Source organism: Myotis daubentonii, chromosome 8, assembly GCF_963259705.1.
Source record: "Myotis daubentonii chromosome 8, mMyoDau2.1, whole genome shotgun sequence".
NCBI lineage: Eukaryota > Metazoa > Chordata > Mammalia > Chiroptera > Vespertilionidae > Myotis > Myotis daubentonii.
The window spans coordinates 73,863,831-74,152,188 of NC_081847.1; the positions used below are offsets into that span (position 1 = coordinate 73,863,831).

Here is a 288,358-nt window from a genome sequence, read left to right on the forward strand (position 1 = left end):
GGTAGTAGGGTTGAGCATAGGAGGCATCCCTGTGTTCCTGGTCGGCTCCACATACTGCTGACAGTTCGTGAGAGAAAGCACAGACCGATTTTTATTCCAGTGACTCCAATGGCACCTCTGCTGGGGTTAGGCAGACCCATTCCCCACGTGGCACTGAGCCAGAAAATTAGCAATGATCAATGAAAGGGGAAGGATGATGAAATAAAAGTAGAGTCTCAATTATGCTATAAATGAGAAAGGCAATGTTAAGTCTTTAAGAGAGGAGGGGTTGGGAACAGGAGGCAGGAAAAAGCGATTACTTGGAAGAATTCAGTGCCCCAGTCTGGACTTAGCCATTGATTTCCTATTCCAGTTCCACAGATGGACTATAAAGGCCCGTGGAGTGCACCTCTCCCCCTGCTCTGTTTCTCCACAATCTGCATAAAGGAAATGTAAGTTGCTTTGCCCTGTTTTTTCTGTCCACCAACATCAGATTCTGGGTGGGTCCCGGGGAACAAATGTCTGTGGGCATTACATTAGGGATTCAAACTCACCAAGCTGCTGGGAAGTTGGGTCTGTGGTTTGAAGGCACAGGATATTTCGGTGTGAACCATGGTTAAAGTTGCTTTTGTAAAATTGTAAAAGTAGTTTGTTGTGTTTGTATGAAATACAAATGTTCCTATGAAATCTCAGCGATCTTTTCAAAGGAAACCCAACTATTTTTTTTTTCTTAAACTCTGCTAAAAAGCAAAGTAATTGATGTTGAATTTGGTGATTTGCCCTGAAAAATGCAATCCCTGGGACAGCCTGTATCAGTCATTTAGAAGGGAAACCAAATGCTTTCTTCCGCGTGTATCCATAACGTAAGGCTTATCCCCCATCTGGCAAAACCTCTTTTTGCTGAAATGTTGAGAGTGGAATTGCATTAATAAGTAGACATCAAGCGAAATTTACTATGTATGCACTTTCCATGGTCTCTGTAAACCGAGTTGCATGGAGGGCTTGTATCAATAAACATCTCTACCTGCGGGTTTTCAAGACAGATTAACTGAGAAGAGCCATTATGGGATAAAAGAAGAGGGCATGCTGGGAGAAAAATGAAATCAAACGTTCACCCGTACAAACACTTCCTTCCTGGATACTACTCGGATTTTAGTTTCTTTTTAAAAAAATATAAAATAAAGTACAAGACGTTGGTGCTGTTTGGAGATAGCCCACATCTGTACTGTAATGAGACAATTTCCCAGGTGCCGCTCTCAGTGGGGCATTTGTTTAATGCGTATTGGTTTTGGACCACAGCCTATAATGAGGAAAGATATGGTAGAGGCAGGAGATGGCAGTTGGAAGGCTGTGCCTTTTCGAACATGAAAGTACAGAAGGGTCATGCCTGTGTTTAGGTTTTAGTGAAAATTCAATAACTTTAGCTGTAGTCACTTTGCTCCGGAACACTAATAAAGATGGGAGAGTGAACAAAGGGCCCGAATGCGAGAGTCGTGGAGATGAAGCTGGAGCAGTGCCAGGTGCAGCTGCCTGGTGTTGGAGAATGCCCTGGGATGTTCCTGCACGCCTGCCGGTTGAGGGCTGGGTTGATTTTAAGGCATCTTCTAACAGCATGTGAGCCCCAGCGCCCTACAGACATCAAACAGGCTCTCTGCAATGGGATTCGCTGGAGGGGCTTCAGGAATGCTGGAGTTTCCTGCTGGCAAATGTCCTGCCAGCCAGGCCAGAGTTAAAACCTGGAGGGTCCTTCCCCAAACCAGACCATCCCCTGCCAGACGTTTTTGTCCCTCTGCAAGGCTGTGGGGTGAGAATTTCACTGATAGGCTCGAGTTTGAGTCAAAGGCAGGAAGTAAAGAGCCACCAGCTAGCAAGGAGCGGTGGGTGGGAAGCTGCAGGATTGGCCTCGGGAAATGGAGGGCTCTCCCTGAATTGTCGGATTTCATCCCCATCCCCACCAGCCACTGTTTCTTGCTCTGATGCTCACGCATTCAGAGTCACACCCTTGCAGTTGGCAGAGTCAGTACTGGAACCTAAGCTGGCGGCATGGGTAGCATGGTCTTAGGCGCTGATCCTCCAGGCTTGGGAGGAAATCAGAGGTGAGGTCCAAGCTAGTGACTTGCTTTGATCCTGGGCTTGCCCATGTTTTCCTGTTGAGAACCATCTTGAAATCACTAGGCTGGATGCCCTTGGCATACGCCAGGGTGGATGTTTCTGTGATGGATTTGCTCACATTTGCAGAAGGTGCTGGAGGACCATCTGTTCCCGAAGCTTGGCCTTGTCCATCTCGGGCTGGAGATTCTCAGCCTGCACCAGCTCTGCCTGAGGACTCATTAGTGTGGTTATCGTTAGACTGACTATCGCCGCAGAGCCAGGCACAGTACACGGACATTATACCTGGGTTGCTAGTTGTGACAACTTCAGGAGGCTAGGGCACCATTAGTCTCATTTCATAGATGAAGAGAGGGATTTGGTCTAAGGTCTGTCTAAATGCCAAGCTCATGTGCTAATGCTCACCTGGGAGTCTGTGACTGGGGTCCTTTTGGGAGGAATCTGGAGGATGCTTTTGGCATTTTTGCCAGACTCATTGCTGTGAGCTGAGATACACATGTACAGAGTCGGACAACCTGCTCCCAGGGGGTGCCACCTGCACCCAGCTCTTCCTCCTGGCCCACTCCTGCATCCCGAGCTCTGCCTGGGCCCTTTGTGTCTGCCCGAGTTGCCTTCCCCTTCCCTGTGGAGTCCTGGAGCCTCTCACCCACTGAGCTGACCTGCCAGTGATAAATACCATTTAATTACAGAACAAGCTTTTCTGCCATTTCTCTCAGCACGGCTTCTATTGCCCAAGATTAAACTTCATTCCGATACCACTGAATTACCTTTTTAAACCTATTATTTCAATGTGATTAACTTCACTTCTTTTCATTTAGCTGTAAGCAAAATCTTGTTTACAAGGCAAAAAAAGTCTTTGCCTTAATATCGGCAATAATAATACAAACGAACATTGCAAGAAAATAATATATGTGAAAAACTGGAAAAAATGGCATTGATACATGAGGCTCCTCTTCAATTAATAAAAAGGAGGAAATATTTAAAAACAATTTATCAAAGAAATGTATACAGTTCATACATCATGCATTTGCAAAGAATGTACTAATATTCATTCCACAAATAGCCATGTAACCCCGGAATTCTAATTCCTTTGTGTGTGATGGAATCCGGGTTGTGGTTAAAATCCAGAGCTGGGTTTGGTTAATGAAGTGCCCGAACATGTGAGGCTACTGACGGAGAAAGAGGCTTATGTTCTTGAGACACCTGCCAGGCATCAGACCATGTTCTCTCTTCTGGATGTGGCTGAATGCATTTGAGGGTTTTAGAGAAGGTTGTTAACTGCAAGCCTGGGTGGCCACCCCAGCTCCTAGGATAGTTTTTAAGGCACGCCTCCACCACTCCATTTCATTTGTGTTCTTCTTTTCAGGACTGAAATCCAAAGTACTAAAAAAAAACCAACCCCATAATTGTATGAAGCATTGAAAAAGGGAGACATGCTTGGTGATTTTAAAAAGATTGTTGAAGCAAACCCTGGCAGACTGTTTCCCCAAAGTTGTCAAGGCCGAGTGGCCACGGGGAAGCGGTGGTATCTGTACTGCAGTTCTGCGAATACTGTCTCTGGATGGAGAGGGGACACAGGGCTGTGTGTTGGCCAACAGACACCGCCTGCCACCACCTGCATTTTTATTTTCGTTGCTACTTCATAACTGTAATGTTGCTACTGTTATGAATCATAATGTAAATATCTGATATGCAGGATGGTCATAGGCGACCCCTGTGAAAGGGTCGTTCGACCGCCAAAGGGGTTGCGACCCACAGGTTGAGAACCGCTGTTTTAGGGCCTTCCACAACACACACTTCCCAGGGAGTTCCTTTACAAGGCGAGGCAGAGAGATTAACATTTAGATCAGATGTAACAGTTTACAGTGAGTTCTCCTGCCCACACATAAAACAACGTGCTTTTGTAAGGAAATCACTGATATCAGAATGAATATTTCCACATAGGGTGTCTGCGTTTAGCTGATGTTTAGACTCCTTAGTATCCATGAAGTTTCAAGAGGAAAAATGGAGAGTTGGTAAAGGGCTTTTCAGCTCCAGCCAGGGTGCCCAGCCCACTGTATTAAGCCACTCAGTTGCCACTGGGAGAAGGAGGCAGATCGGAGATGCAGATGTCCCAGGGTCCAGACAGCAGCGGGCAGCTACTCTGGCCCCCTCTTCTCCCTCAGATGCTCGGTGTCTGTGGTGCTCATGGTTGGCCCTGACCAGATTTTCTTGAAATCTCTCTGCCTCCCTCCTTTCTCCCCTCTGTCCTTCACCTGTTTGATTAAGCACTTTCGCTGAGCACCTATGCCAGGTCTGGCTCTGACTTGGAGGTTGGCATGGCAGAGAAGAATGAGACACCCTAAGATTTTCTAATCCATGGAGGTTGTATACGCATCTAATATACACACAGACATGCACAACCAGCCTGACCAACTTTTCCCTGTAACATACATAATACTGAAATCATTTAGGAACTGCCAATGATGGGGACTCACTCGTGCTGGCAAGGAGAAGGGGCGACAGACCTGACCCAGAGTGGAGCCCGATCTCACGTGGCTAACGGAGCTTTTGTTTTCCCTGGTAGCACTCTGTCTTGTTCTACCCAGAAACTGAGGAATACTGATGGTCAGGAACTTTATTTACATATTCTCATCTCATCCTCAAAACAACTCATAATTTAGAAGAGAAAACAGAGGTGGAAGCAGATGTGTGTATTGGTCATGTAGGCACCTGGTCCTGGTCCTGTTCCCTGTGGGGGTTCGCAGGACTGGAGCCCTTGGGGCCCCCTGAGAGCTGTTTGATGTGTCTGTGGGACATTTGCCATCTCAGAGGGGGGCTTGTCAGAGGGGTGGGCGTCGGAAGAACAGAACAGGCAGAACAGTCACCCTAGGACCCCCTTCAGTGGGGACCAGGAACTGGTGGACCCAGAGCATGCCCACTTCTTCTAGGGTGGGGGCCCAGGGTCCAACGGCTGGGAAAGTGCCAGAAACCATCAGGGTGTGTTGACAGATGTGTTTTCAGCATCTGCCTCGCTCCTGGTGCTTGGCAGATGGGATGTAGGGACCAGGCAGCTGAAAACCTGGATCAGTTTCAAACAGCTCCATTTCTCAAACTCAGAGCAGAGCATTTCTGGAGGGCAGCTGCGGGGCTGAGCCCCAGGGTGCTCCAGGCCCCAGTAAGTCCCACCCGAACCTTGCACAAAGTCTGGCTTTGTTGACTCAGGGAACTGTGGGTCCGAGTGAACATTCCCTGGCTTACGAAATCCCTTATTCTGCACCTATTCTTGCAGCCTTGATGCTTTGATGCTTTCAGACACCTGATAACCTTGAGATATGCCCACTTGCCAGACGGGACTGTCAGCTGAAGACTCACCTGACCTTCTGGAGCTCTGCTCTTCTCCATGTAGTGGCCACTAGCCAACCTGTGCTTAAAATGTGGCTGGTCCAAACTGGGATATATTGGAAATGCAAAATACTCATTACATGTCAAAAAGGGGTAAAATAAATCAGTCATATTTTTTTATATTGGTTACATGCTGAAATGATAATATTTTGGATTTATTGGGTAAAATAGGATATCTTATTAAAATAAATTTCACCTGTTTCTTTTCACCCTTTAAAACAGTGGTTCTCAACCTTCTTCTGGCCCTTTAAATACAGTTCCTCATGTTATGACCCAACCATAACATTATTTTCGTTGCTACTTCATAACTGTAATGTTGCTACTGTTATGAATCATAATGTAAATACCTGATATGCAGGATGGTCTTAGGCGACCCCTGTGAAAGGGTCATTCGACCGCCAAAGGGGTCGCGACCCACAGGTTGAGAACCGCTGCTTTAAAAGAATGTGGCTACTACAACATTTAAAATGATACCTGGGGCTTGCGTTCTCTTTATTTTGGACAGTGGTGCCCTTGAGGGCAGACCTTGTCGCACGTCCTCAGTGACGCTGTGCCTTGTCCTCAGAAACATGTGCCAAAGTAGCCCTTATTGCTGAGGACTGCCAGGCTCTGGAGGCAAGAGCCATCCCTTCCTCTGTTGAGCAGAATGGGAGTCAAATTGGGTCCTCAGGGACCCAGGCCAGCTGTTTCTGAAGAGCGGTGGCTGCAGATGCTGTTTTGGTTACTCCGAGCAGTTTCTGCTGACTGGCTGCCACACAGCCCTGTGCTGGGACCCGAGGCTCGTGGCTTCTCCCTCTGGACCCACAGGCAGGCTCCAGGGGGGCCTTTGGGGGCACCCAGTAGTTTCTCTTCTGCTCCCCATGGTGGCCGGGTTCATCCCTGCTGACCCACAAGACGCACACCTTCTCCTGCCTCGTACCTTCTCTACCTGGTTGGGCTGCCAGGTTCCAAGCAGGCCCCTGCAAGCTGGAGCAACCTTGGGAAGGAGGCAGGAGGGGCATGTTGCTGTGGCCACCTCCATCCTGGGTCACCCCATCCACATCCCCACCACCACATGGGGCAATAGGAGACACTCATCCCGAGGGATGGGGGGCAGTGGGGACAGGGTGCTATCTCTGCTCTGTGTCTCAGCCAAATCCACCCTGAAGCCCACACAGCAAAGCCACCTGATCCCTTTGCTCGGAGGTACATCCTCTTTGCGCCCCCCCCCCCGCCGAAGGGCAGCGGGAATCCCCCATCTTCAGAGTCGCTCTCTCTTGGGGGTGGGCGAGATTGTGCTTGATCTGCATTCCTCCATCATGGAGTAGATATTTATTGAGCCCTGAGCTCTGGCAAAATAGTTGCAAACAAAAGCACTCAAGGCCCTGGCTCCTCAGAGCTCGCTCTATGGCGGGGGAAGGGGAGGGGGCGAGGGATGAGGGGGGGCACTATTCAAGAAATCACACAGACAGCAACTCTGAGAGCTATTTGGCAAAGGATGCCCAAAACTGATCTGGTCTTCGGTGGAGGTGGCTGGGACCAGAGAAGGCTTCTCTGAGGACAGGGATGTTTGAGCTGAAATAGTTGTATTTCAAAAGCTTTGCCTTTGTCCCTATTCAGCTCCCGTTAAAGGGCTAGGGTCCAACTCCCAGGAGAGGGTATGTCTTGAGGATCAGGTGAGACTGGAAAACATTTACCAGCGTGGCCTGAGGCAGAATTGTCTGGAGGGAAAATTTTAATGAGAATAGAGAAGTGAGCCAGAAAATCAGCAGGCCTGGCATTCCATTTTAAGAGTAGACAGGCTGCAAGTGGGGCAAGGCAAGAAGTTCAAGGTGCCGGGGGATAAAAGGTGACAGGGTGTGTGCCTCCCTCCTGTGTAAGAGTTCCACTGCTGCACAGCGATGACCTCGCAGATCTGTGCAGGTGCATGTTGCGTAGCTGGTGTTTGGATGGGCCTTGTGTTTCACTGGTTCTCAGAAAACCACCAAATGCTAGAGTGTGCTTGATGGTGCAACCCGTGTCAGAAAGAGTCCTGAACCAGGAAACTGGATTCCACTCCGATTTTGCACCCCCGACCCACTGTGTGACCTTGGGCCAGCCCCTTGCCCTCTCTGGAATGTAGCCTCCTCATCTGTAAAATGAGGGGGCTGGCATGGGTGACCTCCAAGCACACATGCACATCTCAGTTTCCAGGACCCCGGGAGTCAATGACGTGCTTGACTGAGCCGTTCCCAGCAGGAGCCGAGAGGTCGGGGTTCAAGCCTGTTATGAAGCTACCACTCAGATGCTGCCACTTCTGATATTAATTTCTTTTCTTCCCATGAGGCATGGAGGGCTTTACGAATGACTCCAAGAATTGCCTCCAGCTTTGGGGTGAAGGCTGGCCCTGAAAGTAAATGGAGCTAAAACCCTAGAGCACTCCCAGCCCAGGTTTCAGTGAAATGACCCAAATCATCCCTTCAATGAGCAAGCTGTGGCTGCACTCGCGAGAACAGGGAGCTGGTGACAGACTCATTCTGCTTGTTCTCAGACCCATGCTCTGCTCCATTTGAATCCTGAATGAGCGGGCCTTCAGAGCAGAGAAAGCCCTGCTTTCATCACAAGTGCAAAGTCATAATCAGGGTGTTGCTCAGTTGTGAGTTAGAATCCCGAAAGTAGTTAAGCAATTCCACGTTACCTCCATGTGCCTCTTTCTTCAACCATAAAATGGGAAAACGACAGTCACCCACCCTCATCAAATTAGTATTAGGAGGATTAGAATGAGCTCCCATTGCATTATATGTAAGCACCTGGCTCTGTAGATTGTTATTATAAAACTAGGGGCCCAGTGCACGAATTCGTGCATCTTGAAAGCAACTGTGGGCCGTGAGGCTGAGGTGGGCACAGGGGCGGGTCTCGGCCCATCCTCCGCGCCCCTTCTGCCATGGCCCCCTATCTCCTGTCTGCTGGCAGCCTCGCTCCCACCACTGCTGCTCCCACATGCTGACGGTGCCAATCCCGCTTGCACCCACCAGCAGCAGGTACGAGTGGGGATGATGCCATAGCAGGTGTGAGTGACGGCTGCTGCCCTGACAGCCCCTCAGGATCAGGGGGAGGTGAAGAAGCCCTCAGGGGCGATCAGGGCCAGCAGCTGCTCACACCTGCTGATGGCACTGAGTGATTGGAACTGATGCCGGGTGCTGGAAGCAGGTGTGAGCGGTGGCTCCGGTGCCAGCTGAGGGTGCAAGCGGGGCCAGTGCCAGCAGCAGGTGCGAGTAGTGGCTCTGGTGCCCGCAACAGGTGTGAGTGGGGCTGTCGCCAGCAGTGGGTATGAGAGGCAGCTGCGGCCCTGATTGCCCCTTAGGAGCAGGGGGAGGTGGAGAAGCCCACAGGGGAGATCAGCTTGACAGCGCTGAGTGATAGGGGCTGGTGCCAGGTGCTGGCAGTGGGTGTGAGTGGTGGCTCCAGGGCCGGCAGTGGGTGCGAGAGGGACTGGCACCAGAAGTAGGTGTGAGTGCAGGGCAGGACAGCAGTGCAAGGGAGCAAAGAATTTTCAGTAGCCACCAGAGGCTCACCCCGATGACAGTGACTGGTGCCCTGCCTTGGTCTGGCACTCCCACTCACCTGCTCCTCCACTATCCTGCCGTGGCTGATGCACGCCATGTTCCGTGCACAACCCTGGTGATTAGCGCACGTCATAGCAACCGGTTGTTTGGTTGTTCTGCTGTTAGGTCTATTTGCATATTAGCCTTTTATTATATAGGATAATAAAAATGTATATTTCTTCCAGATGAAAAAAAAAATAGAGCTTAGAGGTGTTATTGCTAATAAATGTACCCTTCATTTATACAGTGCTTTAACTTCCAAAACACCTCTCTGTGATTATTATCTCATTTTATTCTCCCTGAGACTTCTGAGGCAGGTATCATTACTCTTATATTTTCTCTGGGGCAGTGGTTCATAAAGGATAAGTGGAATGCCCAAGGTTACAGCTACTACCCAAAGGGACAGAAACCCCAATCTGATTGCTTCTAAGTGGGGCTTTTCCCATCATCTTACACTGTTCGGACTGGACACACAACTCTTCGATCCTTTCTCCCTTGCAATTCATGGGATGACCACTGTCTCTTTACTGGTAGGTGTTGGTCACTCAGAACTGTGTCCGCTTGGCTAGAAGGGCCTTTGAGAGTGGGCATGTACCTACCCTTCTCCTACTATGTGGCTGGCAGGAGGGGAGTGGGCTTAGAATAGCTCTGAGGGTGACACGTTGGCCAGATAGCAAGAACCTCAATCTCAGGTGAGTGGGGCCTGGACTCGGGATGAACTTACCCGAGTCCTAGATAATAGGTGGGAGTGGAGAGGGGCAGGCAGCCTGCAGAGGACAGATTCTCCAGGAACTCTGAACACAGGCCCAGTGACACCTCACAAGTACTGGCCCAGGCTTCTTCCTGCCCCTCGCTCCCAGGGGCCCTATTTAGAAGGAATTCCTATTCCTTCTAAAACTTCTTTCCTGCCCTTGAGATCCTCATAGTCAAGGCCTGGAAAGGCCACCAGGTATATCAACCGGCACAAAAGTTTCTGATTCCTTTCCAGCTAAGAAGGAAAAGGCCTTTTCAGGGGGAAAATAAATAAGTAAAGTAAGCCCCCGGAAACAATACCTTATCCGAATAATAAAATTAAATTATAACAGGGCTGTCAGTGACACAAAATCTGAGGGTGACAAGATGTAATCTCAGTAAAAACATCGGATCTGTCTGTTTATGGATCTAATAAATTATGTTGGAATTGCACTCTTATAAATCCAGGCTGTCGAGGAAACCCAACAACTAATTCATCAGTTGCTCGTCGAGAGGTCTGCTTCTCCGTTCCAATTGCTCACCATGTAGATAACAAGGAGCCTTACAGACCGGCTGGTTAAATGTCATTTGTTTCAGAGCTGTAACACGGCATGGATCATTGCTCACACATAGTCACCCAATTATATTAACCTGTGCAGCTGCATGCTGTAATGACATGACATTAAGGGAGCCACTTCAGAGGGGCGCCCGCTTCCTTCCTCTCTGCCAGGGGACAGCCAGCCAAGGCTTCCCCCCAGTAGCGCCCTTGTCGTTTAAATGTAAAACAAAAGCTCTTGAACAGAAGGAGCAGGGAGTCACTTTTCTCTGGCAGCCTCTGAAATCTAAAATATTCTCGGCTTCATCCTCGGTCAGCTCTGAGGGGCTTGCTGGCTGAGTATTTTTTTAATGTAGCAAAAGCCAAAGGACCAGGTTTCCCCCCACGCCTTCCTGAAATTTATAATTTCTTGTCTTTGAGGGTGGTTCTGGGGTTGTCCCCCAAAACAGGGAACGCTGAGATGAGCTGAGCTGGGAGATGAGAGGCCCAGAGAGAGATCCTTGTCTACAGAGGAAATGACAGGGTAAAGCCCTTCTGGGTAATTATGGCATTTGGGGATACCTAGTTTCCTTTGTCTTGTCAGATATATAAAGAGAAGGTGAACAGATCAAGTGGATCCCAAAGCTTTGTGTTTCTCAGTCTATGCACTATCGACATGTGGGGCTGAATAATTCTTTGTTGGGGGGAGGAATGTTTCTTGGTATCTTGAATCTTTAGCAGCATCCCAGCCCTCTACCCAGTGGATGCTAGTAGCACCCCCCGAATCCCCTCGCCCTGTGCCAATGTCTCCAGACATTTCAAATATCCCAGGAGGGGGGAATCACCCCCAGTTGGTTATCACTGATCTAGGGCAATAATTTCACTCTATAAATATTTAGCAAATATTCCCAGAGCACTGGACCTGTGCTTGGTTTTGGGTCCTTTAAGTTGCTCTGGATCATTCTTGAAAAAGGAGGGGCTTATCTGTGAACTCCCAAAGCCTGTCTCCTCTTCCAGCAGAAAGGTGGTTCTGCCTTCCAGGCATTCAGGCTTGAATCCAGCTCCGCTGTTTAATAGCAGTGAAACCTCTTGGCCTCGGCTGCTTCATCTGTGCAACAGCGCCAGCCTCACTGGGCTGTTGTGAGGAATAAATGATTTATGCAGGTAGAGTTCCGAAGGCCTGCACACAGGAAGCCTTTGGCACTAGGGCCTTGCTCTGCTCAGGGTTGATGTGGGGATAAAGCAAGGCCAGAGGTCTGGAGGAGGCCAGGGCAGAGAACTGCCCATCTCCCATACTGAGCTTGCTTCCCTGTTTTTAAGTTGGTCACAACTGTTTCATTTCCCCACCGTACCATTGAAATGCTTATGTTTAACAGCACAGAATCCTGGAGTATTAATCAGTGATAGGTACATAATTTCCACCAGCTAAAACTCAGATAAGGTCTTGAGGCAGAAAGTGGGACCATGTGGAGAAAAGGTGGGGGGCAGTCTCAATCTCCCCATCCCTATTCTATGGGAATTATGTTCTGGGGAGGTCAGAGTTCTCAATTCCCTCACCCACCCAGCAATCCTCTTCCACCAGTGCAGCTGCTGGCACTGTAATGCTACTGGGGTGGAAGTGCATAAAGGTAAATGATGGACATCCTGGGATGTGCTGTTTTCTTTGGAAGGGGTTGACCCTGGGACAGACAGGATGGTTCATGGGTTGGAGTTTAAATTTACACTTTACACAGATTCTTATAGTAACATGAACAGTTGGCTGGCTCATGAGATAGCCTCATTCACTGTGAGCCAGCAGATTCACAGTAAATATGAAACTGAAAAACAATGAAAAGTTGGAGAGAGGATTAGAGGATGTCCTATGAGCCAGCTCTCTGGCATATGTTATGGCTCCATGAATTCAAATAGCAGCCAGATGGAGAGTAAAGAGGAACCAGAGAACTCTCATTTTGTTTACCAGAAAAAAATTGTCTGGACAGACTTTTTTCTTCTTTCCTTCCTTCCTTCTTTCCTTCCTTCCTTCCTTCCTTCCTTCCTTCCTTCCTTCCTTCCTTCCTTCCTTCCTCCCTTCCTCCCTTCCTCCCTTCCTCCCTTCCTTCCTTCCTTCCTTCCTTCCTTCCTTCCTTCCTTCCTTCCTTCCTTCCTTCCTTCCTTCCTTCCTTCCTTCTGTTTTTTCTTTCTGATCAAGGATGAATAAATAGAAAATCAGAGAAAATCTTTACCACAAAGCAGAGAACTTAGTACTCAAAATGCAGAGAAAGAACTTACTTTAGAAAAAGTCTGATTATAGTAAACTGAAGAACATTTTAGAATGTAGCCAAATTTCTCTTTTCAGAAAAATTCAGGGAAACAATAATTTATGATACAAGAAATCAAAAATGAGCTGATGATACACCAATATAAGATATGAAGGGAGCAAGTTGAGAAGAGTTAGAAATAAAAGAGAAACAAAATTCAAAAGACTAAATATAAAGAAACAAAATTAATATCAACATCAGATGCAGTGCACATTATTGACTCTATTTTCTCTCTTTGACAGAGAAAATAGAGTCAATAATCACTTTATCTCTATTTGCCACAGTATTATGATCTGTTCAATGGACATAACAATAGTTACTGCTTCAAGGAGTTGATTTGAGCAGTGAATAAAATAAAGTATATAAAACATTTGGGAGATGATCTGGGATGGGGTATGCCTTTAATAAATATTAGCCATTATCTTTATAATTAAAAACTTATATAAAACATAATATGATTACAAAAGAAATGGTTTTAATTGTGAATTTGAACTAATAATAGATGAGACAGACATTGGACTTGGAATCATAAACCTTGGATAAACTTGAAAAGCTCTAGCAAAATATAAGAGGAAAAAGCAGAGATTAAATAAAGAAGACAGAAAGTGGTGCTTCAAAATAGAGATCATGGCTTTTCCTAAAGAAGAGACCATTGAGTATATTCTTTCATACATATGAAAAACTAAAATATTTTCCCCAAAATTCAAAATATAAAGTTTTAAAAGAGATCAGAACAACAAATAAAGTAACTCTTGCAGATGAACTAGAAGAAAACTTTTTAAACCTTAAGAAAAATATAATCATTTTGAAGGGATTCCATAGACAATTTAATTTGGAAAACTGCTTATCACATATCCCTCTTGGAGAGTAGAAATGCCCAGTGCATATTTTTCTTGGAATCCCAGCTTGGTAAGGTGTGACCTGTGCATGACAAGGTTAACTAGACCCTGTGTGATCTGGCTGTACATTAAAACTCTAATCTCATCAGCTTCTACTCTCTCCCTTACTCTTTCTACTCCAGGCACAGTGTCCTTTCTATTATTCATTGAATATACCATGCATGCTCTTTGTCTGCAGTGCTCCTCACCAGGTAGCCACATGACCTGCTCCCTCACTTCCTTCAGTTTTTTACCTAAATACCACCCTACTAAAGGGTTTTCTATGACCCTATTGAAACTGTCATGTGTCCAATTCCCTATGCCCTTACTTAGCTTTACCTCCCTCAAGTATTTCATAAACAAAAATGCTATATATTTTAGTTATTCATTTTTATTTATTGTCTCCCTCACTAGAATGTCAGCACCACAATGACAGAGATTTCTGTTTGTTCCATTCCCTGCTATGCTTTACACACAGTAGGTACTCATGTTGAATACATGGATTTTAAAAAAAAATCAAGGAGTTGATTTGAGCAGTGAATAAAACAAAGTATATAAAACACATGGGTATACAGGAGAAAAACAACTCTGAAAATTATAAGACAATGGAACATTCATTATCTATGGAATTTTGAGAGGAAAAGTTGTGACTCAAAATCACACTATTCTAAGCCTAGTTGTTCATTAGTGAAGACATCAGAAAATGTATATGCAAAGTGTATCATTTATGAGCCCATCCTAAAGTGCAAAAACAAAGCAAATACAATCCTTGAAGGTATACTCCACATCAAAGTTGGAGACATAGGAGTGGGAAAATCAGGATGTAAAGTCAGCCCGGCGATTGTGGCTCAGTGGATTGAGTGTTGTTCCATGCACCAAGAGGTCACTGGTTCGATTCCCAGCCAGGGCACATGCCCGGGTTTTGGGCTCAGTCCCCAATAGGGGGCGTGAAGGAGGCAGCCAACCAATGTTTCTCTCTCATGGATGTTTCTATCTTTCTCTTCCTCTCCCTTCCTCTCTCTCTAAAAAAAATCAACAAAAACATTTACAAAAAAAGGTATAAAGTCAGAGTAGTTAATATTAAAACAAGTTAAACATAGAACTGAGTCTTTTATGTTATTTTAAAACCATAAATATGGTTACTTAGCAATGCAAGTCTGAAAACAATTCTTGGAAAAGATGAGAATAATATAAACAGACAAAAACAATAATGTGGGTCTAAAAATTCTAGATTATATCAATAAAAACATGATAGTGGGTTAGGAAGGAATTGGGGGTACATTTTAAAATGCTCATTTACTTCTCTCATAGAGGGTGAGTCAACAACAATGATTTAATTTATTAAATTGATGAACAAATATAGTTGCAGGTACAGCTTTCTTTTAAAATATATTTTTATTGATTTCAGAGAGGAAGGGAGAGGGAGAGATAGATACATCAATGATGAGAGAGAATCATTGATTGGCTGTCTCCTGCACGCCCCCTACTGGGAGTCGAGCCTGTAACCCAGTCATGTGCCCTTAATTGGAATCCAACCCATGACCCTTCAGTCCACAGGCTGATGCTCTATCCACTGAGCCATACCTGCTAGGGCGCAGGTATAGTTTTTACAAGGAAAAAAGGAATATAAGAAAGTGCCCTGAGGAGAAACTAAGATGGCGGCATAGGGAAACACCGAGATTGCTGCCTCCTACAACAACTTCGAAACACAATAAAGGGACAGAACGGACATCGTCCAGAACTTACAGGAGGGCTGGCGGAGTGGAAATTCTACAACTAGAAGGAAAGAGAAAAGCACATTGAGGGTCAGGAGCTGTGGAAGTAAAGTGCAAAGGTACGGAGGCTCGGGAGTGCGTGGAAAGGGGCTGGTACCTGAGGACGCAGCTGTCTTTTTGAATCGGGAGGGAGTCACAAGCTCCCGACTGCTCTGAACTCCGGTTCCGGGAAGTCTCTGGGGACCCAGGACTCGTTCGAGGAGAGACTGGACTGTCTGGCAGTGGGCAGAACTCGGAACTCAGGGGCGGCTTTCCCTCAGAGGTGCTTGCAGCAATTATCGGGACACTGAGACGCGCACGGCCCCATAGGGCAGGGCTGAGAATCCGCCATAGTTCCTTGCTCCGCCCTTTGATTCCCTGAGACCCCGCCCCACCCAGGCTGTGGCAGAGGCTTTTGCATATGAATGCCCTGGCCCTTTGCAACCTAAAAATTAACTAACAAACCGCAGCTGGGCCACAGACCCAGAACTTCCAAGAGAAGGCCCAAGGCCCCACAGCAGTTTGCATTGCTTCACAGCTGGGCCTCATCAGGGCACCTCCAAACTCCAAAAAAGGAAGGGGAATCTGCAGTTCTCTTCATAGCTCCTGCTGGGTAACCTCCAAGATCCAGTGTACCCAGTGATCAGAGGGGGACCATCCGGATTACAACTCCTCAGATCCATAAGGGACACACCCAGGGGGCAGACTCAGTGAGCACCAAAGCCCCACTGAAGCAAGTCTTGCCCCAGAAGGGTGTCTTCAGCACAGAAGTTCTCCCACTGCAGACACAGCCGATTCTCACTGCCAATTGGCCTGGAGGTCAACTCCTCCCAGTGATCCTACAACAATCAAGGCATAGCTACAACAAGACTGTGCACAAAACCCACAAGGGGGTGCACCAAGAGTGTCCACCTCAGGTAACGGGGGAGGCTGAGCCACTGGGCCCTACAGGACACCTAGCAAACAAAACCACTCTACCAACACAGGGAAGCATAAAAAAAATGCGGAGACAAAGAAACAGGTCACAAATGACAGACATGGAGGAAAGCAAACGACTGGATATAGAGTTCAAAACCACGTTTATAAGGTTTTTCAAGAATTTTATGGAAACCGCCGATAAATTTAGTGAGACCCTCAAGAAATCTAGTGAGACCCTCGAGGATATGAAAAAGGACCAACTAGAAATTAAGCATACACTGACTGAAATAAAGAATAATATACAGAGATCCAACAGCAGACAAGAGGATCCCAAGAATCAAGTCAAAGATTTGAAATACAAAGAAACAAAAAATACCCAACCGAAAAAGAAAAAAGAAAAATGATTCCAAAAATATGAAGATAGTGTAAGGAGCCTCTGGGACAACTTCAAGTGTACCAACATCAGAATTATAGGGATACCAGAAGAAGAGAGAGGGCAAGATATTGAAAACCTATTTGAAGAAATAATGACAGAAAACTTCCCCTACCTGGTGAAAGAAATAGACTTACAAGTCCAGGAAGCACAGAGAACCCCAAACAAAAGGAACCCAAAGAGGACCACACCAAGACACATCATAATTAAAATGCCAAGAGCAAAAGACAAAGAGAAAATCTTAAAAGCAGCAAGAGAAAGAAAGTCAGTCACCTACAAGGGAGTACCCATATGACTGTCAGCTGATTTCTCAACAGAAACCATGCAGGCCAGAAGAGAGTGGCAAGAAATATTCAAAGTGATGAATAGCAAGAACCTACAACCAAGATCACTTTATCCAGCAAAGCTATCATTCAGAATAGAAGGTCAGATAAAGAGCTTCACAGATAAGGAAAAGCTAAAGGAGTTCATTACCACCAAACCAGCATTATATGAAATGCTGAAAGGTATTCTTTAAGAAGAGGAAGAAGAAAAAGGAACTCTTACCATTTGCCATAGCATGGATGGAACTGGAGAGTGGATAAATACCACATGATCTCACTCATGTGTGGAATATAATGAGCAACATAAACTGATGAACAAGGATGGATCTAGAGATGGAGAGGCATTGATTGGACTGTTGGGCCTTGGAGGGAAGGTAGGGGAGGGTGGGGGTAAGGGGGAAAGATCAACCAAAGGACTTATATGCAAGCATATAGGCCTAACCAATGGACATGGACAACGGGGAGGGGGTGAGGGCATGAGCGGGGGGGGGGGGGGGTAGGGGGTAACGTGGGGATAAGAACACATATGTAATATCTTAATCAATAAAAAATATATTTAAAAAAAAAGAAAGTGCCCTGTTAGATAAGTGCCTATGTTCTCTGTGATGCACACCCAAAGGGGAGACCATATTCTAGACTAGAGAAAATGTTTTTTTTTCCCCCAAGAACTCTTGGAATAGTAAGATAAATTAATCATGTATCAGTAATTTGGAAGAAAAACATCAATACTTTCCCTAAAACAAAATTTATATAAGCCAAATTCTCTGAATACAATATAATAAAAGTAGGAAACAATAAGAAAAGAATTGAATTAATGGAAAGGGGAATAAAATTTTAGAGTTAAAATCTAAAGTAGCCGTCAAGGATACTTAGATGAAAAGAATGGGAACCCTACTTAGCAAACTTAATGCCTGTGGCTAAAACTGTACTCAAAGGTAAATACATTTCCTTAAGTGAATTCACTGTTGAAATAAGAAAGAATACAATTATCAGAGAAGCATGTTATTCAAGAAATTAGCGGCAAATATGCATTTTGGGAAAACAGGTAGAGAGTAATATTCATTGGCTTAAGCAGAAACTAGTAATTTAGAAAGTAGAAACATAAAATTGATAACTAAACCCAGGGGAAGTTTCATGATATCAATAAAATCTCTTTTATAACTAATAAAAAATCAAAATATGGGTACAAAGCTTTCAAAGTGAATTCAATTTAATATCACAAAGATGGTTTTTAAGAATTAGCCAATAACCTAACCCAGGTGGTTTTATAGGTACATATTTTCTAATTTACAATCTAATGTTTAAACCATTTCAGCGCATAAAAAGTAAAGCGAGTTTAGCAAAATTTCACACCAAAATGATATAAAGACAGAAAGTTCAAGATCAATTTTACTATTGAATATATTAACCAAAAAAAATATAAAACACCAACTCTAATATTAAGGAATAATGCATTCTGAGCACATAAGGATAATTTAAGAGCTGCAAGAATAGCTTCATATTAGGAAATCTGTATTAAAAATTGAATTTCTACCTGTCTGTTACTGCATCATGTGAAAATGCCTGATGCATTTTCCCCAAATGTTAAGAGTATGTTTGAGTTTGTCTGCCCCGATATTGTCTGTCTCTGTGGTGTGTGAAAAATTCACTCTGTGGGACTGAGACTCATGAGATGACCTCAAAGAGGTTAGCAGTCATCCTTTAGAGGAGCTGAGGGCAACAAGGCTCATGGCATTCACATTTAGCCACTATAAACCAGAAGAGTGAACAGCGGCTTCATGTGTATTTCCCCATTGAAAGCCACAAGGGCAGCCATTCCAAAGGACTGGCATGGATTTGTGACCACGCTGCTTCTCACATGGGCAACTCCTTGCAGTGTGCCTGCCACAGGGGAGAAGCCGCAGGGACTTGCTTATGGTCAATGGTCTGATTTTCTAGACTAATGTCAGTGGAGCCATTATTATAATGTAAAAACAGGTCAAATGTAAAAGAAACATTATTATAGAATAATTTGGTAAGACTCAATATCTATTTCTGATTTTTTTAAAAAAATGTTAGTTAACATAAATTTAAAGACTCTTTTAAATTTTGGTTTTAAACTCATCGTCAAATCATACATAATAGTGAAACACAAAAGGCATTTTTAGTGAAATCAAGACTAAGATAAGAATGTGCCTCTAACCAATAGAGATCAGAAGCATCTCCCTAATAGTGATAATCATAAATGTCTCTAGGCTTTGCCAAATGTGCCTTAAGCGGCAAAATCATCTTGAGTTGAGAATCACTGTTCTAAAAGTTCTAATAAATGCAATAATATAAGGAGGAAAAAAATACTTTGGAAAGAATTGTCATATCAAATATTGTTTTAGGCGGTCTAGTAAATGCAATGAGACAGTATAATTTTTAATATTATAAATGGTAACTATTGAAAGAGAATTGTCATTGATTACAGAAGATGTGTTTATCATCCTCAAAAATTTAGAATTAACCAGAATATTATTTTGGGGAGTAATAAATAGAGTTCATTAAGGCAGCTGGATATGGAATAAGTGTACAAAAAAAAATCTATCCAAAATTCCAACAACAACCAGTTAGAAAATATAATGGATAAAAATATTTTATTCTGATAGCAACAATAATAGAAAATCTTGAGTAATGAACTCACCAGGATGTGTTTTGGAATCTCTATGGAGGAAACATACTATTTTATTAGGTGTTCTTGGACTCACCTCCAGAGTGATCTGATAAAATTGGAAACACATTACTGATTGATTAATATTCTTAATGGCTCCCCATTGCCTTCAAGATAAAGACCTAAGTCTAGCATGCCCACTCTGGCCCTTGCTGATCTATGCACAGGTTTGCTCCTGCTCACTCCTTGGGTTCCAGGAGGACCTGGGATATTTGAATAGTTTCATGTGCTATTAAGATTTGCTCTTCTTCAGCCTATCTACCCCTAAACTCTTATCTTATACTAGAGGCCTGGTGCATGAAATTCATGCTCTTAGGTGGGGTCCCTCAGCCCGGCCTGTGCCCTCTTGTAGTCCGGGAGCCCTTGGGGGATGTCCAACTGATGGCTTAGGCCCGCTCCCCATGGGGAGCGGGCCTAAGTCATAGTCTGGCCTCCCTCTGTGGGAGGTGACCAGCGGGCTGATTGGGGGATGGCGCCGGCCAGTGAGCAGCTGGCCCACTCCCCCATTGCCTCACCGCGGCCACCAGTCACCACCACCCCCCTAATGCCATCCACTACCTCTGCCCACTGGCACCCACCTTGGCTGGCCTGGCACCACCGGCTTGCCAGCCCCGCCCCCTGCAAACCTGTTGTTCTGCTGTTCAGTCAATTTGCATATTAGGCTTTTATTATATAGGAGGATAACACTAGAGGCCCGGTGCATGGGCCAAAATTGGCTCTCTGACATCCCCTGAGGGGTCCCGGATTGTGAGAAGGCGGTTCTCAGGTGACACACCCTGGAATTGGGCTCCCTCCTCTCTGCTTCTGGGTGCATCACCAAGAATTGCAGCTGCCAAGTCACCACAGCTTGGCAGCTCCTGTGTTGAGCATCTGCCCCCTGGTGGTCATTGCGCATCATAGCTACCTGTTGAATGGTCAAAAGGTCAGATAGTTACTTAGGCTTTTATATATATACTAGAGGCCCGGTGCATAAAAATTTGTGCACTCCGGGGGGGGGGGTCCCTCAGCCTGGCCTGTGCCCTCTCGCAGTCTGGGACCCCTCGGGAGATAACGACCTGCTGGCTTAGGCCTGCTCCCGGGTGGCAGAGGGCAGGCCCAATCCCTAGGTGCAGCCCCTGGTCGGGCTCAGAGCAGGGTCGACTGGGGAGTTGGGGCACCGCCCCCTGTCATGCACAGAGCAGGGCAATCGGGAGGTTGTGATGCCACCCTCAGTCACACTCAGAGTAGGGCCGATTGGGGGATTGGGGCACCGTCTCCTGTCACACTCAAGGCAGGGTCGATGGGGAGGTTGCAGCGCCACCCCCTGTCACGCACAGAGCAGGGCCCATCAGAGGGTTGGGGCGCCGCCACTCTCACACTCAGGGCAGGGCTGATGGGGAGGTTATGTCTCTACCCCGTCACACACACAGCAGGGCCCGTGTGGGGGGGTGGGTGTTGGGGCACCACACCCTATCACACACAGAGCAGGGCCGATCAGGGGGTTGGGTGCCGCACCCTGTCACACACACAGCAGGGCCGATCAGGGGGTTGGGGAGGTCCCCCCTATCAGGCACAGAGCAGGGCTGATCAGGGGGTTGGGGTGCCTTCCCCTGTCATGAACAGAGCAGGGCCGATAGGGAGGTTGTGGCCCCGCCCCCTGTCACACACAGAGCTGCAGGGCGATCAGGGGGTTTGGGCACTGCCCCCTGTCACACTGATCCCGGTGCCGGAAGGCCTCTCAGCTCCACTGATCCCAGTGCTGGGAGGCGTATTACCCTTTTACTATATAGGGTAGAGGCCTGGTGCATGGGTGGGAGCCGGCTGGTTTGCCCTGAAGGGTGTCCTGGATCAGGGTGGGGGTCCCCACTGGGGTGCCTGGCCAGCCTGGGTGAGGGGATGATGGCTGTTTGAAGCTGGTCACACACCCTTCAGGGTGGGGTCCCCACTGGGGTGCCTGGCCAGTCTGGGTGAGGGGCTGAGGGCTGTTTTCAAGCTGGCGGGTACTAAAGCTCCCAACTGCTCCTTTTTTTTCTTTTTCTTTTTTTTATTCTGGACCAGCTTTAGCTCTGGCTCCAGCTCTGAGGCCTCTGCTGCTGAAAGCAGGTATCTGGTTTGTTTGGGTTCTATTATCAAAACACTGTATCAACTCCAGCTCTGAGATCCCAGCGGGCTGAAAGCAGGTTTCTGGGGTTTTGTTTAGCTTCTATATTTGTAACTATGTTTCATACTGCAAGTTCAGAGGCCGGCAAGGCAGGCGGGAACGTTGGAGTCCTCCGTCACTGAAGCAAGCAAGCCTCATGTTAGTTTCAAGCTGCCTGGTTGCCGGCCTCCATCTTGGCTGGCAGTTAATTTGCATATCTCGCTGATTAGCCAATGGGAAGGGTAGCGGTCGTACGCTAATTACCATGTTTCTCTTTTATTAGATAGGATAGATAGCTTTCAGCCTCTTGACCAATTTCATCACTCTTCTCTGTATATATCCCATTAGTCAAACAAAGTCTCTCTTTAAAGTGTGAAGTCTATAATTGAATGCAATACCCTAAGTGTGGTCTGACTACACAAAAGGCAAGTATTGTCCCCTCCCTTGCCTTAATATTTTGCTTAATCTATTCATTAACATTTCTGGAATGCAGCAGGACCTGCAACTAATTCCTGGCTCTACCTATATTGGCAAGACACAACCTTTTTGGGCCTCAGTTTCCCTTTTAATAAGATAGGAATGACAGTGCTTCCTCACAGTGCTGTGATAATAGTACATAGCTCTTGTTCTTTTCCCCTTTCTGTGTTCCAGTTGGTCATATCCTAAGTCTCCCACCATCCTTTGCCCTTTACCCCATGGTCACTGTCCATGCCAACATGAAGTCTTTGCTGGGCTGCTGTTGAAATTGGTTGGACCCCATACCTTTATTTGTTCCCCCTCAATTCCTCTTTGCAGAGGCGTCTTTGTAAAACACAGGTTACAAAGGCTTCTCTTTCAGTACTTTCGGTGGCTATCCACTGCCTCCCAAAGTTCAAAATTTGCAGGTCTACCATTTTTCGATTATCTCCCACTCTTTCCCTCTGGGCTTTCCACACCCTCATCTGGCTCAGAAGGCATTTGGCTTGCCAAGCCATGCCCTGAGAGAAGAAATATTTCCACAGGTGCCTTCCGGCTAAATACCCTCCTGTAGAAGGATTTTTAATCAAGAGAGAAAAGATCATAATAGAATGACTTCCATCGGAGTTGCACCAAACTGCTTCTTACCAGAGAGAGGCACCAAGGTGAGGCTGGTGCACTGGTTGTGAGCAGCGAGGATTCTGGGAGGATTTCTCTCCCTGAGCCAGAAAACCAGCCCTGGGGCTCTGGAGGCCCCATTTCTGAGCACAACCGTTTCCCCCAAGCCAACACCTCATTGGTCATGGACACTTCCATTTCACGGTCAATTGGCCATAATTTCAATTATGTAGGAAGCTTTTATTGTACATGCAAATTCCAAAACGACCCAGAAATCTATGAAGAGGCCTAGGTATAAAGAATCAGAAGTTTAAGCTTGGGAGGTAGGAATCTCCCCACATTCTATGTAACTATTCCTACTGGCTCAGCATACTCAGAGGGTGTTGTGAGCAATGATTAGTGAGAGAATATGGACAGGAAAGTGTCTGGAACATAATAGATACTAAATACTACGTGGTCAATCTTTTTTTTAGCAAGTCAATTTGCTAAATATATATTGAAGATGTCAGGTTTTTATCTTAAAACATCTTTCTATCAATATGGTCAGAAATAAAAAATATATATATGTTTTTTGTCAGGCTAAGTAAGAGTCTTGAGCTTTGATATGGAAATCCAGACTCTGATTCAAGGGAGAGGGTTTTAGCCTCAAATGGGATGAGCTTCTCCCTCCTCCTCTCTGCCTGGGCTTAAACTGACAAAGATGCCAGGCAGAGTGGCTGCAAAGCAGGCTGCCTAAGGTCTGGCTGCCTGAGGAACTCAATGAGTGGCAGTGAGAAACTACAGGAGAGAGGTTCTCAACCCTGCCCATCAGGATCACCCAGGAGGCTTTGAAAAGCCCTGATTCCCAGCTATATGCCAGGCCCATTGAATCAGAACCTCTGGGGGCAGGGCCCAGACTTCAGGTATTTTTCTAGCTCCCCAGGGTCTCCAATGTTCAGCTGAGGATGAGAATCATCATCCTTCTCTCCCCAGAGGAGGAATCTGTGAACACTGCAGTGATGATATCTGCAGTGAGAAAGGAGAAAGAAGGGACCTCACATATGCTGAGTGCCGCCTATGCTTCAGACACTATGCTGGGAACTTCCCTCATACTGAAACTTCATAAAATGCTGTGAGGGATTATCATCTTCATTTCCAGGTGAGGAATCAGCAGCTCACAGAGCACAGTAACTTGCCCAGAATCACTTAAACCCAAGGAAGCGATGGGGTCAGGAGATAAAGCAGGTCTTTCTGACTTCAAAGCCTGTGGTCTTTCAGTTTCCTGCACTAGGAGAACGGACTTAACAATGCCATGCCCAGGTGGGTATTTGGCCATGACCACCCTGTCCAGAACTGATTTGAACAGTGTTGATGCTCTTCCTTGTCCCCAGAGGAAAAAACATGAGATGAAATAAGAGCTGAGGTACGGGAAGTAAACAAGCATTCTCTTTCCTGATCTTACCGAATCTTCTCCAATAACTTTAGGACTCAAGACATCTGCACTACATGCGGTTCTGCATGACACTCACATGCACAGACACTCACACACACAGGCATACAGGTTTGCACTGGGCATTAAACAAGTGCTGACAGGGAACCTATATGCCATATTATGCTTGATTGTATAGGGAGACCGCTTACTGAAGAAGAGGTAAAATGTATCAGCTCTGAAGATAGATAACTGGATTTTGAACCCAGTTTCCCAGCTGTGTAAACTTAGCCAAGTCAGTTAAGTTGAAAATTTTTCTTTTCCTGCCATTACTATTCTATACAAGAATTTCTACACACATCTCTCCCGGTGTGGAGCTGGGAGAGGAAGTTGAGGGACAGCTCGCAGGCCAGTGTCCTCCGAGTCTCTCCCTAAAGTCGCCTGAGGCTCCGGTGGCGGCAGCTGTGTCTGTCCTGATCCCTCTGATGCTGAGGTGTCAGCTTCCACGGGGATCAGGTATCAAGCCAGGACCGGCCAAGGCCAGCCAGAGGAGACCTGGAGCCAGGGTGTCATGCGGGCATGTAGCAGGTGTGGGCATAAGCTGGAGGTGCCCCCGCCTTGACTCTTCCTAATGCCTTGAGCAGTGGGGGGAGGTGTGGGCATCCTTTCTCTCTCCTGGAATTTGCCTGGCTGCTCTGAGGGCTTGAGGCCTTGCCTATACCTTCTCAGACAGACAGAGGGACATCCCAGGGAGGCAGTCTAGTGCTGGGGTTAAGAGCATGGGCTCTGGCCTTGGACCCATCTGGGTGACTCTCAGCCGCCCTCTATGCTTAGCCCACAGCCTGGTGTACAATTACAGATCTCAGAGGTCCAGTGGTAGGCATGAATCTATTCCCGTTCATACTCAGGCCTGGTCAATTTTTCTTGCTTTAGTCTTTTAAAAAGAAACACCCTGATTTAGAGAATGTTTGGGCCTATTAGAAAGTCATTTCCGCCTTGCGAGGCCCTGCAGTGTCACAGTGGAAACAAAGTGTGCCAAGTTGGACATAGGCCGTTAGGGAGCCACTTTGGCAGATCAGCTGTGTCAGTGGGCCTGGATTTGAGTCTGGATTCCACTGCTGTGCAAACCTGGCTAAGTTGCTTGACCAATCTGAGTCTCTGCTTCCTCCTCTCTGCTTTGACAAATGGTTTCAGATCAAGAATGTTATAAGATGTCTTTGATTTTTAAGGTGTCTACTTTTTTTCTGACACTCTAAACAAGGTCAAATTCCCCTGTTAGAGATGTTCACAGCATAATGATCCCTTCTCTATAAGCCTCTATAAGCCCTGTATCACTGAATATTTATTTGGGGGATGATTTTATCTACTCCACATGAATATGGGCTCCATGAAATAGGAACCTTGTCTGACTTGCTCATTGCTGTAAGTCCAGGTTATCCCAGAGCCTGGCACATAATAGGTGCTCAGCAAATTTTTGTTGAATGATGAACTCAGGGCTGGCCAAGCTCACACAGCCAGACTTACTGATTTAAAAATGTGGTCTGTGCCAAGAGCTCTTGGGGCAGCATGTCAATAGCCATCCCAGTGAATGGACCCATTTCACAGATTAGGTAACAGGCTTCCCTCCTTGCTTCCAGACTGAGCTGCTTCATATCGAGGAAGTCAGGCTTCTTTCTACCCTACAGGCCCCCTCACATGGGGCTTGGAAGGGAGGTTGGAAAATCAGGGCTTGGTAACACTATGTGGACTCCTATCTCCACAGCAAGAACATCGAACCGACAGGGTGCTGCAGGGACAGACTGGGCTGAGAGTCAGGAAGCAGAGCCCTGCAGATGCAGATGCAGGACCGAAGGTGAAAATCTGGATGTCTCTGATAATATCACCCAGTTGTCATGAGGATGAAATGCGATCATGCGATTCAAGCATCAAATAACAATAACAACGGATTAGAACACGTTAAATAAGAGTCCCTGAGTCCATCCAGTCAGAAAACCATAAATGAATACATAGCTAGATGGGGAGAAGGGAAAGCTCTTGTGATGGTGTTCTTACAGTATGTTGCCAGCTGGCAAGTGTAGAAGACACGTGGAAAATCACCATTTGCCCACCATCACAGTAGTAATTGATGCAGATGAAAACGAGTGACTGCAAGGATAGTTCCATATCTCTAAGTATAACCTCCAAAAATTACTTTTGGATAGCAAAGGGAAAATAATATCTTTACAGTGGAGAAACCCGGGATCACCACATTAACCAAGGATCAAGATCAACATCACCAATAATGGGACAGATGCGAGGCCAGGAGGACACATCACTTTTGTGTTATTTCAGCCCCCAAATCACAACCTGAATCTTATTATGAGGCCACAAACTGACAGACTGTCTACAACATAACTGTTTTGAACACTTCAAAAAAAATTCAAGGTCACAAAAGACAAAGAGAGGTGAACTGTCCTAGATTGAAGGAGTCTGAAGAGACGTGACAAGTAAATGCAGTATGTGATCTTGAACCAGACCCTGACATAAAATAAATGACCATCAATAGCATGAGTGGGAGAACTGGCCAAATTTGAATATGGGCCAGGAAGTAGGCAAAAGTATTGCTATCTGTGGATTTCCTGATCTTGGCCATTGTGCTGTGGTTATGTCAGAGAATGTCCTTGTTATTAGGGGACAAGGGGGAAGTGAGATAATATATTGGAGGCCTTGGCTCCAGGCATAACCGGAGGCTGGATACAAGGCTACTTTCTTGGGTGACCCTAGGTAAAGTTCCCTGCCTAGCGATGCCATGCCCTGCGAACAGATCTGAGCTGCCTAGAATTTACCCTCAGAGCTATGTCACCCACCCACAGTGACTGGGACATGGGGGTTCAGGTTCCTCACAGTCCCCAGATCTTCCCTCCCCCACGCCATCAGCTCCCCATTACTCAGGGAGTGTACTTCTGTTTATGTACTATCTATGCTCCCTGTCAAATCCCGCTAGAAAATACATCGCAACAAAATTAACTTGACAGGGAAATGGATATTTGAATGAAGCTTCTGCTTAAAACAATAATTTATCATGTTTCATCGCACGTCTCCACAAAACCAGGATCGCGGGTGGTTTAGCTGAAATGAGGGAATTCATTACTCCCCGAAATATCTCTGGGACTCATTTCTCTGGGGTTGGGATGGTGGGGAATGAAGGCGGGAATAGACATCGACCAAGTCCCCCAGATGTGTTGGGAGTTGTGGGGCCCTTTTCCTGCACAGTCCCATTGAGTCCTCACAGCTACCCTGGAGGTAATGATCAGTGCCTGGCTTTGGGAATGAGGAACTGGGCCTCTTGGAGTCTAAGGGCCAAGCCTGAGGTCACCCTGCTAGGAAGTGATGGGCCAGTTTTTTGAGGTGGAAAGAATCACCTTTATCCTCACCAAGGTTAGAATGGGCTACCACACTCCCTGCATAGCTTCCTGATCTCCTAGGTGAGCCAGGTCTGCTTCTGTGAGTGTGAGAAGCCACCAATCCTATCTTGCAGTTGGGAGCCCACAGCCTGATCCCAGGACAGGTACTCCTCCTGGGCACTCTTACAGATGTCTGGCAGATGTTGGGTAATCACAGATGAAGTGTAGTAGAGTGAGGAGCCCCAGTTAGAGGCCTCGAGCAGGCAGTTCACATAATTGACTCACTCACTCATTCATTCTGCAAACAGAAGTTGTGCACCTATTTATTATGTACTGGATGCCTGAGAGATAACATGCATCTTAAACTCTAGAGTGTCAAAATCTGGTCCCTGGATCAGCAGTATTACTTGAGAACTTGTTAGAAATGCAAATTCTTGGGCCCCGCCCCAGACCTACTGAGTCAGAAGGCCCAGCAGTCTGTGTCTCAGCAAGCCCTCACTGTGACTGAGGCATACTAAGTTCTTAGAACTATACTTGAGGGTGTGTAAAACAATGACAGTGGTAACAGCTGCCAGGGACAGAGGTACTTGATAACTTCTGAACATTATAAGCAGAGCAAGTCTGGTCTCTCCTTGCCCCCATGGAACAGCTTTGCGGAGTACCCAGCAAATGAACCAGGGCCTAATTCAGCCTGGGCACACTAGTCCTACTGGGGGAATTAGGATTGCCCTGAGGGACTTAGGGTGGGACTTAGGGTGGGGGCAATTGATGGGAAGGGAGCCACCTGGGCCTCAAGATAGTGAACACCTTGTTAGGTTGTTTCTTCTTCATAAAGTGAGGGATGTGAATGAGTCAACCAGAATTTGCAGCAATCAATGATTCAATCTGATGGCATAGAAAACTAGGCAGAGAGTTTGGGAAATATTCGGGACCATAGTTCACAAATTTTAGCATGCAAAGAAAAATCATACAGGGATTTTATCAAACATTCGATTGCCAGGCCACACCTCCTGGTGGTTCTCCACTGGTGGGGTGGGAGCAGAATTTGCATATTTTACAGGCCTAAGGGTAATCTCAGTGCAAGTGGTTTGAGGAACACCCTTTGAGAAAGACTATACTCTTTCGAGATGTGCTTGCTCACTGGGGCGGCTCTCAGCTCTGATCACAAGCCCAGGCTTATAACCCAACCACCCCTGGCTTCTGGGTACCTGGAGGCAGGTTTGTGATTTGAGGCAGGTTTCTCAGAGGAGCATGAGTAACTACTCTCCTTTGATGGGTGATGGCAGGGATTAGCAGGCCTTTGGCCTGGCTGGGGAGTAGCTAATGGCACTATAAGCAACAGAGACATAATGAAAGCTTTCTCATTTTATGAAAGTTGCTTTGAAATCTAATTACAAAATGAAAGTTGAGACCTCAGTCTATTTTTAAACAAAGTATGAGTTGAGCAAAAATAATCAATGTTGGAGTTGTGAGCTGCCTGTTAGCCTTCATTGGGGCAGGCAATGAGCTTCCTTTGGGAAGAGTTTGCGATTATGGGACAAGTGGAGGGATGAGGAGGGGACCAGAGTTAGAGACAGATGGGTCTCTACTGGTGGGGGGGACAGAAGGGGGAGAGACGGGGGAGGTCATGAAATTACCTGACCCTCTCAGATGTCCCCTCTGACACCTCTAGGTAAAGAGTGGGGGGGCTGCAGTGTGGATGGTATGTGGCCTCCCCCATTAGATTAGAGCAGTGGTCAGCAAACTGTGGCTCGAGAGCCATGCGGCTCTTTGGCTCCTTGAGTGTGGCCACGAAGTTTCAATCGCACTGTACGTGTGCGCCCACACGTGGTATTTTGTGGAAGAGCCACACTCAAGGGGCCCCAGTTTGCCGACCACTGGATTAGAGGAAGCAAACATACCTTATTTTGACTGTTGAGGACAAGGTGGTTTAGCTTGAAAATGCATGAATGTTTGGAGCCAGACCGAAATTGAAGATCGGTCCTGCTCACTACTCACTGTGTGATTTGACAAATTTGGCAACCTTTCTAAGCCTCAGTTTCCCCCTCTGCAAAATGGTGATAAGAATATTGACCTTGAGAGCGTTTAAATGAGATTAAAGTAGCAGTAACAGCTGTCACGTAAGGAGCATTTGCTGTAAGCTTTATGTGTGTGTGTGTGATTTCAGTAGGTCTTACAACAATCCTATGAAGTTCAGGGAAAGGGAGGGACTTAATGCAAATGAAGCATTCAGGGTAGTGTCTGGTACAGAGTAGTGCTCAATTAATATTTGCTTCCTGCTCCTCCAAGCGAGGGCGGCTGAGTGCAGTAGGGAGGCTGGTTTCAGAGACCTGAGCGCTCCCAGCTGCTGCACTTCCCCAGCAGGCAGTGATGTGGACTGTTGAAGTCTCCTGAGCCAGAGCGAGGCTTCCAGAACCACCACGGGGGCATTTCAGATCCTGAGGCTGCCAATGGCAGAGCAGGCCGATCGGGTAGCTCTGGCATGAGCCAGCGTGCACAGAACCCGGAGACACTCACGTGACAACTGTGGGGCTCCTTCCCAGGATCATCCCACCCCGATTTGCCTTCCTTGAAGAAAAGTAACGCAAAAGGTCATTTTTCACTTTTAAATAGCTTTCATTCTATGTCTTAATAAATGCACGTTTGTTGATTTGTGTAAGCATGATGTGGGAAGTCTGCAAATGGATGTAATCTGCACGGAGGGCACATGTAAGCACCAGTGAGCACTTTTGAATAATGAATCCCTCCCGTAAAAGACGAACGCTATTCATAATAATTCCTTGCTTTTCTCATTTTGCAGCGTACAGTAGCGATTAATCAATTTGCAATGTTATGTCACCCGCAACAAATTGCTAGCACCAAGACAAATTTATTGCTTTATGATAAAAGAACTTGTTTAGGTAGAAATAAATTAAATTTGGGGGGCTCTTCTTTGGGGTTGATGCTCACATAGGTGACCCATAGAGAGTGGACTGAGAGGTGAGGGGCCTGGGGACTACTGCATTGACCCGGCACCTGGGGAGGAGTACCAAAGCCAGAGGGTGTCTGCTCAGTTACTGATGGGGACAGGAATGCTGAAGGCTCACGGTGCTTCTCGGAACGTCTGCCGGGCTCTCCGAGGCAGTGTGTAGTTTAGAGTTTTCACAGAGAGGTTTGGACAATCAGCAAAGCTCCAGGGAAACATACCTGCTTCTCTTTCACCTGAATGATGAGATCTTGATTTACCTTGAATTGGCAGAAGTGAACCTATTCAAGGAACTCGAGAGCAAAGGAAACCTACATGATAAGAACTGGGAATGGGGTTCAGAAATCAGAGGGTGACTGAGGCCCCGATGTTTTCATTTATGGGAGATGCTGGTGTGTTACAATATCAGGGAAAAAGGAGGCCCAAGTGGTGTCATCAAAATTGTGTGTAGTGAATGCTGCATTCAGCAAATGAATGCTTTTAACACATGCAAAATTTAATTCCATAGAAGGGTGATGTTAATGCAGACACTGTCAAACGCTTCGATTTGAGGCCCCTCATAGAATAAGGCCAGGCTGAAGGGGAGCACGCTACAATGAGGGTGACATGGGGACATGCAGTCCTGTTCCTCTGTATCACTCATAGAACAGCAGCTCAGGGAGGGGAAGCATTTTGCCCGAGGACAGAGGGGGTGGGGGTACGGAGAAGCATCCGACTTTCAGGACATCACACACGTTTGTCATTAATTTATACTCCATTAATTTGGAATCTGAAATGGAATCAGAGGCTGATGCATTAATTCTGTCCTCCCCCAACACACACACACACACACACACACACACACACTCTCTCTCTCTCTCTCTCTCTCCCTCTCCCTCTCCCCCCCCCCCCCCCCTCGGGACAGGTTTTTTCGTAAGCAATCTGATAGTCTAACATGATTTGTGAAAAGCAGGTTTCAATTAAGAAGAATGTCAGTTCCATTGCCCATGAAAGTGGATTTCTCTGCCCCAGCTCATCAAAATCCAGTCCTCTCTGCTCTGAAAACAGGCAGGGGACCACCTCCTGGAATACCTGAATACACCCAGTCGGCTGCCAGGGAGAGCATTGCCATGACTTTCCTGGGCCCTGGTCTCTGTCATCCTCATCTCATTTCAACTTCTAGGGAGGGGGCATGAAGGCCTCCGCCTGCCCAGGCTTCTGCAGACTTTCTGCAGTATCTCAGCAGCCGCTTGGCAGCCCCCCAACCTCAGTGCCCACATCCAGAGCCCCGTGAACAACAGGGAGCAGAGCTCTCCAGGCTTTGGCCAGGACCCTTTCCACTACCTTGCGGCTGGAGGAGCCCACGGGGTGCACGGCAGCTCCAGGGGGTGCTGGACTCACCTGGCGATGGCTTCTTTGTCTTCCACTGTGCCTGCTCGCTGGGCTCCAGTCCGCCCAGGTCCTGGCTGGGCAGGCAGCACCCCTCATGCGCCAAGCCAGGCCTGTCCACTCCCTGGCTGCCTCCCCAGCTTGGGGTCCTAGAGGGCCTTCCTATCCTCTGTGAGGCTGGGTTGCCCCTGCTCCTGCTGCCCGCCCGCTGGCTAATTCTGATTATTTCTCTTTCTCCTTGCTCTCTTGGGCGCCTTTATTCCTGACCGTGCATTTTCTCTGGGCTCAGGATTAAAAAAAAAATCCACACTGCTAATATCCTTGTCAGCCTTTTCCTGAATCATTGCCGTGCAGCAATGGAGCCACGGGCCAGTGCCTTCTGGCCAGCAGACTCCATCCCGGGCCTTCCTGTCCTTGGGGCCCCGGAACCCCCTATCTGGGTCCTCTTACCCTGAAGGCAACACCCAGGGGCCCATATCTTCTGAGAAATGCCCAGCCATGGGTGGCAGATGGGGCCAAGAGCTGAGAACCGGCTGAGCTTTTCCATCTCATAGGTAACTTCTTTCAAATGCTATTTAAAAAAAATAATTAAAGTGCTTTCCTCTGCATGATCTCATTTGCTGTTATTATCCTTGTTTTACAGATGAACAAACAGAGCCTTGGGAACTTGGTGATGCTCAGGTTGCACAGCTACTAAGGATCAGGACTGCAGTCTCCACATGCATGACTCAGGTAAGGGAGGAATCATATCCCCATTTGGCAGATGAGGAAACTGAGGTTCAGCTTGCTGGAAGGGCTTTGTTTCAAAGCAGTGAGAGGTGGTGGTGCTGGAAGTGGGATTCAGGGACCCCAGCGTGCAGGCCAGAGCCACATAGCTGAGCTCTGCTGCCCACACCAGTTCAGCTCATAGGGACAGGGCCCAGTGTTGGGCAGGGGTTTGGCTTTCTTTTGTTCATGAAAAGCCAGGTCAATCCAGGCTGTGAAATACCTGGTAACTGCCTTGGCTCATCATGCTGTGTGGCCTGAGCAGTGTCCTCATCTCAGTCTGGTCTGGGGCAATAAACCACACATGACTATGATTGGTAATATAGATTTCCACCAATTCAGGTTCAGGCTTGTCTGATTAGAGGCTCAGGAAGATGATACTACTGAGCAAATGACCCCTCCTCCAGGCAGCTCTCCCCAATTCTTCAAAACAAAGCAGGCCTTCTCTCCTAGGTCCCATAGCTTATAATTCTCTGAATGGTCACATTGCTGATGGGGCCAACTGTTCTCCTACCATTCCTGACCTCAGCTGGTGACCATGAAACCACTCATGGAGGCCATAACCCCTTCAGAGGTCCATAGATGCAGAGACAGTCACTTGGACATCACTGTGCCCAGTCACAGTCACTAATACACACACCGTCCACTCTTGTCTTCTCTGGGGGACACCACCACACACAGAGGCACTGTCCTGCACACCATGTGCGCTCAGACACACAGACACACACACACACACAGACACACACACACACACACACCCCTTCAGACAAGCACAGGTTTGCTTACAGACAGAGAGTCTGTCTGTGATTTTCCAGGAAAATGACCTCTTCTGCCCCTGGTATTCTTTGTGTCCTGCCTTGAATGGAGGCTATGACTGTCTGGCCATGGGGATTAGAAATGTGACCTGCTTAGGCCTGAAGCTTGTTGGGCGGCGAGCTCTCACACTGGGAACTCTCTGGACAAATAGCCTATTCTAGCTAGAGCCTCTTTGTCCTCCTTCCCAGATAGATCAGCCTTAACTATCTCCAGGGAGCATCTGCCCGCATCACACTCCCAATCAGATAGGCATCCTTCCTGTGGGCCCCCGGGGCCCTGTCACCACCTGGACTTGCCACCTTGGCATTTTCTCAATAACTCACCAAGGTGAACTGTTGCTCACTCAGTGATTTTTCACCTCCTTCATATCTGAAGCTCTGTTTTCTCTCTGGACAAATGCCTTCCTGCCTCTTGCCTGCCCCTGGGCTGTTGGCTTAATGGAATAGTGGGCGAGAAAGGGAAGGAGAAGCTGAGGTCTCTGCTGAGCTCTGGCTCGTCTCCTGCCACAAAGATACTGTGAGTCCTAAGCGTGGGGCACAGTGACAGAATATGCATCCCCAAGGCTAATGGGCTTGGGCTTAAACCCCAGCTCTGTCCCTTCCTAGCTGTGTCACTGTGGCCTCTGCAAGCCTCAGTTTCTGCTTCTGTAAAGTGGGCATAGCCATTTGAGCCTCACAATGTTGTTGGGAGGATTGGATGAGGTTAAATGCATGTACAAAGCACTTGATAAATGAGAGTGCTCTGAAAATGTTAGCGAATTAGGTTGTTGTTTTAAGAATGACCTTACCCCGTTCTCACGGTCTCTTAGGCCCCTCTGAGATTCAGGCAGGGTCTGTGTAGAGATTCAAAGAAGGCTCAGCCTCCAGCCTCCAGCAGGGAGGGGAGGGAGGTGAGAGGGAACACAGGGTCTTGGCCTCTCTGACAAAGCAGGAGACAGCTGGGTAGCTAAGCAGTTCCCTTCCCTGGCATGGCCTATCCCCAGCTACCTGTTCTCGATCAGTTAGTGCTTGTAAGGCCCAGGGGGTCACCCCTTTCCTAGGAAACCAGAAGGGAGGGAACTTATGGGTAAGGAGCCCTACATGGGTAAGGACCAGAGCCGTGCTGTGCTGGTCATTGCCACACATAGTATCGCACTGAATCCCAAAACAATTGGCAAGGGAGGGATTATTATAAATGAGGACACTGAGGCTCAGAGAGATAGCATGTCCCCTATGTGACTGAGCTGGGACATGAGCTCACACGAGGGGCTGCCTTTGGCGCGTGCCCAGCAGAAAATGCGCACTGAATTGCAATGAGGAAACCAGCTCCCTGTCCTGGGAGTCACAATGCTGAACAAACCCATCCTGTAAGCAGTACTTACAGCGACTCTTACTCCACAGGACAATCCAGACAAAGACCTAGTTTATGCAGCTGAATATGAAATATGGCTTGTGTCTTAGGACATTTGTATAAAAAGGCTGTTTCTTTGCTGTCGCAGCCTCAAAGCCACCTTTTAGGGGAGAGCTGCCTGCCTCTTGGAGGCTGTTCTGGAAGGCGGAAGACTGGGAAGCTTTTTCCATGAACACCCTGGGGCCCCTGGTTTCACCTTTTCTCTGGGCCTCTGTGTCCCCATCTATAAAAACACATGGTTTTCCGGGGTGATTTCTCTGGGTCACTTCTAATTCCCCCACACCACAATTATATTGTCCAATGTAGAACTCATTTAAGTCAACAAAATATGTTTTTCCAACTTGTAAATTTACTTACTAGAAAATCGTTACAAAAGCAGACCACTTAAATGGCATTTGGTTAATGCCTCTAGAAAACCCAAGAATAAATTCACTTCGGGTATAGAAGCCTGGGTAGAGATGGCTGCCCCAATCTGACTCTATGATGTTCAAGAAGGTGTTCTTTGGCCTTGGAAGCCTGTGTCCTTGTCACTGATTTAGGTCCTGGCTCTTCCTCTTTTAGAGAAAGCAGCCAGGTTCCAGGCTCCAGGTGTACCGCTCACCTTTGCCCCTGACCTGGGGGTGAGGAGTGGGTAGCAGTTGGCCTCCTGGCTGTCAGGGGGGCTTCTCCTAAGGAACACACAGCCCTGGAGTGTACGCCCCTGGCATGTCCTTTAGCGGGTGGGGCCGGGGAGGCACCCGCCTCCGGTGCTGCCACCAACAGATCAATATGTTGACAGAGCCCCTCTCCTCAAGTGTCCATTTAAACACCCATCCCCGCGTGGGATTCAGGCTGGCCGTCTTCGTTTGCCAAATGCAAATGCATTAACCTTACAATTGGATAATCTAATAAAAAGGATCAATGGTCTGATACGGTGCTTATGGAGTCATTTACGGCAAGTGAGAGCAATTTAGCCAGGACCCAGACTTGCGGCTGGGGAAAGCGGGAGAATGGCTCGCGCCGGTGTCCTTGCTGACTTCCCAAGGCGAGGCTCACTCTGCCTGGAGACGCTGGGCCACGGGGGCAGGGGAACCAGGAGGGTGTTATTCATTCATTACTGCCACTTTAATCACTTAGAGGTTCAATTAAGTATAAATCATTAGTGGTATTTCAAGTTACTTTATCCAGGCCTGCGCATAACACACTTGACTGGCGGTGGGGAGCTTTCTGCTACGAGATTTAGCGTGTGAGTGAACAAGGCAGCCATATGGGTTTTTCTGCTATGAAATTGATAAATGAAGCGGGCGTCCGAGGTACAGCAGTAATTTCTGTGGCGCAGCCAAGTGCTCGGTCCCTTGTCTCCTCCAGCGATGAGGGCATGGGCCCCTTTAATGCGGCGGCTTTCCCCTGGGGGCCCAAAGGCCAGGCTGGGCTGCGGGCCTGGGCTTATTTCCTTGCAGAAGTTCCCAGAGCGAGCCCCGGTTCATTAGCAGGCATGAATATACCTGGGGAGGGAAAGAGAGAAAGAGAAAGGGGGGTGGGGGATAAAAGGTTCCTCCACCCTCACTCACCGGCACTGAGTCTGTCATTAATTTCTTCAGAGTAGCAAGCCGGCAGGCGAGGACAGAGTCGGCTGTCTGGCTGCCCCGGCCCCTCTCCCACAGACACGGTTGTCCCGGGTCGACCGCATCCCTGTCGGGAAAGCATATTTTCTCCTAATCGGTTTCACCGCTCTTTTAAAGTAATATGTCAGATCATTTTCCCCATGTACATAGTTAATGAAAGTAACCCTACAAATTCATTTTAAGTAGATGGAAGTTGTTATAACCCTGATCCAGAATTTATTACGTTCATTACAATCTTGCTGAAGTAGGTAATGTAATGGACTATTACTTTTATTATCTTTTTAATCCCTCAAAATTATTAGGAACTGACTAATATTTGGCATCACCCTGTTAATGTTTAAACAGAAATTGATACTTTAGTTCGTCTAATAAATGACAGGGGCACTCTGAGTGGAAACAAAAGCCTGATGGGGTTTATCTCGGTCAGTCCTAAGGACTTTTAAGTGGGACTCAGGGGTCTGAAGGCAATTATTTGCAGGCAGAATATCTTCCTCAAGTGCTCAGGAAGGACAGAAGAGCCGAGAGGGAGACTGTGACAGGGGCACCCAGACGGACAGCGACAAAAACCAGGCAGCAAAGGGAGAAACTCCACTCACACATCCGAGTTCTAATTCCGATGCACAAAAAGCTCCGATTTGGTCTGATAACAACACTCGTGAGCTCTGTCTTTCCCTTCTTGCTTTCACCCTCTCTCACTGCCTTCCCAGATGAAAGAGATTTCTCTCTCCCTCCACTCCTGTGTTAGTAATCAGCTTTATGGCTAAGAATTCTCAAGTGCTCTAGAATCTTTGCGTTGCCGAGACAAATGATTGGCTCATATTCTCCTAGGGAGGAGTGGAGACCCTGCTTGCTCCTCAGAAAATAATGATGGCTGCTCAATTTGCAAATTACCAAATCTCACCGTGAAATGGGAGGGGGCCAGAGGGGGCATATGGCTGTTTCTCTTCGCGGCTGGGCGATGCGTTTACCCTCCAGGGCTCCCCTGACCGTCACCTGGCCAGAGAGTGACAGGTGAGATTTAGGAGAAATTGATCTATTGCACTTTCTGGTTTTTACGGGGCAAAATGCAATGCTAGTCACTTAAATTAAAAAGATCTGTTAGTTCTAAAGGGGTGAGAGGAACAAAGTACTCCCCTTTCTGGCTTGACAATAAAAGACGAAGGAAGGTACATTTGAGAGAGGAAAGGCTCACATTTTGCTCACTCCAAGGCAAGGGTGTGCTTTCGAACAAAGAAAGCTCCCAGTTAGCAAAGTCACTAATTAGCACAGAGAAGCTCATTAGAATTTAAAGCTGTTTTACTGCCTATCATAGCTTTGCTCTCTTGAAATGCCCCGAGTTTCCAAAGCAAGCAAAGTATTGATTAAATTGACTCAGCATGAAACGCGTCTCATTTGTGCCGACCCATAAAGAGGTGGTTTCTCAGCTTTCCTGGCAGAAGAGCTTCCCAGGTGCCAGGGGGGTGGGCTGGGGACAGCGCCCTGCCTGCTTGGCTGCCCATCATTGTGCTAAAACCTGTTTTGATCAATGGAGGGGAAGCCTGCCCTTAACTGAGTTTGTTCCTGACGCCTTATAAATCGTGCTGATTGCTTTCGTCAATGCCGAGTCCACACAGGCTACACGTCGTTTGGGGCTTGATAAAGAGACGGAAAGGCAGCTTCTCAGCATGTTTATTTTTAATAGACGTAAAAAATGAAAGCGAAAGCATCCTCACTCCTCCAAACCCTCGCTGATAGAAAAACACCGAGTGCACAGAAGTGTGATGTCCAGTCGGGGAACCTGGAGCAGGAGGCTTTGTCTTTGCTTTTAACGGAAATATCCTTGTGAACAGGGAGGGTGTGTTCAGAGCTGAGAAAGACTGGGCTCCAGAAAGCTCCACGGTTTCCTTCCGGGACGTGAAGTGGCAGGTGCTCGGGCATCAGCTGCTTTGGAGCTGTGCTTCCCAGCTCCCGCTCTGCTTTGTGGGGGCAGTAACCCCGTCTGTATTAGGAGTGCAGCACCACAAGCTGTCGTCGTGTCTTCCGAGGGGCAGCCCTGGAAATCAGACCCCATCCTGTTTCTACACCTGAGCTTCATAGAAACGAACTCCTCCCGGCAGCTTTACTAGAAGAGGGACACCGAAGTAATGGTGAAATAGTCACAACAGATGCGACAAAGGGCTAATGTTCTTCATGTAAAGAAAATTGATAAGATATCAAGATTCTAAGTGAAAAAGTACATTTACAAAAGAAGAAATTCAGAGAGCTCATCTTTATTGAACGCTTACTCCATAGCAGGTATAATTTACATGGGATCTCTCATTCATGCTTCACAAAGACCCTAGGAGGTAGTGTTAATATGCTCACCGATTATTAAAAGAAGAAAAGGGGAGCTTTGAAACATTAAATAGTCAGCTCCCAAATCATACATATTGTAAGTGGGGACCCAGAGTTCAAAACCAGGCAACTTAATCTACATGTGTTCTTTTTTAAATCATCACTCGAGGAGTAAGGATGTTTTTCTCCATTGATTTTTAAAGTGAGTGGAAGGGAGGGGAGAGGGTGAGAGAGAGAGAGAGAGAGAAACATTGATTGGTTGCTTCCTGCTTGCACCCTGACTGGGGCCAGGAATTGAACCTGCAACTCAGGTACATGCCCTTGACCAGGAATTGAACCCATGACCCTTTAGTCCTTGGGCCAATGCTCTAACCACTGAGCAACTGGCCACGGCTCTACAGGTGTTCTTAACTGCTCTGCAGCAGCCCCATGAATTCACAGGTTTCATCAGGTAATAAAGTTCATGTTTACTAGTAAACACAACATGTCCATTCAAAACAGAAAATTTTTACTTATCAAAAATTACAGAGAATTTTTAGAATGTTAATATTCAGTGCTGGCAAGGATGGGTTGAAACAGACATTTTCAAATATGAATTGCAATTTGACAGTCTCTAGCAAGAGTCTTAAAAATGTGCAAGTCATTTGACCCAGTAATGCTAATGTAAATCATTTAATCCAAGGAAATAAAAATGTAGGCAAAGCTTGCGGCACAGGTCTGCCCTAGAGCATTGGGAACTGGCTAAATGCCCACATTAGAGGAATGGTTAAGTGATTATGGTCTCTCCATTCAATGAGACAGTGCAAACATCTAAAATGACCTCAGAGTTTCTTAATGACGTAGCGAAATGCCGATGCTGAGTCAGAAATAAAGCCGGGTATAAAATTGCATGGATAATGTTAATGGTGTAAGATATGGATAGAAATAAGAAGGGAAAGAAACGTAGAATATGAACCAGGGGATGTTCCCTGTGTAATGGGATTTTGTGTGGTCATATCTTTTTGTTACAAAGTATTTTCCAAGTTTTTTTTTTTTTGTAGTAAACATGTTTTACTTATATTGGGGGTTGTAGGGCATCCTTTATGACTTTTGAAAGTCAGCTTAACTTAAATCTCATATCTAATGGGGTGAATCGCTGGACCCCAGCTCCAAAGAAACTTAAGACACTGGGTGTATTGCTCCCTGCATAGGCCTGGGATACCTACAAGCAGCACTGTGTGTCTTCAACTCTCTGCATCTCCCAATCATCTGTAACCTGCCCACTGAGGGGGTTATTGCAGGGGTCAAATGTGTGTAAGGGTTTAGGACAATGCTGGCACAGTGTGGGCACTCAATAAACATAAATAATAACAGTGATACATTAATGATAGGGCTGTTGTTTTGTTAGTAGGAAGGGAAGGCTGAGCATTGGGCAGGCATCTAGAAGTGTGTACAGACTGGCTTGTCCTAAGATAGTACCCACCATTCCAGCCCTAGATCTTGGCTTCTGGTGCTGCCCAAGTCTTTAGTCAGCTATGCACAGGCTAAGGGGTTGTTCTTGGATGTGCCATGGACCTAAATGCTGACCCTCATTCAATCCCCACTCTTGGGGCACTTCCTTGGGGCTGGGCACTATGTTGAACCTTTTCACATAAGATTTTCTCCCCTTCAACTTTGAGAAGCAGATTTCTTAGATTCTTTGCTTTATTGGTCAGAGACTTGAAGTCACTCTCTTGGGTCACAAAGCCAGTCAGTGGCAACACTGGCATTTGAACCTATGTTGATCTGGTTCTGGAGATGTTTGAAAAGAATGGCAATATTGGCTGGGAAGATAGGCTCTGGAATCAGAAAGATCTGGAGGTTTTTACTTTCTGTGTGGCCTCAAGCAAGTAATGATAGTGCCTAGTCCTTAGTTTGCTCATCTGTTAGATGGGTGAGTACTATATCTCACTTAGTCCAAGAAGCCAGTGATTGTATATTGCGCCATTATTTTATGTCATGCTAAGAAAAATAGAATTATAGCTAATTAAACTGTGATATAAGACTTTCTTACCCCTTAGAATTTTAAACTTATGGAAATAATTCTTATGTTTATTTAGATATATATTTTGTCATAAGGCCTTTGTAGATAAATATAAAGGAAAATCAAAGTGAAATAATGAGTTTAAGATATTCCTTAAACTTTTTCATATTCAGAGATTGACTCAGGATTGTTGGTGTCCTTGTTTTTCTACATACTAGCATCTTCTGTAACATTGTAAACATTAGTAATAGCACTTCTTTAAGGACCACTCCTCTCTTTTCCTTGGGATCTTAAGCTGCAGATACCCATTTAAAGACTTTTTATTTATTTTTAGGGAGAGAAGAAGCGGGAGGGAGCATGCGAGAGAAACATTGATGAGCGAGTGAAACATTGATCAGCTGCCTCCTGCACGCTTCCTACTGGAGAGTCGAGCTTGCACCCTGGGTATGTGCCCTGACTGGGCATCGAACCAGCTACCTTTTTGTGCCAGGGATGATGCTCAACGAACTGAGCCACACCGGCCAGCGCCCATTCTGCACATTTTGATGTGTGTTCCCAGATATGACAGTGACATCAAGACTGTTGTCAGGCTGACAGGGATTGTAAAAGGCATCTCAGTTTTAGAGGTGTTAAAATGGGAAAAAGAAAGTGTACGTTTCAGGATCAGTGAATGCTGTAGCTACCGAATAGGGTTGTGAGGAGGATTAAGTGAGTTTGCGTTTGTAAAGGACTTAACCACAGGAACAGGCACAAAGTATGTACTCAGTGTCATCATCATCATTGCTGTTATATTCTGTTCTCGGAGAAGTATTGCATGGATGTGTGATTCCCTCGACTCTTCCTCCAGACGTGCAGTGCTGATGGACATCTGTGTGCCCTGTGCTGGGAGAACGCCGGCCCCATTTCCCTTTCCATCTTCCTCTACCTGCTTTCCGAACTCTGTGCCTCTCCTTCCTGTCCCTTTTCCCTCTCCTCCTTCCTCCTGCCTCTCCTTTCCGTCTCCTCCCCAGCTCCTCTGCAAATAAATGGCCCTGTCACTCCAGATCTCTTGACGGTTTAGAGTGAAAGGAAGTGTCTTTTTGAAAAGCTTGTCTGTCTGACATTCCTGCCCAGCTCAGGAGCAGGGGCCTTTGCACTCCTCTCTCTTGGGCTCAAAGGTCCGCTCATTTGGTTAATGAGTTACAGGACTGCCACTGGGCGCTGATCACTCCACCCACAGCAGAGGCGGCTGGGCTGTGCCTCTGGAGGAGGGGAGGAGGCCAGTAGTAGGCTGGGAGGGGTGTGTCGGTCCTGCCTCCGGTGGCCATAGGCAGACTGGCTGAGGGCCTGCCTAAAAAGAAACCATTTATTCTCAATTAGGATTCTTTAAAAAGAAGTTCACAGCTTTTATGATGAGCCTTGTACATGCATTTAATGACATTATAGTATTCGATTATGTGCATTAAGAAGAGGTCTGAGAGCTCCCTGGTGTCCTTAGTTTTAGTGTATTTTAACTGCCTACAATGAAAAGAACAAGACAAAAAATGAGCCGTGGCAGCATCTTCATAAATTCTGAGCTATAATTGATACACCGTTGCTGGCACTCTGAATGGTCCAGTCAGGTGGGCATAAGGAAGAGGAAGCGGGAGTTTCTGATTGCTTATGGGCCTGGGCACCAAAGGAAAGCAAAGCCAGCCATCCCAGGATACTTTCTCTCTAGCAGGCGTCCAAGCCAGGAATGAGCGCAGGCAGGAATGGGACTACTGTCAACCCTGACAGATGAGTTGAGGGTCCACTTTGAGTCCAGCACTGTGCTAGGCTCTTACACACAGTGCTGTGTCCAATCGCAGCAGGCAAGGTGTTATTAGCCCCATTTTCCAGATGAGGAAACTGAACCTCAGCAAAGGAAGGTGACAGCCGTGCTCCCAGTTTGCAGATATCAGAGCCATTACCTAAAAGCAAGTCTTTCTGATTCAAAGTCTTTGCACAGCCATCGGGTACAGAGCTCAGAGTGGCTCTCGTCAGGGGAATAGTTCATGGAGAAGGAGGAGGGGATAGTTGCTGAGGCCAAGGGCGCCTAGGCCTTCTGGGAGAAGCTACTTCCTCCCGCTCTCTGGGTCCCCAGCCCCTTGGAGGCACGCACTGCAGTAGAAACAGAATCAGAACAGAAAGAGCCACTTGAAATGAACTGTGCCCAGACAGGCCGCCATGGTGGCGTGATTGATACTGGAGCATGTAGGTGTAATGAAACTGATGCCGGCTCCTCTGCACCTGTGATTTATTGAGGACAAATTTAAGATGAGAAAGGGCCCCATACCAGGAGCTGCATCTTCCCCTCCAAGGGAGGGTGGTCATCCATCACCAGCCATTGCAAGGGCCCATTGCAAGCGGCTCATCAGATGAGCCAATAGTCTCTTTGTTGGGGTTCCTAACAAGTGTTGGATCAGCAAAAGTCTATTTATGCTGGTGGACCTTTCAGGACCAATTTGTAGTGGGTCACTGATTCTGCTGGGGTATTATCTTCTTTACTACTCGGGCCAGTTGGGGAACGCGGCAAAGATTAATGGTTTTGGCTGCTGACTTGCTGCCGCAATCTACTGCTTCTGGACCAAAGATTAAGTTTTTTTGTGTTTTACCAGAAAGGGCCCACCTTGTGTATGAGATGCGCTTTGATTTACTGACTTGCTTATGGGGAAAGGAGTCGTGGAAATGTACTGGTCGTGGTGAGGATTTGGCAGATGGCTATTAGGCTTGGCACCCACGCTCTCCACCTTAAGGCCCTGGGCAGGCGCCATGGTGTGGATTTTGGGGCCCAGGGGAGCTCTCCTGGAGCTCACAGGATAGCAAGGCACTATCTGGCACTGAGGAGCTGGCTCTTGAGTTCAGAGAGGCAGGCGGTGCCCTAAACTGTATTATTTAAATCTGTGTTTCTAAACAAAATTAGTTACGGCCTTTCCTTATCATTTGGAAAATGGTACACGTTCCTTCAATACATTTTGGAAAAAATTAAAGCAGCAGATAAAACCACATATAAGCCAACTGCACAGTGATGTGACTGTTAATATTCTGGTTTACATTTTCATCCAGGAGGTTTGCTATGCATGTTATTTTATGCGATTAAAACCATGCTGGATTTATGTGGCCTTTTTTTGTTATATGGGTTTGTGGTCTGCTTTTTACAATGAACATTATACTCTAAGCATTTCCCCATCTCCATATCATTTGATAAACCATCTTTTTTTTTTTTCTTTCTCAAGATGGGTTAGCTGCAGTGTTTCCAGTGCCAGTGGTCCATTCTTTAATTCAGCAAACACGTGCTGTGTGCCTTTTTGGGCCAGATCCTGTGCTAGGATCCCAGTGCTGAGTCAGACACGGTGGTCCTGAGTGGAGCGGCTGGAATCATTCACGGGAGCTGCTTCCCCCCATCTCTCATGATGGCCAGCAAGCCATAGACGGTGGGAGGCAGGGGACTGCCACCCACGACCCCTAGGAGGTCCCTGTAGAATTGCAGCTCCAGAGGAGGGGTGAGCACCTGCTTCTGCAGGAGAGGAGGCTGCTGTTGGCTTTGGATACTCCAGCTTGGTGTGTGTTTTTTAGGGTAAATTGGGAACTGGGAGCCCCATCTTTCTCAATGGGCGATAGTGGTCCAGTCTTGAAAAACTGCAGCCTCCAAGGGACCAGCCACCCCAGGTGGCTGCAGGAATTGCCAGGAAGTCAGTAAGATATGACAAAAAAGAGTATGGCCTTTGCCTGGCCAGTGTGGCTCAGTGGTTGAGCGTTGACCTATGAACCAGAAGGTCATGGTTCGATTCCTGGTGGGGACACATGCCCGGGTTGTGGGCTCGATCCCCAGTGTGGAGCATGTAGGAGGCAGCTGATCAATGATTTTCTTTCATCATTGATGTTTCTGTCTCCCTTTTCCTCTTCCTTCCTCTCTGACATCAATAAAAATATATATTTTTAAAAAGAGTATGGCCTTTGATCAAACTCAAAGGGACCTGAGTTTGGTTCTCTGAGCTGGTGACCCTGAACAAGTCATCTTTTGGGGCTTCATTTTCCTCGTCTGAGAAATGGGGCTCATATCCATTAGCTCCTGGCTTTGTGGAAAGTCGTATGTGAAGAGCTGGTGCTCAGCCTGTGCCAATCTTGTTTCAGGCCCATTTTCCGGATACTATACTGACTCAAATAGATGGATGGGCTTTAATTGTTCCAATAACACGTCTGCGTTTCACAGGGCCTTTCCTTGGGAGCCTTTGTCTCAGGGCCATAAATCACTGGGTGACTGTCCCCATGGTTGGCTGGGACTTCCTTCCCCTGGCTGGGCTGGCTGGAGGAGGGTGGGGCTGCGCAGGGCACCGGCCTGCTTTTCAACGTGGGTCTTACAATCTCTAACTGGGAGTCTTCCTTACTCAGCGATTCCACTGATTTCCTTTGTAGTGGCTTCTTCTCTGCCACAGGGCAGGCTCCCTCCCTTCCTCTCCACCCTGCTTCCAGATTCCCATTCTTTCAGTAAGTGGAGCATTTTCACTAGACAACACGTACACAAACTTTCCCAATACTTGTCTTGATAACTTGCAGGAGCATTTGTCAGCTGGCCCAAAGCCCACATCTCTACATGATGAGTTCTGTTTATGGGGGGAAATTTTTCCTTGGGTCAAGAGCAGCAGTTGTCCAACTTACAGAGTCTTATAGAGTCTCCTTGCTCCCTCACTTTGCTCTAGCAACCTTCCTGGACTTACCCTTCCTGACAGTCCCTGCTGCCCCAGGAGGCTCCTTCCTGTCCCAGCACATTTGCTCTTGCTCTTCTCTGAGCCTGAATGCCCTTCCCTGGGCTTTTCACATGGCCATCTCCTCATCGTTCAAGTCTCAGCTTAAGTGTTACAGAGTACTTCCCTGACCATCCTTCTCCCCAGACCAAGTCATGTCCCCATGTGTTAAACTCCCCAGTGGCACTCAGTCGACTTCATTCCTCAGACTTTTCATGGTTTATGAAGGTATATTTGTGTGATGGGAGATGGATCAAGTCGAATCCCTTCCCCACTCCTGCCTCTCGGCACCAGGAGGACAGAGATGATTACTTTTGGTGTCTGGCACATTGGAGGCTCTCAGCAAATAGGTGTGTTGATTGAATAAACAAATGGATGGAAGGAAGGATGGAAGGATGGATGAATTATAGAGTGTCTGAGTTAATGGATGAATGAATGAGTCAAGTGAATGAATGAACTGTAAAGTGAGTTAGTAAATGAATGAGTATGCAAAAACTTGTTTTCCCTCAGGTGGCCTGAGAATGGATGAGAGATATGCCACTTTTTGATGGCCAAGGGGTTGGAGGTCTGGTCTCCACAGGGCCAAACCTTGTTCACAACCAATGTTTCTGAAACCTGTACTTGTAACTTTTCCTACCTAGTAATCGGCCTCCATCCTCTGCCCCTCATTTTTTTAAACCTTTTATTATGAAAATTTTCAAACAGACTTAAAATTAGAGAATCATAATAAACCTTTGGGCACTTCTTATTCCACCCCCTCACTAGAGATTTAAAATAAATCCCAGACATAATCTCATTTCATGCATAAATATTTTAGAAGGTACTGCTGATAGAGAAAGACTTTTAAAATGTTAAAATAGCCCTGACTGAGTGGCGCAGTTGGTTGGAGTGTGGTCCATACAACAAAAGGTTGTGGGTTCCATCCCCAGTTAGGGTGCTCATGGAGGCAACCAGTCAATGTTTCTCTCTTATATTGATGTTTCTCTCTCTCTCTCTCTCTCTCTCTCTCTCTCTCTCTCTCTCTCTCTCAAATCAATAAACATATCGTCAGGTGAGGGTAAAAAAAACCCATAGAAAACATAAGCATAATACTATAATCACACCTAACCAAAAAGTCCAGTTCCTTTAATATCTAATATTTGGTTCATGTTTAAACATTCCCATTGTCTCAAAAATATCTTTTTACATTTAAGTTGTTCAAATTAGGCCACAAACATTGCTGTTGGTTGATATGTCTCTTAAGTTTCTTTTAATTTACAATAACAGCCCCCCCTTCTCCCCACATTTTAAAATGTCATTTCTCCTTTTTTAAAATGCCATTTGTTTTTGATGAATCTGGGTCATTTATCCTGCAGACCGTTTCATGTTCTGGCTGATTGCCTCCTTGTGGTGTCATCTAACGTGTCCCTCTGTCCCCCGTGTTTCCTGGAAACCAGCAGTCAGATCCAGAGGCCTGATCAGTCACCTTTGATTTTTGGCCAAAAGCTTTCGTGGAGGGTGTGTGCGCACCTTGTTGCATCACATCCTAACGTCTAATCGCCTCTCCTCTGACGATGTTAGGATTGATCAGTGGCTCACCTTGCCCTTCTTAATGAACTCCCTACTCCCTTCTCTATTTCCATTGCTGTAAGAACTTGTTTTGCAAAACAAGTCAGTTGAGAACATTGATCTTATCGAACAGCAAGGTCTGATGGCAAAGGCACTGATTTAAAGCACTGGGCCCAGATCAGAGATTTCATTTCTCTGCATCTCAGTTTCCTTGTGTGATGGGGCTAATAGAGGCTTTGAGAACTGACCTATGGGGAACGTATTTGGTCGTCAACACACAACACTAAGTGCTTAGTGTGGATTAGCTCACTTAATCTTCCCAACAATCCTATGAGGTAAATGTGCTATTAGCCTCATTACACATGTGAGGGAGAAGAGACAGAGTGGTTGGGCAACTTGCCCAAGGACGGCACAGCTCGTATCTGAACCCAGGTAGTTGGACTCCAGAGCCTGTGTTCTTCAGCACAGCGCCGTGTAACACAAACCAAGTCAGTGGGAGCTCCCCTGCTTTCCTCCGTGCTAGATGCTGTTGAATCACTGCAGGGAGTGGGCACCTGTTAGTTCTGCACTAAGGTGAGGGTGGAGTAAGGCAGCCCCCAGTGGCCAAAAAGGGTTTGTTCTTTGAGCTTTACAAAGTCATACTTTCTGCCTTTTACTGCTGTGAGATGTGCCAGAATCAGCTTGACAAACTCACATACTAGAGAGGAATCTGGGGATATAAGGTCCCAGTCTCCTTTGGGTGGGGTTTGATCTTCCCAGAAAAACACATCTGAAGCCCAGCGATGTTGAATGACTTGACCAAGATCACACATACATTTTCCACTAAGCTAGGATTAGAACTCCAGAATCTCTCACGCTATTGTGTCTAGATCCCTAGATCCTTCCATGCTCAGGTAAAGGGGACCATCCCTCTACCCACCCACCCCCAAACCCCCGAGTCATGTTCATTTTGGGAAGGATTCCTGGGGGATGAAAATGGACAAACATGCCTGCCAAAGTCACTGTAGCTTTTTAGGGTTTGCCTGGCATATCACAGACATTCCCTTCTTGGTTACCATTTTAGTCTAGACCTGCGAACCTCACCCTTCTAAAGGCATTCTGGGAACCGACCTTTGCTTCCCTTGGCCTCAATCTTAAAGCAAATAAGGCTGCAGCACTAGGATTTGAACCCAGCTCTTCTGACTTCAGGTTCAGAAGGGCTAGAAGTAATGCCAGCACATTTGCCCTGACTGTAGCCCAGCTTCTAGATAAGGGAAGCGTGGCTCAGAGAGGGGCATCCACTCAATGAGCTCACGTAGCCTCATAGGCTACAGCGTGGGGCAGACTGTTCTTCCTGTGACTGGGGAGGCTCACACAGTGGTGACTGGTAAGCTCAGGGGGTCAGGGCTGGTGGCTGGGGGACTTTCTGAGTCGAGTGAGCCAGCCCACTGTCTGTGAGTCCAGTTTGTCTGATAACAAAGTCCAAGACAATAATTGGAGGTGGCTTTGGGTTCCCTGAGTGGGATCTGGCGCCGATGCTGGTGGCTTCGTTGGCGCCTTGGGCCCTGGGCATTCGCTAATGGACTGTGGCTGATCCCAGGGCTGATTGGCCGCCTGCCCCAAGGTCCTCGGGGGAAACCTGGAAATTGTGGCCTCCAGCCTGGAGACATTGTCCCTTCTGGGAGGCACAGGGCGGAGGCTTCTAGTTGGCCTAAGGCAGGAGTGCCTCGAGCCCATGGGGTGAGGGGAGATGAACTGTGTCCCCCATAACCACAGAGATGGAACACTAGGTGAGCCCTCCAGACTCTAAGAGACAGCTGTCAAAACGCTGGCTCTTCACTTCCTCTCCCTCCCACCTCCCTGCCCTGCTCTCCTGGGCTGGCTGGCATAGTAGTCGTCGCCCCTGCCACGGTGGCAGTGGGACCAATGAGAGCGCTCCCAGGTATTCTCAGATACCACGTTGGGAGGAGTGTGATCCCAAAGTAAGCCAGGCCACCGTCACTCCCAGGAAAGAGGAGCGAGAAATTAACCCAGGCACAACGCAGGCAAAGGCACAGAGCACAAGCGTGCAGGGAACAGCACAGGGGAACAGAAAGGCAGAGTGTGAGGGAGGTGAGGCTAGAGGAACAGGCCTTGAGAGCAGTGTAAAAATTTCAGACTTGACTGGTGGTAATAGGGAGGGCCGAAGAGAGGCACGTGGGGTCTGCCCAGAGTGCGGGTCTTTCTTAAGTACATTAGGCAGAGTCAAAGGCAAATACACAACTGAAGCATCTGACCTTTTCCTAGGGCACCCAATATTTATGCATTTTGCTCTTCACCCAAATTCTATTCATTTACCCAAAGAGTGTGAAAAAGGCACTTTAGGAAACTGCTATAAATCCAGTGCAAGTCACCATGGTAACCTGATTAGCAGCTAAATTAAGTTCATGATTAAGAAGAAATAAATAAAAATAACTCTCCTCCTTGGCTGGGACTACCCACCGGGCCACTGACAGCTGAGCAGATGCTGAGGCCTTGGAAAGCCTGGGCCTGGCCCCAGCGGAGATGCTGGGGCTGGGAAGGGAGGCACTGATTGGCTTAGAGAAAGAAGCAGCCCAGCCTGGTGTTAACACTGCCTGGGGCCCCTGGTGGCCAGGCTGGGGAGTGCAGGCTATGTTTCTGAAGGCCAAAGCTCTTGTTTTCACAAGGGAGACAGGCTCTCCAAGGGTATCTTCCTGATGTCCTGGACCAGCCTTCATTTGTTCAAGTATCCCTCCTATGTATTGCCACCTCTTCAGAGCCAGGCGCCATATGTTGGGTGCTAGGGACTCCAACGTGACTCAGATCTAGTTTTGGGCCTGGAGGCCCAGTCTAGTGGTGGAAACAGATGTAACAGATACTTCTGGGCACAGTGTGATAAACGCATTGATGAAGGTCAGAATAAGGTGCTATGGAAACATGGATCAGCCAGGGGGGCTCCCCGGAGGAGGTGATGCCTGAGAAAAGGACAGATGTTGACTGCTGGAGACTGCCTACTTCAGGTGGGTTTTCTGTTTGGACCTGACTGGCAGGCTCTTGGTGCCCCACAGCCAGCCTGGAATGGGCTGGCATCAGCCCCGATGAGGCCTGAGGGGTCTTCTTGAAGTCTGTGCTGTCAATCATAGGGATCAGCAGCAAGAGAGATGGGTGCAAAGAGAGAAATGAGGCTCCCACTTAGCCATTCCAAAGCAGTCTAGTGCAGTGATTGGAGTCAAACAGGCATCAATGCCGTCTGTCACCTGCTAGCTGGGGCCCCTGGCAAGTGAGTTAATCATTTGAGCCTCAGCCTCCCTGTCTATAGAACACGGGTGATGATAATGCCTCCTATCTGGCAAGGTTATCTTGGAGGACTCAGTGAGCTGATGTAAGCTAAACGAGGCTCAGTCCCTCACATGTAGAGAATGCTTGGTGAGGTGCTTGCTGCTGTTAATTTCGCTACATGGGGAAGTGTGCCATGACTGGGCGGGAGAAGGAGGGTGTGGTGGCCCTGGAAATTCATCCTTAAGCCCAGTCATGACTGATCTCGGGGGTGGGAGGGTGGTGCTAGTGCAGGCCCATTCCTCTAAAATTTGGGGCTCCCAACAGGTGACTGAAACTTTCCTGGGACAGCGCTGTCATATGAGTCTCAGTCCCATCCCCTTCCTCCTCCCTCTCCTCTCAGAGACATCAGGCCTGCACTGTGGTCTGAAGGCTCTCCTTGCCTCCTCCTGCTCCCTCCTCCTTGATCCTTCACGGTGTTTCCCCAATAAACCTCTTGCGTGCTTAACCTTGTTCTGGCATTTGCTTCTCAGAAGACCCAAAATGACATAGAGGGAAGAGTCCTAGAGTTGTGGCAGTAGAGGTCTAAATGAGACCCAGCAGTAGTCACAGGGGGGCCTGTAGGTGGGAGGTCAAGGCCTGCAAGTCTCCGGTTTCTCCCCACGTCCTGTCTTCAAGTGTGTGTGCCCCCGTGCATGTGTGTACGTGGGTGCGCAGCCCCGGGCATGCCTCCGTCACTGCATTGGCCACAGTGTAGTGAAAAAATCTGTTTCCAACACAAGAAGATGAGCCTCTCAGTTTGTTCCCAGCACTTAGCTCTGCAGACAGCCTCGTGTATAGTAGATGCTCAGTCAAAATACCTGAGTGCCACTGGGATCTGTAGCTATCTTAAATTTTTCCTTGAACCAATTTTTGTTTTCATTTTATGGTATTTTGAATTGGTTCGCATTAGGTTACTTAAGCTTTTTAGTCCTTTGTTTTTATGACAGAGACATATACGCAGAAGAGCTTCATAGAGGCCACACCTGCGGGCAGACCCTGTAGCCATCCCCCACCCCCATCTCTCCACCATCCCCTTTCTAAAAAGGAACTTGGAGTCTCAGCTCAGCTGGCTGGATGAATCTTCGTTGGGTCCTCTCCTCCTGTCCTCCCACCTCCGCTTCCCCCCCACCCCCATCTCTCCCTCCCAGCTCGGCAAGATCGGGGAAGCTGCAAACCCAACCCTTACATCAAAAGGGAACTTGAAAAATACTTGGAGCAAAAACTGCTAACTGTGCATCCTTGCTCCGTGCTGCTCTGATATTAAATCAGGAAATGGCACTGAACAGCCGCTCCAAACACAGAAACAGGGGTTGTCAACACAGAAACCAAAAGCAATCTCTAACAGGCAGAGGTGAAAGGGACCTGGCACAAGGCCGGGATGGGGCTGAGACCCGGGACCGGATTCCTCAGCCTGGCTTGTCTGTGCCGTATTTCCAGCATCCAGCATGGAGCCAGGCTCACAGTCCCTGATGCTGAGTGTACCTTGTCTCCCCGAGAGGCAGAAGAGAATTAAGCATGTTGCATAAAGGCCTTTGGGATGCTCCTTTTGATGCGCACAGATATTTTTTGAGCACCTACTATGTGCTTGACAGTGAACCAAAAAAGATACCATGTGGAGATGATCTAGTTCTCAAGACAAGAGTCCCATTCTTTGGCACGGCATTCGAAGCCTTTCAAGTGTTGGCTCCTGCTGAAGCCTGCGCTCTATGGCCAGCCTCCCTGAAATAGCTCCCCAAGAGCCTGAGATGGTGCCTCTGCTTTGTGCCTTTGTCTGGGCTGGGCTTACAGCTGGGTCTTCCTACACTTCTCTGTTTGACAAACTTCTGCTCAGCCTTCAAAGCCTTAGTTAAGTGTCACCTCTGCTCGTCAGCCTTATCAGCCAACTCCCCCTCTCCCCCTCCCCCCATAGAACCAAGGGTTCACTTGCTGGGGACCTGCCAGCATGGTGGATGCATCACCCTCACACCGCCTCTCCAGTGGCAGTGGGAAAGTTTGTAGTTCCCTGGACGGGAGGACAGAAGCCGTGCCCATCCCTGTGCCCTTCTCTCCCAGTACTGGCCATAGAATGGACATAAATAGATGCACAAATGAGTTACCTGATAAAATCCATTGTGTGGCTGTAGGTCACCTTCATATATTTCGGATGGGAAATTAAATAGAGACAATCTTCTTAGATGCTCATTTGACAGTATTAACATTATAAATGTGTTCATCTTTCAATCCAGGGATTCCATTTCTTTCTGTCTATTCCAGAGAAATACTTGCACACATGCAAAAAAGAGCATGTACAAAGCTATTCGTTGCAGCATTGTTTGCAATAGTGAAAGATTGGGAATGGCTTAAATGTCCATAAATACAAGACAGAGTAAAAAACTACAGCGCATCCACTGGATGAATTGCCATGCATTAGTTAAAAAGAAAGAAGCAGAGTTGGATGTATTGACACAGAACTTGCTGAGTAAAAATAAAAAGCAAGCTGTAGCTCTAGACATAGATGTTAAAACTACATTGTTGCATTTTTTTACAATGATAAAGTAGGCTTGTATAATTCATTTTTAAAAGAAGAAAGGGAAGAAAGAGATTGAGTGACCACAGCAGCTCCTGGCTGAAATGAACCTGGGCTCGGGGCACAGCCAAACTGCATTATCCCCTCCATCAGCCCCAGGCAGCCGGTCCCAGCAGTGGGACGGTGCCACCTACTTCCCCTCTACTCAGAAGCTTACTCCCCTAGCTGTGAGGAGCATGTGGCAGGAAGCTGGAGCCCTAGGGCCCTGAAGAGCATCCAGATAGAGGAGAAGGAAAGACAGGAGGCCAGTGGGACGGGATCACCCAGTCCTGATTTACTCTGAGCTGATCTTTGGACTGAGGAGGAGGGAGAGGTTTGGGAATGATTGCTAACTAAGGGGGAGGAGAGAGCTGGAGGGCATGCAGGAAAGGCCTGAGGGTTCTAAGATATCATGCTGCAAGGAAGCATCACTGTTTCCTAGTTGTTAACTTCATTCACTCATTCATTCTTCCACCACTGTAATTAAGTTCCTCCTGGTGTGGGCATTGCTTGGCACTGGGGACACAGAGACAATTCCATCACACTGTCTTCCTCTAGGACAGCATTTCTCAACCTGTGGGTCGAGACCCCTTTGGGGGTCGAACGACCCTTTCACAGGGGTCACCTAAAACCATCGGAAAACACATATATAATTACATATTGTTTTTGTGATTAATCACTATGCTTTAATTATGCTCAATTTTTAACAATGAAAATACATCCTGCATATCAGATATTTACATTACAATTCATAACAGCAAAATTACAGTTATGAAGTAGCAACGAAAATAATTTTATGGTTGGGGGTCGTCACCACAACATGAGGAACTGTATTAAAGGGTTGCAACATTAGGAAGGTTGAGAACCACTGCTCTAGGAGCTCCCAGTCACGTTCCATCTAGTTTCTCAAAGTGTGTTTCTTGGACCTCAAACGTCAGAATTACCTAGGGAACTTATTAAAATGCAAATTCCTGGGCTCTAACACGTCAGATTGTGGCTCAGGAATTTGTATTTGTAATACATTTTCTCAAGTGGAAAACATTTGGACCAGCTGACCAAAGCATTTCCTTGACCTTCCCTGTGTCATCTCATATGGCCTCTCTGAAATGTGAGGTCTACCTGGATCCAACTTGGAGAGGAGACAGATATCCATGCAAACCCTGCCACGTGATTCCAGGGTGTGTGATTTCTCAGGACCTGGCGCTCTTCTCTCCACCTCCATTTCCTGGTGCATCCCAGTCCCTCTGAGGCCTGGGAAGAGCCACAGACCACCTCCTCTAAGTCCTTGAGACCAAGAAACTGACTGATTCTAGGCAGAGGGGATGGTATGTGCAAAGCCTTGGGGAAGAACACAGCATGGGCTGTGGAAGAACTTACAGAGGGCAGTGTGTGTGGAGCAGTGGGAGGGGGATGCAGTGAAAGATGGGGTGGGTAGGTTGGCAGGAGCAGATCATTCAGGACCTGAAAGCCTTGCTAAGGAGTTTGGCTCTTTGTCCAAGTATCCAAGGAATTTGTAGTTAAGCCAGGGGGGGGGGGGGGGTAAAGGTAGAATGATCAAGTTCATATGACATGAACACTGGCTCCATTGCCCTATGGAGATGAGAAGAGGCCCAGCCAAGGCCCCTGTAGTTATCTAAGGAAACATGGGGGTGGCTTGGGTGAGGGTGAAGGCAGTGGATGGAGAGACTGAGATCTTGAGGTTGAGGGATTGACCGGTGATGGGAGGTGAGGGCCTCAGTCCTGGGGAGCAGTGATGGGGTTTCAGAGTCTCGAACACTGGCCCTGGGGTCCTGGGGAGGTAATAGTGGGAAGGGAGCTCTGCTAGTCAGCTGTCTCATGCTGCGCCCCCCCTCCCCCCCGCCAATATTTAAGAGATGAGTGAATGGTGGCTGAAGGTCAAACTCAGGCCAGAGGCAGGACCAAGGATCAAGGCTGAGATTAGAGGTCAAGGGTAAAGGATAGAATGAGAGGACTGCAAATTCTCTCTCCTTCACCTTGCCTCCTGCCTTGGTTTCTCTCTCATCCTCCAGCCCCAGGGTCAGGGAAGAGGAAAGAGAATGAGGGTCCCCAGGATGTTTGACTGCCATGGACAAGAAGGCACGCTAATCACTGCCCTTATCCTTGAGCCTCGGCAGACACTTGGCACTTGGCAGAGGCTCAGCTGTGACCTGAACAGAACAGCCATGACTGTGGAGAGTTGGAAACCCTGACCCAGAGAGCAGCTGGGGATCTGTGCCGACACCTGGGTGCTCAGAATGCCACCCTGTCCAGATAGAGATCACAAACCCCGTAGTATTCAGAGGACTGGACTTGGGGCCAGAAGCTCCAGCTCATGGCCACCGTGTAACTAAAAAGATTACTTAACGTCTCAGAACCTCCTTCTCCATGTAAGATGGGGACAGTCCTACTCACTCAGAGGGCAAACATAAAAACTGGATTAATTGATAAAACTCTCAGGACATGGTTATACATCTGTATTTACCTACCTGCCTGCCTACCTGTCTTCATAAAATAAGGATAATAATAGTTGCTACCTATTAGAGTCATGAGAATCCAGGGGAAAAATGAATGATAAATGCTTTGCTAGTCCCTGTACCTATGGGAATGAATATTATAAAATGTCCCCTCTGTATTGGAGGCAGCACTGCCCAGTGGCTGTCTAACACAGCACTATCCAATAGGAATAGAATGTAAGCCAATGTATGTAATTTAAAAATGTCTAGTCTTCACATTAGAACAAAGTAAAAAGAGGCAGGTGAAATGGTTGCAGTAATAGAGTCCCACTCCAAGGATATCTGTGTGTATGTACGTGCAAGCGGGAGGCCCCTGATCCTCGGGGAGTGAGCCCGAAAAGGGTTCTGCAGTCAGGTAACTCTGGCTCCCTACTGCACGCAGGAGCTCAAGAATACCTTTTTGAAGCACTGGGCTGACTCTAATGGCCATTGTGTGGGGCAGGGAGCAGTGGAAGTGACAGCTGCCTTTGGGAAAGAGGAAGAGAGAAAAATATCGTGCCACTTCTTGCAGACCACAGACCTTGGGAAGCTCAGATGTAGTGGGAGCAACAGAATCACCCCACCCCCACTGGGCCTGAGGAAAAGAGGCAGAGACCTCCAGGCTCTGTGGAGATGACAGGGGATCCCACATCTGGGTGGTGCTAAGGCAGTAGGTGGGTTCCCGGGGGACCCCTGACTCAGGCTCTTCTCTGGTTGAACACCCTGGAACCCTTGGCCAGCCGGATAGTCCAACCTTGCAACCCATCAGGTGCTGAGGCCCCTGAGTTGTGGGTTCTGTGATTCAAAACTTTCTCTGTGCCCTGTGTCCTCCCCTCACACACACCCCTTCCACATCTCTCCCACCACACCCAAGCACGCAGACGCCCACTCCCACACCAAACACCTGCCGCCTAACCCTCAGGAAAGGACGGTATATGGGGCACCTCAGGGCTGAACCGCCTGCGGGAGCGCCTGGAGTTGCCCGGGAGTGCAAGCACAAGTGGGGTAGGGGGGGAGTGCAAGCACAAGTGGGGTAGGGGGGGAGGAGGGGGAAGTGCAAGCACAAGCGGGGTACAGGGGGGAGTCCAAGCACAAGTGGGGTACGGGGGGAGGGGGGAGTGCAAGCACAAGTGGCGGGAGGGGGGGTGTCAGGGGAGGGGGGCCTCTCAGGTTAGTTAGCTAGTTGGCTTTGCAAGGGCCGGGGGAGGGGTGCAAACCTGGAACCAGCTGGCGGCTGGTCCTTTGCCCCCGTGTAGGAATAACTTCTCTGTCTACCCCCACCCTAGTGTCTGGAGCCCCCGTGGGGACTCTGACCCCGCAGAGCCTCCTGGTCACCAGCAGTAGCTCAAGAATGCCAAGGTGGTGCGCCCAGGACGCCTGGTAGCTGGCCCAACCTGGAGAGGGGCTCCCTGTAGGGTCAAAACTTCAAATTGGAGTTTTGAGGACTAGAGATAACAAAATCTTCCCTAGAGGGCTCTGGCTACTACAGATCCTCCTCGGCTTCCCTTCAAAGGGGGTTTGGGAGTGCGCGCACTCCTCCTGTGTCTCCTGGCCTGCACTGGGCGTATCCTCCGGACTCTCCACTTCTCCCACCATCCCTTCTCTTTTCTTCCCTACTTCCCTGCACCCCACCCCACCCGCTTGTCTTTTAGGGATGGGGTGTAGTCTCTGGGTACAGCTGTATACCCTCTGATGGGGAGCCAAGCACTCTGATCCCCTTAGACCCTAGGCACGGGGAGGTGGTTGACCGTGGTGTCGGGAGGTGGCCTTAAGGTTTGGGGTGCGCCACGGGACCCAGCAGCAGAGCGCAGCAGGAGCCGCGGTGAGGGAGGCAAGGCAGTGACGAGCGATCCAGGGCCCTGCAGCAACCTTCACTCCGGAGCAAACTGCTGTCTTTGTCACCCATTTCCAACAGTTTTTGGTGGAGGTGTTTGGGGTGGGGTGGGAGAGGAGGGTCTGGGAGAGCGACCAGGAAACAGATTTGGGGAGGGGAGGTGGACCTAGGGATGGACTGAGATACCTCAGTCAGAGCCCAGGGTATAGGACTGACTGCAACGGAGACAGGCACAGGGACAAAGAGAAGGCTCCTGCCCAGACAAAGCCTGAGTTCTAGACCAGCCCTGAGACGGCGCAGGACGCCCGCGGAAAGCGGAACGTTCGCAACTGCGGAGCTGGGACAGAGGATGGCCGCACTCTGAGACGCGGGCTTCATTCCTCGACAGCGAGGATCAGGGCGACCCAGGGACACAGCGGGAACACAGTCTGGCTCTGCCTCCTCGGCGCGTACACACAAGTCCTCGGTGTCAGGCGCGCTCTCCTAGCCGCGGGTCTCTCGTAGCCGGGAAGGGCGCTCCAGGCTGGAGTTCGGTGGCACAGAGAGAGCCCAGTGCGTTTATCCGGCCCGGGCGCCTGGAGACGGAGCCATCCTCTGCACAGACCAAGACGGCCAACCCAGGATGGCCTCGAAACGTCCCCCCACGGAGCCGCGGGTCCGAGTGTGCTGTCACTGCGTGCAAACGCGACAGGGACTGGGAAGGTGCTTGTCCCGAGTGCCCACCTTCGGGCAGGGCGGGGCAGCGGCTTGGCCCAGACCCAGCCTAACCGTTTCTGCGGAGAGCGGAGAGCGGAGAGCGCGCTCTCGCAGAGGGTTGAAGTCGGTCTCTTACAGCCTTTACAGTTGCCCTTGCCGAACCCAACCTTTCAGTTCAAGTCTTAGTTAAAAGATATTCATTTTATTTAAAACAGGCGGTCTAAGACCACATCCCACCCCCGCCTCACTGAGGGCGCAAGATAATAGTTTTCAGATTAATTGAAGGTAAATATTTTATCTTCTAACGCTAAAAAAAAAAAATCGGCTTGCATCCACATTGGTGAGGCCCACCTGACGACACTTAAGCGCGGCGTCGTGCTGGTCCTGCACAGGCAGTAGCTCGGACACACTCACCCAGTGCGCGCTGCTCCTGCCTTTCGCTGTGCGCACTCAACGCTGAAGCGCAGAAGGCGACGCGGGAGGCGGGTCGGGTCTCCCGGTACAGCGAATTTAAGATTTATCCGGTTTCTGAGCCCGGGCTTGGGTCTCGGGAAGAACCTCTGATTTCAGGCCATCCTGGACCCGGATAGGGAGGGTGCACGGTGCCCGAGACCTGGGTGTATGCGTAGTGCGGTATGCTCCCGGCTTCCCGTCTGCGCTCCGGGAGTTGTCTTCGGACAACCCTGGACCCCCTCGCTGCAGCGTTTACGCTTTCCGCCACAGGCTTAACTCGGCCTAGGACCTTCCCGCGTTAGGAACGGCCCATCGGCATCCGCCCCTGCGCCCACCCATCCCTAGAGCTGGGAGCAGAGTTTCACGGGGGATGATCGGCGGGGAACTCGCGGCTGAGTCCAAAGTGCGGATTCGACGACCTTTGCGTAACTCGAGGGGAAACCGTCCTGGGCTCCGGTGCACACTCAGCCTACTTTCTGGGCTGGTTTGGGTCGGGCAGCTTAGGAGGACTCAGCTGGGTCCCAGACGTCGTCCAAGCTTTCCGGCTGCGGGCCAGGCGGTTTGGTGCGCCTTTGCGCACAGTGGCCACTTGGGGTCGCACTTTATGCCTGTTTGAGCCTCTCGGTCGCCGGCTGACGCCGGGGTTCTGCTTAATCGTTACAAAACGTTCAAACAAAAACAGGCTGGTTCCCCAGCAGCCAAGAGCCACCCGGAGCATCGTCCTGGTCTGGTCTGGTCTGAGCCCCATGCCTCGGGAAGCTCAGGGTTCCGTGCATCTGGCTGGGGAAAGATTTTCCGCGCTGTTTGTCCGATTCTTTCCCCGCTCCCTTCATTTTGTGTCATTTGTGGGAGGGTTGGGCGCAGTGAGCGGTGGGGCCAGTGGAGTCCTATCTCAGGGTTAGGCCAGCGCACCCCGTAGGAGGGGAGAGCGGCCCTTGGTTGACTGGAGGAGTGTCCCTTGGGGCTAAGAGTTGGATTTGAGCTCAACTCTTGGAAACCCAACTCACCCCTCAACACACAAATGTGTGCAGCCCTGCAGAAACACACGGCACACACACGGACCACAGCCGCGCAGCACACGGAGCGTCCCCCACTGGGCGGGGGCGCTTGGGAACAAAGGACCCGAGAGGTGTTGTCCCGGCGCTTGTTCTGAGCCTCCTTGGGGGTGACACGGACAGGGGGTGGGGAAACCAAAGGGGAAAAAGGGAGGAACTGGGGATGGGGACGGGGCGAAGTGGAGGACGCGGCTGCTTGGCCTAGAGGGGGAATGCGCACCAAAAGCGAGAGGGCGGGGGGCCGGGACTTTGAGGGTGTGGGGGGCTGGGCCCTGGGCCACGGTCCTACTTGGCTCCAGCCCTCTGCTCAGCCTCCTCCCCGCGGCTCAGGCCTCCAGTCAGCTGACGCGGGGGGCGGAGGAGCTGTCAGGCGCGCCCCGCCCTGCGCCGTGGGGCTGCGGGGGCCGTGCAGCTATTGGCCAGCGCACGGGGCCGCCTGGGCCCCCGCTCTCCAGTGACATCAGAAGGCGATAAAAGGCAACGGCGGCGCCAGATTCAGCACAGCTGCACCGCCGGGCTGTGAGCGGCTGCAATTGAGAACCAAAGACCAAGGGAGCTCGGGAGCGAGCGGCAGTCGCTTGCCCTGCGCCTCCCCTTCGCACAGCTGCGCGCCCAGCTCTCTTCTCTACCCCTCCCCGCTCGCCCAGGCTCCGGCTTTGCCACAGTCCCGAGCTCTGGGGTGGCGCAGGCAGCTTCGGGACTCTTCGGCGCGCCACCGCGTCTCCAGACAAAGGCTTGGCCGGCGGCCCCGGCCCGCTGCGCCCTCGGCTCACCGCCTCCCGGGCTCGCCGCTCTTCGTCCCCCGCTCTCGGCTCGGCGCGCCCCGGCCGGCTGCAAAGTTTCCCGGCGGCTGCTGCGCCTCGCGTCAGCGATGGCCGCGGAGCTGAGCATGGGGCCCGAGCTGCCCACCAGCCCGCTGGCCATGGAGTATGTAAACGACTTCGACCTGCTCAAGTTCGATGTAAAGAAGGAGCCTCTGGGGCGCGCGGAGCGCCCGGGCCGGCCCTGCACGCGCCTGCAGCCCGCCGGCTCGGTGTCGTCCACCCCGCTCAGCACGCCCTGCAGCTCGGTGCCCTCGTCGCCCAGCTTCAGCCCGACTGAACAGAAGACCCACCTGGAGGACCTGTACTGGATGGCGAGCACCTACCAGCAGATGAACCCGGAGGCGCTCAACCTGACGCCCGAGGACGCGGTGGAGGCGCTCATCGGCTCGCACCCTGTGCCACAGCCCTTGCAGAGTTTCGACGGCTTCCGCGGTGCGCACCACCACCATCATCACCACCACCCACACCCACATCACGGGTACCCGGGTGCCGGCGTGACCCACGAAGAGCTGGGCCCACACGCTCACCAGCACCATCACCACCATCACCAAGCGTCGCCGCCGCCGTCCAATGCTGCTAGCCCCACGCAGCAGCTGCCCACCAGCCACCCCGGGCCTGGGCCGCACGCGGCAGCCGCAGCGACGGCGTCTGGTGGTAGCGGCAGCGTGGAGGACCGCTTCTCCGACGACCAGCTCGTGTCCATGTCTGTGCGCGAGCTGAACCGCCACCTGCGGGGCTTCACCAAGGACGAGGTGATCCGCCTGAAACAGAAGCGGCGGACCCTGAAGAACCGGGGCTACGCCCAGTCGTGCAGGTATAAACGCGTCCAGCAGAAACACCACCTGGAGAATGAGAAGACACAGCTCATTCAGCAGGTGGAGCAGCTTAAGCAGGAGGTGTCCCGGCTGGCCCGCGAAAGAGACGCCTACAAGGTCAAGTGCGAGAAACTCGCCAACTCCGGCTTCAGGGAGGCGGGCTCCACCAGCGACAGCCCCTCCTCTCCCGAGTTCTTTCTGTGAGTCGTGGCCATCCCGGCCCCTGCCCTTGCCCTGGCCCGGACTCCCCGTCCCCAGTTCCCGGCCCCAGACTCCCCTGGACCCTGTCCCTGACACAGCCCCAGCCTTGACCTGTTTGACTTGAGGGAGAGGGAGGAAGGGCGCGCGGGACGCGGGCGACGGGAGGGCGCGCGGGCAGGCAGGGGACCTTGGCCAAGGCGAGAACGGCGCGCGCCAGCGCAGCCTCCTAGACTGGAGCAGAGCCAGAGAGACGAGGGGGTGGGGAGTCCCGGAGCAACTTTTCTTCAGGCTGCAGGGCGACGAGGCATAGTCCTGAGGAGTCGCCACGGGCCGTCAGGAGACTCGTGGCTTTCTGAACTTTGTGCGCTAAGCCGGCCGCTGCCTCAACGGCCAGGAAGAGAGCAGCGAGGAGAGAGGGACCCTGGCTTCCTGGCAGGCGCGAGGCGAGGAAGGAAAGACAGACGGACCTGTCTGCCCAGGGTCCGGAGAACACTGGCTCTCAGCCCCGAGACGCGGGCCTCAGTTAGAACCTTCTGCGCGCAAAGATCATCAGTTTTATTGCCTGCTCGATTATATAGAAAAATACGAAAATCTGCATTAAAAATATTAATCCTGCATGCTGGACATGTATGGTAATAATTTCTATTTTGTACCATTTTCTTGTTTAACTTTAGCATGTTGTTGATCATGGATCATAACCCCTTGTTTCTTTGAGTGAGAAGGGAACGCAGTTTGGAAACTCCGGTGGCTGCTTGCCGGGTGTAAGTCCCGGCTGTCGGCTTGTAAATACCCGCCTGCCAAACCGCTTAGAGAACGTGGCAGCAAACTGAGTGTCGTCTTTGTTTGGGTTTATTATTATGGCATTTTTTTTGTAAGTAAAAAAAAGGTTGTGGGCATTTGTGCATCAGAAAACAACTCTGTCTTGGGCACTTTTGAAAGTTGCTTGTTTTCTCCGCTCCCCTGCCCGCACTGGGTCCTCTTTTCCCTTCCGCTTTAGTTTTCCATTTTGTTGGTTTTGAGAGAAAGAGGACTGGGGTCCCAGAACCCCAGGACCAGGACAGGGCAGCTGCAGAGTTTCAAACCCCAACGGCTCCAAGTGCAAGGTCTGTGCTTCCACTTTGTATTTTATGGCTAAAGGGACACCCCTAACATGAAGGAAAGGAAAACGTCGTGTTTGCTTTTTTAATTGCAATCCAGAATCACCCTGGGGTCCCTTCACAACCCTCCAGGCCGCTACTAATTGCTGGAGCCGCTGTGCCCCTAGGGAGACTGGCTTCACCAGCTGGACACTGCCCAATGGTGACCTGAACTTGTGTTAAACCAACGTCCACACTCAGAAAGTACTGGAAACCCAAACACTGGCAAGTAATTTTGCAACTTTCACACATTATGTGTGTTTCTTTCCCTGCTTTTGAGCTATCAGGAGAGTTATTGGTGGTGTTTCCCCCACCCCCTTCAGTTGTATAGTAGCTATAGGGAAGATCTGGGTGTTTTTCTTTATTATTACATTTTTTCCTGCAGGTCAGTAAAAGGATTTAAGTTGCACTGACAAAAATACCAAAACGAAAGTGTATTTTTTAGTTCCCATTTGAAATTGCTGGCGCTGCTGGCCAGATGCATTTTTGAGTTTGTATTAGTTGATAAATTAACAGTAATAACAAGATTGTATGAACCGCATGGTGCTTGCAGTTTTAAATATTGTGGATATTCGTCCTGCATCAGAAACGAGCTTCGGTTTTTACAGATTCAACTGTGTTGAAATCAAATTTGCCGCAACTGAAATTGTTTTTATTTCATGTAAAATAAGGGATCAATTTCAAACCCTGCTTATGATATGAAAATATTAAAACCTAGTCTATTGTAGTTTTATTCAGACTGGTTTCTGTTTTTTGGTTATTAAAATGGTTTCCTATTTTGCTTATTAAAAGCACGGAAATGGTGTTTATTTAGAGGACTCCCGTGTTTGCCTGACTTTGACTTTCTTCTCTTGCCTCTTCAAGCATCGCACCAGCTTCGGAGGCACTCTCAGTGCCCCTGGCCAATGGAGAAACAGACCAAGTGCAGGCAAATCTCCCCCTGGAGTGTATGTGTATATGTGTGTGTGTGTGTGTGTGTGTGTGTGTGTGTGTGTGTGTGTGTGTGTATGGCTTCAAACATGTTTTCTGCTTCTCACTCTAGGTATAGACCCGACCCCAATCAGGAGCCGATTTGTGAGCAGAAGGGGGCATAAGGCACTTTTTCGAGGCTTTCAGGCTTGGGCATTGAGCCAGCCTGCTAGCCTGCCCACTCTGAAGTAGAGGTTAGCAGAGCCCAGGACTCTGGGGGCTGCCACCCTGATGGGGAAGCAGGGTCCCTCTGGCAGTAGGGCTCAGTCTAGCCCTGCCACTCTGGCCATCCTGCCTGAGCTGAAGGTTCTCAGCTCTGTCCTGCCCAGTGCATCGCTCTGGGACCAACTGCTAGAGTACCCAGAGCTAAAGTGCCTCGCTCAGAGAGGAGGCCTTATGGAAGCAGGTGGAATCCAGCACCAGGTGGAAGACCCTTCAGACAGGAAGTCCCTCTGTGCCCAGGATGCACCTGTGAGTCAGACCTTGAGCCCTCAGCCTCACAGAAGAGCATGCATGGCCGGATCAGGACTTCAGAGACTCCCCAAAGCCGGCTTCAGAGGGGGTTTGGAGCATCATTCTGGTGCAGCAGCTCCAACAGCTCCAACTTCAGCCTGGCAGTCCCAGAACCTTCCCTTTTCCAGATTCTTAGAAGAACAGTGCCTGCCTAGGTAGCCCCCAATCCCCCTCTCAGCCTCTTGGCAACCCCATTTATAACTCAGGGTTGGCCTTAAACACCTCTGAGAGTCCCAGTAGGATCCCCTCCCCCAAACTCGAGAAGAGTCCTCTGACTCTTTGACAGTGGCTGATTCTGAGGGACCTCTGGTCTCTTTGGACCCAGTGTCTGTAGTCTGGGAGATTCAGCCGTCCAGCCCTGCCGCTCTCTGGCCTGGAGTTTCTAATGTGGTTTCAGGATTGGAGGGGAAGGTGCAGAGACCCAGGCAGCAGAGCCCCAGCCGGGAACAAAAGCTGCAAAGAGCCTTGGAAGGGGAGAAGAGGTTTTGACCGAGGTCCCTGGAGGCCTGGGGTGGTGGTGGCCGGGTCTGGAAAAGGGGGGGGGGGTTCCCACAAAGTTAGGATGCAAATAATATCAGCAGTAATTTACATGTATATGGCTCATTGGAATTGTTTAGTAGGAGAGAAGTCAGAAATTCCAGTTTGAGTTAAATTCCAAGTTTATTCACCAACCCAAAGAGGTCTGTGGAGGAAAGAAGGTGCTGGCTGTGATCTGGTCGGGAAGGAGGCTGAGTCTGGCTGAGGGGTACCTGCTGCTTGCCTGCGGAGGAAGGAGCAAGGGGGTCTGATTAGTTGGTAATTGCTGGGCCAGTGCACATGCACACATCTTGATGAGAGTATGCTCACATGTCCAAGCGTCCCCCCTTTGGGGCGAAAGAGGTCTTGCCAGGGGAGTGCTGGGAGAAACCCCGCTGCTGTGAGGCTCGGAGACCCAGGTGATGACCGCAACTTCCAGCGGTGGGGGCTTGACTCACCCTGGAATCATTTCAAGGGGACTGGCGTCCTCCACCTCTAGAGTCACCTGGGCTCTGTGAGAACGGCCTCTGGGTGGGGAGGGTCACAGACGCCAAAGCTGGTTTTCCTTTCTCAGAGCACAGAGACCCAGGCTGACCCAGTGACGGACACATGACGCTGCATCCAGAGGACGTGGGGGCTCAGGCCGGTGGGGAGTGACCAATTACGACTCTGAGAAGCTGACAATCCCACAACATAGCCCCGGTGACACACACTGACACACAGATACGAAAACATGCACACCTTGCACCCACAGCGATGCCCTCGCAGGTACTGCGAGTCCCTTCACCAAGCCACCATTTGAGCACCAACCGGCAGGCGGTACTGGCAGGCGAGAGGCAGGTGGTGAAGGCAGCGCCTAGGAGGAGGCCGAACCCTCCAAAGCCTCTAGGGCGGCTCCAGCAGCAGGCAAGCCCTGGCCATGTCTAGGCCCGCAGCCTGCCGTCCAGCCGCGCGGAAGACCGAAGACCAGGTACCCATTAGCTCAGGACAAAGCGATCAGCTCAGCGTCCACAGAACCCCAGGCTCGTCCCATCCCAGTGGCGCCTGGCAGCCCGGCAGCCCGGTGTTCCGCTGCTCCCCACGGCTCGCGGCCTCCTTGCAATCCTCCAGGACCCCAGGGAAAATCTCCCTGCACCGGAGTCTGCCAGGCTAGCACTGGTCCCACGTAGACAGGCTGGCGCCTGCACTTGGGGACGCGCACGCAGAGACAGACACTCATAGACACCGGACGCACGCAGGCCAGAGACCATGGCTGCGCTCCAGGCTGCGCCGGGGCGCCCGGGTCCCTTTGGATGAGAAGGCCACTTCCTGCGACCCCCAGCCTCTTGCGGGTGTGCAGGAAGCTGTGCGAGCCGGATGAGCTGCACCACCCTTAGAGGGGCGGGTTGGGATGGCGGCGCTGGGCACAGCTCCCAGGACCCCGGGGTCCTCGCTGTCGCGGAGGGGCAGAAGGGCGGAGGCATCAGCTCCCTTCTTTTCTCCTGGAGTCCTTACTTTGCCAGTTCCCTTTCCTTCGTGAACTCTTCATTTCAGAAAACTGCTCCCCTCAGTTTTCCCCTTCCCTCCCCTCCCCTGTCCTTTGCCTGTCCTTCCCCTCTCGGGAAAGGCTGTGGGAGGGGTTCTGAGGTGGCTGGCAGGTGTGGGGTGCAGTGACGGGAGGAAGACGAGGGTCTGGTGCTCCGGAACCACTGGAACCACTGCCAGCTCCGGCGCCTGCGCCAGGGCTGGTCCAGCTATCCAGCCTTTCCCTCCATCCTTCGCTAGCTTGCCTGTGGCAGGGCTGGCTGGGGATTGACGGGAGCTGAGAGAGGGGCAAATCCCAGTTCTCTGAAAAGGGCCCTGGGGGAAACTGGGGATGGGTCCTGGAACCAGATCCCTCTGTCACTCGCTCACAGGCAGCCTTTCTTCAGCCCAGGGTTGCTGGGCATTTCTGTGGCAGGACAACCACTCTCCTTGTCAGAGGTGCCCACCACTCTGCACCAGGGCGCTGCGCCTGTCCCGGGCCTCCTCCAATCAGCCTCATGGTCGGAGCTGCCTAGGAACCACACCAGCTACGCCGGGACCCTCTTCTGACTCCTGTGACGGAGAGCTACAGATTCCACCATGCCTGGCGACCCCCTACTCCCTCAGCTACCCACCCGACACCTCAAGTTCTTTCTCTCCAGGGGCCTGGAAACAGCTGGGTTTACAGATGCCGCTTGTTCTCTCGCAGGCTTTCAGATGCAAAATCCACTTCTGAGTCCTTTCGTTTTCAGAAAGAAAACCCATGAACTGCTTTCTTGCACAACCCTTCGCTCCACAGCCTGCTGTCTGGTGGCCTGGCCTCCCATCCCAGAGATAGTAGTATTTGGATTTGTTGTGTAAGGAAGGGAGGATTAGAAGTTTGCTTTGTCTCTCCTCCCCCCACCAAAATAAAAGTCCCCAAATGGCGAGTCTTGTAGGCATGGTCTTTTTCAACAGCCGCCCTCCTAAAAGGAGTCAGTCATATAGAAGAGCTGCTTCCAACACAGGAGTCTCGGGAGACATGCCAACTTCCAGTGGGAGAGGCCCGTGTCCAGAGGGTACCTGGTTCTCAGAAGCAGCCACCATGAGGCTTCCCAGGGTGGCGCCTACCTGGCTCAGAGGACAGCCTTCTGTGGGAGAAGGCAGCTGTCGCCCTATGCTGCAATTTCATCCTTTCGATATAGTTCCTCCCCCTGCGAGCAGGTGTCTAGACCACAGAGAGCACAGCCTTCTGCTGGGGAGCACGTTCTCCGAGTCTGCCCAGCTTCACCATGTGCTACACGCATTTCCATGCCTTACACGTCTTCTTAATATCTCATTACCCTTCTCCATTGTCCTACACATATTATCTTAAAAGACACATTTAGATAAGAAAATCAGAGCTAACTGTTCTCACTTGGAAGAACTTAAATATATGAGGTAAGTTGCCACTCCAATTTGGAAAACCACCTAAATTATTAATAAGGATTTGTTCCGAAGCAACTCAGTTCTAGCTGCCGCTCTGCATTCTTTGCATGTGAAGTGACTTTCATGTAAAACAGCAGCCGCTCATTACACATTCCTTTTTACTTGTATCAAAAAGGGATGATGTCCTCAGGCTGGGGGGGGGGGGGGCGCGTCGGGCAGCCACAGAAGCAGTGGGAGGAGGCCGTACTTTCTGGAAGAAGCCAGATGTGGTGTGAGCAAGGAGCTGAGGTCCACAAATCCAATATTTATATTGTTGTGTGTTCCTCTTGGAGCTGTGCATTTGATCAGGGCTTGCATTTTTTCTCGGAAATGGACAGTGGGGTGGGCAGCTAGAGGCTGCCCATTTCAGAGCTGGGGAGGGTGAGATAGGCCTTAAGTGTGGCCTGTGATGCCATCTGAAATCAGGATCCCAGGCTGCCTTGAGCTCATTCACATTCCCTTGGTTTCTTCTGATTTGTCACTTTCACTGCCTTGACTCTGTAGGGTTACATGTACCTGTGTCCTTCTGAGGAGAGGCCATGGACTGGGACTGGACTGGGGACTCAGCTCTGCCTGTCCTGAGTGGGCATCAAAGGGCTTCACTTCCCAGCACAGGGCTCCACATCGCCCTCCTTTGTGTCCTGGAGCCTGAGCCCGAGCCAGGTACGTGTCCTTTTCCACGGACAAGGGGCAAACAGGTCACAGAGCATAGGAGGTGCAGCCAGTGTGACATTTCACTTAACGCTCTGAAGTGTGGGCTACTCTTATCCACACAGGTCAGAGTTGGAGAAACAAGGCCCAGAATGGTCATCTCCTGCACAGTGTCACCCAGTGGAGAATCTAAACTTTAAACCTGTATCTGAAGCCAGAATTTGCATTTTGCCCCCAAACTTCACAAGCCTGCTATCATTATTTGAAATACTTGGTGGGGGGAGAGCTTGAGGGAAAGTATGGAGGGGTGAAACATAGCCCTTTTGGGGGATGGTTTCCTTTTAATTCCCTTTGCAGGGGGTAGTCACTCTCTTCGGGGTATACTTAATTCCCGCTGCCCCCAGCCACAGGGTTTCCTGCCCAGGCACAGAGATGGATGATGGGGCCTTGTGTTTGGTTCTGTGCACTCATGTGTGTGTGTGTGTGTGTGTAAAGAGGTGGGGGGAGGCCCCCTTGGGCATTGTTGGCTTGGGACATAGGTGCTGTTTGTAATTAATCAATAGTCCTCTCACCTTTCATCTGCTCTCAATTGATCTTTCCAATAAATGTACCATAATCACCAGAGCAAGAGTTTACAGAAGACGCAGCCTTTAGGTGAGGCAATTTTGATGGGATTACCCATAGCGTAACCAAAGCTGTTTCTGGTGTGCTATTGAAGCCTTGGACCTGCACAGAGATGCGCTTACAGTCTGAGGGCAGGTGCATGCATGTGTGTAACACTTGCTCAAATACATGCAATGCACACACATTTACATGCAAAATTCATATGCACATATTTGCAATATATAGAGTGGGGCAAAAGCAGGTTTACAGTTGCTCATATGGAAAATAATACAATAGTTAATAAATAATAATACAAGAGTAAACTCTTGTGTTTTTCATTCTCACAACTGCAAACCTACTTTTGCCCCACCCTGTATGCACTTTCATAGTCATATGCACACACACATACATTACCTATGTACCCACGTGCATATATCCATGCCCATGTGTATGGATCCAAATGCTCATGCACATACATTTACACAAAAATGCCATGTGCACAATTATGCACACATCTGTATGGACTGATACATCGAAATAATTGACTACATATGTATACACTCACAAAATGCACATGGGTCCATGCACATCTTCATGTGCTCACATGTACAAACATACACGCATTGTATACTGAGCACTGATTTTCACATTCGTTCACACAAGCACCAGGTGACAAGTGGAATCTGGCAGTGGTGGGGTTAATGGAGGCCCAGACCGCCATACATATTTATAGGAAGCACTCAAGTTCTCAAAGCAGAGACAAACCTCTCCCCACCAGTCCCTGTGAACCACACAACCACGGCGTGCTACCTGTCACACCCAGGGCTGTGCGATCCCGGACTTGCTCCATGAGGGCAGCCACATACATGTGGGAGCACACGGCCCTCTCTGCCCCTAGCCAAGCTTCCCAGCAAATGTGCCAAGGTTGGTCCCCACTCCTGGGATACTTTTGCCAGCAATAGGGAACATTTCAGTGCTGCTGCCAGTGCAAGGTTGCAGGGGAACGGGGAGGAGGGGGGTCGTCAGGGTGGGGGGCAGCAGGGGCAGAGCAAAGTCTTTTTGTGAATATCTGAGACTTGGCTTCTCCTTGAAGACAGAAGTTATCCTGGAGGGCCTGGGTGAGGAGGTGGGTTCCAGAGAGGGCTGGGGGTCCTGGGCTGTTCCAGGTTCATTGCATCATGGGCTCCAGCTTCTGAACTGCTCCCATCTACCACATTTTGGGTCCCAGGAGCCTCTTGAATTGCAGCTGCTATAACCCAATGCTCAGTGAAGATTCTGCTTCCAGTCCTGTCACTCAATCACTGACAGATATTTTTGTGTCTTCCATATGCCTGGCACTCTGCTAGGTGCTGGCAATACAACAATGAGCAAAACCAAATACATTCCACATACACAAATTCTCATGGAGTTTACAATCTTAGATTATGAGACAGCAGTTAGATAGCATATGAATCAGTGTACACTTTCAAAAGGAGTTAACTGCTATGGAGAAAAGCAACCTGGCCCTCTGAGAGCATCTCTACTACAATGAAGCTGACATAGACAGGGAAAGAGTGGTCAGGGAGGGCTTCCTGGAAGAAGTGACATTTGAGCTAAGATCTGAAGGCTGAATAGGAATTGTCCAAGTCAAACAGGTAGGAGAAGAACATTCTAGGTCTAAATATATTTTAGGCTTATTAATTGTATAATAAGTGATTAGGATCTCTGTGTCCTTCTGATTTTCTCCCCCTCTACTTTCTTACCTCACTCACTCTGTTCCCACCACCACTGACTGCCTTACTGTTTCTGAAACACGTGTAGGGCCTTTGAGCTGTTCCCTCTGCCTGACCATTGTTACCCCAGGGAAAGCTGTGGCAAACTCTCTCATCTCCTTCAAGTCCTTGCTCAGACCTCACTGCTTTGACAAGGCTCATCCATATCTGATCTGGCAAACTGGCCCCTCTCCCTCCTTGAACACTCACTCCTGACCTGCCTTATTCTGCTCTAATGTTTCTTTTCTTTTTCGTCTTTCCTCTCACAGCACCCATCACCCTAGAACACTGTATCATTTATTAATTTATTGCATATTTTCTGCCTCTTCTTGCCAGCATATAAGCTTTGAGAGGTTAATGTCTGATGACTGTTTTGTGCACTGATATTCCTAAGTACCACGAATGCTGCTAGGCACTTAGTAGGACCTCAATAAGCCAGTAATTGGTTGAATGAATGTGTTGAGTAAAATATAGTTAAAGAGGAAAAGGGGTAATGTCTGTGAAAGCATGTATTTGAGGTCCTGGCTTGCTTACTCTATCTATCTATCTATCTATCTATCTATCTATCTATCTATCTATCATCTATTATGTGCCATCTACCACCTATCAATAATCTATCTATCATCTATCTATCTAGATTTCTGATACTCCTTAAAAATATACTGCTAAGAATTTTTTTAAGAAGGGTGTTTGTGTATCATTCCAAAATTGTGTACTAGTATACCTCAGTGGTGAACTTCCAGACACATTTTTGTGTCTGTGAGGAGAAACACTGACATCTGATATGAGAGGCAGGTGGGGAGCACTGGGGTGGGACAGCAGAGGAGAGGAGAGGGGGCAGAGTAGGGCTCAGTCTCATTGCTTCTCCCTAGATTCTTGGTGGGTCTTAGAAGAAGAAAAAGGTGGGAAGGCGGTGGTGGTGGGTGAGTAGAGAGAAGTCTTATTGGGATTCTGAGGGCAGAAAAAGAACCAGCTTCCCAACTGTTTCTGACTGCCCTCCCTGTCCCTTCTCTAATCTCATGCAGGAAAAAAAAACTCCTCCCTGTTGCTTTCTGAGCTGAGAAAGCCTCCTAAATACTTTGCCCCACTGACAAGTTATTTAAAAATAATGTCTCTAACTCCAACATTTGTGATGATTTTTTTTTTAAAGGAAAACACTTCACAAATCAACAGCTCTCTTGTTTTAAGCAATTGCTAGGGTTTGGAGAGCAGGCTGCTTGGTAAACACTTTATAAACATCCTGAAAAGATTGTATTCAGTGTCCTCAAGTCAAAATCAGCCTTCTCCAGACTCCTATGTTCTGTTTCATTGGTTCAGGAAGAGGCGCTCTAACAGCTGAATGCAACCAGAGGACATTTCTTGTGTGTGATTGGGGCTGGGATACCAAAGCCCATCTGTGAGCAGCCCTCCACCCCACCCAGCCTCCTTGCATTTCCTCATTGGCTCTTTCCCTCACGCTGGAAGGGATCAGATTAATGTCACTAGGTTCATTTTAGAGCTAGGTAAACAGAGTTGGGGACTCCTATCTCCAAGCAGGGCTGGGGAGGATGTGTGCTTGCTAATATCACTGCGCCAGTCAACTCCTCAAAGTCCTTGTTGTTCCAATTCTTGGGAAATATGCTTATTTCTTTGGGGGCACATTCTACTTTCATATTCTCTCTCTGATGCACCCTCCTGCTGCTTTTCCAACACCAGTCCTCTAAACTCCTCTTCTAGGCCCCACACTACCAGGACCCTCTTTAAAAAACAACAACCCGTATCTCTGATCGTCACTGTCTTGTTTGCAAAAGCAACAAGTCCTTGGTTTGTCTTTGCTCAGAAGAGAGCAGTGCTCCAAATTTCAGTTCCGCCTGCACTGTGGCTTCGGCTGACCAAGATGCTGAGCTCAGATTCTGAGGCAATTTGGGGAAGGTCAAAAGGCAGGAGTGAAGTGCAGAGGCCGCTGGAAGAGTCCACCCGGGCCTTCAGATGCTATCTGAAGGGAACCCATATTTGCCTGTCTGTCGGCCTGCCCAGCTTCCGTCTCCTTCAAGGTCAACGGACAGTAACCTTTCTCTGGGTTTTAGAATTTGATATAGTAGGGAAGTCACATATCAATTGGATTATAGGCGTCATAGATCTAAAAAACCTTTCCTTTGCCGAGTCTCTAAAAACGGATGGCTCTGTTGTGTTCTCTTGGGTGGCCACCTTCCTCTCTCTGTCTGCACGAGGGAGGAGAGTACACCAGAGATCAAGAAGGGCCAGAAGGTTCTGTTCTCAAAAAGCAGAACATTAGGTTGAAACTTAGGAAATTGTTGCTATGCAGTCGATTCATTCTGCAGATTGTAGATCTGGGAGCCTGAAGTTGGTTCTTGGGACTCTCCCAGGGCATATTACTAAAGGGATGGTTTGTGGGTAGCAAAGGCATGGTGATTACTAGGATCCAGAATAGGATTGCTAAGAACAGGCCAGGGCGGACTCATCCTATTTTCATTTTTGATAGATTGATCAGGGATTGTGGCCTCGAAGGTCCTTATTTGACAAACACATTCACAGTGCCTGGCACCATGGAATTACAAGTTTTCAACTATTAACTTATGTAACCCCCACAATAACCCTGTGAGGCAGGGGGGTAGGGGGTGTTATCTCCATTTTCTGGATGAAGAAATGGAATCACAGCGAAGTTAAGTAACTTGCTCAAGGATGCACAACCAGTAAGTGGCAATACTGGGATTCAAACCCAGGCAGTCTAAATCTGGAGTTTATGTTTTCAACTGTTACTCTCTTTTGAGGCTGGAGGATAGGTGAGGCAAAATTTGTAACTGGCTGAAAAATTCTTTTGGGATTTTATTCAGTGGAGAAAAGCACCCCCTCCCCACCCCTGACTGCCCTGTACCTTCTCTTGAGCCATCTGTGCTCTGCTGGGGACATTGCTTTTAAATTAATTTTCTGAGGTATTGGTAGCTGGTTCTGCTCAGAGACCATCCATGGCTCCCCATTGCCTCCAGGGTACATTATGAATTTTTAGCCTGGCCTCGAGGACCCTGCACCTCTCTATTCCTCCCTCCCCATCCTGTGCTCTGACCAGACTTTGGTTCTCCAGCCTCCACACCTGGGCCTGAGCTGCTTCCTGTGATGTTTCTGTCACACACAGTCCACCCTCTTCAGATAACCTCCTCATGCAATTGCTATGAGGACACAGATGCCAGAAGGAAGGCATTTTCCTTTCCCGGAAACACTCCCTGGAGCTGGAGTGGGGGCCTAAAAGGAATTCAGGTTGTGGAGTCAGGAAACCTGGGTGTAAGTCACCTCACCTCTCTGAGCATCAGTTGCCTTTGGTAAAATGGGGAGCATCTTGCCCACCTCTGCTGGCTTCAGGAGGATCTGTTAAACAGAGCCGGTCAGTGATGCCTGGTGGCTGGTGGGGTGCAGTACATGGTGGCGTGATTAGGGCCTTCCTAGCTGGGCCGGTGGTGGTGTCTCCCCAGGAAGATGTGAGTGCTGCAGAGAGGGCTGGATCTGAGTCATCGCTGGGCTCCTGCAGCTGTAGGGCCAGGCGTTGCAGAAAGGAGGCAGGAACTCAGGAAATGCTCCTGGAAGCAACGTGGAAGGGTTAGCCTGCCGCAAGCCCAGACTCCTGCATTGCAGCTGGGAGACAGGCAAGCAGGTCTAACCGGTTCTGTCCTCTGGCCGGGATCTCTGGCTCATTTGTGCTGAACTTGATTGGCAGGGAGGCCCTGGAAGACTTGTGCAATCCCAGCAGGAGGCCCGGGAAGTGGGACTTACAGCTGTGAGAAAGGAGCTGGAGCTGCAGCCCTGTGTGCGAATATTCTCACCCCCACTGGCTTTTTCCAGATGCTCAGAGCCCAGGGAGCCTTGGCTGCCAGGGCTTGCCAGCCTTCTCTGGCATGGTTGCAACGCAAACTTACCCCCCACCTTGGGAAATACTTTTTAGAGAGAACCTCTTAGACCGAGGGCTTGGGTCCCTAGCTTGCTGAGAACACAGCTGGTTTGGGGTGAGTTTGTATGAGGTGAGGGTGTCCTGATACGCATGCGTGCACGTGCACATGGGCTCAGGGGAGAGAGTGTGTGCACTTGTGTACACAGCCACAGAAAAAGTGCCCTTCTTGGTTAAAGGGGGCACAGAGGACTAAGGCTGTCTAAGTGTGCCGGTCCCCTCTGCACTTACCGGCCCAGTGATATCAGACAGATTACTTTCAATTTAAGGTTTCAGATTTTGTATCCGCTGAATGAAATGAAATGCTGAGGAGTTAAAGCTCTTGTGAGAATTACTAGTAAGGTAGCTAATGCATGCAAAGGGCTCAGCGCAGCCCCTGAAGTATAACGGGTGCTTAATAAATATTGACTGTGATTTTCACTGTATTATGTCTAACGGAGGTAATTTTGCAGGTAGGAGTGTAGACTGAAACCAGAGTGCCAGTTCCAACATGTTCCAGCTGTGTGATTTTGGATAAGTTAATTCACGGCTCCCTATCTTGGTTTCTTCATCTGTAAAATGGGTTCAGTGATATTTGTACCATGTCTCGCAGGCTGGTTGTGTCGCAAAGTGCTTAGAACAGTGTCTGGTACATACATAGTGTGCTGTGTGGGAGCTGTTATCGTTGTTACCATCATAGTCGCCATGATCACCATCATCATCTTCATCTTCACTCCCATGGTCATTACTTTGTCAGCCATTGTTGGTGCCCACCTCGCCCTCTAGAGGAAGATCTGCTGGTGAAGGGGCCTTGAGGGCACTCGTCCATGCTCAGATCTTAGGAAAGGGCCCTGTGAAGTTCCCCCCTGCGTTGGTGCCTTTGTTCACAAAGCGCTCTCAGCTGCCCTCTGTCCCTCCCGAGGAGCTCTGGCCTTCTGGTGATGACACCTGGCTCCTCCCCAGCCTGGAAGTATGAACAGCTGGCCTTTGTCCACTCTTGCAAAGCATCTCCTATCCAGCCCTTAGGAGGGCAGGGGCCAGCCTTGTTCCTCTGACCCAGGCAGGGGCTTCTCACTGGGGCTTGGGTGGGGTCCTCACCCTGCTGCATTGGCTGGACCCCAGCTTCTGCAGACTGGCAGTCCTGGTCTGAAACTCTGGCTCCACCACCTGGGTGGCCTGGGGAGGCCAGGAAATCTTTCTGAGCCTCACTTCCCTCATTTGCAACATGGGTATAATCATATTAATCTGGCCAGGTGCTAAAGGGGAAATGAGGAGTGAATGAGAAAATGCACATAAAGCAGGAAGTGCAGTGACTGGCCCGGAGCAGGTGATTGCCAGCAAATATGGCCCTTCTGCCTTCCCTCCAATACCCTACCCATCCTGGGGCATTCCAGGGACAGGAGGTGGTCAGAAGCTGGAAGGGGGTATAAGGGCTCAGATCTGCTCCCAGACGGGGCCTTCTGAAAGCAGAGGCAGTGAGGGTTCCTCTGGGGGAGAAGCTGAGGGTGGGTGGGGCTTGAGCGCAGGGTCTGCAGAGGCTTGTCCCCTGTGCTGTGTGTGAGCTCACCACCTCTGCCCCCTGGAAACAGGTCACGGAGTCGGAGGGCAGGGGCTGCTGACCACGCTCTTCCTGGTGTCCCTGGAACTAGACAGTCATGAGCAGCACACGGGCCACCGCCAGCAGTTGGGAGTGGAGTGTGTGTGCATGAATGGAAACATCATCTTCAGGCACAAATCGCTCACTCACTCCACAAACAGTGGGGACGCGCTCTGTACTCCAAACTTCTGCACCCCCGACCGCCCCGATTCCCACACAGTCCCACAGTCACTCTGAGTGACTGTGTGTCCACATTCCCAGGTGGCAGCTCGTGAGAGCCATGTCTCCCGCTAAGTGGCTGAATTGGGATTTGAACTGAGGTCTGTCTGTCCCCAAGACATGTTGCTTTGGCTCCTTGCTCCAAAGTCTCTGCCTTCTGAGATTCTGGCATCTTGTGGGTGAATCAGGGCCAATGGAACCCCGTGGAAGAGGTGCAGAGGTGGCAAGGATGACAGTACAAGAGGGAAGCCTGTGGTGAATGGGAGAGAGAGGAGCAGGACTGGTGGGCAGGAGGGGCGAGCTTAGGAAAGGGAGGGGACTGCAGTGGAGTTGGTCATCAGCATAGACCGACAGAGCTGGGGAGGAATCAGCCTCGGGGAATCTCAGAGGTGGTATCTGGAAAGTTTCCAGAGCAGGAGTGGCTGGAGACTGAGGTGCAGGAGGCTGCTCACAGGTCCTAAGGGGCTCAAATGACAGGGTGAGGGGGCTGGGTATTATCTGGTGGGGATGGATTCATTTGCCATATTAGGGCTCTGTGACCCAGCCCATGGCTACAGCTGCTTGAACTAGGAGTGGACACCTGACCCAAGCTGGGCCAATGAGCATCCATATCCCAGGAAATTAGAGTTTGGACCCAGGGGTGCTGGTCAGGGTGTGGTAGGAGCTGGAATGGAGAAAAGGTGAGAATGGAGAGGTGGGGCAGCCTCACCTGATTCTTGCTCACGAGGAACAGAGACAGGCTCTCTGCAGGGAGAGGAGGATGGAACAGACACGGAGAGAATGCTGAGGAGGTTAAACATGGCTTAACGAGGCTGGGTACAATAGAATGAGCCAAGTCCTACTGCAAGTTAGTGAAAACGGGAGGCGGGAAACGAAAAGCAGGGTAAGAGTGATATTGAACCAGAAGTAAAATCTGGTTCACATGTGACATAAGGTCCGCACTGAGCCGGGCCACAGCCTTGACTCTGGGCTTCCTAGTAGCCAATGGGAAGAGGGAAAAAAGATCAACTTTAAGACCCACAGTGCTTTTCAAACAAACACAAAAATGCAGCTCAGGAAAAACACAAGCCTTGCCGGTTGTGGGCTTGGAGGGAGATCTCTCTGGTGGATTGTCAGTCCCTGGACATACTTTTGGTGGGAGAGGTGAGTGGAGACAGTGGAGTCTGCTCTGGAAGTGAGGAAACTGGGTTCTATTCCTAACTTCATGCACGACCTTGGGCGGTTGCTTAGCCCTGTCTGAGACTTAGTGTCTTCTGCTGTAACACGAGACACCTGCCTTAGATGGCTCTGAAGGTGGACTGACATGTGATGGAAACACCAGACACACAGTGGCTGGTCAGTAAGGCTAGCCTCCCTCCTCCCTCCCTCTGGAAGCTGTCTCCCTTTAATTAAGCTTTTTATTGCTCTCCTGCCCTCTCTCTGGTGTGGTCCAGCTCCTCTCAAGGTCCACCCACTGCCCCTGCGACCAGGGCACAGCCAGGTGGCTGCTGGCATGGTGCCTCCTGGAATCAGCAGGGCCCACAGCTTCTTGCTGGTCCTGTGCCCTAAGTTGAACAAAATGCAGAGCAAGGCTCCACCAGCCCGCATTCTCCCAGGGTCTCCTCCTGGTTGGCCCTGGATGGGCTGAGAACTCTGCCCCCCAGCCCAGCCCAGCCCAGCCCAGCTCCCATGATGTGCTTTTGAGCACCCTGTACATCTTCTTCCCCACACAAATCCCAGGAACAGATAAATAATTGTCTGTGTAATACGTTGTTTTAACATCCATCTCCCACCTAGGACACATGGGTCATAAGGTGTGGCATATTTTGTCTTTCACTGTTACATTGGTTCGAAGCATCTGCGTGGTGCCTGCCACATAGTAGGTGCTCAAGATGTATTGGCTGAATGATTGAATGAATGAATGGAATGAATAACTTGAATGACACCTTGTCATGGTTAGTCCAGTGGGTCAGAATCACTCTCCCCATTTTACAGTTAGGAAACTGAGTCTTCATCTCATCTCTCCACCTTTTTACCAGTTTCTACTTCTTCTTCAGGCCTCAGCCAAAAAGTTATTCCCTTAGGAAGGTCACACTAAAGCTCTAGACTGGATCAGGCACGCATTACCCACTACCATTAACCCCACCTCTCCAAAGTTTGCTCAAATTCCCTTCCCCATACATTTGTCTACTGGGAACTTGTTATTTGGTTCCAGGACCCTTTTAACTCCATCAGTTACATATTTTAAATGAAGGTGAAGCTCCTCTTGTTTAAAAATGAGTGACAAGTTCAAGATGGCAATATCAGAGCATTAAACCAGTCATTGATCCTTCTAATTGGTGGTGGTGGTCCTGTGTGACTTCACAGGTTACACACCATGATTCTGATTCTGTGACTTAACGAGCATGTAGTGTGGTTTGCTGCTCATTCCTCCTCCCCTGAGCCTGAAACAGTGCCTGGTCCTCACTAGCACCTCATGTAAACATCAAGTGAATGAATGAATGAATGCAGATGCAGGAATAGAAGTTACAAGACCTCCCTGAGCCTTAGTTTTCCCACCTGCAACATGGGAGTGTTCTTTTGCTTCCCTCCCGGGCAGGCAGTGAGGGTTCTCTGGGCCGTGGGGCCATGGGTTCATGTGGCACATGTCCTGGGAGTAGTCAGGCAAAGGTGGTCAGAGGACAGAGGCCAGCCCTGCGTGGGGCAAGTGAGGCCGGCCTGATAAGTCCAGTGGACTCTGCTCTCTGCAGGTGGCCAGCCCGCCTCTGATGACGTACTCCTACCTGGCCAGAGTCCAGGGACTAGGGAGAGCCTGTGGGCTTCACCTCTTTAGAAACGCTACTTACCGAGCACCTAGCATGCATCAGGCCCTGCACCGGGCAGTTGGCAGGCATCCTGTTTGATCCTCATCTAGTAGATGGAAAATCATAGGTCCAAGAGTAAAAATGGCATGTCCAAGGTGACACCGTGGCCAGGGGCAGCCAGCCACGGCAGCTGGATCCGTCACTCTCCTAGACTGACACCTGCTAAGAACTCAAAACCCCCATTCCGAGGGGGATGCGTGTGCGCAGGGCTTGGACATCCCGTGCCTTGGCTGTAGCCACGGCGACCTTCCCTGAGGCTGGAGCAGCGACTCTCCAGGCAGTCCTGGGGCAGCAGGACTTCCTGACTGGCTGTGGCCAGTTGCACAGCCTGGTGTACCCAGGGCTACTCATACCTGTGTGAACCACCATCACCCATTTTCCTGGGGTACCATTTCACACAAATATTTGATTATATCTTTGCCTCTTTATTTCATATGATTAGAGAAATACAAGTTTTTGAGCTTAAAACTGCTAAGGCATTTGGGATACCTGGATAAGCTTGTTTTAAAAAATTAAGAAAATGTGCAATGTAACAGAAAAAAAGTGAGCTGGAGGCCCCCACCTCCCAACACATCTTTCCACTGGCCACGGAGGCTGGAGGCCGCCTGCCCACTTAGAAGACAAGCATCAGAATGTTTTTACGTGGAGCTTACACGGAACTGTGTCACACAGGCCTGGCTTCTCCCAGAGTCGCACGTCGTCCACTTTCCGCCTTGTGCCTTGAAAGCATTTGTGTGTCTGAAACTTGGCAAGATGGACGCGTTTTTGTTTCTTGTTTTTTAAAACAAAAACTGGGTCCAACCTCTACCCAGTGTTATGAAACTCACTTCTTTTGCTTAACAGAATGTTTTGGACATCTTGTCAGTACAAAGTCTGACCTTCACAGCTGCTCCGTGTTCCAAAGGTTTGGAGCTTGAAACATTGTTCTTTATAATAAAGCAGCAAGAGATGACCTCTGGAGCAGAATGTAAAACAGGAGACTAGCAAGAAATGTCCTGCAGTTCACTGTGGCCAGGCTCCCAGAACCATGGGGTCTATAGGTACTGGCTTTGGCCCTCAGAGGAAGGTGGGGGTGGCTCAGGGCCCTGGGAAGGAGCACAAGCCACAGTTCTTCACACACATTTCCATACTCATTCTCACACATTCACACAGGTTCACACACACACACACACACACACACACACACACACACACACACCCCAAGCGCTGTTGCAAACATGAACCTGACCTCCATGTGGGGTGGGCATGTTCAAGCACTGATTGAGCCCTTACTGTATACCCACCGCCGTCCCAGGAAGTTCATGTGTCATTGTGTGTGATCCTCAGAATGCTTCACAGGTGAGCGAACTTGGAGGCTCAGACTGGGAGCGCTGTCCCCACAGATACACAGTGGGTCAGGGGCGGAGCCTAATCCACACCTCACAGTTCTTTCAGGCCTGAGAGGAGTTACCCAGACTGGCCACCTGTGGGACCTGGGACCTTTAACTGGGATGCTCTTGTCCTGATATCCAGGAACGATATTCATGTGTGGTTCATGTCATGGAGACTGCAGCTTGTCCCTTGCCAGTTGGGCTGCCTCCAGCACCTTCCCTGCCCAGAACTCCGGGAGAGACACAGAAGAGAGATGCTCGCTGATACGATTCAACTGCAACACATTTAGGGCCAGGGGGGCCTTTTCCCATTTGTGGGAGGCGGGATAATGGCCTCCCAAGATGTGTGATCCCCGGAACCGGGGATGTGTTATCTTACTGTGGCAAAAGGACTGCAGATACGATTAGAGTTAATGACCTAGAGTTGGGAAAATTACCCTGGGTCATCGGGTGGGGCGAATGTCATCACAACGGATTGGTTCTTAAGCTGGAGAGCTTTTCAGGCCACTGGGGGCAGAGGGAGCTGGGAAGCAGGGTTAGAGGGTGCCACACGGCCAGCGTGGGAGATGGAGGGAAGGGGGCAGGAGCCAAGGCATGCAGTGGCCTCTCTGAAAGAAGGCAAGGAACACATTCTTCCTAGAGTCCCCTGCAGACACCTGGATTTTAGCCCCATGAGACCCAAGCCGAGAGTCCAATCTACAAAACTGTAATTAAAACTGCAATCTATCAATGCCATTCAGCCAGGAAGATCCATTTATTCACCCACGGGGTTCTCCCTTGGCCACACCCATACATATACACGCACATGCACACACATGCACTCACAGTCAATGCTCCTGGGGAATAGATGGTTCCAGGCATGGTTCTCAGTCATAGTAATAGTAATGCGAATACTATTAATACTAATGCTAGTGGTGGTAATGATAGGAAACACTAAGTCACACCTGCCACGTGTACTCTGCTAAGTGCTTTACATTTATAAATTCCTTCCGTCCTCACAACAACGGGGGAGGCAAGTTTACCATTTGCAGGTAGGGAAACTGAGACGCAGAGAGGTTAAATCACTTGCCCAGGTCACACAGCTAAGAAGAGGTGGAGCTGGAATTCGAACCCAGAACATCTGGCTCACATTGATTTGCTCACACACTTAGAGAATCATACACATCTCTTCACGTTTACACTCAAAGTCACACACACACTTCTCACTGCTCCCACCCGTCTCCCTGCCTCAGCTCTTTTTAAAATTTAAATTAATTTATTTTTAATCCTCACCTGAGGACATGTTTTCCATCCATTCTAGAGAGAGAGAGGAAGGGAGAGGGAGAGAGAGACAGAGAAACATTGATGTGAGAGAGATACGTTATGCGTTTGGTTATGCATCCCGACCCAGGATCGATCCTGCAACCTGGGCATGTGCCCTCACGGGGAACCAACCGGCCACTCTCTGCTGCGTGAGACCTGTTCCAACCAGCGGAGCCACGTGGCCAGGGCTCCCCTCCTCAGCTCTTATCATTGGCCCAGGGGCAGGAGAGGACCTGGCGGAGAAAGCAGGGTCTGGAAACCCTGGCTTGGGAAGGGGTTTTCATGCGTGGTTCATGTCAAAGCTTCAAACAAAACATTGATAAGAAAAACAGTGCTACCCCCAATTTCTCCTCTCCTTTTATGAAACTTCCCCTCCTTTCAGCCAGGTGATTGGTTCAATGTGGACTCTGACTTGGCAAAATCCGTCAGATTTGTCAGCTCCCAGAGGAGAAGGTGTCTTGGTGGCTCGTTCCTGGATATCAGGGCCTAGAAACACGGTCCCCTGTCCAGGGTATTCCCCCCTGTTCCTCCTCTCCCCCAGTGCCATGGAGCTGGGCTGGTTGGGCTGGCGGGGCTGGGCAGCAGACACAGACTGCAGAGATAATTGGTATTTTCAGGCTGCCAGCAGCTGGGGGTTTGCTGCTCCACCTCCTTACCTGCCTCTGGGGCAGGGCTGGGTCCGCTGGAACCTGTTGGGCTGGTTTGGAAGTTGTTATTACTGTGGGTCTCCTAGAGGGATGGAGACCCAGGAGGGAGGGAGTGGGAGGAGGGGGCTTGGAGGGCTAGGGGTGGGGAGCAGTGGGGGAGAGGTGGGGTTGGGACTGGGGACAGAGAAGAGAGGGGCTGAGGAGGGGAAGGAGAGGGAGAGGGGATAGGAGTGGTGTTGGGGATGAGCAGGGGGAAGTGGAGGGGGAAGGAGAGGAGGAGGGGTGAGGCTCTGTCTTTGCTCACTCCTGGCTTAACCTGCAGGTTTCCCCATTTTCCACCCCTCAGTCCCCCACTCCAAGTCCCAGGAGGAGAGCTAAACCTGATTCCCTGGCTCAGCACAGGGCCTGGTATGTAATGAGGAGGGAAAACGATTTTGAGAATCTCCTTCCTCCCAATTCTGGGAGCCCACCAGGTGGGAGTGTGGCCTGCCTGCCTCTGCTTCCTGAGCCCCACCCCTCAGTCCAGAGAGGGGCATTATGGCTTTAACTGAGACTCAGGTGCCTTGTGGGAGGGTGTAGGTGGGGCATGGGGTCTACTCCAGGGGATTGTGAGAAATGATGGGGCAGTCTACACAGCTGACTTGTTAGGTAATCTGGCCCAATGCAGGCCCTTTTCTTTCTGTTCCAGCCATTTTGGGCCTAATTACCAAAATAATTGAGGCTCAAACGATTTTCCACTATTAACCTCCATCTTCCAGTCCCAGTCATCAACTCCCAACCACCTTCTTCTGACCTGTTTAACCCCTCCTCCCGTCTTTCCAACAATCATCACAGCACAGCCAGCCCTGTGTTTTGGGCTGGTGTCCAGAGGAGACTCAGACCCTCCCACAGCTCACTGCCCAGGAGGCAGAACTTTGCCTGCTTGTCTGAGGTAATCCTGGAAGGCATCTCAGAGGAGGTGATGTTTGAGCTAAGATTTAAAAGACAAACAGTCTGGCTGGCATGGCATAGCGGTTGAGTGTCAACCTATGAACCAGGAGGTCATGGTTTGATTCTCAGTCAGGACATATGCCCAGGTTGCAGGCTCCATCCCCAGTGTGGGGCGTGTAGGAGGCAGCTGATCAATGATTCTCTCTCATCACTGATGTTTCTATCTCTCCCTCTCTCTGAAAACAAAAACAACAAAGAACAAACTTAAAAAAAGATGAACAGATAGGGGTTAGGTGATAGTGATGGTGGGTCCAGCAGAGCGAGTACCCAGAGGACAGTGACTACTTTGTGGAGTTGTTACAGGCGTTGGGTGAGGATAGTGGTTAACACAGAGCCTGGCATATCATCAAGTTGAAAATCATTTGTGTTTTCTTTTACAAAGCTAACAACCCGGGCCGGTATGGGGGATTGTCAGGGAGCCTCAGGAAGCGTGGTTTTGATTTCCAGAAGAGAAGTTCTGGAGGCTGTGGGAAGCTGAGGTGGGGGCTCCTACAGCCTGGGGTGAGTGTGAGCAAGGCAGCTGTGGGAGCCTGGGCTAGAGGCAGTCCCCCACCCCAGTGTCCACTGTCCTTGTGCATGAGCTCCTGAGTGATTGGGGGTTGGGGGAGGAAAGGAAGACAGAGATCAGAGATGCCAAAGGTCACCGATGGGGCCCCAGCTCCTCCCAGGGAGAGAGCTCCAGGAAGCCCAGGACAGAGGGCAGAGGGCAGAGGGCAGAGGGCAGAGGGCAGCCTGAGAATCTCTCCACCTGCAGGGCTGGGGGAAGGGCAGGGCTAGGGCTCCTGGCAGCTGGATTTTCCTGCTGCTTCTCTGTGTGCACAGAATTGGCCTAGACTGAGGCCCCGGTAATGGAGCCTTCCCTCTGACTGTCCAGCTGGAGGAGGTCTCGGAGGAGAGTGTCATGGCCTGGGGGATGACGTCCTGGAGCGGTCTGGCATGTCCATGGGACTACCCCTTGACCCATCCAGTGGCTCCAAGGGCTACGCCTCAAAAGAGCAGCTTTGCTTAGTTTGAAAGGGGATTGACGGCTTTTTTTAAGGATGGAGATCACACCCTGAGGCCTCTCTGCCCAGGCCTGCTTCTCCAGCTCCTGCATCGGGCACCTGCCTGCAACACATGATATTTCCGGGGGTCCATGGAAGTGTTTTAATTTTTTTAGAGTCAGAAGAAAAAAAGTGAATATAATTCAGCCTGGAGTATATTTATCTTTATACCAATAGTCATATATAACAATTTTAAGGTGTTTTTTTTTTAATGGAAAAAGGGGTCCACTAAAGCAAAATTTCCTAGGTCCCATGAACACCATGATGCAACCTGGTCTTTGTACTTCCTTCACTTGCAGGACAAAGTCCCAGAAGATAGAGCTTTGGTGCTGAACTCACATGGAACGGTGTGTGTGTGTGTGTGTGTGTGTATGTCCCTGATTCTAGCACTTGCCAGCTTTGTGACCCTGGCTGAGCTGCTTAGCCACTCTGAACCTCAGTTTCCTCCTCTGTAAAATGAGATAATAATAATAAAGGAATGAAAGGCTTTTAGCAAAATTACCTCTGAGCACATAAAGACATCCAACCTATCAAAGCTATTAAAACAAAGGCAATCAGCCTGGTATTCAAGACCATTCAATTAATAGATATTTGCTGAGCAGTGGCTGTGGATCAGCTCTGTGCTGGGCCTTTGCCTGCTTCTCAGCCTCTGTAGACCCTGGTCCCTACCCGGCCCAGGTGTGTATCCCCATCACCCCACTCCCCATTCCTGTCTTACAGAGACACTTATGGTTCCTGCCTAAGCCCCCTTTCCTTCTTTCACCTCCACTTCCTTACTTGCCACCACATCCTTGGAATTCTCTTCCTGATTCTGCCAGGCACCCCCACCTGGACCTGGGGGAGGTCAGCTGCCATCTCCTTACTTTTTGCTCATTGCAGAGGGAGCTGTCCCCACCTTTCTTCCACCTACCTCCCCATGCCTCAGTGGGTCCCATTTGGACACAGACCCCTGCCTGCCTCCTCCGCAGAGCCACATCCAAGTTCAGCCCTGATGTCTTCTGCTTTAAGTTTTTCCCAACTATCTGCAGAAACGTGGGTCAGGCAACCTCCCATTTGAAACGTTGACAACCTCCGCTTCCTAATAAAATAAAAGCCTGTTTTCTATCTTATTCCTGCCAAAGACATCACGGATGATTGATTGATTGATTTAAAGAAATTAAAACATGTCAGATATTTTATAAGCAACATAACCACCCGTGCTGAAGTCTGGGTACCTGACATGAACATTCCAGCTTCAAATGTGGAAATAAATATTTTTCAGTACGGAAATCAATGTAAAATGCAAAAAGATGAAGAATGAGCAAAAATCATTTCTTTTCTCTTAAATGGCACTAAAAACTTCTGGAGTTCCAGATTTTTCATGGTGGTATCCATGGCTCAAGTGAGGAGAAAACCACATAAGCCAAGTATAAAAAATAACACTGATGCAGTCAAAGACACTAGGTCAATGAGTTAAGAAAACAAGAACACTTTCCCATCCCCGTCTGCTCTCAGGCACTCAGCCCTCTGGCCCTTGGCTCATTTCTCCAGTTTTGCCTGCCCAACAACCCTTCACACCCAACCCACCCCAATGCACTCCATGGTCTGCATTCAAGACACACCTCCTTGCTCCTTACTTGTGTTCCCTTTGCCTGAGCTGTCCTCTTCCCCGGGTCCTCCTGAATTTAAGTCCCATGAGGGCAGAACTCTTATGTCCTTCATTGGTGGATCCCAGCTCCTAGAACGGTGCCAGGCACACAACCGATACTTATTAAATATTTGGGGAATGAATGGTCAGTTTAGAAAACGCCTACCCACACTTCAAAACCTCAATCAAAACCTGTTCTTGCTCTTGGTGCCACTCCTCTTCCCCTGGTAGTGTCTGACATTGCAGTCTTGGCTCCACACGGCTTTGCATTGACTTCTCTTGGAGCGTTTTACATGTCTGCAAATCAAGGAGCGTCTGGCATTTGTGGCAGTTAGACCGGTGTTCGAATCTGGCCTCTGAACTTCATTCATTCACTCACTCATTCATTCAACAAAGATTTACTGGGGCCCAGCTGGCGTGGCTCAGTGGGTGAGCATCGACCTGTGAACCAAGAGGCCACCGGTTCAATTCCTGGTCAGGGCACATGCCTGGGTTGTGGGCTCGATCCCCTGTAGGGGGCATGCAGGATGCAGCCAATCAGTGATTCTCTCTCATCATTGATGTTTCTATCTCTCCCTCTCCCTTCCTCTCTGAAATCAATAAAAATATATTAGGCAAAAAACAAAAAACAAGTAAAAATTCCAAGGATTTACTGCCTCTAATATGCCAATCATTGGGAAATCAATGGTGAGCAAGGGCAGATTGGTGTCTGCTTCCCATGGGACTTCCTGTAGGCGGTTCATTAGCTTCCCTAGCCTCATTTTTCCTCAGCTGTAACATGGGTAAAACCCTTCCCCCTTCCTCAGGAAGTTGGTGGGCAGATGAAATTAGAGGGCATAGCAAGGCATTCCATGCATGGCAGACACTTCTAGATTTTGCCCAGGCCCCTGCTCCCTCCCTGAACTCTGAGCTCCTCGTTGACAGGGGAGGCTCCCATTTCCTTTCTCTTCCCTTGGGCATAGAGGAGGTGATAGTGAATGTTGACTAGTATTGAGGGTGGCTGTGCTGCTCTTTGTGCCAGTCTCTGTGGTGCGCGCACACACACACACACACACACACACACACACACACACACACGGAGTCAGATCTGGCCTGGCTTGACCTCACAGGCTCATCAAGGCCCAGAACTGCCCTCCACTTCTGAGTGGGCCAGTGCTGGGGACAAGCAAGTGTGCCAGACAACCAGGATTCCCAGGTCCTGGGAGGTTGCAGGGTGGCCCCGGTGGCCCTGGAGTGGGGCGTTCCCAATCTCTGACCCCAGGTGGCCAAGGCCCAAGCCTTGGTACACTTTCACCCAATTTCTCAGAATCTCTGGGGACAGTGATGCAAGGCAGATTGTAGAGTCACCCCCGTACCACCTCCACTCCTGTGCCTCTGTTCAGCCATTCACATTCCAATGCCCAACATGTGACCAGACGGTCATCGACCCGACCCTTGAGCAAACAGCAGTGCATGTGAGCAGCGTTTGGTCTGGACACGGTCAGCTGGTCGCTCTGGACTTCTACCCCCATTCCACAGGGGTGGAGGGACAGATAGAGAAGTGGCTCCTGGGTTCTCTTCTCAACCCCAACCTCAAGGCAAGATACGGTGCCTATCCCTTCTTGTCTCTAGTCTTCAGTTTTCCTATGTGTCCCCGGGTCTGGGGGGGCTAGTAGGAGAAGCAAGGCAATGGGGCTTTTTTAGTCCTTTTATTTTTCTATCAAATTCTTGGGCTTGAGGGTGGAGAGGAACATACTGGTTTTTCAGATTTAGATTCTGCAAACATTTCTTGTGCACCCGCCATGTGCCACACTCAGAGATCTCTGGAATCACCTCCAAATTCTCATTTTATTCTGAGTTTTAATAGTTGAGGAAACTGAAGCACAGAGAGGTTAAGCAACTTGCCCAAGGCCACACAGTAATTGGTAGAGCTGAAACTTGAACCGGGGCCTCTGGCTCTGCTTGCTGTTGTCCTTGCTTAAGGATCTGACAGGGGCAAGATGCACCCTTGGAATCTGGCCAATGCTTGGAATAATGAAAGGTGTTCTAGGTTTCTCTTGTAGTTTAACCTCCTGGACCTTTAGGGGTCCCAGCTGGATAACCGAGGCCGCTGTGATAGGACCCCCAAATCATTGGTGGGCTTGAGGGCCCACCCTACGTAGAACACAAGTTGGATTCGCCAAATGTGCATATGTGCTAAGTACTGTGCTGGGCCCTGGGAGTACAGCCATGGACAAAACATGATGCCTGCCCGCATGAAGCTTGTGGATGAGAGAGCAAGAAAGAAGTGACTGTCGTGAGGGTGGCAAGGCGGTGGTCCTGGTGCTCAGTGCTCATTGGCAGGCTAGGTAACTGATGCCCATCAGGAAGAGCCCCCAGACGGTGTCTGCTGGGGCTGGGGATTGATACCTGGGCTCCTTCCCCAGGCTGAGATGACTCAGCTGGGTGTGGGTTCTATGCTGAAGCCCAGCGCTCCAGCCGAATTAACCCCCAGTTGTCCACAGTGGCAACTTGCCTGAAACACACACAACCTCCATTAGCTGCCTTCTTTTCTCTGTCTCACTATTTCTCTGCCAGCGTGTACTGGCATCACCTCCGAAATAAACTATCTGCACCTGAATCTTTGTTGGGGCATCTGCTTCTGCGGGGACCCTGGTAACTAAAACATGGGACAAACCTGGGGGACTCTGTGAGCCCAGAAGAGGGACACCTTGCCCAATGGGACAGATGTCCAGAAAAGATCTGTGAATAAAGAGAAATCTAAATTGAGACTCAGGGGTGATTGGGAGGTAGCCAGCTAAGGGTGTGTGTGTGTGTGTGTGTGTGTGTGTGTGTGTGTGTGTGTGTGTGTGTGCAGAGAGAGAGAGGGATGGTTAAGTGTTCCAGACAGAGGGACTAGCATGTGAGGAGGCTCAGAGGCAAGTGAGGGGAATGGTGAGGAGGTCATTGTGGTCACCCGTGGAGTGGCACAGGGGAGTTTTGGGAGGTGAGGCAGACCCTGGATGACTCAGAGACTTGGAGGCCACAGGGAGCAATTTGTACTTTGTTTTAAGAGCCGTGGGCAGCAGGTGAAGGGTTGTTGGGGGTGGTGCATGCTGATGGGGCCGGTTGGGGGGCCAGGAGCTGGGAGGGTGCTGCAGGTCTGCAGAGGCTGGGTACTGCCACTGACTGGGGCTCCTCTCCAAGCCCCTCAGAGGGTGGCGGAGGAGAGAGTCCCTGCTGGGAAGAAGATCCCCCTGTCCCTTTCCAGGAACTTCCTCTTCCTGTCTGGTCCCCAGCTCCAGGAGCCCATAAAGCCAAGGTGCACTGCAGGTAATTACAGGCTGCCAGAGACCAGGGCAGGGAGGCTGGGTATGCAGCGGGCGGGTGGGGTGCTGCTGGCCAGCAGGAGCCATCATGCCAGCCTGGCTGCCAAGGAGGGAGGGTGCACACCAGGTGCCCCATAAAGTTGCCCTGAAGCAGGCAGCGTTTACGGGCATTCTGGGTGGGGCATGACATCACCAGGAGCCAATCGGGGGCCCGCCAGCCCTTTTTTCTTCTTTGGGGCCTGTCTCTGTGGTGGTGGAAGCACATTCTTTGTAGCGTAGATGCTTGGACCCAATGCGTTTTGCAGCCAGTGGCTGTGCTGCTCATCTTTCAAGCAGAGCCAGCCAACCCCTGAGTCCTACATTCCCTTCCGAGGCCTCCCGGGCAGACTGAATGGGCTGCCTTGAGTTTCCTTCAAGCCACAACTTCCAACTTCTTTTAATGAATCAGCTCCTTTTAAAATATAGCCATTTGAGAAAAATAATCCACATGGATGGAGAAACATGACAGCAATGAAACAGAGACCATGGTGCAGAGGGACCTGGATTTGAATGCCTGCCTCCACTCTACCACCTGTGCTGTTTGTTCTGGGTCAAATCTCTATCCCATCTGGGCCTCAGTTGTCCCATCTGTAAGATGGGGGCGATTCTATCAGCGTGTGGGATTATTGTGGATGGGTAGTAAGTGCTCAACCACCATTAGTCAGTATTTGGGACAAAGTCCTTCTTTCCAGCACTCGAGTCAAAGACTAACAAGCCTTCCCAGGTCTGTCTGCCTCCCACACGACATTTATGGAGCAGATGATCTTAAGGAAGGTGGAAATAAGGCCCAGACAGACCGAGGGTCTTGTGAAAGCAGCACTGTCTAATTAAGGGCTGTTTGTGGTTCTTTTGTGAAACATGATCATTTGTTAGCTCCGGTTAAAAGAAACTATAAAACCAATATACAACCCAACTGAAAATGTAGAAAACGAGGGAAAAACTCCCCCCATAAGGCTATCGGGCTAGCATTGCCAGGGCTGTGATTTTTATGTTCATCCATAGGGTGCGTGTATTGGACTTGGTCATAAACTTGAAATGTGCACGCTGCTTTCCCACTTCACATTACAGTCTAAAAGCCCCTTTGCCTGCTGCACCGTCTTAGAGATTATCCTATTAATGGCTACCCATTATTTCATCAAATTGATGCTGGGTACTGTTGCGTTTTACTTTCAAGTTTTCCTTATTCTAAATAATGCGTTAACGAAAACTTTCCTGTTTCCACAGAGTGTGTTTCTCTTTATTTGTCTCATTTCCTTAGGACAAATTCCCAGAAGCGGAATCCGTGGGTCTCAGGGTAGGAACATTTTTGTGGCTTGTGATACATATTTTCCAATTTACTTTCCATCAAGGCTGTTCTAATTTACTTTGCCTCCAGCAAAGTTTTCCTGTTTAGTGATTTCAGGGCAACCTCATCAGCATTAGGTATTACTGTTTATAATTTGGTTGGCTTTGAGATCAAGTGTTCTTCCCTTTTATTTTAGTTGTCTGGATTAGTTTCGGATTCAAAGACATGTATTATATGACTAATGGATGTATGTTTTCCTTTCTGAACATGATCTGATTTTTTGGTGGTATTGAACAAGGTGAGTCTTTTGCTACCACATACAAGAATGTCATTCCTCGGTGCTCGTGGAAGGCAAATGTCTCCGCCGTGCCAGGCAGTAGTCATTGTAATAAACTGGGGCTGCGCCAGAATTGAAGTAAACAAATGATTACAGCAGACAATAGAGGCACAAACCTGCCCCCATTAATGACAATGACGTTGCTGACGTGGCTTCCTAGGGGTGGATGTCCGCCAGGGGCTTCCCCTGTGACTTGTATCGGGTCCCAGTGACAGCGGTAAGTGGTTTGGGGACATGGGAAGGTGATGTGATGCTTGCCCAGTGGGGAAGGTGTACTGTTTGGGGTGGGTGGACGGAGTCTGACTTCTAAAGGGAGCAGAAAAGGAATTATTTGGAAGAACTTCACAGGTAGAGGAGTTTGCGTGGGGTCCAGGAACAGATGCAGATAGGGAGCGTTGGAGGCAGGGCCACCAGGTGATTAGGTTAGCCGTCCTGCCTGGGCCCGTCACCCAGCCCACATTGAGCACCCCCGGTGGGTCTGACTCACAGAGAGCCCGGGACAGCCAGACTGTGGTTCCAATCTTGGCTGTGGACTGAGGGACTTCAGGGAACCCAGGCAGCATGCCCTGGCCCCCAGGCTGGAGTCCTCACTGCCCTGTAGTCTGCTCAGGTCTATCTCCTGTGTCCATGAGGCTTTCCTTAGATGGCCTTTTCTCCTCCTGATTCAAAGGTTGACCTGAGTCTAGTTGCCTCCAGGCTTCTGGGAATTTGGCCACAAGTTCCTTACTGAGCAGTACCTGTCTGGGTCATCCCTCTCTGTCACCCAAGGCACACTGATTCTCTAACTAGAGAAGATGCTCCTCACTCAGACTTCAGAAACCTGGATGCCCATTCATCCTTGTAGCTCCCCTTCACCCAGGAGGCCTGTTTTGACCTCTCTAGTTCACTAACGACCCCCCCTCCTCGCCTTGCTGTGTAGAAACTTTTATTGCTGTTCTTATCTCTCCAAACCTGGGACTGTCTGATCAGAGGTTGACCCTCCTTTCCAGGTGCTGCTGCTGCGGAATCTGCCAGACACTCATGCCTCCCTCTCCCTCCCCAACACCCTCCTGGGCACATGGCCGATGCTCAAGGAACATTCATTGCATGAGTGAGTGGTAAAATAAACAGTACACCATCTACAGACCACTCCCCCCACATGCTCTCTTATTTGGTATTGAGCACATTGTAAAGGCTCTATTGTTATACCCATTTCACAGAAGGCAATAATGAATGACACCACTGACACACCGGGAAAGTTTCAATGTGCCAGGCACAGTGCCTGGCACATTGCAAGCAGTCCTTCATGTAGTCTCCCCAACATCACCCCCACTGCCCTGGGAGAAGGCTGAGGCTGGCTGAGGACAATCATGTGCTAAGGTCACGTTGCTAGGAAGGGATAGAGCTGGACTCTGAACCCAGTTCTCTGTGTTGCCAAAGGTCCCACTCTGCTGGGCTGCACCTTCTTATGGCATTGTCTTCCCTGTCTCCGCCTTGGGCTCTGAAGGGAAGGAGCAGGGCTTTACTTGTCCCTGCATCTCTGGTGCCTAGCCCAGGGCTGGCACGGGTAGGTGCCAGTACATGCTGATGAAATGGAGGGATAGATGGAGGGATAGATGAATGGATGTCTGCCCCAGTTCTGGGGCAGGTGTGGAGTTTCTGCCTCGCCATACACTGGGTTGGGTGTAACGTGGGGCAGGTCTTGTACTTGAGTTGTTCTGATCATAAAACTGGAGGGTGTGTCCTCGTGGGGACAGTGAGGAGCATGCCTACTGCCCGTGCATCAGATATGTCTTGCCAAACTCCAAAGGCAAACTGAAACGTCCCGGGACGGCGAACAGCCGCCTCCCTCCTGTGCCAGGCGAGCAGGATCATTTCGCTTCGTGGAAAGGCACTCCTCTCCCAGCTGATGGCCTTGGAAGATAATGTGTCCTGTGTGACTCCCAGAGCAAGTGTAGGGAGCAGCTATCTTGAATGTGGTGGGTGGAGCAAGGGCCCACGTGTCGGGTGGGTTGGGCTCAATTCCTTTCCAAGGAGCAGACACTGGAGGGAGGGGTCCCACCTCCTGGGGCTGCAAAGGCAGACAGGGCCTGCCAGGGTCAGCATCCGCCTCCCTTCCCAGCTCTGGGCAGAGCCCGAGTGTCTGGCCAGCAGACTCTGGCCCACGACTTTGGAGCGGGAATGAGTCATTCTGTTCTAAACTCTGTGCAGGGCCCACCTGACTGGACAGAGGAATTTGTTCTTGATTGTACTCAAGGTCCAAGTGCAAAGCAAAGGGCACCGATGTTCACATACATCTTGTCTGGCTTCCCCATCAGGCCCTGAGCTTTGCTGGTGCGACCTTCTTTGGGATGACAGATTGAGACGAGCTGAGATGTATTGAACATTCATTCTGGGTAAATGAGTACCTCATGTAGACTGTTGATATCTCAAAGTGGTTAACAGCACGAATACTAGAGTGAGCAAGACTTGGGCTTAAATTCCAACTCTTCTGTTCGTAACCCTGTGACTCTGGGAAAGCCACTGCACCTGTTGGAGCTCTGTGTCCTTCCCTGTAGAATATTCGTACCTCACAGGTGGTTGGGGAGGTTCACAGAGAGCCTGTATACATGTGCTATTGCACAAGGCCCACCACAGTGCGGGGGGGGGGGGGGGGCACTGAGTGGGGGATGCCCAGGGCCGGGGGGATGGGGTAGCCTGTCAGGCCCCCCACTCTGTAATGCTGGAGGTTCAGAATTCCCTGGGAGGACAGTAGCCAAACTGATTGCTCTCTGTCCCACCTGGCCTGCACCAGAGAGCATTTCCAGGATTCTCAGGGCAAGAGTGAGGGCCAGAGCCCAGGGTAGGGGGCTGCAGAGGAGAAGGCCTGGGGCTGGGGCTGGGGCAGGCAGAGGAGAAGAGGGCCTCCTCTGCCTGACACCCCAGAGCTCTTGAGGGGGGCCCAGGGCCTGCTTTTCATGCTTGCCTGTCACAGCCAGTACCTCTTCTGCTTCCCCCAGCTGGCTTAGTAGCCACAGGCAGGAGACGATGACTTTCTTCCTCAGCTGTTTTCAGAAGGCCCTGGGTGTCTCCCATACTTCTTAGCAGATGTCCTGGTGAATTTTGTTTTCAGGAGCATGATTGTTGAATGACTTAATGAAATGTGAGAATGCTTATGTTCCCTGGGCAAGCAGTGATTGTTTGAAATAGGCTCCGTCTACAAAATGTGGGGCAGGGCATGTAGTGTAGTCACACTGGGTAGAGGGTGTGTGCATATGTATGTGTGTGGGTGTGTGTAGGTGTGTGTGTGTGCACATGCATGTGAATGGTGGAGGAAAGAATTAGGCAGTCACTCCTGCATAGCCACTGGTGCCCCCTGTGCATGAGGGTTCCCAGGCAGGATCTCAATCTCTTGTTCACCATTCTGGCTGTTGGGGGGTGTAGTGGGGGTTGGGAGAGGGGCGTGCTGAGAGTGAGTGTGGGGCTCTTGTTTTTCTGGGAGGGGCACCCACTGGTCCTGGGGGGGAGGAGGGGAGATTTGTACCAGCAGCTAAGCAGATAATTGCTTGTCAGATTGATTGAAGGCTTTTCAAAATGTCTTTTCCTTGAAACAGCCTCCCATCCCCCTAGTGAGATTATTTGAGTTGGAACCGTTTCCCCCTCAGCATTTTTTTTCTCCTTTCTCAAAGTAGTAATTACTGGCCGAGTAGCCCTCCATGGCGTTTCCTGTCATTTGGTGGCTGAAGCCAGCGGCTGTTTCCTCTGCTGGGCGATCGACAAGTGGGACAATTAGGGAAACACCCCGCCCCCCAGGCTGACTTTGAGCACAGGGCTCCTGGTGGTCTGATGGGTCCGGAGGGCCTGGCTGTCCCCTGTTGGGATGCCAGTGGACAGGAACTGACTGACTAACGGAGGGTGCTCCTGGCTCTCTTTCAAATCCCAGGGCTTCCCTCAGTTTTCATGTCCTTGCTTCCTTGCGTGTTTGTGTGCACGTGTGTACGCACTCCTGCCCACATACATGTTTGGTGTGTACATGTGAGCCACGCATGGAGTCTTTGGCTCCAGCCAAACCCCCATACCCTGGGTCACCCTCAGTGGGTTTCCTGAGGGAGCTCAGCCTCAACCACCTGTTCAGATTTGAAAACTCTGCCAAGTGTTTTCCATTTTAAGTGGATTGATGGCCAACAAGGTGGGTAGATAGGCAATGAAGCAAGTATAGTAATATGCTAATTGTCAAGTTTAGGGGGTGGGTTTATGGGTGGTCCTGGCACAATTCTTTCAACTTTCCCATATTTCCAAATATTTCCAAGCTATTCATAATGCACTATGAGTAAAATATTTGCAAGGTCCTTCTATCTGTTCTGCCCACATTCAGGACTCATAATGGCCAATAGTCTTGCATTTTGATTTTTCTGCCACTCCTCTTGCCCTTTCTCCTGCCTATCTTTTCCTCCTCCTTAGAATTTCCTCTCAGTTACAGTAGCCAAAACTGAGCAGGATGAAGTCCCAGATGAGATTAAGAGTTCATGAGTTGAGATGGCTTGAGTCTATTCTAAGCTCTGGAACTCTGTGACCTTGGGCAAGTGCCCTAACCTCTCAGTGCCTCATTTTACCCTTCTGTGAAGCGAGGCTAATAATAACAGAACCTTCATAAGGTTGCATAGAGAACTGAATAAGAGAGCCCTGGTGGCTTTGTAGGCCTCCCCTGAGGCATGTACTAGTAAAATGTTTAGCACAAAGCCTGGACCGTAATCTGTGCGTAACAAAAGTTTCGTCAAAACAAAACATAAAAAGCAGATCTCAGAAGGAGGTATGTACCACAGAGAAAGACAGTAGGGAACGTGCCAACAAGATGAGTGTGGCAGGGAATCGTGTCTTTGGGGGGCCCCAAGGGGTTTAGTGTGGCTGGACTACAATGTGGGTGTCTGGGTGGAGTGTGGAAGGACAGGGGAGGCAGGGAGACAGGGGAGGGAGGTTGGGACGCTTTGCTTTGGTGATAAAAAGCATGGACGCTGGGATCAGATGGCTTGGCTCAAATCCTAGCCCTGCTACTTACTAACTATATCACTTTGGACAGATGACTCACCTCTCTGTGCATTAGTTTCTTTATCTATAAAAATGGGGATCAGAACAGTTCCTACCTTAGGGGCTGAATTAACTGAGGGAATAAATGCAGAGGAGATAGAACAGTACCTGGCTGCCTGGCCCATGGGGAAGTGTGATAAAAGTGTTTGCCACTGTTCTCACTCTTAGACATGGGGACAAGCTGCATGTGGTGGCTCAGCTGTGGCTCTCTCACATGGGCACAAGTACCTGTGTGCACAGGTGCATCCGTGGACAGCAGTTATCTATGTGGTATGTTTGTGTCTATATGTAGGTGTGTGGTGGTCATGGGCACAGGGAGTCCATAGGGCAAGGGAACCTCTGGGAGATGAGCCATCCACCCTTGGCAGAGAAGCCCTCAGTGAGAGGTGGAGTCCCAGCAACAGTTGTAAGTATTACTGATCAATAGGAGTCAATGTAATTTGCCTACTTGAAAGCCTCAAGTGACTCCCCACTCATTCATTCATTCATTCATTCATTCATTCAACAGACATTTCTAGAGCACCCATTATGTACCAGGCCCAGCCTCTTTGGCCCTTTGCACTTGTTGGCTTCGTCTAGCTTGCTCTTCCACACATGTTCCTCTCTGGCCTTCTAAATTCAAGTCCCATTTCACTTCCTCTGTGAAGCCTTCCTGACCACAGCAAGCCATGTGAGTGTGTCCCCTGGCACCCAGGTTTTCATCCCACAGTGGGACCATGACTCTCATCTACTCACCATGGAATCCCCAGCACCAGGCGTAGCCACAGCACATGTGTCTTGGATGGATCAATAAATGAATGAATGAATGATTGATGTGAGCACACTGCAGGGGTCCGAATCCTTCTGACCAGTTCAATGGAGAGGCTGGGAGTTGGTTCACCAGCTTCCTAAGCACTGCTTCAGTCATCGGCACTGGAGCCACTGGCTTCCCACCAGGAAGGCGCAGAGGCTGAACCCGACCTCTCACTCACTGGGAGCTGAAGGGGCAGTGGGCGTTGGCTGCATGGAGGCATCATGCTGCTGGGGGTGGTGAGTTCCTCAAGGCTGAGAGATGTGTTGGGAAGCAGGGCAGGAAAGTTGTCAGCATCCTTCAGATAATGGGGACATTCCGACCTTGGGCTCAGCCCAGTGTCCTTCCCTGGAGGCTCTAGTGTGCCACGCCTGGACCCTCAGGGGAGGCCAAGGAAGCCGCCAGGGCCACAGCAGCGAGGATGCCGAGTCCCGCTTTATCTCCTCGCACCACAGCGGCTGCAGTGGTGGGTCACAGTGCTCAGGGCTCGCAGGAAGCTGGAGCAGTTTCTGTCTCTCTGGGGGTCAGAGGTGACTGGAATTTGGCAGCCAGGGAAACGGAAACTTCCTGTGGCTGCCTCAGAGCTGAGATTGGCAGCAGGAACCCAGACAGAGCTGGCAGCCCAGATATGCCAAAGATGTGATTTTCCTGGCCAGTTTCTCCTGCAAGACACACGGTGGGGCTGGATTTCACAGTATATACAAGTATAGGGTGTGTGTGCATGCCCACATGTGTACAGTGTGAGCAAGTACACATGTGCACATGCAAGTGTGTATACATATGTATAGTTTTTGTGCATGCACACACGTGTATATTTATGTGTGCAAGTGTAGGTGTGAGTCAAGATTTCAGGGTCTGTGTGTCTCTAAATGTGTCTGTTTGGGCCTGAGTTTATCTGCCGGCTATGAATACTCTTGGCACATGTGTGAAGCAGGAATTTGTGTATGCCCATGTGTGTTCTTACACATACTAGTACATGTGCCTAAGGTATGTGTGAGCTTGTGTGCTGAATGCATAGAGGACAAAACTTCAGTGTGTGTGTGTGTGTGTGTGTGTAAGCCTAGGGGCTGTGGGAGCAGAGAGAAAGAACCGCTGATGTAAGGCCGCATAGGGACAGGGGTCTGCCCAAAGTTCCGAACTCTGAACAGCATCCTTGCCTTCACAGCATTTAAGAGTTTGTTATTCATAGTTATCAGGTATTTGTGTTATTTGTTCAATGCCCACTTCTAAGATTACAGCAGGAGTTGGAAAACTATGGTTTGTGGACCAAATGCGGCCCATTGTCTGTTTTTGTAAATGAACTTTTATTGGAGCACAACCATCCCTAGTCATTTCTGTATTTTCTCTGGCTGCTTGTATGCTACAATGGAAGAGTTGAATAGTTGGGACATAGACCCGGGGCCTACATTGCCTAAAATATTTACCATCTGACTCTTTATGGAAAACATTTGCTGACCTCTGTACTGGACTGTTGGTTTCATGAAGGTGGGGATTATAAGCTTGACACCTAGTAAGTGTTTAAGAAAATTAGTAGTGAAATGAGTGAGTGACTAATCAATTTTGCAAGGTAAGTTTGTTGGAATTCTGGGCAGAGAGAATAGCAAGTGCCAAGGCATGGGGCCAAAAAATAGCACAGATGTGCTGGTGATGGCTGGTGTTTGGAGAACACATACACATGCATACAACCACATACGCACACACTAGGGAATGTGGGAGCTAGATGCACATGTGACAGGGGCCCCTGGGGCTGACACGAAGCTAGAGTGGTCTTGGGAGCTGGATTTGTGGGGCCTGGAAAGGATCTCATAAGGGGTTTTGATTTTGTTTTCTGGGCACTAGGGAATCACTGGGGGATAGGGAGTGGGGTGTGTGTGTGTGTGTCAGGGGAGACTCCAGGGAAGCCCAGGCAGATGTGGAAGGTGGAACCTGGGCAGGCCACTTCCCTTCATTAGACTAGTGTTAGGGCCTCTCAGGGCCAGGCGGAGGCTTACAGGAGTCAGGAACGTGGGCACATCACCTGTGCCTGCACAGAGTGGCTAATGAGCAGGGTTGCCAGACAAAATGCAGGATGCCCAGTTAAAACTGAATTTTACATATAGTATAAGCATGTCCCCAGTACTACCTGGGACATACTTATACTAACACTCAATTTGGTGTTTTTCTGAAATTCAAATCTAAATGGACATCTGGTTGTTTTTTTTAAATTTAATTTTTCAATTATACAGTTGACATTCAATCCTATCTAATAAAAGAGAAACATGGTAATTAGCGTACGACCGCTACCCTTCCCATTGGCTAATCAGGATGATATGCAAATTAACTGCCAGCCAGCTGGAAGCTAACATGAGGCTTGCTTGCTTCAGTGATGGAGGACTCCGCCTGCCTTGCCGGCCTCTGAGCTTGCAGTTTGAAACATTGTAACAAATATAGAAGCTAAACAAAACCCCAGAAACCAGCTTTCAGCCGGCGGGGATCTCAGAGCTGGAGTTGATACAGTGTTTCGATTATAGAACCTAAACAAACCAGATACCTGCTTTCAGCAGCAGAGGCCTCAGAGCTGGAGCCAGAGCTAAAGCTGGCCCAGAATAAAAAAGAAAAAGAAAAAAAGGAGCGGTTGGGAGCTTCAGTCACTCACCAGCCTGAAAACAGCCCTCAGCCCCTCACCCAGGCTGGCCAGGCACCCCAGTGGGGACCCCCACCCTGATCCAGGATACCCTTCAGGGCAAACCAGCCAGCCCCCACCCATGCACCAGGCCTCTATCCTATATAGTAAAAGGGTAATATGCCTCCCGGCACCGGGATCAGCGTGACAGGGGGCAGTGCCCAAACCCCCTGATCGCCCTGCGGCTCTGTGTGTGACAGGGGGCGGGGCCACAACCTTCTTATCCGCCCTGCTCTGTTCATGACAGGGCAAGGTGCCCCAACCCCCTGATCAGCCCTGCTCTGTGCCTGATAGGGGGGAGCTCCCCAACCCCCTGATCACCCTGAGGCTCTGTGTGTGACAGGGTATGGAGCCCCAACCCCCTGATCAGCCCTGCTCTGTGTGTGACAGGGTGCAGCGCCACCCCCCCCCCCCCCGGGTCCTGCTCTGTGTATGACGGGGTAAAGCCATAACCTCCCCATCGGCCCTGCCCTGAGTGTGACAGTGGTGGCACCCCAACCCCCTGATCGGCCCTGCTCTGTGGGTGATAGAGGGCGGCGCCCCAACCCCCTGATCGGCCCTGCTCTGTGTGTGACAGGGGATGGTGCTCCAGCTCCCCTATCAGCCCTACTCTGTGAGTGACAGGGGGGAGCTCCCCAACCCCCTGATGGGACCTGCTCTGTGCGTGACAGGGTATGGAGCCCCAACCCCCCTGATGGGCCCTGCTCTGTGCGTGACAGGGGGCAGTGCCCCAACCCCCTGATTGGCCCTGCTCTGTGAGTGACAGGGGGTGGCGCCACAACCTCCCCTTCGACCCTGCCTTGAGTGTGACAGGGGGCAGTGCCCCAACCCCCCAATTGGCCCTACTCTGAGCATGACTGAGGGTGGCATCACAACCTCCCAATCCGCCCTGCTCTGTGCATGACAGGGAGCAGCACCCCAACTCCCCAATCGGCCCTGCTCTGAGCCCAACCGGGGACTGCAGCTAGGGATTGGGCCTGCCCTCTGCCACCCGGGAGCAGGCCTAAGCCAGCAGGTAGTTATCTCCCGAGGGGTCCCAGACTGTGAGAGGGCACAGGCCGGGCTGAGGGATCCCCCTCCCCCGTGAGTGCACAAATTTTTGTGCACCGGGCCTCTAGTATTATTTATATTAGTTTCAGGTGTGCAGCATAGTGGTTAGGCAATCGTATATTTTACAAAGTGATTCCCTGATATTTCAAGTACTCACCTGGCCCCATCTCTAGTTATTACAATATTATTGACTATATTCCCTATGGTGTCCTTTACATCCCCATGACTATTTTGTAACTTCCAATTTGTACTTCCTAATATCTTTATATATATTTAAAAAATATTTTTAAAGTTTATTTTAGAGAGAGAGGAAGGGAGAGAGATAGAAGATAGAAACATTGATGAGAGAAATACCCATCAGCTGCCTTCTGCATGCCCCCTATTGGGGACTGAGTCTGCAATCCGGTCATGTGTCCTGACCGGGAATCAAACCGGGACCTCTTGGTTCATGGTTGAAGCTCAACCACTGAGTAACACCAGCTGGGCCCTTCCTATTTTTTAACCAGCCTCCCAACTCCCCTCCACTGTGGTAATCATAAATCTGTTCTCTGTATCTAAGAGTCTGTTTCTCTTTTGTTTGTTCATTTATTTTGGTCTTCAGATTCTACATATAATTGAAATCACACGATTTTTGTCTCTAAGTCCATCCATACTGTTGCAAATGGTAAGATTTCATTCATTTTTATGGCGAGTAATGTTCCATTGTATATACATACCACAGATTTTTTATCCACTTGTTGGCATCTTGTATTTTTGTTAAATCTGGTAACCCAACTACTAAGAGATGTTGGCTGAACCTGGCTGGGTCTTTGTTAGTGGCTTCAAGGCCAGAAAACCTGCCAGGGAAGCCAGAAACAGGATGATAAGCTGTGGGCCTGGACACTGGGACTTTGAGGCAACCCGGAGCCCAATCCTCTCAGCTTAAGAGGGAAGAAATAAACCATCCAGTCAGAGGTGGTCCTGGCGTTATACTTTTCCCTGTGGTTGGGACACATAGTAAGTGCTTAATAAACAAGACAGCCCAAAGGCAGGTGGAAGGATCCTACCAGAAAAGTTGTGAAGTTCTGAGTGTGGTTTCCGGAGTCTTTGGAGCCATCTCTGTCTTGGCAGTAGACACAACGTGTGATCTCTGCCACATCGCTTACCCATCCATGCCTCAATTCATCCAGCTGTAAAATGGGGCTAATTACACCCACCTCACAGGTGAGTTGTGAGGATTAATTAATGTTTGTAAAGGCTTTGTGATCCTTGGATGAAAGACGCTCCTTACATATAAAGGGTCATTATTTTTATTATTATTATACAAGTGCCAAGTATTATTACCTTAATTAGCGTTTCAAGATATCAAAAGCAATTAGACTGATCACTTGCTGAACTCCACTTTGGAAACCTAAGTCACAAACTCACACTGACCTGTCAGCTCGTGTATTTTTTAAAAAAATATATTTTATTGATTTTTTACGGAGAGGAAGGGAGAGGGATAGAGAGTTAGAAACATTGATGAGAGAGAAACATCAATCAGCTGCCTCCTGCACACCCCCTACTGGGGATGTGCTGGCAACCAAGGTACATGCCCTTGACCAGAATCAAACCTGGGACCCTTCAGTCTGTAGGCCAATGCTCTATCCATTGAGCTAAACTGGTTAGGGCTCATGTATTTTTTTTTTATTGTTTATTTTTTTTATAGTGGAGGGCAGCACATGCCAAAAGGGAGGGTTGGGATTTGCAGAGGAAATTTGTTTCTGGCTGTAAGTGTCACCCCATAGCAAAAATTTCCAGACACTTAACATTCCATGAAAAAGGAGTTTTTTTCAGTGGAAATGCAGATACTGGGAGTTCTAGGGGGAAGGCTTAGCTTTGTGGTCCAGGCAGCCTGGGTTGAGGGTGAAAACATGTCCTGTCTTCCCTTCTGTCCCTAGAAATACAGGCCTCAGCACCCAGGGCTAGTCCACGTGAGGGGAAGGCAGCCTTAGCTTTGATGGGGGCCACTATGTCAGGCCCTATCTCAATATATGAGCACCTTTAATCACAACCCCATGCAGTAGGTAGAAATATTTTGACCCTAATTTTACAAGTAAGGACCACTGTGGCTCAGAGAGGTTAAGTGACCTGAGAAGGTCACAGAGCTAGGAAGTATAGGAAGGAAACACAGGTCTTACTGATTCCATATCCACTTGTTGGCACCTCTCCATAGCCTCTATCTAGGTTTGATGTACTTTCCCCCTCTCCATGTTACCTGTGATCTCTTTGGCCTGCATCTATACTAGTCCATAAGCCATCAAGAGATTTGCTTGCATTTAAGAGAGTGATGGGACCATATAGGACTGAGTGGATCACAGTGGTGCTGGGGGCCATCCATGTGGCTTTGGAGCTGGTTCAGACCCCCAGGGCTCAGGCAGAAGAGGGGCCTGTGGCCTGGATGTGCCCCATCAGGGCAGTCAGGACAGGCCAGGGCACAGTCAGTGGGGTGAGGCTTCCTCTCTACTGTCCAGTTAGCTGGGAGGGTGCAGAGATGACTGTAATTAACTTTACCAGCGTCCTTAACAGAGGTGGGAGGACCTTTCCCCCACTCCTCTTTCTACTCTGTCCAGCTTCCTTAATGGCCCCAAGGACCCTCCCAAGGCTGTGACGAGAGAGAGAGAGAGAGAGAGAGAGAGAGAGAGAGAGAGAGAGAGAGCTACATGGCTAGTAGATTACAAAGTAAGATTATATCCCAGGTCTGCAGGGTCTACACATCCAGTTTCTTTTCACTGAGCCACCCTGAGGGCTGGGTTGGGGCCTTTGTGAAGTCAGTGGGTTATTAAGAGGTAGTTGAAGTGTTGAGAACTTGGTGGGTGAAGTGGTAAACATTGTAGGAAGAGGTTGACATATTAATGGAAGGGCTGCTGGATTAATGGGATAGTGGTTACGATAGTGGATGGGGGTGGTATTGGTGGATTGGACAGGAGCTGTATGTATAAATGGAGGAAAGACTGACCCATGAATGGAAGAGTTGATGTGTGGGTATAGGGGTCAGTAGGGGTGGGTAGTAAATGTGCAGAGGGGTTGGATATTTTGGTGGATGGATGAAGGATTTGGGAAGGGATAGAGGGGGTAGTAGATGGGGAGTTGGAGGAAGAGTGGGGGTTGGCAAATGAACGAAGATGTTGGCAGATGGGTGGAAGAGTTGTGGATGGATAGAGTAGTTTGGAAGATAAACGGGGAGTGGTGAGTAGGTAGAAGGAATATCAGATGGAGAAGTGGTTGGCAGATATAAGGGTTGAATTGTGGGGTTGTCAGGTGGGTAGAAGAAATGGTATTGACCAAAGAGTTTTGTAGAGGGTGAAGGAATTGGTAGAGAAGTGGAAAGGTTGGTTGATAAAGAGGATGGCTGGATGGAAGAGGGGTTGGCAGGTGGGTATAGGAAATGGTGGATGGGTGAGATGTGGGATAATCATGGAGCTTTTGATGGATTGATGGTTGGATGGGCAGAGGTAGGTAAATGGAGGATGGTGGATGAATGAAGGGCATGTCAGGTAGGAGAAAATATTGACAGGTGGGGGAATGGTTGGCAAAGAGGTGGGAGAGATGACAGATGAGCTGAACATTCAGTGGAAAGGTAGAAGGGTTTGTGGAGGGTAAAATGATTGTTTGTGGCCCTTTATCTCTTAGACACATTTTTTTTTCCTGTGGGCCCATTCTGGATGGCAGAAACTTCCAGTGCCCAGCTTAGTGGGTGGCTGTGAGCATCCTCCCCCTCGTGCCTCCCCTTTCACTCCAGCAGCTAAGCTCTGCCTCGGCTCATAAATCCCCCGTTGGGCAGGACTTCTGTAATTATCTCTGGAACATTAGCCCAAGAGGTGGGACAAGTGGGGCTCTGAAGGAGGGTGCTGACTCAGAGGCAGATGTCTGTCTGTTGGTGGTGTGTCAAATGTGGCCGGTGCCAGGCCCAGTGCCCCACTGGCCATGTTGGGTCTCACCCTAGTCTCCCCCAATGAACGTGGGACCAGGAGGAAGAGTGTTAATTAGGTAGGAACCCGTCAGAATTTCTTTCTCTTTCTCTCTCTTTCTCTCTTGCTCTCATTCTCTTTCTTGCATTCTCATCTCTCTCTTTCCTCCATCTTTTTTCATGTCCTCTGTACCTATTTCTCCCATTCTATTTCATTTCCAGTTTTTCTGTCTTTCTGCCTCTTTTTCTCTCCTTCTGTCTCTTTGTTACTTTGCTTTGCTGTTTGTGTCTGTTTCTCCCCTGTCATGCTCTCCATTTTGATCTGTTTCCTTTTCTGCCTCTTTTCCTGACGGCCTCTCTGTGCCTCTCTCATGGGCTGACCTTGTACCCTCAACAGGGACCACACCCAGCAGCCCCGTCTCTGATCAATATGTGTCTTGTACACGAAAGCAGAACAGTTTCCAGGGAGGTTTTCTCCTGGGCTTTGAATTCAGTTTGGAATCTTCCAAGAAAGCATTTTTCTTTCTCCTATTGATTTATGATAAAATGGTGTAATTAACCCACAGGGAACTCTGGTCAGAGCTGAAGTGGCAGAAGGGAGGGATACAGGCAGTAGGCCCTGGCCAAGGGAGACCCTTCCCCCAGAGCAATGGGTGGGGTCCTGGCACAGACCCAGGTGAGAATCCAGCGTTGAGTTGAACATCTCATGGGATCCAGTTTTCTTCTTAAGGAGGTTACAATATGTCACAATTGTGAAGAGCACTTAGAGTTTGAGAGGCCTGGGTTCAAAATCTAGCCCCTCTTCTCCCCTTTGCTGGCTGTGGGGTCTTGGTCAAGTGACTTAGTCTCTCTGGCCCTCAAATCGCTCATCTCTACAATAGGACTAACAAGATCTTCCTCATCAGGTTGCTGGGAAAAGTAAATGAGAATGCGTGTCAGTGAAGGTTCAAGCAGAGAAGCAAACCAGTAAGTGACATAAAGGCTTGATTTTGAGGATTTCGTCTCATGCAATGGTGGGAGCTGGTTAAACAGACTCAGGGAGGATGTTGCATCTGAGTATAGGCTTGAAGTCAACAGGGCAGCTGTCAAAAAGGAAAACCAGACATGAACCAGAGAGGAAGGACACATGGGATCTGGGCTGGAACACACTAGCCTGGATCTCCAAGTGACGGAGTGGAGCAGAGTCCCCCACACTCACCAACCAGGAGCACCCGGAGTGAACAGTTGCCTGAGTGGGTAGTAAACGTTCACTGTGAAAAATCATGGGCATTTTGGAGTTTGTTAGCGACAGCATCTGTCAGCTTAATCCAGTGGTTCTCAAAGTGTGGCCCCTGGACCAGCAGCACCAGCATCCCTGGGGAACCTGTTAGAAGTGCAAACGCTCAAGTGCCACCCTAGATGTATTTAATCTGAAAAGGCTGGGGGAGGGCCAGCCTTCTGTGTTTTTAACAAGCCTCCTGGCCATTCTGAAGCACACTCAAGTTTGAAACCCCCTGCTTCAATCTTTACATCTGTCAGTCATAGCTCCTGATTGGAGAGCCAGGCTTGGGACCTCTTGGGTAGCTTCATGCTTCCCCCAACTGCCATCCTCACCCTCCACCCCACGCTTGCCTCCCAGGGGACTCTTGCAGAACCAAGCAATGACACATGCTCTAATTCTTGAATGGAGGCTGTTTAGTAAAATGGAATTCTTATGAGATAACAAATTAATTCCCCCCCTCACCTTTTCATTCACCTGACTGTAACAGAGAAGTGTTGAACACTAAGATGACCAGCAAAATTCCTTTGGTTTCTTTACTGTACAGTTTGGATCAACAGCATTAAAGGTAGGTTTACTATCCCCAAAGTTTTAGAGAACTAAAAACTGAGGCTCAGAGAGTGCTGATGCGTGGTGGGGCCAGGATACAAGCCTGGTTCTCTGTGCTTTCATTTCCCACATTCATTTGACACTGTTATTACTTCCATGTCTGCATATTCCATATGGTTAGTCTTTTGAAGACACTTCAATCTCTTTGCACCTAAGGAAAAATCACATCAGGCATCCAGACCATTCGGTGAAAATTTGCTTGTCACATGCTCCTGAATATGTTAGACAGGGGCAGATGTGTGCTTTCTGCCTGTAACTGTGAATTCAGTCCATCCTGAAAGGAAGAATGAATGGGCTAATTCATTAATGGTTACCGGGGGAGGTTGCTTGAACACTTCATCTAACGTTGCCTATCTGGAAACTTCTGTATTCTTACACACTGAGAACACGCTTTCTGCAAAGAAGCTGGCACCCAGCTGGTTTGTGGAGGGTGAACAAATGACCATGGTCCTTGCGGGCTTTGAACAACGTGGTGTAAGTTAGGGTAGAGGGTCTCAAACTTGAACATGAGTCCAAATCACCTGTAGGGCTTGTTAAAACACAGATGGCTGGGACACTTCCTGCTCTCCCTGGCCCCTGCCACAGTTCCTCATATGGTAGCTCTGAGCCCAAATTCTGAATTTCTAACAATTTTCCAGGTGAGGCTGCTGCTGGTTGGTCTGGTGCCCACACTTTGAGAGCTACTGGGTTAGAGTAATGCTAACTGCTGTAATAAACAACCCCCCGAGTGTCAGTGGCTTAATACTGTGAATGTGTAGTTTTCACTCATTAACAGGGAGGTGGTTGAATATGTTGTGATTGGCCTATGATACGGCCATTGGAAAGAATCAGACATAAATGGAATGATCTGGAGTGGAATCATTGATTGTTGACTGAGAAATGCAACTTGCAAAGGAATTTATATAGTATGATCTTATTATTTTTTTAATCCTCACCTGAGGACATTTGTGTAAAAAATTGATTTAGAGAGAGAGAGGAAGGGAGAATGACAGAGAGAGAGAGAGAGAGAGAGAGAGAGAGAGAGAGAGAGAGAGAGAAACATCGATGTGAGAGAGAAACACTGATCGGTTGCCTCCTGCACAAGCCCTGACTGGGGACGGAACCAGCAACCTAGGTATGTGCCCTGACGGGGAATCGAACCTGTAACCTTTGGGTGTACTGGAGATGCTCCAACCAACTGAGCCACTGGCCAGGGCTGATCATATTTTTGTAAAACATAAACAGAAAACAAAATAAAACAACCCATTTCCCTCAACCTCAAGCCCTATATATGTTTTATGAATATAGTAAAAAGTACATAAGACTCTACCAGGCTATTAGCATAGGGTTAATAGCCTGATATAGTCTTTTCAGAAGAAAGTTAAAGGAGATGGTTTGCTTTCTAAGAGTATTTCCTCCTTCATTACTTAAGAGGATGTGATTTTTTAGAATAACTTTAAAATGCAATGAAATAATAAAAACTGCTCAGCTCACTGAGGGACAGATTTGAGCCTGCTTCATTTTTCCCCCCAGCACGTGTAGCTCCCTACAGAGAATGTGGCCATTTCTTCTGTCTATGGGGACATGCTGTAGAACTTGTGTCATTTTGATGAATGAATGACTGCATCAGGGACCACAGGCATATGCATTTGAATGGCAAATTTGGATCCCAGTTCCACTATTTCCTTTTAGTTGTGTGACCATGTGTCAGGCTTCCTGTTTAGTTGAAATACTGGAGATATTAACTGATTTCAACTTCACAACAGTTCTGTGCAGTCGGCATTACCATTCTCCATCATCCACATTTGTGAATGGGGAAACTGAGGCTCAGAAGACGTCAGAGTAAGCAATTGTCAGAGTTAGACCTGACCCCAGGCCCTGTGCTGGTACATTCTTTACTAGGATTTCCATACCTTCTTTCTTAACGTCTCTGAATTTCACTTCAGGGCTCATCTATAAAGGGGGTTTGTATTAATCAGTTTCCAGCCAAGAAATGGGAATTGCTTTAGGTATTTCAAACAGAGGGGATTTAATACAGGAAACTAGTCACATTTAGGAAAGACCCACACATCAGAAGCTGAGTCTGAAAAAGCAAACATTGAAGGGGGGAGAGAGAGAGAGAGAGAGAGAGAGAGAGAGAGAGAGAGAGAGAGAGAGCGAGAGCCTGACCACAGAAAGAGCGGACAGACGTTACAAACCACAAAAGACTACGTGACTCCCTTTACACCAAAAGGCTGGGAATCTTTTTGAAGGAAACACTTCTAAGAAAAATATAATGTAGCAAAACCGACTTAAGAAAAGAGAAACACCTCAACCAGACCTATAGCCATGAGCTTATTATGTATCTTATCCCAGGTGACATTTAGGATTTCTATTTTGTGAATAAGGACATTGAGGCTCAGAGAGGGAAAAGAGAGGTGTCTAACATTCTACAGGCTGGAAGCAGTGCAGACAGAGGTGTGTGGGTACAAGGGCTCTTTCTCCCTCTGGTGGGGGCAGTTGGTCCAGTGCGGCCTCTGCTGGGAAGCTCCCCAGGCATGCCTGCTATGGGGTTGCTCAATTACCAGGCACTTTAAATGCACCTCTAGGAGAGGTGTTTGGCACCCGAATTTCCCCTGAACGTTTCACCATCTCCAATTAGCGGACACGCAGAGCAATCCTGCTCTGCCTCTAGATTGTTCAATACTTCCCATCTCAAAGGAGCAGAAGCCTGTGCCCAGGCCTGAGGCCCTTTGACTCAGCAGCTTCCCCAGTCCAAGAACGCCCAGTGCCTGACTTGGTGCCCACAGCCACAGCCCAGGCCTCGGAGCCAGGTTGCCTCTTGTAGGAAGCAGGTGGCAGCCTGCCCCAGAGTCTGGGTGGGTGGCAGACTCCCACGGTCTGCTGCTTGCAAGAAGCCTGCATTGTGGAGGGAAATGAACCTTGAAATGGAAATCGTGGTGTTAGAAGACCCAAGGAAGATGCCATGAAGATGCAATGGCTGTCCTTCACATTGCTAACCCCTGTGAAGTGGCCTCTGTCATCTTGGTCTGTTTTGTATCCTTTCCCTATCCCACTGAGAATATCACTCGTCCTTCCCTCCTTGGGGTCCTGCTGGAGTTGCAGGGACTGAATCCTACCATTCCTGGCCATGTGACCTTCCTTGCTCCAAGTTTGCTAAGTAGGAATGAAGTACACTTGGAGTTTGGGGGACATTTCCACCTCCCTGTGCATCATGATGGCCAGAGAAGAAAATAAGGGGACACGCAGAGGCAGCAATGCTGAGGGAAAAGTAGAGATACTTGACAACATACTTTGAGCTCCTGGATCCCGACGAGCTGGAGGTACGCCCCTCATTTCCCTTAGGCAGAGGGAGCCAAAATTGTCTCTGTGTTCTTAAATGTCTTTGAGTTGGGCTTTTATCCCTTGAAACTCAGAGTCCTGACTAAGACAGTTTGTCTTGGCTTCCCTTTCTCACTGTCCCTTTTGAGTGGTGACTCATCTCCCCAACATCTTAAACTCGCTCCCCCACCCCAGTCTGGTCCTTCTCTCAGGAATTGGGTTACAGCATTTGATCCTAAAGACTTTCATGTTTAATATTCTGATAATTTAATGCAATAACAAGGAACCATGAAAGAGACCCCTCCAAGGCGAGGATTCAGTGGAACCTATCTGCCGGGGAAGGGACCTGTCAATCAATAATAACTACGGCTAGTATCGATGGAGCCAGAAAGTGCTACGGGCTTGAAGTGCGTTAGCTCATTTCATCCTCACAATTACTCCATGCTTAGGTTCTATTACTTTTCCTATTTTATAGATGATAAAACGAGGGTCATGGAGCTTCCAGAATTCGCCTAAGGCCACAGAGTTAGGAAGTGGTGAGGCCAAATTTTGAACTGAGAAATTTTACTTCACAGTCTATATTCATAACCACTCTTAATTAGGTTACTGTGGTGGAATTAGGTGGGGTCTTTTATCAAGATGCTCACCAATATCTTTTACCAGTAGATAGTTTTCTCAATGCAAAGGAAACTTAAATCTGTATTTCCTTTTTGTTTTTGTTTGTTTGTTTGTTTTTTGTTTGTTTTTTGCAGGGAAGGGGATTCCATAAAACTGCTCTGAGTTAAAGGAAGAAACTAAAACAAACAGAAAAATTCCCCAACAACCCTTTTCATCACTGTCAGAATTATCTCCCTAAAACAAATGCTGTTTTTTTTTGTTTGTTTGGGTTTTTTTTTTTTTTTTTTAATAAAGGAAAAGCTTTTGTGATTTTCCTCTGCTTGGTTAAAGGCTAAGCTCCATCACCCGGCTTTCAGAGCCCTCCACAATCTGGTCCTAGCCACTTCCTCCAGGTTATCTTTCTAAAATTTTCCAGACTATGTCCCCTTGCCTGAGGCAGCTTGGCTGTTTATCTGCTGAAGTCTCAGCCCAGGGTCCTTGCTCAGGGTCCTAGCACTGTGTTCCCAGGGTTCTATTTTTCTGCCAAATTTGAAAATTAAGGTATTTTAACAGACATAGGTTAAGGCTACGATCTTTGTCTCTGACTTTTGTCCCTCTACCTCCTCTTACTGTCAGAATGGCTCCCCGGACTTTGGGGGTCTAGGTTAGAGGAAGTTAAGTTGGAGATACACGTAGTTTGGGGTTGTAGTTATGGGATATGCAGTTAAGTAAGCATTAGTCAGCCTGGTGTAGAAATAGCTTCCAGGGAAACTTGTATCACGTATTGTGCCAACTCACGTGACATGTGACATGTGGCGACATGAAGGTTTGGAGCCAGAGGCGGTGTCATGACATGAGTGTGTCCCATGGTGCCCAAAGGATGTAGGAGAAACCAAGTTTGTAATGCACAGGGCCAGAGCTATTCTGTGGAAAGTTCTCACCAGTCTCAGAACTCAAATGTGAGAAACCTTAATGAAGACTTGGCCCAGCCCTGTAACGCTCAAAATATAGAGGAAGTTAACAAAGAATTACGAAGCTCAAGACATTTTCTAAATTATCAATAATAAGAAATGTTGGTAAACCATTGATATTAAAAATTATGATATTATTGACATGTGCAGAGACAAAGAGGATGAAGCCAAAATAGATAGGGGAAAACATGCAATCTATACGAAACTTTATTAGCAAGATATTTTACATCCCCCTTTTCATACTAAGTCCTTGGAATCTGGTATTTTGCACTTAGTAGCACATATCGATTCAGATTAGCTACATTTCCAGTGTTTAATAGCCACATGTGGTGACCACATCAGGCAATACAGATGTAGGTAATCTCTTCCTTTCTGCACATCAATTTGAAGAAAAGGGTGTGTTGTTTTTTTTTCTGAGAATACATGATCATTGTGAACAGTTAAAAAAAATTCAACACATCCGCTTGGGAACATCATTCCTGGAAATCCTGTCTTTGCTTTGCCACTAGCAATTCCAATAGCCAGGTTAGTTGTTCTTCAAAGGACTAAACTGTTTGGGCATTTTGGTCACCAGTTTTCTCTCTGGCATTAACTATAACCATCGGATTAGAATGTTCCTGTGCCTCCAGAGAAGCCTTCCTGCCCCTCATTCCACATACCTCTGGGAAATGCAGAGGCAACAACGCATTGCCACATGCCTTGATCCCCAAACCTTGACCACAGCCCACGCCTAGTGTCCCTTTGATAATTTTCACTGCCGCATTTGAACCAAACATCTCTGGCCTAGTGCAGGTCTGGTCGCCCCAGCCCGTTACCTACTGCTGACTTGTGGAGCTCAGTGCATCTGTGACTCTGAAGGGCTTCCCTGGGCAGGGTCCCACCATGCCAGCTACCCTGTCCCTCAGCCAGGCCTCACTGAGCTTTCCACTGTGCTGGGAGCAGAGAATGCACCTCACAGAGGGAGTTCAGCGCTGCAAGGAGCAGAGTCAGGGCATGGGTAGTTACCCTCAGACCTAATTGTTACCCAGTGCTTTCCTGAAGGGCATATTTGAACAAGCTGTGGCTCAGTGGGTCAGACTGTGGTCTCAGGCGTCGGACAGAACTGCCTTTTTATCCTGCTCTGCCAGTTGCTAGCTCTGTGATTTTGATATTACTTTTCACTTCTCTGGGCTTCCTCTGTCAAGTAAGAATGACAGTGATAGTGCCTACTTTATTGGGTTTTGTAACAGAGTTCCAATAGTTTTTAACTTGAGAATGTTTGGATACTATAGAGTACATAGTACATTGTCTCGAATGTAGGAAGCTCTCAGCCAATGATGAGAAAGAGCCATGTATGCCAGTCCAGGTCAGGCACCAGGAGACTAGTCCATCACCATCTAGCTTTGTATGTTGTAAATGACAGAAGCCCACTTGTACTAGCTTACCCTGTCAACGGTCAAAGGATTGATTACAAGGACCTCAGACTGTTTTGCAAAATGCATCTTGGCCTGAGGGAGGGACTGGGACCAGATCTGGAGCATTCTGGGACCCAGGGAGCACCTACCTGTTGTCTCTGCTTCCATATATGCGACTTGTCCCTCCTTTTTTCCTCAGGCCAGCATTCTCTGCTTCTCTGGCCACATGCTGGGTGATTGCAAGTTCCTCAAGATCTCTTTCTTTCCAGGGACCAGCCTAGAATTCCTGAGAGATAGACAGGATTGGCCTAATTTGAGCGAGGTGTTGACTTCTAATCAGCTGTGGCCAAGAAGAGGGAGAGGCATAAAGTACAAGCATGGCCTTTAAAAAGAAAGGCATTTAGTTGGAAGAAATAGAATTGATGAGATAGAAGAAATAGATAAACATATCTTGGTGAACATGATGATCAGACCTTGACCAACAAGGTGAATGGAGATGCAGACTTAGGGATGAACAAGAACATGTGCAATTTTGACTCTGGTGACTAGAGAGAGGGAGAAACACTGAAGTGGAGTGTAGGAAGGTTTACTCCAAGGTCAAGAGGTGAGACCGTGGTGAGAATGCCTTGAGTTGTGGATTAGTAAGGGAACCTTTGAACCTGTATCTTGTGTACTGCTCATATTATTCATTAATTCATCCATCCATTCATTCCTTCCATATTTTTCAAGTGCACCTGGGATACAATAGTGAACTTGCTCTCACAGAGCTTGCACTACTTTCTTTTGTTGGTGTGGTTATGCTAGAGGAAATAAACCAAGTGTTCATGGTGTCCCATTGTTGTCTCACTTTTCCTACTTGAAAGCACAATTTCAGGAAAAAAACAACCACACACACAAAAAAACTGTGGACCTGAGGAAGTGGAGGTAATTTCCTTGGTGATTCTGGAGAGCCGGCTTGGGTTCTAATCAGTTGCGTCAGATTTTTGTTTTGATTGATCTTCCCACTCCTTTTTGTACCCACCTAAAAGTCAAATTCACACAGAGGCGGTAGGAAAAGAGGTAAGGGAGTCAACACTATTTGAGTACTTATATTAGTCGGGTACCGCTAGTGAGGATTTTTGGGGCCAAGAATGGACGGAACCAAGTCGGCTCTCCTCTTACAGAGCCCCATTTGTCAGTGCTACACATCCTGGGTTCTCAATAGCTAAGATGGGAAATATGTCTTTCAGGCAGGTTGATGTATGTTTCCTTTGGGCAGTGCACCTGCTCCATCCGAGCAGATATGACTCTTAATAATGCAGGTAATATCTGTTTTGGAGTTCGATTCATTCATTCAAAAGAACTTAATCTATATTAATTGAGCATCTAAGTACCAGGCTGTATTCTGTATCCAGGTGATCAAAGCCCAGTCCTCCTGGAGCTTACACCAGTGATGGCGAACCTTTTGAACTTGTCATGTCAGCATTTTGAAAAACCCTAACTTAACTCTGGTGCCGTGTCACATATAGAAATTTTTTTTATATTTGCAACCATAGTAAAACAAAGACTTATATTCTCGATATTTATTTTATATATTTAAATGCCATTTAACAAAGAAAAATCAACCAAAAAAATGAGTTCACGTGTCACCTCTGACGCACGTGTCATAGGTTCGCCATCACTGGCTTACACTCTAGCTGAGGAACTCACGTTTTGTGGCTTTGAAACATAACTAGGAACTCAGAAGAAAACCTGGACATAGAAGTCATTCACAGGGTGGCTATGTGTTAAATTCATTCAATGGGACTTCTACAGCTTTGTTAGCTATCAAGGATATTCTCAGGATTAGGCTTTCTTGTGATCTTTAAAATCACCCCCTTCAAACCACTTTATCAGTAGATAAGTGCACAGAATCATGTATATTATTTGAGCAGTTACAGGACAATGTTTCTCCTTCCTTCATTGACACCTTATATTCAAGTTTTAATTGGTAATAGGGCACATGAACCAGAAGGCACAGAGTGGATTCAGTTGGCTTGGTATTTCCAAGAACTTTTAAAAACTTGGGAGTAACCAGGAGTGAAGCTGAGTTAGAGAAGAGCTTGGAACCTTGAAGTTATCAGTGTCTACCCTTTCTGATTCTTGAACAGAATTCCTCCTTTCTGAATGTAGTTGAGGACATAATCATCTGGTTTTTATTTGAATTGTGGCTGGACATATTGACTATTCCCTCCCCCTCCCCCAAACACAATCAGGGCAGGTGAATCTACTTATGCAGTTAGTGGGGTAGGATTTCAGCAGAAGGAAGGGGAAAATGTGTACTGCGTGCCAATTGCTTCCTCAGTGACAGCCGGCAGTGTGTCTGCAGAGCAAAGCATTGTCGGTTTTCAAAGAAATCAGCTGGCTAGCTATAGGTGCCCCTGGCACAGCCTCTTTTGATGTCCAATTATCCTTTCTAATAAAGACATAGAAACATAAAGCACCCCCATCATAAAAGTGGAGACACTCATTCTTTCCTTGTTCCCCTCTTCGCATTGGCTGAGAGACATAGCATCTGCAGTAATTAAAAAATAAATGCCTGGCCATCTCTCAAGTCTGTGAGTGTTGCTTTTTAAGTCAGCCAAGTCTTGCCACCCTCGATATATATTTTGGAGATGAAGATGATGATTATTTTTTAAAATAAAATGACAGGGTAGAAAGTTGGGTTCATAATGAACTGATCCTGGGTAGCCGGGCCTGTTGGAGACTGCAATAGTCCCCTCTTATCTGCAGGGGATATATGCCAAGATCCCTAATGGATGCCTGAAATCATGGATAGTACAAAACCCTATATACTATGTTTTTTCCTATACTTACATACCTATGATAAAGTTTAACTTATAAATTAGGCACAATAAGAGATTACCAACAATAACCAACAATAAAATAGAACAATTATAACAACATACTGTAATAAAAGTAATATGAATGGCTTTGGGGCCATTATTAAGTAAAATAAGGGTTACTCGAACACAAGTACTGTGTTACTTGGATAAAGGGATGAATCATAACTTAAGCAGGACAGCGAGAGATTTCACAGAATGGTGTAAAATTTACAACTTATAAGTTGTTGATTTCTCAAACTTTCCCTTTAATATTTTTGGACAGTGGTTGACCAGGGGTAACTGAAACCTCGGAGAAGGGGGCACTGCTATATAGATTTTCATGACTTCCATTGGTTTTGAATATCAGAAAAGAAGGCAGCGGAGGTTGGAGATTCTACCTCAGTAGAGCATAGCGCTGTTAGATCAAAGGTTGAACAAAAAGGAATGACATTTAAAAATAAACCTCTTCTCAAGCACACAAATAAGCAAATACCAACTTCTCTATGTAAACGTAGGGTCAAAAAAGTTAAAAATCTTTCCTCAAAGAAAATTTCAGGCTTACGTATTTTTGATGAATTCTTTCAATGTTTAAGGAAAGAATAATGCTAATGTTACACAAACTCTTTCAGAAAAAAGTAGGAGGAAGGAACACTTTCCAATTCACTTTATGATACTCATTTATGAAATCATGATATTAAAATCTGATGGACATGCCAAAAAGAGAAAGAGTGAAATAATGAATTACTCACTAAAATCCAATATGAACATAGACTCAAAAATCTTTAACAAAATATTAGCAAATCAAATCTAGCAGTATGTAAAAAAGATAGCACAAAATGACTAAGTAGGCTTTATCCCAGAAATGCAAAGTTGGTTTAACATTTGAAAATCTAACAGTGTAAATCTTGTTTGTTTTACAAATGAAAAACCACATTTACAAAATTAAGAAGGAAAAAATATCAAGGAGAAAAGGCATTTGACAAAAGTGAACATCTACCTATTCATAATAAAAACTCAGCAATGGAGGAATAAATGGAATATTTCTCAATCTGATAAAGGCTATTTATTAAAAAACTATAGCAAAAATCATACTGGTGAAATATTGAACACTTTTATACTAAGATTGGGAACCAGGCAAAGGGGCCTTTCTCTTGCCATTTCCTATTTAACTTTGGAACCATTGTAAAAAGACAACAAACAAATAAACAAAAAATACAAGTGAAATGCATTCAGACAGGAAAGGAAAAGGTTAAGTGTCATGATTATGTAGAGAATCATAAGAAATTTACCAAACAACTGCTACAACTAACAAATGAGGTTAGCAAGCTTATAGGATTCAAGGTTAATATACAATAATCAATTTTATTAGTGATATACTAGCAACAAGTATTTGGTGAAATTAAAAAATCTCTTTGCAGAGCATCAACAACAAATAAATTAATGAAGATTAAATTGAACAGAATAGGTATGAGCTCTCCCCATTGAAAACTATACAACATTGTTAGGAGTAACTAAAAATTACAAAATCAATGGCTATTAATGGGTAAGAAAATTCAATGTTGTTAAGATGTTAATTCTTCCCAAATTGACAAATACATTCAACACAATCACAGTAGAAATCCCAAAATGTCTTTTTCAGAAATTGATAAACTATCATTTATATAGAAATACAAAACAATCTTGGTAAAGAAGAATAAAGTTGGGGGAATTAGACTATCTGACTTCAAAACTCATTTTAAAACTATGGTATTCAAGAGTGTGGTACCGGCATAAAATCTGACAAATTGACCAATGAAATAGAACACAAAGCTCAGAAACAGACTCAACTGATCAACTAATGTTTGACAGAGGTACCAAAGCACTTCTATGCAGAAAGGAAAGTCTTTCAATTAATGATGGTGGAATACCTGGTTATTCATGTGAAAAAAAAAAATAAAAAAAGGACTCCCACTCCTACTTCATACCATACACAAACCTACACATTTTCCAATAGAAAAAATGGGAGAATATCATCATGATTTAGAGATATGCAATGTTTTCTTAGATAGGAGTCATGAAAGAAAAACAGATATGTTAGACTTAAAGACACTGTTAGGTAAGTAAGTAGGCAATCCACAGCTGAGAGAAAATATTAGTAAAACAGTTACCTGACAAAGCACTGGTATCCAAGACATATAAAGACCTCTTATCATTTCAGAATTAAGGATAAAAACAATAAAAATGGACAAAATATGTGGACAGGCATTTCACAAAAGAACATGCACATATGGCCAATGAGCACATGCAAAGTGCTCAATATCATGAGCCATCAAAGACTTCAAATTGAAACCACAATATTATACCCTATACACCTTTTATGAGGTCTAAAATAAAAAAGACTGACAATCCCAAATGTTTTTAAGAATGTGGAGCAACTAGAACTCTCATCCATTGCCAGTGGGAGTTTGGGAAACTGACTTTATTTTCCATAAATCTAAACATATATCTACCCTGTAACTGAGCAATTTCATTCCCAGGTAATTATCCAAGAAAACTGAAATTATGTGTCTACTAAAAGGTTTGTTCAAGAATGCCCCTAGCAAGATATCAATAATAATAGATAAAAACTGGAAACAGCCTTGGTGTCCATCAATAGGAAAATGGATAAACAAATTTAGAATACTACTCAGCAATAAAAAGGAAGATTACTAATACATGCAACACTATGGATAAACCTCCATATATTTCATCATGTGAAAAAAGCCATATGCAGGAATATATACCATATGATTCCATTTGTGTGTACTTCTAAAAAGGGCATAACTAATTTATGGTGAAAGCAAATCAGAATATGAAGTCCTTCAACTTTGTTCTTTTCAAAGATTTTTTGGTTATTCTGAGAAACACGCAATTACATCTATGAACTTTAGAATCAGTTCATCAGTTTCTGCAAAGAAGCCAGCTGAGTTCTAATGGAAGTTTCTTTGAATCTGTAGATCAATTTGGGGCATATTGCCATCTTAACAATATTCAGTCTTCCAACCTATTAACATAAAATCCCCCCTCCCCCCAGTTATGTAGGTCTTCTTTCATTTCTTTCAACAATATGCTGCAGTTTTCAGAGCATAAGTTTTGCATATATTTAAAAAATTTATTTCTAAGTGTTTTATTCTTTTTGATTCTACTGTAAGAGAATTGTTTTCCTAGTTTTGTGTTTGACTTATTCACTGCAAGTGTATAAAAATGCAGTTGATTGTTGTGCATTGAATTTGTTTCTTGCAATTTTTCTGCTCTTATTTATTAGTTATAATATTTTTTGGTGAATTCCTTAAAGTTTTGTATATAGAAGATTGTATCATCTAAGAATAGAGATAGTTTTACTTCTTTCTTTCCAATTTGGATGTCGTTATTGCTTTTTCTTTCCTAATTGTCTTGGCTGGGACCTCCAGTATAATGGTGAGTAGAAGTGGCAGGGTGACATCCTTGTCCTGTTCCTGATCTTAGGGGGAACAGCCACTTTCATCCTTAAGTAGGATGTTAGATAGGGGTTTTTCGTAGCTATAGATTAAGTTCTCTCTTATTCCTAGTTTAAGTGTTTTCTTTTTAATCATGAAAATGTGTTGGATTTTGTCAAAAGTTTTTCCTGCTTCTATTGAGATGACCATGTGGATTTTGTTTTTCATTCTATTGATATGGTATAATCCATTAATTGATTGTCAGGTGTTATCAATGCAATTTTGTTGAATACGTCTTTTGCTAACAGGTATGTTTGGAAATGAAATTGAACCCACTGTGTGGCCTCGGGGGTACAGGTCACCATGAGGCTGTGTTTGGAGAGGGCCACCCTATCCCTGTCTCTACTAGCTCTTCCCCAGTTCTCCTTTCAGGGCAGACGCAATGCCCGCACCAGTCAAGTCCAAACTTACACCTCCAGCCAGGGAGACGTGTTTCAGGTTAATTAGGGGCCTCAGTCAATTTAGTTCATAGGCTGTAATTATAAGCACAGAAGACCTGCAATTTCTGTTTTAATTAGAATAAACAATGTGAAAGCACTGACATCACACCAGGGTAACTGGTGTGCATAGGTAATTACACCAAAGCTGAGCCTCTTGCTGTGAAGAAGTCTGTTGGGATCCATGTTGGAGCACTGGGCCTGGCCATCCTGGGAGAATGCTAATTACCTGCTCAAACCAGACAGATCGGTTGGTTGTGGTGATGACATTAGAACATGCTTCTTCCAAGTTGGAACTGAGTTGTGTCCTATGGGGCGAGTGTGTCTCTGTGTGTGTATGTCTATTTACATATGTGGTGACCCTCCAAATCTATTTACCTATAACATGTTTCTACATACATACATGCTATGGTAAAAAAAATTTTATTCTAACTGCTAGCTTTAGAGACCCTTTTGGGGAGGGAATCACTCTTGCTTATAAGCATGATAGTTCACTTGGAGAGGCCTGGTGGCCAGAGTGGCTCAAGGACATAGAAGAACAAAGTATTTAGCACTTAAATTTAAAATTGTTTGCATTGCATGATGTTAATTCTCTCCAACACTGCAAACATCAGCAAAGTCATCAGCAGACACCAGTGTTTTGAATGAGTGATTTTTTGGGGGGAGAGGGGGAGAAGGATGGAGTAAAAACCAAAGAGGAAAGACTTAATTCTGTGTGTGAGTAAAAGTATAGAGGATCCTATGTAAGTGAAAAAGTGAATCCTGGGGATGCAGGGAGCCGGAAGTGACCAGATTAAAAGGCACAGAGACTTTCCTGAAATCTTGAGCACAGGATATAGGCGAGAAGTCCCCATTTGCTTTAGAAAAGAAATCTCATCATCACACTCTTCTCTTGAAACCTTCCAACGGCCCCCATTGCCATCATAATAAAGTATAAATTTATTTAGAAGGTGGGGGAGGCTAAAATGGCCCCCAAACTCTCTGGTCTTAACCCTTAGAGCCTGTAAATGGTACTTTTATTTTTTGAGAGAGTCTTTGCAGATGTGATTAAGTTAAGGATCTTGAGATGGGGAGATTATTCTTATAGGAGGGCGGGAGAAGGCGATTTCCCCATCCAGAGAATACAGCTGTAAGAGGAGAAGCTATGTGGCCACAGAGGCAGAGATGGGAGTGATGCGGCTGAAATCAGGGAATGCCAGCAGCCACCAGGAGCCGGATGAGGCAAGAACAATTCTCCCGGGAGCCCGAGAGGGAGGTCTGCCCTGCCACCCCTGGATACCAGCCCAGCGAAACTCAATTTTGGATTTCTGGCCTCTAGAACTGTGAGGGAATACGTTTTGGTTGCCTCAAACCACCCGGTTTGGGAAACAAAACAGATGGCGTCCCCGGAACCTTCAGGATCTGCCCCTGCCTCCTGTCTAGTCTTCCCACCTGCCCTTCAGTAGACCTGCATCTCCAACCCCTCCCCCAAACACACACACCCCATACTCCGGCCACACCTCATTTGTGTTGCTTGCCACCTGAGACAAGCTTCCAGTCTGCCAGTCCTGAGAGGTGGGGCATGCTAGCCCAGTTTACAGCGAGGAGACCGAGCAGCCGCAGGCCCCTGCCCCACAGAGCGCTGCTAAGCTGGTCTCCATGTCAGTGCCCTCCGGTGACACGGTCTCAGGGGGAGCAGCACCCTGTTGTCTGTCCCTCTGGCTAAGGCTCCATGTCGGGGCAGGTTGGCAAACTCCAGCCGTCTCATCTTTGACATCACCAGGTGCCCACAGATTGATACCTTCTGGGCACAGCGGACTAAACACAGGCTTTGGTGTAGGATGGAACTGGGTCAGAATATCTTTGTTGTGTACAGTGCTGTGCGACCCTGGCTAAGTCACTTCAGCTCTCTGAACCTCGGTTCTCTCGTTTATAAACTGGGGCTTATACAAATGACCCTTGAGGCTGGTTGATGTCCCCTAACATATATTCATGAAGGATCCCCTCGATGTGGACAAGCCAGGTCCCTGCTTTCCTGCGGGTGCATTTGCTCAGGACGCTGAGAAAGCAAAATGGGACTTGGGACATGGGCTTCCTCCCGCCCTTTGCACGCTGTATGAGGTTCCCTTTTCCTCAGGGGCCATGTCTGGCTCAATTACCCAGTCCAGGGGAAAGTTCCCAGGGGACAGGTTTGGCCAAAAGGAAGCAAGTGACAGGGCATGGGGCCGAGTCCACGTGCAGGCAGTGGCTTTGATTTGGGAGCAGCCGTTAGCTGCCACTCATGCCATAGCCCAGGCTTCAGCAGCTGGATGGCAGCAGTCCCCTTTGCAGTAAGAAAGGCTTATAAATATGGCTGGCAGATAGGCAGAAAGAGCAAGCTCCAAGACCTTGCCTGGACCCACAGTGCAGAAGCAGGGACAGAGTGAGCACACAGGAGTTCTGACTAATTATGCTCACGTGCAAATGCATGTGCACACACATTCACAAGCCCGCCCAGGGGACGGCACGTTCACAGACACGCATGGGCACATGGGTCTCTATGGACACTCGCTCATGCTTTGCATTTGCATTGTATTCATATTCATGATTTCAGAGTCACATTTTGTTCTTCTCTCTCCAAAGCTGGATATTTGGGGAAAAAATTTATGAGGAGACAGGCTCAGAGACGTGAAGTTCCTGCATCAAGGTCACACAGCAGAATGAAGGCTCAAGCCCAAGGAGATAATGAATGGAAGGTTCATGGCTCCTTGCCTATCTCACAGTAACTGCTCAATAAATGTTTACTGTTACTGCGTAGCAGGCAGAATGAGGTGCCGGCTAGGCACTGGGGGTCCTCACCAAGCCAAGTACCTTTGCTGGGAGTACCACTGAAGTATTACGTCAAACATGATATAGGAAAGGAAGGTAATAAACTGCCCAGCAGGCCCTCATTCTGGTGGAAAAACTAAGAAAAGCCTAAGGACAGAGCCCCATGGTGGTTTTGAAATCTCCTCCTGGGTCTGCTATCTGGGGATCCTTTTCTAGCCACTAGCCTCATGCCTGGCTCACTGCAAGGTCTTGGGTCTGGCCAGGCTTGGAGAAGCGAGCCCCATAGCACGCAGGGCAGCTTTCTCATTAGCAATTGGGACAGGAGGGCTGGTCCTTGCTCATGTCATCACGGAGATCTGCACAAGCTGCTACAGGCTCACAGAGGGCAGGAGGCGGCAGCGACTCCGACGCTTCTGCGGTTTTCCTGGGCAGGATGTCTCCCTTGCCAGGGCTGGGCTGTCTGTGCCCTAGGCCTGCTTCCAGGTCTGAGGACCCAGGATCTGCTGTGCTGGGCAGCCCGACCCCTGCCCTGTCCTGCATGCCCATCTCCAAACCCAAGCCCCTGAGGAAGGATTTTTATTGCTCATGGAGGCAATTTGAACCCTTGTATACCCTTGGTCAAGGGGGGTTTGCGTTAACCCTTATCTCATTGCGTTGTCATGAAGATTGAGATAATGCATGAAACAACAGTTTTGACACATAATAAGTGCCTTGTAAATGGAGCAATAATTATTGTTATTATTGCTGTCCTCATCCTCATTATCATTATCACCATCAGCTCCTGAAGGCAGCCAGCCGGGGGGATTAGCTCCAGTCACTGGCCATCTGACGTCAGGCAAGTAACATCTCTGTGCCTCTGTTTCCTGTAATGCAAACTGGCTACTCTGTTAGAAATTTCCTCTCTCTACCTCCATTCAAAGTCTCAGAATCCCTTGCTGGAAGTTGGGTACATGCCCTTGCTTTTCTGGACCACAGTTTCCTTATCAGACAGCACCGGTGTTGCTTCTAGTTGGCAGTTTGCCTTGGCAATCATGCTGCCCTGAAAGTTGAATGCCTTTGTTGTTGCCTACACCAGCGAAACAGCAAGCGAGCTCCAAGCGGAGCCAGTCCTCCCACCGACCACTTCCCGACTGGAGCATCGAATTGGTGAAGGCTGATCCTGTGCTTGTGGCATAGTGGCCACTTCCACTTGGGAAACTGGAAATTACTTGAGTTCTGAGTTCTACTTTGGAGATAGGAACTCCAAGGTAGAACTTAAAACTCAGAAATCTTGTCATATTTCTACTAAATTGCAAAAGTCTGTTAAAAAGGTGATGGGTAGCCATACCAAAGAATGACAAACTCTTAGCATAAGAATATATCTTGGCCCCTCCATCATCACTGCTGATGTCCCAGGCCCACCTGGTCACACCTCACCCATCTCACCCTGGTCAGTCCTGATTCTGGCTGCTGGTGCATTTTATCTAAAGCATAGTTCTGATGTTGTCTGGCCTGTGTCCTTCTATGGCTCCTCATTATCTTAGCGCTTCAGCTACCCAATGTGGGCCTTCACATCTGTCCTTTGTATAGCTCTTCAGCCTCAACCTCTGCCACCTCTCGCTCTCTCCCCTACACACACATACACTCTACACTTACACATATTCATATTCTTCTGAGACAAATAGTGATGATGACCCATGGATGGCGGTTTCTCAATGACATTTGTAGTATGGTATGTTAATTATTCTTATGGACCCAACTTAGAGTCCCAGTAGAGGGCAGGGAAGATCTTATTGACTGAGGGCACATATAGGGCATACCTGTGCTGACTTGGGGACAATTTAAGTGAGAGCTTTGCAAATATCCCCTCCACTGGGTCAGAAATATCACCACTGTGGCTTACACTCTGGGTTTAGCAACTCTGTACTGCCCTCATACATGGAAATCCATTGAGGATTGGGGCCCCTAATGTTCCCAAGGCTTTGAAGATAGGTATCTTTTTATTTCCTTGTCCACCTCATCCATTTCTTAACTCTGTAGCTGGGGCCCCGCACTCACCACCACGTCTCTCTTACCCTCAACCTGATGAAATGGTACTTGCAAGAGCCAGGAAGGCAGTGAGCCATGAGAGAACAGGTGGGGAGAGGGATTGTCTGAACATCTGTTTTCATTTCTCCTAGGTAAACACCTAGCAGTGAGATTGTTGGGTTATAGGACAAGTGTATGTTTAACTTTCAAAGAAACTGCCAGACTGTCTTCCAAAATGATGGTACTATTTTGCACTGTCACCAGCCGTGTTTGAGTATTCCTGTTGCTCCGCCTCCTTGTCAACATTTGGTGTTATCAGACTACTAAATTTTAGACCATCTAATTGGCAGGCTGTATAATCTCATTTCACTTTTAACTTGTATTCTCTAATGAATGATGATCTTTTCATGTGGATAGGGGCTAATTTGTATATCTTCTCTTGTGAAGTGTTTTGCTAGGTTAAAAAGATTGTGCTGATTCCTTCTTATCAAGTTGTAAGAGTACTTTAAGTCTTTTTTCAGACATATGTATATGAATATATATTTTCCAGTATGTGCCTTGTTTTCTTTGTTGTCTTAGTGCCCTTAAAATTTTTGAATTTTGATGAAGTCCAATTTATCATTTAAAAAAATGGGTCATTTTTTTTTTTTACATCTTATGTAAAAAATATTTGCCCCAACAGATTTTCTTCTGTTTCTTAGGAAACATTTATAGTTTTAGCATTTGCAGTTAGGCCTGTGATCAATTTTTGAATTAATTTTATGTGTGGTGAGAGGCAAGAGCCAAGATTTTTCTTCTGTTTATTTATTTATTCGTCTTGCATATGCATGTCCAATTATTCCAGTACATTTGTGGGAAACACTATCCTTTTATCATTGGATTAACTGAGCATATTGTCAAAAGTCAACTGACCATATACATAGGAGCTTATCTCTGGACTCCCTTTTGTGTTTCACTGTTCTATATGTCTCTCCTTCCTGCAAGACTACACTCTTCTGGATCACAGGAGCTTTGTAGCAAGTCTTGAAATCAGGTCCATTAAGTTCTCCAAATTGTTCTTTTGTAAAATTATTGCAACTCTTTTATGTTCTTTGAATTTTCATATAATTATCGAATCAGCTTGTCAATTTCTTAAAAAACACACAAAAAATCCCGCTGAGATTTTGATTGGGATTGCATTGACACTCCAGATCTGCTAGGGTAAATTCACATTTTCACATCCCGAGTCTCTCAGTCCATGAACACAGAGTTACTTCCCATTTAGGCAAGTCTTCTTTATTTTTCTCTTGGCAATGATTTTCAGTTTTGACCATACAGTTCTTGTTAAATTGACCATACAAATTTTGTTAAATTGATCCCTAAATATTTTGTGCTTTTAAAATTTACCCCTAAGTATTTTGTAAATGATATTTTAAATTTAAATTCTCAATTGTCTGTTGCTAGTGTATAGAAATGCAATGCTTTTCTGGATTGTGATCTTGCTAATTTCGGTTCCATCAGTATTTTTTTTTTCAGATTTCTGAGGGTCATCTCCATTTCTTTGTCGATAACACAGGGAATAATGTGAACATCCTGTCTCAGAGGTCTGAGTGAAGACTAAGCTGATACATCTGAAGGGCGTATACCAGTTCCTGGCACGCACTTAATAACAGTAACAAAACCATGTTGCCATCTTCAATGCAGGCAGAAACAAACCATGCTGTTAGAAGTGAGGTTAAGGGTTACTTCTGGGCGGCAACAGTGACCAAAAATGTGTGGGTGCAGCGAGTATGGGGCCTTCTGGGATGCTGGGCGTGTTCTGTTTCTTGATTTGGGTGCTGGTCGTGCATGTGTTCAGTTTGTAAAAACCAGTGAACTATGCACTCATATGTGCATTTTTCTATATGTTCATTGCACTTCGATAAAAAGTAAAAACACAGTCCAACAACTAATGTCTTTTGAGCTTTCATCATGCACTTTGCCTTGGTACTCTCTCTTTATATGGCTTATCTCATGAACCCCGTGAGCTGGGTGCTAGCACCATCTCATTTTACACAAGACAACACAGAAGCTCTGAGAGACAGAGTCACTTGTCCAAACTCATGGAGTGAGTCTGTGGAAAAGGTCAGAGGTCACCCCAGTTCTTAAACCCCTAACCACTAGGCTGCATGGCCTTGTGTTAGAGTTTGGTTGGAAAACATGTAAAATCTCTAGTTCCAAGAGTAGAGGGTGTGCTGGCAGACAACATGGGGGGTTCTGGGCAGGGTGGAAGGTTGGAGAGTCGAAAAGGCAGTCGGAGAGGCACCCGAGGGGCCTGGAAGACCACGCAGGGCCAGCTGGGTTTCCTCAGTGCCATCATTGCTCATGGCTGACCCGGTGCCTCAGAACCAACCCCCTCCCACAAGCATGGTGTAATTGCCTGATCTGGCCTAGTGACCAGGGCAGAGGCAGGGACGTTTATTTTTCATTAAAAGGTCAAAATGAGATTATGGGAGGTGGTGCTCAGCGGGGGGAGTTGCCTCAGAAAATGTGCTGACTGCTCCAAACTTATTAGGCAGAAACACAGGCTTCCGGTACCTTCTGTCACCTCTCCGAGCCTCACTTTCTTCAGCTGAAACGTAATTTTACCAACCCTGCCAGGGCCCTAGGGATAGTTATATGAGCTGATAGAGGGATGGGAGTGAGAAAGCAGGTGGTAAGAGTTCAAGTGGTCTCCTGTCATTTAAGAAATGGATTTGGAGCAAGCTTCGTACACTTCCCTGGCCTTTAGTTTGCTCATCTTAAAAATGGAGATGTATTGCCTACCCCGTAGGCTTGTTGTGAAGAGTCAACTTCATGGGAGATATTGAAGTTCCTGGCTGCCTGGCCGGCATGGCTCAGTGGTTGAGCATCGACCTATGAACCAGAAGGTCACAGTTTGATTCCTGGTCAGGGCACATGCCCGGGTTGCGGGCTTGATCCCTGGTGTAAGGCATGCAGGAGGCAGCCGAGCAATGATTCTCTCTCATCATTGATGTTTCTATCTCTCTCCCCCTCTCCCTTCCTCTCTGAAATCAATATATTTGAAAACAAATTTCCTGGCAGAAGCCTGGAGCATAGTAATGCTTGGTGAATATCAAAATGTTTGTAAGCCATGGAAGATAGTTAAAGCAGCCTTGCCCTGTTCCGAGTCCCGCATCTACAGGCTCATGTCCCTGAAGAGATGGCTCTTGGCTGCTGAGAGGCATAATCTCTTCCAGAAAGCTCTCTGGAGCACCTGCATAGACTCCATACTACGTCTACATGCCCCACAGTATGTGTCCAAAATGCAGCCATTTATTTCTTCTTTGGGCCATGTGGTGATAAACAATTTCCCTGGCTGAACCGGGCAGCTGTTTGGCAGTTTCCCTGACTCTCACCCCCACCGCAGGATCCAGTCCTGTCCATGATGGCAGCCCTCTTGCTAGCTACCACTGCTCTGGAAGCAGGGCAGGGCTAAGAAGAGGGACAGGAAGGCTCTCTGCTCACGTCGGGAACTCCTCTCGTTCTTCCTTGTGTGATGAAGGCTGGGCTGCTGGGCTTGGGGCTTCAAGTACCACCCTCTCCCCACAGCCTTGGTGAAGCTGAATCTCCAAGCCTCCAACGAAGGTGAGACTAGAGCGTCAGGTGAAGGCCACCCTCAGCTCTGCCCCAACTGTTTTCTCTCTGGCTTGGGAACATGTGTAGACAGGCAGAAGCAGGCGGGGCCCATACTTGGATCTGTCCTGCTCTTCTCACGTTCCCCTCACGGGCTATGCCCTCTCTCGCATGCAGTTCCCTTGCTCATTCTGCCTGGAACACACTCCCGTTCTCCGTTGCCCTGCCATGTTGTCCACTGGGCTGTCTCAGGATGGACATCATTCCTTTAGGAAGCCTTCCTTGACCCCATGGGTCAGATCACATGCCTCTCCTCTGTGTCTCTGTGCCCCCTCCTTTTCTCTGTCATAGCACGGAGTGCACTGTAAGTCTTGGATGCTTGTTAGTATCCCTGCCCCTATTAGATTGTCAACTCCAATAACATAGGATCTCTTGTTTATGATTACACCCCCAGTGTCTGGCACAAGGTAGGTGATCAACAAATACTTTTTAACTGGATGACGCCCCATGTGGCCATCCAAATTATGCTTTAATGTGTCAGGTTGGAGGCACCAAACTCAGGTATTCTTAAGTAGTAATTGGAGAGACTACAATTTAGGATGAAAACAACAAAAATGTTTGCAGAGAATATTGAGCTCATATTCTAGAATGCGAAACCTATATGGGTAACTTGAGGACACGGGCATAGAAAAAAGTATGCAGGATTTACTTTGGGGTTCTGCGTAAGCTCCCATTTCACCCCCACTATGGCTCTGGTGAAATCTCAAAACTAGGGACAGCCAAGGGAATGGATATGGCTGGTTATTCCTGGGGACACATCTTCTGACTTCCTTCTAAGGGCACATTGTTCTTGCTCACACATGTCAGGCCTCACGTGACTTTATTTGCAAAAAAAAACACACAAAAACAAAACACACACACGCACACACACACACACACACACACACACACAACCAACCAACCAAACAAAATCTCACCCAAAACTTACTTTATGGACCATCAGTGCTATTCTTTTAATATTTCTTAGGAGTTTTGCTTCTTCTAATATACTCTGGAAAATGCCTGCCCTGACTTTTTTAATTCAATGGGCCACCACTTTCCCCTGAAAACTAACCCCTTGATCCACAGTTTGAGTGTCTACACTACGTGTGGGCTATCTCTGATTAGAGTTGTTATGAGGAATTAATGAAGGAGTTTTTTTCCCTCTAATTTCTGGTAGGAAAAGTAACTTCTTGAATAAGGTTTGAGCTGAAAAATGGATCCCCCTCCTGTGTGGTGCCTGGCCACCATGACACTCCTGGTGACTCCTTCATTGTCCTGCACTCCCACCCTCAGATGGAGGCTGGTCCTGCGTTACTACAGGTACTCCCAGCCTTCCTCCTGATCGTGGCAAACGGTCCTATTCGCTCACCATGTTGGAGTTCATTCCACCATGTTGATAAAACCAGTCTGTTTTTCAGGAATTAAAGTCTAAATCTGCAAAACATTTTAATTAATAATAAGAAGTAGAAGTTGTCTTAATGGATAACAAGGACACTGGAATTCTAGGACGTGTGTACAAAGGCACCAGGGCATACACATATCTGGTGTTTAGGGCACTGGCAGACATCCAAAGTGTCAGAACTCCGGGGAAACTGGGAGAAGTGACGGCTGGAAAAGCTTAAGGCCAGACTGAAGTTAGCGTCTTAAATACTCGGCCAAGCTACTTGTAGGTGGGAGAGAGTCCTGGGAGTTCCCAAGCAGAGTGACATCGGAAAAGGGTGCTGCAGAAAGATTCCTCTGGCAGGTGTGTCAGGGAAGGACTGAAGTAGAGTAAGACCAGAACAGGGATGTCAGAGAGGGAGCCATGAAAATGCTCATCCAGGTATAGCTATTTACAGGGAGGGGCATCTCTGCATAAGCTAGTTTCAAGGAAGGTCACTTTTACAAAACAGGTTTGGATCCCCTCTTTTAGTCTCCTTCTCATGACCATTAAATGACTTCAAAGTCCCTGCAGGAAAAATGTAGATCCTGGTGGCCTTAGGGGGCGGTACAGATGGCAGTCACAGTCTATGGAGCCCCAGGAAGGGTGATAACTTTTACCTTTTCTCCTCCTTCCATGTCTTACCAAGATTGTGTCTCATCCCAGGAGCTTCTGAATGAGCTGGAGGAACTGCAGGCTCATTAGTTTCTGAACTAGGCCAGTGGCACCTAGTTGCATTACAGAGAAACTTTGGAAATGATTTGCCCATTATGACATTTTAATCAACCTCATACAATTTAGTCACACTGATGTGGTTTTGCTACTGACCCTGAGTAAATCTTTCTAATTTGTTGGCCTCTGTTTCCCTACTTGAAAATGGGGAGGAATAAAAAGTGAATGTGAGGGCCTCTCATCCTATTTGTCCAGAGAGTCTAAGCTCAAGGTCCTGGACTCACCTCCTGCAGGGTTAGTGACTATGACTGGTCACCCTCACGGTCAATCCATTGGCATTATCTTACCGAGTTCTTGAAGTCAACCTTCGGCAAACCTACCAGCTGTGTTTGTGTGTTGATTTCAGAGAGCATATATGTTAGGCTCTAGAGAAATTGTGTACAGGAATTTTGTAAATGTGATGAAGATGCAGAATGTGCTTTTATTCATCATTGGAAAAAAGAATAAGGGGATATGTGGGTTGTTGATTACGGAAACTTGGCTAAGGAACTTGGAAGATGGACTTTTACTCCTGGGTGTCTTGCATTGTAACTCTTGATTATTACTTCATAATAATTACTTAAATTTCAGTGTTTCCCAGATTCTCGTGTGAGTTCCTGTTCTCATTCCAGAATCCTCTCTATGGATTCCAACTCAACCTAGACTGTCTCCAGGCCAAACTTCACTCCTGACTTTTGAGAATGTGTTCCCTGTCTTCTGGGAGTCTTCTCTTCTATATCTTCCTTTAACTTGACAAGTTCCAGCTTGAATTAATCCTCTTTCCTGCCCAACTTGCTCCTTCTCTCTATTCCCTGTTTCAGGAATTACACCATTCTCCACCCAGTCACCAAGGCTAGAACCTGGGAGTCATCCCGGGCTCCTCCCTAACCCTTGTTCCTACGTCCATCCATCATCACATCTTGCTTGTTCTGCCACTGAAACGTGTCTAGATCACCCTGTTTTCTCCTACCCAGCAACTCCTTACTAAGTTCAGTTCTGACTCCCTTCATCTCCTACTGGATAATTAGAACCACTTCCTCCTATTTGGTTGCTCATCCACCAGTCTCCTTTCAGGTTGACTTACCGCCCCCCCTCCCCCCCCCCCCCCCCCGCCACTATAGTGATTTTTCTAAAAGCTCAGTCTGGCCACATCTCTCTCCTGCTTGTGATATTACATGAGGTGTCCTCATGGCTTATAGAACAAAGTTCAAATTTCCTAGCCTGACATATGAGGACCATCTAATGTTTCCTGGATGTAACTTTTTTTTTTACAAAGCTCTGTGCCTTTCCATATCTTGCTACTGCTGCTTCTTTTGTCCATCTGTCAGTACTTTTCCACTTGACCCTGCTGACTTTTGATCCCTGTTGACCTCGCAAGCCTCATATCTTCTCACTCTATGCCTATGTTTGTACAACCCTCGCGGCTGGCACCCAGGATGGTTACCTTATCTCCAGAGGTGCTTTGAAATGGCCAATGAGACCTTCTCACTGATGACCTCTCCTGCATCTGATGGATGTGTGATGTGCTCCTCAGGGTTGCTCTTAAGCCATGTGGACAAGGGTTAAGAGCAACCAATAGGACCATTCTTCTTTTTCTCATGGGCCCTTCATCTGTGCTCCCCTCTGGTACCTGTGATTGGAAAGCCATCATGTGGTCAACTTTGAGGAGGTCACATTTCAGGAATGTGGTGATTATAGCTGAAAGAGTACCAGATATGATGGGAAGGTCTATTTTTCCATGTGTAGGTTATACAATTTCAAGTAATAAATTTGACATAACTGGAATACAATTATCATTCATGTTTTCCTACATATTTTGGGTAAGACTTGCATTTGTGGTTTTCATCAGTGGAGCTTAGTAACAGCCTTCGGGTCATTGGAAGCCAGTCTTCATAGGTAGCACAATGGATGAGGCAGCATTGTAAGCAAATACTAGTAGGGAACTGTATAGGCACAGCGATCTATATTGTTTCCAAACAAGCATGTTCTAGAATACCATTGGCATTGGAAGTAAATACAACATTGCTACTTTTCCCCCCCTCATGGTGGGAGATATAAAACTAGCCAGATATGGTGCATTTGACAGCAGAGAACACAAAGAGATGGCTCCTGGACATGAGGAGGAAGAGATTTTGCCTGCACCCAAAGAAAAATCTTCATGTGCACAATTAGACAATAAACCAATACATAATTACTTCTTCTTTACTCATTATTCTAAGTCTTCATTGATAAATTACTATGCCTCCCATGGGCCCATGAATTTTATAATATGTTTTTAAATTAAATTGATTATTTGTCAGAACCCCACAGAAACAATTTGTTTAGGGCCCCACACTTCCTAGACAGCTCTGCTCTGGCGGATGACTTTATGCATATTTTGAAATGTCTCTGGCTCCCCATAGGGAACACTATGCGTGCTAGATCGCCGATATTTTATGTTGGATTATGTCAAAGAACTCTCCAAATTTGGTGGATGTCTGCCCATCTGTTTTTAAGTGATGTGCTAGCAGGAGCTGACAAATAAAACTCTATTTTCACCAAAGGGAAAATGCCCAAGAGAAATTCACTAAAACCCTGTCTACAAGGGGCTGCCACACGGTACCTGCCCAGCTGTGCAGCTCTGTGAGAGGGAGTAGGTATTATTACCCTACTTTTAGAGACAAAGCTCACACTTCTAGTGAGAGATGAAGGCAGTTCAAGGCCCTGTTTTATGGTGGAAGACAGGTTCCCCATCTCACCAAGGTGAGCCCAGCATCCATGCTCCTTCCATTGCGTGATCCTGGTTGGCTGAAGTAGAAAGCAAGGTGACTCCATAGCATCATCTCTAATGGGCTTGGGTTTTAAAAACACAAATACTAACAAAAGGCAAACAACCAGATACCTGGGGAAATGATGCATGTTTGCAAGAACTGTGTCAAAAATGCTAAATTCGACAGGAGCTCAGGCTTTGGAACACCCCTGAAAATATTAATATAGTGCTGTTTGGAGAATGGTGGCAGAGAAAGAAAGGGAGTCCACAGCATGGCGATGATGGTATGATGTTGACAGTTATCAGAGAGAATTGAGAGAGCTGCTCAATTCAACAAGACAAAAGCCTTTAATCTGGAAAGATTAAAACTCAAGATAGGGGAAAGGCTAAAGGTATACCTCACTGCTTTTAATTAATTCAACTCTCCAATCCATGTGAATTGTAGCCCAGGGTCCTGGAAGGATTTGCAGGATCTTTGCGGAATCCCTGTCAGCGTATTTGAAGAACTGTGGAGGGAGAGAGAGGCCAGAAAATTGGCGATAGGCACCTCTTGTCTTGATTTCCATAACCTGGGCTCTAGAAATTATGGACTTGAGTTCAGACTCTGCAAATGAACTAGAAATGACTATTTAAATGGTGTAGGGGTTATGTGTACCTTGAAAAGGAAGTAAGAATTGGTTTGGAGGCTGAGAGTTCACAAAGAACTAGTAATTCCAAAATATCAATATTTCTCTTCTGAGAAATAAGCTTTTGAGATGAGTGCTGTTATCATTATTATTTGTTATTATTATTTTTATCTCCCCACCTTTGGGGGAATTATCTCCTGTATGGGTCTTGGTGAGATGGGGAACCTGTTTTCCACCATAAAAGTGGAGATGTCACATGCTCAACTTCCCAGCCTCCTTTGCAGCGAGGACACTGGCACATGCTCCAGGTTTGGCCAATCAGAGGCAGCCACCCATGACTTGAAGTTGGGTTCAAATACTGTCAAGGAGCAGCCTGGAAGGTGGAGAACAAGCCCTGTGGATTAAGTTGCCAGAGGCAGGGGTGGCTGTAACACTCATGGAAAAGTCCTGTGTTCAGGCCAATAAAATTGGAGGGGCAGCAGCAACAATTTCTGCCCAGATCAGTTCTGTCATACGATTTGGCGGGCTGTTCTTGTCTACTTGATAAATAACCAGTTTTCTCCATCATTTCAGAGGATTCATCAACTTCATAATAACCTTTTAACAAATGCTTTCTATGCCTAAACCAGCCAGAGCCTGTTCCTCTTGCTTGAAATTCATAACCCTGAAAGGACAGCTATATAGGGTAAGTCTGGGTAATACCACAGACATTGTATTTTGATTGTAGTAGGCATTTGTTAAAGATTCACATGTTAAAATGAAGAACAAGATGGAGAATAGTGGGTTGCAAGATATCGTACTAAGATGGATAGGATGTCTATGTCCCCAAATGCTGAGCAATTTATCTAAGCTGGTCTCCGAGGAGGTCTCTAGTGACATGCTGTGACAGGCAGAATAATGGTCCTCCAAAGATGTCCACATCTTAATTCTTGGAAACTGTAAATATGTTAAGTTATATGATTAAGGAAAATTAAGGTTGCAGATGAAATTAAAGCTGGTAATGAACTGTCCTTAACATAAGGCGCTTACTCTAGACTTTCTGTGTGGGACCATGTAACCACATGGGTTCTTCATGTTTGCTGGTTTTGAAGGTGGAGGAAGGAGCCCAAGTGCCAAGGAAGGTGGGCAGCCTTTTGAAACTGGGTAAAGCAAGGAAACAGATTCTCCCTTAGAGGCTCCAGAAGGAAGGTAGTCCTGTTAACATCTTGGTTTTAGCCTAGTGAGGTCTCTGCTGAAGGTTTTACCACAGGACTTTAAGATAATAAATGTGTGTTGCTTAAGCACTAAGTTTGTTACAGCAACAATAGAAACTAATACACATTCCATGTGTCTCTCCAGTTGGCCTTCCACAGTGGATAGTTTATTAATGGTATGGATGAATAGTGCTCAAAGGGGATTGGGCAGAGTCCTAAGGCTTCAGGGTATCTCAGGGACAACCAAGACGGTGAGCAGGAACGGGACAGGCAGAGGCAATGGGACCCTGGGAGACCTACCTGTGCTGCCCCCAGAACAATACTGCTTTTATCTATTTTAAATACTGGGATTCTAGGAAAAATGTTTGAAATCCATCACAGACATCATAGGTAAAGGTATTAATTATAATAAAATGTAACACTTATTGAACATTTACTTAAACCAGGCACCATGCTTAGCTATTTATATATACCATCTTACTTAATTCTTTTAATAAATGATCCTAACAAGGTAGGTATCATCTTTGCAGATGGGGAAACTTAAGATCAGAGACATTAAGTCACTCAACGAAAGTTCCACAGCTTGTAAGAGGTAGAGATGCTATTTTAATGTGGGCAGTCTCACTCTAGAACAGTGGTTCTCAACCTTCCTAATGCCACGACCCTTTAATACAGTTCCTCATGTTGTGGTGACCCCCAATTTCATTGTTACAAATTGAACATAATTAAAGCATAGTGATTAATCACAAAAACAATATGTAATTATGTATGTGTTTTCCGATGGTCTTAGGCGACCCCTGTGAAAGGGTCGTTCGACCTCCAAAGGGGTTGCGACCCACAGGTTGAGAACCACTGCTCTAGAGCCTGCACGCTTAGGCAAGTGAATCAAGCACTTGATTGGAAAAAGCTAGCTGGAGTATCATATTGATGCCATAATTCAGTATCCAAATGTATTTTGCATGTTTAGAAGATATTTATTTGGGAAAGAGACAAAATCTGGCATTTGGATTCAAAAGCACAATTACATCAAAGCATGGGTATCTCAATCATGTTATTTGTTGGCTTGTTGCAGAGGGTGGCAAGTCACCTTCTGGGTGTATTACAAGTGTATGATTCTCAGACCTTGTGAGGAGAGACTCCTTTACACAACAGAATGAGCTGCTTCCTGATGTTGTGAGTTCTCTGTCATTGGTAGCAGTTAAGGAAAGATTGAGTTTGTGATGGTGAGGAGTTGATTTAAGTTCTCTTTAAAATGTAAGATTCTATGATCTAAGGGCTACTGTGCACAGGACCAAATGTTTGAAAATCTTAGTGCTTAGTTTAAACAGACCCATCTTCTCTAGACTCACTGGGTAGAGGAAATTCTATACTGATTGATTCTGCCTTCAGGTGGGACACACAACCTATGGGTTTAGGTTTTATTCTAGAGGAAAGGAGAAGTCAAAGCAGGAACCTGATATGAACAGATTTGCATATCAGAGGGGGAGAAATTGGATCAGGGAGAACAGCTGTTAAAAAGGCCCAAGTGAGAGAGGCACATTTCTGGGACAGAGCCGACAGAGCCAGAAGGCTTGGGTGGAGAGGGGAGGGGGGAGGGTGGGGACCAGGACAACACCCAGGTGAGGTCTGGGCTGGGTGGAGCTGTCCAGAACAGGTGGTGCTGGTGCCTGCAGGCTGCAAGAACTCTCCAGGGCATAGAGAAGGTCCATAGGGAAGCTTGTCTGGGGAGGAGCACTGTGGGAAGTGGGTCATAGACTTGGACAGCTCCACAGATTGGTTAGTCAGAAGTGGGTCAGGAGCTGGAGGTCAAGCGACAAGACAGGTGGAGCCCTGTAATCACCCTGCCTGTGATTTGGTGGGGACAACTGAGTGCCTGGCCGAGGCATGGGCCTGACGTCTGAGTGGGACGTGGGCTGGAGGCAGCTGAGAGATGCTGCCTGGCTGTGAATCCCACCGACCAGGACTCCCAGCACCACTACCTCCCCACTCTTCAATGGATCTTTATTTACCGACATGAATGAACAAGCACAATTCTGAGAGATAAGCTCTCTTCCCAGAAAGCATTCACCAGGTGCCACTCCCTCTGGCTTTCAGACTGATCTAGTTCACTCTCTCCAGGAATTCAGCCACCTCCACGATCACTCTGGGACATTTTGTTCCCCACATCTAGTGCTTTAATCTGTTCGTATCTTAATTCTATGTCATTAACATGCTAGCTCTCCTTTCCCACACATGAAACTGTCTGAACCTAGTATTGACCCTTACTGTACAGACCGGTATTACATGTAAAATTCTTAGTATATAGTGAACACTCAATATGAGCTAGTTGTTGTCAGGGCGGAGATGTTAAACCAAATAATGGAAAGTCAGGTCACTCTCATGGGATCAGATGGTACTGGTTAAGAGGGCAGGGAGAAAAGACACATAAAAATGGAAGTGAGACCAGGAGCAAAGGGGAGCAGAGTCAAGAGAGTTCAGGATGATAGTTTTGGGGTGTGCCAAGGCCAAAGGTTAGAGTGTGGCTAAGACCATGTATCCAAATGCACCTGTTTATGTCTTTTCCAGCCACTGAGTCTAATACTCAGGTAACCTAGGTGGTAGCCTAAGAGTGAGTCAGCATAGACATGTATGTCTATGAGCATTGTAGTCACCTGTATCGTTGGGAACACCTACTTCCATTTCTAGTTTTTTCCATTTACACTGATTCTGCACAATCCACTTCTCTCTATATATACTAGTAAATGTCTTCAGATGTAAAAGTAAGGAGCTGAGTCATATTATCTCAATGATCCCTCTGAACACTGACGTTTTAGGATACTAAGCCAATTTCCTGACTGAGCATTCTCCCCCATCCCCCCCCCCCCAAAGTCAATCTCATTGACAGTTTCAGATGACCTTTTGTGAGGATTTACAATGTGCCAGATCATGGGCTTGGCATTTTTATATCCATAGACACATTTCATTTCAGAACAGATCTACAATCAAGGGGTTCTGAGGCCCATGTTGATAGTACTACCAGTATATCATTATCTCTATTTCTTTTCATGTCTTATTGCATTGGTTGAATGGTATCATCTTCCTAGTGCTCTTGAGCCCTCTCAACATAGGTTTCCATTTTCTTTCTAACCTCAATTTGCCTCAGGAAATTCCCCTTCTGATTTTATCCTCCCGCTAATTCCCATTTGTTTGTAATATTCCCAGGGGGACAGGTCTTAGCTATTCAGTATGTCATAGAAGACCTATTTTTAGGCATTGTCAGGCTGATGACAGTACCATTATTCCAGGTATCTTGAATCAGGTTCCTGCTAATACACACAAAACTGGGATCAGGAGTAACTCTCAGGAGGTGGCACTGGCAAGATCCAGACAGGGGCCAGAGACCACCTAAGCAGGCTGGGTTTCAGTGACCATTAATAATAGTGGCTAACATCAACATTTTCCAGGCAGTGGGTTCTCAATCAGGAATTACATAAGGGGACTTTTGCAATGTCTAGACATACTTTTAGTTGTTACAACTGAGGGGGAGGTGTGTTACTGTCATCTAGTGGGTGGTGGCCAGAAATTCTGCTAAATACCCTGTAATGCAATGGACATCCCACACAACAAATAATTTTCTCATCTGAAATGTTATTAGTGATGAGGTTGAGAAACTTTGGGTTAAGCCCTCTATGTGCATTATCTCTTTTAGTCATCAAACCAAACCTCTGCAGCAGGTGCTGCCATTATTATTACCATCCCCTTTTTATAGGTGGGCAATCTGCACATTAGATACATGAGGCAATTTGCTCATGTTCACCAAGCTAGAAGGTGCCAGAGCTAGGCTTTGATCCCAAGTGTGGCCAAGTTGAAGCCTGTGCACTTGCTTACTTTGTTGGGAACTAAAAGGTCAGGCCCACTGAGCATACAGGTCAGGACAAGGAGCATGGCTTTAGGACTTGCCTAGTAACCACCCAGTCTTGCTGCCATTGCAAGAGAACAGCTCTTACCTGCTGGGAAGCAGGGTCTTCCATGGGTGCTTGGATTGATCTGGAAGGCTGATTTTGAGTGTTCTCAGCTGAGTGGAGCTAGGAAAGGCAGGGAAATTATCCCAGTAACTTTAGCTTCACACTCCCACAGTTCTGACCTATGCAACTTTGGAATCAAGTGCAGGGAGGAGGCCGGCTGGACAGCTGGCTGCACATGCTCACAGCCAAGTGAGTGATGTGGCAACTGGCCAGAAGTCAGATCACCTCCTCTGATTTTATCTGCAAACATACTTAGGATATTGGCACGATGGGGAGTTGACAAATGCATGCACACAGGCCTGGCACATAGTAGGTCCCTGGTAATGAGGGAATGAATAAATCAAATGGGTGAATGCATACATCTTTTATGAGGTCAAACCTTGGAATACGGTGAAAGGGCTGGGCATAGGTCAAGAGGGGAAGGCAGGGCCAGGCCAGTGGGGTGATGCATTGGTGGATGGGAGGGTGCCAAGTCTTCCAGAGGGGCCAGCAGAACAGCAGCTGCAGCTACATCTTCTAGAACACAAGCCACATGGGACTGTGGGAAAGTCTGACTCCAAGCACCTTGGGGGCTTGACTAATTTTTGGACTGTATCATTGGAATGTTTTGGCAGCCAGGCCTTAAACTCAGTGACCTCCAGACCCAGGGTCAGCAGAGCCTGAGTGTTCCTATACAGGACCTCCCCTGGGTAAGGGCTGAGGCTACAAATGGACTCAAGAATTTAGTTTATTGTTCTTAGGGTGGGAATACTTCTCAATATTCTGGTTTCCTCTTTCAAGACCCTTTCAAAGACTATATTTATACAGTTAAACTGGCTTTGTGGAATCCAGAGAAACCAGCAAGTAGATCTGGGATCCTTGTTGTTGTTGTTTTCCTCTATGAAGGAGAAGAGGAGGGGGCAAGGGGAGAAAGGGAACTGAAATTCACTGATGGTTTACTTTGGATTGAGTGCCCTTCAAGGTCACATTAGGGAGGTGGCAGAGGGCCCTGCCTCAAAGCATGGCACCAGGCAGACCTGAGACTTGGGTAGGTGTCCTCACCTCCCTAAACCTCAGTGTACTCATTGGTAAATGGGGATAACATTTGTTCCTACTTTCTAGAGTTATGGTGAAGGTTTAATGAGCTAGGGCAAAAGATGTGCTTAGCCCAGCTGCTGGCCTAGAATAAGTGCTCACTAATGTTAGCCTGTGTTATTGTTATTTTAAGTTAATCCCTCTCAGCCATCCTGGGAGGTGGGATATGATCTCCATTTTACATGTGAGCAAGCCAAAGCTCGGAGCGGGGATCTGGTGCAGCTTCATTCTCAGTTCCTCTGTCCAGTCTCTGCTGACCTGGAAGTCTGGGTCAGTGTCCCCTAGCTGTTCAGACCAGGTCCTGAACTTCCCTCTCAGCTTCCATTTGTAGGTCCATGAGGACAGGCTCTGCACCCAAAGAGTCATTCTCTGCTGTGATGCCAGCACCCAGCAGAGTGCCTGGTGCATGGTGAAAGCTGAGTGTACATCAGCTGACTGAGAGGTCATTCAAGGTCATTTGACCCAGTCTGACATTGGTTTAGTTTCTTTCTCATAGGGGATGAATGTGTGTGTGTGTGTGTGTGTGTGTGTGTGTGTGTGTGTGTGTGTCCTTTCTTAGGAATGATGAGTAAAGTGAATGGCTGGGGACATCCTTTAGATGTTAGTGGGTCTATTCCCTTTGGCTTAGTGACAATGGCAAACTCAGCCCATTTTCCTGTCCTTGCTGCCCACCTCCACCAACTGCTACACAATCTAAGTTTCCCAAAGAGAGAAAGTAAGTGTGCCATCCATCAGAACTTGGGAGTTAGTTATGCACTTTTATGGTGCAGAAATAGGTAAAGGACAATTGATCCTCACACATTATAGGGAAACAATGTCTGATTTTAGCATAAAGTTCAGAATCTTTCAAAACTCTGTTTTCTTCCTCCACTTTTCACTCCTAGTTCATCCAGTCCTCCCATCTCCCCTGAGGATTGCTAAACACAAGACTTTGTCCAGCTAATGGAAAGTGAGCCCAACTCCATTGAATAGCTATTCCTCATTAATTAATGATTTACTCTAATGGTTTGAACTTTTACTCTGTGCCAGGCACAATACTAAGCACTAGAGGTACAATGGAGGACAACAAAGTTCTTCCCTCCAGAGTCTGCAGTTTGGTGGCAGATAGAGATGACAATCATACAGTCACACCAATGAATCCATAATTATACGTAGATATACATGCTCAGGAGGGAAAAATAGTTCTATGAGGACTTGACCTAGACTGAGCGATCAAGGAATATTTCTCCAAAGGAGAAAAAGTGAGCAGAGATCTGAAGAATAGATAGGATGTAGTTGCTAGTGGGAGAACACTCCAAAGGGAATGTCATGTGCAAAGTTTTTGTGGAGAGTTGGAATTAAACTCTCCATAAGGGGTGAACACATGGAAATTGAAGGGCCATAGGGTGCAAGCCAGGCTGGAGAGGTGAGTGTTGGCTGACTGTGTGGGGTCCTGTAGGCTAAGGTAGGATCTGGCTTCTACTATAAGGAAAGTGGGAAGCTGTAGAAGGGGATTTAGAAGTAGTGGGATACAACTTGATTTGTTGTTTGAAAGGATTTTTCTAGCTGCCGTGGAGAGAACAAAGGATACCTGAGTGGATGTGGGGAGACTGGTGAGGAGACAAGCGTGGTTATCCAGGGAGAGGTAATGGTTGCTTGGACTCAATGTTTAGTGGAGATGGTAACAGAACATGGGCTTAGGAGGTGGCCTCAGTGGGTGAATGACAAATGTCCCATACCCAGAGGCACTCTATAATTAATTCTGTCATTCTTTCCTCACCATAGTTACCACTATAGGTGTTTTCCACAACTAAGGAGGGCGAGTAGAATATTTCTTTCCATTAAGCAACCTGTGAGTCTTACTTATTTCTCTTACCTTTTAGCGTCAATGTATGTGTGTTGTTTTTCACTAACTACATGGTTAATTTTGGCTGATGGTTAATTTTATGTGTCAAGTTGGCTGGGCCATGGAGTGTCCAGATACTTGGTCAAACATTCTTTTAAGTGTTTCTGAAGGAGTGTTTTGGATAAGATTAACATTTAAATTCGCAGGCTGAGTAGAACAGATTGCTCTCCCTAATCTAGGTGGGCCTCATCCGATCAGTTGAAGGCTTGAATAGAACAAAAAAGCTGACCTTTCCCCTATTAGGAGAGAATTCTTTTTGCCTCACTGCCTTTGAACTCAGGCACCGGCTTTTCTCCTGCCCTTGGATCCAAACTGAATCATTGGTTGTTCATGAGTCTTGAGCCCACTGGCTTTCAGATGGCAACTATGCCATTAGCTCTCATGAGTCTCAGGCATTTGGATTCACACGGAAACTAACCATTGCCTCTCCTGGATCTCCAGCTTGCTGACTCATCCTGCAGACCTTGAGACATGGCTGCCTCCATAATCCTGAGTCAATCCCATATGTATACACACATAAGTCCTATTGGTTCTGTTTCTCTGGAGAACCATGACTAATGCCACAAGTCAATGCTTTGTGTTATCACTGGGAAGACCCAGTAACAGAGAACATATACAAATGGCCACTCCTCTGGGCATGTAGGTGGGTTTTCAGTGTAGGTCAAACTGGTAATAAGCATCTAGGTTTTAGGAAACATCCCTGGAATATTGAACTACAGTTTTGAAAGCATGTAAAAGCATGGTTTGTTTAGGAAAAGCCAAGTAGTTCAGAACCTGGTCTAGGTGCGGGAGTAGTGGTGGAGGGATGTTGGGAGATGAGAGCAGAAAGGCTTTTATAGATGGGATTCAGCAGCAGGAAGGAGCTAGAGAAGACCTTAGAACAGAGGAATGACATGCCCAAATGTGTGCTTGGGAGAAATCACCCTGGCTGCAGTGAGGAGAATGGACCAGAGGGGGTGAGGTTGGAAGCAAGGAGCAGAATTAGGAGCCAGACACCATAATCCCAGGGAGCGATGGCCAGCTCATGGACTCAGGCCTGGTCATGGGACAGAGAGGAAGGGCAATGTGGGGATATTTAGAAGATAAGAGGCGGCAGAGTGTGGTTATGAGTTGGGTGTGGACCAGAAGAAACAGGGCTGGAGAATTCCAAGGTTTCTGGTTTAAATGACCGGGAGGATGGTATAATATGACAATTGGTTGTTATAATTTGTAGAGTTCCTTGTTTCTATGTTTTATAAAATAAATCAGAAAGCTGTTGTTATACATTGTTTTCCACCCCTCCTGGTGCTTTGCCTCTTTGAAGTGCATCTTTGCAGCTCTTGCCATCAAACGCTGGCATCTGTTTCTCACCCCTTGAATCTGGCCAAGCTCGTGACTTGCTTTGGCCAAGAGAAAGTGGTGGAATGGTAGTGTTCTGGGTTTGAGCCTAGGCTCGTGGGTTGGGATGCTCTTTTAGAATTCTGCCTGGCCTATCTGTGAACAAGGGTAGCCTGCTGGGATGAGAGACCATTTGGAGCTGAAACTAACCATTCACTGAGGCCAGCCTGGAGCAGCCAGCCCCCCGGTGGACGAGCAGCTGCCTAAGATCCCTGCAGAAGAGCTGCCCAGCTGAGCCCAGCCCAAGTTGCTATCCACAGAATCATGAGCTAAATACATGACGGCTGTTTTAAGCCACCAAGCTTTTGGGTGGCCTGTTAGACAGCAAAGTGAAGTGGTACCGATGTTTGTGAAATAGATATAAAGCTAAAATGAATCTGGGAAATGTGTGTTATTCTAATTATATGAGCTTAACCAAACTGTGGGTGCTAATGTAGGACTCACTTAGAATAAGAAGGCTGGATGAACCCCGTCTTAACGTTCTCAGAATATTTGCTCAATGAACCAGTCAGTGTTCATTTTTCCAGAAAATTCATGTCATGCTCTTGATGACCTTAGTCCTTATCCTTGTCACAGTGGGTTGTGCTGTCTTTGAAGACACATAGGTTGACCCACAGTCCTGGTTTGTCCTGGCCTCTCTCAGTTTTGCACAGGAAGGCCCACATCTTTGGAAACCGGCCTGTCCCACATAACCTGGGATGGTGGGTCACGTACATCGACAGGCCACTTTGCTGCTGGAGGTCAGCTGCCAACCCTGCCCCCCTCCGAGGCCACAGAGCTGCCACCTTGGGATCTGAACATGGCAACGCGATGCATCTGGGCTCCAGACCCCAGGGAATCTAGAAAAAGACAAGGCAGAGGAGGGGGAAAGGGCAGGAATAGAAAACTGGTTTCATCTCTTTCAGGAACCTTGTCGACTCTTTATCATGAACTATTTGTTTAAAAAAAAATCAATTTTTCATACATTCAGAATTCCAAGCTGCTGAAAATTTCCTCCCGTGATGAGACGCATTCAGAACAAAAACGTGTGGCCTGATTTGTCTTTCCCTGAAATCAAAGGCACTGTTTTAAAGCGCCTGCGTTTGCCACACAAAGGTAGCAGATGTTTGCCGAGATTAGAGCCCCACAAGCATTCGCACGTTCAGTCTCGGAAGCGTTTGGATTTTTGAAAGGAGAAACAGTTTTGTGTCCTTTGGTGATGCGAGGAAGCTGCTGGAGTCAGGGCCCAGGTGGGATGTGGCTGAAGGCGGGTTTGCTGCTCTGCAGAGTAAGATTGGTCCTGGGTACAGGGTGGGCCGGACAAGCCAAGTCCTCGGTGCTGACTGAGCACCCAGTGTCCACCCAGAATGGTGTTAGGTCCTAGAGGTGGGGATGCAGGCCCTTCAAGGTGCTGCAATCTCTTTTAAAAAATACTATTTTTTGAATTAAGTTTATTGTGGTGACATCGGTTAATAACAGTATATGAGTTTCAAAGGTATAATTCTATAATGTACCATCTGTGTATTGCACTGGGTGCTCAGCACCCAAAGTTTAATCTCCTCCTGTCACCATATATTTGATTTCCTCAACCCTCTTAATTCTTGCCCTCAAAGAGTTTCTAGTCCAATTCTGAGACTCACACATGTAGAACACTGGTTCCAGGGCTGCATTTAACTTAGTCACATTTCCCTTCTCTCCTTTGAACTCCTTGGGTGGTGATCCAACAATCTCCCTTCCCCTCATCTCTGGAATGAAATCAGTCACAGAGTCCTGCATATTCTGTCTCCAAAAATGAAACTCAAAATCCATCCTCTTTCCCCCTCTGCAGAGTAGATTTAATCCCTTTCCTCCATCAGAAGCCTCCTTGTCACTGTACTGCTCTGCTCAGGGGTCACACTCCTGTAGGTTAGATTAAGCTTTGCTCTCCCAGTAGTTAGCACAGGGCCTGGCATCTATGAATGAAGGAAGATGTAAGGAGATACTTGACGGGATCTTCCTTCACCACATCCCACCACACGCTTCAGACCCCCCTGTCTCTGTTGGTGCAGGCCTCATTTCATTTATTTATTTTTCACATGACAACTCCGATTAATTCTTCAAGATTGTGCCCACGTTGACTTCCCCAGGAAGCCACCCTCAGCCCGTGGCTTATTCACTTCTTCCTCTGCTTCCGCATCATCCCATGCCTGTGCACACTGGGAAAAATTCGTCAATGACTACGTATCAATTTCTGATTGTCTCTGGCAGGGGTGGCAAATAGACTTAATTTCAGAATTCTGTTCTTCCCGATGCTGCCTGAAGCAGTGTTGTGCTGGACACAGAGGGTGCCTTTCGGCATTGTATGCAGCCTGCGGGCTGGTGTGGTTCTGGAACGTTACCCCTGGTCTGTGCAGAGAGGCTAGAGCTCACCGATCCCAAGGCCTGTGCGCGGACAGTGCTTGAAGCCATCCATAGCTCTTGTTCCATCCCCTATGCCGGGTGGCTGAGTCACAGCGTACTCCTCACCAAGTAGATGCTAAGCTCTGATAGTTCTGGGTGGGTTTAGAAAGATCTGGCTGGAGGATTTGAGGCAAGGAATTTGGCTTCTCGAAGCTCCAGTTTCCTTAACAGGAAAAGGAGATTCGTACTAAAAGTCAGCCTTTGTGGAGCCCCTCGTGTGCCAGGTGCAGTGTAAGTGCTTGTGTCACCTCAGCTCGTCCTCAGCCACAGCGAGGGAGGCGCCATCGCCAGCCCCACGTCACAGGTGAAACCCAGGCTCAGAGGACCTGAGTGATGTGTCCAAGGTGCCAGGAAGGCTCTGAGAGTCTGAATGGAAACTAGGCTGCCTGACGTCACATCCAATACTCTCAGCCATGACACTCATTAACCACTTTCTGATAAGGAATTTTGTAAGGATGATGCAAGTTAATTTCTTCTAGTGGGCCCCCTACATGCTCTATAAGTGACAGGTCTAAAATTTACTTTAGGAAAACTTCATTGAGTATGCAAAGTGGAAGGACTTACATGCCAAGGAAACATAAAAAGAGCTTTCACCATTGTGGACCCAAAATATTTCAACCATAAGAATAATTTCTTTTTCTACTACCCATGTTAAGGAAGACAAAACAAGAACAACAACAACAAAAACTCCTCATAAAGACTATGAAACTGGCTGCCCCTAGCATGGAAGCGGCTCTACAAGCCTCTGAAGCCAGGAGATGGGACTTCAGAATTCAGAAGACTTCACGGTGAAAGGAACAGGGAGACATTCTTAGCGATCCAAGGACTCAAACTAGATTTACATGGAGATGCAAGACAAAGCAACGTGAGGCATGTGAGAATGGGGTGAAGACAAGCGGGTCCTTCTCTGGGAAACCTGGGCTCAGGTTCAGAAGTTGAACTGATGCTGTGTTACGATTCCGCACCCTGGAGCTGAGCCCTCCCTGCGGGTCTCAAGGGCTCCTCTGCTTCTGCAACTCCGCTGAGACCAAGACATTGACTTCCCTGTTAGTATGCTTTCTTCTTTAATGTACTACTAAGTGATTTAATGGAGGAAAATGGGGATGAGTAGACCCAATGTGGTGAGCGCACTTGCCCAGGTGCCACAGGTGGGAGTCCTACTGAGTTCTGCCAGACACCACTTCTGCTTGGAGTTCATCCCACCAGAGCGGAACTGGGGCTGCACAGGCCCCTGCACCTCAGCCACTGTTTCCCTGGGCTGTGTGACTTGGCTGTGGTCTCGGGCCAGGGCCACACTGGGAGGCCTCCACGGGCCCCTTCCCCTCTTCAGTGCTTCCTTCTGGGCAACACCAGAGTGTGGCTGTGAGTCCTGACTCCCAGGCCCCTGCAAGGTAACAGGTCAGAGCAGGGCTAAGCCCTCCTAGGCCACACTCAGCTCCAGAACCTTCCTGCCTGGTGCTTTTTGTTAGGGAAGTCCCTCAGATCCTTGGTCAGAGAACCAAGAGTGAGGGAGTCTTCCTCTTTCAAGATAGCCCTCTCCATTGGCCAAGAGGCCAAGACAAAGGCACAGGCTGTGGCAGAAAGGGCCCTGACATGTCACACTCTTGGTTCTGGCCTTGCTTTTTTTAGCAAAGGAACTCTTTCCCATGGTGAGGGGAGAAGTCAGACTTTCCTGTTCCTCTTGGGCTGGGCATGAAGCAATCTGCAACCCTGATGTTGACACCAGGTCAAACCCCAGACCTTCTCTCTGGGCCTGGCTCCTTGGTCTTCTGAGCTTCGGCCTTTCCAACAAGAACATGAGCAACTGACCAGGGCTCCACAATAGCAAGGAGTGTGCATGGCCCCACGAAGAAAGTACGAAAATTGTGCTAAATTAGGAAAAAAGGAGAAAGTCTATGTGGATACCTTAACGTAGGGCTTGACATACAGTAAACCCTCAATAAACAAACAAAAGCCAAGAAAACACGGTGAGAGGCAGTATAGCATACAAGTGGGAATTAAATGAATGAGTATTGATAAGGTGCTTAGGACAGTTCTTGACACAAAGGCAATGCTACATAAGTGTTTTACAAATTAAAGATTAATCTGCTGAGTTCTTTTGCTGTTCCAGGAAATTTGCAAGCCCCTTACTTGTATCATTTCATTTAATCCTCCCATCAACCTATAACAATTTCTTCCCATTTTACAGATCAGGAGATGAAGGCCCAAGCTGGAGAGCAGCAGAGCTGGGTTGTGACCCTGGGCTGGCTGACTTAAGGGCTAGGTCCTTGGCCACTCCCGTGGATTGCAGTTAGAGGCAGAGCTGGCCTGGCACCTCTGGGCTCTTTCCCAGTACCAGGCAGGGGACTGGCCTGAGTGGGAAATGCCTCTGATTCACATTTGCTCTGCTGGGAAGCCGCCTTACTTATTGGCTCATTCATGTTGCAAGCATCCTCTGCCATCTCCCCTGTGCAGGGTGCTGTGCTGGGCACTGCAGACAGGCAGGTGAAGTCAGGTGGGACCCGCACTGGAGAACCAATGGCATGGGCTTGCTGAGTTTGCTGTTCCTCCTGGGGTCCTTGCCCACTCCTATGTGGAGGGTGCAGCCCCAACAGGGGTCATGAGTGGCAGGGATCCCAGATATAGCAGAGCAGACCGGGTCTGCCTGGCTCTCCCCTGCCAACCCTCACATGGAGGGCTGGGATGGACCACTCTGCTCACTCCTGCTATGTCTGAGGGGGTGCAGCCCCAGCAGAGGCCATCCCTGGAAGACCCCAAGAACCTTCAGCAGAGACTCGTCTCTCCTCCTACAGCCCAGCTTCTTCTGCCTGGAACCTCAATTCTGTTCTGTTCCCCACACCCTGTCGGGTGCACCCCAGTAAGCCTTGTGGGAGTCAGTGTGGGTGTTCCCTCTGCAGTCCCCAGTAGAGGTGCCCAACCCTATGACATCCATCCACCTCATTTACCCTTTCATTCATGCGTTCATGCATTTATACACTCATGCAACAAATATTTACTGAATTTCTATTGTGGTCTAGGCAGTACAGTATGCTAGGCTCAGAGGACAAAACTGAAGATAATTTAGTCATGATCCCACCCTTATGGGACCCACATTCTAGAGGGCTAGCCTCAATAGAGTAAAGCCAAGAGGAAAATAATCACACATCTTAAAGGGTGACTGGAGGGAAAGAACATGGTATATCAAGTAGTTTTAGATCTAATGCCTATTAGGCCATGAAAGCCAACTGTTAAGTTTTCAGGAGTTTTGTGAGCTGGTTGTTAAACATGGCCATTATGAAAAGTTGAATTATCTAAATTTACAACTAAATAATTTATGTTAAAAGTAAAATAAGAACCAAATGCGTCACTTCTTAATTACTTTACTATTACTCATGCCCTTGGAATTATTTACTTCTGTTGTATCCATGGAAATCCTCTATGACGATACATTATTGCTTCTCTTCCCAACTCCACATTCAGTGACCTCACTGTTAGTTTGACATTGACCCTGGTGGGGCCTTTATACCAGGAAAACTGGCCAACACAACAAGTTGGGGCTTTGGTTTTCTTTGACTGGCGGCTGTAAGCATTTAGCAGCACACCTCTGGGATGTGAGCAAGCATGGCAGGGGAGTTGGACTGCAGGCAGGGTGGTCAGAGGAGATCTCTCTCAGGGGGATGCTTGTGCTGAGACCTGAAGGACCAGAAGGAGTTGACTATGTGACTAGGGACATGGAGTTTCTGTTGAAGGATGAGCTAGGGCAAGGCTTGAGGCGAGGCTGTTTCTAGGAATGGAGAGGAGACCAATATGGCTGGTGAGTGAGGAGAGGGGAGGAAGGGGAGCTTGGATGCAGCCATGGAGGGAGTTTGCATGTCATTTGGAGGGCAGGAAGCCGTACGAGGGCATGGCAGGTGGTGTCCACTCAGATTCCTGGTTCCCACTTCCAGGGCTTTTCCCAGAACTACAGGGGGCAGGTGGCAGGAAATGAACTCTTTTGGGGACCACTTTCCACCAAAGGGAAGGATGAGTGTGGATAAAGCTCCCGCCTCCCGTTTTTCAGAGGGGAAATTCTGGGAGGTCTTCTGCACACCTCTCAGAGGCCCCATGGCCTGCTGCAGTGATCTCAGGAGTGTCCTCTTCAATAGCCTTTCCCTCTTCCCATTCTTCCTGCTTCCTGGGATCACCTCCCAAGTCAACTACATACACCAAAGTCCTTGTCTTGGGATCTGCTTTCGGGAGCCCAAACTAAGATGAGGAGTTATATGGGGGTGATGCGACCACAGGGAGCACGGCATGGGCAGCTTCTGCTCCTGGCCTCTCGCTAGCCATGCTGGGGCATGGGGCCCCAGGTCTGGGAATCAGTCCTACTTAGGGACTGGCTAGTCCCTGTGCTGAAGTCAGACTGTGTCGGGCAGGAGGGAAGTCCAACCCAGTGTCATGATGTGGGGACACTCCAGAGCCTTGAGTCTGTCCAGACGCCCAGTGCTCACCCCTCCTTGGTGTCCTCACCTGCTGGCCCCTGTCTCCTGTCCTCCCACCAGGATCTGCCAAAGTCTGCTGCCTGGATCTGATGGCTTGGCGAGCTCTCTGAGAGGCCCCAGGTAGCAGTATGACCAGTCCCCAGCCCCGACCACATACCTGAATTAATCTGGGCTGCACAGACTCTGTAGGGCCCTGCCAAAGGGAGCTAGCCCCACCCCGTTGGCCCAGCCTGGCTCAAACAGGACACCCAGCACTTCCTCTTCCTCAGTTTACCCAGTTCAGCATGGGATATCCGTGGCATCCTGCTCAATTAGCAGGCTGAGCTTTAGGACATTCTTCCACAGCAGCGAGTGTGTCTGGGACTGAGTCTTCACTGAGGGGCTGTAGGTGTCTGGTGTGCACAGAGTTGCATCCATATACCCCATGTGAATCCTTCCCAGCTTGGCCCCTCAAAAGGCACTTTCTTCTTTTGATGCCCCTCCACTTTGCACCCCCTCCCTTCCCCAGTGCAGGCCAAGGCAGGGGACCCCATTCCTTCCAGGACGTTCTTCCCTGGCTTCATGCCCAAGAAAGCAGCCCGTTCTCCCTCCCTCTCCCCTGGGGGCCTGGCTCCCTTTCCTACCTCAGCCCCTCCTGCTGCTCCCTTCTGAAGCTCCCCAGGATGTTCTGACTCATCCTCTGACTCAGGTGGAGTCTATTTCTGTTCCCACGTCCCACTCCCTAATGGGCTGGAGAGCATAGCTGTCACATCTGGCCTAGCATAGGGATGGGAGCAACCTGGCTCCTGTGTGTGTGTGTGTGTGTGTGTGTGTGTGTGTGTGTGTGCACTCGTGCCTGCACTCATGTGTGTATGACTGTGGGGGAGGGAGGGTGGGCACACCTTCCCCAGGGAGTGGAGGAGGGTGGTTTTCTTATTCCTTCCCTGCCTTATATCCTCCCAAACCCCCAAGAGCAGACAGGCGTCCTCCAAGACCCCAGGAGGGGTGAGTGGTGGAAGTAGCCACAGGTCTTGCCCTGATCTTTCCAAGATGACTCTATTTTCAAAGTGCTTTTTAGCAAAGACAGTCTAAACTGATGACTCCATCCACCAAACTCAGAGTCCCTGAATCTCCACATAGTTGAGCTGGTAGGAATCTGGAGGCTGAAGACACTTGGTACTTTGGGCTTAAAAGAGACCAAGATTGGCCCTGACTAGTGTTGTTCAGTGGTTACAGGGGTGGGCAAACTTTTTGACTCGAGGGCCACAATGGGTTCTTAAACTGGCCTGGAGGGCCGGAACAAAAGCGTGGATGGAGTGTTTGTGTGAACTAATATAAGTTCAAAGTAAACATCATTACATAAAAGGGTACGGTCTTTTTTTCCAATAGTTTTATTCATTTCAAACGGGCCGGATCCGGCCCGCGGGCCGTAGTTTGCCCACGGCTGGGTTAGAACGTTGGCTCATGCACCAAAGGGTTGCGAGTGTGATTCCTAGCCCTGGTCGGGTGCATGGAGGAGGCAACCAATCGACGTATCTCTCTCATATTGATGTTTCTCTCTCTCTCTCTCTCTCTCTCCCCCCCCCCTTCCCTTCTACTCTTTCTAAAAATCAATGGAAAAAGTATCCTCGGATGAGGATTAACAACAACAAAAAAAGTAATTTCACCCACTTCTTTTTACTTTTTAAAATGTGCCTATGAGAACATTTTCTATTACGTATCCTATTTAACGTGTAATGGCTCATCTTTGTGGCTCGCATGATGTTTCTAATGGAGTCAACCAGCTCTTGGGCCAAGTCTGGCTCAATGTCTATTTATATAAATAAAGTTTTGTTGAAACACAACCTGGCTCATTCATTTACATAGTGTCTATGGATGATTTTGCTTTATAATAGAGCAGAGTCAAGAATTTGCCCAGAGACCCTTTGACCTGCAAAACCTAAAATATTTACTCTCCAGCCCTTTACAGAAAATGTTCGCCAACTCTTACACTAAGCCATCAATTTCATGAGAGTGGGGATTATGGGCTTGCCATTCAGTACGTGCTTAATAAATAGTTGTTGAATGAGTGAATGATGCAATTAATTTTGTTGGAATTCCAGGCAGAGGTAATAGTGTGTGCCAAGGCACGAGGCTAAGAAATAGCTCAGGGTGAGCTGGTGTTGGGGTGTGTGGGGTGGTCCTTTATATAAAACTTGAAAGCTAGATGCTTGTATCAGCCTCCTCCTAGGGGAGTGGTTCTCAACTTTGGCTGCACATTAGAATCACCTGGGAATCTTTTTAAAATCCTGATTTCTGGGCCTCGTCCTCTGGAAATTCTGTTTCTTTGTTATGGGGTGGGGCCACAACATTAGTAACAAAGAGAGAGAATTTCCGGAGGATGAGGCCCAGAAATCAGGAGTTTAAAGAGATTCCCAGGTGATTCTAATGTGCAGCCGAGGTGGAGAACCACTGCTCTAGGGCCTTTGCCTTGTCTTTTTCTTTCCCAGGCAACCTCCATTCTGCCTACACCAACCCCAACAAGTCACCCACCAGCTCCCAAATCTTCCGCAGTCTGGTCATGGTCGGATGAAGTCAAAACTCTTAGCATGGCCTTGTAGGTCCTCCCACTCCACCCTGCCCAGCCCTGGAGCCTGGTGCTCTGCCATCTCACAGCCCCTCGGCGCTCTGGGCTGTTCCCGACGCGCCCCACCCATCCCCGTCTTCATGCCTTTACTTCACACTCCTCTACCTGGAAACCTCTCCTCAGTCTCTGCACGTCTAACATCCACCCTTCGAGGCTCAGTTCCAGTATTTCTTCCTTGAAACACAATGTGGCATTTTGCCCGTTTTAGAGTTTTTTTTCAAAATAATTGCGACTATAAGATAAATGATAGGAGGTAGTCAGTTCCCACAGCACTGCATCTTTTTTTGTCACTGCAGTACTACTAATTTACAGCAAAGAAATCTCACTTTCTATCGAGTACTTACTATGTATACCTCGCTAAGCTCTGTCTGTGTGTAGCTATTACAAGTCTCACAACTTCATAAGATAGGTGCTGTTTTACCCCATTTTACAGATGAGGAAACTGAGACTCAGAAATATGATGTAAGACTAGGGAGTGGTGATCCTGAAATTCAAATTCAGATTGGTTGGATTCTAGAGCCCAAAGTCTGATTCTATGCTCTGTGCTTTGTCCTGAGGCCACTTTCTATTCAGCCATGCCCGGGCCCCTGGGTCCCTCACGTAGGTTTTAGAATCAGTTCTGACTGTGAACAGCTTATTTCCTCTTTGAGGGCTGAGTGCATTAGTCATGAGTACTTACTATGTGTACCCGGAACTGTTGTGTGGGGACCTTTGGGAGCCTCTGTTCACGGAGTTCCCATGTTTGAGGGTCCAGGACACAGAGTTAAGCATTAAATGAACTCTTTGCTCATTTTTGGTATCGGCATAAAGGTCACTTCCTCAGGGAAGTCATCCAGGATTGCCCAGCCTGGGATCGATCCTGGATACATGTTCTCAGAGCACTCAGGTCTTCTCCATTCATAACTCTCATCACATTAAATTTTTTTGTAATGACTCCTTTATCATTTGTTTCCCCTACTTGTATTTCCTGCATCCTTCTCAGTGCCTGGCACATAGTAGGTGCACAGTGAATATTCGGATGGATGAATGAATGAATAAACAAAACTCTACTTGTTCTCCTCACTTGGATACCAGCTTAGATAGTCTCCAAATCCACAGGGAAGCAGAAAGGCATGTGGGTTTCTGTTTTCTCCCTTCCCCAGGTGACTTAGTATTGAAGACACTGGCAAGTGTTGAAAGGAGACTAGGAGAGATTGATGATTATAAGGCTAGTAATGGCTGATTGTGAGCAGAACTCCAGGCAAAAGTACCTTCCTTGGTGAAGGAAACCCCCACCTCCACCCCCACTCTCTGGGGGCACAGCCTGGGGCTGACGACCCAGCTGAAGGAGAGGGAGCGGGCAGGTCCCCGTCCCATGGGCAGACCTGTGGCCTGGGCAGTGAGCCAGGCCAACTCCCCACCCTGCCCTCACCCTCAGGAAGTGCAGGGAAGCGTGCTGATCAATCATACACGACGGCTCAGAGAAGGCTGATCCCCAAGCACAGCCAAAGGGCTTCCCCCATTTCTCTTCTTTCTGCTGCCTCAGTGGGTGTGGCTGGAGACTTTGCTTTTCCCTCGGCTCAGAGGAGGCTATGATCCACGAGGCCCTGCACATCTTCAGACATCTCGGGGCTTGGTGGGTCGGGTGGGAAGGTCGGCCTGCCCCAGGGCTCTGAGAAGCAGGTCTGGCATGCACACCTGGGGCCAGGATTTTCACTTCATTCTGGTTTGCCTGGGACTGGCCTGTATTTTTGTTTTTGTTTTTAAATACGTTTTTATTGATTTCAGAGAGGAAGGGAGAGGGAGAGATAGAAACATCAATGATGAGAGAGAATCATCTATCGGCGGCCTCCTGCCCACCCCCTATTGGGGATTGAGCCCACAACCTGGGCATGTGCCCTGACCGGGAATTGAACTGTGACTTCCTGGTTCATGGGTCGATGCTCAACTACTGAGCCACACTGGCGAGGCTTGATTGTCCTGTTTTTAAAACTAAAAGTCCTGCTTCCCAGGGCAGAATACTGGATTGAGTACACAATAGAAATATAATGCAAGTCATGTGTGCAATTTTAAATTTTATAGTAGCTATATTAAAAAAAGAAACAGATGAAATTAATTTTAATAATAGCTTCTATTTAACCTAATTATCTGAAAAATTTCAACATTTAATCAATATAAAAATCATTAATGAGATGTCTTAGTTTTTTTTCCCCACCCATTAAGCACATCTCAGTTTGGACCAGCACATTTCAAGTGCTGGACAGCCACATGGAGAGAGGATTAGACAGTGTGGACCTGGACCAGTGCAAGGGGGCGGGCGCTTGATTCGGACAGGGCTTCTGAGGTCTTAGCAGGCCCACAGTGAGGTGATATTTGAGGTCCTTGAGGATGAAGGTGTATCTGTGGACTCCAGTCCTTGGTTGCCCTGGAGCGATACTGAAGCTTTCTGGGGCTGCTGTTTGGGGGCTGTAGGGACATTGGGGAAAGGGTGGTTTCTTCATAGTTCATCTTTGTAGGGCTACTAGAACACAGGGAGGAATGTCCACGGGTGTGGCTGGGAGGGGATCTTCCTTACACTCAGAAAGGTGTTTTAGCAAGCCCAGTCCTTCAGACGGGCCTCAAGAGTGTCCTGCTGGGAGAGCATAGCTTCCCTTCCCACCTGGAGGGGCAGGTGGTAGATTATCTTTGGGGTCTGGTTCCCATCCTAGACTCTGATGAGTCCCAGTGCTTCTTGAGAATTGTTTTGCAAATGTCAATCTCTTCCTTAGTGTTTCTTTGATTTTTGAAAGTGTGGTTCCTTCCTTCAGAAAAGCAGACACCCCAAAAGAGTCACACATTTGAGATGGGGAAATGATCCTGAACTGTGGCCCAGTGTAACTACAAATCCTTAAAACTGGAGAACCTCTTCTGACTAAGCAGTAGTAGGCATGATTAGGGAAGAATGGCCAAAGACAGGAAACTATTGCTGGCTTTGAAGATGGAAGGTTCATGAATCAAAGAATGTGAGAGCCGAAGCTGGAAAAAGCAAGGACACAGATTCTCTTTAAGCCCCTAGAAAGGAACACAGCTTTGTAGACACCTCGACTCTATTTCTGTGAGACTGTGCCAAACTTCTAACCCACAGAACTATGAGATCATCAGTATCTATTGTTTAAGCCATAAGTCCATTAGTAATATGTTCCAGTGGTCGGCAAACTGCGGCTCGGCAAACCGCGGCTCGCGAGCCACATGTGGCTCTTTGGCCCCTTGAGTGTGGCTCTTCCACAAAATACTGACTTCTGCGCATGGGCCACAAAGTTTCAATCGTACTGTACGTGTGCGCCCGCACGTGGTATTTTGTGGAAGAGCCACACTCCGGGGGCCAAAGAGCCGCATGTGGCTCGTGAGCTGCGGTTTGCCAACCACGATGTTAGACTGGCAATAGCAAATTAGCATAAGAGATATGGGTCCACATAGCCATCATCATGCATTGAATGTTTCCTGTGTGCCAAGCACTGTGCTGTGTACTTTGTGTGAACTTGCTCACTTTCCATAACAACTCTGTGTAGTGGGTGCCATTACCATCCCTATTTTAAAGATGGAGTCTTAGAGAAGTGAAGAAATTGCCCAAGGTCGCAGAGCTTGTGAGGGTCAGAGGTGGAATTGGAACCCTGTTCTGTGTCTGTCTGCTATATGTAGGGTCACTCACATCAGAGCAAAAGTAAAATTTTTAATTTTGTTTGCCATCCAGGGATGACTAGGATGAAGTTTACCTTTGCAGAACCCACGAAGAAAAGATGAATACAAGCCTCCAGAATGTGACAGGACCACATACCTCAGCAGTTGAAAAGGTATCTTCTTTTTCATAAATTGTCTATGGGGCAACATGCTTTAGACCTCTAAGAACCATCTCTTTTCACATAACCAATTACAGAACTAATTACAAACTGTTTTTATCTATTCATTAAGATATAATTAAGGCAACATTCTGTTAAACTAGTTGAGTGTGTGCTTTAGAGTAATAATTACTACTTTTATTTCTTTGAGACTCTTTCTAATTTGTCTTGGCTCTACCTCAGACCAGTTCCTGTTCTCTCTTGTTCTCTGTTCTCCAACAGAAGAAAACCTTCGGTCCTTCTATCCGGCATCCCTGCCGCTGTCCTAGTTCATGTCCACGCCATCCCATCTTTCAATGGTCCTTGTAAATCTCGCTTTCTCAGGGAGGCCAGCCCAATGGCCCAAACTAGAGGGACCCTCTGCTCCTTCTCCTTATCCACTGACTACACTCATCAGTCCACACATTTATCACCTGTTTCCCACTGCACCATAAACTTCATGAAGCCAGGGCCTCAGGTCGGTGCCATTTCCCACTGTGATCCCAGCACCCAAAATAGTGCTTGGCACATGGTAATGTTCAGTGAACATCAATGGACTGATACATGATAGGTTTGGATTGGTCTTTGCTCCTTTGTGATGATGGTTAGAATCGTGTGTTACGTGCCATTGAGTAGGTTTGAACTCCTGGCGACCCTATGAATGAATAGTGTTCACAATGTCCTGTCCCCAGCCCTGCTCAGCTCCTGTAGACTCATGACTATGGCTTTTTTTATGGAATCAATCCATCTTATATTTGGTCCTCCTTTTTTCCTGCTGTCTTCTATTTTTTCCAGCATTATTGTCTTTACCAAAGAACCTTACCTTCTCATGATGTGCCTGAAAACAGCTTCAGTTTTGTCATTTTTGCTACTCAGACCTTAACTAGGTGCAATATTTGTTCCATCTCCCTCTCTCCTCCTCCCATTTTGTGAGTGTGCACTTGCACATAGATACCTCCGTACATGTGCAGAGCCCAAGGCCACGCTCCTTTCCCTCCCTCCCTTGCTCTGCCCTATAGGGGTGACTGGCAGGAGGTTCCCTCCTTCAGGCTCTCCAGGTGACTACCTATAATTTCATGACTGCTTCCCAGACACCACACAGCCATAGCACTGGGCTGGGTTGCAGTCTCAAAGGGGGCCTGACCCTGGACCACAGCCCTCTGGAGCAGCAACCGCAGGGTGGTCATTGCACAACCGGGCAGTGAAATCCATGCCCCAGAGTTAAGACCTTTGACCGTGGAGCCTCGGCGTTTGGAAAGAGATTTAGTGGGTGGCGATGTTCTCTGGTGTCTCTGTTCCCAGGCTCCCTGAGCCCCGCCCCTCCCCCCTTCATGTCCTGCATCAGCCTTTGCCCTGAACCTTGCCTCTTCCCAGTGTCCCTCACCTGCTCCACCTGCTGCCCAGACCAATGAGAGGCCAGAGGAGGAGAGTCTGATGGGGTTGTGGTGGGGGTGGAACTGCTTTCACACCTAAGGGCATAACTGCAACCACCCCACAGTGCTCCAGGGCAGCAGCTTCCTGACTTCCAGGGGGAGGTGGGGTCCATGCCAGCTGATCTTCCTGCTGCTTCCAGATCATTTCCCCTCCGTGGTCCTGTCCCTCTACTCTCACACAATGATGTGCAGAGAGTGTTGGCTAAGACTTTGGGGTCCACAGAGTTGGGTTTTAATACCTAGCTGTTTGACCTTGCACATATGACTTCCCCTCCTTGGACCTGTTTCCTCATCTGTAAAATGGGCTTCTAATCCCTTTCTCACAGGGTGTCATGAGAGTGAAACAAGGCACGTGCCTATTTAACACACATTTTCTGAGCACCTCCTATGTGACAGGCACTGAGCTGTGTCTTGGGTTTACAGTGGTGGTTATGACACAGTGTGGTCAGAAGGAGCCTTAATCTAGAAGTGGAGATAGAAAACTCTGACCAGGCACACCGAGATACCCCCAAAAATAAACAGAGCCAACAAGTCCCACTGCATGTTAGATGTGCTAAGGAGCAGAGATGGCAAGAGTGTCAGAAGACCGCAAGGTCAGAGCATCCTAGAGGGTGGGGATGGGAGGGCTGTTTTAGGAGATGGCACTCAGGTGAACCCTGGAGGATGAGAAAGGGTCCAGGACTGGGGAGAGCAAAGGCAGGCAGAGGGATAAGGCTATGAAAGCAAAAAGCAGTCTAGTGGGTTTTAGATCCTAACGGGGCTCTTTGCTGCTTGGGTACGGTGAGCGAGAGTTAGATTGGGAAAAGGCGAGTGCAGAGCTTCACCCTGGATCTGCTGAGTCAGAAACTCGAGGGTGACTCTGATGTATGCTCAAGTTTGGGAAGCTCAGCTAGAGTAAAGAGTTTGGATCCCCCCTCGTCCCCTCCTACCCTCCCCCCCCCCCCAAATGTGAGAGAGTACTATTAGAGGATTTTAATCAGGGGAGTGTGTGGGCGGTGTTGAGACGGGGATGTGATCCCATTCATTTATTTTTAAAAGACTCTTGTGACTGGAACCGGGAGTGGCAGTCTAAAATGGGCTGGTGGTATTGCTCAGCAGCTGGAGTTAGTGCCATCTTCATCTCGCCTTCCCACACATTCCTTCCCCTCTGAATGAACGTCAAGCCAATGTTCCCTGCTAGGGCCTCTGCTTGTAAGGGTTGTACACTGCGGGGCCAAGAGGCTGGACTTCGGTTTTGCAAAGACCTGTGTTTGAGAGACTTCCCTGTGGGAAGACTGGGAAATGGAACCCAGTAGACCATTGCTTGGGTTCAGGAGCCAACATGATTGGAAGGGAGATGGTAGGAGCTGTGCTCTCCAGGGCTCATGGGGCTACGTGGAAGGTCCAGACTGTACTCTGCTTGCTTCTTTGGACAGTGTCCAATGGGCATGGCTGGTAGAGCGGACTGTATAAACCTGCCCCTTCCTGCAGCCAGCCCAGCCCTGAGGCCCTAAGTTTGCAAGCCTGCTTTGGGGTGTCCACCCCTGTCTAGTGCCTGAACTTGTGGTCAGGAAGCTACGGACCTCATGGTCTACCTACACCTACCACCAATGGGCAAATTTCAACAGATAACAATTGCTAAAATACCAAGAAAGTCAGGCAAAATAGCTGAAATACTTAGGCAATTAAAGCCAAACATCTGAACTCCTTGGAAAAATAGAGGCAAAATAGTTGAATTACTCAGATGACTCAGGTAATGCTGGTTAGTAGACCATGGAGGCAGAGGCACAAGCACAGATTTTGGAATCAATTTCCTGAGTAGATACTGGCTTTGTGATGTGGCTTTGCCTTTCAGAACCACCATTTCCTCTTCTGTAAAGGGGTGACATTAGCACCCATCTTGTAGGATTTTGATAAGAACTGATGGAAATACTAACATATGCATGTCGAGAGAGGGCACGTTGTGTTTTCCTTCTGTTCAGTTACTGCTGTGCTTCCTTGCTGACTGTTACAGTTTCTACTGCTGTGTAACAAAACATCCTAAACTTAGTGGTATAGGAAACAGCCATTTTCTTATGATTAGGGAGTCTGTGGGTTGGGAATTCAGGGAGGGCACAGGGAGAATGGCTAGACTCTGCACCCTGATGTCTGAGATCTCAACTGGGAAGGTTCAAATGGCTGGAGGTGATTGAATGGCAGGGAACTGGAGAGTTCGATTCCACGATTGGCTTCATTCATGACCTGGTGCCTTGGCAGGTCTGGCTGGAGGCTGGACTCAGCTGGGCCTGCATGCTTCCCCTCTGGTATGATTCCTTACATGGTGGCCCAGGGTTACAGAGAATGAGATGGAAACTGCCTGGTCCATTATGACAAGCCTTGGAAGCCACATAGCATTATATTGACTTAAGTGTATTGATCAAAACAGTAATAAGTCCACCCAGATTCGGGGAGAGGAAGCACAGGCCCTACCTTCGATGGGAGGAGCGTAAGAAATTTTTATGCTGGCCTTTCAATCTGCCACACTGATAAGCCTTCCATACTTAAGTCTATGATGACCGGGCCTGTTCTCCCAGCCCTTATGGTGAGTGGTAGCACATCTCCTTCCAGAAACTAGGGATGCAAAATCATGAGCTCCTTGTCAGCCTGAGAATTCCACTAACCTTGGTCTGTGACCCGAGGAGGAGCATAGCACCCATTTTCTTGCAGCATGGGGAGGTCGGCAGAGTGGGGAAGGGATGAATAACACCCTGCAGGTTCTCCCTCTCCGAGCATTTAAAAAGCAGTAATAAATAGATGAGAGCCTGGGAGGTGTGATTGATTTGTTTTATGAATCACAGAGGAGGCTGTAACTCACGGGAGATTAGGGCTGAAATAAGTTGCATGGCTCTTGCATTGCATGTGGAGATTAATGGCTTAGCACACGAGGCCCCACCGTTAACCCGGCTCACCCACAGGAGTTTAATAGCAGGGCTGTACAGGCCAACTTTCAATTCTTGACCTGATGCTTATGTATGGCCCTGGTTATCACCAATGAGCATCTGCCTCATAGAGCTAGGAGTGCCCAGCAGGAGAGCAGCTTCCTGCTTGGAGAGAAGGACCGGAGGACCCCCCGAAGATCCCCATTTCTTTCCTGACCCCCCTTTTTTTCCCTCAAGGTAATGAGCAACATTCCTCAGGAGGGCTGATGAAGAATGATGCCATTTCTGTTATTCCCACTGGCTAGTATTTACTCTGTGTCCCAGGTCCTGTGCTGAGGGCTTTAGAGATTCTCCTTGGAGTCTCATGGCAACTGCAGGGGGTAGGCATGACTGAACCCATTTTACAGACGAGGAACGTGGGCCGGAGGCTGCACGGCCTCATGGAGGGAGCACAGGTTGGAATCACGTGGATCTGGGCTGGGATCCTGGGGGCATGCTTCCTTCAGTAGTGTACTTGGAACTCCAGTGTTCTCATCCGTAAACTGGGTAATAGAAAATGCGTAATGTAGATCCTGAGGACCTCTGAGTACAGCGGCTGGCACTTAGAAGTCAGCCCAGGAGACTGGTGGGGACAAGGAAGGGACAGCAGAGGGAAAAGCCACCATGTGCTTCAGAGACAAGCCTGGCATCCTGTGGGGGCCTCTGGTGTCATACATGGGAAGGTCAAAGTGGAGTTCAGTGGGGTTGGTCAGACAGTTGAAGGGATCCAATCTGGAGAAGGGTGTCGTTAGATTCTAGACTTGGCCATGATGCCTAGTAGCAGTCTATGAGCCTCTGATGATGCTTGTCACAGAATGTGGTTAGAATTTGGGAGCTTGACGGCAACTCTGACTGCAGACTCAGCCTTACTTGCCCCCATATCTGTCCTGACCAGGGCAGCAGCTGTTAGAGGTCTCAGCAGAGCCTGCAGGGAGTCCAGAGTCACCTGTGTTGCACCCAGTGAGGCCATGGGGTGCCCTTGATGTTCCTAACCTCTGCCTGTGTGTCCATGTTCATGTCTCAGCTTCTGCTTCTGCTCCCTGGGCCAGCACACCTCATGCCTGATGAGATGAGAGCCTGGGGTCTGGCTCTGCCATCGTGTCCCCATGGTTGGCTTGTGTCTGCTGACTTAGGTGGAACTTCTGTAATCCATGGTCTTTGTACCCACAGAGAAGGCCTCCTTGGATTTGTATGGCTGCCCAGATCCCACCAGAACCCCCCAGATTGCTTGGAAACCTGTTTGCCACTGGAACTAACCCAGGTTAATATCCATGAACTTGATTCACTGAATCCCGGTACTAAAGATAGGGGACTCCCCTTAAAGCTGAAATAATACTAGGACAAATTAAGACTTTCCCCTCTTCTCACAGTGGGAGTCACAAGCTCTTCCTATTTTCCAAATCAGTTAACCCTCCCACTAAATGCATCCACCTCTCTCCTCCCAAGCCTCTCACCTTTCTTGCTTTGCTTCTGCATGGCACCTAAAACCTTCTATTTTGCAGGATATGTACTCATTTTAATTGTCTGCCGTCTCCCCATTACCACTAGAATATGAACTCCACAAGGACAAAGACTTTTCCCCGATGCATTTAATGCTATATCCCCCATCCTAGACATTATCTGGCACACAGGATGTGTTCAACCAATATCAGTGGAATTGATTGGGTGAATAAATACTTATGAGACCCCAAAAATCCAGTGGCCTTCTGTGGCCTTACCTAGTTAAGGGACACTGTCCCTTGGGCAGCTCACCAAGGGTTGGTTGGCCTCGAAACTGGTCACTCAACTTTGCTCCCTGGGTACAGTCTTGGCTTCTGGCCCAGGCCTTCCAGGAAATTCCAACCCAGCTATTTGCAGTCTTGACTTTGCTTCTCCAAACTGATCCCTAAAAGTCTGTGGGGCTCTCACTCCTCTGTGTGGCTGACACATGAATGGCCAGTCATAGTGGGTCTGTGGTCATGTCAATCCGATGGCCACACAGCAGACCTTCAGTTGGCCCATCAGTCAACAAGTGCTAACTACACAGAGCTGGAACTCTGAAGCCACATGGCCTGGGTTCATGTTCCAGCTCTGCCATGCCTTAGCTCCTTGGGCAACCTTTTCAAACCTCAGTTTTTACCAACAAAATGGACTTAATGACACTTAGTTGGAGGCTTCAGTGAGAGCAAGTTTGTAAAGCCAAAGTAGCTTGGCGTAAAAGTAAATGTTCAATAAATTTTAGGTATTATTATTATTATTATTATTACTACTAGGGGCCCGGTGCACGAAATTCGTGCACTGGGTGTGTGTGTGTGGGGGGGGGGGAGTGTCCCTCAGCCCAGCCTGCCCCCTCTCACATACTGGGATCCCTCAGGCGTTGACCCCCATCACCCTCCAATCGCAGGATCGGCCCCTTGCCCAGGCCTGACGATCGTGGGCTTTGCTTTAGGCCCAGGCAAGGGACCCCTAGCTCCTGGGACTGCCAGCTTCGACCGTGCCCAGCTCCCATTGCTGGCTCCACCCCCCTACTTCCTGCTATCACTGGCCAGGGCGGAAAAGGCACCTGATTCTCCGATCATGGCAGGGGGGCAGGGCAAAGGCGGGCCGCCTTTGCCCTGCCCCCCAGCTCTTAGCTCCCCCCTGGGTTTCCGATCACTGTCAGTGGCAGGGAGCTTCTTCCTGCTTTCCCTTTCGCCTCCCTGCATTGTGCCTACATATGCAAATTAACCGCCATCTTGTTGGCAGTTAACTGCCAATCTTAGTTAGCAGTTAATTTGCATATAGCCCTGATTAGCCAATGAGAAGGGTAGCTCGTACGCCAATTACCATTTTTCTCTTTTATTAGTGTTGATTGGGTGTCAGGCACTGGGTTTTCGTTTGGGGTTACAGATGTGAATGAGACACAGTCTGTGGCTCCGAAGGACTCACCTTCCAGAGGAAGAGGCCAACAAATTGCCAGGAAGTTATAGGGCAGTGTGCTTGGAGCCACGATGGGGGCTCCAAGGTCAAGGTCAAGGACAGGAAACCTCCTAGGACAGATAATACTTGAGTAAGTGAATATGACTTTGCCAAGTTGAAAGGTATATATATTAGTTATCTTTGGCTGTGTAACAAATTACCCCCAAACTTAGAGTCTTAAAATCTGAATACTTACTATTTCACAGGAATCAGGACATGGATTAGCTGAGTTCTCTGGCTCAGGGTCTCTTACAAAGACTATAATCAGGGTATTGGCTGGTTCTTAGGTTTCATCTGAAGGCTCAAATCGGGGAGGATGCCCTTCCAAGTTCACTCATGTGTGTGTTGGCAGGATTCAATTCCTCAAGGACTGCTGGACTGGGGAACTCAGTTCTTCCCTGGTTGTTGGCCAGTTCCTTCCATCAGAACAAGCAAGCAAGAAAGGATGAACAAGACAGAAGCAGAGCCCTTTTGTAACCGAGTCTCAGAAGTGACCACCCATCACTTTTATCAGGAGAAGCAAGTTACTAGGCCCAGTTTACATACATAGGGAAGAGTTTCCCAAAGCCAAGAATATCAGAAGGTGGGATCATTTGGAACTGTCTTAGAATCTACCTACTACCCTAGGGAAGCCTCTTACAGAAAGAGGAAACTGTGCTAAGGGTGAACCTGCAGGGTGTGTTTGGGAAAAGGCAAGTAGCTCTGGAGGAGCAATCCATAGGAGAATGTGTGGGGTGGTGACTACAGGAGGAGGTGGCAGCAAATGACATTGGAGAGGAAGATGAGTCTTTATGGAATTTCTTTTTCGTCCCAAGACAATGGGAAGCCACTGAGGGGCCTCAAGCAGGGGAGTGTATGTGGAAGGATGAACTGCATGGGGTTTTGTGATTTTTACACATGATCTTGAATGTCCAGGCAGACTTTTTGTCAAGAGAATGAAGGCTGAGTCAGAGGTGGCGTCTCAGGGGTGACAGCCCGCTTCTCCTATCCTTAGTGCTTTGTCTTCTGGGTTATATACCCATGACCCCAATTTTGTCTCAGCTGACCCATGGTTAGATATTTTCACTGTTCTACCAACCCCCTTCATAGCACCACTATGTGTCAGGCAGGTCCCTGCTGAATGGCCATTGAGAGGGGGTGGAGACATAGGTGAATCAGACGAGAGCAGGTCAGACTTGTCACACTCTGTGGGTCAATCCAGGTGCTAACAAAACAGTTGACATTTACAGAAGACTCATCATGTGTTGGGCACTATGCTAAGAGCTTTATAAACCTTGTCTCATCTTATTCAACCAACCTTCTGGGTTGGCACTCTTGTTATCCCTTACAGATGCTGAGCAGATGTTCTGAGAGGTGGCATAGTTAGTGGCTGGCATAGTTAGGGCTTGGACCCAGGTTGTCAGGCACCAGAGCCCAAGTTCACAGACACTGTGCTCTCCAGCCACCGGAGTACCCTGGGGACACATGAGTGCTCTGCACCGTGATCATTTCTCTTATTAGTTATCACACAAATATGAACTCCTCACACAACGTTTGGAATCATGGAAAAAGGCAAGAGAATAAAAACAACAACAACCACATACAAGTCAAAATGCAGAGACAATGTGACTGCGTTAAATTTTTAAAAATACCCCATTTCTCCAGCACAATAGTGATGCCTGGCACATTGTCCCTGGGCCATGGGATTATCCAAGGTTCTGGTGGATTTTAATTCTCCAGGGGGGTGATGGAGCATGGGTCAAGGGCACCGAGCTTGCTGGAATTGTAGCTCTGTCCCTTCTCAGCTGTGTGATTCTTGAGAAATAAAACTCTTTGGAGCATACTCGCAGTGCACCGGCTTTTTGCCTCCAGATCCCTTTTTTACTACTTTTGTCCACACCAGCCAACAGCCAGCACGTGTGCCCTCTGGCTGCAGGAACCCCTCCCTTAGCTGAATCTGACTTCTGGGTGCAGGGGTACGTTTTCTGCAGCTTGTTCCCCTCGGAGGGGTGACTCACACACCTGCAGAGCTTCCCTGTGGGACCGAGTCAGACTCGCGCCCTGAGGGTCTTTGCCTCATAGGGCACCTCTGCTGACTTCCTTCCCTTCCTGGCCCTGCTTATCACCATCCACCACCTCTTCCTGGAAACACTTCCAACCATCTTTGTCTCAGACAAACCCATCTTGATGGCTACTGTACAAAATGCCTGGCTCATACTCTTCAGCAATGTCAACGTCAGGAAAGACGAAGACTGAGAAGACGATTCCACTCCAAGGAGACTGAAGAGACATGGTTATTAAATGCAATGTGTGACCCGGGATGGGATCCTGAACTGGGAATGATAAGTCGCTCTAAAAGACATTATTGAGACAATTGACACAATTTGAATATGGACTGTGCAGTATTGTAACTGTTAAATTTCATGACTTTTGGTAATTGTACCATGAGCCTGTAAAATAATGTCCTTGGTCTTAGGACATAAACACTGAAATATGTAAGATGCAACTTACTTTCCAATGATTCATGACACAGAGAGACAGAGAGAGAAAGAGAAAGAGAGAATAAAGCAAATAGATCAAAGTGTAACAATTGGCAAGCCTGGAGAGGAGGGTAGGAGCTTCTTACACTACATTGCAACTTTTCTTTAAGTTTGAATTTGAATCAGAGTAAAAGGAAACTTTGTCCAACCTCAGATACCCTCTGAGCCTCCTGGCCAGGCTGCTACAGGATTAAAGTATCTGGCATCTGAGACAAGCCCGGTACAGTGTGTGATCAGTCTGTATCAACCCTGCCCATTTGTTACCCACACGTTCTGGAACAGGAGGAGGCCTAGGAGGAGCTCCCAACGTTACAGGGGCCTCCGGGAAACCCCTTGCTGTCCCCAGTTATCTCCCTGCGGCCACGCTAGCTCACTCTGCTCAGCCTGTCCCTCTGCAGAACCCTTCCTGGGCCACAGCTGTGGTTGGCGATTTCGGTAGATTAAAAGCAACGCTGGAGTGGGCGGGGGGAGTTTTTCCTGGGGAGATCAAAGAGCCAGCCAAACATAAAAGAAATCGTATAAAACTATATATATTAGGAACAAAACAAAACAAAAGAAAAATTTCACCCCAGAAGCGCCATCCACGTGTCAGAATTGATAAGTCTGGACTTCCGCGATCTGCTCTATAGAGTTGCCAACTGAGGCAGGAATGTCGCCTTGTCCAGAGAAGGCAGCCGCATCAAAGGGAGACTTTTATGGACTTTGGCACAAGGATGAGGCAGGAACCGTGTGTCCAGGCTTTGTGAGTACTCTCTAGGACTGATGTGGTTTCTCTCCCCCTGACTTTTAATCAGTTACTGCATAAGTCAGGGTTCAACCAGAGAAACAGAACTAATGGAAGATAGGCATTACGATTGATTGTAAGGAACTGGATGATGTGATGGTGGGGGCTGGCTTGGCAAGTCTGAAATCCACAGGGCAGGCTGGAACTCTCAGGCAGGCGTGAGCTGGAGCTCTGTCCACAAGCAGAACTTCTTCTATAGGGAAACCCGACTCACCTGACTGAACCAGGACCACCCAGATTATACAGGACAGTTTCCCTACCTAAAGTCAACTGATTATGAACTGCAATCACACCTACAAAATGACTTCACAGCAACTGCTAGATTAGCGTTAGATTCAATAACTGGGGACTGTAGCCTAGCCAGGTTCACACATAAACCTGATTAGCACAGTCACCAAAACCAGTTGGCGCCACCTCCTATTATATTCAGAATCGCCCCCCTTCTCTCCATCTTCATTTACAAGCCCTAAGACCAATGCTCCCCCAGTCCTGCCCTGCTGGGTCCCTGCATACAAGCCCATGGTGTCCAGTCCAACCCAGTGTGGCATACTCCAGGTCAGAAGCCACTTGGCTCTTCTCACTGATTATGGCATAAATACCAAAATCCTAAGCTGGGCAGCCACCACCCCTCATTTTATACCAAAGCCCCAAGCCACGCGGACTTGTTCATCTCATTCGCACTTTTTTTCTGCACAGAAGGATAACAGCTGAGCTTTCTTGGACCCCTGCCAGTTCCCAGGCACTGTGTCAAGTGCTTTTCCATACATTGTGTAATTGAATAGCCAGGACCACTGTGTTTTGCAGGTGGGGAAACTGAGACACAGAGAGATTAATCTCCTGGTCACCAAGGTAGTAACTGGCCCAACCTACATCCCCACAACATCTGACACCACAGTCCTTGGCTTTGAGCATGACATTATGCTGCCTTTTTGAAGGGTCTCTTCTTATTTATCCAAATGCAAGTGGACTGATCCTTCAAATCCCACCTCAAACCTCCCCACCCCCTTAAAGCCTTTCGGATTTCGTAGATAGAAATGGCAGCCCTCTCTGCTGTGCCTCCATAGTCCTCGGCTCACTGCATTGTTCATGCCCCTTTACTTGGATGATCTGCTAATGTGGCTGCATTCTCCTCCTGCCTGATGTGAGCCCCTCAAGGTGAGGGAGAGTGTTGGCCTTGTCTGCTTCCAGGCCCAGAACAGGGTCTCATCCATTACTGACACTCATGATTGCTGTCAAGAATTGACTTATTTGGGGACTTATAGTCTTTCTCAAGGCTCAGCTAATAGCTAGCAGGGCTGACAGTCCTTAATTACTCCACTTACTCTTCTGTCTATACCAATGCATTCCTGCAATAAAATTAGATGTTGAATTCTGATCCTCGCAGTTGCCACTGAGGTAGAGTGATGGTGGCCAATCGTGAACTGCCAACCCAAGTGTCTGACTGATTAACAAGGGTCTGGCAGCAGGTGCTTTTCCTACTAGAAGGAGCTAGGCAACTGCCTCTATTGCCTGCTTCTTCTCAACTCTATTTCCCCAGTGTCTCAATGGCTCAAAATTCAGGGAATTACTTGGTGTCAAAGCGATTGTCTGGGAGGTTGTGGGGGGTCTGAGCATCCGATGGCGCGGCGCTCATTGGTGTGCCTAGCTGCGGCTTCCTGGAACCTTGGGGGTGGCTGCAAGGATCCTCATTCGCAGGAGACCCTCATGCCTTCTGGGACCAATGGTCAAGCAGAGTCTCCAGTGCACCAGCACCACGGCTCTTGGATATGGGCATCGAATGCTGTTGCCAATATTGTGGGGGGGGGGTCATATTTTTGTAGATTAAAAAAATAAATGAATTGATTCATCTTGAGGTCGGTGAGCTCCCAGATACCCAGGAGGAGTGTTAATAGGAGGTGACACTTGGCTGTCAGCCAATCTGGCCTCAGAATGACCTGTGCCCGAGTCCCCAAGACCCCAGGTAGGATGCTGTTAGACTGCTCTAAGTGAGGAATGCCCCCTTCTTTGGTGGGGCACCCAATCATGTGTCCCTGTGATGGGAATCGGGTCCTCCATCATCTTGGGGACGACGACAAGAGGCTAACGTGCCGCTCTGACAGGGAGCAGAGTGTGAGGTCAAAAAGGCAGGGGCATCAGGCCAGTGTCATGGTCAGTCTCCCATCTATGAAGATGGCTAGATATTTTAGGAAGATTTTAATGGTGGTCACCCCAGAAGGGTCACACCTTACAGTCCCCTTTATTGTGCTTGGTGGCCTGATTCCCTGATCAGTAGAGTCAGTAGCTAGTTTCAACCCCATTGCAGTAATGACTGAATTTGCATGATCTCCCTGCTTTCCTCCACCTACCCCAGTGCCTGGGAGCTGCATGCTGTGGCTTCTATGGACTGGGAACTTCCCAAGGGTGGGGACTGTCTCAGCATAGGGCTTGGCACATCCCTGGTATCCAATACATTTTTGATGGATAAAAATGAGGCACAGCCCTAACCGGTTTGGCTCAGCCTGCGGACAGAAAGGTCCCAGGTTCGATTCCGGTCAAGGGCATGTACCTAGGTTGTGGGCACATCCCCAGTAGGGAGTGTGCAGGAGGCAGCTGATTGATGTTTCTCTCTCATAGATGTTTCTAACTCTCTATCCCTCTCCCTTCCTCTCTGTAAAAAAATCAATAAAATATATTTTTTAAAAAAGATGAAGTATTTAAAAAAATGAGACAGAGATCACAGTTGCTTCCTCCTTATAGACAACACTAGTGCACAAAATTTGTGCGGGGGGGCGGGGGGAGTTCCCTCAGACCAGACCAACCTGCACCCTCTCCAATCAGGGACCCCTTGGGGGATGTATGACTGCTGGTTTAAATTGTCAGTCGGACATACCTCTCGCAATCTGGGACCACTGTCTCCTAACTGCTCACCTGACTGCCTGTCTGCCTGATCGCCCCTAACTGTCTCTGCCTGCCTGATCGCCCCTAACTGCTCTCCCCTGCCAGCCTGATCTCACCCCCAACTGCCCTCCCCTGCCGGCCTGATCACCCCTAACTGCCTCTGCCTCGGCCCCCACCACCATGGCTTTGTCTGGAAAGAAGTCAGACATCTGGAAGATGGCCTGTTGACCCGGTCTAATTAGCATATTACCTTTTTATTAGTATAGATAAGATCTGCTATAATTTCAGTTCTGGGCAGATACAGCTAATTGTCTTTAAAGCCATGAAGAAATCTGGCATGACCTACTTCACTTTATTTGTGTTGGCAATTATGATGATGATAAGAATTCTTTTTCACCCACAAATATTCTGGTTTGGATGTCTAAGATGGGCATTTGCCAATTCTCCTTTATGCTCTGTACCTTATGGATGTAACCTTGATCCCCCAGAGCACTGGGGCAGAAATGAATTTGGGAGTTTGAATGACATGGTTATTCTGACTATGAGTTCAGATGAACTGGATGGTGTACTATTTGGGGGATTGTGAGAAGAGCATGAAACCTAGGGCCAAAGAAGCTGAACCTCATCACAATTAAGGCCTTGACTATCCATTTGGCTTTAGGTAAATCCTGAACCTCAGTTTCCACATCTGTAAAATGGGTATAATCATATCTACCACCTAGCATTGTTCAGAGTATTAAGGAATTTTAGGAAAGATCCTGAGATGAGGAGATCAGGCTGATGGAAGAGATAGATAAGTCATCCAAAAATTGATCTATAATACCTACAAGCTGGCAGAGGTCAGTCCAAGGCCAACCATGGAAGCCTTAATTACTCATACCCACCCTGTGCCTTGGACAGTGCAGGGGAGAGGGGTTATGATGGTGATGGTTTATGCTCATGAATGTGTAAGTGGAATGCTCTCGGCTTCCCACAGCACTTGGCCTGAGTGGATCTTGACTTGGGTGCTACAGCTCTGTCAGTAGACGATGGTGAAACATCTCTTTCGATAAAAGGTCCTGCACACGTGTGAATTAGCTCCTGGTGTACGTTAGTCATAGGAAATAGAAAATGATAGCTTTCAGGAGGCAGCATCCATGCCAAAGGCACTGGCTTATGGAGACTTGGTGGAAACATGTACTTTGCTTATAATGATCAAAACCTGTTCCTCTACTAAACCACATGAAAAAGGGGCACACTTTACAACTGTGTTCAAGGCGGAGGGTCAAAGGCTAAAAGGGGGTTAAGCCTGAGGCCTGGACAGGAGGTGGCTGGTTTGTCGAGCTGGATCCTTCTGCCTGCCCCAGAGGGAATGAGGGTGATTCCAGCAGGGGCCAGTCACATAATTGTGCCTGGGTGTGGGGTCCGGCTGAGGGCTGGTCCTTGAGTCTGTGGGGATGGAAGGAGTACAGTGGGCACCAAGATCTGTCAGATGATCTAAGCCAGTGCACCTGGCCTCGCTCTGTGCCTCAGTTTCCTCCTCTGAGATCATGGTGCTGATCTGTGTGCACTCAAAGAGAAAAAAGTGATGGTTGTAAAGTTCTTTGATTACACAAATCACTAAATAACAGTATTTAATTATTTATAACGTGTTTTGAGATTTTGGGATGAAAGCTGGGGAAGCTGCAGCATGTTATTAACTGGTTGTCGGCAACCTTTGTTCAGGCAATAGGCTTAATTACTACATTAATTGGAGGAGTGAAGGGACTCCCATACTCGCTTCCTCCCCAGTCACTTCCCAGCTCTTCCAGGTCAGTCCAGGGGGATCCCTTTCCTAACCTCCTGGTCCTTCATTCTGGCCTGAGCTGCACCGTGGTTATCGCCAGGGAGTACCTGGTGGTGAGGCCATTCTGATTGTGTGAGGGTTGCTCTCTGCTGTCCCTGTGTATCAATCACCAGCTCTAATTAGACTGTAAAGGTCTTTTCCCCCCTTGATGCTTGTCGCAGGTCACGTGGCCGATATGTAAATCTCAGTTCCTGGAGCAGTTTAATGGCCTCGGTGACCACAGGTAGTAACTCAGGTTCCTCTATAAATGGAAAATAAAAACAACAACTCATTACGGGTGATGGTAGGTCTTCAACCTACACACAGCGCATCGTAAACTTGAGGGATTGCCTCTGCGCTTGGCTGAGGACCGGTCGGGGAGGGGGCTCCAGGTGGCGGGAGAACAGAGTTGTGACCTGCCATTTCCAGGGTGTCTCTCCTTCTCTGTCCCGGCCCAGCCCAGCCACGGGTGCTGAAGAACTTGACGCTGACCTTCCCAGCAGGCAAGAAGTGGTTCTGATCAGACTCAATCTCTGCCTGTGGGTGGGGCTAGTGTTGGCCAGTGAGTCTTGCTCTCCTTTTTCTGAAGCTGATGTGTGTGTCCTGGGCTGACCTGGGTCACTGCAGACCTACTGTCCCTCTCATCTGTGTCACCCCTTTTAGAGGGGCAGTGTGACCGCCAGGGAAGGTGCCATGAATGTGGAGATGTTTGCCTATTTAGTCACTGCATAGACCCAGCATCTGGAACACAGAGGTGCTCAATAAATGTTTTGAATGAAGTAATAAATGAATAAGTTAAGTCTCTAGGTTTGGGGCCTGGGTCTGAATTCCAGCTCTGCTGCTTACTAGCTGTTGTAAAGCGGGAAAGTGACTTAACGTCTCTGGGCCTCAGTTTCTTCCTCTGTGAAATGGAGATCTGTGCCTGTGTACCACAGACGACATTTCTAACCAGCCTAGGAGCATCCATTACTTCAGAATATCAATAAGGACCCTGAGGCTTTGAGAGGTTAAGAGATTTCCCAAGTTCTTAAGGGGTGAGAAATGTAGGAGGGAGAACCCAGGTATCCTGAGTCATTCAGATTTCAAAGACCAGATGGGATCTTGTATAGTCAGAAGGGGGCCCATTCTGTTCCCAGATGTCAGGTGAGAGCTAGACATTCTGACCCATTCACTAGATTATCACTTGGGTCCTGTCCACCGGGGGTCGCTGTTGAACACCAGTCCTGTGCAGCCCAGGGCGCCCTGAAACACTGAAGTGGTGATGTCCTTGCTGGCCTAAATCCCTGTGCAGCTCACAGTGGTGGGCTTCAGGTGTGGGGCGTTCGAGAATGGGCCGGGCAAGCAGCCTTTCATTGCAGCAAGATGCCAGCGGTTGCATTCCTGTGCCTTTTTTTTTTTTTTGGATAGATTGTCTCTAAAACTGTTAGTGAAATAGTTTTCCTGATTTGCGGTTATGGTAGCCCCATCTCTTCTTCCATCCCGGGAGGGTGATGATGGGAAGGCAGTTACCAGGTCTGGGAGACCATGCTGGGATCTGGTGATTCCCACAGAGAGGCCTGCCTCCAGCCCTATGTTTAAGTTAGGGCCCGTCTGTTACAGGCATGCATGGTGTCCTATACTTTAATTTTATTGTGTCTATTACATTTGTAATCACAAGTTACTTGTATGATTTTTTGCATAATATTTGCCTCCCCCCCACAACTGGGAACACCCGTGAGGGTAGGTACCAGGAACATTTTCCCACTTCTGTATTCTCAAGGCCCAGCATGGAAGGAGAATTTGGCGGCTGTGAGCTGTGAATACACTGTCAGAGAGAGGGGCGACAGTTCAAACCTCAGCTCCATTGCGACTGTGTTGGCTGTGAGATCTGGGGCTAGTTGTCCAATCTCTCCCAGCTTCTGTTTCCCCATCTGAAAAGAGGAAACAAAAATATACCACTTCAAAGGGATGTTGAGAGGATTGAATAACATTAAGCATGAAAAACACAGCAAAGGCCTGGCACATATATTCTCCCTCCCTCCATCCCTTCCTTCCTTCCCGCCATCCTCTTCCTGCTCAACTCCTCACTCTCGCAGAGTTCTCTCTCTGTGTGTATATGTGTATGACGTGTATGTGTGTGCTTTTGTATGTCTGTATGTCTGTATGTGTGTGCTTGTATTGGTGCACATATGCATACATGCATGTGTGTGTGTGTGTGAGCATGTATGTGCACCTCCTGGAGACTCACCCATGAGGCGTAGGACTGTGAGTAAACCTCAGCTCGAGGAGTCTGCGCTTCCAGTTCAGGGAGCCACTGCCTGGGCGGCCTGCACTGAGGGCATGTTAGGACAACGTAGTCTGCAGAGCTGTCCTCACCTGCCCTGGTGGTAGCTCCGCCTCCACAAGCCACCCGCCGGGGAGGAGGCCTCGTTGTGATGAGACCTTCGTACCCACACACCTGACTCCATCTTTCACCTGTGTCTGCCTGAGTGCTCTTTGGCTCCTCCTGGCCTCTAGGCTTGGCAGGAGAGGTTCCTGGAAGGTAGAGAACAGGGCAGGTGAGGAAGCGACTTTTTCTCCCTGCGGAATTGCTGAGGAGACGTTATCAGGAAGACCCTGGGGATGCCACCCACTAGTGACCTTGGCAAGGTGTCAAGCTCTTGGTGCCTCAGTTTTCTGTCCTGTATAATGGGAGTTTTTGAGTGAAGGATAGAGCAGAGAGTATTAAACACGAAAATATACCCAGGCCAGGTAACCAAATGAGTAAAGCGGGCTAATTCTGGGGGGGGGGGGGGAATGCTGTGGGGAAAATAGTCTGACCTAAAGGAGCAGATGTTTTTCAACTTCAGCCGACTGCTTCTGTGTGAGACGTTGAGTTTGAAACTGGTAGCTTTTAAATTATTCAAGAGAAAACAGAATCTGGATTTTTACATGAAGTCCTATAAACTTTCATGTTGGCAAAACATTCAGATTTTTGTAAAGCATTCTACGTGGCATAAATAAAATATCTCTATGGCCTAGATATAGCAGTCAGTTGATACTTTGTGATGGGCATATACTAAACACTAAATGGCATACACATATTTTCAAATCAAGTGCTACTTCCAGTGGGATGACAAATGGAGAACTGGGGAGAGGGAAAGAAGTGGAAAGTAGACCTGGAGGGGACAGGTAGCTAGGAGAAGGCAGAGAGCATGGGGGCAGTGAAGGCAGAGACCCAGCTGTGGAGGGTGTGTTTGGCCTCTGTCTGGTCCCTGTGCGGGTCCCCCAGGACACACCCAGACCCCATCTCCAGTGATGCAGGTAAAACCAGCCCAGTGCCTCAAGAGTGAGAAGCTGAACGTGGGGGCTTCCAAGGTGTCTGAACCCTCACATTTTCTCTGGGATCAGAGGGTGGGATGGGCTCTGACTTTCCCTCACCCATCACCCATGAGCTACAGGGTATGGGGTCTCCGGAATGAACAAGATGCAGTTGGAAGGTGGAGGGATGCCTGAGTTGCTCAATCCCACATCTAATGTCACCAGACTAAGCCAGATGACACCTAATCCTCTGCGTTTACAGATACCATCTGGTGCCTTAGAGGGCGGGGGCCAAGGTGGGGAGGTGAGCTCAGCTGCCCGCCTCCCCAGATGCTCTTTTTCAAATGCATCAGTGTCCAGGGAGCTGTGACTGCCCTGGGCAAGTGACTTCAGTGTCCTGAGTCTCAGTTTCTTCATCTGTAAAATGGAGATAATGACACGTGGCTCTCACATTTGAGTGTCCAATCTGCTCGTTTCTTCCCATCCTGCATCTGCCAATGTTACACAGGACTGATAACTACGTTTGCTTCCCTCTGTGCAGCCAAACTTTCAGAACAGTCCGTCTGGGCCGGGTCCCGCTCCTTCCATTGTCCACCCGGGGCCCAAAGAAGGAAGGCCCAAGAAGTCGTCTGTTGACGTGTGAAAAGTTAGACCTCCGTCCACTCACTCCCAAAGGGTTTTTGTTTCCTTAGATTTAGGATTGGCAAAAAGAGAGGCAGAGGGTGGTTGAGGTTAACATGAAAGTGGTAAAAACTTCAGAGAAGAGAAGCAGCAGTAGGAATGGGTGGAAGGTGAATGAATTAAGTTGAACATAGTTTTGGAGCGTTCATTATGATTCTAGACACCGGAGACAGGGGCGAACAAGATAAATGCGGTCTGTGGTCCAGGCCTAGAGCTCACAGGCCCTGAGGGAAGATAAACACAGATTCAACAGGTGTGGCGAGAGCTACCAAGGGGGGTGTTCAGGGTGTGATGGGGATGAATACAAGCAAACCTAGCCCCGTCTGGTGCAGTCTCCTAAATGAAGCATGCCCGTGTTTTTAATAGTAATAATAATAATGACTAACAATTACCAAGGGCTTCCTATTTGCTAGGCACTTTGTATGCATGATCTCATCAAATTCAAGAGCTAGCTACTGAAATACATATTTTAAAGAAGCTGTGGTGTGGGAGGTGAAGTCACGCCTGCGGCCACTTGGCCATGCATTGGGAAAGTCGGGTTGGAAATCAAGACTCATGGTTGTTCTTTACGCACACACAAGGAGCTCTGGTTCCAATTAATCTACCTGGAGGTTGGCAACCTGGCTGACACCCAGGGGCAGCCTCAAGCCTCCCTTCTGTTCCCTTCCTCAAGGGCATGCACAGGTTCTCATCAGATAAGAGGGGAGCCTGGAGAAGTAGACACATGAAGGGCGGTCTGGCCCACAGGCTGGAAATGAGTGAGGGCTATTTCCATCTCTTCTCCCTGGGTAGCTGCTACCTTGTCACTTTCCTTCAGGGACACATACCCACCGGGTTCATGCGAACTTCCGGGAGGGTATTTCTCGAGAAGGCTCATACTATCTATGGAGTTAGAGCTCCCACGGGTGTTTCTAACTTTCCCTTTTTATTTAGCATCCCTTGAGGTTGAGGAGGTGCCTGAGGTCCAGGCCTCTGAAGAAGGAGGGATGAAAGAAGTTGCCTGATTTCCAGCTCTCTATGCTGTCACTTCAGGCTTCATGGAGAATCTCAGAGGCCAGCCGCTCAGCCCAGTGAATGCTTGAGGTCCTCCCATCACTCAGGCAATCCCTGAGGCCATGGGGCAGAGGGAAAGATCCATGGCACAAATCTTCCCAGACTTACCGCGAGCGTGAAGCATGGCCACTAGAAAACTGCTTGGCCTTGGAAATTATGTTTTTCCCCCCAGACTCTCTAGAGATGCTAATGTGCATGACTGTGGCAATGGTTCCCGGCTTAGATTTGACCTTCTAGGCAGAGTGACAATTGAGCAAATGTTTACTGGGCCTGATTGGACCTGGGCAATGAGAAGGAGAAGAGGCACAAGGCACATTTTAGAAATTAATTGGACAAGTCCTCTTCTGGTTCTGAATATTCAGATGCTTAAAAAAAAAAAAAAAGAAACCCAAAACTTTGGGTTCCCTTTATAGCTGAAAGTGGTCAGAACCAAAACAGATTGTGGTGGTACCTAGAGGGAGGCGACCTCTCTTTGGGGGAGCCTCCCACCCCAGATTGGCCAAGGTGAGACTTGGGTGCTCGGTCAGCTGGGTGAAGACCTTATAAGACAGCCCAATATTTAGCAGTAAACTCAAGAAGAATGGGTTGTCACTTTATGCCAAGACTTGCTCTGGGAACTGGAGATTCAGAAATGGTGAAGATGTGGCCATCCCTGATCTCTCAGGACCTCGGGACTGATGCTGGAGAGAATACATCATCAAATAAACTATCCCAATGTGAAGACTTAAAACAAGACTTTATAAGAGATTTCTGTGGTTTTGCAGAGAGCAATGGCCAATTCTGTAGGTCAGCGAAGGTGACTGGGTCAGGGAGAGGGGTCGGGATAAATTTCAAGAGCTTTGATTTAAACTCAAAGAATGTGTAACCTGAATACATTTTGACATCCCCCAGGCTCAGTCTGATTTTGGTGCTGTAACATAAGAGATAGTGAAAAAAGTAAACATACTTTTTGAAATTAGTTTAAACCTTTATTCAGTTACTGGGGGAAGTGCCAATGAGAGAGGGCTACACATAAACATCTCTCCTAGTTTCCACTCAAAGGCCTCCACATGGAGTCTCCTCCAAACTCCTTTTACTTTTCAATCTCAACTATCAACATGCAAGCCTCCTCTACTCTCAGCTCTCTTGTATTTTTAAAAAAATATACCTCCCCTAGATTACCCATTACCCACACCTGAGCTCTTTGTCAGATATCTCAGCCTCTGCATTCCACAGGCATCCTGACTGTGCCTCTTAAGAAATTAGAGAGAAGATTCTGAATGCTCATGTTTAATGGTTTCTATTCCTGTTGCAGTTGAGTGGGGTTTCACTAAGGTGGAAATGAGGAGAAGGCCACCCTGGCAAAGGGACCCCTGGAATAAAGGCATGGAAGCAGAAAGGAAAACACTGTGTATGAGAGAGCATTTAGGACTGAACAGAGATGAGGATACTCACGGTGAAGTGGGAGGGAGATACAGTTGGAGAGGTTGAAAGGAACGGGACTGTGAGTGACCTTGAGGCCTGTGAGAAGGAACCTGGACTTATCCTGAAGGTAATGGGATCCATTGAAGATTTTCTATTTGTTTTCAATTTAAATAAGATGGAATTGGTTTTGCATTTTAGGAAGATGGCTCTGGTAGCTTGTAAGGCATTGGGGTTGGATGCAGGGAGAGGCTGGTAGCCAGAAAACCAGTCAAGAAACACTTGCTAATATCTGGGCGGTGAGACTCGAATTGTTGTGACCAGGAGTTGGGAAGGAGGGAATGGAGGTCAGAGTTATGTCAAGGAGCAGGTAAGGAGAATGGCTCCATGTGCTCACCCGTGTTCACTCATTTGTCAAGTTGGTTGTGAAAGAAGGTGTCAGTACAGCACACATGGATACCTTATGCCTCGACACCCAATCTCTGTGCACAGTAGGGTGACTGCACCTGTAATTAATTACAAGCCCAGGCTTGGAAGCCACTTTCTGAAGAAATGGACCAGTGGATTCAGAACAAGCATCTGGGTGGGGCTTATCCACCCTGCCGGCTTTCCTGGCCCCCTTCCACACAGACTCTGGGCTCCAAGGACCAACCTGGCGGCACTGCCCTCTTTCTCAACCCACTGCTCCTCCCTGCTTGGCTCGACGTCTAGGTGGCGGCTGTCAGGGTTTCGTTTCCAGGCAGCATCCCTGGGAAAGAGAGTGAAGGGGAAGAAACCTGGCTTTCAGAGGGAGACAGACCAGGACTCAAGTCCAAGCTCCACCCACCAGCGCTTCAGTTTCATCATCTATAAAATGGAAGAGAGTGCCTGTCTTAAAAGGTGATGAAATGATAGGATAACCCATATGTAAAACCCTTAGCTGGGCCTGGTACATAGCAAGTGCTCAATAAGTATTCATTTGTTTGCATTGAATTTTGGTTTCCAGTGTAGCCCTGAGTGTCACTTCTTAGATGGAGGAATAACTGTTTGGTAACTGTTAAAAATGCTTATTTTTCATTTTGTAGATGAGAACATCGAGGTTCAAGTTCATATACATACTACACACACACATATGCACACACACATATATATACATATATACATATATACATATATACATATATACATATATATGTATACACACATATAGTATGTATACTAATCAAGCAAACATTGGTTGTAGAATATGAGTTATACCATCTTATGGCTGGAAACTTGCCCTACTTCAATCTGGATCCTGACTTCTGGCTCCAAATAGCTTTCAGAACCTAGGTACCCACAGGGTGATGACACCCAGCACTTCAGTTGACCAAGGGCCCGGGGAGTTGGCTTCTAAGGGCTGCCACAGAAAGTTTCAGTTTCCGAGTAGCAAGACTGTCTTCTGTCCCCTTAGCTGGAGTCACAGGCTGAGTGGTCCCCTTGGCAGGAGGCTGGTCCACGGCTCACCCTGGTCTTAGAGGAAGCTGGGACCACACCCTCCGCTGCACTTGGTCTGTAGGGAGAGGAGAGCAGGAGAAGAGAGGAGTCATATTCCAGACTTGGAAGGGGACGCGCTAGAGCCCTTAGCAGCACCGCTCTCAGGATGGGGACTTACATGAAGATAGTCTCGGGAGCTCTTCCTCCTGCCACGAAGGCCCATGGAACCCCGGAAAGTTGTATTAGTAAAACGCATTGTATCTTACAGCCATTTAACTCACACAATTCAGTCTTGACACAGAAAGAAAACCAGGAAAACAAAACTTTAAATAAATAGGTAATTCTGGCCATTAAGCTACTCAATGAGCATAGGCACCGAGGGAACCTGAGGAAGAGAAGTTAATCCACTAGTGGGTGTCAGTGTCAAGTCCACGTATCTTTCTGTGGGAGTGCGCCTCACTGGGACGTTGGCAGTTAAAGACCTGAAGGTTTTCATGCAACACTGCCCCAAGTGCGTGTCTGTTTTACCCTAGTGCTCAAGTAAAGAAAAGGCAGTTTGTTCCGATACTGGAGAGAATATTTGGTCTTGTGGACAGACTGAGAGAAGGTGTGTGATTCCCGGTGTGGATTCTGTGGAAGAGATGAACAGTGCCTGCCAGTGTCCTGTTCCTTTCTCCTTTTCAGTACACAGAAGACTGAACAATTTTGCGTTTGGGTGGGGCCATGGGACGAGCTCTAACTAATGAGTGGTGTGCATTACTAATGGGTCAAAACATTTAATTTCCAAGGCAAGAACCTCCAGAGCGCTCTCTTTCTTTCCGGCCGGGTGACAGTTGGTGGCTGCTTTGTAAGCTTGGGATTTTGAGTGACCGACAAATGAAACCTCCCTGTCTATCTGTCTAAAACATGTGGCACTGAGCGAGCGAGAAACCTGTGTGGTTTTATCTAAGTGTTGGGGCTTGCTTGTTACAGCAGCATAACCCAATGCATCCTGATACAGACAATTTTTTTAGAGGGAATATTTTGGGTATTATGAATGTCACCTTATGCTGTGACTTTGAGGTCTACATCCTGGTGGCCCCATTTGAGTAGTAGCTGGTTCCATTTACAGAGTCTCATTCTGTTTAAGCTCCGTGTTTGGTGCCTCACATACATTATCTTATCAAATCCTTACCGCTACTTCATGAGAGTGACAGGATAATTCCCACTTTGTGGATAACACTGTGTCTCTGTGCTCACCGTACATCGTTAGCTACTGTGTCCAAATTCACAATGAAGGGGATGGATTTCAAAGTCAGGTTTTTCCGACACCAGATCCAGCGCTCTCTGCGGTATCACCTGTTCCTGCAGTGTCAGAGCGAGGTTTCCCCAGGAGAGAGTGCTGGGCCTCAGGGCATTTGGCAGTGGAACTGATCCACCAGGCCTTGGCCACCTGGTGCCAGCCCTGATCCTGCCGTGCGCCAAGCACCCAAGCGCCGCCCCTGCCCCACACCCCCTCCTACACTAATGATATTTACCCTCCCACCCCAGCAGGGAGTTCCACTGCCTAATTACTGTTTAGAAACCTCCGAGGGCGGAAGACACGATGTTCAGAGCTTAATGGTTAAAGGACTCATGTCAAGTCTGGAGCAGAGTGGAGACTGGGGTGGCTGGCACAGGGCAGGGCAGGGACGCTGGGGGTTCAGACCAGTGAAGCTACGTTGTGTCATAGAAGGGCAGGGACAAAGGCTCTGTCAGTGTCTGCTCAGGCTAAAGCCAAGATTCTTATGTGATCTGGGTCATGGGGCTGTGGGGACTGTCATCCACCACTGTCACTCTTCTATCCCTCTTCGGAGCCAAACCCTAATTTCTGTCATATCACATAAACAGCAACCCATTTACTGCACATTTATTATGTGGCAGGAGCCTGGCTGGGAACCTGAGAGTCTCAGAATCATCTCACTATTCACCATCATGAGGTGGGCTCCTGTCCCATCTGGACGCTGAGGCTGAGAGGATGAAGCGACTTGTTCAAGGACAGTTGGTGGCAGACCTGAGCTCAAGCAGACATATGTCTCTTCTGAACAAAGTATGGAAGAACAAAGACAGGCATCTTTGGAGCCACCATGACGCGACTCTGACACCTCAAACCATGTGCTTATGTGTTTTTTTTTTTAATCTGCCTGAATCATGGTGCCACTTCTCTAAGGTGGGACTTGTGAGTGTGTATGACTCATATATTAAAATATCTTATTAAAAACTAGCTTCTTCCCCGAAGATTCTTGGGTCTTGGCTTTGGAAGGCAGTTTAGTGATGCCTCTCTCTACCCTAGACTTCAGAAGTCACTACTCTCTTGAATATCTCCCAAGATGGGATGCTCACTACCTCTCAAGGCAGCCCTTTCTCAAGTCGTGCTGCACTCTGTCTAAAGGAGCTCTCCCTGAGTAAAGGTGCAGCCAGAGGAGCAGTCCTCACCCCCAGGGAATGGGAGGCGAGTAGTAGGAGGAGAGGGGGTAGGCATTTAATGGCTGCATCCTGGTGGGTGTCCGGGGCACACCTGTGATGGTGATGACTAGATGGTGATAATGGGTCATTTTTCTAATTGGCATTAATGACACCATTTGGTCTGAACAGCCACCTCCTGCTTTCTCTCCTGCCACACCTCACTGGATCTCTGCTCTGAGTGGCTATGCCGGATCTGCTCACAGCCCAACTTGTCTGGCCAATCCTGGTTGGTCTTAGAAGTTGGGGCAAAGGATGTGCCTGGAGTCCGAGTCTTTCTGGAGCCAGACTGGGGTTCTGATCACGCTGGCCCCAGATTCAAGTGAAAGTCTGGCTTTCTTCCAAAGTGGGGTGCCCCCCCCGGCCCCGCCCAAGTCCCGATAATGGTTGGACATAAGGCACCCCTCAATGGGACTTGGCTTCTAGGGGCTGAGGCTGGCTGCCAGCCATGCACAGAGGGTATGGAGACAGGGAGAGACAGATACCCCAGGCAGAAGGAAGCACAGAGGGTCAGCATGAGAACTAGGAAGGGAGAGAAGGAAGGAAGGAGAGAAAGGGAAGAACAAAGAAAGGAGATTGCAGGCAGGCAGGGAGAAGCTATACTTTCCCAAATGTCTTCTGGAGAAGCAGAGTTCTTCAGGTAGCTGTCTCCCCCTCCCTCCCTCCCTGCCTGCATCCCCACCTCCCTCTGTCCCTTCCTCCTTCCCTCCCTCCCCACTCCCTGCCTTTCTCCCTCCTTAGAGATACAGAGGTTTGTAAGTACTAGGGGCAGCCTCACAGAGTGAGGCCTATGGGGCCAAAGCTGGGCTGCCTCACCTGAACAGCTGCGTCTGGGGATATTTCTTGCTATCCAGGGCAGAGGCACCCCGCGCTCAGGGTCTTGGTGGTGGTGGGGTCAGCTGCCTCCGATACAAGAGAGCCTGAGTCCCTCTGTAGGCCCCGGGGGCAGCTCCTGGGCAGCCAGCTGGGAGAGGAATGGCCGGTTAGGGTGGGGTTGGTGGGAAAGTGCTGCTGGCTGTGGCTACCATTTCCCGAGTGCTTGGCCCGGTGTTTTTGACTCGTTCCCTTTTCATTAACTCCGTGAGGTGGGCTTTATCATTCCCATTCTACAGATGAGAAAGCTGAGGCACAGAGAAGCTAAAGTCACACACTGGTGTGTGTGTGTGTGTGTGTGTGTGTGTGTGTGTGTGTGTGTGTGTGTGTATGGTGATGTCTGTACTGTCAAGTGCAAACCAGGGCAATGCTCTTCGCCATGTGAAGGGTCCAATGCTCTGGACACAGCAGCCCAGGCCAGAGCATGGCCGTGAGGGTTCTGCGCCACTGCAGCCTGTGCCCCACCCGTCAGCCAGCAGGATGCCCCTTCCCTCTTGCCCTCCCCTCCCTCTCACTGTCCTCTGACCAGCACTGCCTGTGACTTGGGTCATGCAAGGTCTGTGGGACCATCAATGTGTCCCTTCCCTTTCTGGGCCCCAGTTCTTTTTTTTAAATTCAATTTTATTGTTTAAAGTATTACAAATAGTAGTACATATGTCTCCTTTTTTCACCATTGACATTCCCCCAGCCTCCCCTACCCCTCCCTGACACATGCCCTCACCCCCGCCCCCGCCCCAGTGTCTTGTGTCCATTGGTTATGCTTATATGCATGCATACAAGTCCTTTGGTTGATCTCTTACCTTCTCCCCCACCCCCAACACTCCCCAGCCTTCCCACTGTACTTTGACTGTCTGTTCAATGCTTCTCTGCCTCTGTATCTATCTTTTTGCTCATCAGGTTATAATGTTCTTTATTATCCATAAATGAGTGAGATCATGTGGTGTTTTTCTTTCACTGCCTGGCTTATTTCACTTAGCATAATGCTCTCCAGTTCCATCCATGCTGCTGCAAATGGTAAGAATTCCTTCTTTTTTACAGTAGCATAGTATTCCATTGTGTAGATGTGCCATAGTTTTCTAATCCACTCATCTGCTGATGGGCACTTAGGCTGTTTCCAAATCTTAGCTATTTTAAATTGTACTACTATGAACATAGGGGTGCATATATCCTTTCTGATTGGTGTTTCTGATTTCTTGGGGTATATTTCTAGGAGTGGTATTATTGGGTCAAATGGCAGTTCCATTTTTAAATTTTTGAGGAAATGCCATACTGTTTTCCACAGTGGCTGCACCAGTCTGCATTCCCACCAGCAGTGCACGAGGGTTCCCTTTTCTCCACATCCTCGCCAGCACTTGTCATTTGTTGATTTGTTGATGATAGCCATTCTGACAGGTGTGAGGTGGTACCTCACTGTCGTTTTGATTTGCATCTCTTGGATGATTAGTGACTTTGAGCATGTTTTCATGTGTCTCTTGGCTTTCGGGATGTCCTCTTTTGAAAAGTGTCTATTTAGGCCCTTTGCCCATTTTTTGATTGGATTGTTTCTCTTCCTTTTGTTAAGTTAATGAGTTCCCTGTAAATGTTGGATTGGCCCCAGTTCTTTTAGCGGCAGAGGAAAGAGGTGGCCCTTGTTATCCAGACCTGAGCCGCCTTCCCTCAGGTGAGACCAACCTGCGTGTGGGCAAGAGGAAGCGGCCCGATGGCCCTGACCTTGGAAGCTCCTGATTGAGGGAAACAGATCTTAAATACGTAATCACACACACAATGTAGAAATTCAAATTGTGCCAGGAGCCATGAGTGAAAAGCAGAAGATTCTACCAACTATTACAACAGGGGGACTTTGTAGACTAAGACTTAGGTTTAGAAGAAACTCTCGAGGAAATGACAGCTCATCTAAGACACAAAAGGTGAGTAAAAGAGTGTTTGGGGCAGAGGGAACAGCATGGGGAAGGGTCTGAGGAGGAAAGAGATAGGAGCATTTGATAACTCTTCTAAGAATAACCACACCTTACTTTATTTAGTCCAAATAAAGTTTAGGAGATGAGTTCTATGAATATCTCCATGGAAGAAACGAGGAAACCCAGGGTTATGGAGGTACATGAGGTATAGATGGGGCTCAGCACTGATGCTCATCTCCTTCTGTGCTTTCCCCTGTATCTCAGGGACGAGAAGTCCAGAAACCACGTTCGTTATTTTCCTTGGGCTCTGAGGTCTCCATGTAAGCCATGTTTGACCGCGAGGAGGACTCGTGCAAGATTCAGAAGGCAGAGGAACCACAGAATCCTTTCTTTCCTCTCAAGCAGTGATGGCAGACATGCGAGCCTCTGTTTCCCTGTCCATCACCTGCCCAGCCCTGCGGAGGGTGCGGTGATGGCGGGAGCGGTCTCCTGCAGCCCCCTGATATCTGCAGCAGGAGCCCCGTGCTGACTCTGGACCCCAAATATAACAAACCTGAACCACAGGGCACACTCTGACTTCTCTCCTGCTGCTCTGCAAGGTTTGTGAATACCCAGTTCCTTGAACTGCATCCCTTTCGGCCTGAGACGCCTGGATCTGCATCTGGGACAGCATCCTGGCTGATGGAAGAGGGAGGAAAGCTGCCCAAGACCACCAAGTAGCAAGTGGGAGGACTGGGAGTCACACCAGGTCTGTCTAATTCTAGGGCCTGCACTCTTTTTACTTAAAAATCTTTAAAATTATTTTTCTACATTTTTTAAAACATTTTTTTAAAAAAATTGTGGTAAAAGACACATTAATATAAAATTTACTATCTTAACCACATAGCATAAAATTACCCTCTTAACCATTTTTAAGTACACAGTTCAGTGGCATTGAGTCCATTTACACTGTTGTGCAACCATCACCACCACCCATCTCCAGAATGTTTTCATCTTCCAAACTGAAGTTCTGTACGCATTAACCACCAACCCCCACCCCTCTCCCTCTTCCTCTGAAAACTACCATTGTTTTCTGTCTGTATGATTGTGATGATGCTAAATACCTCACAGGAGTGGAATCACACAGTATTTGTCTTTTTGTGACTGGCTCTTCTCACTGCACCTGACGTCTTCAAGGTTCACCCATGTTGTAACCTGGGTCAGAATGTCCCTCCCTGTTGCTCATCTGTGCACAGATTGATAGACACCTGGGTTGCTCCCACGTTGTAGCTCTTGTGAATCGTGCCGCTATGAACACAGGTGTACAAAAGGGCCTACATGCTTAACGCCTTCACCATGTGGCTTCCAGCTGCCACAGGTTTCCAGTTCACGTCAACCTGAACACACGCGTGTTATCACTGTCACGTCTCTGAGGCTGAAGGATGGGGCGCTGTTTTCCCGAAGTTGATCTGCAGGATGATCAGTGGTTCCTTGCAAAACTAGGCTGTCTTCCATCCCTGCCACATGCTCCCAGGACAGGTAACCCCATCGGGCAGCAGAAGGGCTGAGTGAGGCAGGGGAGGGAAGGGGAGTGTTGGGGCGGTGTGAGAATCACAGAGTAGCAGCCAGTCTCTGTGCCTGAGAGACAGAAGCCAGTGACACTGGTCTGCACAGCAGCTGCTTGGGACGCCTCCTATCTGACAGGCAGGCTGTGTATTAGGAACTCACAGCTCGGTCTCCAATGAGAGATAGCCAGGCTGCCTGGGTCCCTGCATTACTGCTGGTTTTCTGCTTTTACTCTGCTTCCCTTCTGTTCCCAAACACCAGGGCTTCACTCTGGCTCAATTTATTGAACCATTTATTCATCTATACGATACCTACTTACTGCCAAACCAAGTCACATGCCCAAACTCAGAGTCAGAGTGGGGGAGGGGGATCACTCAAGGATGTGGATTCTGAGAAGAAGGGGGATTTGTGGTGGTCACTCCTGTGATGATCCACCCCAATCGTCTATACAACATGTCAAAGATTTATTACTGCAGGTTCCTTGAGTCATGGGATGGGGAGGATGAAGATGCTGACAATAAAATCCTATGATTAATAACAAGCCGCTTTATGGAGCAGTTCCTATGAGGTCCGGGGGCTTAAAGAATGCATTCAGTGATTTTATCTTCTCCGCTTTCTGCCAGGTCGGTACACCCCAGGCTATGGATGAGGAGACTGAGGCTCAGTGAGGCGAACAACCTTTCTCCAGGTGCATTAGTGGCTGTAATTCCCTCTGAGGTGGGAGAGGCCTGTGGCTGGAGCGGCAGGGCTGCCTCCTTCCACCCCAGCTTGGAGATCTTTGGACAAAGCTAATCACATTTCCAAAGGAGGCCCTGCAACTTGTTGAAATGGAAGCAACTTTCACCAAACAGCAGTTGGAAGAGCTGAGCATCAGTGAATCAGAAACACGAGGTTGCTGTTTGTCTGGATCGCACAGGGGTTTGGCAGTCTCCAAGTTCCCTTGGCAAGCAGGACCAGGGCCCTGCCAAAACCTGGAGTCCTGGCAGGGTAGTGCGGACCTTCCGGTCAGGCCAGGCCGCCGGCCATCCTGCTGTTCAAATCAGAGTCCCAGCCCCTGTGGCTTCTGCTGCTGCTGCTGCTTCCCGGGGACAGACTGGCAGGCGGCGTCTCCGCAGCCCTGTCCCACGTGGGAGAAACCTGGCACAGTGCACGGTTTCCTGGAGCCCGGTCAGAGCAGCGGTCCCCCCAGGTGCCAGGAAACCCAAGGGTTGGCAATTGTGGCGGCAGGACCCATCACAGGGCATGCTGTCGCTGTCGGGAAGTCGCTCTGAATGAGAGGGAAGGGAGACTCACCCAGGGCCCACTTGGAGGCCACCTCACCTGATTCCTTTAAGAGCCCGAAATGGAATTCTGAGAAAAAGCAGCTTTCACGTTGAAAGAGTTTGGAAGGGACCTAATTAATCAGACTCTATTTTATAATTGCAAACCTTATCAGAGCCTTTACTGTGCTGCTGTGATGGTCCAACAGGACAGTGGCAGCTTCAATGGTCTTAACAGAGGGGAGTTTTGTGGGACTGCCGGTCCATAGGAGGCACTGATGGGATGCTGTTGAAGTATGTTCTCCCCACTGTTGTGCAACCATCACCACCACCCATCTCCAGAACATTTTCATCTTCCAAACTGAAGCTCTGTACGCATTAACCACTAACCATTAACCACTAATTCCCATCCCCGCCCCCTCTCCCTCTGGAAGCTACCATTCCTTTTTCTGTCTGTATGATTGTGATGATGCTAAATACCTCACAGGAGTGGAATCACACAGTATTTGTCTTTTTGTGACTGGCTCTTCTCACTGCACCTGACGTCTTCAAGGTTCACCCATGTTGTAACCTGGGTCAGAATGTCCCTCCCTGCTGCTGATCTGTGCACACGTTGATAGACACCTGGGTTGCTCCCACGCTGTAGCTCTGCTATGAACACAGGTGTACAAAAGGGCCTGCATGCTTAACCCCTTCACCGTGTGGCTTCTAGCTGCCACAGGTTTCCAGTTCACGTCAACCTGAACGCACGTGTGTTATCACTGTCACGTCTCTGAGGCTGAAGGATGGGGCGCTGTTTTCCCGAAGTTGATCTGCAGGATGATCAGTGGTTCCTTGCAAAACTAGGCTGTCTTCCATCCCTGAATATGCCCGGGTCCAAGCTCTGGGAGCACAGGGTTCACATCTGTTTTATTTCCATCCTGCAATCCAGCACAGTGTCTGGTTCATGATAAGTGGCCAATAAAGAGTGGGTAACAAATAAATGAGTAAATGAATGCAGAACAGTCATTGCTTTCCTCTTTCTTATTTTCTTCTTTTCCTCCTTCTCTCCTTCTTTCCTTCCCTCTTCCTTTCCTTTCTTCCTTCCTTTCCTCTTCCTTTCCCTCCTTCCTTCCTTCTTTCTTCCCTCCCTTGTATCTCCTTTGACAAGGCACTATGCTAGGTGCTAGGGACACATAGTGAAATAAATCAGGTCCGCTGTGTGCAACTAATTACTTCAAGGAACTGGACAAGAATGAGAAGCTGAGAGCTGTCCAGACCCCAGAGGACTAGAGAGAAGTCCCCTCAGGCAGGCTGGCTGCTTGCGTGGCATGGTCACACTGCAGGCTCCTTCTCGCTCCCTTTAATACCCCTTAACATCCCACTGTCCTGGAGACCCCCAGATACCCCAGACCTGGCAAAGCAGGCCAATGGTCCCTGCCCCCCCCCACCACCCCTTCTTAGTTTTTCTTGCTTGCTGCTGCTGAAACCCAGCCATGGCTCTGGGAGAGGTGGGCTATGTCCGTCCTGCTCAGAGAATCTCCAGGACCTGGCAGGGACCTGACACTAATGAATATTGGATGCATGGTGAGGCCTGGGGACGGTGCTGAAGGACAGGTCCGCAGCCAGAGGTGAGAAGGAAACAAGGGCAATGGCTGAGGTCTGGGCTATTCCAGAGCTCTGGGTCATGGTCCTGGCTCTGGGTCCCAGGCCCTCCTGCAAGGGCCACAGAACATCCCTCTTGCCCTTCCTGGCTGGTCCCTGAACTGCAGCCCAGCCAGGGCCCCTCCTTCCTTTCTGACCAGCTCTTCTCCCCAGGAACTGGAACGATCTCTCGGCCCTACAGGGAGCCTTGCAAGTGCTCTCAAGGAAAAATAGGGATGTTCTCTCTGAAGGGAGAAAGTGTGTGTGGCTCAAGGTCGCCAACCTGCTCCCCATTAGCTGAGTACTCCAGCTCAGAGACTTGCCAGGGTTCCTGGGACTATTCCTAACACTGTGTTGGACCTTAGTGCCCGAAGCTGGTGGTGGCAGATTTGGGCAAGGATCTTACAGGGTGGGGTAGGTCAACACTGTGTTAACATAAGTGTGGAAACCTGCTTCAGACCATAAAGTGTAGTTATTGGGGAAAAGGGGGGATTCAGGGGCTTCCCCCAACATTGAGCCCCCACAAAGTGAAGGGCGCTGGGCTTAGGCCTTATGCAATCCTGCAAGGCAGAGGTTACTGTCCCATTTTACAGGTGAGCACACTGAGTCTCAGTGGACAAAAGTGATATGCCCAAGTCCACGTTGCTGAAACAGGGTTGGAAATCAGGTGTGTTGTATCAGAAACCCAAGTGGTTTTCAGACAAACCTCTGGATTCTGTGATCAGAAAAGTGTGTGCCTCCGAAGTGGTCTCCCATTGGGAACCTTGGCGATGAAAGGGAAAGGCACAGGAGAGATGTGGAGAGTGTGGCCATAAGGCCACAGGGTAGGGGAGAGGAGTTACTCCTTCCTTCAGATGATACTGAACATCTACTCTGAGCTCAATGCTGGGAATTCAGCAGAAAGGAGCCTAGCCCTTGGTCTTGGAGACTCAGGAGGCGAGTCAGATATTTTTCAAGTATTACACAAATAAATATGAATTGCATCTGTAAATAGTGTTCTGAAGGAGACATGCTCTGACCTGAGAGGGCTCTGGCATGGTTAGTGAGGTTAAGGCGGTGCCCCTAAGGAAGAAATGCTTCAGCCGAGACCTCAAACATGAGTAGGAGTTAGCAAAGTGTGTGTTTGGTTTGGGGCGGGTGGTAGGGGGAGAGGAGAGTATAAACTATCCCAGAGAGTCAAAGGCATATGCAAAGGCCCTGGGGCAGAAGAGATGCTGGTACTCTCTGAGGTATCTTTAAAGTTGGAGCAAAGGAAGCCAATGGGGTATCTTAAAGATGTGGACATGATTATATTCGAATTTTAAAAACATCCCTCTGACTTTTATGTAGAAGGATATGTTTCTTCTTAACTAAGAGTAAGCTTGGCAAGAAGGGTCTGGGAGCTTATTGGCAAGTCAATTCCTTTTGCCAGGCTTCAGTTGTCCCCTCTCTAGGGTGCGTTTGGATTCAATAACTGAGCATTTCCATCTCATGTGGATGCTTTATGGCTCTTCCTGACTCTCAATAGTCCTGGGGCGAATGAATTCTTGGTCTTTCTCAATCTTTCTCTTGTACCATTTAACACGTACACTTGGAGAGTGATTTCCCATGTGTTTGTGGATACATATCAGTAAATGCCTAGAAAAGAGATAGGGACCATTGTCTTGAGAGGGCCATGCAATGGTATCTGTTAAACTCAACTTGTGCAGGCTGTGAGGTGGAGTTTGTTCTGGTGGCATTAACGTTCCAGAACCTCCCGCATGTGGACAAAAGAGTGTAGGCAGATGTTTGTTTTAATATTGTTTATAAACAGTGAAAAAAGTGGAGCCAACTTAAAAGTCCACTACTTGGCGACTGTTACAGATTATGGCACATGTGTAGTATGAGATGCTAAGTAGCTATTAAAAGAAATAAGTAGAACACAGAGTGGAAAATCTCAGACATTGTGATGGGTGAAAAAAAGTAAAATTGTAGAAAGATACAAATAGTCTGAAAAAAGTTTGGAAATGCTGTCCCCCCCCCCCCCCCCGCCTACACCCCCCGCCCCAGCTTTTCCTATGAGCTTCTATGTGATATATGCATACCATACAATCATACAAAAAACAGAGATTTGGAAGAGAAATATTTACCTGATAAGAGTGTTTGTCTCTGGATAAGGACCAGGATTAAAGGGGAACTCTTGCCTTCTCAGTAAAATTCCAATATTTTTAAAAAAGAAGAATGCATTTACGTATTTCTTTCTTTCTTTCTTTCTTTTAAAAACAATTATTGATTTCAGAGAAGAAGGGAGAGGGAGAAAGAGATAGAAACATCAATGATGAGAGAGAATCATGGATCGGCTGCCTTCTACACACCCCACACTAAGGACTGAACCTGCAATCTTGGCATATGCCCCTGACTGGAATCGAACCTGGGACCCTTTAGTCCACAGGCTAATGCTCTATCCACTGAGCCAAACCAGCTAGGCCATATGTATTTCTTATGTAACATCAAATTAATTAAAAAAATAAGATAGAACCCTTGAAGATTCTGGGGGAACACAGACCAGACTTACTGCCTCAGAGAAGGGTACTTTCCCATTTCTATTTTTTCTACATTTGCTATATTATAAATCTATATTATAAAAATAGTCCTCATGTTTGCCAGAATGAGAATATATTTATATATGTATGCAGTAAAATATACAAGGAAAAAAGGAAGTGATTCTTCCGATTTGGTAAGCAAGCCCAGCAGCTAGGAGCATTTAGGGGGAACTGAGGCCTGGGGAGCCCATGTGACTGCAAGCGTGCAGTGAGTCAGTGGGTGAGAGACGACAAGGCCATCCAAGCTCAGTGCCCACCCGAGTCACGTGATGCCAGAACACAGCAAACTGGCTCGTTTTGCAACCTGGGCAGGTCCTTTAACCACAAGCCTGCTGGCTGGCCCCGTGCGGCGGGGAGATGGTGCCAACGCTTGCTCTTCCCTCCGTGAGTCATGCCTCTTCCCGCAATAGCTGGGGGAGGATGTGGAGAAGTTGGGCTCTGGGGCAGCAGCTACTGGCCATAGGCTCTGCCAGGCTGGGTGCCCTGGAGGCCCAGTGCCCAGATGGGGCTGCTGCTGTAGATGACCTCAACCCTGGACATGTACTTCAGACCACAGACGTCAGTGCCTGCGCGGCGATCAGAAGCAGGTGGGGTTTTCGGGGGGCCTCCATCAGACACTGAGCACACATTTTGTCCAGGGCACTGTGATTATGCATCATGCTAACTTATAAGGTGGGCTTGCTGGCCCCACTGTACAGATGAGGAAACAGCCTCAGGGGAGGTATGTGCCTTGTCCAAAGTCCTACCTAGATCCAAGCTAGCGAGTGGCTGAAATGGGATTTGAAACCAGGCCTTCATTGCACTCTAGTGGCTTCCTTAGGCCAGAAAGGTGTGCGCTCACAGGTCTGTGTCCTTGGAGGTCATTTCTCATGGGTCCTGCCCTCAGGTTTGCTGGTGGAAGGGGAAGGTCAGGTAAGAGAAGGGGGAGATGCACCACGAGGGCAGCAAGAACAGTGTGTGCTATTTCTGAGCACTTCACCTTCATGTGCTCCTCAATCCCTTCAACATCCGGGGAAACAATTATACTTATTGGCAGACAGCACACTGAGGCTCAGAGAGCGGAATTCAAACCCATAGGTCTGGGTTTGAATCCTGTCTGTCTGGATGATGTTGGGTCAACTACTGGACTTCTCTCAGTTCCATCTGTAAAATGGAGCCTCTAATGTCTTCTCCTCAGTAATGGTGAGAGGATTAAGTGAAATACTGATGGAAAGTGCAGAGCACAGGCCGGGGACAAAGAGCACATTAGTATCATTAACCCTCCAGTCTAGCCCAGTCTGTGATTGGCTCGGGAAAGTGTGGCTGTTCCCATGCCATTGTGAGGACCTGGTTCCAGCTTCTGAGTCCTGCCCATGGTTTATAACCCTTTCCCCTGAATGTGTCCTTTCTCATTCTTCAGAGGCTGCTGATTTACACCCAAATTTACACACATGGAAAAGGGGTGAGTAGATGAGCTGAACAGATCCATAGACCAAAATTCACATATAAAGTAATGTAATGGGCAAACAAGCATTTTGAAAAAGTTTATACTCAATTCTGTCCAAGGGAGTTAAAATGAATTACATCAACCACCTAAGGGAAAAGAAGGCTTATCAATGCTCAGTGCTAGTGAGGTTGGGTTGAAGAATCATACACACAGATAGTACTCGTGACCATTTAAATTCTCCCAACCCTGACATTTATCCTGAGAAAGCAATCTTGAAGAAAGGACTAGGTATAGGCAGCGGTGTTTATTGCATCGTTTGTAAGGCAATGGTAAGTCAAGTTGTGGCCATCCATGCAATAGTAGCCAACACTGTCAACGATAAAGGTCTTGTCGAAACATACAAAGTGTTTACTATACTATTACCTGGAAAGCAGAACGTAAACTGGGATTTGCTCTATGAATGCAACTATGTTAAATCTGTGTAAATGTGGGCGAGGACAGGAAGCTCAAAAAGCATAGAGTTACGATGGTGGGGGCTGTGGATTGGCTCGGATGCTCCTGTTGTACTGAGACTCTGTTCCCGAGTCACCCTATTGGTGACCTGGAGAAGTCCCCTGACTTTGGGATTTCATACCCAGGGTCCTTCCCACCAGGCTGTCCAGCCTCTCTCTGCATCTCCTGTAGCCAGGTCACCCCTGCAATTTCCCAAGGTCAGCTTCCATGTGGCCTCAAGATACAAATACACATAATGGCCTCTTATTTGGTTCCAGAAAGCTGACTGAGGCCAAAGCACTCTGACCTGGACTGAGGGTTCCCCCGAGTGCTGTCCAGCATCGGCAGAGGCTGGTCTTGATCAATGACTCAGGAGAACACTTTCCATCAAGGCAAAGAGCCCTGCTTGAGAGGGAGGCTGCATTAGTCCTAATGCACTGATGGGAGCCCTAATAAGTTAGGAGCTTTGCCCGGGGATCATACACTTTTGCCCACAGGACCATTTCTGATTTTAGACCAAGCCAAGCCATGGGTGGAACCATTTCTGTCTGAAAGAAACTCCAGAGCAGCCCATACAGCAGGGTGGAAATGCTCAGCTTCCCAGCCACCCTCTTCCTGGGGTCTTCAGGGTCTGGCTGATGCCCTGTTGGCATCAGAGACAGGATCTGCACTCTACTCTCACTCCAGTCTCTATTATCACAGATGGACTCTCATTTTGCCCACCTGCTGAGAACAATCATGTGTTCCTAATCAACACCCAACCCAGCCACAAAATCATGCTCTTACAACCTGGGTAACTTGAGGGCTTGAGAGGAATTCCTTCATTGCCATTCATCCATCCATCCATCCATCCATCCATCCATTCATATCTTCCTCAATTATTAAGTACGCTTTGCCAGACACTGTTCTAGGCACTGGGGATATGGCAAAGCAATGGTGGCCCTGGAAATCCTGTATAATAAAAGCCTAATATGCTAAGTGTCCGGTCATCTGGTGGTCCGTTCAACCAATCAAAGCGTAATATGCTAATGATATGCTAAGGCTGTTCAACTGCTCGCTATGGCTTGCACTGATCACCAGGGGGCAGACACTCTGACTGGTAGGCTAGCTGCTGGGGTCCGGCTGATCAGGACTGAGTAAGATGGGCCAGACATGCCCTGGAGCCTTCCCGCAGTCCCTCCCTGGCTGGCCAACCTCCTGCGTCCCTCCCTGGCCCCTATCGATTGTGCACCTGTGGGGTCCCTTGGCCCGGCCTGCACCCTCTCTCAATCAGGGCTAGGGCCCTCCCCCTGAGTGCACGAATTTTGTGCACCGGGCCTCTAGTGGGTAATAAATGACTAATAAAAAGCCAAGAAGTTCTACACAGGAAATCAACTGGTGTTCTTTTCTGATGGAGAACAGTGGGTGGGAGTGAGCAGCCAGTGAGCACCTCATTGTATGAGGTGGACATTGGAGACCTTTATCAAGAAGCGTCAGGTCAGCAAAGGCCAGGAAGAGAAGAAAAAACAGAAATGCAAGAAGCAGGGAAAAGTGCCTCCCAGGCAGAAGGAATGGCAGAGCAAAGGGCTGAGGCAGGTGCTGGGTGCTGGGTGCTGTGTGCTGGGTGCTGGTGAGCTCTAGACATCCCACCTTGTTCCTCTTTTTTCTCTTTCTTCTCTGTCTCCATCTCACTGGTCATTTGGTTTCCATCCATATTTTGGTACCTGACTGACTTAGTCTGAATCTGGCCCTATCTCTCTCTGTCTTTGTTTTCTTCACCCATGTGGCTTTCAGTCTCTCTAACTCTGTATCGCCTTTTCTCAGCCTTTGTCTTTTTTTCAGTCTCCCTCCTGCTTCCTTAGTACCTTTGGCTCTCCCTCCCTCTCCCCTCCAACCCCCCTGTCTCCACTTGACTTTGGGTCTCTGCAGCTCCCCACCTCCTTCCACAACTCTGCTGCTTTGTCTGCCCCACCTCCTTCTACTCCTCTGCTGATGTGTCTTCGGATCCTGAGCAGAGGCCACTGGGAAGCCTGCCTGATTGATATTGCTCCTGACAGCGAAATCATTCCCACAGTACCTCTCCGAGAGGTGTTAAACAGGCAGTGTTTTGTCTGTATGAGTAAGTCAGGGGTGTTTAAACAAACATATGCATTCTCAGAGATCCAAGCGTTTGTATTTCTCCATTGACCCATTATGACGCTGAGGGAGTGTAAACCTTGCCTGGGGCCTGGAGAGGAAGTACAGAATGAGCCTGCTGTGCTGGGGAAGGAGGGGCAGGGAGTGGAAGTTGTTCCAAGGGACCGGGCAGAGCCTGTGCTCCAAGGGAGCTATTACTTTTGTCTGAGGAGGAGTCCGAGGGAGCTTCAGGATGCGCAAGTGTCACTTCTTCCTGACCACCTCCCCTCCCCCTGCAGAGGTGTGGCAGCTCATTGTCTTTGTTCCCTCTGGACAGGAACTTGGAAATAGCACTCATGGGTTACTCAACATCACGCCCCCAGGGGCCTGCCCTCAGCTTGTGTCCTGTCTGGCCGAGCCAGTTCTCCATTAAATGCTCACTGGGGTGGGAAGGGTCTTTGCAAGTAACACATGGTGGGTGACACTTAGCAAGCTGTGGGGAAGTGCCTGAGTTTCCGCATTTCTGAAATAAGGGCATGGGGAGACAGTGCAGGTGAAGTGCTTGAAGCATGGTGGTGATGCTCAGTGATGACAGCTCGTCACTCTTGACCCCATGACCTTTGCCATCAGTATCAGCAGTGTCATCAAATTCTTCAGGCTTGGGTGCCATGCAGCTACCTGGCCATAGAGTCGTCGCTCTCTTCACTATGAATGGATAGGAGACTATGATTTTTTGGTGCAAAAGGCTAGTTTTTGACCTGTGTGGGTGTTTTTTATTCTCCCAAATATGTTCTTTCACACCTTAGGTCTCTGTCCAGAGATAGTAGAAGAACGCAGGGACCTGCCTGGGCACACAGAGTGTTAGGTCTTCCCTCTTCGCCTTTGTCTGCTGTGTCAGGAGAGACCGCGCTACTGTGTGGCTCCTTCCCTCCCGCCAGGCTGGCCCAGCGCCCCGTTCCAGCCCCTCACAGCCTGGAGCAGAGCTAGACAGTCCTGCCCTGTCCGATCATTTCACAGGGTTTTGGAATGCTCCACTGATTTAATTCTAGAACTTGTTACCACTTCTCTCTAAGTTTTCGCTTCCCCAAATATGAAATGGGAGCATCTTATCATTAAAATGTGAAGAATAAATGAGGTAATACATGAAATAGACACCGAGTCTCAGAGTCAACAAATCTTACCTCTCTGTCCTCTCCTGGGTGTGAACTCTCCAAGGGTGAAAGATTCTCTGATTCATCTTCAAAGACCTAGAACTGGCGGCCCAAGGTGGCAGCCACAGACCACTGTGGGCGTTGAGCACTGAAATGTGGCTGGTCTGACTGAGCAGGGCTGGAGGTATAAAATACACACTGGAATTTGAAAAGTTAGGATGAAATGCAGAATGTAAAATAACTAATTAATATTTTTAATTTGATTCTGTGTGGAAATGATGATATTTTGAGTTAAAGAAAATTATTAATTAATGTTTATATTTTATTGTTAAAAATAAATAGATAAAATATATGAGAATACTTATACTAGTGTGTAACAAAATAATTATCAAATAATGTAATTATTATGGAAATTGATGTTATTTGTTTCTATTTGACTTTTTAATGTGGCTAAAAAGAATTTAAAATTACTTACGTGGCTCACATGATATTTGCATTTTACAGTGTTGCCTAATAACATAGTAAACAAAATCTGCTTAGTGTAAGTAAGCAATACCTGTGGATGGCATGGGCAGATGAATGGGTAACTGGAGGAAAATAAAAATAAATGGATGGGGAGATAAACAAATTAACACATACATGAATAAGTGGATAAGTGAACAGATGGAAATAGATGAAAGAACAGGTACATGAATAAGTGACTAGAAGGATGGGCGGCTAGGTGAATGGAAGGAAGAATGCATAAAATTGATGGTGAAATGAAAGAATGGCTGGAAATAAAATGTGATAAATTGGTGGATAGGTAAATTACTAAAAAGATGAAATAAGTAAGTGCCTAAGTACACAAATAAATATATACATAACGACAGAATGGATGCCCGGGGAGACTGGGCTTGACTTTGACAAGAAGCCCTGCTCCTCTTCCTGGGCTCGTGGGGTGCAAGCCTTTGACCAAGAAGAAAGGTTTGCCCTTGCTCTTGGGGAATTTATTATTTTAATTGTTAGCCTTCATCAGAGGTTATTGGAATTCCCCCCCCCCCCCAGACAGTTTATCACTTGTGAATTATTTGTCACATCGTTGTAATTCTATCCAGATCCTTAACTTTCTAATCATGCATCTTTTATGGGGTCTCCTTTAAAGAAGCACTATAATTACGTGCCAAGGGTCCCAGTAAATTTTATCAGGCCATAAAATATTATACTTTAATTATTTGGAAGGGTAAGGAAGGCACGTTCCCTCTGCGAGACTGGGGATCAATACTGTGGGGGTGAGGGAGCTCTTGGTGGCAGAGGCAGCTGCAGATGGCCTCCTCTTCCTGGGGTCCCTCCGAGGGCTTGTCCTCCTGCCTCAGGGGAGTTTGCTCAGAGCAGTGAGCCCCATGTGCTGATGCCCTTCCTTGATTCTCGGGTAGATGCTGGGCCATAATGACTCCTAAGCGTACATCCTTAAAGTGGTCCCATGATGCACAGCAAGTCCAAGAGGTGGTTGGGAAGGATGCTGTTATTCCACGCTCTTCACAGGTGAGAAAACTTAGACCCGAAGAGCAATTAGAGATGGGACACTAACTTCGCTCTCCTGTCTCCGAGGTAATTTTTTTCCTCGCTGTGCCACACCTGCTACTATGAACTCAAACCAGAGAACACGTGCTCAATGGGGTTTTTATAGCCTCAGGGGTTTGAAAGTAGAAATCCTCTGGCACCAGAACTTTGCATCCAACATTCTATTCATTGAAATAAATATTTGAGCTAAATTTCCACTATGTGTCCGTCCCTGGTGCTGGAGTGAAGCAATAAACAACATAGACAAGTCTCTGCAGCTGGTTTTCCTTGGGGAGACAGACACTGGTCAAATCCTCACACAGATCATGGACACTGCACGCATGGTAAGTACTAAGAAGAGGGCTTTGAAAGTAAACAATAGGAGCTTTAATGCATTGGGAAAGTCAGAGGTCTTCCTAAGGAAATAAGTGATTTGATATCTAAGGATAAGTGGGAGTTAACTAGGCAAATAAAAGAGGGAAACGTATTTTAGGTAGAGGGAACAGCATATGCAAAGGGCCAGTGGTTGGAAGGTCTGGAAAGTGATATGGGTTGGCCAGAGCAGAGTTACTGATGAGAGAGACTGTGAGATGTGAACCACATCACACAAGGCCTAGTGAGCCATGTTAAGCCTTCTGGTTTTCATTCTAAGAGCACTGAAGTTTCAAGCAAAGGTTTAGGTGAGGAAAAAGCAAGTGTTAAAAGGCAGTGCAGCAAGGGGAAGACTCAGTGCAGAAGGGAGGAGGGGTGGTATATGCAGAGGGGTAAATTCAAGAAGAGGAGGAAGGCAGGGGATGGTGAGTAATCCTCACTCATCCCTCTGGTTTTGACTTAGATGTCATTTCCACATCTAAGGGGAGACCTCCCCTGACACCCAATTAGGCCATGTCCCCCACCCCCAAAGAGTGGTCCCCACCCTCCACTTCCCCTTTCACAATTCACAACACTGTTACTACCATGTCTTACTTAATGGTCTCTTCCCCACACTAGATGTGGGCCCCATCCATGAGGGCCAGGGCTAGGGGTGTCTAGATCAGTGCCAGCTACCCCACCCCCAGCCCAGGACCTGGCACAGAGTTGGCAGGCAACACATAGAACTGAAGGAGCAAATCAGTGAATGGGGCGCCCTGGAGAGGTGGAATTTAGAAGGGGCATGTTTCCCCACTATTGCCCCTCCCTGCCTCTCCCTCTCTTCCTCCCCTATTCACTTCCTTTTTTGCCCTAAAGCTGAACTCCTCCAGATCCTTGCCCAGGGCTCTCATCTGCAGTGCGTGATGAACACATGAGAAACTTTCTTAGCTCTGATCTGCAATATCAATTTCCCCAGAAGGGTTGCCATGCATATGCTCATGATACAGATGAACTACCTGGTTTCAAGAGGTGAGATGACTTGGCCAAGGCTGCTCAGAAGGAAGATGACAGAGCATTTATGAAACTCCTCCATGTCACCCCCTTGGAGTGACTCATCCTGATACTAGCTGCTAATTATCTCAGGGTGAACTCTTTTTGGTGAACTCTGTGGTTACAGGCTGGTGAAATCTCCAGCAAGCTTTTCGGCCTAAGGAAAGTAGTGTTTATATCACCGACAATAATACTTATGTTAATGGTGGCTAGCATTCAGGCCAGGAACTTTCCCAATCCTTTACAGCAGGGGTCTGCAGTCTATGGCCCACAGGCCAAATCCTGTGTTTTGTAAATGAGGTTTTATTGGCACACAGCCATGCCAATTTGTCTAGGTATGTCTGTGTCTGCTTTCTTGCTGTTGTGGCAGAACTGAGTAGTTGGGACAGAAGCTGTATGGTCCTCCAATCCTCAAATATTCACATTTGCCAAGCCCTGCTTTATCGTCATTATTGCAGCATGATGACATAGGTCTTATAATGTCCACTTTACAGATAACTAAACTGAGGCTCAGAGAGGACAAGAACTTTTCTTGTGATTTCATAGAGACCAGAGGGCAGCGTGGTGGCTGGGTTGCAAGAGGGAGCACCCTAAGAGAAAGGAGGTGGAATTTGCCAGTTTCTTAAGGCCTACTAGGCCTTGACGATGCTCAACCACCTGAGCCACACTGGCCAGGTGGGGCCATATTTTTAAAAACCCCACAGCAAATATTCATATTCATCTTAGGTGTCCCTTAGACCATTACTTTGATCCTGGTGAGGGTGACCTGATCATTTCTAGTTGTAACTAGGAGACATTATGACAATGAAAGGGAAAGCTGTGAATAATAATACCAGGCAATGAATGCAAAACAGACCCCCCCACCCCCATAGTCACCCTACCCTAGGGGCAGTGATCAGTGTCTTCTTGATGTCCCAAGTCATCGTGGGAAGGTTATAAGACCACTCAGGTTTAAGCATGGAACACATTTAGGAAAGTCTGATAAAAGGTTTAAAAATAAAGAGTAGTCTTTCGCTTGAATGTGAAAATCTTCAGTTACCTGGAAAAGTCACTTAAATAGAACTTCTGCTTCTCTGACTTTTCCAGTTTACTGTACTGCTCCTGTGAGACAGGCCCCACTCAGAAACAAAGCACTCCCTCCCCGCGCCCCCCCCCCCCACCCAATCATAGAGCAGTGAACCCCTGGTATGTTGCTGGCTGTGGCTGCCCTGGCCCCCATGCTGAGTGAGTGTTCACTCCCTGCTCTGCTCAGTGCTAAGATCCTGGAAAAGCAGAGAGGGCTAAGACATGATCCTGATCTGCAGGTGGAAACGCTAGGTGACAAGGGCCACCAGAGAAGTAAAAACCAAGTATTGCGGGATTACCAAAAAACAGATAAATGAAAAAATCCAGAAAGTTTTCACAGAGGAGGTGACATTCAAGTTGAATGGTTTATTATTTTTCTAATTTTTAAATATTTTTATTGAAGTTTAGAAAGAGGGTGGGGGGGGGAGAGAGAGAACAATCAATGTGAGAGCATAACATCATTTGGCTGCCTCCTGCATGACCCTTACCAGAGATCAAGCCTGCAACCCAGGCATGTGCCCTCATGGGAAGTGAATGGGCAACCCTGCAGTGCATGGGATGAGGCCCAACCAACTGAGCCACACCAACCCAATGAGGTTTATTTTTTGATTATCTAATCTGTCTCAGACATCTTGCTAAGCATGTATGTGTGCCATCTCATTTTATATTTGGAAAAACCTCAGTGACGTGGTCTTATTACCACCCCTGTTTTATAAAGAAGACTGAAGCTTAGAGAGGTGAAGTGACTCGCCTAAGTCTATACAAGTAGCAGAAGCAAAACAGGTACTGGGGATAGAGGGAGGAAGGATGATTAGGAATTTCTGAAACCTCAAAGAAGGAGCAGGTATTTCAGCAGGGGACCAGCAACTGTGAGGACAGATGGGTGGTATGGGGCTTGGGATGCCAGGGGTATAACTGGCCCTGGGGTGTTTCTGGAGCACAGTTGGTGTGAGGGGGTGCAGTGGGGTCATGCTGGGAAGGAAGTTTGCAGCACAGAGGAGCTTGGGGCTTCCTCCCAGGGCTGGGGGCTCCTTCTGAGAGTTGAAGGGGGTGGGTATTGGATTTAGCCAACACCAGCCATCCTAAGCTCGGGCCCCTTGCTATTCTTGTGTGATCTGTGGAGCAGGAGGATCACCTGGGAATTGCTTAGAAAGGCAGCATCTCAGGCCTCCTGAGTCAGAGCCTGCCTTTTATCAAGGTCCCCAGGTGGATCCTTGCACTCGACGTTTGGAAGCACTGGCCTAGCACACTGCGGCCCATAGTTCATAACTTTACATCACAGCTGCTCACAGTGAAGACCTTCCTTGGATAGTTTCAGTTTTGGAAACCTAGGCAATGGCTTACAAGAAATGCAGGGGAAGATTAGAGTTCAGTAAAAACAATACCTGTAATCCATTCACTAGGTTTTATTTTCCTGGTTGTTCTAGTGATTGCAGCCTGGACCCTCTGCAGTGGAACCAGACTCAGCTGCGGTTCTCAGGCACCCCGTCCACAAACTGAACAAGTGAGCTCAATGGTACAGCTCTGTGGGCCACTGGCCGGTGCCATGGGTCATAGGAGCGCTCATACCCTGAGAGTCTCCTATGTGACAGACTAGGGGCTAGCCCAGGGGTGGGCAAACTTTTTGACTCGAGGGCCACAATGGGTTCTTAAACTGGACCGGAGGGCCAGAACAAAAGCATGGATGGAGTGTTTGTGTGAACTAATATAAATTCAAAGTAAACATCATTACATAAAAGGGTACGGTCTTTTTTTTTTTTAGTTTTATTCATTTCAAACGGGCCGGATCCGACCCGCGGGCCGTAGTTTGCCCACGGTTGGGCTAGCCCCTGGGGCAATCACGTTCTCTGTCCACTAGTGGATGCTCAGGGACAGAAGTGAGGGAAGAAACAGTGTGCTGGTGTGTGTGTGCAGGCATGTGATGTGTATGTGTGTGCATGTGAATTTAAAAGGCGCAGGTGGCAGAGATGTTGGCTTTACATTTCCCTCCTCACCCTCAGGGAACCTCAACTACCTCCTGATGTCAGATGTGGTGATGGTGCTTAGAAACAGGGTGGCCCAGACATTTTCATCTTTCCTTCTTCTCTGAGCTGTTCCATGAGCACCTCTTCCTCCATGCTGGACTGGGGGTGGGAACTTTGGGGATGAGGAGTGAAGAACTGGTTCCGGACCAGCAGGAGACAAGCGAAAGGCTGAGGCAGGTGCAATGTGTTAAAGCAGCGGTTCTCAATCTGTGGGTCGCGACCCCTTTGGGAGTCGAACTACCCTTTCACAGGGGTCGCCTAAGACCATCGGAAAACACATATATAATTACATATTGTTTTTGTGATTAATCACTATGCTTTAATTATGTTCAATTTGTAACAATGAAAATACATCCTGCATATCAGATATTTACATTACGATTCATAACAGTAGCAAAATTACAGTTATGAAGTAGCAACGAAAATAATTTTATGGTTGGGGGTCACCACAACATGAGGAACTGTATGAAAGGGTCGTGGCATTAGGAAGGTTGAGAACCACTGTGTTAAAGAGTGGGAAGCAGTCAGTGCTGGGGGAGCAAGAGGAGGAGCCTCTGGTTCTGAGGGGAAGATAGCTCTCCCATTCCCCATCTATCTGCTTTTGAGTAGATGCCACAGCTTTTTGGATCTCCAAAGTCTTACCCATGTCAGGTTTATGCTCATTTCCCTCCAGAGTTTAGATGAGGACTAGAGGTACAGGTGGAAGTGCTCAGCCCATGATGTAGCACATGGTTGATATTCATAGACTCCTGGTCGCTAAGCTCAGACTACAAGCCAGGCCAGCCCTTTTGGCTCACCAGGGATAAAGAAACAGAAGGGACTGGTTTCATTTCACCAGCTACACTTGCCCAGGGCGCCTCGCTGTCTTGCAGGGAAGTGACTTTCCTCGCGTGCAAGAAGATGCACGTGATGATGACGTGTCCCAGGCGACCAAAGGGATCTTGCAAAACATAAGATTCCTTCATGCTGCAGAGGAATGGAAGGGAGTGAGGAAGTGGCACCCCTACTTCTTGCATTGTGAGGCTGTGCTGGCTTTGGCATCTTAATGCCATCCTTATGAAGATTGATCCTGGGTGGTTTAGGGACTTGCCCTGACAGTCTTTCTTCCTCTCCTTTTCCTTCTCCTCCTCCTCCTCCTTCCTCTCTTCCTTTTTAATGGCATACCTTCTGCGTACTTCCTTGAACCTACTCTCATAGCACATGGCCCTCAGAAAACAATGAACCATCCAAGGCTCCATTGGGCTTGCCGGAGGGCTGGGCAGAAGATGGAGAACATGGGGCTGTGCTCCCCAGACAGCAACAGACATGATGCTGGCTCACAGACTTACAGAAACTTTAGAGATCTGGGATGAAGAGGCCATAGCATCAATGGAGACGTAGGTCCAGTAGAGAAGGTGGGATGTCAGAACCCCACTCTTCCTCCCATTGGCCGGACTCTACTCATTCTGGAATGCTCAGCTCGGAGGGTTTTCCCCTGAGAATCTGATTTTCTTGACATTCTGAAGGCCTTTGGTTTCAGCAGGAGATGATGACTAAGCCTTCCTGGGAGCAGCAGGAGTCAGCTGTCCTTTGAAGGGAGTGTGAGTAATGGGTGCACTTCTGCATCATGGCTCAGTCTCCCCCTGGGGTGACCCACACCACACACAGAGCCAAAATGCCCACCCATGAGTTTACACACACTGACTTTCACCACTCCGTGCACTCCCACACTCCCCACAGTGCAGGCACCTGCACCATTCAGCTCACACTCCCCCCCACAACCATGTCCCACCACCAGCTCCAAGAGGGATCTTTATTGCCCGAGCTCCCAGGTGTTTGCAGACCTGACATTGTGACTGAGAAGGCCTTTTGGTGACACTTCCATAAAAATCGCATAAATTGCATCTGTGCAACGTCGCATGCATATTTTAATTTTCCAATAAATACAGTCGTGCTTATTTCCTAACAGCTCCAGCCTTGGCTGAGTGCCCAGCCAAAGGGTCTGATTCTGTGCATCTGGCCAGGATTCATCGTGGACAGCCACGGGGACCACTCGGCAGGTTGTTTGAAGCCTAAGACATCCTCAGGTATCTGGAGTAATCCTGATTTGGATGAGATGTGAGGGCTCAGCATGCCCAGTTGCAAATTATATTCCTCCCCTTGCAAATGAGTCATCTTTTCACTTGCTCATTTATTCCATCTAAACTTTTACCAAGGTTTTAGGCAAGAGCTACTATTAAGCCTATTTTCAGACATGGAGGCTGAAGCTTAGAGAAAGTAGTTAATGGTCAAGACCAGGGCCTGGGGACATGCATTTAAACAATGCTCCAGCTCGTTCTGACCCAGGTGGTGTTGGTCACACTTTGGGAATGTAGGTCTTCTGTGCTCATGATCTGGGTCTCAGAATATAAACCATATCTTCCCCTTGCTTAAAATTAAAATATCTTGGAAACAATAACTTGAAAATGGAAGGAGCAATTTCAAGAACAAACAGCTTTTGCCTAGAGACTTGATGGAACTTAACACTCTAAGAACTTGGGAGCTGGCCCTCCAGAGAGGCCTGCTGTCACCTGCCATGGCCAGGGCAGCCATTGCCTCTCCTGGCTTTGCTATAACTTGCTGCACTGTCACCTGCCTGTCCTTGAAAAGTAATTTTGTGACTTACAAGTTGATGAATCTTTGCCCCTTACGAAGCTCTTCTGGTGGTCGTTAGCTCCCTGTTATGCACAGGAAGCAGCGCTGTCAAGGTTTCACTGCCAGTAGGTGGTGGAGCCTGGGGTACGAATCCAGCTCTCTGACCTCCAGTGGAGCCCATTTTCCCGAACTGCACAATATTGTCCAAACCCTAACTAGTGTTAGAGGGTGATGAGCTTCTGGTGGGACAGAGGGATGTGCTAGGAGTTCCAAGGCTGTAGCACGTATTTCCTTGCTATGTGATCTCATGGAATGAAAAGAAGGCAGAAAAAAAGGGAAATGAGGGCTGGGGCAGGGATGGGAGAGTCACTGAATGCTGTTTTGTACCACCAAGTAATGCTAATTAGGGGGAAATATAAAACAAAAGAGAAGCCCTTTCTCTGAAGCTTTTAAAGTGGAAAGCTTGGCTAAAGTAGAAGAGAGGGAGACATGGAGTTCACTAGGTTGCTCTGATTTGGTATTCTGGGCGGCCCATTACCAAGGAGCCATCAATAGACTGTGATGGCCACGGAGAAGAGAAGGAAATGGGCCACAGGAGAGCCCCACCAGCTCTGATGCTCTTGCTTCCCTCTGTGCAGCCCTCAAATCATGCCACCAGTGAGTTGGACCAGATACATTCTCGCCTCTGGGGAACTCCCGTTGAGTGGAGTGTCCCAGCAGATGCATTCAGCCAATCACTTACAGATTCTGTGGTCATCGAGATGCTTTCAGAATACTTTATGAGAAAGATATTAGCATTGCCCTGACTCTTCTGATCTTCCCATGCTCTGGTCTTCCAGCATGTTCTCTAAAACCCTGGGTCTCCCCAATTCCTACCAGCCTTGCTCCCTACTTCCTGCTTTGCTCTTATGTTCATAGCACAATGAGATGTCACTCAGGAGTCTCTTGGTGCCTCCGCTGGCACCTGCAGGTCTATATCTCTCAGCCAAATGACCTTGGTGGCAGGGATGAAGGTTTTTCACGGGTTTGGTGACATGGACTTCCATTCACTAAGGTTGATCTGGCTAAAGTGACTGCTTGATGCTCTATGCCCATAGGAATGACTAACTCTGAGCCATGAATATGGCAGCATTCCCCAGCAGACCAACCTAGTGGCAGGGTGATTACATAGAATGTTTATGTCATAGAGGGGCCAATGCTGTGTTTTCATAAGAATAGACACTTGCTGTGGGTAAGGATTTGCCTTCTCTGCCTGCGATGCTTCTGCCCAAACCACCCTGAATTCACAGAAGGCTCTATCACATCACAGTGTTCCACATGGCATCACCTCTGACCAAGTACTCACTTGACAGCAAATGAATATCACCAATGGGCTCATGCCTGTTAAATCCACTGGCCTTGCAAGGTTCCCCATTACCCTGGAGCAGTTGGCCTGACAGAGTCTGAAATAAGCCTTAGAAGACTCTTTATGGCACTAGCTGGGTGGCAGCAATTTATGGGGCTGGAGTAATAATGTCCTCTAAGATATAGTAGCTGACAACACCAGTGACCAATGTATGACACTGGTTTTCTCCATGGGTAGGCGGGGGGGATGAGCTTCTTTTACTTCTACCCCAACCATCCAAGAACAAAAGTTTTACATCCTGCTTCTGTGATTTTAAGCTCTCCTGCTCCAGAAGGTTTAGAGCCCAAGAGAGAAGTGCTCTGACCAGAGGGCACAGCCGTCGGTCAGTAGGATGGGAGCTGAGACTGCCTCCTGGTCTCTTTGGATGCCTCATGCAGTGAACCAACAAGGAAGGGAGTTCCTGTGCTGGCTGGGGTGATTGACCCCGAATATGAAAGAGAAATTGGATTGTTAATACACAATACACAATAAGGGTAAGTGGAGTATGTCTGTTCAAGCTGCTATAACAAAATACCATGGATTGGGTGGCTTATAAACAAGAGACACCTACTTCTCACAGGCCTGGAAGCTGGAAGTCTAAGATCAAGGTGCCAGCAGGATTCAGCTTCTGGTGAGAATGCACTTCCTGGTTCATCATGCCTCAGTGTCCTTCTCTGGCAGAAGGATTAAGAGGGAGGGGTCTTTGGGGTCTCTTCTCATGAGAGCTCTCACATCATGACCCAATCACCTCTCAAAGGCCCTACTTCCAAAACCACTGTGATTAGGTTTCAACATATGAATTTGGAGGGGCGGGGGGCGGGGGGCGGCACACACATTCAGTTTATAGCATTCCACTCCTGGTCCTCCAAACTCATGTCCTCTTCATATTCAAAATGCATTAATTATATCCCAACACCCCCAAAGTCTTAACTCATTCCAGCATCCACTCTGAAGTTGAAAATTTCAAAGTCTTATCTAAATAGCATCTAAATAAGATATGGATGAGACTCAAGGTATGATGCATCCTGAGGCAAACTGCTCTCTAATTGTGAACCTGTGAATCCAGACAAGTTATGTTTCTAAAATACAATAGTGTGACAAGCATGGATAGAGACTCCCATTCCAAAAGGGAGACATAGGAAAGAAGAAAGAAGTAACAGATCCCAGGTAAGTCCAAAACCAAATGGGGCCAACAACATTAAAGCTTAAGGCTAGAGTAGCCTCCTTTGGCTTAATGCTCTGCCCCTGGACCCACTGGGGCTGCCATCCTGCCCCCAAAGCTCTCACAGGTTGAAGTCACATAATTTAATGCGACAAAAATAATGGAAAGGCCATTCCTATTTCCATGTAGTAAATTGGTGTGTTTTTCTATTCTATTACTTTCATGTCTGCTAGAAGATGTTATTATAGTTTGTTCATAAATGTCCTCCATGTTTATTGATAGGATATTACTAAGATGCTTTATACTTTAAAACAGATATAGGAGATATTATGTATTTTAACAGTTGTAAAACTATTTAATTTTCCAGTATTTTATAATTGCAGTATTAAAAAATTTACCTGGTGGCGGTAAATGACTTCTAGCAGTTTTAGGCTCACCGCATCCATCTCTGTGATCCCAGTGAGAGAATGAAAAGAACGGCCACCTGTCCCAGTAACTGTAAAACTAGTATGCTTGAGTCTTGGGTCCACATTTTGGACCAATGATGGAACGACCTGGGGTGGGAAAGGGAGAGGAAAGAGGTGTGATGGGAAGATCCAGACCATGGATGACCACTGCAGTGGGGATGGCCAGAAGGATGACAACCATGGGGAGATGGGCAGGGATATGATGAGGGAGATGAACACAGGGACTGTGCATGTGGACATGGAAGTGGTGCTGCTGGCTGTGGTGGCAGTGGGGTGCTGGTGATGGTGAGAGTGAGGTGGAATAGATCTTCCTTTTTGCTCCAGGCCCTCCTAATTCCAAGACCACAATCCAGCAGGATGGTGCTTCCAACCCCATTACCGGAGACACATGATTTCCCGTGGCTCTTGCCTGTGAGGGAAGACAGGGCTGCACATCTGTCCTAGAAGAAATGCAATGGTTCCTGAGTCAGCAAGCTCCCCAGGCGTGTGGAAGCAGATCACATGGTGTCTCAGAAACATACCTATGTATGTGAGCAGAAAAACAGAGCAAAACAAGCCCTCGCCACCAGAAGGGCAGGAAATGTGGTCAGCGTCTCTGAGCACCGGGGAGGTGAAGCCAAGATGAAGGTCATTGGCTTTTGCTAACGAAGAGACACAGAAACTGCTGATTTAAAGAATAATAATGAAAAGAAAGCACCCCGGGGGACATTTTATTGCACTTAGAAAACGTCCAATTTCATCCTTCATATAAAAAAAAAAGGTATTTTGATTTTCAGAAAAAGCCGATAGATTAATATAAAAAGAAAACGACCCCAGCCAAGAGCTAAGCCAGAGCTGTGTTCCTGTGTGCGCCTGAGCTAAGTCCTCCGGCCTCATGTGAGCGTCTGCACTTGGCACAGGGAGCCCTTGCTCTGTAAAAACTATTTCAGGAACACTTTGAAAAGGCTGCCCAGTGATGGCTGCCTCATTTGGGATTTATTATAATATCATTAGGAGGGGTTATATCACTTGGTATAATGTCAGACACATTGTAGCCTGTGGTTTTATGATGTGGACAAATATCACACTCAGGAATAAGATGGCTCTGGACAAATTAGTTCCATCTGGGTCCTACTGTAAACACAGACTTTCTCTTCTGCTGTGGGAAGATGGATTCGGATCTGGCCCCTACCTTCTAAACTTTAGGTTTAGGGTCTATCTCTTCTAGACTTCCTTTGTCCTCAACCCCTGGGCCTTAGAGGAGAGAGAGAGAGAGAGAGAGAGAGAGAGAGAGAGAGAGAGAGAGAGAGAAGAGAGAGAGACCCTAAAATATAATAGAAGAGGGGAGGAGCTAGTCAGGGAACTCGAGGAGAGCAGGGGTGGGGGGTGGGGGGGAGAGCTGGGGTGAGGGTGGGTGGTTAGCTTTTATCCTGTGCTTGCCTGACTCTGAACCTGTGCTGGATATTTCCATCTGCATCACCTTACTTTATCCTCCCAACAAACCTATAGAGCAAGTCAGTATCTGTATAGAGGACTGTGGAGACTCGGCGCAATGAAAGATACCTCACTCAATGTCTGTGAACTAATAAATAAGTGAGGGAATAGGGTTTTGAGGTTTATCTGATCCCATAGCCTGTGACCTCTCACGGTCCTCCTCCAGGTCTGTAGTTTACTAGCAATACTTGTGGGAGGGGAGGGATCAGGACACGTGGGCGCACGTTATTTTTAGTTAAAAACTTGGTCATTTGAAAGCAAGTAGGAGCATGGTATAACCACCTTGGAAAACTATTTGGCAGTTTCTAATCAAGTTAAATATCTGCCCCCCCTTACCACCCAGCACCATCATTCCCAAGAGAAATGAGTACATATGTCCAGAAAGGCTCATACGAGAATGTTCGTGGCAGCTGTTTCCTAACCATCAAGAACTGGAAGCCACCCAGATGCTCATCAGCAGGAAAGTGGATAAACACACTGTAGTATGTTCATATGACAGACTCCTGCACTGAATTAAAAATAATAAGCTGATGAGAGTTGCAACAACACGAATGGCCCTCACAAGTGTCCTCCCGAGCTGAAGAGGACAGTCACAACAGAGGACAATATAGCAGGACTCCAGTTATACAAATGTCAACGATGAGAACATTAAATGAAGGTGAAAGTCAGTGTCTACCTCTGGGGTGAGGGGTAGATGTTGCCTGGGAGGGACCATGAGAAATCTTTCTGAGGCTATAGAAATGTTCTATATATTAACCTGGGTGGGTCTTATATGAGTTTATGCATAGGTAGAAATTCATTGAATCATATAGTTAAGGTTTTACTGTTTATAGACTAAAACTCAATAAAAAAGCAGAAAATCATAGAGTTAAAAAAAATTAGGAGAAAGTAGTCCAACTTGCCACTCCCAACTTTTTTTTTTTTTTAAAAAAAAACTAGCTCATTTGCTTAATTTTGACTGTATTCATTAAAAACAAAAGTAATATGGAATATGGAAAGGTACCTGCTATGTTGTAATACCGGATGTTGGATGTTCAGAGAGAATCACTAAATGAATGGTTGGTTGATTGATTTCCTGTCCTTTGTAATATAGAAAGTGAGGTGTCATTCTCTTCCCTTGATGAATTGTAATATGCATCTCCCACATGCCTCCTGCCCGTTTTCTTCTTCCTTTTTTCCTCTCCTCCAACTGCTATCACACATGTGTTATACGGAGTATAATAGAACAAGAGGTTTCGTGAAAAGAAAGAAAAAAAGAAAAGCGAACCACTTTCCTTTTGGTGTTAAAATAGCTTGTATTTTATTTTTCTCAGAGGAGATCTTGTAGGTCAACTCATGAATTGGCATGGTGACCTGTTTATTTCTGCCAAAAAAGACAGTCAAAATGAGAGTGTTAATTTATTTGAACAGACATAGGTCAAATTCTCTCCGAAAAACAATGCCAGGATGTTTCACTGGTGGCGACTGTCGAGGAATTCAGTGATTTTGTTATCGTTCCTCTAACGAGAATACTTACATCTCAGGGTGGGTGTCTATGGGACTTTTTTCATGGACACTATTTGGCTCTATGGTCTCTATGGTCTCCGCGAAGCGTAGGTGGGGACCATTCTCAAGTAAGTAGAGGCTGTCTGCACAGGTATTCTGAGTAGTTTACAAAACTCATCGGCACTGTCTTGCGTCATGAAATAGTTGTTCAGTTTCTTGCTTCTCTCCATGTGGTCCTGAATTGTTTGGGCCAGGGACCCTGTTGCTCTGACGTCTCTTCACTTCGGTTGCCGGAACGTGACTCTGGCCATAGCAGATTTCGGAAGGCTGCCTTTAGCCTCCCTGCCCTTCTGTGCGGGTGGAGTGAATGACCTCAATATCTGGCCAATGGCATCTTCTTATTTTGCAGCGATGACTGCTCTGAAACACATGGGGAGAATTGTGAATGGGTCAGGGTGAGTGGAAAAGTCATAGTTCGATGGTGGAAATGCAGATAACTCTTGGAGTAAACTCAGTTCTCTGCTCCTACTCCCTAGGAACCATGACGTGTTCTGCTATTCTCTGTGGTTGAGAAAACGTGTGAGCACAGTTTAGATGATCTCTGGTGGAGACCAAGCTGTCTGAGCTGGCACCAAACAGAGGACAGAGGAGCCAATTGCTGACCTCAGCGACGTATGCCTGGTGACGGGATCTTGGTCACAATTACTCACGGATGCTCATGGTTATCTGGACCAGGACTCACACCCTCCCTGTTCATGGCAGGAAGTCATGTCTTGCCAGAGGATGTGAAATTCATAAAATCCTCCTAAGCCCCTAAGTCTGTGAATGCTATTAGCCTGTGAAATATGAGGATAACAGGACCAATGTTTTTCTCCCTTAATTTAAACCCTCAGACTTTAATTTCACCCTGTTCCTTATAAAAAAGATGTTTTCTCAGCTACACTGGGACACTTAAACTTTTAGTCTGCTGAGTTTTAAATGATGTCCGAACGCGCTCATGTTTTCTTTTCCATGTACTGTGGTCATTCCTTGCTTACTTGGTCAATTCCACAAGTATTCACTGAGTGCCTAGCCTATGCTGGGAACAGTGCTAGGGAATGGCAACAAAGAAGCGAAGGAAGTAGGCAACGTTCCTCTTACTACAGGGCTTGTATTCTAGTGGGGAGACAAACGGTAAAGGAATGAACAGCTGCACACGGCTAGTGAATGAGATGTGCTCTGAATGAGAAACCAAGTAGGGGCTGTGATTGTAGTTAGAGAGACAGTGACTTGGTAATCGGAACCAAGAACCTGTTTGGCCCCCTCCCCAACATTTAAAGGGTGGTTGACCTTAGCAATGGTTTGGCATAGGAGTACCAAGAGGGAGTCCATGTCAGAGCATCACAACTGCTTCTGAGTAAACATGAGATGACCTGCGTGTTCAAAAGGTCCTTGGGTCCCAGGACCCCTGGAGAAGGAACACTTGCCTCCCCAGCCAACACAGCTACAGCCTCCCAGTATCTGGATGGCTCTTTCATCCCTTCCCCCTTCTCTAGCTCTCTTCCTCTTAGGATTTTTTTTTGAATGCTCTTAGGATCTCCAGATTTCTCAGTATTGTGCAGAAATGTTTGGCTGTCTCTGGCTCCCACTCCACTTTCGGTCAATATTTATATAGTCAGCAGGACAAAGGATTTTTATTAAATATGACACAATTAAAATATGTTTTTATTGATTTTAGAGAGAGAGGAAGAGAGAGAGAGAGAGAGAGAGAGAGAGAGAGAGAGAGAGAGAGAGAGAGACAAACATCAATCTGTTGCCTCCCATACATCCCTCAACCAGGGATTGAACCTGCAACCTGGGCATGTGCCCTGGCCAAGAGTCAAACCTTTCAGTGCATGGGACAATGCTCAGTCAACTGAGCCACACTGGCCAGGGCATGACACATTTTTTTTAAGGCAGCAGTGACTAGATAGAGAAAAATGTATTGTTCTTATGGATCTTCTATGTATGTTGGGGCAGTGTGTTTGTCAGAAGTCTAGTCTAGGGTTGCAACCTTAGGAATGGGAAAGAGATAGCATTCTGATAAGAAACACCCAAAGAAAAGAGAGATCCTACATAAGGAACTGGGGCCATGGAAGGCAGACCTCAGACTAGAGAGAGCCCCTCTTTGGAATTTGCCCTCTTGGACTGAACTATTCAGGGTGTTCCAGTGATTCTAGGAATAAGCCCATGCTTCCCCCCAGGGGTGCGCCCCAGGACTGTGTGAACTGGTGGCCTGGAGAGGCTTCTCTGAGAAGGGGCCAAAGACACAGAGTTAGCGGTCAGCTTCCAGTGACCACCTGACAGTCCTGTGCTCTGAGAATGTTCAGTGAAGGCACAACCCTTGGGAAAGGCAACGTATCCACCAGCATTCAGTAGGCACTTTCTCTTTGACCCAGTGATTCTACTTCTACCAATGTGACCCCAATCTACATGTTTATATGGCGTAAGAATAAAGATTATTTATGGGAATCCATATTTGTGATAACAGGTCATTGGAAACAACCTCAAAATATATAATTGTGCATTTTTCAAATTTAAGAAATGATGCACTTATAGAAATCTATAATTGCAGCCATGGAGAAGGATGCAGACAGTATTCCGGGCTGATATCCAGGATCTAAGGGCAGCACCATATAGACAGGAGGCTTTGAAGGAATGGCCTTGCAAAAGTGTTTCCATGGAAAAGGCTTAGACGAGGTGAGCTGGTCTCACCTGCTGCTTGTGGTCCCTCCTGACCTGGTGTTTTGGTTCCCCAGGAACAACGGTGCAAGTACCTGGCGTGGTTCCTGGCACAGAGTAGGTCTCCACCGTTGCTGGAACTCCTCCAGAGACCAAGCTCACCGCTGCCCTTTGTTTGCCCTTGCTGGACATTTCCAGTTCTTAGGAGAAACCTTATTTTGAGCCCCTGTGCCTCTTTTTAAGCCCTGGCGGGAGTCCTTGCTCAGCTCTGCAGGAGTGCCAGTGCCTTGCTTGAATGGGCAGATTCTCAACCTGCTCTTCTTCCAAATTCTCAGTAGCTCCAACACGGACCCAAGCGGAGAAGAACTGTCCACAACTTTAGAGAGGTTTTGCATGTGGCGCCTGGGCAGCCGGGCACTGCTGCTAACGCTTTCCAAGATCTCTGGACGCTGGAGCCGCTCTCCCCACTTAGTGAATTCTTCATGCTGAGTTCTTGGCCTCCTTCTGCAGTTCTGGCAAGTCAGGGGGATCTGCCTTTAAAAAGGCTTATCTGGCTGTCTCCAAGTTCAAGGCTGTTGGCCATCTCAGCTCTGTTTTATGTGTTTTAATTAATTGTTACTCTCTTGTGCCTGTGCCCTGAGGCAATTTGGGGGCAGGAGGGGGGTTCCTTTTACCACAAAGAGCAGGCTTAAGAAAAATCAAATAAATAAATACTAATGAACGGCGGAGCGGGGCCGCGAGGCTAATGGAGTTTCTGGGGCTGCAAGGCGGCCCGGGGGCTGTCACTGGTCTGGCCACCTCCTCCGTGCTTCATCCACTTTGCCATTAACCGCCTGCATGCGTGCCTCCTTAGTCACAAAGATATAAATGAAAGCAACTTTTTTAAAGCACCTTATTGGGTCTTTTTCCACTTAGGAATATTGATTTTTCTCTTCCCTCAGCCTGGGAGGGAGCTGAATAGATGAATCTCTATGGGTCTGAACACCAAGCCGGTGGATGTGATGCCAACTTGCAGGAATGCCAATGGCACTGAATGCCTGGGGTGGTCTCCCTGCACCCACAGCCTCACTGGGATGGCCTGCTTGTGTAAATGCTTAGAGACACGGTGAAAACCTGGCCCGGTTTATACATGGGAGGAAGCCGTCCTATGGTGTACATTGTACTGTTCGAGTCACACCGTTTGCTTGAACAAGATACAAACTGTGCCAGGCTCACCGTTAGGATGTGTATCAGGGCTTGCTTATATGGATGGGATGGCGCATTTGATTGAGTGCATGACAATGGAGCAGGGATTTTCATTTTATGTGCTCCCCCCTCCTTTCCAGAGCAAAGAAGCATCCAGGGCTTTTCGGCTTATGGGCCCGCCTGGTGGAGAAGCAACTGCCCACATGCCAACATCTCTTGGCTTTCAGAATAACGAGGAAAGCACTGGAACCCCATGCCTAGGGAGCTAAGGAGACTGAATAAATAAAAACGAACATGATAAAAACATCGTAGCTTTTGATAGCCCAGGCAAACACATCTGGTTTCAATTTGTGGGGATTTTTCTCATTTGTTAAATGAGACAAAAGAGAGAGAGAGAGAGAGAGAGAGAGAGAGAGAGAGAGAGAGAGAGTGCGAGTGCTAATAAAAATTCTGTGGTTAACGGTCTCTTAAAAAGTACTAGAAAAGCAAGTTCGGAGTTGTCGCCGCATTTGGTCCTGATTATGGGCACAAATGGGGACAGATGGTGACCCTTGTGACTTGGATCTGGACTTGTGATGGAACCCCAGGGGTCTTGGGTTGGGTGTGTGTCCTCTGATGCCTGTGGAACCTGGGTGGGGAGGCCAGGAGGGAGAGATCCATGCCAGGTCCCTGTTTTGCTGTATGAGTGGCTCTGTGAAAGTCATTGTTGAATTCTGGGATCCACTTCAGAAAATGCCCCCAGTAGTCAAAAGTTTGCTACCTAAGGAACACCCTGTGAGAGGGAGGACTCGAAGGAGAAGGGAAATAAAAAAGAAAGGAGAAAAGGAAGGACAGATGAGATTGTCTAATATGACCCTGGTTGTACTAGGTATTGGGCAGCAGGCCAAAGGGGACCACACAACTAGCTTTAAGGGACAGTCTTTTTCTACCCAGAACTACCCAGTGACTCCCAGGAAAGTCTGTGCAGCTCTGGGCTGGGTAGTGGGCAGCTGCTCTCTGTTCATGCTCTGAAACCCTGACTCTAGGAAAAAGACTGGCCTGTCTTTTGAGCAAGCAATGTCACCCAGGCCTGGTTATTTTCCCATCCATTCTTTGGTTCATTCACTCACTCATTCACTCACTCGTTCTATCTATAACGAGCCTCTAATAAGTGCCTATCCAAGCTCTGAGGCCCTAGGAACACAAAATGAAAGAGAACTGTGTAGCCCAGTGGGAGAAGCTTACAAGAAAATCGGCAGTACTTATGGTAGGTACTACCCTGGCCAAGGTTTCACAGAGGCCGGTGTAACAAGTGCTGCCTTGGGTGGGGATAATCAAAGGGGATGACGTTTGAAGTAGCAAGGGAAATCCAACAGCTGGAGAGAAAGGTTGCCTCTGTTCAAAGGATTTGGGTCATCTAAAGGCAAAAAGCCTGAAAGAGTCAAGGGTTTTGAGAGGTCTGTAGACTGGCCACATGTAAACTGCTTTGTAATGAAGTGTCTTGATCATTAGAGCCAACTCAAATCAATTTAGCAAATGCTTTTGGATTCATATCTAGGACTCTGTCCAGGCATCTGGTGTCCTTCATGGTGTGGGGTGAATAAACGGAGACTCAGGTTTTGTCCAGGAGGGAGTTTAAGGCTCAGAGAGGCAGAGCATGCGGATCTCCTGTACCAGGTGTGCTGCAGTCAGTGCGTTAGAGAGGCACAGGGGATAACTGTAGGAAACAGAGGAGAGACCACATGCCGGGTGAGCAGTCCAAGAAAGCTTCCTGGAGAAGGTTGAATTAGAAGTGGGCCTTCGAGGATAGAAGACAGAAGACATCCTCCTGGGCAGAGGACAATGCATAAACAAAGGCATGAGACGTAGCCTCTGTAAGATTATTTCTACCACCAAATGCCAATTGAACCTCCCAAAACAGTCTCCAAACCAGAGTAGGCATCAGAATCCCGGGGGAGATTTAAGAGCAATTTCTGGGACCCTCCTCCAGAAATTCAGATTTCAAGCGGAGCACACATTTCAATATAATCCTCCAGGGATGCGGATGCCCAGCACACAGGTAGGTTTCCATCTGCTGGGGCAAGAGCAGGCTTTGGGCTGGCACAGACATGAGTTCTAGTCATGGGTGTGCATCCTAATCATGTTGCTATTTTGCTCTTAGCCTCACATGTCTCATTTTCAAAAGGTGATGAAAAAATAAATGAGATGACATTGGTCGAATGGCTAACAGAATTTCTGGCCAAAAGTAGGTGGTGGCTAAATCTGCTTTCTTCCTCTCCTTGGTTTAGTAAAAAATGACATTGTCGTCTGGGGAAGTAAAAATGCCCCAAAGGCATAATTCTTGGCCCTAAGAGAGTCCCAGTCACAGACAGACAGGCCATTGCATTCTGGAATAAACTGTCAGGCACATGTAAGACTCCTGGGCCTCCTGCTGCTTCTTCCTGCCTCAGGCAATGGCCCAGAATTCTCCAACTATGCCCAGAATTCTCCCTTTAAACTTGGGCCTTAAAAAAGGCTTTTGTGTCCAGTGAATATAAAGACACCGCTAAGGAATGTTAGTGGAGTGAGGCCTTAGGAAATCACTTTAGTAAGAGTTAGAGGAGTGGCAGCAGCTCTCTGAGCTTGCAAGGTCATGACTGAGATCCAGTCGTTTTAACGTTCTACTTTGTGAACAACCCCAGGAGGAGCCATCCTCATAGTCTACAAGATGAGATGAACAGCATCATCTAAGGCTGTGCAGTGTGTAACCTTCACAGCTGCCTGCAGCTGCTCTACCTAAGGGATTTCCTGGAGTTGATTCTGGAAGGCAGCTAGGGATGCTGGCAAGCAGATGCAGCTACAGGTCCTCACTTACCTTCAGAGAAGTTTTGTGGTATAAAGTGAGGGTTCTGTGGACCATTTTCTTTAAAGATAAAGAGAGGTGAAGCCAGCGTCCTCTTGTAACTCTCCATTTTGCAATTGGGGAGCTAAGGCTACACTGTGAGAATGGGGCAGGATTCTCTGGCCTGGGGGTCAGGTGGGGCAGGCATGGGGGTTAAGGAGCGCCCCATCCCAGCAGTATACCAGGCAGGAGGGAAGGCTCTGGCCAGGGCAACCTCCCAGAAAGGCAACCCGTGTCACAGCCAGTGCCTGAGCCTGCCTCCGGAGAAACTCCGTGGCCCCTGCTGACCAAAGGTTGCTGACCGTCATTCAGCCCAGGGAGCAGCTATCAGAGGCCACTCGGCCAGAGCCCAGGCCTGGGCTGTGGGTTGCTTATCGAGGCCAGGAGGCGGCTTTGAGGAATCCACTTCCCTTTTCCTATTGAGTTATAAGAAATGAAGAGAGACAAGCCCTAAGAGCCAGGAAGACAGACTGAGGCAGCCTTGGAGGAAAAGGAAAGTGAGACCAAAAGTAGGGGTGGGAGAAGTGGGGCTCCCCCGCAGCCACCTCCGCCTCACTGCTTCCTGCTGGAGGCACCTCCTGAAACCTTGTGGGGAGCCTGGGTCTCTTCCTGGGCAGAGGCCCGAGCTGGGCCTGCGGTTGGCCTGCCAGACTCAGGGCACCTCTGGGCCTGCCTGTGGGTCTGGTTCCCTCACCCCAGGGCTCTCCTGGGAAAGCAGAGACGAGACGGGCCAGCCTGGAGCATTTTCGGGCAGCAATGACTTCAGTGCTTGTCCCTGAAATAAATGCACCACAGACAAGACAATGTGGTCAGGGCCCGAGGACTTACTGTAAACACCAGCCCGGGCTTCCTATTTTTGTTCCTGTGACTCTCTGGGGGGCAGGCATGGCCAACCCCTTCCCAGTACACTCTCTTCTCACTGCTGCATCCAAGGAAAAGCCTTGGCCTGGACTTCCTTGTCAAGCTGGACCCTTTCAAGGGAGCTTAGACCCAGGGTCTGATTTCCCCCCAAAAAGGGACATACATCCGAAGTGGTAGGTACTGCATGTTGTATTCACATATTCTATGTGCAGCTCATGACAAGCCCCAAACACTGGAGAACAACAACAAAAAAGTAACATCTATTGTGCACTTAGTGTATACTGGGCACGGTCTTAAAGCCTTTACATGATTTATCACAAATCGTCCTCCCCATAGTCATAGGAGGTAGATTTTATTTCTGTGCCCATTTTATGGATGAGGAAGTCAAGACAAGAACATGAAGGTACTTACTCCCAGCCACCCCACCAGTAAGCCAGAAGTTCAACCCAGGCAGCCTGGCTGCAGAGCTGTGTTCCTAACCCCTGCACTGCAGAGGGAAGAAGGTAATGAACTTGGTCAGCGGCTGGAGGAAAAACTGTACAGAGAGAGGTAAAATCATGTGTTGAAGGGCACAGGGCTGAGTAGGAAGGGTGGATTTGAATCCAAGTTCTATGGACTCCTAAGGTCCTCCCACTGCACTCTAGCACCTCCCAGAGGCCGGACAGCAACATGTCACTGAAGCCTCCGGGCAGCCAGCCACACCCTGGGCTGCGCTGCCGCCCACCTCCCATCTTCTAGGCTTGCAGAGGCCCCGTCATCACGCACGCGCCCTCTCCCACAGCCTGGTTTGTGTGAGTTTGCTGTTTCTACAGAGAGACGGCTCCTGCTTTCAGGAGGTTGCCCTGGTTGTGGTGTTTCTTGTCTCCAAATTCCAGGTCCTTCCAAGGTCTGTCTCCTTAACAGTCCTTGCACTGTTGAGCAGGCATGCTTCATTTTTTAATTGACTCCCGCCAGGAAATCTCATGGGAGTCTCAGAGGGTGTCGGCCCACCCAGGAGATGGGCATGTATCCCATCCTATTCAGCACCTCTGCTGCAGGAGGGAAAACTAGGAAGCCAGGCATTTTCCTCCTAAGGGGAAGTGGTTGATCAAAATGCAGATAAGGAAAGAGGAGATGGCTGTCTGAGCTGACCGCAAAAGTTAAATGCTGGGTCCTTTCTTTCAAGCAGATCTGCGGAGGCTGGGGTGGGGGGTGGGGCTCATACTACCTCTGGCTCACCTGAGACACTAGGGTTGGGTCAGAGGGTGCTGCTTCCTGCAGATAATGAAGCTGTAGTATCTCCTCTGGTTTGCCTTTCTGCCTTGGCTACTAAAATACTCATAATTCAGATATTTTTACTAAACGATTGTAACTTCTTTAACCAAGTTCTTTCAATATTTCTACTCCCTTTGTCTTCCATACACGGTTTTATTCTTTTGTTTTGGTCACGTCTTCTAAAAAACTTTTATTTTCCTGAGCTCTTATTATAAATCACCCGGGATTCAGATTCAGATAAAATACTTCACGTTTCCACTTATATGAGGCATTTAAAATAGACGCATAGAAGCAAAGAATGGAATGATGGTGCCAGGGTTTGAAAAGCAGAGTGGCTAATCAAATTTTATTTATGCAAGATAAATATGTTCCAGAGGCCTGCTGTACAGCACTGTGCCTATAGATAACAGCACTGTATTGCACATTAGAAATCTGTTGTGGGCTAGAATCCATGGTGTGTTCTCACCACAATAAAAAAAATATTCATGACTAGTATGTGCCAAGCACCATACAGTTTAAGTTCATATCCACTCTCTATTCATTATTAGCTTATTGATGTCTCAAATATTTGTTGAACACGTCCCATGTGCCAAGCTGCCATTCTCAGTGTGGGAGTACGTTAATAAACAAGTGACATGGGGCCACCTACAGCCACCTCCGTTAAAGTCCCTGTGTTACTGGGGCCAACATACAGTGTGGGAGTCAGCTAGTAAGCAAAACACATACATGTGTTACACACACACACACACACACACACACACACACACGCGCGCGCGCACTCACTCACTCACATAGTGGGCCAGCTAATGCTAAGCAGAGTAAGGACAAAAAGTGGCTGGGTGCTGGGGCAGGGAGGTAGGGGTTTTGCTCTTTTAGTAGGAGTCACCGGGGAAGCATTCTCGGATGAAATGACAGGTAAGCAGAGACCAGAACAAGCCAATTACAGTCATTTGGGAAATGCAGGGGTACCCTTTATACCAGCCTGGGGAGCATTAACAACATTGGTAGTTACAGAAAATTGAAACATGAATTTTCTGATAGAGGAGGAGTCTGAGCCCAAACCAGGATTATTTCTGCTAGAGTGAGGCACTGCACTGGTTGTATGTGAAGGATTTGGGGCTAGGTCTACCTGGTTTTATATTTCAGCTCTCACACTGGCAAGCTGGGTGACCCTTCGCAAGCTGTAACTTCTCTATGCCTTCCTTTTCTCACCTGTATAACGGGGATCAAAATAGTCCCTACCTCACTGGATTCAAAAAAAGTCAGTTCAATAAAATGGTTGGTTCAGTGTAGGCCCAGAGGTTGGGATCCAGTAAATGTCAGCTGTTAATGTGACACAATGCTACCTATCATCCTTCAAAAGAGATAGGGACAGACCCCTTAGCTTTAACTGGTAGAGAAAAGTGAAGTCTGATGACGTGCCTGTAGGTAACACCTGATCCCCCTCATCCTGCCATGGCTCAGGGAGACTTACTCTGCAGCAGCAAAGGATTTTCTTGATTTCTGGGACAAGCAGCCTTGGGGAGCGGGTTGGAGTAGCTACTCTCTTGCTCTTGGGTATCCGTTAGTGGGGATTGGTGATGGCCCTGTCCTGAGCATTCAGAGGTGGTCTGAGGGTCCCCTGGAGTTGCCCAATGAGGGATGAGGGAGTTGTGCAGAGAACATGGAGCAATTTACATTTCCTAACAGTTGTGCTACTGAAAACCTGAGTCCCACCTTCCACCCGCCAGCACCTGCCTTCGAGAGCCCCAAGGGAGGGAAATGCACAGGAAGGCAGAGCCACTCAGAGCTGGGCTGAATGGTAAGCGCTCTGGCCTTGAATGGTGGTGCAGGCCCCCAGTGGGCATGTGTATGGAATTTATTTTTGCTCCAAATGAAAGTCTCAATGGCTTCCTTTCCTGCTGAATTTGAGACTCATTCCCAGATAGCATTGCTTCACCAGGAGACAAGGCCACCACTCCAGCAACAGGGAAGAGATAGCACAAGAGGCAGCTCATTGGCCCAGCACAGGAGCAGGTGGTGCCCAACTCAGCAGGGCTTCCCCAGGACTTTCCTGGTTTTGGAATCAGAAGTCCCAGGTAAACTGGGCTGGTGGGTCACGCTGTAAGCTGAGCTGATTGTCCCAATGTCCTTCTTGTCTTTTGAAAAACATGCTGACTGCCGGGCCCTCCTGACCTTCTGAATCCAAATCTCTGGGAGCAGCGTCCAAGGATATGTTTTTCACAAGTTTCCTGGGAGCCAGTTCATGGTCAGGCAAGGAGGTGGGTAGGCAGGCCCCTTTCCAGTAGCTGTGAGTGTCCTGCCTACTAGCAGTGGTGGAGACATATCCCAGGATGGACCTTCTTAGGGTGGAAAGTGAAAGAGGAGATGAGAGGAAGAAGCTCTGAACTACAGTCCCAGGACTGGTGGGGGAGGGGTGGAGTGGCCAGTCAAGTCAAGTTCATATCATGCCAGATATTACTGAGGGGACAAGAAATAGGGTTTCCTCTTCCTGCTATGTGGGCATCTGCAGCTTTTACAAGGGACTTTCTCTGAAGCTTCAAGAAATACCAAAGGTGATTGGGAATTCATTCATTCATATATGCATTCTTTGTTTGCCAGGCATTTTTTGGACACCTGGCATGTGCCAGATGCTCCCAGCTCTGGGATATTACAGAGAACAAGGCCAACAGGGTCCCTTGTTGTGGAAAATTGTTTCAATTCTGGTGGGGTCTGGGAAGCAAAAACTGAAGAGAGATGGCACACGATGCCTGGATGTTTCCATGGGCCTCTCTCCAGCCTTCCCCACCGTGTTTGGTGCTCCAGGAGGTTGACCGAGTCACCTGGAAGGGTTTCCTCCCCCTCTGGCTTCTGTTTGGCTTGGCTAGTGGGAGGCAGGGTCTATCAGAGGGAGTGAGAGTGAAGTCAGGGTAATTTATTCCCTGGCTTCTTCCCTGCAGGGTCTCTGAGGGTTGCTGACTCCCTCCAGCTCAGCCACAGCTGCTCTCTCAGGTCCCTGCAACTGCTCCTGGCCCTGTAGTTTGGGGAGGTGATGGCTCCTCTGTGATGCTGCCCCAGGCGCTGCCCCAGCTCTTCTGGGTCCCTCAGCCCTGTGAATGCCCCTTTAATACACTCTCCTCGATTACCCCCAGTGAGCATTCCATCTGTTTTCTTCCAGGGCCTTCCCTGCTAGAAAATAACAAGTCAGTTCTCCAGGCAAGAGTGTTGTTAATTTTTAAAGAGACTTCGCACTCCTATGTGAAAGGAACATCACATTTATTATCGTACCAGTGAGGTAGATTGTAGAAAACAATATGTTTTGCCTATCTGACTCCATATTTGATGATTAAGCAATCATCAAATGCAATTGGCTAAACACTGGAAAGATCATCTTAACTGCAATAAAATAAATTACCAGTAAATGAAACATGAAGTCTAAGTTTTACTCTCTCAAACCTTGTTGTGGAGGTGTAAGTGGGTTACTTTAGAAAATGCATCAAGTTTTTCTTCTTATGGATCAAACAATTCTTTTGGTAAGAGTTTTCACTTATGAAACTATTCAGAAACATAAAGACTTGTGGACAAAAATGTTCATCACAGGATCATTTAATAGTGAAAAATATGGAATGATTTAGATATTCTGCAAAAGAAGGTTGGCTAAAGAAATCGTGCTGAATCTGAAAGGAAAATGTTTAAGGACAGTGGTCTCTGGCAAAACCGCATCTGGTCACACGGTCTGTCACAGTACGCAGTGCTTTGTGTATGTCAAACCATCGAGTCCTCCCATGGAATCTGGGGAGCCAGGAACACCTGGGAGGAGCTCAATGGACATGAGCCTTTAGAGCAGTGGTTCTCAACCTTCTGGCCCTTTAAATACAGTTCCTCATGTTGTGACCCAACCATAAAATTATTTTTGTTGCTACTTCATAACTGTAATGTTGCTACTGTTATGAATCGTAATGTAAATATCTGATATGCAGGATGGTCTTAGGCGACCCCTGTGAAAGGGTCTTTCGACTGCCAAAGGGGTCGCGACGTACAGGTTGAGAACCACTGCTTTAGAGTTTTAAAAATCATTTTGTGGATAAAGACAGACTCATAGATAGAGATCAAGCTGACAGCTCTGAGGGGAGAGTGTGTGGAGGGGCGGAAGGATTGAGCAAAAAAGAAAAAAAAAGAACTCATGGACTCGGACAACAACGTGGTGCTTGTGGGAGGGTGTGTGAGTGGAGGTGGAAAAGGGTAGAGGATAAATGGTGATGGAAAAAAGAAAAAAAGAAAAAATCATTTTGTAGAAAGATTCATATGTAACTATTAAAAGGGTGTTTGTGAACAATAATCAAATATGTAAAAGTATTCCTGGTATAAATTAAAAAATAAGAAAAAATAAAAAACAGAATTTAGATATAAAATAATAATCCTCATTATTTAAACATGAAGGATATATGCTGAAATGACAAGTGTTCACATCTGGATGGTGTGATTACTGTTGATTTTAAATTTCTTTTTAGTTTTCAAATTATTTAAGATAGACCCCTCTCTCAATACAGAGAAGTAGATGGATGTATCAAAAAGACAAAATGGTTTTCCATCTCAAATAGCCTCTGTACACACACACACACACACACACACACACACACACACACACACACACACAGGGACCCATGAGTTTAGTTTTCAATTTAAAAGAGTACAAAGGTACAGAAACAAAACTAAAAGTTCTTTTTCTTCTCCACAAGCCTCCCAAGTGAAACCATTGATAATAAATCCTTCTGATTCATTGCAGAGTATATGCATATGCCAGCAGATCCAAGTCCTTTTCAAATAAGCCTGCATTGATTTTATAATCAGAAAATTGTAGCATGCATGCATTTGAAATGTGGCCATTTTATTGATGGCCCCTCAAGTAGCAGACTGGGGTCTTGACCTGACCGGGGAGGATCAGGAGCGTAGGCACCACACTTGGATAACGGGAGGGGGACCCAGGATCAGACTAGTGGCCATTAACCTGGGATCTTAAAGTCTAAGATGGGCCGTGAAACTCACGCATCTCCTTGCTCCTCAGCTTTGCATCTGAATCCTGAGTCCTGGACACCTTACTTTGGAACCATCACCAGCATTAACACAGCATCATTGATCCCCAGTTCAAATATTGCTGGCCACTTCCGGGTCTCGATGAGTACTTCTACCAGCCACTATTCTGTGTCCCTGACAAATCTGGCTTTCGTTCTTCCCAGGGACTTCAAGCCTCTTGATTTCCCCAGTCCCCCCAAACTCCCCCACCTGCTTCCAGCTCTCTTGCCTCGCCTTCAAACCAAACAGAGTGGATTTTGTTTTCTTTGGCTTTTCCCTATCTCCTCCTGACCCTACCCCAACTTCCTTAGAATCTGGGTCATTGCACACAAAAAACAGGGAACCGTGAGGTTGAACACGCATATTGGGCAATACATATACAATTCATAAAATTAACTGGAAGCTCTTTCTCTTGCTGCAGTTCCCTACCCACTGAACTCATGTGACTTTGGCTAAATCACTCACGCTCTTGAAGCTTCCCTTTGTTCTATATGGGAAAAGAGGGCACTGTATTGTTTTTGGTACAAAGTGATCAGGGTGTGTCAATGCCGGAGGAGCTCCCACTTCCAGAGAACGGAGGAGAGATGCAGTGGGGGGTGGGGCGGCAGTGGGGGGGTGGGGCGGGGTGGGGGAGGGGGAGGAGGTGTTCCATAGCCCTGGGCCCAGGAGCCACTGACTTCATTTGGAGGGTTGAAGAATTTCACCAGAGGGTGTGAAATCAGGGAGTGAGGCACAGATAAGGGCAGGAGTCTGTCCTGAGGTCCTGTTGTGCGTGCAAAGCCAAGTTTTCATCCACAAACTCATGAAGTTCATGACTTTATTTGGAGTGCGTGCAGATCACAGGATTCAAGGTCAGAAAGGTTGGGCTGGAGTCCTTGCTCTTTATTCACTTGCTAAATGACCTCGGAGCCCCCCCCCCCCCAAGGGCAGGTCTCAGGCTTCTTCTGTTAAATGGGTACAATCTTTCTTTGTCTCTGGACAGCTGTTGTGACAGTAAGATAAAGTCATCACAGCAAAAGTACTTTGCAGATACCATGATAACAGGAAAATGTAAGGCATGTTCTGAGTTCAGGTATTAAAAAATGAGCTCTGTGGTGGTGAGAATGAAAAGATCCTTTTTTAAACTTATTTTCTTTTTAACAAACGTAAAACATATCAATCATCTTCATTATTACAACATAGTCTTTGAAATACTTGACAAATATTAACACATTTAAATTCCCTTAATCATCCAATGAGAAAGATACAACTCTTGTCCCTATTTTACAGATGAGAAAACTGTGGTACAGAGATGTTAAGTAACTTGCCCAAGGCCACACAGCTACTAAGGGGCAGAGCCAGGAACCCAGGCTGTCTAACTCCAGAGCCCTGCTCTTCACCATTACCATGTTGTCTTCTTGCTTGTGGTGTTTGGTGTAAGAAAGATAACATGAGACCTAGAATAGACTGCTTGTGTATCTCAGCCCTGCCACTTGCCTGTGTGGTCTTGGGAAGGTCAATTTATTGCTCTGAGCATTATCTAGAAACATGGAAATAAACATGCTCAAACCAGACAATTTTTGCAGAGGGTAAAGTGAGGCACACCATCCGGTCCACACAGACACACTGATGTGGGTTAGATTTGCATGCGGGCCTTATCAGAACCCAGTTTCAGCCACACACTTGGTTACTGATTGATTTCAGACTTTCCCATGCTCTCCCCTCCTCCCATGGGCTCTGACACCCTCAGGTGCTGTCCTGCAGACTGGGGAAGAAACTCTCTTGTTCACATGCTTGAACTCGGCCGACAATGACAGCGTTTTAAACCCAAGGAGCCAGTTCTCAGAATCCTGTTTCCTTTGGGCTCTGAATAACAAACATGGTCCCACACTTTCCTGTTCACCTCTCCTTCCAAAAACTTACCAGTTAATTTGAGGGTTGGAGAGATAGTTTCTGGTGAGGGGATGCCTGGCCTGCCCACGTGGGATTAAGCTTACCAGCGGCCTCTGCCTCTGGCCAGACTCGCTGGGAACGGCAGCAGCCACTTCCCGAAGTTGAGTGGGGGCAGGAGCACGGCCAGGGCAGTGGGCAGTGGCCTGCACAGCGTTTCCAAGATGTTGGGAGCCCCGCCTCTGCAGACCGGATTCGCAGCACATGGTTTTTGCAAAAGAGACGGTGCCTTTTCCCAGGTGTAGCTTGAACTGGTTATACTTTTCAGATCATTTTAACTTGAAAGGTGGCCTGACATTTACCACCGCACAAAAGTGACCATGGGGCTCCTTACACGAGGCCCTTAAAGAATAAATGCTGACAGATTATCTTGATAAAAAGGATAATCGGTCTAGACACAGTTCTTTACTCTCTGTGAAAGGTATCACAAACCACATATTGATTTTTTTTTTTAAAGAAAAAAGAAGCAGCATGTACCAATTAGGAATAAACCTAACAGTTTGTTAGCCTCTGAGCTTTAAGGCAAATTGAGAGTAGAAAAACACTTGCTTTCCCCCCTATATTGAGACATAATAATTAGGTAACTATGTAAATTACCTCACATTAAAACGTGAGACAGGTTGTTGTTTGCTCATCTTTCTCCACTGGATCAGAAAGATCAGCCAGGGGTCTTGGTTCTCTGAATTTTACGGAGTTGTTCTCCATTTTCTGGCTGTTCCAAAATGTTTCTTTCTCTCTCTTGCTCCTCTTCTCACCTGTCTGCCAGTTTCATATGGAACGAGCTCCTTATTCATTTAGGTGTTCCACGAGCCTTGACTAAGCACTCACTCTAGTGCATTGCTCTTTATATTAGACTAGAGGCCTGGTGCACAAAAATTTGTGCCCTGGTGGGGCGGGGGGGGGGGGTGTCCTTCAGCCCCACTTGTGCCCTCTCACAGTCTGGGACCCCTCGGGAGATAATGACCTGCTGGCTTAGGCCCACTCTGGGGTGGCAGAGGGCAGGCCCAATCCTTAGGTGCCTGCCCCCCAGCTCCTGGTCAGGCTCAGAGCAGGGCGGATTAGGAGGTTGCGATGCCACCCTCAGTCACACTCAGGGTAGGGCCTATTGGGGGGTTGGGGTGCCGCCTCCTGTCACACTCAAGACAAGGTCCATGGGGAGGTTGTGGCGCCACCCCCTGTCACACACAGAGCAGGGCCAATCAGGGGGTTGGGGCGCTGCCCCCTGTCACTCACAGAGCAGGGCCCATCAGGGGGGGTTGGGGAGCTCCCACCTGCAACACACAGAGCAGGGCCAATCAGGAGGTTGCAATGCCACCCTCAGTCACTCTCAGGGTAGGGCCGATTGGGGGGTTAGGGCACCGCCCCCTGTCACACTCAAGGCAGGGTCGATGGGGAGGTTGGGGCACCGCTCCCTGTCACCCACAGAGCAGGGCCGACCAGGGGGTCGGGGAGCTCCCCCCTATCAGGCACAGAGCAGGGCCCATCAGGGGGTTGGGGCACCTTCCCCTTTCACGAACAGAGCAGGGTGGATAGGGAGGTTTTGGCCCCGCCCCCTGTCACACACAGAGCCACAGGGCGATCATGGGGTTTGGGCGCTGCCCCCTGTCATGCTGCTCCAGGGGCCAGGAGGCCTCATGGCTCCGCTGATCCCAGTGCTGGGAGGCCTCGCTGCTCCACTGATCCCGGTGCTAGGAGGCCTCACTGCTCTGCTAATCCCGGTGCTGGGAGGGCTTGCGGCTCCGTTGATCCCGGATTCGAGAGGCCTTGTGGATCCGCTGATCCTGATGCTGGGAGGCCTCACTGCTCCGCTGATCCAGGTGCTAGGAGGCCTCGCGGCTCCGCTTGACACAGGGGCAGTGAGGCCTCGCTGCTCCGCTGATCCCAGTGCTGGGAGGCATATTACCCTTTTACTATATAGGATAGAGGCCTGGTGCATGGGTGGGGGCCGGCTGGTTTGCCCTGAAGGGTGTCCTGGATCAGGGTGGGGGTCCCGTTTGGGTGCCTGGCCAGCCTGGGTGAGGGGATAATGGCTGTTTGCATCTGGTCACACCCCCTTCAGGTTGGGGGTCCCCACTGGTGTGCCTGGCCAGTCTGGGTGAGGGGATGAGGGCCGTTTTCAGGCTGGCGGGTGACTGAAGCTCCCAACCCCTCCTTTTTTCCTTTTTTTTAAATACTGGGATTTATTTACCTTCTATGGCTATCACTGGAGCTGAGAGCCAGCTTTAGCTGTGAGACCTCAGCTGTTGAAAGCAGGTTTCTGGGCTTTGTTTACCTTCTGTATTTGAAACTTTGTTGCGACTCCAGCTCTGAGATCCCGGCCGGCTGAAAGCAGGTTTCTAGGTTTTGTTTAGCTTCTATATTTGCAACAATGTTTCTTAGAGAGCAGCTCAGAGGACGGCAGCAGCAGGCGGGGAACCTTGGCTTCCTCAGTCACTGGAGCAAGCAAGCCTCCTGTTCACGTCAGTTGCCTGGCTGCCGGCCGCCATCTTGGTTGGCAGTTAATTTGCATATCGCCCTGATTAGCCAATGAGAAGGGTAGCAAAGTTATGGCTAATTACCATGTTTCTCTTTTATTATATAGGACTAGAGGCCCAGTGCACGGATTCGTGCACCAGTGGGGTCCCTTGGCCTGGTCTGTGGGGATCAGGCTGGAACTGGTTCTCCAACATCCTCCCAGGGGTCCCAGGTTGCGAGAGGGTGGTTCTCGGGTGACACACCCCAGAATCGGGCTCCCTCCTCTCTAGTTCCGGGTGCATCACCTGAGAACCACAGCTGCCCAGTCATTGTGGCTCAGCAGCTCCTGCATTGAGCATCTGCCCCCTGGTGGTCAGTGTGCATCATAGCTCCTGGTCAGACAGTTGCTTAGGCTTTTATACATATAAATGGTGAGAATTCTACAAAGAAACAATAAGTAGATAAAGGCAGTTGTTAACACTAAAATCATGACAATTTTTTTAGCAAGGTAGAAACTAAAAACAAGCAAAATATTTGAGTGCTGACCTGTTACATATGTGTCCAGGGAAGTCACCATGTTTTTTTTTTTGTTTGTTTGTTTTGTGTGTGTGTGTGTGTGTGTGTGTGCATGCACACACACACATGTGCTATGATTCTGTGCCCAGTTAAATGTATTTAAATACAAAAATAAAGATGTCTCTCCGAATAGAAAGCTCAACCAAGGTTGGGTTTATCTCTTATTTGCTGATGCACCTCCTACACAGAGAACTGTGCTTGACACCTAACAGGCCCTCAGTTAATATATGTTGAATAAATAAATAATTATCTGCAGTTAATGCATTCATTCAACATTCAAAAAGTCTGAAGCACCTTCTTTGTGGCAAGAACAGGACTAGACCCTAGAAATTCAATCACAAAGTAGGTTGACCCAGATTCTGTCCTTCCTGATCTTTTTTCAGGCAAGAGGAAGACAGGAAATTGGCCAAGCTAACATGACACTGCATTGGAAGTGATGACTTGGGGGACTGGGGATAGTGCTAAGGAGGATATAGTAGGACACCTCACCTAGACCTGTGGAGTGACAGAATGGTGGACAGATGAAGACAGGACTTGGTGAGTAGTGAAGATAGGACTTGGTGGATTGGTGAAGATAGGACTTGGTGGATAAGTAAAGATAGGACTTGGTGGATAGGTAAAGATAGGACTTAGTAGATAGCTGAAGATAGGATTTGGTAGATAGGTGAAGGTAGGACTTGGTGGATAGTGAAGATAGGACTTGGTGGATGGGCAAAGATAGGACTTGGTGGATAGGTGAGTATAGTTTTTGGTGAGTAGTGAAGATAGAACTTGGTGGATAGGTGTAGGTAAGACTTGGTAGATAGTGAAGATAAGACTTGGTAGATAGGTGAAGATAAGAAGTGAGCAACTGAGTTCTAGGAGATGAAGGAGGATATCCAATAATAGAAAGTGAGAGAAGGCAAGCAGCCATGAGGAACTGCTAGAGCAGTGATGGTGAACCTATGACATGCATGTCAGAGGTGGCACGCGAACTCATTTTTTGGTTGATTTTTCTTTGTTAAATGGCATTTAAATATATAAAATAAATATCAAAAATATAAATCTTTGTTTTACTATGGTTGCAAATATCAAAAAATTTCTATATGTGACACGGCACCAGAGTTAAGTTAGGGTTTTTCAAAATGCTGACACGCCGAGCTCAAAAGGATCACCATCACTGTGCTAGAGTGAGGAGCAAGGAATTGTGAGAGATGGGGTTGGAGGAGTAAACAGAGGCCAAATTGTGCAGGGCCTCATAAGGAATTTGGATTTAATTCTAGTGTGAAGCCATTTCCAGGTTTCCAGAGGACCATGCAGCAAATTTTTGTTTTGAAAGATCACTCTGGTTGCTGTGTATAGGGTAGATTTAAAGGGAAGACTCCAGGCAGAGAAACAGCTAGGAGGCTCTCCTGTAGAACAGGGAGACATTGTGGAAACATGGATAAGAGTGGGACAGGCAGTGGCCAGGAAGAACAGGAGGGATTCATGACAGATTTAGAAGGAAGACTGACTGGGGTTGGGTGGAAGGGAGAGGCAATACTTATGGGTGACTTGAGGCTTCTGCATAAGTCAACTGGGCTGCAATAGTTCTGTTCAGTGTGAGACATTAACATGGGGTCCATATGTGTGACTTGGGAGATGGAAACGTGCATGGCCCCATTGAAATAATTCCTCAATTTACTGTGAAGGCACATGAATGAGAAGAAGGTAGAAACATGATTTAAAATGTATTAACACAAATGCACCTTGGCACCAAATACCTGCAGGTAAAGAAAATGGGTTAGCTCGACCAGTGTGGCTCAGTGTTTGAGTGTCAACCTATGAACCAAGAGGTTACAGTTGGATTCCTGATCAGGGCACATGCCCAGGTTGTGGGCTTGATCTCTGGCAGGGGGCATGCAGGAGGCAGCCAATCAATGATTCTCTCTCATCATTGATGTTTCTATCTCTCTTCCCCTCTCCCTTCCTCTCTGAAATCAATACAAATATATTTAACAAAGAACATGAGTTAGTGTCCTGAGTTGTGTAAATGGGTTGTCTACTTTATTAAAATTCAAGGATTTTTATTCAAATCTCCATATGACCCTGGAAGAATGATCTAAAATATCTCATGAATGGTCTCTGATGCTATGAGTATTAGTCCTGGTAGCTGAGACTAGAGTGGATGAAAAAGCAGTGGGGCTAATCATATACGTCAGTATCTCAAACTTCTTGTTTTATGGATCTTTAGATCTCATCACCTGGCATTCTCAAAGGGCTTTATTGCCTTTCATTTTAGAAATTTGAAAGTGTAATATTATAAAGCACAATATTAATATAGCATAAGAAATAACCTTACACTTAGAATTCATTCATTCATTCATTTATTCATTCATTCATCTATCTATCATACTCACTAGTCAAGTGGTTTTCAACTGTACTTGAAGTTTCTGGTGGACTTGGTTGGGTGGGGACCAGGCATTGGTGTCTACATGTGATCCTAATATGCAGCTCAGATTGAGACTCCAGGTTCCATGAGAGTGCAGCCATGTCTCTTTCATTTCTGCCACATTTGAAGTACCCCAGACAGTGTCTGGCACAGAAACAGTTCTTGGTAAATATTTGTAGAATATCTTAATTTAATCATGCACACAGACCTTTATTCAGCATTACCAGATTTTCTCCAATTGATGATGAAGATTATCTGGTATCATTTTCCACAGACATGCATCAGGTACCATGGTTCAGGAAATTATTTCTGAATCACATACTAGGGTATGTCATTCTTTATCCACGAAAGTACTTTCTTCTCAGGTACTTTCTCCTATCTATGGTCACCTAAGACCTTTAGACTGCCCAGGACTGGGAACTAATTTGTGATCCGGTTGGATGCACATTTATCACTGTGCCTAGACCCCATGTATACCTTTTAGGTGCCACATATGGCCACACCATCACTTAAGACTAATTCTTGGGGCACTGATCCAAGTTACCAATATGCAGCCCAGAAGCTGCCCTCTCTACCTGGCTTTGTCTTGACCTTCTGCCTCTGTGAAGTCTTGCCTGTATTTATTCCTTCCTTTCATCCCTCATCCTACATCCCCTTTGCTGCTAATGAAGAATGCTTGCCTGCCCAACTTTCCCAAGTTATAGAGATGGCTGCCACAGTTCTCGACCCATAAGAGTGTCTAGCTGATACAGCAGCCCTTTATTTCACTTGACTCCAATTTAACTGTCCTGAGCCCCTTCCTTATATTGCCAAGAGAGTTCCGAACAGATACATAGCCCTGTGATTCAGGCAATTATTCACATATTCCCCCACATCATTAGTTTTATGGAACACTGCCAGGGGGCATATTTTTCTTTCCTGGGACTCCAGAGAATAAAGGAAATAGATCTCTTATCATGAAGTCATATTAAGGGGTTTATTTCTCAGGAAATACCCCATAGCACTTTTATGAAACCTTACATAGAGAGACTGCATTTAGGAAAAGAATTATTTTTACCTTACCTGCTGCCACGGAAATCATTGTCCAAACCTCCTGCCTTCCAGAGCATGGCTTTAAAATTTTTTCTTTGGTATCTGCTGACCACAAAGGGGTGCCTGTGGTTATTGTGGGGAGAGCATGGTTCATGTTGGGCCTTGTTGGGTTAGGGTGACTATAATTTAATAACATAAGTCAGGATGCATTTTGGGGGCAGGGGTGCTATTAGTAATTATATTGAGGTAACGGGTGTAAATCAGGACTGGTCCGTTGGCACATAGGATTATCATAAACTTAGTGCTCTAAGCCTACCACTTACTGAAATTTCCCTCCACAGGCATGGATGATGGAGTAAAAACTCAAAGAAATCAACCAAATTGGGGAAAATATTAAATTATAACCTAAAGTAGTGGCTTTCTCTACTGAACTGAAGAATAAAGGACAACGGGGTATAACAGCTAGTAGTTGCGGTAATAATGCCGCGTAACAAAACTCTCCAAAACTCAGTGTCTTAAAGCAATAATCCTTTATTCTCACTCATCTATCTGCGGGTCAGTTGATCTAGGCTGGGCTTGAATCCAAGCTACCGGTCGGTACAGCTCTGCTTCTCACAAGTCTCCTTCTCCGTGGACCAGTGGGCTGACCGTGGAATGCTCTATCAAGAATATTGGCACATGAGTGGAAACTTGAGATGCTTTCTAACACCAAATCTTGGATCTGGCACACTGTACTCTTACCCACATTCCATTGGCCAAAGCAAATCCTATGGATAAGCCCAACCTCATCAGGCAGGGAAATATGCTCTGTCTTTCATGAGCAGTCCACTAAAGGCACATACAAAGGACATCGATACAAGAAGGGGTTAAGTGTTGGTACCAATAGTGCAATCTGTCACAGGGGGTATTAGGCTAAAGACGGTTTGCTTTTCTTCTCCCCAGGCCTCTAGTGGTGAGCTGATGGAGTTCATTCAACCCGATGAAGGCTGAGAAGGAGAAGGGAAGAGATCACAGGCCAGTTTGGTCTGTTGGAGGCCAGATGCAGAGAAGTGGACTCACTCATCCTGAGAATATGAAGATCTAAGGAGAAGAGCATACAGGAAGGAGAGGTGGGCAGAGACCCTCATGATTTGGAATAGTACTCCTGCTCTGGCAAATATGGCCTAATGGATGGACTCTTTCCATTCACCAATCAGTTCTATCATTTTCTTCCCATAGGATGGGAGGAGTGAGGGGATGGAGACAGGAATAGCAAGTGCTTATGCCCATACTGCTCCTTTCTGAGAAGGGAAAGCAGAAACCCTCTGCCTATGGGGGTAAGAGAAGTGTTCCTAACTCATGGGCCTTTCTGTAGGGTGTGCACAGCACAGTACCAAGTGGATGTTGCAGTGTTGCTGGTGAGGGCTACCCATCCCATGCCTTTGCTCCTCTGTAGTTCCATTTGGACAAGAGCTGCTGTGGGCTTGGTGCCCCTATAATTCAGAGTCACCTCCTGCAGTGTCCTTCTCCCCCCACACAAAGTATCAGACACTGGGCCTTTGCCTACATGCTGACAGAGCTCTGCATGGCCTCCTCTCAGACAGGTGATAACAGGTAGTGAAAGCTTGTTAATCAGACAAACTAATCATGCTGATTAGACCTAGTTCAATAATGGATCACCCCATCCCAGGGAATCTCCTGTTTAATGCTTAAACCAATCAAAAGGCTCTGGGGGAATGACTTGGTTGGGGGTGAGGTGCAGGATGAGAAGAGAGCAGGCTAATAGGAGGCATTTGGGGAAGGTGATATCAGGGCCAAACACATCTCATCCCACAAATGATAGGGGCTCCTCCATGTCCAAGGATGGCTGAGACACTAGTGAAATAGATCATACAGATGGAGTGCTCAGAGTCTGCAGAGCAACCAGGAGGGATGGCTCGTGGTCATCAGGTCTTGTGGATTCCTCACCATCTCTTTCTCTCCACCTTGCTGCTATTCCTAGTTCAGGTCTCATCTTTTAGAAATTGGGCTCTTGCAATGACTTCTTAGTTGGTCTGCCTGACTCCAGTCTCTATCCCCTATATATTGCAGCTAGAATTGTGTTTTATATTTTTCATTATTTATATAATTAGGAAAAAATGTAAAAAATACAGAAGAGTGCATTATACAGCTAGAAATATACAGCCAATCCTATATAATAAGAGCCTATGTGGTCATGACACCCTTACACTGTGACGCCCTCACACTGTAATGAGTGATCACCAGGCACAGCGGCGGGTCCCACCATTCTGGCCTATCTCTTTGGGGCAATCCATTGAGGAGCCCCGGATGGGTCGGTGAGGCCTACCTCTTTGGGGCAATCAATTGCGGGGCTCCCGCACTGTGAGAAGGCACAGGCCAGGCTGGGGGACCCCCCCACCCAGTGCATGAATTTCATGCACCGGGCCTCTAGTATTCATATATTTGCCATGCCAAATCAACAAATGCTAGTTTTCTGCCATATTTTATTTCTCTCTCTGTCTCTCCTTTATTAAAATACAGCATTCACAAGGTAAAGTGCACATACCATAATTGTAACGCTCTTTAATTTTCACAAAGTAAACATAGTCCTATAACCAGGACCACAAAAGAAACAGCATTTATGGCCTCCTGGTTTTGCCTCCTTCTGGCAATTCTGCTCCCCCACCCCTACAAAAGGGAACTGCTACCCAGTGTAGGTTGGTTTGCCTATTTTTGAACCTTACGTAAGTGCAGACACACAATATGTGCTCACTGTGTGTTGTATTTGTTTTGAATGTTCTCTTTTAAAAAAAGACATTTATAAAGATAAATATGAAGTCCCCTATGTTTAATCCTTTGTACTCCTTTTCCTTCTCCAAAGGCAACCACACATCATAAATGTGATACGTATTCAGCTCATGCCTCTCTATGTTTACATATGTGTATAACATTTGCTTTGGATGTGTTTTGTTTTTGTTTAAATACATGGTTTCACAAAGTAAGAAAGTTTGGCCACTTGCTTATTTCACAGAGCGAGCTTTCTAAACCACACAATGGGTTATGTGACTCCCTATCCTTTTAACCTTCCCCACTCCCCCTCACCCCTTCCAGACTGTTGGTTCCCAGAAGCAAAGGCAATGTTTGCTGTCTCTTTGTGTCCTGTGAGTCTAACTCTGTGCCTGATGCTTTATAAAAATGATTAGGGTGACTGACTGACTGACTGACTGACTGAATGAATGAATGAATGAATAACAATGGTCTTCATGTCATGAAGAATCTGAAAGTCCAAGACAAATGGCCTCTCTTCAGCTGGCCCCCTTTTGGGGGGAAGGTGCCATTTTAGTTTCTTCTTTCTTTTTCTCTTTGAATGTTTTTTCAGTGTCTGTCTGTAAAACTTCCCAAAGACTTAAGTCCATCAGCAAGCACAGCACAGAAGTTTGACTTTGGGAAGAGGTGGGCATCTCAGAGCTGTGTAGGCTCTCAGAAGCTTGGCTCCTCATCTGCTTTCCTGGAACTGAGCACAGTATCCTTCCTGGGGTTCTCCTTTCTCTAAACAGAGAATCCTTATGGAGGTCTAAAGAGGTTATGATGATAAATTCACATCTCAGCAAATGGATAAAGCATCAATCATCCTTTGAGTTAGCTAATCCTGGGTTCTGTTGAATTCCATTGGTCCTTCCAAGCTCTCCAGGGGTGAGGTCAGGACCCCAGGGGGATGGGTTGCTGTGACAGTTTGAAGGGGGGATTTCAAAGTAAAGAAAAACGGGTTCCACCTGAAAGTCTTACTATGGCTCATGGCTGTCAAGACCCCAGAGCCTTATTCTCAGGACTCTTGTTCCTCCAGCCCTTCCTGTCCATCCTTTCGCTCAGGGCTCGGTCCATATCCTCATGGAAAAATGCCCATTTTAGATTTTGAATGAAATCTTGTTATGCTACTCATTGGATGGTTTGGATAAGCCCATGACCTCTCAGACATCCAGTGTGCTTAACTGAGGATGTAATCTGACTTATTTCACAGATTTGTTGGAAGAAGTAAACTATGAGTGGTCAAGGATGTGAAAATGCCTGGCTCCTAGGTAGCACTCGGTATTTTTGTACTTGTGTATGCAAGCAGACAAAGGGATAGACAGAAATACAATAGATGTGTTATTGCATCTACATGCATGCTGTGTGTGTGTTTAGTGTCTGACTTTCTTTCTAAACATTTATCATAAGCATTTTCCAATCTCATTAAAAACACCTGTTCCATATTGCTTTTGATAGTTGCATAATATTCTAACATCTGGTTGCTCTGTAAGTACACCTAACCATTTCCATACTGTGGGCCATTTTGTTTATTTTCAATTTTTTATCAAGGAGAGTTCCGAGGCCAGCCCAGCCTGCTTTTGTTTTTTCATTCCCCACTCATTTGCAAACAACGTGTTTTTCATTATCTTTGCTTTGTTTTTTCTTTTCTACTTGGGATACTTATAATTTATTTTTTTCCTCGCTGTCAAGCTGTGGGTTTCTTTCTTTTTCTTTTCTTTTTTTGTTTTTATCTCTTATGCTTGATGCAGCATATACCATTTTGTTTTGCAATCGGAGATCTCCCGCTCTCTGTTTATTTTTTAGTTTGTGAATGTTCTACTATAGATTTGATTGACTTTTCAGTATCATTACTTTTTTGAAGACTTTTAGGAACACATGTCTTTTCTTTTTTGTAAATTAAATCACTTTTCTCTGTTACTCATACATGGTATCTGTCTGATCATTATTTTCAACTCTAGATTCTAGAAGATATATTTCTTTTCTTTTTTTTTTTAAATATATTTTATTGATATTTTACAGAGAGGAAGGGAGAGAGATAGAGAGTTAGAAACATCGATGAGAGAGAAACATCGATCAGCTGCCTCCTGCACATCTCCCACTGGGGATGTGCCCGCAACCTACATACATGCCCTTGACCGGAATCGAACCTGGGACCTTTCAGTCCGCAAGCCGATGCTCTATCCACTGAGCCAAACCGGTTTCGGCGAGATTCTAGAAGATATATTTCAAATTTACTATCTATCTGAAACTCTGCAGTGTAGATTCTGCTCTTTACTGCTTTTAATGAAAGCTGTGATTCTAATAGTACATTGATTTCTTTGACTACTTTGTATGTTAGTGAGGCTTTTCTTCATCTTAGCCTGCAACTTGCTTTTGCACTTTGGTCTTATTTTTCATCTCATTTTTTCCCCTAGAAGGCATGGCTTTTTGCAATTTATTGAGAAAAAAAAAAGTATATACTAAGATTTTCTTAATGTGTTTTTTTAGTAAACAAATTTAGAGGCATGCCTTTTCTTTATATCTTTAGGGGGAAACCTATGTTAGAGAATATTTGGCAAACTATGTCCCATGGGCTAAACCCGGCCCATTCCTTGTTTTGGTAAATAAAGTTTTATTGGAACACAGCCCCCCTCACTCATTTGTATATTTACATATTGTCTGTGACTGCTTGCTTTCTCACTGCAGTGTAATGATGACAGAGACTGTGTGGCTCACAAAATTTAAGATCTGTTTAGTTTTATGGAAAAAAATAGCTAACTCCTGTGTTATTCTCCTCTGTTTAATCATTGTTAAATCCACAGTGATATTTCTAAATTCATTGTTTGACCCCAGAAGGTTATAGATTCCACACTCATATTGGGTAATTGATGAAAGATTTATTAAGGGGCTATTTCCAAAGTTGTCGGAAGAGTTCAGGAACTCAAAAAAGGGGTGATGTAGTACCCCAAGTCTAACACCTGCGGGGCACCTTTACTACCCTAGGCCTGAAGGAGTAAGGGGAGGGCCGAGGGGACCATAACTCCGAGGGAATAGCCGAGTGGAGTGTTGTCTGAAGAGAGTCATGACTTTTAATAGACAAATGCATCTAAGTCACAGTGACCAGCCGGGAGGAAGCCAGAGTAACATCACCTCATTCCCACATCCTAGGGTGCCATGCTGGTGCCTCCCAATGGCTGAAGGCAACCAGAAACCAGAGGACAAAGGAATCCTTTACTGAACCCCTTACAGGCCTGCCTCCTGGGGCACAGCAGAGAGTGGGGAAGAGTGAGTAAGTGAAAGACACAGAGCACTCAGAGTTTACTTTTGGAGTGTCTAGATTAGAGCTGTCTGATAGAACTTTCTACAGTGATGGGCATGTTTTGTATCTACGCTGTTTAATTAACTAGCCACCACTAGCCACTTGTGGCTACTGAGCACTGGAAATGTGTTCATGGGCTTAGAAACTAATTTTCTATTGTAATTAATTTAAATTTAAACAGCCACCTAGAGCTAGGGCCTACCATATTGGTCAGGGTGGATTTCTATCTTCTTGCATGCACCAATGGCATTGCAATTTGCTGGATTGTCCTGGAATATTTGTTCCCTGGTTCTTATATTTTGAAACAGATAATTCCTTTCATAATATTCTGAGGTAGTCTCCCTGTTTCTCTCTCTCTCTCTCTCTCTCTCTCTCTCTCTCTCTCTCTCTCTCTCTCTCCCTCTCTCTCTCTTTCTCCCCCCTTTTCTAGAAATAATAGCTGAAAACCCACAAGCTCTAGGAAACATAATTCCATCGCTCCTGTTAAGACTTTGCCTGTCTAAAATCTCACCTTGGACCCCTTTCCTTCTCTTCATTATGTAGTTACTAGGGGCCCGGTGCACGAAATTCGTGCACTGGGTGTGTGTGTGGGGGGGAGTGTCCCTCAGCCCAGCCTGCCCCCTTTCACATACTGGGAGCCCTCAGGCGTTGACCCCCATCACCCTCCAATCGCAGGATCGGCCCCTTGCCCAGGCCTGACGCCTCTGACAGAGGTGTCAGGCCTGGGCAGGGGACCCTCATTTCCCCCCATCACTGGTTCTGCCCCCAGCCCAGGCCTGATGCCTCTGGCCCAGGCATCAGGCCTGGGCAGGGGACCCCCAGACCCCTCCGATTGCTGGCTCTGCCCCTTGCCCAGGCCTGATGCCTCTGCCACAGGTGTCAGGCTTGGACAGGGGACCCCCATCTCCCCCCGATCACTGGCTCTGGCCCCCGCCCAGGCCTGAGGCCTCTGGCCCAGGAATCATGCCTGGGCAGGGGACCCCCATCTCCCTCTGATCGCTTGCTCCACCCCCCGCCCAAGCCTGACGCCTCTGACCCAGGCTTCAGGCCTGGGCAAGGGGACCATCATATCCCCCCAATCCCCGGCTCAGCCCCCCGCCCAGGCCTGATGCCTCAGCCAGAGGAGTTGACCCTCATCACCCTCCGATCACCAATCACCGGATCGGCCCCTTGACCAGGCCTAAGGCCTCCGGCAGAGGTGTCAGGCCTGGGCAGGGGACCCCCAGCTCCCTGCGGTTGCAGGCTCCGCCCCTGCCCAGGCCTAACGCCTCTGGCCTAGGCGTCCGGCCCGGGCAGTGGGGACCCGCAGCTGCAGCGGCCCCGCGATCGTGGGCTCCGCTTTAGGCCCAGGCAAGGGACCCCTAGACCTGGGACTGCCAGCTTCGACCGTGCCCAGCTCCCATTGCTGGCTCCACCCCTACTTCCTGCTATCACTGGCCAGGGCGGCAAAGGCGCCTGATTCTCCTATCATGGCTGGGGGGCAGGGCAAAGGCGGCTCCAGGGCCGCCTTTGCCCTGCCCCCCAGCTCTTAGCTCCCCCCTGGGTTTCCGATAACTGTCAGTGGCAGGGGGCTTCTTCCTGCTTTCCCTTTTGCCTCCCTGCATTGTGCCTACATATGCAAATTAACCGCCATCTTGTTGTCAGTTAACTGCCAATCTTAGTTGTCAGTTAACTGCCAATCTTGGTTGTCAGTTAACTGCCAATCATAGTTGGCAGTTAATTTGCATATAGCCCTGATTAGCCAATGAAAAGGGTATCGTCGTACGCCAATTACCATTTTTCTCTTTTATTAGTGTAGATAGGATAGTCCCTCAAATGAGGGGGCATAAGGGAGGATGACTTTAGAAAGCTCTTTAAGTGCATTATAAGGTTTCTATTTTTTTTAATCAGAAAAATCTGAGATCTCTGCCTATGAACTAAGGCTTGACAGTGTCTGTTTCAAAAGCCAAGATGTGTCATCAAGAATGATTGAATTACCTTTTCAAATTTTATTGATTTTAGAGAGAGAGAAACATGGATTGGTTGTTCCACTTATTTATGCATTCATTGGTTGATTCTTCTATGTGTCCTGACCGGAGATTGAACCCAAAACCTTGGAGTATCGGGACGACACTCTAACCAACTGTGCTACCAGGCCAGGTCCAAGAATGATTTAATTTTATCACTTCCTTTCCATTGATATAGTTCCGTGATGGCGAGCCTTTTGAGCTCGGCGTGCCAGCATTTTGAAAAACCCTAACTTAACTCTGGTGCCGTGTCACATATAGAAATTTTTTGATATTTGCAACCATAGTAAAACAAAGACTTATATTTTTGGTATTTATTTTATATATTTAAATGCCATTTAACAAAGAAAAATCAACCAAAAAAATGAGTTCTCGTGTCACCTCTGACACGCGTGTCATGGGTTCGCCATCACTGATATAGTTAGTAACAGGAAGTCTCCGAAATTGAGAGTTTGTTGCTTACAATTCTTAGCTAGTGTGTATTGTGGTGGGGAGCTGAGAAAGGTCATATCAGGGGTGGGTGTGTGGAATCTATTATCCTCAGAGCCTCCCCTCACCATGTTTTCTCTATGATTGTCACAGTTGCTGCTGAAAACAGATCATGATTTTGAATGTGCATAATCTTAGGTCTGATGCAGAATTAATACCAATTGCTGATTTTCACACCGAGATGTTAATTATTATTTGTTTTGCATTTGCATTCGCAGGTATCTGTGGAGGGAAATTGGCATACTCAGTTGTTAGGCCATTATTAAAATGACAGTTGGGAAAATATTTGAAAAATATTGTCTTTTCTTCTGTTTTCTCCTCTGGCATTGCCTTTATTATTTTTATCTTCTCTGTAACTGAGATTTGTGGCACGATTTTGGAATTCCAGGTAAGTAATGGAAACCACGCTGGGACACTGGGACTTGCAACAAAATCCACTGTGTTGAAACTGGGGCTTCTTATGGAGGCGTTTGCAGTTCCCTGAGAACAAGAACAGGTCCAGCCATTTACAGGTGATAAATCAGAGGTGCCTGTGAAATCTATTATTTCTTTGCAGGGGCCCATTCAACTCATTTGGTGGGGTGCTTCCTGCCGTCAGATCTGCCTGTTTGGGCTGAGAAGAGCAAGCAAAGGGAAAAGACAGTCTTTGCATCACTGTATGAACGAAGCATTCTGAAACCAGCGTTAAACCACCAGATTTCACGTGGCCTGGTGGTGCCACGGAGTAGCTGAGGAAACTTGGACAAGTCGCCTTAGTTTCTCGTCTGTGAAGATGACACTCACTCCAGTGTCCTGGCAAAGCTCAAGTGAGGAGGAGAACCTTGTCAACTCCAGAGAAACATGTAAATTTGACAGTGGCTGCAGCTACAAATGTCAATTTTGTGATCTTATTTGGTCTTTCCCAATGGGAGTGAGATTTCATGTGGGTGCTCATGCTCCTACTGTGAGGCCCCTCATCACCAGAGTCCTGTAGTCCGCACTGGGGTGGGTAGGTCCTGCCAACAATGCTCACCTCTGTGACCAGGAGCCAGCTGCTCAGTGAAGAAGTCAGCCCTTCTAGGAAAAAGAGTCTTTTAGTTTTTTCATCAATATTAGTAACATTAATTGCTTCAATGAATTTATTCAACATCTACCTTGCCGTGTACAGAGTGTACTTGGTTCTCATCCTTAAGGGACTTACAGTCTAGTACAGTTCAGGATGTGTGTATTTACCCCACAGTTGGGAGGAAATATTGATTGATTAATCCATTGATTGATCGACCTGTTCATTGAATGAATGGTTTGTTAAGGCTCTCATGTGCCAGGCACTGGCTATTGGAAAGTGAATGAGATAAGGTCCCTACCCTCAGGGTTACCAAATTCTTCTCATTCTGAGCATTTGAATCTCTTGAGGGTGAGTTACACATTGAGTTCAGGTTGCCTGGGCTCCTCCCTCGAGATTCTGATCAGCCATCTAAATTTTGAGTCTACATTTTGAACAAGCCCCTGGGCGGTGGAGAACAATCTTGAAACACTGCTCTGGGGAATCCACATGTAGTAGGGGAATACACACACACACACACACACACACACACACACACACACACACACACACACTTAGAAACATGCTACTTGGCTCCACCCTGCTTCCTGGGCCCCTCCCACATTCAGTCAAGGTTTTCCTGTCCCCAGCAGTGAAACCAACTGGATCGCCTCTTCACAACACGGAAGTTCCAATAAGAAAAATAAAACCCACTCTTCCATTTTAAATATGCACATGTTTACATGAAAAAATACAGATAAATGTCATTCTGCATTATACCACAAGTATGGTCCTCTTATCAATAAATCTCTTTTGAAAGAAACCCACTTGGAATTGCTGTATTATTTCCCACTCTTTGGGCACACCTATCTGTGTAATTGATAGGTTATTTTAGGATGTCCTTTTAGCAATGGTTATTTAGTGAACCGTTACTCTGTGACAAGTACCGTGTAATACACATCCCACGCATTATCTCATTTAATCTTAGTCATTAATTCATAAGGTGAATATTATTTTTTTTCCACTTTACAGCTGATGCAACTGAAGCTTAGAGAGTTTGTTGACTTGTTCAGAGCAGCACATTCAATGATGGCATTTTTAATTTTCCACCCTTATAAATGGCACTGAAATGCCCACCGGTGTGCATAAACCTTTGGCCACGTGCTTGGTCATTTCCTTATAATTGGTTGTGAAAAGGGGGATACTCATGTGATTCTGTGCCCCCTCTGAACAGACCTTCTCTCCTCTCTCAGCTGCCCTGTTGTCCCAGGAGCTCAGGGCTTTCAAAGCTCCACCGACGTTCTGCCCTTCCCTCCCAGCTTTTCTGTGACTACCTTCCTGCCACAGATGAGGGAAGTGAGCCCCAGCTCCTGGGAACCCCCTTCTCAGCCTCTGATGTCCCTTGATGTCTTTTTGGGCAGCAACATGTAAAAGACCAATAAGATCAGGTCAGGGTGACGCTGTGACAAGGTGTCAGCACCTATGGCTGTACCTGGATTGTGACAGGCACCTGGGCAAGCTCTCTCTGACCCCTGGGTGGTGGCTGACACACAGCATCAGTCTCCAGAGCAGCAGACTGAGAGCAGAAGGAAGGTGAAAGGTAGCTGGGAGCAAGCCCCCAGGCCTCCTGCCACCATGACTGGGACACTGTCATGGGGGGACCTTCCCAGGTGGAGGCACAAAGCGGGGGTTGCCGCACAGGGTCAGGATGGTTGAGGAGATTTGTAGCTTCCTGGGTCTCCACATTTTGGATGTTTCGTCTGACACCATCAAAAACATTTTAAAATGCACTCACATCTCAAATTAAGCATGCAAGTTCAGCTGTGTTCAGTACTTGCCATCTGCATTCTTTTGCAGGCATTTAATGAACGTCTATGTGTTTCTGGTTTTTTTTTAAATCCTCACCCGAGGATATGTTTTTATTGAGAGGAGAGAGAGAGAGAGAGAGAGAGAGAGAGAGAGAGAGAGAGAGAGAGAGAGAGAAACATCAATTGGATGGAACCCAGGTAAGTGCACTGACTGGGAACCAAACGTGTAACCTTTTGATGTATGGGATAAAGCTCCAACCAACTGAGCCACCCGACCAGGCCTGTTCATTTCTGTTTTACACATTTTTTTTTCTAATGATCTATTGAAGCAATATTCTTTAAAAAGTCCTAATGTTTTGGAGATCTTTGAATGAGCCTGTAAGTCTTGAGTTTATAATGCTCAATAGGTAGAATAACCCAACATTCAAGGAAGGGATCCTCTGGCTTGTTTCAGATCCACTGAAAACCATCCCTATGGGGCCTTCTCTACTCAGCCCCCAGGCTCACCTGGCATGCCCCCCTTCAGTGCTTCAACAGCACCCAGGCTCCCTAGACACGCAGAGAGGGTTTAGACTTAGTTGCTGTCATATCGCCTCCTCTGATGGAACGTGAGCCAGGACTCTCTCTCAGTCTGGATCCCCTGTGGCTTAGCTGTGGTGCCATGTGGTGACAGCAGGACCTCAACAAATGGCCATTAAATGCACGGAAGGAAGGGTGATGGCTGGAGCCCTTGGGGTATCTTTAAGTCCTTAGATACTAATGCCTTAGTGGCATTAGTATCAAGCAGTAACTTAGAGGTAGAAACTCTTGGGTTCCTACCCCAGAACCACTGAGTCAGAAACTCCGGGCTGGTACTCTCTGAAGATGCAGACCCTGCTCTAGACCAGGGCTTCTTGAATGGTAATGTGCACACAACTCACTCAGGGATCTATTAGAATGCAGATTCTAATTTAGTAGGTTTGAGGGGACCCGGGATTCTGCATTTCTAACAAGTTCCCAGATGACGTGATGCTGGTCTGTGGGCCACACGTTGAGTCACAGGAAGGCTCTAGATTACCCCACCTCAAGGTCCAGCCTATTCATTGCCAGGCAGAAAGAAGGGAATATGTACTTGGAAATGGTGTCAATTTTCCAAGCCTGTTTCCTCATATGTCACAGGGGGATAATGAGGCTTACTTCATGAGGTTATTATCATGGATAAATGAAATAATATATGCAAAGCACAGTGCTTTGGAGCATAATAAATGCTCCAAAGCACAGTGCTTTGGAGCATAATAAATGCTTGGAAAGTATTTTCTCTTTCCTCTGGCCTCTGGACCGAACCCCTTATCATTATCTTATTCTTTCTCATTCAGGTCTTAAACCTCTTAAGCACAAAGACTGTGCTTTTATCCTTCTGAAGCCAGTAAAGCTAGTGATTTGAATGACTGGTGTTAAATAATGAGAAAAACCTTTGAAATCTCCTCCAATTTTTCTTGCAATCATTTAGGATTGGACAAATTAGATAGAGAAGGACGGGGTGAATTCAGAAGAAGTGAGCATTAGGAATAGGGGGAAGGTTCTCTCAGCAGGCAAGCTGGAGCTCAGGGAAGCAAAGCCAAAAACAGGCCCGTGGTTCAGAGCCAACAGCCATTTACTGAGCACCGACTGCATGCCACTGTGCCCAGCATTTGGGTCCAGAGCCTCATTGGGACACTGGGGAGGAATGGGTGGAGGAATGGAATGTGGGGGCCTCAGAGGCATTTTCCTAATTGTGATCGTTTGTCTTCCTACAAGACACAGACCCTCATTTGGACACGGCTGGGGATTGTGTGGGCAGGGGAGGCCTGGGTGTGGGGGGAGGAAGTCAGCATGAAATTAATTCTCTGCCTCTCCTCTCTGGAATGTCAGTAATGTGCTGAGGACAGAGGGGAGTGCAGTTGGCCGTCAGTCCCTTCCCTGACCAGAACCGAGCAGTGCTTCCAGACAGTTTGGGGCTCCTACGTCCCCAGGCCTGTGGCATCCTGCTCCTCATATCCTGGGGAGCCCAGCCATCTTCCTGGCTTCCCTCATCCACCAGGAGGAGGCCTGACCCATCCGTTGCTAGGGTTTCCCTCATGATGACTCTCAGGTCACTGGATGGGGCAGCAGCCATTGGTGACAAAAGCCAGCTGAGCCTGTTCCAGATGGCAGCACTTGGGCAGCACCCTGCCCAAGGCTCACTATTGTCACACTGATGTGTCATTTCGCTGCAGCCCAAGTGCCCTCCCTACCTCTATAGAGGCCGAGGCAGGTGGGCCTCTACGTTAGCATGCATTCAGTGCTCGGACACTGCATTCATGTGCTTCACATTTAGATTTGAGCGTATGTTTATGCAGTCTTTTGGTAGGAAAAGGGCTTTCATGTGCTGCAGTCAAATGCTCTCAATTATGGGTGGGTCAGCTGCAGTGCAGAGAGCTCAGGTAACTTACCTGAGATCCCACAGCCAGGTGGGCCATGTACAAGCAGCCCTGTCTCCTAGCCCTGCACCGTTTCAATTTCACCACGTCTTATTTACTTGGGAGTGAGCATGGGGTTGCCAAGTTCTAGCTTGATGGACAGATGACTGCAGGTACCTCCCCACTGGTGGATGCTTCTAGATATGATAGCGAAAAATCTACTGCACATGAAGTACTGCTCACCTGTGTGGGAAGCCAGAGCCCATTTCTCTGGTCCAGGAAGTTCTGAGCTGACAGGTCAGTGAGGCAGTTGACCATAGATAGTGAGAGAAGTTCCTGGGGTGGAAGGAACCATAAGACTTTGTGGGGTGTGAATGATAAAGTGGGAACACAGAGAAATGTTCTCATTCTGCTTGGCGTCTGCAATTGAGGTGGTGAGGGCACCTTCAAATTTACATATATCTATCTATATCTCTGTCTCCGTATCCATATCTATATCATCTATCTATGTAATTTTTCTATTATAAAAGTAGCACATGCTTGTGGTGGATAGCTTGGAAAATACAGAAATAGAAGAGAAGAAAACCACCTTCACTTTTGACACAAAGAGGCAAACCTTATTATCCTTTTAGGTACATTCCCATATTTTCCCATGTATTGTTTTACCCAGTTGAGTTCATACTGAATCTATCTTTTCATAGCTTGTTTTTCCTTAACAAGTGAGCAAGTGTGTTCCCATGTTACTACCAATTCTTCATCAATAGTCCCCCTTGGGTGCATAATGGTTCACAACTGTTAACCATTGACGATTTTTTTTTAAAAACAAATTGTGTTCTCCTCGAATTATTTTTTTTATATATATTTTATTGATTTTTTACAGAGAGGAAGGGAGAGAGAAAGTTAGAAATATCGATGAGAGAGAAACATCGATCAGCTGCCTCCTGCACATCTCCTACTGGGGATGTGCCCGCAACCCAGGTACATGCCCTTGACCGGAATCGAACCTGGGACCTTTCAGTCCGCAAGCCGACGCTCTATCCACTGAGCCAAACCGTTTTCGGCCATTGACGATTATTGAACATTTGGGTTGCTCCCAAATTTTTCATGTGATACTGTGGAAATAAAAGCCATCTTTGTACCCAGAGCCTTTCTATATAAATAGTTAACAATACTGATTATACCTCAACAGCTAATAGATATCAGAATGCTATTTTTTTCTCAGAAGGGTTTCATAGACATGGAGAATGACTTGATCAAAGATTGACTAAGTTCCTAATATGCAGCCAAGTTGTTTTTTTAAAAGCATGGTTCCAATTTTCCCTCCCATCAGTCCTGTCTGACAGGCCCAGGAAGGAGCACCTGAGTCGCGACCAAAGAAACAGCAGAGCAGAACAGGAGGGGCCAGAGGTCAGAATGTCTGGGCTTGCATCACAACGCGCCCAACATACTGATTGTGCAGTCCAGTTGCCAAGTTCTCTAGCCTCCATGGGCCTTGATTTTCTCACTTTTAAAACGGAATGTTATAGGGACTTCCTCTTAGGGTTTCTTCAAGAATTAGGTGAGTGATTGCAGGCAACATGCTCAGACTGGTGTGCCCAGTGATCACTCAACAGCAACAACAGCCAATCATGACGACAACTGCCAAGGTCTCAAGGACCCAAGCCCACGGTTCACGCCCCTGGCAGACACAGGGAGCAGGGCTGCCCCGGGCTCAGATGGAGTCAGAGCACGTGCCCTCTCCTTGTACATTCTGCCGAACAAATCCCTATAATTTAATCATGACTTTTAATGTTTGAAATGGTGGCTTTTACATTTTACTGAGGCGCCATTGCCGGCTGCTCTGTGTTATACTCCCTGTTTATATTGCGATGCAAATTATTCCTGGTGGAGAGTTTACAAACTGCACTTCCATTATTAATAGGGTTATGATTTTCCCCATTCCACTCTTATCTCTATTGCCAGTGTCATACATAATTCATGCTCACTACCCTTCACTGGTCTCAGTGCCAGGGCGCAGCGGTCTCTCTCCTTCTGATGACAGTAATTGGTTCGCAGTGAAAGTGAAATGACCATGCCCCTCGCTTCAGGCTCTCCCTCAGGTTCCTGGGGGACACACACACAGTGGAGATGGAACCATCTGCAGGCAAAGCTGGAGTTCCAATTCCATCTGAGCTCAGGAACCCGAGGCAGATGCGCGCTGGGCTTCCTGGGGCCCTAACACAGAATTGACCTGTCAGATGGAAACCTTGGTTTGAGGAGGGCGCACTGAGTTGCCCTGAGGGCTGCGGTGGTGGGGTGAGGGATCAGCTGCCTCAGAGGGCTTCTCGCTAGTGTGGTCTGCACATGCTTGTGGAAAAGGCAGAGTCTCCATCCTTACCCCATACTTACTGAGTGCTCTTTCCTGCTGGTGGGCAGACACTCCGCTTTTTACACACCCACCTTGATGTTCAAGCCACCGCTCTAGCCCTTCTCACTGAAAACAGCCACCGAAACTGAGTCCTATCAGGAAATCCCAGGGTGGCCCTGGCTGGAGAGTTCAGTTAGTTAGAGCATCATCTCCATTTGCCAAGGTTGTGGGTTTGATCCCTGGTCAAGGCTCATATAAGAAGCAACCAATGGCTAGGCTGGTATGCTCAGTGGTTGAGCACGGACCTATGAACCAGGAGGTCACAGTTTGATTCCTGGTTAGGGCACATGCCTGGTTGAAGGCTCAATCCCCAGTAGGGGGCATGTAGGAGGCAGATGATCAATGATTCTCTGTCTCCCTCTGCAGGTGTGGGCAGAGTCAGAGGGATCCGGGCATTGCCTGCAACCCCCAACTAAGGGAAATAAGACCTTCCAATAGGAGGGGAACAAAGGCTCCCCTCAACTCGTGGGCATTGATCAGGCATCTAGGAAAAGATGTTTCTCTCTCTCCCTCTTCTTTCCTCTCTGAAATCTCTCTCTCTCTCTCTCTCTCTCTCTCTCTCTCTCTCTCTCTATATATATATATATATATATATATATATATATATATATATATATATATATATATATATATATAGCAACCAATGAATGCATAAATAAGTAGAACAACAAATCTCCCCCCCCCCAATCAATTAAAAAGAAAATAGTGAGGAGGGGTGTTGGACAGCCACCTGTGTCAGGATTGGCCTCATTCCACCTGCTTGCGCTTGGGGACCAAAAGCAGGCAGACCCCTTCCCTCATGAAGCTCCATGGGCTTAGTTGGGGGTATGCAGGGGCAGTTGGAAGCTCTCAAGGTCTCTGAGGCAATGGACTTAAGGAAGGAGGCCATAGCCTGGGACTGCTGAGCCCTGGACAGTAGCAGCTGGTGTCTAGGGAACTGTCTTCTTAAACTACTTTGCCAGGCCCTCCAGCTTGGGGGACAATCACAGCACAATTGCCACCCTCCGAGGGAAATGAAGTATGCTTTGATCCAGATCCCAACCTTCCCCAGATGGGAGGGTGAGGGCGTGCCTGCCCTTCTCTCCAGAATGTTCTTCTTTCTCACCTCCCTGTCCTGCTTCGCCCACCCTTTCACTCTCCTTAGTCAGCCTGATGCCAGTTGTTTCCTAACCCACAGCACACCTCCAGCGTTGCCGTTCGGCGTGGGACTAACTCATTCTTGTCTGTCAAGCCTGGGCTCATGGGCCTGGGCGGCCGGAAGGGTGTTGGAGGAAGAGGGCGTCATCCACGGAGCTTCTCCTGCCAATGACCAGCGTGTGGGCCCTGGGGACAGGCCAGCTTCACAGGCTTATTCTTTCCCTAATGCCTGATCAATGCCCACGAGTTGAGGGGAGCCTTTGTTCCCCTCCTATTGGAAAGTCTTATTTCCCTTAGTCAGGGGTTGCAGGCAGTGCCCGGATCCCTCTGACTCTGCCCACACCTGCAGGACTCCCTGAGCCAGCTCCCCTGGATAGGGGCACCGATAGGCCCTCGGAGACCCTGCTGGGCTTTTGTATGCCCAGGAGGCTGTCTTCTTCCCTGAGGCCAGAGCAGAGCTGAGAGAGAGCCCCAGAGCCCTCTCTGGAGGCCCTGATTGGACACTGTGGGTCTGTTTCCTCACCACACCCCTGGCAGTGACAGGAACGTGTTGAGTCCCTGCCCTGCACATCCACTCCTTTCCCGGAAGGCTCTGAACCCCACCCTCTTCCCCAGTGTCTGCTTCCCCTCTCCTCTCCCTGCTTCTTCCTGGAGCATGCTCACAATTACACAGACACACACATGGAGGTACACTCACACACACACACACACACACACACACACACACACACAAATACACAGGAACACAGGGAGAAGTTACAAACACAGATCCTCAGAAATCGAGGCAAAAACACACAGACCCATGTACTCTCAAACCCTCATGCGAGCAGGCATACCTGAAAACAGCCACACGCATGTGTATGAACACAGAGAAGCACACAGAAACACATGCATAACAACAGGGCCTGAGCATAAACACACAAAAAAGCAGGCAATGTCATGTCCAGGAAACCCTGCTGTCCCCCTTCGCTCTGAGGTATGTGGAAAGCCACAGCCAATGTACCCAGACCCACTCACAACTCAAAAACCTTGAGCTACCCACAGAATCATGAAGCACTTTCCTGTTTAAGTTTACATTCTTCTGGCAAAAGGGAGCTGCTTGTTTCCAAGAAGTGGAGCCAGGGGAGCTTGCTGACCCGCTGTGGCTCGGGCACCTTTTGGTGGCCTGTCCTCCCACACTACTCTGTTTACACAACTCCGGCTTCTCTGGGCCCTAAGAGGCTCCACCTCCATGCACCCCCAGAGTGAGCTGAGCAGAATAGAGCTGCAATGTGTAAAGCTTCTATTTGTTGGCCATTGCCAAGGATCTGTGGGTGCTTCTGCTGCCTTCTCCAAGTGTCATAATTCTTAGCTCCAGGAACTGAGGGTCAGTTTCAAGTCTCTGCTTTATGACAGATCTCTGTGTGAGGAGTGTCCTTCAGCCTCCCAGAGGGGTTACTTTGTGCTAGGGACACTGCTGTGCCCGAATTAAACCCCTTCAGGACAGGTTCCCTGTTTTATTTGCTGTTGTCACCTTAGCACCTGGAACAGTGGCAGGCACACAGTAGGAGCTTAAAGATTATTCATTGTAGGAGTGAGCTAACTTGATATAACAGCCCTCTGAGTCAAGTACTATTATCTTCTTTCAATTTGCAGATGAAGAAACTGAGGCTTATAACGGAGCTGAACCCAAAACCATACTTAGAAGGTGAACAGGAATTGAACCCAAGTTGCTGGCCCCACAGTGCAGGCTTGTGGCCACGGCTCTGTACTGTTGAAGAGGTTAGACTTGCTGGACTTAGGGAACCTGGATCTTGGGAACTGTGTTGCTTATGATTTGTACCATAGTTCCTTTAAAGTTAATGAAGAGCCAACCCAACCCACAGAAGCTGAACCCCATAATCTGGGTTACTGGGTCACCCCTCTGTCTGGTTCCACTGGCTTTTGGGGTTTCCCTATTGTCTGGCCACGTCTGGCTTGTCTCCACCCATGGAAGCCTGGGATCACAGGTTGGAGTTCCTCAGAGAGGCACAAATGTACTTGAACTAAGCCCAGTTGTGTACCTGCATCGGGCCCACCATGTAAGTCTCATCCCTAGGATCTCAATTGTTATATGATGATGGAGATTTATTTATTCATTGATTCGGCACATATTTATTGAGTACCTCCCGTCCTAGACCCTAAGGAAACTGAGGTGAATCAGATATAGCCATTTCCTGGGTGGGGGTGGGGGTGTCATAGTTTAGGGGAGAGATAGTTAGAGGGTTGAATAGTCCCAGGCTACAGGATGAATGCAATAAAGAAGCTTGGGTACCCAGAAATGGGAGACATTTGCCATCTCACTCAGATGATCAAATGGGAGTGAGCAATAGAATCACAGTAAAATGTAGATTCATGGGCCCCAGGTAGTCTATTTGAGAAAGCCTGGGAAGAGGATCCAAGAATCTCCTGACCTACCCATCTCCCCAGGTGATTCTGGAACAAGTGATCTGGGGTGGGAGGACAACACTTTGAGAAAATCTGTACCAAGAAGGCAGAGAAAATGTTGATGGGGCACATAATGTACTTTAAATGATATATTTAAAGGACAAGCAAGAGGAGAAAATATCTTACAGTAAAGTAATTTAAAAAATGTTTGTTGTAATAATAATCAAATGAGAAAGCAATAAATAACCTAAAAAAGACTCACTCAGGGTAACCATTGTTTTTAGTTTAGTGTGTATCCTTTCAGACATTCTTTTATTAACATCAGTTATATGAGTACAGTTCCCATGTGCTGAATCTATGTCTGTATCTGTCTCTGTAGTTACACCTGTAACTCCATGTATTTACAAATATGGGTACCACCGTCACTGTGTCCTCCACCGATGCTGGGACTGAAGCTGGGACCCTCGAGATGCCCAAGTGACAACCAGTTTCTCTCCTTTTCATCTCCGGGGGTCTAAAGGGTCCTCTCTTTTAGGTTCTCCCTGTCTTTTGTGGCTTAACAAAATGATACTGCTCTTTCTATTTTATTCAGTTGATTTTATAAATAATTCTTATCCTTAGTGTACAGCTGCTGAATTTTCTCATACTGACCATATCCATGTGACCAGCACCCAGATGAAGACAAAGAGCATGACCAGCACCCCATTCATTCCCATTCTTTTCCCCTCCTCACCCCAGGACTCAGGAGAATTTGGGATAGGAATAAGGATAGATCTGAGGTCCAGACACCACAATGCTCTAAACTAACTCATCCTATCTTCTTTTGGTGTCACCTCTCTCCGAATGTGTTCATCCCAAACTTGTATTTCTGGTAGATGTTCCCATCATGTCACACGAGCAAGGACAAGGCTTGGCTCCGACAGGTACAGAGCGATCACTCTAAGCCAGGTAATGGGTCCTATGGATCATCTGTATAGATGTCCCACCGTCATAATAGCCTAGGTGGCATCACGCCCTCACGTCATCACAAGATGTCCGTCACAAGATGGCCATCATAAGATGGCCATGTGCACAGCGGAGGCGGGTCCCAGAAGAGGAGGCAGCTTGCGGCAGGGGAGGGCAGTTGTGGGTGATCAGGATGGCAGGGGAGGGCAGTTGGGGGCCATCAGGCCAGCAGGGAAGCAGTTAGGAGTTAATCAGACCAGCAGGGGAGCAGTTAGGAGCCAGTGGTCCTGGATTGTGAGAGAGTTGTCTGACTGCAGGTTTAGGCCTGATCCTGCAGTTGGATATCCTCCAAGGGGTCCCAGATTGGAGAGGGTGCAGGCCAGGCTGAGGGACACCCTCCCACCCCCGCCGTGCACAAATTTCATGCACATCCTCCCACCTCTCTCTATTTCTATCACCACCCTGAGCCAAGCCACCCCCATGTCTCTGTGTTTCCATTTCTGCCCACCTAAAGTCCACTCTCCATATAGCCATCATGTGATTTCTTTCTTTAAAATATAGAATGGATCATGCCATTCACGTGCTTCATTCCCTTCAATGGCTTCCCATTGCAGTGAGAAAAATAACTCTCAACTTCTTGCCCAAGAGACTGTTTGATCTGGCCCCTGATAACCTTTCGGACCTCATCTGGGACCAGTCTCACTAGCTTGCTGTTTTCACTTCCTCCAATAAGTCAAGCTTCTTCCCTGTCCGTTGACTGTGTTCTTCCTTGTGTCGGAAACCCGCTTCACATGCTTGACTCCTGCGTGGGAGCCTCATCATCCTACGGGTTACAGAGAAGTATTTCAAGACCACCCTCTTGAAGGAGGAGACCCCATCACTCTTTAATATCGGCATCCTGTTTTTTCTTTGTATTGCATCATTTTCCTCTTTACTGAGGTGTAATATGCATACAATAAAATACCTTAAGCACACTAATTTTACTTGTACAGTATAATGATCTTTACATATGCATAGATATGCAAATTTTTCTCAAACCACCAGCTCCTTCCCAGCACTCACATGTTTATTGTTACTTATCTGATTTGCAAAGAGACAGGATTTGATAACACCCCATTATGGTACAATCATAGGGTAATAGATACTGACTGCTGGCTGGGTGCATAAATTCTTACCAGCCCTTTGGAGGGCAATTTCACAGTAGCTATTCAATTTAAAAATGCATGTGTCCAATTGGGACAACAATTCCTCTTTCAGAAATTAATCCTACAGATATGCTCTTACTTATGTGTGAAGGTAAGTGTACATGACACGCATTACAGAGCTATTTACAGAGAGGAGGCACGGGGAACACCCTAGTGTTGCTGCACAGGGCGGGTTATAGAAATCAGAGTGGATTTTGCTAAAGAATGCTAGAGAAGCCTTATCAAGAATGTGTGCTCTATGGGAACATCCTCAAGCTATAGCAATCAGAAAAAGGTACAGGAAGATGCTGATGGAGTCCTCTCATTTCTGTAAAAGAAGAAGTTTAGCTGTTCATGCTGCTGGTTAGTGCTGTTCTCAGGAACTAGGGCAGTGGTTCTCAACCTTCCTAATGCCGCGACCCTTTAATACAGTTCCTCATGTTGTGGTGACCCCCAACCATAAAATTATTTTTGTTGCTACTTCATAATTGTAATTTTGCTACTGTTATGAATCGTAATGTAAATATCTGATATGCAGGGTGTATTTTCATTGTTACAAATTGAGCATAATTAAAGCATAGTGATTAATCACAAAAACAATATGTAATTATATATGTGTTTTCCGATGGTCTTAGGTGACCCCTGTGAAAGGGTCGTTCGACCCCAAAGGGGTCGCGACCCACAGGTTGAGAACCGCTGAACTAGGGTCTCAGGCAGGAGGGAGATGTTTCCTATTTCATTTTTGTAAATTGTTTAATTTTTTTCTTCTTTGTATATGTAATACCTTTTCAAAAGAACGAAATAAGAAAGTCTCTGGACTCCAATGGAAGAACGGGCTTCAACAGGCAGGCCAGGACTGCGAGAGAAAGTTGGCCTGGCCTGATATCCAGAGGCATACAGGAGACTGGCTGGCTTAGAACTTGGCCTTCAGGGCGGCCTTTCAGGGTGCTCCGGGAGAGAGCGGCTGCCCACAGCTGTAGCGGAAGCCAGTGATATTCTGCTGGGGAGTAAGTCAGGGGAACACAGGCTCCCTCTTCCCTTCCAGTGCCTGCTGAGCAGGGCAACTATACCCTCCTCCTTAGCAATTCGCCTCACTTCTTGTCTTAGCTGAAGGCAGAGTGAGTGAGAAGATAATCAAGTAAATGTGTTTTCTCCAGGTTCCTGAGACTTGAGGTAGGCTTTTTTTTTTTTTAGTGTGAGGTAAAAGCTTTAGAGCAAAAACGTGCCCCAACAGGCAACCAGCTGTCCCTCTCCAAGGCTCTCAGTGATCTCAGCGTCTCACGATGATCTTGGGTTTGGGAGCGAGCCAGAGATGGATTTGAGGCAGAGCACACCATTTAGCAGCTTCGCATCCTTGGGCACGTCAGAGGGCTGCTCTGTGCCTTGGTGTTCTTGTTGGTAAGCTGAGATCAGAAGTCCTGCCCAGGTAAGGAGCAAACCGTACCCTGTCTGTCTGCTTGTGAACGGCAGAGGGCTGTGTGGCTTGAATTATCGAATGCATTCGTTTCCTAGGGCTGCCATAGCAAATTACCACCGACTTGGTGGCTTAAACCAACACACATCTAGTCTCTCTGAGTCCTGGAGGCTGGAGTCTGACACCCAGGCTGAGCAGAGCTGCACTCTCTCTGGAGGCTCTAGGGGACAGTCTTTGATTGTCTCTTCTAGCTTCTGGTGGCCATGACATTCCTTGTGGCTGCATCACTCCAATCTCTGCCTCCCTCTTGGAGACCTTTTCTTCTCTCTGTGCTTTCCTCTCTTCTAGGAATAGTTGTCATTGGATTTCAGGCCCCTGTGGGCAATCCAAGATGACCTCATCTCAAGATCTTTAACGTAATTGCATCCCCAAAGACGCTTTTCCCAAATAAGGTCACACTCACAGGTTTGGGGAGTAGGACATGGACAAGTTTTGCAGGAGGTCACCATTCAACCCATATGGCAAAGAAAGTGGGCATGGAAGCCACCAGGTATTTGTCAGATCCTGCTGGACCTGTGTGCCATGCTGTGGTTCACAGAAGATGCCAGGTGAAGTTCACTATCCAGTGAACTTCACTCTGCCTGAACCACACTATCCAGTCACAATGGCAACCTAAGGAATGGCTCCTGCTTGTGGCTCTGTTTCTCTCCTGACCTCTAGCTGCCTCCTGTCCTGCCTTCTAGTCAAATCAACTGCAACCTTACCTCGATGTCCTGGGAGGTGGCTCAGCACTGAGGGGACGTCCTGTAAATGCAAACCATTGATTTAAAGCTTTGTCCACACTTAGAAACTGAACAAGGAGTGTAGCCTAGTTAACAATATTTTGCCAATGCCGATTTTCTGGTTTTGCTATTGTATAGAAGTTATAAGATGCCACCACTGGGGGAAGCCAGGTTCAAGAGACTCCATGTGCTATTATTATAATTCCTGGTAAGTCTAGAATAATTTCAAAATAAAAAGTTGAAAAAGAAAGACCAAAACAGTGTCATAAATACCTCAAATCTCTAATAGAATCCCCCCCTCCCCACCCTATTAGAAGGTAGAAGAAGGCAATCCCCTCTCCCTCCGCCCACGTGGGCTGAATTAATCCTCCCAGGGTAGCCTGGGATCCCCGTCCCCATGGGCTACTGGGAAGTGGCCTCATCCTACCCTGGCCCCATGCCCACCCCACGCCTTCTAGGAGCCTATCCTGATCTAGCTCCTCCCTTGGAAGGGAGTCCTGCCAGGTCCTCCCAAAGCCTCCTAGGCCAGGGCCCATCTGGTTTGCATACGCCTGGCTGGGCTGTCCCAGCACCGCCCTGCCCCATGGCCCAGGCAGGGTGAGCCCTGGACTGCTGCCACTTGCACAAGGCTCTGGTTCCCATTGGGCCTCTCCCTGAGCTTCCCTGGCAGGCACTTCGGCCTCTGTGACCCCCACCCTGAGTCAGATGCTCTGGGCTCCTGGGAGGAACTGCTCTGGCTGGAGGCCAGCCCACTCTCTCCTGACTTTGGTTGTCATTCCAGGTCTCCTCCTCCTCCTCCCCCTCCTCCTCCCCCTGGGGTAGGGTGCTCCCGCCTGCCTTTCTCCCGGGCAGACTCCAGCTTCCACCAGTCTGGGCAAGTTGTAGGTACCTTCCCTGGGCCACTCTTCTGGTTCTCCCTTTCCCTCCTTACCCACATGAAGGCTATCAGTCAGTTCTATACAGTGTGGTCTGGTGGTTGGCTATCCCAGGGAGTCATAAACTTGGAGTCTAGGGATGAACTTCAAGGACTCTGGGAACCCCCTGAACTTGTGCACCAAATGTCTGAACGTTTTTCTGACAGAGAAGTTGATTCTCAAAAGGGTTCAGGACCCACAAATAATTGAGTGTCCCAGGGCATGAAGGGGCTGTACCACATCTGTTAGACACTTTGCTTCTGGCATCAGCTGCCTGGGCTACAATACTGTTTCTATCTCTCTAGCTCATCTCCATGCCTCAGTTTCCTCCCATGTTATATACATGAAATGATAACATCTACTGCATCAGGTAATAGGATTTGGGAGAGTCATGAATACAGGTTTGGACATAGGCCTGGAAGCCAGTCTGACCCTGCCTACTCCCTCATTGCCCCAAATCAAATCCAGCTCCAAGTTCTGTCCATTTATGTCTAAAACAGTTCTTGAATCCATCCTTTTCCCTCCGCACCTAGGGTCACCACTTGAGCTCCTCAACATTTCCCCTTACAACACCATTTTCATAGCCCCCAGTTGATTTCTCTCATAAATCCCATCTCTTCATACTTGCAGACATTTACCCAAAAGCTGAAGTAATCGTAAAGAAATGTAAATCTGGGCAAGTTACTCCTCTAGTTAAAAATCTTTTAATGCTTTCAGATAATATACCTGAGATTTGTGACTTCGTGTCATAGAAATGTTCCCTAAAAACTGTACAAATATTGAACTCTAATTAATGTCACACATGCTGCAATGTTGGGGTAAAGTGTACTCATGACTCTAATTTACCATAAAATGCATCAAAAATAAGATGGGCAGAAGGACGGACATTGGATGGCTTGATGGGTAATAAGTTATAAAGCAAATATGGCAAAATGTTAATTGTAGAATCTAGGTAGTGAGTACATGGGATTTCATCGTGCAACCCTTTCAACTTTTTCCTATGAAAAATTTCATAATAAAATCTTGGGAAAACTTTCTTTAACTGCTCACATCAGATTAGGATTAAATCCAAAGTGTTTGGGGTGACCCACAAGACCCTGCCCAATCTCCTTGTCTTCCTGTACGGATGCATCTTATGCCAATCTCTATCATTTCTTGTGTTCCAGACACAGGGTTTGTCTTTTAGTTTTTAAATGTAATCTCCCCTCTTGTTTTAGAGTTTCCATAGCTCTAATCATAACTTTAACATAGTCGATTGTGTAATTATAGGTGGAACCATAGGACACGCCATTTCTATAGGTGAGTGAGTCAAATGTTAGCAATTTCTTATGACTCAAAGGATTGCTTGGTGACTTCTCACCCCTAGACACTGAGCTCTGGGAGGAATGGTGCCTAGCATAATGTCTGGTAACTGGCATGGAACATTTTCTTTTAAGAATTAATTAAATTGATGAATTAATTTATGGACAATCAGCCTCCTATATTTTGACAATCTAATTCCTTGACTATACATATTTGAAAGAGTTGAGAGTTGGAGAAATTCTCACTTTTCTCTGACCTAAGCCAGTTCTTTGTTATACAAGTAAAGAATCCTATCCCCCCCAAATCTAGATATTTCTACAAAGCAAACCTTTCCACTTCTCCCAATTCTCAGCTCTAAGCTCTAGTTTTGTTTTTCACAGATATGGGCAGAGCCAAGCATTGATGACCATTGGGTTCAGGCAGTTCTTAGAGCACGACCTGCCACCAAGAAAGGAAGAGGAGTTTTTGACTGAATCCCAGATGGGCCACTTTTAATAGCTGTTAATGGGTAAAGCGTTACCTCTCTGATTCCTGGTTTTCCCATGGTTAAATTTACATAGTCAGGTCCACTTTCCAGAACTGTGATGACTAAATGAAGGAATTTGTGAAGAGCCAGACGAGTAGGTTCTTTATTTCCTTGTGATGTGATCCTCATCCATTCACTGTAGGCATGAGTAGTCAAGAAAGCAGCTTCACCCTTGAGGGTGTTGGGGACCTACAGGCTAAAGATGTGGTCCTAATCCCAGGAGCCTGTGAAAATTTTACTTTACATGGTCAAAAGGAATTAAGATTGCAGATGCAATTGAGGTTGCTAATCAGTTGACCTGAAGATGGGAACATTATCCTGGATTATCTAGGTAAACCCAATATAGTATTATCACATGAGCACTTAAAAGGAGAGCTGGAGAAGAGAAAGGAATGGATTTTCCCACAAAGCCTCTAGAATGGAATGAAGGCCAAATGACACCTTAATTTTAGCTGAAGGACCTGTGCCAGACTTCATATCTATAGAACTATAAGATATTATTAAATCTGTGTTGTTTTAAGTATCCAATTTGAGGTTATTTGTTGTAATAGCAATAGAAAACTAAGGCAGTGGTCTTCTAATCTTTTCTTTCTCCCCCTACTTTTCTTTTCTTTTCTTTTCTTTTCTTTTCTTTTCTTTTCTTTTCTTTTCTTTTCTTTTCTTTTCTTTTCTTTTCCTTTCCTTTCCTTTCCTTTCCTTTCCTTTCCTTTCCTTTCCTTTCCTTTCCTTTCCGTTTCTTTCCTTTCCTTTCCTTTCCTTTCCTTTCCTTTCCTTTCCTTTCCTTTCCTTTCCTTTCCTTTCCTTTCCTTTCCTTTCCTTTCCTTTCCTTTCCTTTCCTTTCCTTTCCCTTTCTTTCCTTTCTTCTTCCTCTCCTCTTCCTCCTTTTTATTTGTCTCTTCCTCTCCCTTCCTTCTTCCTTCCTTCCTTCCTTCCTTCCTTCCTTCCTTCCTTCCTTCCTTCCTTCCTTCCTTCCTTCTTTCCTCCCTCCCTCCCTTTCTTCCTTTCTTCCTTCTTCCCTTCTTCCTTCTTCCCCTCTCCTCCTCCTCCTCCTCCTCCTCCTCCTCCTCCTCCTCCTCCTCCTCCTCCTCCTTTTGCTTCTCCTTCTTCTTTGGCAGTTGTGTTCTGCTAAGTCCAAGAGAGTGTGTCACATAATGTAATGAGACATGGTTCCTAATAGAGGATGGGCCAATAGTGTTCATTTGAGGCAGCTTTGTGGTTTCTGTAGACCTAGCAGGCAGCCTCTCACAGTGGCTTCTGTCTCTCACTCATTGGTCAATCCAAGCATATGAGTAAATTTCTCCTTCAATTGCCAGCAAGCAAGGAGAAGGTGGGAAAGACAGCTACTGGCTAGACTCCAGGCTGCAGAAAAGCCAGCAACTGGCTCCAATCATTCCTCATTGGTTGGAATCATACTTGGACAGAGAATTAGAGAGGAGATATTCAACTTCATTTGAAGAAGAGTAACACACAGGGACAAATGTGCATTCTTGGATTTCTGTTGAGATCTCTCCCTGCTCTTTCATTGGCCGGAAAGCTGGCCTCATTTCCTTGGTTACAAAAGGCCATACTTGATAAGAAAAAGGATGGTGTAGACAAGACAGCTTAGAAGTTTTAGGTGATACATGTCAAGCCCTAAACATTTGAAGTGGGCCATGTGAGGCACCACAGTTGTCCCATGCCTGACAATAGGCTTGGGACTGAGCATTTGTGACCTCATTTCATCTTTGCAATGCTGGCCTGAGGTAAGAACTATTACTTCTCTTTTATAGATGAGGAAACTAAGGCTCAGAAAAGTGAATACATCACCTTATTATCATGTTCCCAATCACAGGTGAAGGTGGATTGGAACCCAAGTTTTTAAGACCAGAAAAATGTAACATTTTTTTCCATTTGGACCTTCCTCTAGGCAATTAATGCCACCATTCTTTAGGGAATGCATTTCTTTCTTGGTCACCAACCTAACGACGAATAAATAACGGATTGCTGCTATAAAGCCTGATTCTCAGACCACACCCAGGTAGATGTCCCATTGTCCTCAGTAACAGTTAACTTGAGTGAGAGATTGGCTGATTAACAATAATACTATCACATGCTATTTGTAGACAACCACTCTTCAAAGAGTCCAAAGTTCTTGATCTAATCCAGTCTCGCTGTGTTACTCGTAAGTCAGGTTTTTGCCTTTTCACAGAGAGGGCTCATATTCAGAGAGGACTAGGTCTTGTCGGTCATCATACAGAGGGTGAGTATCCTCCACTGGTGGTCCATCAGTAACTTGTTCAACCTTTTATGACTTTGCTCTCCATGGAAGTCAGGCCAGGTCTGTCATCATGGATATTGTTTTCCATGAGCCTTTGGCATTGCTCAGTTCACAGAAGCTGGACAGACTGCTTCATATGAATTTTCAAGGCTTTGCAAAGGGTTTATCTGGACTCATCTCCAGACAGAGGCATCTACGAATTGCTCCTGAGAATAGCCTCATCATCTGTATTGTCATTGTCTTCATCTTGTCCTCCTCCTCCTTCTCCAACACAAACTCTTAGTTAGTGATAGCTATATTCCAGGTCCTGTTCTAGGCACTTTAGAGGGACTGCTTGACTTATTCCTTATAATTACCACTAATGGTAGTTATGGTTACCATCCCCATTTTACATAAAACTGAGGCTCAGAGTGAATAAAATTTTATTTCATTCTGATAGTTGACAGTATAAACTGTCCCAGGTCAACCTGAGAAGCTCTGAGGCTTTACACCCTACCACAGAGCCAAGCATACAGAAGACACTCAATGATTCAAATAACAGAATAACTAACATTTATAAAGTGCAGGCACATTAGACATTGTAATTTTTAATCCTTGCAATAATCTTATGAGTAGATATTTGTATCTCAATTATATAAAAAATGAAGTAAGACTTAGAAAAGTAAATAATTCATTAAGTTCATAAAGTTAAAAAAATGTGGCAAAGTTGTATTTTAATTGCCATATTTTCAGATTCAGAAATCTCTACACTTAATCCATAAACTCATTTGAATCAATGAGGGATGGAATGGTGGATGGATGGATGGGTGGATGGGTGGGTGGATGATGGGGGAAGAGTGGATGGGGCAGTACTTTTCGCTTATGCTTTCCTGTTTCAAATGCTTAATTCCTCATGACAACAGAATACTAGTGACACAAATACATGTGCAGCACAGTCCGAAACCTTCAGGGACTTATGTAAATTAACATGGATTTTCTTAGCCACAGACGGAGACTTACACTCTAAAACGGGACATTTCAAAAGCGAAGTGAGTGCTGGCTCATGGAACTCAGCTCCAAGATCGTCTGATCTAATGAATGTCAAGGGGAGAGCTACTCATGATGGAAGAATGCAGATTGCACCAGGTTGAAGAAGAGCAGAGTGACAAGCTCCTCTTTGCATTATAAATTATCTCAACATCTTTAAGGTATGAGAATTTGAATGATTCCGTCTGGAATAGAAGAAGCTAAGGTGTGCTGGGACACATACTGATTTCTCAACCTAGAGTCTGGTGTATGGACCTGATGGACTCTTTGGTCCCATTTGCTACTCCAGCAGTTAGAGACTCTGGAAGGAGAATCTATTTTATTAGGAATTAGTCACAATTCAAGGAGAAGAAGGAAGCCACCATTCAGATGAGCATCTTGCATAAGAATGTCTCTTCAGGACCAGGGTCCAGCTTCCTTTGGTTGAATGCTTCTGGTAGCAGGTCACCAGGGACTAGCTTATCTGGAGGCAGAGGCCATGGGATTTATGTTGCTCAAAGGAGCTTGGCTGCCCCTACATCACCATCACCATTCAGTGACGTGATGATTAAAATTCCAAAAGGGCTGAAATGTTCTTGGGGTTAAAATGACACGTTTGCAAATGCCTTTGGCAGGATAAATACACAAGAGAGTGTGTAAGTAAAACTTCTGCCTCTCTGCTGTAGACAATACTCTTGCAGTTGCCGAGGCAAGCATAGCATTGCACCAGGAACTGCAGTCTTTTTACCATCTGATCTTGCTGAGGACCAGGAGAGAGGTTTGGAGACAACTGATTGCAGAGCCAAAACTGGGCTCCTCTCTGCACACTTGGGTCTCAGCGACCCAGGAGTAAGAGTGCATTTGCTCACTAAGAGAATTTTACTCATGTGTGCAATTTCCCCCCATGAAATGAAGTTGCAAATACTTCTCTTTTTTTTAGTTGAATTTATTGGGAGTGAAATTGGTTAATAAAATTATAAAGGTTTCAGGGATACAATTCTATAATGCATCCTCTGTATTGTATTGTATTGTATTGTATTGTATTGTATTGTATTGTATTGTATTGTATTGTATGTTCACCACCCCAAGTCAAGTCTCCTTCCACACCATTTATCCTCCCTTTACCCACTCCTACCTCCCCTCATCTCCTTTCCCTTTGGCAGTCACCATCCTGTTGTCTATGAGTGTTTTTTTTTTTTCTTAATCCCTTCAACTTCTTCACCCAGCTACCTCCTCCTCCCCTCTGACAGCTGTCAGTCTGTTCTCTGTATCTATGAGTCTGCTGCTTTTTTGTTTGTTAGCTTCTTTTGTTCATTAGATTCCACATATAAATGAAATCATATGGTACTTGTCTTTCTGTGACTGGTTTGTATTATGCAAATACTTCTTCCTTGTTCCCTCTCTCCCTCCTTCTTATCTTCCTTTTCTTTATCACTTAAGAAAGAACACCCACTATTCCAGTCATCTATTGCTACATAGCAAAAGATACCACATGTAGTGGCTTAAAACAATAGCAATCCTTCATTATGCCGGTGTACTGGAAGATGGGGCGGGTCTTGGTGGGTCAGCTTCTCTCTGTGACATGCTGCCAGTTGAGCCAGCTCACCTGTCCCAGAAGCCCAGAATCTCATTTCTACAGCACTGTCTTGGTCAAGCAACATAATGGCTTTTAAAAATCTACCACCCTCAGCTTATAGGTGGTGGGCACGTGGTGTGAGTTACTTAACAGTAACAGTAATGGCAGACATTCAGGACTCCATATGACCTAATAGAAAGTGCTAAGTTCCCGAGGTTAGCAGCAGAATTTTGGCTGGACCCGGGACCTGAGAGGTCCATAATATTAATCAAGAATGGTGAATTCATATCATGCTGACAATTTATAGCCAAGTAAATTTAGTTATGCTAAACAAACTAGACAGACCTTAGTTTCCTCAATTATAAAATGGAGATAATTCTCTCTAACATTATTTCTTTGTGAATAGTAAAGGTGATAAAAAAAAAAAGGAGGGAGGACACTTATTAAAGTACTTGAGTTGTAGTGGGAAGTCAGTAGATGGAAGCTACATATTTATTTGAGTAGTGAAACGTTTTCCAGAAATCCTTTGAGATCCATTGAATATGAGCTCATTATTTATTTTTGTCATTGTTTTCTTGCTCCTCTATTTTTTGTAACTCATTTTTCTTATTATAACAGCAATACATAAACACTTTAAATATTTAGAAAATATAGATAAACAAAATAATAAGCAAATAAAAACTATTTGTAATAATGCAATCCAGAGGTAACACTTGGAAACTTTCAGGTATGTGCTCAGATATATATTAATTGGTTATCCTTAGAAAAATGTGCCACCCCAGGTCTCAGGCCTTAACACAGCAATCACTCACACTCATGCAGTCGAGCCTCTGATCTGGGCTGGATTTGGCTGGGCAGCTCTGCTCTCCTCCACGTGGCTCTCATTCTCCAGGGAACAAAAGCCAGTCCAGCTATATTCTTCTCATGAACATGGGCAGAAAAGCCAGACAAGTGAGGATGTGTGAGCATTCTTCTGACCTCTGGTTGTAACTGGCATGCTCACATTTTCACCCCATCCAATTGGTCAAAGCAATTCATATGGCTGACACCAAAATTTAAGGACAAAGGGTGTAGATTCAGAAAGGAGTCCAGAATCAGGGCCAACTATGTAATCTATCATAATGTATAATTTTGTTTTGTTTTGGGGAAAAAAAGGCTCAAATTACACATATTTTTGTTATTCATTTTTTTCACTTAATATATTTCTGAAAGAAACTCCCATGTAATAAAATAGTCTTCTGTACCAGCACTTATATGCATTGTACCTTTATTCCATTGAATGAATGTTTTGCAAATTGTTTAATCAGTTGGCTATTATTGGCTATTTGGGCTATTCCTAGATTTTCAGTATTATGATAATTGTAACTCTTGATTTATGTGTGTCCATGATCATATTCTATATTGCTATGTCAAAATTATAAAATAAGGTTCTAATATATGATGCTAAATTGTCAACACTCGGAAAAGCAATGCCATCTTATATGCTCCCCCTAGCAGTATATTACAGTACCTACTTCCTTCAAGTCCCACCTACATTGGGTATTGTCATCCTATATAATAAAAGGCTAATATGCAAATTGTCCCCTTGGGAGTTCCACCAACCAGGAGTTCGACCACTCGCTATGACATGCTGTGATCACCAGGGGGCAGCATGGAACAAAGGAAGGTGCAGGCGGACATCCAGCAGCTGGGGGAAGGAAAGCCCTGGGGAGGGATTGGCCCTAATCGCTGGCCAGGCCTAAGGATCTACCCATGCACAAATTTCCTGCACTGGGCCTCCAGTTTGTATATATTTACTAGTATATATTATAAAGTAACTTTTCATATTGTGATACTAGTACAAGACATTCCTGTATATCTTTTCTATGGATTCACCAATTGCTTCCATTTTTTTCTCATTTTTTATATGTATGTAAGCATTATACATGCATGTCTCTCTATATATACACATTTCTATTTCTATTTATTTCTAGTTTCTCTCTCTATCTCTATCTCTATCTCTATCTCTGTGATTCCCCCTCCCCAAATCATATAAGATTAAGTGTAGAGACACTGATCCCCTTTCACTAAATAAATCCCTGAGTATTTCATATGAAAAAGTACATCCTCATATACAACTACACTGTGATGATCAAAATCAGGACATTTACTATTAACATAATGTTATTATCTAATTCACAGTCTACATTCATATTTCATCGATTGTCTAATAATATATTTTTTAGCTATTTTGTTTTTCCCAGCCCAGGATTTAATTCTGTATCACTTACTGTATTAGTTGTCATGTCTTTTAGTTGTCTTTACTCTGGAAGTTTATTTACTTTTCTTGGTATTTTTATAACTTTGATATTTATGAAAAGTTCAAGTTATTTGTAGAATGCCCATCAAGTGGGGTTTGTCTGATGTTTCTTCACGCTTAGACTCATGTGTCACCATCATCATGAATTCATTTTTATTCAGTTTTATTGAATAAAAGTGGAGTCATGATACTAAAAAAACTAGGTTTTTAAAATTTTGTGATTTGTCATTTCATAAAATGGGTACATACTCCTTTCTAAGACAATTATTATTCATTTATAATATGCATACAATAAAGTACATAAAGTATTAAATACACAGTTCAATGAATGTTTAGTGGAAAAATATTTTAATTATGTAAACATCTATGTGACTACCTTCCATTCCAAAATATAATTTTTTCCATCTCCTTAAAGATTTGGTAATCTTTTGGCACTTTCTCCATTTAATATCATTTTGAAAAAATGTACCCACATGGTTGCATGTCATATCATTATGCTCATGAATGTTTTGCAATTTGTTCTGCATGTGATTTCATTGTATAAATATAATATTTTTATGGATCCAGTTTCTTATTGATGAATATTTGGGTGGTTTCTAGGTTTTTGTTATTGTGAACAGTGTAGCTCTGAATATTCTCGGCTGTGTGGTTTGATATACATGTATAATTACACCTATAAGTGGAATTGTTAGACCATAGAATATATAAATATTTGTTATTAGAAAACACTACTTGATTATTTTCCAAAGTGGTAACACTATGTTACATTCCACCAGGAGTGGGTAAGAGATCCATAGATCTAAATCCATTTCCAAACTTAGTATTATAAACATTCAATTTTGGTCAATTAAATGTGTATAAAATTATAGATCATAGTTGTCTTGATTTGTATTTTCCTGATCATCAATATTGTTTAACATCTTACCAAAGGTTTATTGACTATTTATGCTTTTCTTGAAATGCCTGTTCATGTGTTTTGCCCATTTTTAATTAGTTTATTCACAAATTTATTTTTGATTTGTAGGATAATCTTAGATGGTTCATGAAATAAAATCTATCCATCTTTGTCTTTATGCTTTCTGCCTTTACTTTCCAATTTAGCAATGTTTCTCCACCCTACAATTATTTAAATATTTGCTTGTACTATTTCTTCCAGAGCCTCCTGGTTTTCTCTCTGCTGTTTCCATCACTAGCAGGTCCCACCTAAGCCACATTCCAGAGCTGAAGCTCTACAGCAGCGTGAGACCTGAGACTTTGCACTGAATAATCAGGTACCCACCCTGGCCCCTTTCAGGCTCCACCCAAGCTTGGATGTGGCTGGGCCCAGCAAACTGCCTGGAGCTACCTGGTCTATTTCCAGCAGATGAGTCATTTTCCTTTCCAAGAAACCAAGGAGTGTAACGCTTACTGGATACTCTGAGAGATTCAGCTAAACTGCTTTTACAAATGACACCTAAGTCCTACGAGGTGATGTAAATTGTCCAAAATTTCCTAGCCAGAAGTATGAGAAAGGCCTGGAGGTACCAAATGTTTCTTTTGGGCAAACAGATCCATGTTTAAAAACTTTGTGTTGGATTTAGTGAACATGCACTTAACTCTCCTGCCTCTGGGTCCTAAATCTGCTGAAAGGAAGTTCACCCTGCAGTTCAGCTAGTCCCTGTTTTCACCTCAGTCCCCTCCATCTGCTCTCCATATAACTTAGAGGAAGATTTTCACTGAAGCCAGTTTATGTCTCTCTGCAGCCTCAAATGCATCAATTTCTCTCCTTAGCACTTACATTCAAATCTAAATTTTGTAGTATGCCCTGTGTGCTCGGTGCCTGTCTGCTTTCCTCTTTATTTCCCACCCTCATTGTTTTTTGTTTTTGTTGTTGTTAATCCTCACCCGAGGATATTTTTCCATTGATTTCCAGAAAGTGTGGAAGAGAGAGAGAAAGACAGAGAGAAACATCAATGTGAGAGAAACACATCTATTGGTTGCCTCCTACATGAGCTCCTACCAGGGCCCAGGCCAGGGAGGAACCTGCAACCAAGGTATGTGCCCTTGACCAGAATCAAACCTGGGACCCTTTGATCTGCAGGCGGACCCTCTATCCACTGAGCCAAACCGGCCATTTTCCTCCCCGCATTCTTGCTCACTTCTGTAGCCACCCAGAACTCCTTTATGTTCTTCGAACGTGCTGAGCTCTTTTCCATCTTAAGGCCTTTGTTCCTGCTTTTGCCTTTGATAAGAACGCTCCTCTCCTGGCCCTTTGCATGACCAATTTCTTCTCACCCTATAGTTCATGCATTAACTTAAATGTCCTCTCCTTAGAGAAATCCCTCCTGCCTCTCCTAAGTGCATCCCTCTCTTTCCTTTATAATGTGCCACAGAGCTTTGTTTCATTCCTTACTGGAGTGTATTACAATCTGTAATTATGTTGTTTATTTGCTTTTTGCTACTTGCTATGGGGCCCATTCCTCCAATGGGCTGCACATGCCAAAAGTTTGTCTCATTCAACTGTAACCTCAGGGGCTGGGCCCGTGCCTGGCACCCTGTTCAATCAACATTTGTTGAACCAGTGAATGAGTCCAGAGGCTAGTCAATAATTAGTGGTTTTTATTTCCTTCTCTACTCTAAGCAGGAGTGGCCACTCACACATACTGGCACATACAACCTGAAGGAGCTAGACCAGAACAATGGAAATAACAGCTCAGTGGATGTATCTAGCTTATATCAGAGGAACCAGCTAAACCAGTTGAGTTAGCTACTGTTTTCTGTTTTGTTTTGTGTAACAAGTTTCCATGACCTCTGAGCTTCTGGCCTGGGTGTACATATTCACGGAGAAGGGGAGTTTACATTAGTGATATATTAGGGTATATTCATATAATGAGAACTTTACCTGGATAAATAACTACCAAAAAGATACCCATTAGCCTATGACAGCAAAATGGCTCTTGAAGAGATTCCAGTATCTTTTGAAAAGAAAAAAGAAGCCAATTAGGTAAACATTTCAAATCATTTATGTTTATGGAGCCCTTTTTCAATATCTGGAGCTTAATGAAGTGGAGAAAGGAGATTTCTCATGGCACTTGCTGAAGGAGGAAACAGACGCAGAATGGTTCATTCTCAGGAAGTGTTCTAAGCAACACCAGGATTGGCCACCTTACTGGGATTCTGAGATGTCTTTTCAACAATAGCCTTATTCTATCTTGCTGACCCAGTCTGGCTGGAAGTTCCAGAGGTTAGTGGTTGTGTTTCAAAGGCTTTTGCTTCTTAGGAATCACAAATGAGGAAGCATGCATATTCTTCTTGGTGATAGTTGGAGAATTTCATGCTCCAAAGAATGGGCTGTTGTTGATATTTAGGGAGAATTAGGCAATTTTATTACAGTTGAAAAAAGAAAGCAGTTATTATTGCTTCCTCTCTCCCTTCCTCTCTTCCTTCCTCTCTCCCTTTCTCTCCCCTCGTTCCTTTCCTCCCATTTTTCTTTTTTTGTTTCTTTTTCTTCTTTCTTCCTCCCACCATGCTTGGTACTGTGGTTGGGTAAGAGATACATGATGAAATATCTTATCTCTTAGGTGTGAAGAAATTAGTGGTGGAGAAAAGCAGATAGAGCATTATAGCACAAGATGATAAAACTATACAGAGGGACAGGCACAGGCTTCTGGGAACATAAACAGTAGTGTGTTGATAGATATTTAGCAACAGGCTCCAGGTTGAGGGATCGGGAGAGGTGGATTTCAAGCTCTCAACCTGGTGTTGCTGCCCAAGGAGCTGGGAAGAGATGCATACCTCCTGTTCTGTGGCTTAAGGGGCTGTGCTAAACCATCCCTGAGGAGGGTACCTCAACGGGTCCATACAGGAGTGAGGTTTGCAATGTCAGGGGAAGCTTCCAGAAGAGGAGACACTTGACCTGTATTAGCTTATTTAGGAAGGAGAGTGAAGGTTAGTAAAGGATAGACTTTATAACTCTTTGTCTTCATTCATTTTATGTACATTGAAGAATATAGAGAAAATGCAGATAAAACAAAATAAGACTCACATGCAATTTAAAAACTGGGAGATGAACACGGTTAACTTTGTGGTCATTTTTCCTTGTGTCTTTTTCTTTTTTTCTCTTTGTGTGCTGAATTGTTGTTAGAAAGCAGGCTTTTCTATCCCAGTTAATGTTTTGTCAGATAGTAATATTGTGGCTATGGTTTTCTTTTTAAATTCATTTTTAAAATATATTATTATTTTTATGTTTTTAAGTTGAATTTATTGGGGTGATATTGGTTCACAAAACTATATAGGTTTCAAGTGCATAACTAAATAAAACATCATCTGCACACTGCATCATGCACCCAAGGCCCCATGCTTAAACAGATAATCCATCTTTACCATTTTGATGCCTCTTTGTTTAAATTTTGATTCTGATTAAATGAAAGAATCTGTGTTTTTGTGTATTTTAAAGACACATTTATACATAAAATGATAACTGTTATTAAATTCATTCTTCTGTCATCTTGATTTATAATTTATTTTTTATATGTTCTTATTTTCTTCCTTGGTCTTGCTTTTTATCAACTCTTTGAATGACTTTGCGTTTTTCTTTATTTATTTTAAAAATTTATTTATATTCCCTGTTTTAAATTTAACTCTTCCTGATTGAGTTAGAATTTTTAGCATACTTTTACTTTCTTCTTTAACATCCTCCCATTTTAATTTTCCACTTTGTAGTGTTTGTTAACTGACTCAAAAACTTTATTTAAAAGTATTGGTATAGAGTTATTGTTGTTGCTATTTACTTAAATATTGACTCTTCCAAAAATAAGTTTGACTTTGGTCTTTATAACTAAGCTTACAGTAATGGTTTAGTCTTGGCTGGGTTTTAGTTGATTTTAGTGCTCATTAGCGGCTTTTTATGCCATTTTGAGTTCTGGTTTTAGCTACACCTTTTGGTTGGGCAGAGTGCATGTCCATGTAAGTCTTCCAGAAAGAGTACATCAGTGATCTATTACAGATCCCTTGACTACTTGAAATGGAATGTGGTTCTGTTAATGTGACCCACAAATAAAAATTTAATTGATGGGAGATAAAAACACACCCACCCTAATTTAGTTGAGGATCATAAAAGAAATCATTGCCCACCAGGAGCCCTGACTCTTATCTCAGATGTTAAGCTTCAACCTCAGGTCTTGTTTTCTGTTTGTGCAGATATGTTTTGGGGTCCTTATACTTTTTCTCATTAACGTGCAGTGTGTGCTCTTTGTCCTGCTACGAGGCTGCAAGTCACGCTATGTTTCTCCTAGGTCTAGGTCCAGGGTCTGCTGACTCTGGGTTCATGATGCTCGCTGGGCAACATCAGGGCAACCTGATACTGGGAACAGCCAGAGGAGGGGGCCCATGGTGCAATGACAGGTGGACCCCTCAGATGCCGACTCCTGGAGAGTTTGCTAGCCTGTCTCGTGTCTGTGACATCCCTGAGGGTTTCCTTGGGCTCTCTGAGAAGATGGCAGACCTGTCACCCAGACAAACACACAGGAGGTGATCTGTATGATCACTGTTATTAATCACATGTGGCTTCATGCTCCAAATCCTTTGGGATGTGTGCTCAACTCACATTTCAAGGGGTGATTTGTCATGGTTTCTCAGTAGAGTGTTTGCTTTACGTTGATTGTCTCATCCAGTTATCCAGATATCTCATTATCCTCATGAGAGATGAGGAAACTGAGGCTGAGAGAGATAATGTCACTTGCTCAGGGACACTTGCCTGGTAAGAGGCAGAGCCTGCATCAGGACCCAGCCTCTGACTCATTGCCCATCATCTCATTCCATGTGCTGCATACCTTTTGGTAATGAAGGGATTTGGCTGCAGAGCCTCCAAAGTCAACTCCTGAGTCCCTGTGCCGCCTCCAGCCTCCCTAAGATTGTCCTCTCTCCTTATTACATACAAGTTGAGGGCCCAGGCTTTCTGGTATCCTAGCAGTTTTAGCTCTTCAGCTTCCCTTAGCTTCCCTTCCCTGGAGGATGGAGCAGAGGAGGGGCTGCCCTGGCTTCACCTGGGTTTCAGCCTCAGGCTGGGAGCAGACCCACCCTCACCTCTGGAGCCCAGGGCTCACTTCCCTCCAGGTTTTATAGCCTTGGAAAGGGAATTGAGGGGAACAGTTGATAGGCCTGGGAGGAGCAGTAAAAATTTGCAAGCATTTCTGCCTCTTACTTAATAAATCTTAATGTGCTCTCATGCACCCATTCTCCTAAAAATAAACACATAGAAAATGGGAGAGGAGTGGTTTCAGGTGCTGTCATCAAGCTAAAAAGTCTCATGAGTTCCCCACAAACCTCCACCCGAACTGCAGAGTTCTTTCAATGGGAGCAGAGTGTGTTGCTGGAGCAGCTTCTGAGGACATTTGGGCCTCACTGATCTCCTAAGACCCAGCGTTCTGCAGAGGGGGATAAGTGGCTGCACTTCCAACCCCCTGGGCTGCTCCTAAAGTCCCCAACTCTCTGGAGTCTGGGGAGATGGGGTCAAGGGTACCACAGAGCTGTGAGAGCAAACCAGTATCAGCCTTAATTCCAGAGTATGCCTAGGGAGTCAAGCATGAGAGAGATAGAGAGAAACTTGGGTTCCTGGCTTGAGGAGTTCAAATTTCAAATAGAGATTTATATACACATAACATAATGTTTATACTTATCAAACAGTTCTAAACCCAGACACTGTTCTAAATTCTATATGTGTTCCCCAAATCCCTTCAAAGTAAGTATGGTTATTGTCCCTATCTTTCACACCTGGAAACAGATGTTCAGAGAAGTGAAGTAACTTACCCAAGGTCACACAACTGTAAAGGATGGGGCTGGTATTCAAATGAAAAAAGTTGATTTTCAGAGCCTGCGATCTTGAGGGTTCTAGTGTCTCCTGGTCAGAAACAGGTACAGGACCCTGCAGCACTAACCTTGGCTCTGTGCCATAAAGCATTAGGCCCTAGGGAATTCAGAAAATGCAGGAGGAGAAGACATGGCGAGAATGGAAGCTAGCATCTACTGAGATCCTCTGAGTATTAGCCCTCCCAATATTACTAATGGGCTTTGAGATGAAGATTATAATCCTCTTTATTCAGATGAGAAAGAGTTCAGAGATTAAAGTTATTTGCTAGTAAATAACAAAACTAGGATTCACAGGGCTGTCTGACCTCAAAAACTGCAACATCTTATTTGGTTGTCTCCAAGAAAGAGGTAATTTGTGCTTATAAGGCATAGGGAAATAACAGAATTCATTCATTCATTCGTTCATTCATTCATTTAATCAACCCATCAATACTTATTGAGAGCCCTTCATATCATCTGTCCTGGGAAGCTAAGATATTCAAACCCCTGAAGCTACAAAGATATATGAAATTGGGTCTTTGACTCAATTTCAAAGACTCAGTTTCAATATATGAAATGAAGTCTTTGGCTCCGTGTGAATTCTAATCTTGACCCTGGAGAGCCACAGTGCATGTCCTTGGAGGACACCTAAGGAAGCTGATGCTCCTCACAACACCTCCTCCTGGCTCCTGCTCTAATCCTCATTAGACTCTGAAACTGAGCTCACTTTCCCTACAAACCACAAGGTTAATTGTATGCTTGTGTGGAAGTGTGGGTGAGAGAATTGTCTTGTGGTGGAAAAATTAATCTGAATAACCTTCCCTAAACTGTCAAATGTACTGAGGGGGTGAACAGAAACTCACATGTTGGAGAGGACAAATGGCCATTTGTGAAGGGCCTTGAGCCCCAGGGAGGGTTGGCATTGTCTGGTGCGGAGGGCAACACATTTCTGGAGCAGGGTGGCCGGCAGGGAGTCCCTATCTGTTGTGTATCCCCCTTGATCTTGACAGTTTTCTGGTGGTAAGTTATTTGCTCCTGATATGGTTTCAAACCTGTGCTAACTCCTGGGGGATGCATGTTAACATCTGCTATCAACAGTCCTGGAGCTTCAGTAGAATGTATTTCAAGTTCCACATCTTTGGGAAACAAAGGTTGAAGGACAGAACTCTTCCTTTCTGGGAAGAAGTAGAGAAGAAATTAAGCTGAAAAATATATAGACTGGGAGTGCCTATCTCTTCAGGAGACCATGAATCTGAACACAAAACAAATGAACAGAACAAGGCTCCATTTCATATATTAGTCTTGGAGTTCACATGAGAGTTGATGCCAGGGCACAAGGAATTGTGATTTGTGTTCTCCCAAAATTAATGTGTTAAAATTTTAATCCCAATGTGATAGTGTTTGAAAGTTTGGTCTTTGAAGGTTAATTTAGGTCATAAGCATAGAGCCCTTATGAGTGGGATTAGCGCCCTTATAAAAAGAGCTACCTACCTCTTTTTCCTCCATGTGAGGATACAACAACAAAATGACCACCTGCCTTAGCCAGTTTGTCTCAGTGGATAGAGCATTGGCCTGCAGATCAAGGGTCTTGGGTTCGATTCCGGTTAAGGGCATGTACCATGTTTGCAGGCTCCTCCCTGGCCTGGGCCCTGGTCAGGGAGGGAGCATGAGGTAACTAATCGATGTGTTTCTCTCACATCCAAGTTTCCTTCTGTCTTCCCCTCTCTCTTCTGCTCTCTCTAAAATCAATGGAAAAATATCCTCGGGTGAAGAGAAAGAAAGAAAGAAAGAAAGAAAGAAAGAAAGAAAGAAAGAAAGAAAGAAAGAAAGAAAGAAAGAAAGGAAGGAAGGAAGGAAGGAAGGAAGGAAGGAAGGAAGAGAGAGAGAGAGAGAGAGAGAGAGAGAGAGAGAGAGAGAGAGAGAGAGAGAAAGAAAGAAAGAAAGAAAGAAAGAAAGAAAGAAAGAAAGAAAGAAAGAAAGAAAGAGAGAGAAAGAAAATGACTATGCTGCCACCCTGATCTTGGACCTCCAGCTTCCAGAACTGTGAGAAATACATGTTTGTTGTTTAATCTACTTTGTCCATGGCAATTTGTTATATCAACCCAAACTGACTAACATAAGAATCTTAGGTGGAGGTGAGCTTGATATATTGTATTTGGGTTTGCAGCAGTTACATTTTCATAACTGAAATCAGGGCATGTTTTCCAACTAATGATGTTTTTCTGATGTATGCATTTGTCTTACAGAAATTAAGGGAAAGAATGCTAAAAGGTTGTACTTGTGGCTTTAGGATATATGATTTTGGTCCCTTATGTAGTAATAAAGCTTAGAGTTCTCCCCCACTCACCCCCATATTGTTTGGTGCAGCCCAGACCAGCCATCTTGCTTTCTTCTCCCACACTTCCATTTTGGATTTTTTTTTTTTAGTGTTTAAGACAGAAAATTTAGTCAGATTTGAAAATAAAACTAGGAGAGTCTAAGATCACAGGGTGGAGTAGGACACAGAACATGGACTTTGGAATTAGACTGAATTTGGGTGTTGCTCGTCCTCAGTTATGTGACATTGGGCAAATGAATTAAGTTTTCTGAGTCTCAGTTTTTTCTTCCGTTAAATAGGAGAATGCTAGAAACTTCATAGAAATAGTTCCTGATGCAGAAAATGGTGTCCAAATCTGCATACTTCATTATGGACAGCATAAAGAGAAGGTGTTTCTGGTTCGTGATTACAATCTGTGTGAACATTAAATAAAATTACTTATTTCTTGAGACCATTTCTGCACTTTGATGTCAGTGAAAGAGGCCCATGAGAGTTGGCCAGAACAGGTTTAGGGACCAGAAGGTTCATAGATCTGTGATCTTAGACAAATGCATTTTTTCTTTAGAATCCTATATTTTTGCCTGCAAAATGGTGATCAGGGCTTTAAATAATATCAAAATCTAAACTTTTAGTTTATTGATTCCTCAAACTCAGTTTGTTCTTTTCTTCTCTTGAAAGCATGTTGCATGTTCTTTGCCTCTGTGTAGAGAAAAATGTCCCCAGTTAGATTGTGGGGTTACAGCTTTGAACAGATACATTCCTGTCTATTTTTATATTGCTGTGCACACACACCAGGATGACCTGAGTGGCTAAATAAGAGGTTTACTCACATATTCATGATAACATCATACTGGAAACAATGTCTATATCATATATAAACTAGGATTATATGCTGAGAAAGTTAATTCAATATACATGTCTATAAACACAAGAATAAAATCATTCTATAAATATTGGAAGTTCTTTTAGAATGGTTAGATGAGTGATTTTTTTCATTTTATTTCTTTTTGTAAAAAGTATTTTAAAGTTTATTTATATAACAAATGTTTATTGAATAACTGCTGTGTAGCAAGTTGAAAACAGAACCATTCAAAAACAGCTCTCTTTCATGGACCTTATGGTTTACTTTTTAATAAGTTACTTTTTTGGATAATAAATACAACTGAGAATGTAATTTAAAGTGATAAAAGTTTTTAGCAGGGATTTTCTCATCATTGAATTTGACCTTCAATGAGGCTGAAACGGCATTTATTTATTTGTTTGTTTGTTATTTTTTTATTTATTTGACTGAAACAGTATTTTGATTCCTTCTCCAGGAGAAGGTGATGTTGTTATTAAGGGTGGTGATTGCATGCTTTAATGTCTCTGGATCTATTTTATTCATAGTTTTTTTGTTCACTAGATTCCACTAAGACTGATGGATTTCAGAGGGAAAGTGGCAGGGAAGAGATTAGCCAAAGAACTTATGTGCATATATGCATAACCCATGGACAGACAATAGTGCAGTGAAGGCCTGGGGAGAGGGTGGGATCAAGGTGAAGGAGTTTAGTTGGGGGAGAAAAAGGGGACATCTGTGCTACTTTCAACAATGAAGATTAAGACAAAAAAGGATAGTGATTTTCTTGCCCTCTGGGTGGAGAGAAGCTAGATATGCTGAAAGCTCATTGGCACAAGAAGCCAAGATAAGAAAAATGATGAAATCATGGTGTACTCGAGTCATCACCAACAGGGCAGCAGAGATTAGAGACATCCAATTATACGGAGCCCCTGACTCATGCTTCCTCCTGGTTCCTTGTCACAGAGCCAGCTGAAAAGTTTGTCTAGGAAGTACATCCAAATAGATAGTGATGTCCAGTTAGAAAAATAATACCTTCCTGAAAGTGAAAATTTTATCATGTCATCTTCCAACCACTGACATCACTTTAGTGGCTTCTCTGTACTATTGGGTTGAAGACCAAAATCCTTAGGAGGTCCTACAAAGTCCTACATAATGTGGATGCTGCCTGCTTGTCTCATGAGTCTTCTCCTCATTTCCTGGGGGAATCAATGGCACATACCATACCACCTCTTGCTGTAAGCCTTTGCATATACATTTCCTCTACCTGGACTAATCTTTCACCTCCATCCTCACCTTAACTTCATTTCATTAATGTTTCTCATCTTTTAGGTCAAAGTTCAGTGATCACTGCCTTAGACAAGCCTTCCTTGATAGCCTGGGCCAGGTCAATCTGTCTTGTCACTTTCTTTAATAACACCACATGCATCTTCTCCACAGCACATTAACCCAATTTTAATGCTATTTATTTGATTAATGTCTGCCTCTCCATGAGGGTAGGAATGGCATCTTTTCCCTTCCATTGATTCCTTTAGAGCCTAAAACTGTGCCTGGCATTGAGTAGACCCTCAATAAGTTGTTGTTGAATAAATGCATGAATAAGAAGGGAATGTCATGCTTTCATTTAGGATAGCATAACCTAACAGGATAGGCTGCTAGAGTTTCATTGGGAAGAGGACTTTAGGAAGAGTGTCTGGTCCACTAAACACAAGAAGCAGCACCTGAGAACAGATAGTGAGAATAAAGACCACTCCTGCCTGAATGGGTAGAGAACTCCCTCTCCCCATCACAAAAGTTAGCGTGCAGTTCCCTGGGTTCATTCTGGGTAATGAGAAGGGATGTATACAGCACAGGCTGCACCTCTGGAATATCTTCCAGGAATGTCCTATGTTTAAGAGGGCTATAAGTAAGTGAATGAGGCCATGTATTTTGAAAACTAGTAAGAGAGGGGTAAGACCAGTGAGGAGAGGCCACCTCTACTCCAAGGAGAAAAGCTATGCTGGTGACATAGGAGTCATGGTTATGTGAGTCCCTTCAAGGCTACCATGGCCTAAGGAAGCTGGGCTGGCAAATTAAATGTATAAAGGCTTGGATTTCATGAACTAGTAGGTTGAGGGGAAAGACCTTTGAGGATTACGTACGCATCCCTGTTGATGCATAATAACAGTAGCGATGATAAATATTGCTTATGGACTTCTACTATGCATTGGACACTTTATTTATTATTATTATTTTTTAAAATATATTTTTATTGATCTCAGAGAAGAAGGGAGAGGGAGAGAAAGATAGGAACATCAATGATGAGAGAGAGTCATTGATTGGCCACCTCCTACACACCCCCTACTGGGGATCGAGCCTGCAACCCAAGCATGTGCCCTGATCAGTAATCAAACCATGACTTCTTGGTTCATAAGTTGACACTCAGCCACTGAGCTACGCTGGCCAGGCTGCACTGGATACTTTAAAACATAACTTTTAATATTCAAAATAGTTCTAGATGTTCAGTTTATTATCTCTATTTATAAGGAGACAGGCTCAGAGAGGTTAGGAAACTTGCACAGGATTCCACAGCTACTAAATGGTAGAGCAGAGACTGAAAAGTGGTTTGTGGTTGCAGCCATGCTCCTTCTTTACCGACAGAACCAGCTCTGAGGGATGGCCACGAAGGCAGATGAACTTTTCCATCAGGTCCTTTTGTCTAAATAAACCACATGGACATTGCAACCTGCTTCTCACTAGGTAGCAAGGGCCTCAGGTAAATTCCCAAGGCACTGAGCTCTCTTCCCCCTCAATTCCCTTTGAAGTTAGTGGGAAGTCAGCACCTGGAAGCTGCAGAGAATCACAATGGGGCTTTGTGTCCGTCTGGATTTCATGGAATCACAGTTTTCATAGCGGAATCCAGAATCTATCTATCTATCTATCTATCTATCTATCTATCTATCTATCTATCATCTATCTTCTCTCTATTTAGTAAAGTCCCATTAGATAATATTCTAATTCAATGATGGAAATCAAACTTTCTATATGTAAAGCAGAAAAATGGCTGTTTTAATTATTTAAGTAATATACAAAGAGGCAAACATCAAAGGAAGCTCAAGTTGCAGCACGAAGAGAAAAAAAAATCTTTAGGATCAGCAACTTTTCTAAGGCAGACAAGATATTCTCAGACACATGCACAAGTAAGCTTAAAGCTTTATTTTTAAAAATATTGCAATTTTATGGATGACAAGATCATTAATAATGTCATTACATTTCTATGGCATACTCTTATCCACCTAGCATACCTGTCATATTTATATACAAGCTACTTATTGCTATGGGGATTCAATGAGGAAAAATCAATTAATTGCAAGCCTGGAAATTAATAGGACTAAGATGCTGATGAATTTTCCTCCACCCTAAAAGTGGCTAGTTGTGCTACAGTTAGCTCCATTAGAGTTGTTACCCCTCTTAAATACAGCAAGAGGACCAGGTGAACTTTTCTCCATTTAACACTAATTCCCTATATTCTCCATCATTTAGTCAGCACAAAATCTCCTTCTCTCTGGCTTCCCTCTTTTTACCTGTATTTCTGTGGCTCTAGAAGTCCTTTCTTAATTCTGATATATTTTCTACCTAGTGTCTCATCCTTTTTCTCTCCTTCTCGGCTGAAGCTTTTCTAAGCATCAGACACTGTGCTGGACACTGAAGAATAGGAACACAAACAGAGCTCACCAGGGTCCTACCTGCAGAACCTCCTTGGTTTGATAGCTTCCCCTATCGACCACTCCCTAGAGCCCAAAGAATCTGGGCTGGAGAAGGCAGGCAGAGACAATACATCATCACCATCAAGGTTTGTAAGAATGAAAAAGTTTAAGTCAAGAGGACTCAATGATGAGGCTAGTGGAACTGCAAAAACAAAATCAACAAGACATTGTTCCTTTGGGTGTTCGCCTACCTAGTCTTTTCTTTCCTTCTCTTCCTTTCATAATAATTATTGAGCCTAAAATGTGTGCCAGACACTGTCCTAAGAGGTTAAGGATATATTTGAAAATAAAATAGACTCTATTCCTACTCTTATGGCACCCATGATCTTTAGGGATCATAGACGAACAATCAAGCTATTTTGCTAAGGTGGATTAAGTGCCTGGTGGAGAGAAAAGGGGTTCTGGGTGTGACAAAGGTCAAAAGGCAACCTACATAATCTGTAAGGTTGAAGGAAGGAAGAGTCAGGAAGGCTTTCTGAAGGGCGAGACAAGAGAACCAAGGTGAGTAGTGAAGGGTGAAGAGGAATTAGCCAAGCAAAAGGAGGCAGAGTTGGTTGGAGGAGAGGGGTGGTTCCTAGTCAGATCCTAGTTTCCCTGTGGCTTCTTTGAAAAGTCTAGTGGCACAAGGATAGTCTGAATGAAGCAAACAGGCCACTCTGGCTCAGGTGGGACCTGATTCCCATGTCTTTTCCAGTTGCTTCAGACAAATCCATCTTTCCTGACTTCGGTTCCATGTGATTGAGTCCTTATAGCCAGTTTCTAGTCAGGTTCCTGCTGAGGGAGGTGACAGCGTTTTTAATGGGAACATCTTTAACAGCAGGAGTCAGAGGCATTTGGTACTTTACTTGTGTAAAATGAGCTCTAAGGTCAGGAGGGGATGAGTGGGGCTCATTAGAACAAATGGTTTCTGGTTGAGTTAAAGACAAGACCTTGGGGTCCTTTCAGGTTCTTACCTAACTAGATTCAGTAATTATGTCTGCCTCACGCTTTAAGATAACAAAACAGTGAGGTAAAAGTGGTCATAGATGGGGGAAGAGGTAGGAGTAGATGAACTGAGCTTGGTGGATTTCTATTTCAGCTGGAGTCTTGGCTCAGGGTTTTCTGGCTGGATCTCTCAGGGACGTGTTTAACATGGGAGAAAAGATGTGTCCATGCTAGACAGCCCTTATGCCTAGAAGGGTTCAGTAAATGCTTGCTGTTATCATTGTAATGGAAATTGTGGTTATCTTACTAACATTCATTTTTATAAAGACCCCAATTTTAATTCAGTTATCAACACCTTTCCTATTCAGATCCATATGTTTTGTGGAAAGTAGATTGAAAACTTGTACATAGTTCAGGACTATTTTAATTAGTAAAGCCATATTTCCTGGCCATCATGATTGGTTCAGGGCTGGGCTCATCATCCCATTTGGACAAGTGAAGTGAGAAGAGATGTTTTCTAGGAGTTTCTGGAACTGCACTTCCTCATTCTTCTCAGAGAGCTTCTAGTAGTAATTTCCTTCCCCACTTTCTTGATGTGGTTCAAGGCAACAGATCTTTGGTAGCTGTTGAAAATCATCTTTTAACCATGAAGCCAACACCATGGCAGAGGAGATATGGAAATGTTGACATTGTTGAGCTCCTGAATCAAACGAGCACTTTTTTTCTTAATCCTCACCCAAGGATATTTTTCCTTTGATTTTTAGGGAGAGTGGAAGAGAGAGAGAAAAACAGAAATATTGATGTGAGAGAAACACATTGATTGGTTGCCTCCTGCATGAGCCCAGCCAGGGCCTAGGCCAGGGAGGAACCTGCAACCAAAGGTATGTGCCCTTGACCAGAATCAAACCTGGGACACTTTGGTCCAAGGCCAACAATCTATCTACTGAGCCAAACTGGCTACAGCTCAAACCAGCACTTTATTTTTATTTACCAATATATCCTCTTTTTAGTAAAATCCACTTGGAGTTAAATTTTTATTATTATTTATAATTCAAGGCATTGAAAATGGTAAGAGAACTTGATATTGGAAAGAGGGGCATTCATCCATAGTAACAAGCTCTAAAGTACAGAATTGGGTAAGGTGGGATGAAGGGCACAAGAGAGTGCTCCACTTTGTAGATCATCTGCCTGTCACATCTTGGGAAGATCAAGGTTGTAGTCTTGGTGGAAAATATAGGGATGTTGGTGCATGAATATGGAGGCCCTGTAATGTTTAGATTGCAGACATCCTTTCTGAACACAGAAAGAGAGAAAAATGCAACTTTGTTATAAGAACATTTATGGGAAGCAATAACCATCCTATTTAAGCCAATTTGAGTTGGGTTTTATGTTCCTTGTAACAGACACATGCTAACCATAGCAATCAAATAAGTGCCTTGTGTATCCTGCTATCAGAGCACTTAGAAAAGTAAATGTTTGCTCATATTTCTGATTACCCTGAGTGTCTTCCCACTATTCATCTCTTGTAGGCAGGAACTGTGAAAATGAAGCTCACCATCCCCAGCACCCTGTATAATGCCTGGCATGTAGTAGGCGCACATATCTGCTTACTGAATGAAGGACCTCAACTGGGAGACATTAAAGCTAACGCATGAAATATGGAGATGTTCACTCATCCCATTAATACTAGCACCCATCTTTTATGTGGGCTTCATGGAAGATGGTGATTCTCCACAGATCTATCCCTTTGGTGAATATTCTCCTTCATTCTTCTCTCCCCTCCCTCCCTTCCTCCCTCCCTCCCTCCCTCCCTCCCTCCCTCCCTCCCTCCCTCCCTTCCTCCCTCCCTCCCTCCTTCCCCCTCCTTCCTTCCTTCTTTCCTTCTTCCTTCCTTACAAAATCAGTCACACAGGGTAACAGACTGTCCATCCCACCACTCACTAAAATACTGTCTGGCATGAAAATGAGAGACAGGCGTTACTTCAGAAGGCACCCTAGGTTTTCTTATTGGCCTCAGATGTCCGAGTCACCTCCAGTGCCCCTGGGAACAGTCACTGAAGAACACAACCATTTTCTCAGACAGGCAAGCACCCACCCACAGGTGTGTAGATCAGCTAGAACTGTGAAAGCTTTTGCAGAAGACAGCTCTGCATGGGAGCTTTGGAGCATGCTTCTCAGAGCTGCCTTCACGGAAGGCCCTGCTGTGAGGAGTACAGTTAGCTGACAGATTCCAGTTGCTGCAAATCTGAGATCACTGCAGCATTCTCCCCAGGCTCTTCACAGCCAATGACATGCCTAGCACAGAGAGGGTCCTAGAGCCTGATCATTCCTGTCCAGGGCAGGACTCTTCACTGAGGTTGTCCATCAGCCTCACCAAGACTTTCTTGGAACTGAGCTTAAGCCTGTGTCTCCCCCCCAAACCCAATTTTCCTTCCTCCCTTGTCTCTCTTCGTGGGTGTCAGACCTGCACTGCAGTCTAAAGGTTCTCTCCAGCCCACTCGCATTCTCTCACTCTTTTATCCTCCACACGTGTATCACACCACCAATCCCTTGCACGTCTCGGCCCACCTTGGTGCCTGCTTCTCCGAGGACCTAAACTGAGGCTCACTGCCTTGGCCCTTGAATGGCTGTGTTAGCAAACTGGAATGTGTGATGCTTGGTGTCCCTTCTTCCATGATCACAGGATCCAAGAGTTGCCTTTCTCAGCATTTATATCAAGAGGAGGGACATTTTCTTGAGCAAATTTGAAGGAAGGAAGAGGACAAAAACCAGCTGTGGGCAGCAGCTGAGAGCACACAAGGCAGCAACAAACAGCATCGGAAGGAAATGGTGCCAGTTCCCTTCTTTTTAAGTAAGTTAAACGTTCAAAGAGTTTTTTGACAAGAGATGATGAAGCCATGAAAGCTTTGAGGTAATATAATCTTTAGATTTCTTATTTTGCCTCCCTTACCCTGCTACCTACTATCAAAGCCAACTATCTATGTGCAGAGTGGAAGGAACATTCAATGTGGAATACTATGAATGTTCCGGATTCTCAGTTGGCTCCTGCTGTGTGGCTTTAGGCAAATGAATTAACTTCCCTAAGTCTGTTTTCTCACCTGTGAAATAGGATGATAACCCTGTCTTCACAGTGATGTTAAGAAGATGAAGTGAGGCCACATTGATATGAAGGGTCTGGCACAATTCGGGCACAAGGTAGGTGCCCAGGGACATTAAGCAGTGCTCTGCAGAGAGCTAAGTTTTGGAGAATGAGGGGCAGCAGGGAGCAATCTGAGTGTTCCTGCTTGGCTACTCAGGAAGAGAGATGGGTCAGGGATGAAAACCTCTGTCCCTGTGAGATCTTTGGCAATTGGCCTCCTCCCTTTGGTCTGTAGCTTCTTTTGCCAAAAATTAAAATAACTGCATCTACTTTAAATTGTATGCTTTCTCTTTATTTTCGAAGAACCATTATAAATATTTAATCACATATTTGGATTGATTGAGGTTTTGGAGCTGAAAATAGTGTGTCTAGTTCAGCCTGCTCCATGGGGCTTCTGCAGAGGAGGAAACTGAGGCACAGAGTGAGGAACGGCTGGCCCCCCGCTTTGGAGACAGGGTGGGCTTTCTGTGTCCTTGTCACAGGGCAGGTGGTGCGGCCTGAAGTGCACTAGCAACATTCAGAATTTAGCTCTTTATTCTGGAATGAATTGATTCTGACTGGTTTGAGTAGGAGCCCTGCTTTTTGAGGGAGCCTGGTGGCCTTCTGATGGTCTTCTTAAAAGCATGAATGTTCTATCCTATTCCTTGTTCCTATATACCTTGTGTAAGAGCCTCTTACATTTTGAAATACTGCTGTCTTCTCTCCTCAGCCAGGGCAAGGACTGTGCTCTGCCTGGAGCGCTACCCCAGTGCCTGGTATAGATTAGGGTGCAACATGCCTGTTTACTGAATTAATAAATTTGATGATGCTGGATAATCTGAGGAAGGTTTGGGCAGCAGGGGTGAGAATGGAGGCAGAGTACAAGCAGCTCACTTCACTTCTTCCTGCTTATACACACACACTTAGGAAAGGCCACCAGCCAGGAGGAGTGAGAGGCAGGGGAGCATACTGGTGAAGAACACGGAGCTCATTTACCTGGATTTCAATCCTAATTCTGCTGCCTGCTAGCTGTGTGATCTCAGGTAAATTATTTATTCTCTCTGTGTCCTGCCCAGGGAGAGGGCCCAGATCCAATATTCAATGTCAGCCTGCCTATGTATATAGTAAATGCGGGTGTACAAGTAGACTGGCGTGCGTGTATGGCTGTGCATTCACACGCTGGCAACTCCTGTAGTTCTCACACATTGCCCCTTCAAAGTTGTTCAGTGAACTTGGTGACGTCAATCATTCATTCAATGAATAAACATGTATCGAGCACCTACAAGGTGGCAGACCCCGTGAGGAGAGAGGCATGAATAAACATGTCCCCTCACTATTTATGGCATGCAGTCTACCACAGTGAGTAGCTGTGATGCTTGTGCTCAGGGCACAAGTGCTTTGGGAGGCAAGCGGAAGGTGTTGCTATTCTCACTGCAGCGTGGAGGGAGGGTGACAGGAGGGTAGGGTGAAACTTGAGTTGTGTCATGAAGACAGAGCTGTGTGTCAGGCGAGAACTGAGGGGGTGACATTGTGGTCAGGTGTGGGGGGTGGCAGAATAAAGGCAGGGTAATTCAAAATGAAGGTGATGGAGGTGACGAGGGACTTCCTTTCATTTATGTGAATTATCTCTTTCAAATAGCTGCTAAGTTGTTTGGATACAGCTACTTATTAAGTTGTTTGGACCCAATGACTTCATAAAGAGAACAGGTTTTGCTTTTTGCCTAGGGTTGCCATGAAAATATAATTGAGAAGCCATCTATGCTATACACTGAAAAAAATTGGAAAATTCTAACCTAGACACAAGCATGAAGACATTTTTTCTCTTTGTTTTCTGTTCTGTTGCTCTGTTATATTCACACATGTGGTCTCAAGATTGTGACAATTATCCTTGATAAAGTGAAGGGTGAACACAGATGATCATAGCTGTGTGAACACGTGTATGCTTGCAAACCACACACCCATGCACATGTACACACACCCACACACACCCATGCACACATACTCCGGGGCAGGCAGAGTGATTCAGCTGAGATGGTAACTTAGGAGGGTAATTAACTTTGAGAAATGAAAATAATTAAACATCAATTAAGATATCATTGCTAGAGAAATGGAGGGAATAAGGATCAGGAATTCCCAGGGAGGAATAATTTCCTCAGCAACTTGGCTTCCCTGTGAGGAAAACAAGACCTTACGCTTTCCTGACCGTGGGCCAGTTGAATCCCATGGACCCTGACATTTTCCCAGGGTTGCTCACCTCTGCCATCTTATCAGCTGTCCCAGCAGATCCATGGTGCCTCTCCAGCATGAGACTATCCCAGATTTGTGCCAGGTTCCTTTTGTTTTGACTACTGCCAATACACTCAAACTTGTGTACAAGTTTTGTGTGGATGTGTTTTCCTTTCTCTTTGGTATATGCCCAGGAGTGAAGTTACTGGATCATATGGTAACTCAATTGGAGCAACTGCCAAACTGCCCAAAGTGACTACAGCATTTTAAATTCTCACCAGCAACACATGAGGATTCCAATTTCTCTGCATTCTTGTCAACACTTGTTATTATCTGTACTAGAGGCCTGGTGCATGAAATTCATGCACTGGGGGAGGGGGGGGTCCCCTCAGCCTGCCATTGGGGAATGTCCAACTGATGGCTTAGGCCTGCTCCCCGCAGCTTAAGCTGGCAGTTGGACATCCTTAACGCTGCAGAGGAGGCGGAAGAGGCTCCCCCCACCGCCGCTGCACTTGCTACCTGTGAGCCTGGCTTCTGGCTGAGTGGCGCTCCCCCCCCCCCCCCCCCCGTGGGAGCGCTCTGACCACCAGGGGGCACTTCTGCATTGAGTTTCCAGAGTAGTTATGTTCATTGGATCCTCCCAGCAGCTTGGCTGTGAATTAGGCAGGGCAGTTAAGGACATGCTGCTGGTGATGACACTGAGGCCCAGGCGGTCAGTGCGCGTCATAGCGACCTGTTTTTCTGCTGTTCAGTTGATTTGCATGTTAGCCTTTTATTATATAGGATTTTTGATCATAGCTACTCTAGGAAGTGGTAAGTAAAAGCTCACTGTGATTTTGA

General features: G+C 47.1%; 1 protein-coding gene and 1 long non-coding RNA gene across 2 annotated transcripts; both read left to right on the top strand.

The window, feature by feature from the left end:
• The first annotated feature begins 31,811 nt into the window (after positions 1 to 31,811).
• LOC132239055 (uncharacterized) lies at positions 31,812 to 181,418 on the top strand. Its single transcript, XR_009453968.1, has 4 exons — positions 31,812 to 32,468; positions 32,558 to 32,646; positions 155,936 to 156,035; positions 181,121 to 181,418. It is a non-coding gene; the product is annotated as an uncharacterized LOC132239055 (long non-coding RNA).
• MAFB (MAF bZIP transcription factor B) lies at positions 59,949 to 63,262 on the top strand. The gene has a single exon (XM_059707076.1). The coding sequence runs from the start codon at positions 60,340 to 60,342 to the stop codon at positions 61,309 to 61,311; it is 972 nt and encodes a 323-aa protein (XP_059563059.1). The 5' UTR covers positions 59,949 to 60,339; the 3' UTR covers positions 61,312 to 63,262.
• Positions 181,419 to 288,358: the final 106,940 nt, after the last annotated feature.

Bases quoted from the DNA above. Each gene is read 5' to 3' on its own strand.
- MAFB (XM_059707076.1), top strand. From the start codon at position 60,340: ATGGCCGCGGAGCTGAGCATGGGGCCCGAGCTGCCCACCAGCCCGCTG.